At 38.4% G+C, this 202,207-nt stretch overlaps 7 protein-coding genes across 36 annotated transcripts; 3 read left to right on the plus strand and 4 right to left on the minus strand.

Annotated features, from left to right (window-relative positions):
• Positions 1-602: 602 nt before the first annotated feature.
• On the plus strand, positions 603-5,895 carry LOC124304679 (vacuolar protein sorting-associated protein VTA1 homolog). 12 transcript variants are annotated; one of them, XM_046763202.1, is made up of 9 exons: positions 603-839; positions 1,079-1,552; positions 2,342-2,359; positions 2,459-2,506; positions 2,585-2,653; positions 2,737-2,772; positions 2,841-2,870; positions 4,187-4,450; positions 4,536-5,895. In XM_046763202.1, exons 1-9 carry the CDS (start codon positions 731-733, stop codon positions 4,685-4,687), a joined length of 1,200 nt encoding a protein of 399 aa, XP_046619158.1. In that variant the 5' UTR covers positions 603-730; the 3' UTR covers positions 4,688-5,895. The 12 variants fall into 12 exon arrangements, with proteins under 12 accessions (XP_046619158.1, XP_046619167.1, XP_046619191.1 ...); XM_046763211.1 differs by having other exon boundaries at positions 2,588-2,653; XM_046763235.1 differs by lacking the exon at positions 2,585-2,653.
• On the minus strand, positions 4,933-9,379 carry LOC124304722 (novel acetylcholine receptor chaperone). Its single transcript, XM_046763311.1, has 4 exons — positions 9,028-9,379; positions 8,248-8,386; positions 7,833-7,939; positions 4,933-7,679 (listed from the first exon to the last, which is right to left on the minus strand). Exons 1-4 carry the CDS (start codon positions 9,136-9,138, stop codon positions 7,566-7,568), a joined length of 471 nt encoding a protein of 156 aa, XP_046619267.1. The 5' UTR covers positions 9,139-9,379; the 3' UTR covers positions 4,933-7,565.
• On the minus strand, positions 9,306-14,296 carry LOC124304662 (uncharacterized). The gene is made up of 3 exons (XM_046763177.1): positions 14,135-14,296; positions 13,844-14,034; positions 9,306-13,609 (listed from the first exon to the last, which is right to left on the minus strand). The coding sequence occupies exons 1-3, from the start codon at positions 14,195-14,197 to the stop codon at positions 10,252-10,254; spliced, it is 3,612 nt and encodes a 1,203-aa protein (XP_046619133.1). The 5' UTR covers positions 14,198-14,296; the 3' UTR covers positions 9,306-10,251.
• An 869-nt stretch (positions 14,297-15,165) lies between these two features.
• LOC124304592 (afadin) lies at positions 15,166-131,210 on the plus strand. 11 transcript variants are annotated; one of them, XR_006908233.1, is made up of 27 exons: positions 47,484-47,553; positions 66,789-66,900; positions 68,117-68,309; positions 70,254-70,535; positions 72,760-73,043; positions 74,210-74,309; positions 112,314-112,705; positions 113,381-113,499; positions 114,329-114,568; positions 115,938-116,217; positions 116,364-117,020; positions 117,214-117,462; positions 117,672-117,818; positions 118,178-118,243; positions 118,402-118,475; positions 118,821-118,939; positions 119,637-119,801; positions 123,616-123,714; positions 123,899-124,037; positions 124,295-124,528; positions 124,849-125,670; positions 125,779-125,902; positions 126,065-126,938; positions 127,033-127,292; positions 127,634-127,646; positions 128,084-128,193; positions 128,298-128,316. XR_006908233.1 is itself a non-coding variant. In XM_046763045.1 (26 exons), the coding sequence occupies exons 2-26, from the start codon at positions 66,790-66,792 to the stop codon at positions 128,518-128,520; spliced, it is 6,363 nt and encodes a 2,120-aa protein (XP_046619001.1). In that variant the 5' UTR covers positions 15,166-15,538; position 66,789; the 3' UTR covers positions 128,521-131,210. The 11 variants fall into 11 exon arrangements, 10 of the variants coding, with proteins under 10 accessions (XP_046619001.1, XP_046618973.1, XP_046618982.1 ...); XM_046763045.1 differs by lacking the exons at positions 47,484-47,553; positions 127,634-127,646 and adding an exon at positions 15,166-15,538 and having other exon boundaries at positions 128,298-131,210; XM_046763017.1 differs by lacking the exon at positions 127,634-127,646 and having other exon boundaries at positions 47,489-47,553; positions 128,298-131,210.
• Positions 131,211-132,107: 897 nt separating this feature from the next.
• Positions 132,108-179,965, plus strand: LOC124304630 (glutamate synthase [NADH]). 7 transcript variants are annotated; one of them, XM_046763148.1, is made up of 35 exons: positions 132,108-132,319; positions 132,516-132,641; positions 160,836-160,964; positions 165,346-165,476; positions 165,692-165,818; positions 165,910-166,035; positions 166,379-166,522; positions 166,639-166,727; positions 166,868-167,072; positions 167,231-167,391; positions 168,137-168,242; positions 169,525-169,647; positions 170,110-170,112; positions 170,773-170,993; positions 171,097-171,196; positions 171,410-171,744; positions 171,828-172,068; positions 172,187-172,324; positions 172,483-172,668; positions 172,767-173,050; positions 173,186-173,351; positions 173,466-173,666; positions 173,807-174,196; positions 174,480-174,811; positions 174,973-175,111; positions 175,186-175,499; positions 175,759-175,918; positions 176,010-176,173; positions 176,276-176,541; positions 176,643-177,040; positions 177,234-177,479; positions 177,721-177,888; positions 178,031-178,144; positions 178,241-178,397; positions 178,497-179,965. In XM_046763148.1, the coding sequence occupies exons 3-35, from the start codon at positions 160,845-160,847 to the stop codon at positions 178,631-178,633; spliced, it is 6,192 nt and encodes a 2,063-aa protein (XP_046619104.1). In that variant the 5' UTR covers positions 132,108-132,319; positions 132,516-132,641; positions 160,836-160,844; the 3' UTR covers positions 178,634-179,965. The 7 variants fall into 7 exon arrangements, with proteins under 7 accessions (XP_046619104.1, XP_046619084.1, XP_046619094.1 ...); XM_046763128.1 differs by having other exon boundaries at positions 132,108-132,641; XM_046763138.1 differs by lacking the exons at positions 132,108-132,319; positions 132,516-132,641 and adding an exon at positions 155,127-155,386.
• LOC124304733 (uncharacterized) lies at positions 151,426-158,883 on the minus strand. Of its 3 annotated transcripts, XM_046763321.1 has the most exons (4): positions 158,714-158,883; positions 156,819-156,872; positions 152,125-152,231; positions 151,426-151,774 (listed from the first exon to the last, which is right to left on the minus strand). In XM_046763321.1, exons 1-4 carry the CDS (start codon positions 158,853-158,855, stop codon positions 151,664-151,666), a joined length of 414 nt encoding a protein of 137 aa, XP_046619277.1. In that variant the 5' UTR covers positions 158,856-158,883; the 3' UTR covers positions 151,426-151,663. The 3 variants fall into 3 exon arrangements, 1 of the variants encoding a protein (XP_046619277.1); XR_006908263.1 differs by lacking the exon at positions 152,125-152,231; XR_006908262.1 differs by lacking the exons at positions 151,426-151,774; positions 152,125-152,231 and adding an exon at positions 156,400-156,640.
• A 339-nt stretch (positions 179,966-180,304) lies between the features above and the next one.
• LOC124304670 (protein odr-4 homolog) lies at positions 180,305-184,029 on the minus strand. Its single transcript, XM_046763189.1, has 8 exons — positions 183,848-184,029; positions 182,783-182,962; positions 182,518-182,720; positions 182,257-182,428; positions 181,896-182,081; positions 181,452-181,662; positions 181,120-181,302; positions 180,305-180,987 (listed from the first exon to the last, which is right to left on the minus strand). The coding sequence occupies exons 1-8, from the start codon at positions 183,941-183,943 to the stop codon at positions 180,833-180,835; spliced, it is 1,386 nt and encodes a 461-aa protein (XP_046619145.1). The 5' UTR covers positions 183,944-184,029; the 3' UTR covers positions 180,305-180,832.
• Between the last annotated feature and the right edge of the window lie 18,178 nt (positions 184,030-202,207).

The raw sequence follows: 202,207 nt of genomic DNA on the forward strand, positions 1-202,207 counted from the left end.
TAATGTGTAAGTTTTCCATATTGTGTTCAGAATTATAAACAGCTCGAACTTTCCTAGTCAATTCGGTGCTAATGCCAGTAGTAAGAGGAATATGCAGATTATCGCTTTGAGTCGTCAGATTCATGAACAATGGCAGTAAAATATTTCGATATTGATAATATTCTCTTCTCAATCGTAACTTTAATCTCGTAATCGTTAAGTACATGAAAGAAAGCAATTTCACACTATTATTCGTGAGTAATTTGAAAAATGATGGGGTGTGATCTCATGTGCATCGGTCATGAATGCAGCAGCTTGATTATAACGTCACGATAGATCCATTGAATCTTTCTCTGCCTAGCGGCTCGTTGGTTCGCAAACATTACAAACGTTAGCAAATTTATCAAAGTAACCTTATTAGACAATATTTGTAATTTGATCATTCTCAACCACACTCACAGTTCGGTGTGGTATACACTGATGTATACGCTCTGAATTATCGACTGCTTTCTTCATGCTAACAAATGTTGGTTACCGACGTAGCGAATACTGCGAGTCGAAGAGATTCTTAATCCTGTCGCCGCGGCATAATCTCAGGCTAGGTTGCATGCATCTTGAATGACATCATTTCGTTATTAGTTAACTTCAGCGTGCCCGCAGAGCCGCAGTGCGACGTTACTTTCGTAAACTTGTGCGAAGTTTCAACAGACTTGCGAATGTAATATCCCATTAACGAACAAATATTACAAAAATGCCGACGTTGAACCTCCCGGAGTGTCCAACTCCTTTAAAGAGCATTCAACACTTTCTGAAGGCTGCCACAGAACATGATCAGCGGGATCCTGTTATCAGTTATTGGTGTAAGTACAGTAGTTTGACGTTTACGAAGGTGTGTTATTTTAGACACATGATCAGGTACGATCGAATTATGAGAATATCCGTTAATATTTTATTCTTCTTATTGTTAGACTGTAATGAGCGAATATATTTCAACTGCGAAGTTATTTTCGTCACTACTTCGTTGTTGATTGACTTTTTGAGAAAATCGTTGGATGCCTAATACCTTATCAATTAGCTTTACTAGTCACTGTTATTTCAGGTCGCCTACACGCTTTACAAACGGGCTTAAAACTGTCGACGAAAACGTCAGAGGAAACTGGGTTTCTATTAAAATTGATGGACTGGTTGGAGCAGACAAAAAAAACCCAGCATGAGAACGAAGCGATAACAAATGAGGTTGCTGCTCAGGCTCATTTGGAGAATTATGCACATAAATTGTTCATGTATGCAGACAGCAATGATCGAGCTTCAAATTTTGGAAAAAATGTTATCAAGGCGTTCTATAGCTCTGGCGTAATATACGACGTGTCGACGACGTTTGGTGAGCTTAGCGAGGAAGCTGCTCAAAACAGAAAGTACGCCAAGTGGAGGGCTGCGTACATACATAATTGCTTGAAGAATGGCGAGACCCCTGTCCCTGGCCCAATGAAAGGCGAAGGCGAAGAAAACGAGGATGCAGATGCCGATGCTGCTTCCGGACCACCCGGAAACATACCTTCAACTTCTGGCTTAGGTGAGCTTAATTGAGATGAGAACGAGTTTCCAACGTGATGTGTCAAATCAAATGCCTTGCCAGTTTACTTAAAGTTCTTGTTTTTTATCCTCGAGATACGTGATTTCAACAAAAATTTGTTACTGTTGTTGAAGTTTCTGTATTTTGTAGTGCATGAGTCGCAATTGCTCCTTGGATAATATTAGCCGAGCCATGATCGCATAACCAACTATGAGTTGCAGTATAATTAAATGCTCTTTAGGTTCTAGTTGCATACCCTAATCAAATAGTACACGCCCCGTGCTACTCGTTAAAAAACTTTATGTAATAATGTTATTTACGAGTATTATTCGTTGAATAACCCTCTTAAATAATTAGGTACGAATTTTTTGAAAGAACTGATTTTGGTATTCTCGCTTCAATTTTCAACGTATATATTTACACCAGCAGTATATTCGAGAAGTTGTAGTTCCAAAATGATTACTAGGGAAATTGGTCAATGGGTGTTCATTTTGAAAAATTTTTCTAAAATTTCGTGTAATATTTTCTTGCAAAGACAATATGTATGCTGTGAAAATTTTACGAGACTAAAGACCGAATGAATTTATTCTGAATGGGCAATGTTCCATAAGTAAAAAATATACGAGAAAAGTGTACGATAAAATTAAATGAATACACCATAAGGTACGATCGCAATCCACTATAGGGCACAATTTCTTCACAACAATCTTTTCTCTAATGCGTAATGTACTTGAAAATATTTATTTTTTATTCTGCTTAATAATTTAGGTATATTTTTATGCTCTCAAGATGCTGATGGAAATAGTGGTAATAATCAACATTACAGTTCTCGTGTATTTGATATGAAACTGATTCGATTATTAAGTTTTGATATCCATACATATATCTTGTAATTGATTTATGCAGGAGAGGCGCCTGATCAGCCTGAACAAAGAGAATCTGATTCAATCCCAGGTATAAGAAATAGATGTTTTGTAATTTACGTTTAATTCCTTTTATCTAACATCAATTTGTAAACGTAAATCAATTTAGCAGCTGATCAGGCAGGTGAACTGAAATCTGAAACCGACGACCCTCCTGAATATGAGGTTTCAGAGCCAGGTATAAGAGAATTAGTTTTAATTAACAGACTAATAACAAAAACTTGACATTCTATTTTTTGATTTGTAATTATCGTTTATCAGCTGATGATCCTGGGACAGAACCAGAAAATAACTCAGGTAAATAGCTACAAGAAATATGATAGATTTGTGCGTGATATTTAACATTTTTATTTTATAATCTTCAGCTGAGGAGAACCAGGAAAATGATGATGAAGGTACACCTACACATTATGTAAAATACATGTGCTTTTCAAAATTGGTTCCAAATGCGTTTACTAATTCAGAACTAACAATGACCAATGGTAAATATTAGGGGCGGTGTCAAAGTTCCGAATTTGAAAAGTTCCGAATTTGAAAAGTTCCGAATTTGAAAAGTTCCGAAGGCGCAGAATTTCGAACTTTTTCGTGACGAAACTTAAAATAAAGAAACAGAACTTCGAGTAATCATCAAAATTTCGAATGGCCAGAAAACCAACGGCTCAAAGTTCCGAATTGCAAGATTCCGAAAAGTAAAGTTCCGATAGAGCAAAGTTCCGAAAAGCAAAAATTCCAATAGAACAAAAAACTTGAAACAAAGTTTATTCAAAATTTTATGTACTACAAATTTGGTTCACACCGTTTTTAATGTTTCATTAACCATTAACTATATGTATATTTAGCAATAACCATGTTAAAGAAAGTTTGACGCGCTATAAATAAAAACCTATGCATTATACAGAAAAAAGTTTCTAATACAAGTTATAGGAAATTTTATCATCCACAAAATCTATTGTTACGACATTTTTGTCGAGTGCGGGTGAAAAATCAAAAAAACCAAAAATCAGAATGGTCTGCATGAAAACAGTCTTACGATGGCTCATTTTATACTCCTTATTCTTTTCGCACTTTCGGAATTTTGTCTTTTCGGTATTTTGTCCTGTCGGAATTCCGCCTTTTCGGAACTTTGCACTTTTGGAACTTTAAGCGTCGGATTTTCGACCATTCGAAAGTTTGATGTTTCGTCAAAGTTTTGTTTCTTTACTTTAAGTTTCGCCACGAAAACATTCGGGATTCTGCGCTTTCGGAACTTTTCGAATTCGGAACTTTCACACCGCTCCAAATATTATTGTAATTTTAAGTTCAGAACACAACCAAGTATGCGAAAAATTTTGCTAATAGCATAATGTCCAGTTAATATTCACTAACTGCATTCATTTACACCCTGATCATTACGCAATTGTGAAAAAACAGGTACGCACAGCTTGTAAATTCATCACGTATCAGGTTCAAACAGGGTTGAGGTGACAATTTATTAATTAAATTATTATCATTACATTTACAGGAGCTTCAATCGAATATTATGTGATGTCAATAGCAGTTTATTATTTGCCTTTTATTCTCTAGTATTTTTATCTTTTCAAAAGATCATATCAAATTCAGGGATATTTAAACTGTTGGCTTTACGTGTACCTTTCACATACTTATCATAAAATCATTGCTGAACGTTTTCTTCTGCAACTGCATTTATAGAACAAAATAAAATAATTTTCAGGGGGAATCTCACAGCCTGGACCACCATCTGGCACAGATGCCTTCGGTTTTCCGTCCGTTCCTCAGAGTTCAGCACATAATTTCCCAGTACCACCCAGTAATCCGAGTCAAGGTAATCTGCCTTACCCAAATTTACCTGGTTTCAATAGCACCCCGATGAGTCCAACTCCTTACAATCCAACACCGGCTCCCACTCCCACCCCCACTAACGTAACGCCGAGCCAACCATCGGCTGAAGACTACAAAATTACACCAACTGCGGAGGGTGAGATTGAATTTTGGCGTAAGATTACATTTCGGAAAACTGATTCTGTATTATCTTGTGAAATGTAACTATTAATTACATTTAGGTGGAGTTTCTTTGGACATAGAACAGATGAACAAGGCACAAAAATACGTTAAATGGGCTGGAAGTGCATTAAATTACGACGATGTGCCGACAGCAGTTGAGAATCTGAGAAAAGCGTTACAGCTTTTGACTACCGGCCAGGACCCTGCTTAGTTGTCAAAACAAATTGTTGCATTTATGCACATACATACCTATTTGTCCACTCCGTAAACTGGCAAGAAACGCATCACTTGACACTCATTCTTTCCACAACCTTATTTTCATACCTGGTGGTCTTTTATCACAATACTTGCTTAATCGAGTGGGAAAAAATCTATAGAATAAATTGTTATTCTTAACTGTGATAAATTTGAATCACTTCTTGTTCGTATTGTGTATTTCACTTTTTGTAACATCAGTGACCCGTTTCATTCCGTTATTTCTCTATAAAATATATGGTGCCAGCCAGTGCTTGAATAAACATAGTGTCAAGTTAAGTTGTCCAGTATCAGTAGTTGGCAAGCTTTTTACAAATTAACACAAGCCCTTAAAACTAATGTATGATAATAAATAGAAAATAAGCGTGAACTTCTCCGCTACTATCCATGGCTAACATCGAATACGATTCTTTTTTCCTTTTAATGAGTTGAGTAAAATTTTGCTGTAAGTTTCGTTAAGTGGTGAGCACTGCATTTTTCCCAGTATTTTGAAAAATGCTTATTCCGAATTGTTATTTCATTGTAAAATATAGTCACGGATCTGCCTGCTAAAGATATAACGTAGGAATGGTTAAGCTCGCAAGGAAGTATAACCAGTACTAAATAATCAGAAAATAACTATTTGCCTAAAGAGTAGATACGTGCGGTAAAGTTAGTGTATTTTTCTTATTTCACACGCACACACATTTATATGCGTAAAGTAAGATAAACTATACATATATCTCGATCTAACAATTTGTAAATAATACAGTTAATACGTATTCACTGGATACCAGCTACGTTTAACAAAGATAAACTCATGTTAATAAAAGAAGATCTTATCCAACTCGAGTACACCTTATCAATCCCGCAGTCGTTGAACAAGGATACCATAAACATACTTGGGTACCAATGATGAAGAAAGGGCCAGGTTTAATTTCGGATTTTACAGCACTTTATATTTTCGAAGGACATTATTCGACATCAAATCAGACAGGTGTGTGTATTTTTTACATTTTTTACTTCTCTTTGTTCATAAAAATTCATTATCATAGTATAACTCAGTGATTTCTCATATATGTATATACATATACTTTTGTTTTCGGTCTACTGTCGTACGGTGGATAACTCAGAGGCATACATGTATCACATTGGGCTTTGTTAATAAGTTCGATTAACTCTATTGAAACCTGAAAAAAAATACACACTAAGTTTGTTCGAATATTAAGTGCATCAGATAAGTGTCAGATGATTCAGTGATCATTTTATGAAGGCATTTAGTGTATCTATGCAGCCGACTACGATTACGAAATACTTGGTTGTTTCAATTTCCAATTCTTATGTATTATCTGATAGTTCACCAATGCATCTATACGTAATATGCGTTCTTACCTAAATCACGTCTAAATTGAGAAATTAACATTCCTATCTTGTACGTTACGTACAATATTAAATTAGTTTCTTTATCGATTAAGTATTTTTACACGTGTTTTCACGACTACGGGATAGTCAATAATGATAGAACGGTGCGCAATATTACGTTTCTTGCATATCAAATTTTCTCCAGTGTATTACAATATTTGCTAAATATTTATATTATTATGATATTCGTGGGAACACATTAATTTTTCAATGGCAGTTAGTACGTTTTCATTTTAACTGTAGTGTGCATCTAACACAATCTCCTACCCAAAGTTCAAATTATATGCGCCAGCGATTGCCAAAAGAGCTGCGATTAATCAAGCTCAATTTAGATAGAAACAGGCCGATGAAATTGTTACGGCATTAAATTCAACGTGGCAACTCAAAAGTCTAACACTAAAAACTTGGAGCGTATATAAAACATTTTCAAGATTTAATTTAATCATAAGTAAATGTCTACATCAGTTGTACGTAAAAGTATCTTTAATTGGTAAGTTTAAAATGAAATAGGATTGATCATATGAGGAGTGCATATGCGAAACTTGGTAGGTAAATTCATCTCAAGGGATTCCTAATAAAATGCGAAATGTAGAGAATTTCTCTTGAGTTAGTATTTCATACACAGCAAGGATGAAGCAAATCCAAGAATTGTCTATTAATAGTTTTTATCGCAAAAGAGTGGATTTGATTATGAAATAGAGATGTGTTCTGGCACAGCATTCTCGTGTGGAGTAGCTCGGAATAACAGAGGTGCAGCGTTAGAAATTGAGCTTTACTGGTCTCAGTATTAAAACTAGAGATAATATGATTTGGAAACTGTGTATTATGTATTAATCATGACAAATTATTGGATGTCTCTAAATAGCATCGGTAATATTTTTCGATTTAATCGATTTAACGATCTCCAGAGCGTATGTAATTCTTGCATGATTTTTATTTTGCAATATGAACGGTGGATATTAATAGATGCAATTTTTATAAACGACTGTTAGTCATGATGTTATTTTATACATCGCACAAGAATTATATCTGTCTTACTCTTTTCGTTGCAGAGCGAAAGGAGGAGTATAAAAAAATGACGCGTAATCTTATATGCAGCTTACATACATTAAGTGTTAATCTGTGAAATAGATGATCGTAGGTGGTGATGATGGTGTGCGTTTTTATTTAAAAATCAAAAATAAATGAATTTTATACAATTACAAATACTTATAATGACGTCGGATGATATTGTCTGCGCTTCGAAGTTTAAAATAATTTCACAGTAAACGATTGGCTAGATAAAAAAAAACGATATCTAGAAAACAAACAAACGAAAAATGCTAAGAATGAAAATCGAGTGCTGTGTGCAACAGCGATTTGATCGTAGCTGTAATCGAGCTACTCATAATTTTGTGTAAGAAAAAATTTCTGCGCATATTTTGCGAGTTAGTTCAGTCTTGCTTTTTAGATCTGTCGTCAATCCCATTCGCGGTGATTGGCTGACCGTCTTGACGTCTCAATTGCCAATCAATAACCAATCGACCGGTTAGCATGAAGAAAAATACCTGAAAACAAAGTTTTTCTTTTTTTATTCGTGATTCATGGAATACGGCAGATGTATTGACAGCTGCTAATGATTGTCATTAATATACTCGACTGCCTGATACTCCAGTAAAAGTATCTCGCATTTAAGGTGGTATATTCTGTCGTACACTCACCAATGCCGGTGCGATTCGCTCGAATTTATCGTTGACCATGTAGTGGGAATAAACGGCCATGAGCATAAGGAGTAAAAGTACGAAGTTGGAGGCGTTTTTCACGTTGTCTAGATTAAGGGAAAGAATTAGAATGAGTATATCTTCATTATCGCCGACGTACCGTATAGCCAAACTTAGTGCAACGGTTGAAAGAAATACGCGTGAGATCTGTATAGACTCGTTGAATCATTAACCGGCGATGAATAAACAAACAAATGGATCGCGCGTTTATTGTTTTCAACTCAACAAAACTGCGATCAGATAATATGTACGTGTTCTCGTTTTCCAAGCAAGGAAACCTTTGCTCGATGAAAACACGGTGCAACCTGCGGAACATGAATTGCTCGATTAAATTTTTTGAAATAACGTAACGTACGGCTGGGAACCAACGCCATGGCCAGACCGCAGACGATTTCAAGAGACCCGACAACCCTTCGGTACCATTTACTCGGTACTTTGAAGTCGAGCGTCTCCGATAAGGGAAAAACCTTGGCATACTTGACGTACTCCTTCCTCTGAAAGAAGTTTCTTAATCGCAACATACGTATAGAATTGGCCATATTCCAATTTGACTGGTCAGCCGTCAGCTGTTGTAAACTCGACTGTGGCAATGAGAAACCGAAATAGCTGCGAGCCTGTGCTAAGGCGCGGGCAAATCTTATCGTATTTATTAGATACACATCCAGACCTCAAGTTGACCAGCCATTCGGACATGTAAATAAATTTTCCGTCTTATCCCACGGGAGGCATAGTGCTTCCTGATGTCATTACTCGACGTCTTATACGATTAGGCATGAAAGCGTTACTTCGGACCGGATAAACAAATAGACGGATTTCGTATGAAGCAAGGAACTGATCTTAAGAGTTTCTTGTGAATTTCAGCGCCGATTAAACGATTCGAGATCAATTGACCCGTTGATTTGTTTTCGATGGGATTTCAACGCCAGTTTGATTCCAGATGGATGAGGATTTTCCCGCGTCATATAAGACGCATCCCACGCGGCCCTTATGTAACACGGGTACTCTGCATCTAGGAGCTAAATTTCGCGGCAGTGAAAAACTTCTTTCTACTGCAAATTTTTCACCGTATATTATATAACTTAAATTGAATTTGAAATAAATATGGGGTACAGAAATAGTATGGAAAATTACTCACCAGATCTTTGTGGAGATCTTTACTGATGTGCGACGTCAGTTTCATCGTACCGACGAATACAAAGAATATTCCCAAAAGCACGGATAAGGACTTCAGCACTATCGAACCCATTTTCCTGCAAACGACGCTTAAAATTTGTTCCAATTGAATATCGAATAAAGATTATTTTACGCGAATCTGCACAAGGCACTAATTGTGTTTATTATTATTAACGTTTATATACTATTCAATCGTGTATTTATTTGTTTGAACAATTTTTAAATACGTATCATTTTTTCAATATAATTATTTGGTCGAAATTATTTGGGAGAGCTTGGACTATTGATAACCGTCCATGTTTCGTCGGCGACGGCGCACATCGCGGTTACCGTCGACGTCTCGTGACGTCACGCGACGCCCTGGCCCCTGACAGGCGACGCTTTTGGACCTACGCCGTCGCGTTGCGGGATTTTAATTCGAAAAATCATTAGATGCGTGCGCAATGGGAGCGGGTCAATTCAAGTTTCACACGGAAGACGTTTCGTTCAACAATAGTTTATTTACATCACGAGCATCGTTCGAATTATACCTCCGGCAAATATTGTACTTTTGAAGCATTTAATATTTCAAATAGACAAAATTTCCCGCCATTGCATTGTTCCAATGCTTGTATTTATGTTTTTTCGAAGAATGACAAGTTCATAATTCAATCAATTTCAGAAATACAAATTTCATCGCAACATTTGCTGACTCTATACTTCGATTATTAAACAATTCTCGTCAAAAAATATCTTATAAAGAGGTAATAATCAAACGACGGTCTGTACAGAATCACAAGGCATAATTTTCAGTCAGCTATAACAAAGCTTATACGCTTTACACTCGTACTATATAAAAGTTGCGAAGAACGCTTTATGTATGTACAATAAGCATATACACATGTGTCTGACAACAGTATGCAACAACCTTTTATTATCAAAGGTTACGAATCACAAGTCTGTTTGAAACGAAAGGTATATTTTCTCACGTCATGCTTCTTGAATGAAACCATTTAGAAAAAAATGTAATCAACATTATCGCTAAACTGGTACTGAAGCAAGATAAAAACAATATTTGTAACAGTACGATTGCGAAAATATAATTTGTTTAACGGTTTACGCTAACTTCATAAAATACACGATGAATGTAAACAATAAATCAATCAGAAGGGGTTGCATCTATTCCCTGACATCACGCAAGACACTGTCAGTCAAATGAAGCTTTACAATCTTCTCTAGTTTCTGAAGCTTCATTACACTTGTCACTATTTAACTCGGATTTTTGATCAATCGCTGATTCATCATTTGCCTTCGTTTCACCTAATACCATGATATTCGTGTCCAAAGGAGCTGAATTTTCTACTTCATCGGTTACACTTTTCTGGACTGTGCTCACTGTATCGGTGACTAACTCTGAGTTTCCAAGAATGCTTAACGGCATTGAACAATCTTCCAGCTGAACTGGTCTTCTTCGTCTAGTATAGATGATTAATTTTGGGGATTCTTTCTTCACCTTAGCATTATTTCCCACAACTTTTGACTTCGGCACAGGCTTCGCCGGTTCATCACCATTTTCTTGACCTTCTTTACAATTTGATTTCTCAGTTTCGTCGGTTTTGGCCATTTTATTTCCCGATTTATTTTTCAAGCTAATACTCTTAACTAAGTCTGCTTTGCAGGAAGTCGCTTGTTTGCTTTTAGATTCCTTATTGTTAGCTGTGCTGTTTCGACGTTGAGGCTTCACATTGCCAACGTTCTTTATAGGTGTTTCCTTACGCAACTTACCGCTATTGCTGGCCTTAGATTTTTCACTCTTCTTGTCATTATCATTAACAATTTCATTAACGCTTGGAGGTTCGACTTTTTTGAGGCTGATAATGGTTGGTCTGGCATCTGTCTCAATTTGCTCATTATTGTCAACGTTTTTAACCTTATCTTGATCATCACAGAGGTCTTTCAAATCTTCATTCTTTCCACTTTCACTACTGTTATCAATTTGCATCGGAATGAGATTCATAGATGAATGACATTCGCTCATATGTTCCGAATCTATAGTTTTGCTCATATAATTATTTATACTCTGGTGAGTTGCTTCAAGTTTGTCTAGACATTGGAAAACAGGATTCAATGACTGAGGCGGCGGAATTTTTATACTATGTTCAGAATTTGTATCCGATAGTATAATCTCTCTTTTTCCACAGTTGTGATTACTGGAATTGAACATTGTTGTTCCTGTTGGTTTTGAAATACTATTCTTGGATTTATGAACCGGAGATGTAGCCCTGTCTTGAGGAATGATCTCTGCACACGGTGAAACAATCTTTTCTTGTAATTCCCCAGAAGTTTCGGATGTGTTTGGCGAATTCTTTGGCAATGGTGGATCACACGAAACACCATTTGGCAGTTCTAAATTTACCGTTGTCAGCAGGTTCACAGCCATCATACGGGTTTTTCTATTTTCTTCAAAATTTTTCACCGGACTATCGATCGCGATTAAACACCAATCATTACCGCAATTATTATCACTGACTTTATTTTCAACACCAACTATAACGGTATCTGCTTCTGTTGGCGGTAACACTGGAGAAGTATCTTTTAACGAAGATTGGAACGCAGTATGCAACTCATTCTGGGGTTCCTCTATGAGACATATTTTTTCCACACAGGGGTTAATTTCTGTAATTTTACCATCAGAAGAACTCTCCCCTATTTTATTGTCTGACAAATCGCAGTTCCGTTTTGAGCTAAAATTAGCAATGAATTTTGCAATATTTTCAATTCTCTCTTCTTTGGATAAATTCAAAGAATCGTTTAAGGCAACAGATGGATTGGATTCGGGAAAAGATAATTCTATATTTTCGAACAGCGATTGCTTATGATTGTTTTGAGTATTTCCATTTTCCTTCAATGATAGTGGAGATTTTACGTCAAATATTTTTGATTCTAGCTCATCCAAGTCTGATAAACAGAGGTTGGAAGGTTTAATATTTTTGGTAGAAATTTCAGTTGGATTAGACAGCTTTACAGGACTACATTCTACACTGTCAACAATTTCTCCTTCCTCCAATGAGACCAAACTTTTTGTTTCTGGATCACTTTGCTTTTTTAAAGTCCCATCTCCAATGTTCTCTGGTATTTCTGGTGTTAACACTTTAGACTTGACACTAGAAATTTTATTGGAAACATTGTCAACGTTGGGGTATCGTTCTTTTCTGTGTCGACTTTTATACCTTTCTCGTGACCTTGATCTTCTAGAATGCTTATCAGCTTGGTATTGGCGCACCATTCTCTCATTGCTACAACTTCTGCTACTGTCCGGAGTTCTAGATCTGCAATTTCTGTAAACTCTTTCATCGTTTCGTTTATATTTATTGAAGCTTCTACCTTTATCACTGCGATCACTAAATCGCTCATCGATTCGATGCTCAATCGTTTCCCTTAAATCATGAATTTCTCTACTAAATTCGCTGAGGTTATCACCATCCTTGTTCTTCACTTCCTTTCGTCTTTCAAATCTATCCCTACTGTCCCTGCTCCGCCTTTTATCTCGGTGCCTACTCTGTCTTCTACTTTTGTGATACTCATCTGGCGATCTACTCCGAGACGTATAATTATACCGCCTTGTTTTTGAATTACGACTATCACGGTCTCTGCTTTTGGACCGACTTCTACTAGTCGCCTTATTTTTCTTTTCATTCATTTTATTTGCATCACTGTCAGTGCAGTTGTTCCATTCTAGATCAGGGTCGATGCCTTCTGACAGAAGCATTAATCTTATTGCAACTCTATTGTGTCTATCTTCACTTTGATCATCAATAACTGAGCCATCCTCGACAGGTACAGAATACTCGTCTACAATGTGATACTGACCCTTTGCTATATTAGTTTCTTCCAATCGTCTGTCATCAATTCTGTTTTTCACCTCAATTTTCGGTGTGCAACAAAGTATTTTATGACCGTGATGACTGCTGCCTCGATAGTTGCTTCTCGTCTCGCCAGTTTTCATTCTTTTTTGATTATTTCCATCAAAATGATCTTCTAAGCAACGTTTTCTGTCGCGATGATTGTCAACAGCAGAATTATTAGCTGAATCAAAGTTTGTTCCGTTGCTTGGTAACCGAGCTACTAATTTATCGGTTTTAGAATATAGTTTAAGGCTGCCTGGTTCGGATTGTGATTTTTGCTGGCTAATCTGGTCGTCACTGTTAGAATTTTTATTCTTGTCTTCTTCTCGTTGTGATTTTGACTGATCTTTCTGTTTTCGTCCTTCCTCTTGGGATTCCAAAATTTTCTTGTGCAGTCGCCTGCCAAATACCGTGCTCATAGCAGCAAATTGCTGTGTCTTATTGAAATTGTCACCACTGTCATCGTTGCTATTTGGTGGAAGATCACTGCTTGTCACTTCAGCCACATTGTTCGGGTCAATTGTTTCTGTCACTTCTTGGACTTGGACGTGTTTCTCTTCTTGAGAACTTTTTTCTCTTTTTCGGCTTCTCGAAGAACTCCGGTTATCCTGTATCGTAGGTCTGCTGTATTGGCCTCGTCGAAACCGCATAGAGTCCAACCTGCAAAAATTGATCGATGTATTTAATCGAATAAGAACTGATAACAAAAATAATCTTACTGGGAATCTTCGTTAACTTAAAATTGATAGCAGCACGTTGCTATTCCTGACAAAGAAATGTCAAGTATAATTTAATGTAATGGTATAATTATGGATGAAACTTTGAATCATCTGTTACTTGATGTTACACCATGATTTGGATGATATAAATGTTTTATAAACATATTAGACGTACTCTCGTCTGATCTCATTAATCATTCTATCCTTTCTGGCGATTTCTGCTCTTGCTGTCTGAAGTAACGATGAAATGTTAACCTCCAAAGTTTTGTTTACTTTTCGAAGAGACTCTAGGGCCTGAGTTAAATCGGCAACTTGCTTTTCTAACGTGGCACATTTCTCGGAAATCTCCTTATTCGCTTCTATGGGCTAAAAAAACAACAGTAGAAAAATATTTTATCGCGATCAAATCGAAGGCGAAAACATAACATAACCTCAAACGGGCGCGAGATATTTACGCAGTGCTTACGTTTTCGCTATCGCCCAAGTTAAAACTAGGCAAATCTGCGTAAATGTCAATCTCGTCTTCCATTCTTCAACTCGATGCTTTCCGTTGTGCAAAATTTGACAGTCAAGCACGAAACATCACGCGAGGAAAACTCAGCTGTTGACCATCTGCTTTGCTATACTTTCGTGACTCTGCGGCGCACTTTGCATTTGGCGGCAAATAAGCCGTAGGAGTTAAAATAACAACGCGTTATTTTGATTTGCAAAAAAATTTCAAAATTGCTCGTCCGACAAAAAGAATGATGTTTTTACCAGTTAACAATCGAGGCTGATCCGAAGGTATGATTGGTTTGTTTTTGCCACCGTCAATTATTACGTTTTACTGCAAACAAAATTCAATTAAAGAACCGAACGGGAAAAAGAAACAAATATATAGAAGCGTGTTAAACCTCCTGTACTATTTTTTTTTTCTTGCATTTTCTAAACAAGCCTAGTATCTGAAATTATAAACATGGAAAATCATAAGATATTCTATGAAGTGGGTTAAAAAAAATTCTTGTATAGAGAAATTCGAACTTAAAAGTTTGTTCATTTATTGTAAAACAAAGTAGAGTAATTGTTAAAAATTGTTAAAAGATTAGCTCCTCAATCGTTATTGCGCAATGTGACGTGACGCGGGTTATTCAAGTCACCGAATGCTATTTTCGTCTTCGCCAAACAGTGCAGGAAATCAAAAATCTGCAAACGTATAAAATGATTGCTACAAAATATTCTGTCAAAGACTTCATCGGGATGCGATAGTGGGTAATGAAGATTGCTGGTGTAATATAACGTATAAAATAACAGTCCTGATTAAATCGATAGATCATATCGCTTAGGCGAAAGGTAGAAAAAATTTGTCGTTTGGATTTGAATCCCGATCGTTCGTTCGTCGGTTCGATTATAAGCGTCGAGCGATGTCTCCAGGCTCTCTACATTGAAAAGTTTGTTAGTCGGAATGTCGGCGTGCGCACGCGCAGAAAGTCGGTGGTTGTCGGCGGTGGCTCAACCGAAGGCTTTAGTAGTGACGCGCACCTTGAATGCGTGGTTGTCGAGTCTGGGGACGCCGTGATCCGCGGTTAACGATATTGTTGAAAAAGTTTAGTGCCGAAGTGTGTTCTTTTTTCAAGTGCTGCGCAGAGGTTTTGTTCGTTACGCGTATACGAGCGTGCGAAAAGTGTGTTGATTCAGTTGCCTACTTATAGTTATCGTTAGTTTCTTTCTACTCCCCCTTCTGCAATTAGTGAATTACAACCATGAGGCGGCGGTGATACACAAGGAGAAATCTCGGAGAGCCTGTTACCTGAAACTACGGGGGAAAAAAAGAAAACAACAACATCAACAACAACGCAAACGAAGAAGAAAAAAACGAAAAACACAAGACAAGGTATCTTACCTACCTCTACTCTGCCAGCATATAGTCGAACCTGTTGATGTTTTCCCCAACTCTTACCCGGACTTCTTTTTATCCCGTCCCGTTTAGGCTGATCGTAGCTTGGTTTCCCATTCGGATTTCACGAGGCGAATTCGCTTCGACACACGGCAATCTAGCGATCGGTCGATTTTTCCAGATTTTAATCGTCCGTCGCTCGCTGCACGCGTATTGCGAACACAGGGAACGGTTGTCCGCGAATCGTGACTCACGACTCAGTTATTGCAAATAACACAACAGGTATATCGAATCATTCGTTCTTCTCGCTGATCGCTGCCAGTTGGAAAACAGGCCTCGGATGTATATGCATCGGTGGAATCGAACCGTCTCTAAAACTTTTCCTCCCACAATTATCAACAACGAATTTGATAGTGCGAATCAACGGGATGCCCAGCAGAGCCTGTTTGTTCATTGTGTCAAGCAGTACGTAATTGTTGATCAAGAGTTGTGTAAATTTGCCGATCCGATGTTACAAATAGTCGTGGTCAGCGATATCGCGCATACCTCGATACATATCATGGCTTTATTACGTTAACTCCGTATACGTAGGTCGGTATTGAAATAATTGTTTCGTCAACGGCGTGGAGATCGTCGTTTTTAAATGATTTTATTATACCGTATCTCGGGCAAATCCAGTATGCAGTCGTTTACGCATGCTTGTACAAACCCGATTCTCCCACCTTCGCTAACATGCCATTTACTACCAGCTACCAGTGGTAGGCCTTATGCTGTTCTCTTCTGTCAAACTCTTGATAAGTTAGAAACACAGCCGTTTGTGAGCTGCTGTTCATCGACACACAGGTATACCTTACCTTGTACCTTTCTGTGTATGTACGACAGAACTGGTGGCCTGCAGCCTCTTCCTCGCCTACGCGGTACGCGCGCTTGTTTTTTCTTTTTTCTCTCCTGGTTTCTTGTTGGTTTTTTTTGCTTCTTTTTCTTTTTTAAGTTGTTTTTTTTTTGTCCCCACGGTCGTTTTTATAGCCTTATACGCGGCATCCTCCGGAAACTTGACATTCGCTAATTTTTTACAATTATGTATACCGTTGTGTAAGTCGATTGGCTCGTTTTATTATATACGAGATAGAAAAAATATGTATTTAAATCAATGTCGGGCAGGGGTTGTTTTCATTATGTTGAAGTTAGTTAGTGACGTTGGTGTAGCAACGATTTATGCTGAGGAAAAATCGTTATTTAGTAATTTTGAAAATGTTTGAAATTCAGTTAATCGTTGCAAAACAAAGCATACTTATATTTTGCAATCCTGGTTACTTCGAAATAATTGTAAAAATAAGAAAATAATGGTTTGTTTCTCCCGATGTTTCGTTACGATAACGTTACTAACTTTAACCTCGTTTTTTTTTTTTCTTACGCATTTTGTCAAACATTTTGAAACTGAAATTCATTATTAGCCAATATGCATGAAGTTGATGCCAGTAGTTAAAATTAGTGACCGAACGTGTTAAACCTTTTGGAATTAAAAAAATGCAGTTGAATATTATCCTCGTTATTCTATAAAAGTATCGAGGGTCGAAGATATTTCTGAAAATTTTGATTTTCTGACTTCATTACCTTATTCGAATGAATATTGAAACCTATGGCTGCTAACTTCAGCCTCGTGCTAATACACGTGTGAAAATTGTACGGTGAAATACAGAAAGTTCTTCTTGTATCACCGTATAATCAAAAGATTGATAATTTCCGGCTTGTAGGAAAGAAAAAATCACGTCAAATTTACAACTTTTCACCGATTTTCCGGTCGGGTGGTCGCTTAACCGTCGTGTGAATACATACTACGTCAAGGAAAATGTCATACAGTTAAAAAAAAGAGTAACGACCAGTCATTGTCAACAGAATGTAACGTCGTCTTTACATTTGTATTATCTTCGCTTTTTATCGGGCTGTGGAGTAAGTCAAGATTGTCACGCAAGTTTCAGATATACATGCAGACAGGCAGGTAGGCGAAATTATGGTGTATTGTAGAACGGAAGTAATACTTTGCAAAGTTACACAAGTCGAGGTGTACATAAATAGTAGATGAATCGCCGCTCGTTAAAAATTGAGCCAGTTTTTGCTCCCCCCATTACGATCCACAGCAAAAATTACTCTGTCAGGTAGATGACCTGCAGGTGTTTTAAGATGAGGTGAGAATGAAGTTATTCACGTTACTGCGCATCTTGATGAGCGTTTGAAATTTGGTAAACGATGATAAACAAATCATACTCGTATGTTTAATAGACAACTTCTCGAATGCCGTTCAAAAATTGCACAGTAATGATTTTTCCCTGATGTTTCATTATCGTAACGTTGCTAACTTCAGCCTCGTTTTAAGAGACGCTCAGCTTTTATAGAGTTTGGTGTACGTAACGCTTTGGGATTTTTGTTGCTAAAATTCAAATTCTCAATCGTGAGATACCTATATTTTCGCTTTTCGTTCGACGTGCTTGGTGGAAAACGATTGATGAAATAATTTGCGAGCCAATTATTCTCTGTCATTCACGTTTGAGAAGTAGTGACTTTCAAGCTTTGCCGTTGAAAACAAATCGGTACTATATACTACTAATTAATTTTCTTACCATTTTCTTCTGCTCCGACACCTCTTCAAATTATTATGAACAGGTACCGTTGAAGTTTAACCGATGCACGTGACTCGCAGTTACTATACATATATCTATACAATATCTACAAGGAGCAATATTTTCCCACAGTGCGGTAGCAACGAGTTCCGTGATAGCTGCTGGGTTGATTTCGCATTACACAGAGGCGCAAACACATTCTATTGGCACGGGCATCATAGTATAAATATCTATACCTACGAGTATGTTAGATAGCTTGCGTGAGATGCGTTTTTGTTGCATTTCTACAACGCAAGACTTTATTCCTCTCGCCTGCAGCTGCTGCAGCTCGATTTTCCGCAGGAATCAACAGACCCAATCGATCGATGCCCGTTCGAAGAGTCGCCCTGAAAACCCCAACCGTAATTCCTTTGAGCATCCACGTCGATGATAATATCATCCCTGACGATTAAAAATGATCGTTCACTTTCTCGTAGAAGTATTGTGAATAATTGGTGCCGGTACAACGTAGCTTCTTCTCATCGATACAATTTCAAACACGAGGGAAATCGCCGTCGGAAAATGCATCAGAAGTAAAAACAGAATATAATATACAAGTATATTTTCGAACAACATCGAAATGTATGTTATGCATATTATATATGCGTGAAAAGTAAATTGCAAAAAGAAACGAAGAATAAAAAAATACATATCGCGAGGATTCCTTCTGCGGTCGAAGAAAATACTTTTCATTTCGTTTAAACCGAGTATACAAAACTTACTCTGCTATCATGGTGGTATTTTTTTTTTTTTTTCTTTATTATCAATAACATCATTTGAAATCCATGTCCATTTTTTTTTTCATTTTAAATAGTTTTATGATATTCTATTGAAACGAAACGTTTTTGTTGTGTAGATATTATAACCTGCGTTGAGTGATTGTGGAGGAAATGAAAGAGCATTATATATAGGTATATATTGCAGAGAATTCGCGGCGTAATATACTCTACAACCGCGAGTCGCGGTTTAAATTTCAATTGATGAATCGCGTTGTGCAGGAATAAAAAGTATGAAAAGATAAGAACAGTTATTTCGGACCTGTTTGTCCGCATGAAAATATGCAGGATGTATGTATATACATTATACATACATATATGTACCATCTAGAGGAATCGAAAAAATTAAAGATCACCTTACAACAATGTTCGGAATACAAATCTGTATTGTTATATATATATATATATATATATACATTTATAGGTGAAATATAAATCCAATCGAAATAATATAAAAGACTGTCGCGCATATAGTATTACAACAATAATTGTTTACGATAGAGAATTGCCGTACGGGTGGTGTTCTTATCGCCGCATTGATCATCGTGTGTGTAAAACTGAGCACATAAGCGAGAAATGGGAGATAAAGACATACCTTGGCGATGAACAAATAGTTAGTCAGTGGGCCGTAGCCTGTTTTCTGCAGGGGGACCGCCCACCGATGATGATAACAAAGCCACTTGAGCCATCACCTCGAATGTTGTAAACTGAAACTCTTGTTGAACATTGACGACGGCGATATTCCGCATGCTCATCGGTCTGCCGCGTGGTTTCGTTTCGTTTCTTCTTTGATTTGATTCAATTTTTTTTTATTTTTTTTTTTTTTAACATGCATTGTGTATACCTCCCCTCCCCCCCATCGCCCCTCACTGTCTTTTAGCATGGGGCAAAACGATGCTCGAGTAACGCGAGAAGCCGTAAACCATGGCATCGAACGTTTATTATTCTCCCCTCGTTATCGAGGACGCATTAATTTATATATATATATATATACACGTATAATAATGTGTACAGCGTTATACGTATATATTTATTAATAAAATCGCCAATGACTGCGCACGATCAATGTTATCTCTCTGATTCGCGCGTATATTTTTTTATGTATACATACGCGTATCTACAACGTATATTATCTCCAATAAACTCATGCGTACGTAAATAGGTATGCGCACATCTATCTTGTACCTTATGTATTTATATGTATCCGTTACTACAGAATATGTACTTTCTTTGCAATAATTAAAAAATGAACAACCCAGGGAACAGACGTCGCAAGGTGGACCAGGCGCTACGATCAGACATCGGTAAAGTTTCGACCGATTGTACGTACGATTAGTTGTGTATATATATATATATATATATATATATATATATATATACGTTGATCGGATCGCAATTTATACGGGATATCTTTTAACTAACAAGCTGCCAATCGCAATTGCATCGATAAAAGTTATCACAAGCCATTTCCACTTCCGATCATTTTTCTGTAAAACTTGATTTCGTTTTCTTTTTTTTTTTTTTTTTTTATTTTAATTGATGTATTTCTCGGTCTCTGAAATTGAAGATAGAAATTTTTCGCGATTATTTTAAATAATTGTTACGATCGTATCGCGCCATAGTCGTAACAGAAGCTCGCGTCTCACAACAACGAAGAAGGCTGGTTATCGGAGACAAACAGAATAAATATATGTTTAATTACCTAACTTTCCATTCTAATCTGTGGTTATAATAACAACGGTGTGATAATATATTGCACCTTGAGATGCAAGCGTACTTTTCATTACACGTAGTATACAGTCTACGTTCACACAGCTGTATTTTGTGCTATGTAACTTCAGGTGTATCGTTTAAGGGAATATTGTAACATCGGTACACCGTGCAGGCGTGTTTGAGGACGTCGTAAATCGGGAGGGATGTAGGTGTAATAATATTTCCTCCGTATATACATATACACCTATGTATTGGTATACGACATCGTCGCGTCGTCAAATCTTTCATAGTATACGTAATACATATTTCTACCTGTACGCTGCCGTGTGTTATATACATACCTGTAATTTTTTATCAAACACGTCTGACGGTGTAATCACAAGCGTATTATCGCGTCTTGCCACTGTCAATAGAACCCTGATATCTGGCACGCGCGCCCTTTTTTAGGCAACTCTTTATCATTATTCTTTCCGAATGTATATACGAAGTCTTTTCTAGGTTGTAATAATGCACGGTTTGGCTGTGCTAGTAGTGGAAAAAATCACAGCTCGGGTGCTGCTTGAAATATTCCCGTGTGGTCGTTGGATGATGTCGAAAATTCGAATTTCGTGAATCGAGAATTGAGTATGAGAATGAATGGAAAGGTTAAACTCATGGAACAAATCTGAAGAGAAAAAAAGGCCGGAAATACCACAGTTGAAAACGTATTGAGATATTCTTAAAATTGTCTCAATTCTTAATAGGTGTAATATAGTATGCTTCTAATTTATATTTCTTCGCAATGAAAATTTAACATCTTCGTTTTTTCACACGTTCTGTGTAGTTTTAAAGGCGTCTTGATAGGATACGATTTTTTACGCGCAGGTTTAAGCTGCACAAAATAACCTGCAACTCGTATCTCCGATATTTTAAGGACAGAGTCCTGATTAATCGATAATTATGAAAATAAAGAAGCAATTTGATTTAATCTATTTGCGATATGATCTTTGCCAGCATGTAATATGTCTTTAGGATAAAATTCATCTTACGTTCATTATAATTATTTGAGTATCGTGTCGCGTAGACTGTGAAAAGGTAATTCTATTGTAGTAATTTCCAAAAAAGAGATACATTGTTGGTCGAATTGGTTCCAATTAAATTCAAATCAAATTAATCGATCGACTATAAAATATTATAAAGGCCAAATTTAGCAATTCCCAACAGTCGCAAAATTCAAGTATGAAGATAAGATATGTGATTCATACTTCCTTCAACTTCTCTCGCACATTCTATTTGAATGCCTGTATTAATTTTACTTAAATCGAAAAAACTGAAAATAATGACTGTGTGTTCAGACGACAAAGTTATCGCAATCCTGAAAAAAACGTGCAAAAACTCTGGAAAAAGTCGTACAATTTCACGCAAACTGGTATTTATTACATATTCAGTATTCATACCGTGCAATGTGAAATATCAATTATCATATCTTATTTTTCGTAACTCTGATGAAAAGATCATCGTAGAATCGCATCATCCAGATCCTGTCGTTTTCCCTACGATACGTGCATAGTTTTTTTCCCGCGTCAAATGTTTATACGTATATAAAAATGAAAATCTCTTATCGCGCGTGTGGGTAATTCGAAAAATAAACGCGTAACAATGAGTTTTTCGAAAAAATACTCCCTGCATATCGCACGAGATAAAGAGTAAGAAAAATTGAAACGCACTATCTTTTAAGTCGTCGCTCGCTAATGACGGCTTGTCAGAGAATCTCGAGGCGTCATCGAGGCTGCATCTCGGATGGACCCGCGTCAAGTAAGACCTCCTCCCCCCCTCATCGAGGCGCATCGAGGGCCTTGGTATTCGGGTTGTCGCCGGATGCCAAGGGCATTAGTATTCCCCGAGGCTACCTTACAACTTCTCCTGGCCAAGGCGTGCGGCACGCTCACGGCTCATGGCTCATGGCTCATGGCTCACCATGCACGCGTTCTCCTCGTCTCACTTACTCGTACATGTACATTGTACATGCATACCTGTACCTACGCTTACTTCGACGCACGGTATTAAACTCTCAACCTTCGCTGCTGCTGTACCTACGATTCCGCCAATTATAGGTATATAATACCTGCAGATCCTCTCTCTCTCTCTTTTTTTTTTTTCGCTATTGGGTTGATTTTACTCGTACTTTTATATTAATATCTTGTTATAATGTTTTAATGTATATTTTTATTTATCTATTCATATCTCTTTTTTTTATTTCTAAATTATATATATATATATATGTGTATTTGTATTTATTTTTTACATTCGTAAATTTTGATATTTATTTATTTTCATTTATTTAGGTCACTGCTAATTTTAATTTTGTTGCTTCTTTGCTATTTAGCTTATAGATTATTATTATTTTTTTTTTTTTAAGAGGACGAGAGGACTTGTCCCAGGGAGAATAAACGCCCCCCCCCCCCCTCCCTCCCTCTCGCTCTTTGTTTCTTCGTATTGCAAGTACGTACCTTGTACCGCTTCCATTCTGCTCCCGGCTGTGTCGACGTTAAGATTCTCCGCTCTAAGACTGCCTCAGCATCTCGCAACATTCCGAGGAACAGAGCAATTCGCGAAAGAATTGCTTGCTGATGAACGCGATTCGGTGCTTTTGCTTCTCTGCCATAGTCGATTTATTATAGTTGCAATTAGTGTCGTGTTTCTTTCCGCAGGTTTGTTATCTGTCACGCTGTCCTTATTAGGGTGATAATTCGCGGTTGTATACAAATTATTACTTGAAAGTTGTGCAGAAGTTGAAACAAGATTTAAGCTACAGCTAGAATTAGTAGGCAAATGTTCTAACGTTTTTGCGAGTTACGTTGCGATGTACGAAAATTAAAGTTTTGCGAAATATCTTGAATCCTCAATGCTTTTATGGAAATACGAGAATGAAACTGAACTGCATTTTTCTATTTTCAAAAAGATTAACAAGTCTGGGTGATAACCGTGGCTGCTAGTTTCAGCTTCGCGAAGTTAAAGAGTCCTTTCTCAAAATGAAAAAACAAATAACAAAAATTGATGGCTTTCTCATGGCTCATGGTCGGAGAAGTGTTTGAAAATATTATTACATAAATTCTCAAAACCCATTAAAAAATATAAATATACAGAGAATCGGGGTGGTCACTGGTTAGGGAGTTCTGGAAAACCTGAAAATGTCATGGAATTCTGAAATTCTGGAATAGTTAGGTAAATGATAAAATTTTTGTCTAAAAAACCTGGAAAAGTCAGAGAATTTTGCGATAGAGATTTTCGTGGCCACCAGGAGCTTTGAAACCAGAGGTCGGGACTAGGCTTTTTTTCAATTTGCAAATTGGCAAACTTAGGCGCCTTTCTGCTCTCCAACTGCATTCGGCCCGACAGACAACCGGCGTGAACGTAGGCACGACACGTAGTAGACACAGTCTATTCGACTTGGGTTCCGGCTCTAAGACTGCCTTTGTGCTAACGATTCCGTTACCCTGATTCCTTCTGTTGCGTCGTCTCGTCGTCTCGTGTTATGTCCTGCGATGCAGGGCTCGCGTTATTTTGTTCAGTTCCTTTTCACCATCCCTCTCTCGTCTTCCTCTCTCTTCTCTTTTCTCTTTTTTCTCCTCCTTCTCTCTGCCGATTTTCTCGAAACGCAGTAACAACGTCGACTTCTCTGTTCCTTCTCGATCATCTCGACGCTTTCCTTATTCTCAGTTATCGCTTCGCTCTGTCGGACTAGAAGTCTGCTAGTTTACCTTCCCTCTTCGATGCCGACCACCCGGTTTTCCCTTATTTTTAATACCAGGCATTGGATATTTTTCACGTTTGTACGCTTCCGCAGAGGTTACAATATTCGCTTTGTCCGATTATCGTCTTTCTCGTCGATAAATTGATAATTATCTTGAACTTATATTCCGTATTTCTTGAAAGTATGTGAAAGAAAAACAGGAGGTTAATAGGAATTGACTATGTTTTAATATTGGTCTAATTGTATTAGATACAACGGAATGAAAATCCACTTGAAATACATTCGAAAGGACGTGAGTATTGTATAAGACGTTATTAAGTAGAGTTTTCAGAAGTTATGAATTACCCTGGAAGGCGGTTCTTTTTTTCCTTTTGTTGTCATACCGAACTAATAGTCATTTTTCTACAAGAAGAAATACCTTGTAAGACGTAAGAAATATATTCCTCTTGAAAGAATTTGATTCAATCCCACGAGTGGTTGCGATTTATCAAACAGATTTCAGGGTTGTATTTCGTATTTCGTTTCTTTGATATTAACCGTTGGTTTAATCTTGTTAACACTTCTCGAAGTTTTATTACCTACGAATCGGGAAAACATTAAAAACCGTGAAAAATATGTCTAGTTTTTTTTCCCCCGCCGTTGCGAAAAAAAAGTAGTAAAAATTAACGCCAACCTCAAATTCTTCGGAGAGAATTATTGTTTATTTGCCATAGCAATTGCCGCATACGGTGCCTATCTATCAAGCCTTCTTTAAAGTAGCCATAGAAGAATTTACGCGCTTTGGCCTCGCTCCCTTTACTTTCTTTTCTGTTCAATCGGAGAGGAACAGCAACCGGCTGACTGCCATTGACCGAAGTTGTGTATTGACCATCTGGTATCTATGCGCCGGGAAAGGAGGAGATACGTACTGTAATACGTTTATACATGTAAGGACTTGCTGGATCTCTCGTAATTGTTTGTTCTTGTGGTGGTACTACGCTCAAGTGACGTCGGTACGGCGTATGCACATTGCAACAAAGTTTGATAGAACTATCTACGTTTATACGGGACATTTCATGGGGAATCGACTAAACTCAGCTGTAACGTTAACGGGGTGGAGTTGAAATTCCGAATTTGAAAAATTGCGAAAGTGCCGAATTCCGAATTATCTGGTGGCGAAACTTGAAGTAAATAAATCAAACTTTGACGAAACATCAATGTTCCGGATAGTCATGAACCGGATGCTCAAACTTCTAAAAGTGCAAAGTTCCGAATGGGCGAAATGCCGAAAGGACAAAATTCCGGAAGCGCGTAACTCCGACAAGTCTGAATTCCGAAAATGAGAAAATTTAAAAATTTTTAAATTTGTTACATCGAAATTCTGAATTATCGAAGATTTTTATGTCTGTGAATTTCTGGATCGTTGATACACCCGCTCGTTGGGTAAACTACGCTGTGTAAGTATATTTTAAGTTTCGAATTTTTGCTCTATCGTAACTTGAATTTTTTGGAATTTTGTATGTCGGAACTTTGAGCCGTCGGATTTCCGACCATTCAAGACTTTGTTGTTTCGTAAAAGTGTTATATCTCTACTTTAAGTTTCGCCACTAAATAATTCGGAATTAGGCGCTTTTGGAACTTTCCAAATTCGGAACTTCAACCCTACCCAACTCCAAGTCTCCCATCATTGTGAAGTTGTATAATGTCGAGATTCTTTCCCACTTTGAAACACGCTCGCTGATTTCTTTTTCGAATCGTGAAAATATGTGTTAATGCGTATTTTTATTCTCGCTCTTGAAAAAACGCATTTAAATGACGTGTCTTATTGCTCCAATTTTTTAAAACCGGAATCTATTCTGTCCAGTTTATTTATAACTGATTTTGAAAAAGTCTGGATACTAAATATAATATAACATCCTAATCACGTGTAAGAAAAGAGACTGAGAATACCCCTGAAGCTAAAAAAAAAAGATTGTCTTCTCAAGATTGCGAATTTTGGAATTAAGTAAATCGAATGTGTTTTGTGTGAAGGTGTCACGTATACCTGCATAATTCTAAATAAAGTTTTTCGAAATTCATGGTGTGTAATAAAAACATAACAATAAACAAATAACCGCGTGTAAAATGAAAAATCCAGTACAACGTCGGCGCGTTACTTCGGATATTACAGACAAGTGTGTAAAAAACGGGGTCCAGATCAGAGATGAGGAATTGAACGTTGACAGGGAATGGCCCATATATACGCACAAATACACCGTGCGTACGGTAGTACACTTGAATTTGGGAAGTCTCTGCGGTATATAACCCTGCTTTATACCTACAGGTAGACGTCTATACTCGCGAAGCAGCGGGCTGGCTTCGAGTAAAGCCTGCGGCTATTCATCCAGTTTTTTCCACCATGTAAAAACGTGAGCGTATGTTGTACAAAGTCCATTGAATATTGAATATGTATACATATATATATATATATATATCGTATGGGTATTGTGTGAAAACCTAAGTGCGGATTTAGATTTTTTTACCTTTGGTGATTTTTAGATTTTCCGTGACATGACGCTGTTGTAACGATTCTCTTCGAGAAAGGAATGAATTTATGGAATAAAAAATGCGGTGCCATTCACTCAAAGATGTCATGCATTTAACAGTTGGAAATGAACTTTTATTTCGAAGGATTTCGAGCGACTGAAGTGTTATTTTAAATAACGAGGGATCAATCGAGATAATTGAGATAATTGGTAATCGTACGAATCGCACAATAGCGTTGAATAAATCTCGTGGCAAGTGTTGGGAATAATGGAAATCGTTTTACGGCTTCGGGTCGACGTATGAAAATTGTTTGAATTCGTTAAAAATTCATACCGATTACTACATTATAAAGTCCTCTCATTGATTTCAAATTTATCGAGATATTTCCATTGATTTCCGATGATTTGCCAACATTCTAGATGAATTCCAATGATCTTCTGCGGTTACCACATTCAATCCAGTATCACCGAATATTGCCTAGGACGCTGCTAGGAAACCGTTGGCGAGCCAAGACGTTGTTGAAAAATTAGTGGAAATCGTTTTGAGCATAGGAAATGAAAAAAATAAAAATTTACATAAGTTACACGAATCAATAATATAAAAATCATTCGAAATGAATTTCATTTAATTGGAATCATCCATTTGATATCAAAGCGAATAGCCTCCCGGTAAAAAACGTTTCTTGCGCAAGGATAATTGCACCTCTCGATTCTCGCTCCTGCTGGTGCCATTTGTTACGTAACGCGTTAGTGGTGCAAAAACGCGCTTGTTTGTGTTTATGCATACGTATACGTGTAATATGTACATGTAAAGCGCCCAGGGAGAATGCGATGTATAAAGCTACGGTATCTCTTGACCGCGGTACGCTTACTCTGCATCATCCTCCGCAAACACCCAATCAGACCAACGACGGTTACAGTTTCAGCGTAACTTGACCCTTGAACAAAACAATGGATCCCAAGCTGCCGTGTCGGGAGAATCACCGACAGGAGGAAAGGGTGAAATAGTTTGAATTACTTCTGGGTAAACCTTCTTCGCTGCCCCCCCCCCCCCCCTCCCCCTCCCCCCCTCCCTTCTCCCTGTCGCCGATACCGAGATACAGATATGTTGTCCCTTCAAAAAGCGGTATCAAAATTATCCAACGGCTGGTAGATGCAGGGAAAGAGGATCGCGAAACTCTGAGCCGAATTTCGATTGATTATGGAAAAATTTGACACGAAGGAATTCAAAGAACATTAGGAACATGCGGCCTAGAGTTTTTGGAGAATTAGATGACCGTTTGGAGCAATTTGAAAACAGCCTCGGTAAAAGTTTTCGCTGTATTATTACGTACTTCGAATAATAATATGCTCCAAGTTCAGGCCAAGAGTAATAATACCGGGAAACAAAAAACAGAAATTGATGAAATATTCCTTGTTACGTGTAAAATCACGGATCTGTGGATTTAGCTGACTCGGCCAAAAACTACTGCTACCTAATTTATAATTGGTGAGGAAAGTGTTTTGCTCTGTTAGCATATATTTCACCGTTCCGCTCAAAGGTTTCCACATATGGTATGATACGAGGTTATTTGCTATGAATGCACCGCAAGCCCCGAAGCAATTTCCTTGACTTGAAAAATGTTGATTGATTATAATGCTATTAAATCACAGACCATTTTATTCTTGATTAGTTTTTTTGATCGAATATTTGCTCTCATATCATTAGCACCGTCATACCTGTCTGCAAAGTAAAAAAAAAAAAAACTTTACCCAACGTGTTTTCGGTGTGAAAAAGTCTGATCTTACCGAATACGATATACATCCGTCTTTGTACAGATCTTCATTTTTATCGCAATAAAATTGCCTTTTTAAACCATGTGCCACAACTAAAAAGAAAAAAACAAAAATCTGGACAAATTTTCCCTAGTTTTGTTTTTTCATAAAAAATAGTTGAAAATACGTAAATCGTTTCAATTAATCCAGACCTTGCAGACTCAACGAAGTTTTAATAGATTTTGAATAGAAATTTTTAATTGGTGCAGCCCGCGGCTGTTAATGAAACACTATTTAATAAAACCGCTTGCAGGTTTCACCTTGGGAGTGAGTACAGCAGTAGCGGTTGGAAAGCCATCGATCATAATCGAAGAATTATTAGCTAATTCGGTGCACCATGCGCGGCTTCGCTTATAGCCGGCTACTCGTTTTCTTTCTTTGAATATTATTACCCACTCTTGGACAGGGGAGGGGGCTTGTCTTGTTAAAATATCATTCGCACCCCTATTTGCCCCTGTCGCGAATGACGTCGTCGGCACGGTACCAGGATTTTTGACAAACCTGCGCGGCAGGTTACGACTCCACGGTGAATAAAGGGTCACGCACGCATGTACGGTTGGACGAATCGAAGAGCTGCTCGGCCGAAACACGCGGGGCATAATGCATTTTTTTAGGTACACAGTACGTATACTGCACCCTTTACCTTCCGGGCCTTAGGCGCCGAACAATCCAAACTACGAAGTGCTAAGAATTTCATTATTATACGTCACATGGTGTATAACCAACACCTATGTGATTATGCACATTGCACCGCGTGCGTATGCAGGACTCGTAGTGAGGAACGTTTGCCTTTTATCGATTCCCTCGCATATAGGTATGAGCACGTACGGGTGTCCGTTTTTTCCACCATTCATTTATTCCAACTATCTTTCCTTCTGTTTTACACACCCCTTTTCTTACACCCTTTATACGCAATGTGACTGTCATTTTTCTCAATCTGGTTTTGCCACCTTATCCTTTCTTGTTGTACCTGTATATGTAGGTACTGTAAGACATGACGTACGTACATGCATACCCTCGTTTTCGTGTTGACAGCGACTCACGCCTCGCTGCCTGTCCAAGCGATGACACGTTTCGTTTCTTCGTTCATTGGTCAAGCACGTATTGTACATATTGCGCATACGTTACGGTATTCACATGTTACTTTGGAGGGAAACGAAGAATCGTCAGTCCGTTATGTTTTACATTGGATTTCATTTATCATTGTACAGAGCCATGCGTAGAAGGCTTCGAAGAGAAGACGATGATCGTTTCATTAAATTAGGTACTCGGCATACGACGGCTTATTTATAGGAAAGTAGATACCGATGAGGAACGATTTTATTCCACTTTGATTCGCGATTGTTTTTAGCATGCTATACTTATAAACTGAAGATCGCGTACAAAAACGCTTTGCGTTATTTTCACGATTAGTTAACGAGACCGGATGAGTCGGTATATTCAGACACGAAGTTTGAAATGCCTCGCGAGTTCTGTGCAGATGAAATAAAAATCGCGATGCGATAGGACGTCGTGCAAATTCTTAGATACACTAAGCTCTTCGTCGCAACGATATTGCAATATTAAAAAAAAAAAGCTCCTCAAGTGTATAACTTGCAACTTGGAATTTGGTTGCAAAAACGCAACCGAGCTAAAGGTGGCGTAAAATCGGCCTGAACTAATAACGAACAACGCACTTTGATAAAAACGAAAAACGAAATGAAATGAAAAAATAATCAGTGCAAAACCGCGAGTCGGGGCCAAAGATTTATGGGAAAAGGAGGAAATAATAATACCGTGAAAGAAAAAAAGCATTGTTACAATATCGTGCTGAAGGAATGAACCGGAACAAAAATAAATTTATTAAACGCATGGTGCAGGTATCGAGTTTAGCTCATCGTTAGCAGCGGCAAATGCGGCGAGCTAGAATCTCTGCAACAGCAACACCGGAACGAAATGCTTGCGAGGCGTTATCTCGTTTGTTAAACACGCGGATAACGGCATGCTCTCGTAGCACCCTCTCTTCCCCCCCTCCCTCACCAAGTGACACGGTGCCGCACATACATCCTCGGATATTCATACACTCGTGTGTTGTACCTGCCTGCATGCGACGGATAAAAATATCAGTTAAACACTCCGCAACCGCTCGCTTTGGCAACGAAAAATTCCCACCGGGAACAAATCAGGGGTTACATATCGAGAGGGATGTTAATCGGGAACTTCTCTCTGTAAAAACTCGCCGACGCGGGAAAAAAATTGATAGACCGTAGTAGTAAGTTGATAAAAGAGACACACTGTTCGGGAAAACGTTACGTTGATATTAATATTGAGATCGAGCTACCCTTTTGCAGGGGAAGGAGATACCTGCAGAATGAACAGTTTGAAGAAGAGAAGAGATTATGAGAGTACACGCTAGTTGTTGTTGTCTTTTTTTTTTTTTGTATTTTGTAAACTGTCATTCACACAACATCGCGAATCTACTGATCATCGATATAAATTCTTACAGATATCATTTGCAGAGTTAGAATTTTCTTGAAAATAATTATGTCAAACCGTTGGCTCGTAACCCCCCCCCAAAAAAAAAACTGCTTGACTAATTGCATCACCGCGTTATAAATTTGGTTTGTATAGATAAGGAGGTATGTTATACACAGCTATGTAGGAAGTGTACGAGGAGCAGCGTCATGAGTGGCTAAACGTTCTTGAAATCACGCCGTTTTGAACCCGAGGCAATTCAAAGTTACCGGACAAGTTAAGCTCGTGTTATAGCGACGCGGTACTTGAAACTTGCTCTCCCTCTCTCCAACTCCAACCGTTTCAAGACAAGTGTTTCACCCTCTTTACAATCTCTTTCTGAACTCTTTTATAATCGATTCAAGAATAAATAGTTCCCTCACACGAAGAATCGTCGACGATTTTGCTCGAGGCTTCGGGTATACGTACGTATATATGTACATAGTCGTACATATTTAATGCAATGGGTGTGCGTTATATATAGATATATACATATATACATACATATATGTATAATGTAGAGGAGATAGAATCAGAGTTGGAATTTTATTCCAGTTTACTCCGAATCGCGAATACCAACTATGAATTTTTATCAACCAGCTCACAATCAGATGGGAATAGGAATCTGTTTCTTTAGTTTTAAACGTTTCCTTTTTGTTCTTGGTTAAAATTATAACCATCAAAAAGAATTCCGTAGTAACGTAACGCAATTGTTAATACCCACCAAATTATATGAGAACAATTATCACCTTTATTCTCTGTATCAAAGCTTTCACAGATTCTTTCTGCATCAATTGCCAACAACTTGTAGTTAGAATTTGAGTAGTTTTCATCGCTGTATAAAACAGCAGCGCAGACCGTGAAATTCGTTTTTTATTCATTTATTTATTTATTTATTTTTTTTTCATCATACTCGCACAACGCACGATTGTCGGTAACTTTACTACTTCCGAGATTGGATTTCCGAATCGTGCGCGTATTGTTTCTAATTTCGCATGAAGGAGAAAAATACCTATGCCAGCAGGTTGTAAAAATTCATGGCCTTATCTCGCTTTTACGCGAGGCGCGTTATAATCTAACGCGTTGTTCGCGCTCGCTTTGGGCGAACCTTATTCGTTACGAGTGTACGTTGGTATAGGTATACAATTATACGTGTATACAGGCGCAATTCTCTTCGCCTGGATGTGATGCGCGAAATTGTACGCGTTTCTGGTTTGCGCGTAACGCAACTATACGTATAACTGTATAAATATACATTTGAAGAAAAGAATGTGAAAATAAAAAAAAAAAAATGAAAAAAAAATGAAAAAAATGCGCGTGCATAACTGGATTTAGAATTAGCCGTGCTGTAATAAAAGAGATGATGCGGCGGTGAGGAAACGGGGAGAGTCGGATAGGTAGGCATACGCAGGCATTATAGTTACTCATCTTAGCATACGTGCACGGGTTACACGTATATCCTACCTTCACATATACGCGTATTAATATAAGAATTAAAATCACAATGGAACTGGCATTGAGGAGTTTTCGGTTGGTGAACCGTTTCTTGTTTGCCAGCTGACAATCCGAGAGATGTTTGCCAGAAATAAAAGAATTTTTATAAGTACGTATGTACCTAGAACCAGGCTGGAATTTATGCGTGTACAATAAAGCTCGATGCTGTCAACGGCTGACAATCAAGACATACCTGATGGAAAAGGTATGGTCTCTTCTCCTTTCGAAGTGTACATATCGAATAGACGAAATAGACTTTTTGTAATAACTTGCTGTACACTAAGCGACACTCGGAATCGATTAGTAATAGGGTTGGAATGATTTTAATATCACAGGGATAAAAGTTCCATCGTTGGGTCAGATCGGTCGATAAAAATTCCAACATCGCATGCTTTCGAAATAGCTTTCATTTTCTTTTTCTCTTTATCGCGAATGAGACGTGCAGGGCGACACAGTCTGTTCGAAGTTGGAAGAATTCTGAACTCTGTAAATGTTCTTTAAAACCAGGAAGTTTCGGGCAGGCATTAAGTCAGCTCAAGTTGGTAACCCAATATTAGTCGACTGGAGTATTCAAGAAGACTTTAATTTTACAAGGAACACCTTTTAGGTGTCTCCCTTTGAATTTGTTGCAATTCGAGTATGTTGCAGAACATTGAAAACTAAAAGACACATTTTTTTTTTTTCAATCGGTAAGGAAATGGTACAACGGGGTGAAAACAACCCCCAAAGATGATAATCGAATGGCCTGATTTCTTGATGCCCTTGACGTATTTGAATGAAACCAACGCTGAGATGTTTCTATTGACGAATAAAACATTTCAGCGTTGGTTTCACTTAAATACACGAAGCGCTTATATCCGAAACTGAGGAATCACCCTGCGGGTGCCCATCTCTGGGGGTCATTTTCACCCCATCGAACCGTTTTTCCACCGATAAAAAACAATACGTGTCTTTTAGTCTTCAATGTTACACAGCGTATATGAAGTGGAACAAAATCGGAGAGGGACACCAAACTGATGTTCTTTGTTTCGAACGGTTGGTCACCAAAGTCACCAACATTAGCACAACGAACCTCATTTCGTCCTTTTCAATGCACACTTTGCGAACCCGTTTCTTTTACTCTCACGAATTTTTCTCCTCTTTGCACTGATTACAGTTAGCACCAGTGTTGACTAAAATTTTTGCCCACACCCTAAAGCATGCGTACCCAATTGTTTCCAAAAGGTTGATGATCACCGGAACGCAGCGTTACCTACGCGAAATCGCAAAATTCCATCGCATTCTAACAGTTGGCCATCTTTGTGCCGGCAAATCCAAGGGAAAACCCAGGATGTAGGTATTTTTTGAAAACGCTCGGGGTAATGGTGCGAAACCAGCCCCGTAGGATTCGAGGAATCGAGTCCATGCTGCGACGGAATTGGGGGGAGTCATGACTGCATCTATTCGGGGTGAGGAGCCCGAGCATTTTAGAAGAGGATTCAACCCTATGAGCCTGGACCTCGTGTTTTTGTTCGACCCTGCAACGAAAGCCAAGCGTTGTGAGCGCGCCTCTCGAAGAGCACATGGCCCATACCCGGCAGTCTCGATAGTTTCGTCAATTTTTGAAGTTCGTTCTGCAGACTTCACCATCAACGATGTGTTGCTATCCATCAGGCTTCAGAGCGTCACGTTTCACTTTTCTCCACCTACCACTTGAGATGAAGCTGAAAATAGCAGGCGAAGTTAGCGGCTAAACCTTTTGAACTTTTTGGAATTAAAAAAATGGAGTTCAGTTTCATCTTCATAATTCTGTAAAAGTATCAGGGGTTCAAGATATTTCACAAAATTTTTATTTTCGCATTTCACTACCTTATGGGAATGAACGTTAGAACGTTTGTCTGCTGATTCTGGTTGCTAACTTCAGCCTCGTACACTTGGGCTCATTTCGTAGCGTCTATATGCCAGCTTTTACCTACCCTATTCAAACTTTGAAAATATTATGTGAGGTTGCTGCTTACTTTTTTGAAATAGCTCGTGAAATCAGGTGCTATTATCTATATTCAATCGTTATTGGCTAGTGGACATCTTGTTTTCCTCAGGATTTTGTTTTACGGTAGGGAAATTACTGTTCCTGAAAAATGAGATCGCTCGAGGGGGGGGATAAATAACAAGCAAAACTCTTGTGCAATTTGTCATGTGTATTACAAGTAACGAACAATCTACTGTATTTTTCTCAGCTATCTGTACGTTGACCTGGAACACGATAAAGTTTTTCTTTTGCAGCTAAAACTCGGCAGGAGATATTTTTATTTTTATTTTTATTGTTATTTACCTGCCTCTTCAAGACTCTGTTTTCTCAAGCGTACCTCGCGTATAGCGGGTACAATCTCGTCTCTTTCCTACTTCTTACATTATGTACGATGGTGGGGCTAGTGACTGGTGTGTGATTTTTCTATGAACTTCTATCGTCCAGCTTGGCATTGTCCTAGCGTGGCTTTGAGGAGTTGTTCTAAGGGCTACCTTGAATAATGTAAGGCCTTCTCTACTTCTTATTCTTCTTCATCTTCTTCTTATTCTTCTGCTTCTCCGGGTGGTACGAACACCCTGCAAAACTGTGTGCGGTGGATGTACTTTTATGTGTTATACTTTACCCGAGCCCGTATAGCGTGTGCCGAGAACGTTTTACACGGGGTGTCCTTTTTTTAATCTCACATTGAAACATTTTCGGGATTTACGCCGGAAAATTGGCAATTGTCAGGGAATTATGCTCATTTCAAGATAAAACGCGCTCTTTCTCAATCGGTCGGTTTATTATGTTGTAAAAACAACAGGAAATTAACTTCTTATGTTTCAAGAAATTGAACCTTTGACGAAGAAATTTAGGGGAATTTCACGTTTCACATACGACGTCTCAATTTTTATCACAGTTCTGTGCAACACGTACATATATCGCAGACGATATCTTAATTTTTTCACAGTACGGAAATTGTATCTTACAACAAGAAAAATTAATCCATGTGTGCAATGTTATCAGTCGATCTATTAACTGACAATCAGTTTGGATAAATTTTATCAGGAAACTATACCGTGTGTATTTATTAAACTAAAATACCCGTGAGTTTTGATAAACATGGTTCAATCATTATTAATCTGAGAAGGCTTACATTGTTTTGCACTTTTTTTAATGTTGAATTCCTTATTATCTGTTTATAATCTCAAGAAATAACGTTCGATGCAATTTGTCCGTGAATGAATTCTGCACAAATCACCTGAGAGGGGTTTTCGATGCGATTAATATATTCTGACGTAAAACAGTAGTTAATTGTATTATATATTCAACCTGTATCGATTTTATCCGAGTTTTTTTTCGCTCAGGTGAAAAGCGAAATAATTTAAGTTCCGGCGATTTCTAGCTAGTTCACATATATTCATTTATAATGAGGCATTGAAATTTTTTATGTTAATATACAACAACGAAGCATTTACAAAATAAAATTGCTATCGCGTTATTTTGATATAATTTTTAATAAGTCGATTTCCCAAAATACGAGTACATGTTTTGCTTTATTACGATTTACCGACAAGTTTTCTACAGATGCATTGAACCATCGACGTCACGAGTATCAACCGTGTTATTTTGAACCAATTCGATTTAATTAATCTCATTTACACTCATTCAGTGTTAATTTCGTAATTTTTGTTCAAGTGAACAAATCGGTGAGGTCAAAGTAACAAAGCATTGATTGTGAAAGAAAAATCTTATTGTGACTTTAAACAAACTTGAATTTGTAAAATGTATGCGAAAGTGTAATCTCGAGTGCAATTCAATTATTTATGTTTTGCGACGGATTCAAGGCAGTCTCAAAGCTACGAAATAACAACACAACTTTTCGCAACAAAATATCGTACCTTCCTTGGCTGCGTCGCGTCATCGACAAGAAATTCAACCTCGTCAATTTCCCGACTTGCCACACACCCTGTGCATCGTGCAACGAAGACCCTTCTTTTCGCCACCCGGTATCCGCGCGTTCTTACGCGTATTCGCGTGTGCGTGTGAATCACACGCAGGTATGCCAGGAGGATACTCTATCCATCCAGGGCATAATGGACCAAGGCACTCGTCGCCGACCACACTCTCGCTTTTCTCTCGTGCGATGGTTCCTCCTTCGTTCTCATCTCTGCCCGTGTATGCTTATACGTGCAACCTGCAGCCTACCTAAGCTGCTGCAGTTTTCTCATTCCTGCCTCCCCTTCTTCCCGGCGCTTCGCGTCCCTTCGTTTTTGGCTTCTTTACGTGCGTCCGTGCTGTTCCGTAATATTGTGCAGGTAAATGAACACCGAATTCGATCGTACGAAGACGTTGACCGAGACATTTTTTGGAATAACGTCACCTCGGTCGATTCGATATCGAGAAAAAAGAATTTAAGAAATCAAGAATAAAAATCTAACTTTGACGAAACGACAAACATTCAGAAAATTCAAGTTACGGTAGAATAAAATTCCAAATCTTGAAATGTACTCGCACAGCGTAGTTTTACTCAACGAGTGGGTTTAAAAAATCAGAATTACCACGATTCTGAAAACAAAAATATCTGAAATTCAAAACAAAGAAAGGTCAAAGAGATGAAATTTCACCAAGTCGGAGATTAACAGAAAATTTTCGATCATTCAGAATTTTTATGTTTCAGATTTTTAGGTTTTCTCGTTTTCGCACTTTCGGAACTTTGAGCGCCGGTTTTTCGACCATTCGAATGTTTCACGTTTTGTCAAAGTTTTAATTTTTTTACTTCAATTTGCGCCGCCAAAAAATTCAGCATTTGGCGTTTTCGGAACTTTTCAAATTCGAAATTTCAACTCCATCTCGAAAATTTCCAAATTTAGTAATATATCCCCGCAAATATAGGTCACGTTTTCAGAGGGTCAATAGAATTCTGGTCTACTCGATGTTTTTCGTCACCGAACGATCTTGTTCTTGCGGCATTGCATCCTCTTCTTGTTTTATACCCTCTTTTCATTTCGTCCATCTTCAATAGAATTTGTCGAATTTTCGATACTCCTTGAAGAACGGTTTGCTCGTAAAAGGACCCCCCCATTCCTTGCGAAATATATTTTCAATTCTGCATACTTTTTTTTCTCCCGCTTGTATTTCGCTTTGAGGAAAGAAGTCCATTTCACAGTTTAGTAACTCTGTCGTATATTGCTAATACGCTCCAGGCATATTCCACACGATAAATTCCTTTGCTGCTTCGGTCAATTTTTTTTTACATCCATATACGCAAAAATAAAAACAGGGTGAACGAAAATTGGTACTTCCGAAGCTTGTATCAAAAAACATTTTCACGTTTACACATACATATACATGAATATATAATTTATACTATTCTAAAGTGCTCGATGAGACTTTTCTTTGTTTCCAACCATCATTTCATTCCATAGCATACATTAAAAGTACAACCATACTCTAAACTTGAACGTTGACATTTATTGCAAAGGAATTTTACACAATTTTTCATCTTGTACCGAAATTAACTGCACACTTTACAGCAATATTGCAACACTTACCCGATCGTTCGCAGTCTGTCGAATTATTTCAAATGTCGTATTCCGAGCTATATACTTTGAACGAGTACCCACCACCTACTCTCTGTACTTTGCGCGAATTGTTCTCCGCTTATACCGCGCCGTATATTATGTACCTACACACGGTACAAGCCTTGGAATTAGGTCAAAGTCCGGCTCATTTCCTCTCAATGTAAAGACGCAATTCTCTCGCTAATTCGCGACGTCTTATTTTTATGGTGATGCAGGGCCGACTGCTCTTCTCCCGCGATTTAATGACCGTCGAACATGACGCATGCATGGCAGGCATTACGTATACATATACCTTCTGCCAAAACCCAAATGACGTGTACGAAAATTAGCCACTTCCATCTAACGACTCTCACAATGATTTCGGTTAAGTAAATACGTGTCGCGGATTTGATGACGTGTATTTTTTGCGTGATAATTACTTTTGTGGCTTTATTATTATTGCATTAGAATATTCCACGGTTTATGTGATTCTACCGTCTGGTTGTGAAAATCCGACAGTTCAGCTCGGCGTTTCTTTATTACGTATAAAGAAATCTTGTAAAAAAAAAAGACTGAGAAAATTGTTAAGCTCGGGGCTTAGAGCAGATTTATTTGCAACAAAGGACAAAACAGGCAGGGATAAATCCTTCCTAGATTCGTTATGTTCAGGCGGTTCACGCGTTGTTGTTCCAGGCGTAACATACACGCGTTGCATGCTGCATTGTCTTTTAGCTCCTTCGTATTTCGTCTTTCATCTTCAATTGTCTTTTGTCATTAGTGACGTGAAAAGAGAGACGCGATCGGTTTACAGGCGATCGTAAACGGCGGGTATATTCATACGTGCGTACATACGTGACGTGGTGTTGGTGGTTTGTACCTTACACCTTGTACCCACCAGTTTCTTGATGACGATGGCGATGATGATGCCTGGAAGGGTCGACATACGTGAAACAATGGGTAATTCTAGAGGAAGGTAGGGTTTTCACAACGCGTCCTATCCTGTAATGCTTCGTCTAACGTACCACCAACGAACACGAGTTTCTGTCGTGTAAAACCGGTAAAAGTATAAGTGAAAAGCTGAGTGGCAGGTTTTTTCTCCTGTTTCATTACTTTCGTTCGTTCGTGTATAATTTTTTACAAAATAATTACAGAACAAAATGTCGCGACGGTTCAGCCTATGGCTGGTTCGAGATTGTGCCCGAAAATCGGATGATATTTCTTGAATCTAAACTTTCGTCTAACGATCGTCTGCAATTAAGTGATTGGGGGTTGAAAATTTTTTAACCCATTATATACATGGATATAATGTAATGTACTGTATGTATATATATAAGTACCTGCAGATGTGAAGTTATCGATCAAGGCAAACACGTGACGATTATAGTGGCGAAGACCACGCGGTCAATTGGTGTTAAACCGTCGAGGTCAATCGGGTTGGGTACACTTTATAAAATACTGGGTAGCATTGACCTGCACGAATTATCCGCCACTGTCATTAAACCGTCGTGTTGTAGGCGGTTGTAAAGAGATACGTGCTTTTTTTTTTTACCCAATCGGGAGCAACGGTGAACGGAAAAATGAAAGCAGTTAATTAATTGACGAGGATGAATGTGGAAGGAAAATAAAACTAGGAAACAAAACAAATAAATTCAATGGTAATCCTGACGGAAGGGAAGTGTAAGAATCGAATTATTATCTATACATAGGCATATTAATAATCAAACTGCACATGCATGGCGTCGTTGAAAAAAACAGTGAAGCAAGAGAAAAAAAAAAGAAGAAAATAACGTCGAAAGTAGGGGAAAAATTGAGAGTTAAAAGTCTGCTTGGGTAGAGATCCGGGTATGTTCTTTTTCAATCCGGTGCATTAAACTCCAGAGCCAATTATTTCGCGAGTAAATTACCCGACTAGGATCCTCCATTTTGCAATAGCCGTAACTCGGTTTCTGTGGCATTCATTACCCAGGGAAAATTAGTTTTATCACTATACACGTAATTTATCATACCTATGTATGTACGTACCCACATTGTATGCATAGCACTCTCAGATTGTGACGAATCAACACCCTTGCCGGTTAAATATTACAGGTACGTCGGTTCTGAATTCCATTTATTAAAATTTTACACTGCGGAAGGTTTGTTTCAGATTTTTTCGATTCTATTTCATTGCAAACCTGACAATTTTCATACACAATTTTTGTTTTGGAAATGAAAAAATGATGAATTTTTTCTGGCTGAATTTACGAAAGACACGTTTTGAAGATGATTCGAAAAAACAATTGCGAATTATTTCGCCAGCAATGGTTTCACCCCTTTGTTCAGTTCGACGTACCTTCGTCATAATCATACATTTATACAAGTGCATACAACAGTAAGCAGGAAATGTCTCGTTAAGAATAATAAACAACCATTTAACACCGCAGAGACAGAAGGTTCTATATTAGCTTGGCGTTGTAATAATTATATCCTAAATAAGGGTTATGTAACCGTTCTTTAATAGGTATAACATACACGTTATTAATGCTGATAACCCACACACGCACACATTTCTGTCTGTCGTGTGGCGGAGCTGAAGCAATGCAGCCTTGGTAGACGTCATGCTTACGCCTTGCAGAGGGTTGAAACCATCTACCTACCTCTGCCTCTTTCCCTCTTTCGCTTTATCCTTTTTTCCTTATTTCCCGCGGTGATCCCTTCGTGCGAGGTATTAATTAAGATGCTTTTCATTAACAGCCCTTGAAGCGTGCAGGGTCATTAAATACGCATTTCTAAGCAATCTTTGTCGTTGAGGGGTGTGAATTGGAAATTAAGACTGTTGATTTGAGCATGAGACGGTGACGACCCATTCAGTGTTCGTCAAATTATACGCATTTGTGAGATACGCGGATGGTTTCCACAAGAAGATTAAAAAAATCAAAATACTGAAATGGTAATTAGGAGCTTAAACGCGTTGATGGTTTATTTCGAACCATTTAAAAATGTTGACAAAAAAAAAATGTGTTCATACACTTGTCCAACTTCAACCCACGGTGGATCCTTTTGTTCGAAAAACTATCTGTTACCATTTGGAACGGGTTTTTAATTTTTTTAGTTAAATCAATATTGCTACCGATGATTAATTAAAATCAATCTTACCGCGGTCTTGAAAAATCAAATATTGAATGATATCTGCAGCGTCGTAACAAAAAATTGTTATTTTCATAGTAATAAGAGTGGAGAGAAAAAGTATTTATTCCTCTCTCACCAGCCTCTTTAATGTAACGGACATAAATCATGCATATATTTTTTTTAAAACATACCTATCACTTATTGCATTAAATTCTATCTTCATTGATCATCCACGATTTGGAAAATTATTTTACACGCCTACATGACGATAGACTCGTTTAGAGAATGCTACACTTTGACAATCAGAGTCCGTAAGTTTAGTAATTCAGGGTTGGTTTGAAAAATTACATTTTTGTTTCCAACGCGGGAGCGAGAAAATCTCTAAAAGTGCGAAAGTAAAAGCTAAGAGAGTAAAGAAAAGAAAAGAATATAAAAGAAATGAAGAGAAGAGAAATGGAATGAAAAGAAAAATATAGAATGTGATAACAACTTTCCACCTGTCCGGTGTAAAATGAAAAGTTTTTCCTCGCCTGAGATATGACGAATAGGTTTAAACTCTGCTAGCAAAAGTGCGGTTTCGTTTCCATTTTTCTTACTCTCCTTCTTTTTTTCTATCTTTTCTTCTTTCCTTAACGCTTTTTTTTTTTTTTTGTAACTGTGTGTAAATGAAAAGAGCGACATTACCGACGTGTTTAAGCTTCGCAATAAGCCCGGATAAAAATATCCTTTTACTTTTCTTGACGTGATAATCACAATGGCGACAACAAAAACCTGTTTATTCGTAGTACATAGGATCAAAATAATTCCATGCGGAAAAAATTAATTGAAAACACCCGTCAAGACTAAACTGACAAATTATGGAACGCGAAATGAAAATCGAATTAAACGTATCGGCAATTCGTGAGACGATAAGGATCTCAGGAATCTTGAACCTTCATTCGTGAACGCAGCAGATAGTAACTGTTTTTTTTTTTTTCAATTCGTCCGCGAAATTCATGATTCCATACTTGTTTGTCTATTAATTCATCTGATTTATTTCGAATTCAATCGACCTTAGAACAACGAGTAGCTGGTACAATGTCCTGGAATTGAATTGACGACGTCGACGAGAATGAGAAACGAACTGTAGGAACGTAAATGGTCGCATGCTGCTCCAAGGGTACAATAATTTTCTAGATAATAAGTCGACGTTTGGACTGTTCGAGCAAAAGTAAAAATAGACTCCGGATATATCTACAGTGTGTCGTTCATACGAAGCATTACAACACCGATTCAACTCTTGTTCGTCACTTTTTCTAAAGTATCGTATAATAATAATTGACAAACAGAATCGAATTGAGAATTTTTAAGTAAACTGATTCGATTTTTTTTTCACTTATTCGTTAGAAAATACACTGAATATCGAAAATTTGTTGTGCGTTTAGCTATTGAATAAAAATTCTTGAAACCGTCTGAACAAATAGAACAAACAGAACAAGAATTAATTATAATTTTGGAAAAGCCAGAGTGGCGATAAAAGTAGAATTAAAATTAAAAAAAATGAATTTCACTGCCGCGTTGAAGAAAAATTTGACTTGTTTTATCAGATTCAAAAGTTTCAAAAAAGCTTCTACATTTTCCTGTAGCGGATTGAATAAATCAAAAGAAATGAGAGAAAACCTGCGTTCATTTCAGAGTTGAAAAAGTGAAAGTAAAACACACGGTGAATAAATCGGCTATGGTCAGGGTTACGCCTCGGTCTAGTTGGCACGGAATTACCTATATAAACGTCGGTATTTGACGGATTCGACGAAGGTCTCGGCACTACCTGCCACGAGCATCATCGTCGGGGGATTTGCGGCGAATCGAGGTATAGCAATAACGTTCTACGATCAGCCAAATCGTAGGTTATGTACCGGGTGACTCGGTACGATACTTTTTTCGCGCAGGCAGATGATAAGGCTCGTTATGAATCACCGTATGCCGCATGCCTCGTAAACTAATCGTAAGTTTCTGAAGAAAAAGTCCCGGACCAGGCCCCTTGCGGGGTTGAAGTTCCGAATTTGAAAAGCTTTAAAAGCGTCTAATTCCGAATTATTTGGTAGCGAAACTTGAAGTAAAGAAATCAAACATTGAAGAAACATCGGAGTTTCGAATGGTCGGAAACCCGACGGATCAAAGTTGCGAAATGCAAGATTCCGAAAACTCGAGTTACGGTAGAGCAACGTTTCGAAAAGTAAAGTTTCGATAGGGTTAGATACTCAACGAATGAGTGTGAAAAATCAGAATTACTAGGATTCCGAACGTCAAAAAAATAGAAAATCCAAAACGTGAGAAGATCGAAGTAGTTGAAATTTCACCGAGCCAGAAATTCACAGAACTGAAAATTTTCGATCATTCGGAATTTCGATGTATCAGATTTTTAAATTTTCTCATTTTCTCACTTTCGGAACTCGAGACTTGTCGAAGTTGTGCCCTTTTGGCTTTTATCCTCGGATCTTTTTTTCTTTCGGAACTTCGAATGTCGGGCTTCCGACCATTCGACGCAAAGATTGATTTTTTTTACTTCCAGTTTCACCACCAAAAAATTGGAAATTTGACGCCGTCGGATCTTTTCAAATTTGTAATTTCAACCTCGTCCCTTACGATAATCCCGTCACTCGTAACTGGCGCCTCGTTGCGTCTCGCTGGACCGATAATAGAGCGAGGAATTCGCGCAGCCATAGCTTCGGGGGCTTCCTTACATAATCTCCATCCAAAAGTTGACAGCTTTACCGAGGGAACTTGTCCGGAATAAGGAATTGCCCCGGATCGAAGAGCCCGTAAAGCCGTAGGGACCGTAAAATCGGATCTGCCCTCTTCCTTCGATCGAGGGTGAATTTCGGCACACGAAACATGCGTCGAGTTTCTCACCAATATATGCGATACAAAAGTACATTCTCTAACGCAGGTGTGTGTTTACATGCATTCGTGAAAAATGTCCAGTTGTACGGTTACCGTAAATCACTTGACCGCACAAATTGTTACGTTAACTGAAAAATATAACAGTTCCGAGTATTGAAATAGTTAAAAAACATAAAAATTAGTCTCATACCCACGGTAATTAGAAAATTTATTATCATAGTATGTACGTTTCACTCGATGCGACAGCTTGATATTGGTGCCACAATAAATTGATACGACGTCTTTTAATTGAAAAAATTTAGTAAACTAAACAATCAGATTCAACGTTGAAATAATCGGAAAATGTTATATCGATAACTATCACTACACTGATCTGCAGTTACTTATAATATGGTTTCTTTTTTCAATTTTATCATCATTGGAATCGTTGTTGTAACAACACCCATTTTACCATCATAGAATTTTCTAGTAACTTTAATAAATGAATTTTTTCTCAGTTTAGCAGCTACTCGCTGCTGCGCAGGGAAGCCGGAGTGACCTAGCGTTGCATTTCCGGGGCTTCTTCTGACCTCCGGTAATTTCTTCTTTCTCTCTCTCCTCCTCCCCCTCCTCTCCCCTTCTCTTCTTCTTTAACTTTTCAATATTCTCTTGTTGTCATATTTTCTATTTGTACTTCCGCATTCTGCACAGCGAGCTTTTCACGCATGGTATAATTTTGCAAAATTCTGCCGCGATTCGCACTGGGATATTTTCAACGAAATAAATACGGATCGGGATGCAAACAATATAGACTTTACAGCGGAATTTGAATCAGCTGGAAAGCTCGGTGAATCCGTCGTGATTTCTGGAATTTTGTCATTTATCCTTACATTAGGTGACGCATCTATTGATTTATTTGAAGAGCTTTTTCAATCGAAAATTTATCAACCTTTAGATCATATGTTACGATTTTAATTGCCAATCGATCGTCAATCAATAACATAAATCAGTTTTAGGCGGGAAAGAATCTGCGGGGATTTTTTTCGACCGACATTTCAACAGCCACGGTGTATAAGGGTGTTACATCGATTCTTCGAAGCACGCGCAAGACTTGGGCGATATATTCACACTAGCTTTTAATTATATAACTACCTATTTACACTTTACACTTCGTTCTTACCCCATGTATGACACAAACTGCTGTATCGGCATGTTTTGTACTTATCTAGGCCACCGGGAATCCCCTAATTGCCGAAAACTTTTCACATAGATACCATGTCCCGTATGTTATAAAAAATATCCGTCCTTTTTCACGTGACACATTGCAATTCTGTGAAATTACTAATTACTAATACACCTGAACTGAATTTTATGTGTAAGTATTGAAAAAAAATTTGTACGGTTCATTGATGCGTATGAATTGCAAATTCTACAACAGATCATTTTTATTCTAAGACATTTAGCCAAAAAAAAAACCAAAAAATATTACAAAATTCTACACAGTGTAATATCTAATTATGCAGGCTGCAGTAAGAAGATATTTTAACTTCGCCAATATCTTATATTATACGTATACGCGAAGTTATGCAAACACATAACAAAGAACTGTTGTACAAGTTGCGCAATTGGGAATGAAGTACCTATCGCAACGATTTGCGATAAAAAAAATTTCAATCGTTTAATGTAGTATACCTCGAGAAGTCCGGACTGCACGTCGCTGCATACATAACGCAATAATTACAGGAGGTGAAAATAAAAACTTTATCAATTTCAGCATAACAGAGTTATTAAGAACTCACTCCGTAAACGCTCGCTGAAGTTGGCGGTAATTATAACAATATAATTTTTACGAGCTTGTTTATCCACCGCTCCCGTGGTCGCAGTTTTAAATCTCGGGGTTTCAGAGGCAGGAACATTCATCCTGCTCTATCCTGTAATTCGCGTTAGGGTGGCGGGTGGTATTAAAAAATAAGAATTATCATCCATCTCACGCAGCATCGTCGCGCATGCATGATACGTTGTACACGGAAAGAAATGTATCGTAGATTTTACATCCCCTGTCGGGAATGTACGGACAGCACTTTTTTCGATTTAAATTTACAGCAATTGTGGCAAGATTTAAAAATTCGATGGTAATAGTTGCAACATGTTGAGGTAGATCTACTGACCTAGATTTGACTCCGAAAAAGTTCCGTCCGTGTATTCTTCGCGCAGATGCAAAATGCACGTGACATTTTTTTTTTTTCGTGTACATACATCGGTAAAAGGAACTCATACATAGATATCTGGGTTAAGTTCCCGCAACGGAGTATAACTCGCTAATTCGCACCAATTCCAGCAAAGTGGATCATTTGCATTTTTCGCACTACGTATGCACGTTACGTACGTGCGCGGAACGCGGCACTACGTTCTGGATCGAATTGGTCTTCTTCACGGAACGTATGCAGTACCTATTCACCACGTTAATGCGCGTATAACCCGTTCCGTCATTCACGCGTTTGATGTAACTCGACCGACTCAATTGTCCGAATTAGTATATGAACCAGCTCTATTAATCCCACGTTTATTAATTCTAAGGATAGAACGTTCGCCGTTGAATAAGGAGTGCATACTTTTTTACTCCGTCGGAATGAAAGAATCTTTTACTTATACCTATGTATTACACACGTACCTACGTTATACCCACAATGACCGTAACAATTGATATCAATTAATCGAACGATATTCTTAAAAACTCTTCAGCCTACACTTGTTCTTACATATTAGAAAGAAGAGTGGAAAAACGGTTTCAATAAATTGCCAATTCGTTGGTCCATGGTTGGTATACATAATCGACTATGGACCCTGGTGTGTAACGGCAATTTAGACGACCTCGGATATATCAGTTGCCGCGTGTTAGCCTGCGGTTTCGCATCGCGGTCCTGATATTTACCGTCCGTTCGAACTTATCTTCGCATCCGTTTCCTTCGCACGTTTGCTGTTCCGAAAATAAAAAGTCCCACTTATCGAGGAAAAAGTGCGATTTCCCTTTCACGTATCGCGCGACTGTTTAGATAGTGATAATCGTGCCGCGATTCGCTATTTCTTGCATACACGATACTGCTTGTGTTACATTTTAATTGCTGCGTAATCGCATCACGGTGTTCCAGTTTTAGCCTACGATAGCGAACCATAGTGATTTGTACGTGCTGTGTACGTGAAGCTGGACGAGTGAGACAGGAAATTGTCGGAAATTATAAGCAGGACGAAATATTATTATGAACGAAAAATTGACGCTGTTCAAAGAGTTACGATTGAGACTGTCGAGGTATAATAACGACGATCATAACCGTTGAATTTCTCGCCCCCCTTCTTGGCAATTTAAAGTCGTGCACGGATAACAAGCTTCACGCTTCGTTATATTAATACATCAAATTTGTTATAGTCGCTAGATTATTTGTGCCGCCTAACAGATTGGTCTCGACTGATTAACGCTGTATGAGAATAACCGAGTCGTTAATTGATCGTTTGAATTAGTTATGGTTCATTCAAATGATCCGAGATGTACTGTGAAATTTTCATTCATTTACCGATCGGTGTCGCCCGGTGCTTCTGAAAACGTGCTTTAATGGAAAAACTGATCGCAGAACGTATTTCTCTGTCGAAATGGACCGACCGGCCGGCGTACCTATTTCTATTATCGAAATTTGAAACGGCCGTAAATCAATTTATACGTATTAACGCTACTCGTTGGCGGTGGATTGAATTTGTGAATTTAAAGAGAACAATACCTATATATACCTACCGATTTCCAATAACCTTCAATTATCCCAAATCACTGAAGAATCCCGGATACTGCGTAGGCGTATATATGTATACATATTATATATGTCCGTCGCTTAAATTGTATAAAAGCCGATATCCGAGCGAAAATAGGGGTTGCCGAAGACCAAAGAGCGACGATTAAACAGTGCGTCGAATCGATTCCCAGGACTCGTGTAGTTTATGGCCGCGTTACGGTTTACGGGAAGAATACGAACGCCTATCTTTGAATAGTTAATAGTTACCCACGAGTCTGCTCAAATACCTATTCGAATGCCATCCATACTTCTCCTCGACGCTTACTCAGTTCTTTCAGCCGCACTTCCGCACCTATTCTTCCTCCCCTCTCGAAATCGTACCGTCCATTTCGTATTGAACAGTATTTCGGTGTCGCGCAATTGTTTCTGGTTCTTGATTCATTTTACATTTGGGCTTATTGTTATGCACCGTTGTAATATACGCTCTACAAGTGAACAACAATGTCGTTAATTTAATCATTTCAGCGTAGGACATTTGAGATGATTGTTAGAAATGGGGTTGAAACTTGCAGAGTATATATATATAATATATATATATATATAAATAAGAAATTGAGGTGAAAGTTTTTCGGGAACGTATGATTATTGCAATCTACCATCGGATCAGTAAGTTTCTTATCATACGGGTACACTTGTTGAAGATAATTCGAAAAACTATTCCATACCGTCAATGCACTGGTCTACCTATTTACTCCGATTCGTGGTTTGACTATTAAGGGGTTAAGATCGCAACGCGATAACGAGGGTACACAGTTTATAGAAATGTCGTGCATGGCTTGAGATCAACTCGCGATTCGAATTCCGAGTAGGCGAGATCTCGCGCGTTAATTCGAAACTTGGAAGATTCGTAGAGACGGGGCCTCATCTTGGGACGGGGTGTGCAAACTAGCGCAAAGTAGGTACCATCTAGTCGGCGTCTGATCCTTTGAGACTACGCTCTTGTACCAACACTTCAACGACGTGCCGATGACACCCCGTAACCAAATTTACCAGCGAATGTAGGTTATAGCGACTGCAAACTTCGCGTAGTCTCTGCAGTATAATTGGACTTTGCAACAGTCCCATTGCGGCGAGGGCGTCTCGCCTTCCTTTCATCCTTCCATCCTTCCATCCTTACATCCGGACAAGCACAGCCTCGTGTGTAATGAGAAGTGTAATCATAAGCCTTCCGAGGCTTTCAGGCCTTGCACCCCGTGTGATGCAGGTATAGATGGATTTGTCAGGGTGAAAGTACGCAAGGGTCCTTTAGTCGGTGCACGGATTGAAACCGTTGAGATCGGTGCGTTGCGGCGGCATCTGGAGGACCAATTAGTTCAGATTGCGATTACTTATTAGCCATGTGGTTTTTTGAGCAGGCGGTAAAGTTGAAAGGAGAGTCGCGTATGGAGTCACTTCGCTGAGCAGATGGCAGGAATCGCAAGTCTTGTCATTGGCGATAATTACGTGACATTATGTTGTTTTTTATTCTACTTTTTACCGGAATTCATCTCCTCGTTGTCATTTTCACCGCACGCGTTTCCATCTCGAATGTAATCATAATGAATTTTATAAGATGAACGCCTTTCCACGTCTCTCGAGTGACGCGTGCCATGTCTTAATATGTTGCTTAGGGCGACTTTTTTTTAATCGGGAAATACACGTTGTGATATGTATATGTGTTACAAGCTAGCCTGAAAAGTATACTAACTGGAATGTCTCCGCAGGGAGGTCTCGTATTTCTACTTTTATTTTTCTTTCACCAACGCGCGTTTGTCTTCACCATCGTCCCACGAAGAGAAGAAGAGCACTTGAAATTTTTTCAAGTACTTTCTTCTTCTTTTTCTTCTTCATCTTCCTCGGTCCTGTTACGTCGTTCTTATGTTACCAAAAATTCACCCGCATACAGTTCATATATGTATATAATATAACCGTTGAGGATCATCTTCAAAAGATAAATTCTCTTCTTCTTCGGCCTCCGGGCTCTGACATATGCGGCTCGTTTAACGACCTACGAAGTCACGCGTCGTGGTCTCCACAACTTGTCGTGATCGTTGGTGGAAAGAAGATACGCCTGAAAATGGATGTCAGTCACCTGATAACAACTCGCATTGTGTACCTACATGCACGCATGCTGCAAGTATAGACGGAAATAATCTACACTTATTGTTAGACGATGAATCAACCATGTCAATGATCCGTCGATTCGTAAAAACATGTTACGCAGGATTCGGAAATCCAACAAATGGGATGGAAAATGCAGGCCATCAAATTCGCGTTCTTTGTCTTTCACCGCCTTGTTAAGGTTCGATGAGAAAACATGTTGAACTATGGCATCAAATTTCATTTTCTACGCTTGATATCAGCGTCCCCTTTTGCAAGCAACCCTCTTCCTTTTACTATAACATAGATGCTCAATGCTCATCCATGGTCGAGTGGTCACACTTTGTCGTCTCATTCCTATCATAAATCACGTTTGAGAAGACGAGTCGGGGTTGAGTGTTGAAACGCGTGCAAAACCGCGATTGTATCGGAAAATATGAGGGATTTGAGAGTTTGAAAGTAGCTTCGAACGTTCAAAGAAAAAACAATTTAAAAATGAGAGCGAGACTCGGAAGGCGCGTATCATCGCGGTAGTTTGTCACGTGGGGGTTATATACGGCGATAAGCGATGACCGCGAGTTATTTCGGAGGAATGCATTAACCGTAACGTGGGTCTGCATTCTTGGCGATGAACGTAAACCGAGAACCGAGATCCAACCTGCCCTATATTTATCCTTATCTTAATATTTCCGGCGATATGGCGTTGCTCCGTGGCAAGGTTAACTCTATAATTGAATTTTCGTTGTTTTTCTTTTTCCACAAATTGTTTGTTTTAGATTCAATCGACCCTCTTCGTCGCCTTGAGACACTCGTTCAACGACTTAACGCGATGATGAGGTGCGACGAAAACACTCGTAAATATGTTGTGTGGAGGCATGTGAGCTATGATAGAAAAAAAGTTAACAGTACGCATGCGTCTCGGTGAATTATCACAGATACCCAACATAGCAGGCTAAGCGAAACCGTATGACCTCGATATGAAAATAAAAAAGTTGTGGATCTCTTTATTAATTCGTTCATCTCGTAGTCACGATTTTCTCTCGATTATACAGTCATTGGTCCAAGGAACGAAGCCTTGTTCACAATTGCAATCCATCACTGAATCTCTCTCGTCCCTCTCTTTACCCGTTTATCTAATTTGGATTCCCTCAATGGTTGTGTCATGGTGGGGCACCATGTCCAAGGTGTGCGCAGAACCTCCCGTTGTATCGGCCACCCGGGGAACAAGTCGGTGGCTAACTGTTACCGTCCAGCATCTGCGGTTCGCTTGTGGCATCGTACCCCTTTTCTTCGGACCGGAAATGCATTATTTATGATAATACGAGGCTCATTGTTGCCCGGTATACCGCCCATTGTACACTTTTTTCGTCCTATTTCTCTCTCTCTCTCTCTCTCTCTCGCTCGCTCTCTGTATCGCTTTCTTCCTTCCCTTCTTTATTCGGATCGCAAAATTTTGCCCAGTAGTCACTCAGCGGGCAGCCTGAAACGCCTCTGATTATTGTTATCGTATAAAATCTTCCCGAAACCAACTGCTCTTTATTTTGCGCTGCTTATCGCAGTTGCACATAATATTTCAATCGAATCAAGTGGAACTGGACATCATCCGTTTTAACTGAGTTGCGGATTTCGTTACGAAAACAACTCCGCAAGTTTCGATAGCCGATTGATTCGCACAATCGTAGCAACGTGACCTAACATTAGCGACAGAAAGGATGGGACGCGATCGGTATCGTCTATCGGCTGACGTAACCGTATATCTTAGACATGTATGTGAAAGAAGTTACAGTTGGGAACATTGTAACATTATCGGATCCGAATTTCTTGCACCACCGTTCTGCAGCCCGATGTGAACTGGGGTGAATATCGATCCTATACGGGATTTGAAGGGTCCAAATTTTCTTGGCTGAGAAATATATATTTCACGGTTTCACGAGGGGCGATTCGCGCGCGACGAACTGATTTTGTCAATATATTCCCATAACGTGGGGTGTGTGCGAATATATCCCGCATGCGTAAAATGCCTGCGTAGTGTATAACTATATTTATACGTATTTTCGTTACTTCTTCTTCTCCCTCCCTCTTCCTCCATTCGTTTTATTCCGACATGTATCAGATCGATTGATCGATTGATCGATGGCTGTCTTTGCCAGTTTGAGCAACAGCTGGTCGATCAACCAACGACTAGGTACCAAGTTTATTTCTTCTTCAACGACGAGTGCGCAAAAAAGTTTTAATAACAACAGTACGACGATCAATAAAGTATGGGACCGTCGAGGAATGGTGTATCTGCGTTTCGGGGTCGTCGTGATACCCACTCAGACCAGCACCGCCACGTCCAGGTCACCAAGGGTGCCTGCGAACGGTGAATTCGAGGCTGGCACCGCCGGGAACATCCCGCGTTGATCCTTTCATCGGGCGAATCGATATCGGGTTAATATCGTACCTGTACGCAGACAGGTAACACCATCAAGACAGTGGGAAACGAACCAGCTAGGCACATGATCCCCGCGATATTGTTTTTTAAATTGTCCGTGAAGAAAAGTTTTCCGTACATCTTTACCGCCCCCGTATTATATGCTGACAACTTTTTCAATTTTAACCGAGAATCTATGTAGGCAAACATTTTTTCATCGATACAGTTCGTTTTTTCAATTCGCGTGTATCGTCGCAGATGATTGGAATCGATGGTGTTCCGTGGCTCTGATATACTTTATTTTATTCTTTTACTTGCAGTCGGAGTGATTCCTTTCGTAGCTTCCAATGCTGCTCGATAAAGATGAAAAATATAGTTAGGAAATGAATGAAACGCAATAATATGAACGAATTTATTTAACCGTAGACTTGAATATGCAAGAGTCATTTCCAATTGTTTAAATAACTATCCTACAACCATTTTCTTATGCACTATCATTGTCTGCTTTTTTAAATTTGTGCATTAGGATTAATCTCTTAGCAAATATGTCGGTCAGATTAACGATTCGTCGTCAGATTAAAGTTTATCTTGCGGATTGTAACTGGTCACATTATAGTCTTAAAAATGTTTTCCTTTCATTTGTAGGTGTGATCTGTCGGTCAGAAAACTACAATGTTATTGAAAGTTTGTAATAATACAGAGACATGACGTAGTTCAAAATGGAAAAGAAAGAAAGAAAATAAAAAAAAAAGGAAAAAATAACTTGCGGCAAATATAAAATGTAAAAAGGGGTAAAATGTGCCACTTTCGTCCCACTTTTCAAGTCAAAAAAGGAAACATTGTGGTCGAGTCGGGAATAAACGTAAATAATATTATACGGTTGTTGATCGCGCACTGATTTCATTGTACCTTTGACCGTCATGATATGATATCCGATATTTTCGTAGTCGCGCCAAAGAAACATCGCGAATATACTTTCGGCGCGTTGGATTAACGAATGTGAAAATCATCATCAAATCATTCATTCGTCCCGTGCGACTTCACGCTATATAAAAAAAAAATAAATAAAAATAAATGGCAAAACGTCCCCACAGATGTTGTTTGTAATTCAGCCGATCAACGGTATCAGTTTATCCTGCCTGTTTGCTAATTAGAAAATTACGGGGAAAATCAAGAGCTCATTCAATTGTGTCTAGGCGCGGTGCGCAGCGTCATTCTCGAGACTCGTAATGTCTAATCCCGTTTGCCAAGAGCGCATTGTGCAGCTTGTTTCTCTCGCGATGCCGCCGCTTATGTACAGCCGGGGAAATAAGATCTTGCGGGATAACTTAGCTGCGCTGGATTCGCTAGTTGGTTGGATGCTCCTCCGAGCTGAGGATTCTGATACGTACGTAGTGCTAGCATTCCAGCTTCTCATCAAAGCTTGACGGTATACGAACACTGAGAACAAGCTCGGGTAATGCTAACGATTAAACGCAGTCTGCGCCGTATTTGATGACGCTGATGATTATAACTGCCCGATGTACGTTGGTGTGCGTAATTAAGTGTATACACGCTGCGTGTTCCTTTCTGTAGTTGTGCGTGTAACAGTAAAATCTTCTTATCGACGAACCTTGTTGCGTTCGACAATTCATTTGCGAAATTCTTGGTATATACGTTCCGATAAAAATTGGTCTGAATTAAAAATATTCGGGATATGGCTGTATTTTTGTGTGTCTCAAAAACTGCTATCGGTGGATAAAATATGACCTGGCCATCGCGTAGAGCGGAAAATTCTACATCGAATTATGTACTTATAAGTTGGACACGGAATCGGATTAACAAAGTAAGAAGAAAGAAATTCTTGTGAAATAATTCCTTTTTATTAATTGGTCAATGCGACTCTGTTTCCGACGTGTGAAGACATAATTTGATGTAAAATTTTCCGCTCTACACGATGATCAAGTGATTCTTCATCTATCGATAGCGGTTTTCGAGGAAAATGCTAAAAAGGTAACAATTTGCTGGTTTCTCGAAACGCCGGTGATGCAACTCAAAAATGACTTCAAATTTGAGCTTCTAGGAATCGAAAACCTGTATACACAAAAATTCACCCGTATTCCAAATATTTTTAATCCAGATCTGTAACATCGTTGCTTGTCTATGTTATACGTATACCTATATTCTAGAAACTTGCAAAGTAGAAAACTCGAAAGTTTCAACCTCTGAAACAACCTGAACGAAATTCTCGTAGATGGTTTACGGATACGAGGAAAGTTTTTAACGGGTTTATATTACACCCGAAGTATCCTCATATCCGCTCCTGTAGGCACCGTTTCTCATCTCTTCGGACGATTTTCCACCCCGTAGGTATGTGTTACTTCGTATCGTACGATCGCATGGCCGCAGATCCTAAGGGAGACGGGAAATTTCGGCTGTATTTTACAAAAGGTGGAATATCAACGTCATTGTTTATCTCACCGTTGTTTTCACTCGTTTACCTATACTTTTTCGCCGTTCCTCCGCACCGCTCGATTTTTATATCCTGTATCCGTCGGTCCGCGACTTCACAGCGTTGGCGTTTCCGATTCTAATCTACCGGGCCATGTGGGAATAAAAGGGAGGAAAAAGTGGCGAATGAAGGGAGAGAAAAAAAGAGAAAAAAAAACAAACGAAGGGATCACGGAAGGGTTCCTCCAACGTTCGCCAGATGTTGTTCGATCAGCCACCGATCCGAATCGGTAGAAATCGCGGATTTGCACCTCTGACGGCGCCGCGACGGCTAGACTATTTCTATATCAAGAATCGTTCAAGCCCTCCTGGTTTAGGGACCCGACGTATCATCCTCCATCATCCCTCTTTCGTCACGCGGGAGCATCAACATCGTTCCCTCGTTTCCTTCGGTGACGCGGCGTCGTTCTTACAGTATGCGGGATCTTCCATCAGCACGCCATAGGATTTTCCAACCCAATCAGATTGGTAGAGGTAGGATATGCGGAGGGAATTTTCGGATCCAGTTCAGGATAATTAATGTTTCAAAGATGTGGGTGAAAAGAAAATCATTTCTTTTGTATGTTTTATTCGTGTCGCCGGCCGCGATTTCGTTGGAATGGTTATTAATCAGATTTTCGATATGAATTATATTCATTCGTGTGAATTTAGATTTGATTTTTGAAACAAGGTTTTAAGTCAATTTATTTTTGTTATCAATTTATAGTTCGAGAAATGAAAAAATTACATTCAAATTGATAAATTCAAGCGTATAAATAATCATTTCAAAACATACAGAATCTTAATCTTCTTCACTTTTATCATATTCCTACTATAAACCACATCTTAAATTCGAATTTAAATAAACAACTTGTCGAATTACAATCGTCTACTTACTTCTTGTACACTGGGTACCCTTTTTCTCATAATTTCATTCAAAAAATCGTGTATCACAGTATTTACGAATTTAAAAACCCACGTCGCGTCGTATCGTTTGTTCCGATATCTATTGGCAACGTAATTCCACACGGACATTAACGCGCGCATCCTTAATTTACAATCACAGAAATTGTCATTGCATTTATGCAGCGTTCAAACCCGCAGGTATGAATAGACCGCGTTCATCCATATTCTGAAACAGAGGCATAAAAAATACTACAAAAGGAAAATGTACCCTGACTTCCCTTAACGGCAGCTTGGGATGATTTACTCATTTTGTATTCCAACCATTGGCAGATTCAAACGAGCATTTCATTCGCGTAATACGCGACGTCTGTTTATACGTAGGCATACAGGCATATAAGTATACAGGTACGTACGTATAACTGAACCGGGCTCTGGGCATTCCGTTGTAGGTGAGAAGAGTGTTTTCCCGACATACCGCCACGCCCGTTTACGATTATCATAGTACGAGGATCCAGCATGGAACCAACGCGCACTCGCATCCACGCACGTGCGACGAGGTTTAAGCCGATTTTAACACGGTGACAGATACGCGTTCCTCCTCTCTTTCCTCTCCTCTTATTTTTCGGTTCCACGATTTCACACTCCGTCGCATATCGACGTATCGTCCCCATTCTTCACGCTTTATACGCCAGAGGAATGAAAGAATTGACGAGTTTCCGCAAAACTGAACATGCAGGGATCTCGCGATGCTTCGGAGAGGACGTAAAATATGTTGCGCGTGTTCCACGCCTAAGGAAATCTGTACCCAATGCGCGTCGTGAAAACAGGTTTCCTTAATTTTCGAAAGTCATTGACATCCGACTGCGAGTGAGTAAAACTCGTAACCGTAGCTATAGTACGCGCATATCCATGCGTATACGATATGCCTGTACGTAAATACGACGTATCTCTGCGGTTATCTGATTCAACGGTTGTGTTACGGTGGCGGATCCATCGATCACCTCTATTAATACAACCGAAGATATTTAGCAACGTTGTATAGCCGGATTCGTTAGCCTAATGTACATGTATCGCGAGATATTGTTGTAAGGTGGAGAGGAAAAATGCAATCGGCGAGTGTATACACCGAGAGAAATTTTTACTTTCGGCTACCGCTCAGTCTTTGATATTTTCATTTTTTTCCACAATCGAAAAATATAGTTCTAGGTAGAAAATGAAAATTACTTTCCTAGCTGTTACCGGAAAGTCTAGTATCCGTTACCATTCTTTCTCATTACGATCACTGCTGCTATATTTTCTTGTAACTGTTGCGAAAATTTAAGGCATGTGCAACAATAAATTGACGTTAAAACCTTGTTTAACTAAAAACAAGTAGAGTAAATCGAACAAACTGATTTTGCGTTGCAATTACCAAAAAAGGATCGACAATAGCGCAAAATGGTTACGTGTACCTCGTTTTTCGTAATTTCAAAAATATTCATAAAAATTTTTCTAACGATACCTCTTTTAACGAATTTTTCTAGTTACTGTGGCAAATGAAATTTTTCTCAGTGTGAAAGGTACGCGTGCCTGTTTTTTCGCGTCTCTGTTCTTCTTTTCTATCCACGGCGCTTATCACCTCCTTCCGCGTGGACGCTGGACCAAAATTCCCGAATTGATCTGATTCAAATTTCAAATTCCTGCCGTCAAATAATTCCTAATTTCAATGTACGCACATGCAGCGTTTGTTTGCCCGCAGGCCTGCAGGGGCTGACCGCTGCATGCTACTTTTCAATACGCGACTCGTATTTAAATCGGGCTTTGTCGGGGGCCGTTAAATACTCCGGACTAACATGCCGCCACACGCGCGTGTATCATGCCTGCGAATATGCATACATTACACGTTAAACACGCACACGCACGTATGTATAGGCGTAAGAGGTACACTGGCATTATACAGCACTAATAATAACAAAAATCAAACCCCTTGACTCCGCGGGAGTGTGCGTGAGTTATATCGTCTACCTACCCGGGTATCAATTACAAGGGGTCCCAACTTGTGCACAAGGGCCTATTTTGCATGGTAACTACTAGTAATGGACCCTGCTTTTCAAAATGTTTACCCGTTCTACGGGGGGCCTGATTTTTCGTCCCCCTGATATCTCCGTTTTAGTTTATTACATTTACATACATTTATCATGCAGAGTATTACCACCCTTTGGCGAGGGTTCGTTTATTAAGGATCATTTTGTCGGTTTTTCTTTTCTCATTCTTTGTACCCGTTGCTCTTCAACTCTTTTTCTCTCTTTGAACGCTATTCTTTTTTTTTTTTTTTTTTTAATGCGGCGAGAAATTCGCACCGTGACTTTTTAAACGAACTACCTGTAACGTATACATGTACTATACCTTGCACCTTCACCGTGCTGCAGATCCCTTGTCTCAAGTTGTCGGTCTGTCAAGAGGTTTATTTTTCTCCGCTACATCTTCATCGGTGTAATACTATTTTTTTTTTTTTTTATTTTTTATCGTTTCTCATTTTTTTTTTTTGTCCTTTCTTTATCTCAATTCTTTCGGAAGTAACGAATTATCGAAGGCCTTGCTTGCAGAATGTGCTATGCTGCATACTTCTGCGATCTTTTTTTTCCACCCTTGTATACGCTACTGCGTTGATAATCGCAATTAGAACTTATATTTCCGAACGGGTCAAACTAAAGTTTAAAAATTGGTATCTAGGAATTTTTTGTAAAAAATACAAGAAAAATTCTATATTTACGTCTAATCAGAGTCGATTACATAATATGAGGTTTACTTCTCGGTTCTCTTAGCGACATTTCGATATTATAACTCTTATTAACACGTATTCTCGAAGGAGAGGGACAAAAACTAGAAAAACGTATCCATATACACAAAAAAGGATGGATTCGTCATTCCCATGCAGTAAAGCGTAGCGTCAAACGCACCTGGCCCGGGTTTGGGCCTTCAGGCTTCGGGGCCGAAGGGCCGAATACTTCGTCAGGTCTCACTGCCACGTATATAAAATGCCACGGTGCCACACAACTATATCAATACTCAGTGGCGTAGCTTGGCAGGGTACGTTTCCTGTAACGTCGATGATAGAGGGGAGAAAAAACGCTCACGGGCAGACCGCTAATTTCTTTGTTTTATTGAGTGCAGTCCTGGATACGTTAAACGCAAAATCAATCGATCAAAATGAACGTCAGATGTTACATATCGATGATATTCTCGTGCAATTTATAAATTAACGCTGGATGTGAGGTAAAAAAAATTACAACGACGACGAATTGCATATAAAACGCAATTTTTTCTTATCATTATACACAAGTGTTGGAAAGCTTGATGATAACGAGAATCAGACAGATGATGATCGATGCTAAAAATGGTAACTCGTTCGTAATTTCTATCACGTACCAATTATCAATGAGTAACAACGTGACGTAAAACGAGTTTCGGAAAGCTTGATTATTAACCGTAATTCATCGTATCACTGAGCACGAAAATCGTTGTTTAAAAAAATTTACCAAAGATAATCACATCGTGCCCAGCTCCTCGTCTTCTCAATTTGCGAAGGGCTCCCGAGTCTCTAAACGCGGCACTGATATTGTAGCGTACTCGAAGGTAAGAGAAGGATACGCATACCGTAGTAGCTGATTGTGAGTGTGTAAATTCCAGCGTGTCAGTACCCCGTGAGCAAACCACGGCTGTCGAGAGGCCCACGGCGTTCGAAAATGGGGGACGCCGAGAATGGCTCGTATACCAACAAGGCCCACAACTGACAGTAACCATAAGACGCCCCCACTCTGGGGTCCCTTTGGGCCCGACACTTCGAAACGCGAAGCCAGACGAAGCCGGCTCCCGAACGTGGCGTCAGTTGCTCGCCGCGACCCTTCTTAAGCGTATCGGTCAGAACCGAGTCGACGGACGTTCAACGATCGAGTCCAATCGATCGTTCGAATCGTATTGACCGTTTTTTTATTTTCGGTGTTCGAAACTCATCGTTGCGGCGAAAGCTCTTCTCAATGGTGACGAGGTGCGTGTGAACCGTAGCCCCATCTGGTTTATATTTACTCATCTTTGGGAACCTGCAGTTTCATGGGATATGCACCGAGAATGGAGTTCGAGGCCTACGTTTCGGCAGGGTGATATTCAGTGCGTCACATCATTATATGCCTTTGTGTGTGCGTGCGTGAGTTTATTCGATACGTGAATGTGCTCGATGAATGGTCCTTTGCCTAATTCTCATTGTTCATCCAGTGCAGTGATCTCGTTAACGTTCCGCAGACGTTGCAAGGTTTAAACTTTGCTCTCTCGCCAGTTTTGGGTAACATGACCGTCCCAGAAGAGTGAGTATATAAACCAGGTATTAAACTGTCAAGATTTTCTGCCGTCTAGGAGATTTCACAAAAATTCTTGTTCAGCTTTCTAACTGCGGTTGTACATATAATTTACCTAAATGCGGAGAAAAACTAAATATGTATCTAAGGTACATGTACGCTTTTAAGACTTGAAGGGATTCCTTTCTATCTCCTTCTTATTCTTTTCTCTAGACGTCTGGAATTACAAGTTTACAAAATCCGGTCCTGATATTATTTATTCTTATAATCACCGGACTGAACAAATAATTCTAAACGCAGGTGGGTGGCTGCTGCAACCCTGACTTTCTTTCCGTTCACTCTCTTCCGGCTCTTTCTTTATTTCCTCTTTAATCCCGGTGCGGAGAAACGAGGAAATCAGATGAGATAATAGAGAATATACGAACTATTTAACATCCGACGTTACGTAGTCGAGCCGTGTCGGTCGCATTTCAAGTCGTCACAGGCACCTGAGGTTAAGCCTCGGCATCCGGTGGCCCCAATAACTGCAAGAAACGTTCGTTTGCGAACGAGAACTGGCAGGATACTTGCTCTAACAGCGTTTAAACGCTTCCTGGAAATCGTCAAGGCGTGCCATAAAGATGAAACATACACTAGCACGAGAATTACAGGCTTAAGCCGTTGAGTGTGGAAATCCCGGGTTCGGTCCATTCCCTGCAGTCTAGTCGAGTAAAGCGTTGAAAAGAGTGGTGACCTTTGTTCCTTTGATTTTATTATCGTAAAACTCGCGCAGGGTATTGTCTTGACCATCCAGTCGTTCGCCGCTTCCTCTAATTCCTCTCTCTCTCTCTCTCTCTCTCTCGCAAACTTTATACCGAACAATGTGAGAAGAAACAATACAAACGCGCGCATAAATTCTACTAGCCCATTTACATCTATCCTACTTTTACCCATTCGCGAAGGAGCGAAACGACATCGCAAAAGGGATACGAATTTCATCCACTCGGGGGAAATACCCTCCCGGCAAGCCGCAGGGGTGGAGTTTATGGTACCCGACGAAACGATGTCACAGCTGGTGTTGCAGTTTAACGCTCACCAGCTTACTCCGATGCACGTAACAAAACCGACTAGTTGACCCCTCTTGGTGGTACGGCCGATGCAGTCTCAGCGTGAATGCATCTTCAATTCCGAGGTGGTATAATATCTTTGCCCGGGAGATATGTGATGGACCGAGGACGGATGGACGTTGCGCAGCTTGAATGGGCGCGTTGAGCGATCGGACGAATCAAAAAACGCAACGGCAAGCGTAGTCAATGAGTGACACACATCCGACCTCTGCACTCTCTTTCAAATTTATATGCCCCACTGGACAAAGTGATGATTCAGAATATTTATTAACGATGACAAAGACGGTCCCAGGAACCGAGCACTGTCCGAGAAGTTGATGATTTAGCCGGTAATTTTATAACGACCGTCTGTTTTTAGAGGTACGAAATCTGTGCGGCGTAGTTCCACGTTCATTTCGTTTTTACACACCTTTCGACGTGCGGCAATCTTGAGAAAAAAGGCACGAGTCGACGTCATTTTCCTCAGCTAATATCGACGAACTCTCTTGTATCTCTTCTTGTAGTTCTACGATGCCGTTCTTTTCCTGTTTTGCACAGTTGCTCGCAATTCGAAAAGATCCCGTTCTCTCGCTTCGATACTATTTTCCACCTCGTTGACTCGGTAATAATGTGCAATTAAAACATCATTACCGAAAGAACTGCAGTGGTCCATGTATAGTACATCGGCGGACAAATTTTGCAACAACAACAAGCATGGCCTCGAAATACTTTTGCTTCATTGCATAATGTTTTTAATTACAACGCATTTCAGATAAGTGAAACAGACTTTTCGGCAACTTGGATGTGTATCGCACCGATTTCGCATATTATGATATTTGGATGATTGAGCAAGGTTTCTCCCATCTCTTTGGGTACCGAAAGTTTGAGAAAAGCACGCGACGAATGCTACAGATTTTTTGATATCGAAAATCGTAAAACGTGCTGCTCCTTTTTGCCGTCATGCACTTACATCCGCCGAGTGTAATTGTTGCGCCGTAGAAAATGACACGAAATTGTCGCTGAGACAGCCAACCGTGCAAATAGAAAGACAATGGAGATCTACGCTCTATTTCGTTCACACGATCTAACTGGCCATAGCGCACGATGTCGTCGTGAGTAGTGTAGGATAGAAAATGGAGCGAATTTAGTCCACCGCAACGTATCAGTTGGTATGAGTGGTTCGTAAGTCGTTGAGATATTCAAGTTTTCCGATAAAAGAAAAAAAAAAAAAAAAACAACTTGCATGAAACTCGCTGGATGTGAATTAAAAACTTTTCTACCACGACACGTTATTCGAGACATCAATTTTTGGTACCCAGTTCGTTCGTAGATAAGCTCGTATTTCTACTGTAATTAAAGATTCATTTAAGGTCACGCCTTTACGGGTCATTGACAAGAAGTTAATTACCGAGAAGTTGGAGAGAAGTGGCAAGTAAAGTCGTTGAATAAATTGATCACCATCGAAGTAAGAGTAGTCAGATTGATATCCGGGCGTTTGAGAACGCGTTCAAAGCCGACTCTGAAGCGATGCGAAGTACGACCTTTTAAAGTTTCCTGTTATTGTCGTTCGGGCATGATAGTCGAGAATTTCCTAAACTCGAAAACTCCATCTAGCAAAGAGCCTTGTGTCACGGGACTCACACACCTCAACCTAGATCTCCAGAAGAGACTTTGAAGAGTTGGATGGTTACGAGGACGAAATTAGTAACGTTACCGCAACGACGCGTGTTTCGGAAACATCGCTAATTCGCATCTTTGTGACTTTCTACAATTTAATAAACCCTTATGAACCAAATATACACTAATTCTGAAAGGCCAACTCCTTGAAAGTCATCCGAAAATTGCCCAATAATAAGTTTTTATCCCGATGCATGGTTACGTTAACGTTATTAACTTCCACTTCTGATGGATAGTTTTATATTTTACTGCAACCTGCTCATAACTAAGAGAAAAATACAAATAGAAATGAAATGAGAAAGACGTTTCATCGACATCTGGATGTTCTCAATGCCCATTCATAATCAGACCAGAAACTCCCACGAACCAGTTTTTCAGACGCAGTCTATATTCCACACCTACATTTCTAGTTCCCAACAGCACACAAGGGGTGATCACTTCAGGTGTGGAACGGACCTGGCGTATTTGAAGACACGTGAATGGTTTTATGGAGAAACGTTTAAACGCCGAATCGTGTTCCGCGGTCTTGTGAGAGTGGAAATAAAAAAATTTCGTAAACCATTATCGTCTCGGAATTACCACTACGCCTAACGCATACCCACGTATGTCGAATCGCGTTCACTACCACGTTTCAGAACAATGTATTTGCGAAATGGAGCATGTTTCCTCTATCGAACCTCTTCGTAGGTACAACTCTCATTGTTTCCGACGATTTCTCAGCGATGTTGCTGCACTCTAAAAATCCTCATTGTCTATTCACATCAATGTTTTACGCGTGAACCACTCAACGACGATTTGTTAATTATTAATTTTCTCCCAATAGTATCACGTCTTTGGAAAGCCTCGGGCCGAGTTGATGAAAACTTCACGTATCCTACGACTATGTAACGTATCGAATATATCGTACAGCGTAGATGCTTGTCCGGGATCCGAATTTCACTCAATGGGTAATTTATCTTCATGAAAAAAGTCTCATTTACGCGAATGAACTTAACGGTTCATTCTGCACGGTTTCCAGTCTCTACGCGTTGAGAAGGTTTTACTTAAAAAATTCAACTCGTTAATCCGGCACGCATGCTTCACTACGCTTTTACTCAGTCAGCATAGACGTTTTATCTTTCATAGAGGAAACTTTCTCGGTTAACGGATGTTTGCACTTTTGTCGGAGCTGCTCCAGCCGTTCTAATGAAGTTTTCTTTCTATTTTTCAATCACTCACTTGACTAATCTTACCGAGTCATAGTCTCGTAGTATAAAAGTCAGGATTCCTCGACACACGTTATCTCTTATAGTTAAATATCATCTGATTACAAGTAGATCAACCGGTCCTTTCATACAGGGTTTTGTGTCTAATGTAACGACAATTATTTCTAGTTCCAAGTTTTGCGCGATGAAAATTTTGACGTCGAAAACTGGAGTCGTTTTTATCTGAAAAGTATTACTTTTTCATTTTTGCCAATTCCTAAAGCGTGTTTCTTCTCCATAGTATTGGATATCGCGAAGGATCATGAATATTTCGCCGTTGTACCAACATGTGATCCCATTCTTCGCGACACCAGCTTTTACTTTGACTGTATAAAACTGTTGCATGATTTCGGGTCGCAAAAGGCCAGACGACTACCGATCGTGAGCCCAATGAAAGTTTCTCACAAGAAAATTCTATTTGTCTGCTTGTTTTAACGTACTGATCTAAGTGCCTTGCGGTTTTCACTTGAAAAAAATGAAGTATGCCGTATGTTTATCTGAATTGTACGTAGTAATAAACCGAACACATCTTCGTTCGTGCAATGTTCAATGAAGAAGACAAGCTTGAAACAACGCGACAGCCAGCCTAAACACCGGCGCTAATGGTTTCGAGAGAAAAAATGGCCCGGTTAAGGTGTCGTAGGAATACAACAAGCTCGCTCTGTAGTTGGTACTACACCGATCCACACACTCATCGTCTGGGCATCTTTAACCGAGTCGGAGAGAGTCCTCTTATGACGATGGTGGAATACTCACGCTTTTCGCCCCGCCTTAACCAATGGCCGCTCGAAAGATACGCGAGGAATGCGGACCACGTGAGAAAAACGAAAACGTCACGCCAAGTGTTGTACAACAATCGAGATAATTACGAGTGTATTATCGCGTACGGTGGATGAGACTTCGCGTCGTGATCTTAACGTCGAATTCTTTCGTTACGTACGTTCTTGATTGATTGGAAAACGTGCAGACGAACCGTATGAGAGGAAGATGTGAGGAAGGAAAGACGATTTTAAAGGGTTTAAAGGATTTTAAAGTTTTACATCTACCAGGATTTTCCGTTTTCGATGCCCTTTGTACAGCCGCAATATTCATTTATTCCGTAAGTCGAACCAACTATACGGCGTATCAGGTCACGCAAAGTATTACCACCCACTTCTCGAAGAAATTGGATTAACGTAATAGAATTCCATTGACTATAATACGGTACCTCGTTTCTGGCACGGCCTCTCTGTTCAAGTTACAAGAAGAAAAGGGGCAGAGAAATTTTCTCTGCTGGAGTATAATCGGATAACCTTGCGAGGAAAAAAGGTGTGCGACGAATAGTTGTCGTTCCATAATTCGTCAAATATATCGTGAAAAACTTTCGCCGGCTTGTCGTCCATTGGATCGTCGTATTACGCACACGTGCAATTGTCTTCAACGAATCCGCACAGTTGTGCCAACGCGACGACTTGATCGCATGTTCGCAATGTGCCGGTGGAGTACCGACCGTAATAGCGACTCGAGGAAGTCCGAGCTACATACGGCACAATGGGGTTCTTCAAGATTGCGCGAGAACTATCCCAGGGTAGTTTAGTCACTTTGCGATTTACGGAGGCTTGAAGTGCCGATGGGAAAAGGTCGGGGAGCCAAGGGGCGAGGACCAGCCTTGCAAGGTTGCCCATCATCAAATCTCTCGTGCCTAATTAACGAACGGTAGCGAATAACCAGGTCTTTTTTCATCTGGTCCGCGGATACTCAGCCATGGGTACCTACGCAATGTGGATAGTCATATCACAGCAATAACAGATATTCGGATACTGTTAGATCAATGCCCTGATATCGGGAAAGGGTGTAATTTATACGGCATAACCTGGCGTTGAAGTATCCGAGACGAGTCATGAGTTACCGTGTATTTGATACCGCAACGTTGCGGGAATAATCAAGTGGTTAATTAGAATTCCTGGAGTGCAATGCTCGTCTACCCGTGTAAAGCCGTTGTTATACCGACAGGATACAACCGGCATTCCGTCGTTCTCCTGTGTGACTCCATGCCGGTTTAGCCCGTCGTTCCGTTCTTCGTAATATTTCAATATACCGGGTGTGCCCCTCCCGCATTGTGTGCTAATGCGCGCCTTCAGGAATGCAACGAAGTATCCTTCGGGACACGATATGTATGTCCAGCTCGATTCACTCTTTGCGACCCACTGACTCCAAAGATAAACACGTACTCGCGTCCTCGATACACTACGTGAATTATATTGTATTCCGCTTCCCGTACTTGTCCTTTCACTCTTTGGCCCAACGTGAACATCGGGTATGTGGTAGAGGCCATGATTTTATGTGGAAGGGATTAATTCGTTCAATTGACGCGGGAATGAAACGCGCGGCAGTCCGCGAATCTCCAGGTTCGATTAATCGTCGTATGGTTTTAACGATTGTTCTATATTGTTTTTATTCATTCGTCGATGGACTAATTTTTGCTAACCCTGTTTCTTTTCGACTTTTTGTTATTTCCAGAATGGCAGCGGAGGCGGCTAACAAGAAGGCGGAGAGAGAAGCCCTCCGTGGGGTAATCCAACAATGGAATGCTAATCGGCTCGATTTGTTCGAATTGTCCGAACCGAACGAGGTAATTTTGCACCAAACTACATTGTTTCTTGTGATAATTAAGATAGACTAGCTTTTTGCCGGTTTTATTCTACTTTGTGCAGAATATTTCGGTGAAGTAGGAAGACGTGGACTCACGTGATCTCACCCCCCAAAACAAGGTCACTCAGTTACTCCGGTTTTCATAGTACCCTGGTTTTTTTTTTTTTTTTTTTTTTTTTACCCCAATCCCAAAAAACCGATGCCGACACCCGCTAACTCGCTACACGAATGAGGTATTTCGGGAAACAAATGTACCAAGGTCGTTTTGGCGACGGGGAAACTGTTCTCCGGAGACTCGTGTTCTGGCTACGATTGCCCATATATGTATATATGTGATGGGATTGAGGTGAACGGGCAATGTACGAGGAGCTACGAAGCTGAACGTCTTCTAATTCTCATAACAAAAGACCGTTTATTTAGGCGTATAAATTCAAGCATGCTGCACCTTGAAACGCGGCGTATATTTGAAGAATTCTAGTGCCCCAAGGGCTTCTTTTGATTTTATTACAGTTTTATTAGTTTTTTTTTTTTTTTTTTTTTTACTGTATATATAATGGGATTGTCATTCGTAATCGTATGCAAGAGTCATATTTACGAGACGTTGGTACGTTTCAAAGTTGAATACTTATTCGTAGAGTTATTGTTAGAGTAATTGGATTAGGTATAATTACTACTTGAGACTTGGAAATTTTTGTATCTGAAAGTTTGATTATTATAATAAATCTGGTAAAGTTAATTTTGTCATCGGTTCTCTTTGACAATATTTTTTCACTTATTCTCGGCTGGGTTTGGTATTTTAAACCTATAGTTTTTACACACGACCAACCATATCCAAGCCGGGTCAAACCTGACCGAAATGCCGACTAGCTGTCGAAGAATTTGGTATTCGTCTGGCATCGTTCGTTTGAAAACTGTTCGAAATGTTCAAGTTCGGAATCACGGTCTGCTGCCGTAGGTAAACGTTTTCTAAAAACGCTGACGGCGCAGAAATCGATAAGAAAATCTGCAAAGTCTTGTCAGACTGGTTATTTGTACAAGTTTCGTAATCCAGAATCCTGTGCCGTGCATAATGGCGTAAACTGGTATCGAATTGCGAAGTGACTCCCGGTGAATCATAAATTTTGCCCGTCTTTAGCGATGCTTTTTGCCTCGCAGACCGAACCACTGCACTTTGTCATATCATTTTTACCGTACAGGAATTGGAGTTCCACGGGGTGATGCGGTTCTATTTCCAAGACAGTGGGCAAAAGGTGGCGACGAAATGCATAAGGGTGGCTTCGGACGCTACGAGCCAAGCTGTGATCGAAACTCTTATTGAAAAGTTTCGCCCCGACATGCGAATGCTGTCAGTGCCCGAATATGCTCTGTACGAGATCCACGAGAACGGAGGTGAGTCTTGTATATATATTTTGCCGCAAACTTATTCTCGTGCGGCATGTTTTCGCTTTCACGATTTCATTTTCCTGTCTGAGAAGCGAGACAGTGCCTGTACGTAAGAAAAGTAAATCCGGATAAAAAAGAGGAAGAAATAAAAGCAAAATCGAATATTCCCCTTCGTTATCGGGAGAGAAAGTCTCCCTTATTTCGTCTGCATCTTTTCTTTAGGTCACCCCGAGTTTTAGGATCGGACCAAAAAATCAACTCATCTTCTTATTTCTCTTGCGTTGCTTTTAGAGAATACCATATTTTCTTACCGTATATTGATCTGATATCGTCGCCGCGACTCTGACAAATGTCATACCTTCAACTTTTTGTCACTGTAGTTTACAACAGCGAGACATTCTGGTCATTCGCAACGATTGAAACGGACCGATCGTTCATCATTTTCTTCCTTTTTCGTTATTCTCTAGACGGCTACGGGCGATTAGTTTACTTATTTTATACACATGCCTGGGTATAATTGTTGTACTTGAAAGAAGACAATGACAATTGGGTGTATAGGTAAACGTGACATTGCATAAAAACTAGCAACGTGATGCAAGTTGATTTATTACTAATACAATCGTACAATTGAGCTTTTATTTCGTCAGATTTTTACCGCAAACAAAAATTGCCAAAAACGGTAAAGTTCTTGAGAAATCTTTTCTCGTAATTTTTCACGAGTCGCTTTTACTTGCTGAATCCTATGGTTTCTGTAGAATAGCAAAATATTTGGTTATCAATATCTTGTCAACAATTAATAATCCACATTCAGATACTTGCACCATCATGCAAAATATACAGATTATTATGTTAGTTGATGAAAAGTCGTTTTTGCTAGAATAACAACACGTCATTTCGAGGAAAGAATTTTACACCAGCCTAATGATTATTTAACTAAGTTTTAACTAACTTTACTCTAAAGCCTGCAGGTATAAAATCGTCGTTACAAGTCAAGATTAAATTTGTCTAATATAATACTAGGAAATATGCCCACTCACATTCCGTATAACAAAAACGAATAACCGAACCGCTTGTTTATAGAGCTAACTTAATCTTCGAACAGAAATAAATGCATAATTTTCGTTTTGAATGAACGTAAACGTTGAAATTTACTACATCGATTTCATAATCAACCGTATATTAACTCACGTTCGGATTATCACCACGCGTTACAAGTTTCGCGCAGGATGTTTAAAACTCGGAATAACCAGTATGTTAATACTGTTTCTAATTTAAATACGTATATATTCTCCGTAGCCCGTGGCTAAAAACAGTTCCTCCAACGTCTCGACACCTGTAAATTTCAAAATCGAAGTACTGTAGTTATACGATCGATGCAATTAGCATACCCGTATCACAGCTGTTGAATTCGCCGCATCTGCAGGCAACAAATAATCATTCATTGGTGTATTAAATAAACAATTGTAACGTTTCAGATATTTTTTTTAACTTGCCAAGATATCCTGTAGTTTCTTCATTTCGCTTTTGGTGCCTGAGCGTTTTAATAATTGTATAACATCTAGGTATGTGAATATAAATACATGCGTGGTACCAAAACGACGATGAGGGGTAGCCTAATTTCGTATCACGTTCTTCCTTATCTTGCCCTATGCGTATCACGTCGATAGAAAATTACAAAAGCACGGCTCGTGGCATTTCAAACAGTAAATAACTAATCGCGAGTCAACAGCGTGGCACAACTGCGTATCATAAGTCTATTTTGTCTACTGGTTGTTCCGGACGTGACGCGGTTGAAGAGACCGCGCCTAGATTTTGAATCTGGTAAACAATACACCTCGGCGGATGTCGTTGTGGCTGTAGAAATGCAGCGATTTAACGCTTGGCCTTAATCGTCTCAAGTATTCCTCGATCTTCGTTACATCGTAATATTTTCATTTTCACGCGGACCAGAGGAACGAAAATTGGGCCTCGAGGAAAAACCGTTGCTGGTCCAGCTCAATTGGCACATCGATGATCGCGAAGGTCGATTCCTGCTACGGAGGATCGACGACAAGACGAACGCCCAGGGTGTTGGATTTTCCGAAGGCACCAGCTTCCGGCGGAAACTCAGCAGGAGGGAAAAGAAGCAAATGAAAAAGCAGGAGAAACTTAGCCGGCTAAAGAGCGCCGGCGAACAAGACGAGAGTGTTATTGCTGTAGACCAAAATGGCGTTGCTGAAAAATTGTATACTGGTGAGGAATTGTGCTTTTTATATAAATATATATTAAATATATATATAAATTGGAAAGTGGCTGGGTTCTGTTTTCAAAGAATGTGAAGATATTTCTCAAACCCACGAACATTACAGTTTTTTTTTCCAAGTACGCTTAAAAATTACCTACTGCACAACAAATAGTCGCAAAGTTTAAAGTTCGCTAACAATAAGATGCTTTTTTATTCATAATTTCTATACTTGTACGAATAACGGTTGATGGAAAAAAGTCGGTTTGTTTGCAAAGATCGTTGTTACCTGCACGCTTTCACTCGTATCGAAACAGTGATATTGAATAAGGGTAGAAATTGGTGAAGAATAATTTATATGTTGCAAATTGAACTCTTTTAAAGTTACCGCAAGCTTTAAAAATTATATTGATTTTTTTACGTTCGTCTGTTTATTACAGTACTCTTACCAACTTCAATCTCGTGAAATCCATACTTGGATAACTATAATATTCGTCTATTCGAAGCTTCGCTTTATTATAGTTTTAATAAATTTTTTAATATATTAATAATGCTATCGTTTATATTATAAAAATATAACGGAATTGAGTTTTAAATTCTCAATTCAATGAAATTTTGCTCTACGAATGTGAACCAAAAAAATGATTACCTCTTTATTATTATTCGTTTCACTTTCGACTGTTGAAAAAAATCTTCATGTTCATCTTCGTGAAGTATGAAAATTGAGAAACGAGCAAAAACTTTCGATGGTTAATGATTAACTTGATCATCGATCACGTTTAGAGGAAAGCCTCGATTTGTCGCTAAGCTTTTGAGGTCTTTAGTTCACCAGCAATTCTTTTTTTAAACTTTTTTTTTTTTATATCCCTAAAAAAGAAATAACAGAAATGAAATCGACCGTATCTATCGAGAAGACTTTGATTAAAGTTTTCAAGTTTGTAATTCAATACAGTTAGACTTGTTCTTTCTAAGAAATGTGGACCTTTGACATAGGATCGATTAGCCGTAGTAGGTTGCCAAGGAGCTAAATTCCTAACTTTCCGTAGTTCGGTCGATATTTCACGGGAAAATTTATCATGCAGTTGCGTATACGTATATTATACACGGGCACAGAATGCACGTTACAAGTTGTGTACGCAGGTCGAGAGGTTTGTGTATCTCTGAGGAAATTATGCAACTCGGAAATCATGCGCTAACATCTAATTAGGGATTAGTTAGAAAGCGGTAAGGCCGCATAACTAGGCGCGCTGAATCGCGACGCGAATGGTCATTGATTTTACAACAACTAAACTAGCTTGTAAGCGATTTATTAGCAGTTGGTGGTTACAGCAGAAATCGCGTCATTTCATTCATACTAGAGCTCGGTCGACGAATTTACGTGGTAAAAAGTTTAACCACTTTTTGGAGTCTTATTTGTTTCAACTTGATTTTTATATGATTTATTTTTCCTACAAGATACGCGAAGTTTTATTCATTTGAATTATAATTTGATGAACAAGTAAATTTTTTAATTTGGCTTTATAATTTATACAATTGACGGTTGATAAAGTCTACGAGATGTATCGTGTAATATAATTTGCTCCCAATTTCACAACGGTAAATTGTCGATGAACTTTCACTAAGAACCATGCATATAATTTATTCTGAGCTAATTTCTGCTTCTTCTTCTTCTTCAAAAAAAAAAAAAAAAAATATAAATAAATAGATTTCACAACTCGTTACTGCATCTAATTTGTAAAACCGTATAATTATTCAAGATTAGAATATTGCATGCCTGAGAAATCAGGGAAAAATTGAAGATTTCTTTAAATTATCTACGGGAAAAAATGCTTGAAACTTATTCATCAAATGCTCGTTGTGTCAGTTTCTTAACGCGTAATTTAATCAGTGTTATTACTTGTACGATTCGTAAATAATATTTGCTGTTTATCGAAACTCGAGAGCGCGTAGATACATCGTTTCTTTTTTCATCGCAAAATTAGGTCTCATTTCTGAGTTAAAATTCTCCCCACGCAATATTTCGAACTTAAAAAATAGTTTTCAACGGATGCGTAATAAAAATTTACTTCACATATAATACTACGAGAGAAGTTTCATTTTTGTATAAAGAAAGGAGAGAAGAACAATCAAATACTGAAACCTGAAGAACTGTAGACCTTGAGAAGTCCAGAAAGTTTGCGGTATTTTTATTTGCGAACCGTGATAATTCACGATGAGTCTCAATTGTTGTTACAGAACTTCCCGAGACAAGTTTTACAAGAAGTATATCAAACCCGGAAGCGGTAATGCGGCGCCGACGTCAACAAAAATTGGAAAGAAAGCTCCAGCAATTCAGAAGCAAAGATGGTGGTCCAGACACAGGCGGTACCTTGAAGATCTATGGCGAAGCATTGTGCAAAGACGTACCATACAAGACGCTTTTGCTCAGCGTCAGAGATTCGGCCGCTCACGTTGTCAGGGAAATGTTGGCAAAGTACGGACTCGACCGGGCTGATCCTCAGCAATATTGTTTGATCCAGGTAACACTTCGATCCGTTCTGCAGATTCCTGTAAATTTTCGTACAGAAATAGGACGAATCAAAATGGGATGAGAATTATAAGATGAGGAAGAGGGAAAGGAGTGACAAACTTTCTTTAAACATTTCAACGGAGACTTATTTTTCTGCAAAAACTGTAGGTTTTTACGTTATTTTTCGTAAAACTAGTAGAAACCTACTAAATTCTCGTCGGTAAGAACCGACAGCCGAACGAGGGCTGTTACGGCGGATTTCTTCCACGAGTCGTTCCAGTTTACTGCATCACCGACCAAACACACTCGTCTGCAGGAAACTGGAAGCACATGCTTGTATCGCTCTTTATTTTCGGACGGTACTGACTCTGTAAACTGTAGAAAACGGATCATTCTAACGTGACTTAAACGTAGTATTCCGTTCTATTTTTTTTTTTTTTTTTTTGACCGAAAATGAAGAGTTTTTACGCGAATTCGATTTTGAAATTTAATTCTGATTTCAGTTATTTTCAATATTTCGTGAAATTTTATTATTTCAAAATTATTCCTCTACTTTGATCACTCGATCGAGTTTCAGGTACGACAAAAAAAATCTAGTGCATGTTAAATGTATATGTATATATCTGTATTTTTGTTTGTGGTTATTCGTACCATATTTTCTTCTAACTGTTCCGATAATTTGGTACTGACACCTTATTTGGATTTGAAAAAAATGCATCAAACCAAATGAATAGATTCAATCTTGCAATAACCAGAAAATGTTGTATTGACAAGAATAATTACACTAAATAGATACTAGTACTACATTTCCTTGCAATTCCAACAATATTATTGTCACGATACTCACCAATTTTATTAAAATTATTGTCCAGCAACAGCAGACAAATTATGTAATTTTTCTCAGTGTGCTGTCCAAAAAGTGAGGAAAACATTGATCTTAGAGGAAAAATTGTCTCATTTTAGCTCGCTTAAATTGTTTCATTATTAAATTACCATAAGATTGGAATTTCTAATTGAAATTGATTCGAGCCGCCCTGTGACCAAGGACAGACTCGCAAGGCGCAGGGCGATGAAGTAAGCGGGGTGTAAGAGAGCGTAGTATAAATTTAAACGAGAAAGTAGATCGCGTATAATAAAGTATTAATCGAAAAGTTCTTCTTCGGTGAATTGTTGCAGGTGAACGGAGAGAACACGAACACGAATCCGAACCAGGAATACATACTCGACGAGGACGAGTGTCCCTTGGCTATACTAATGAATCATCCGACGACACGGGGTAAGTTTTATTCCGTTTCTTTATTCTTTTGCCCCCGTTTTCTTCCCTCGATGCTCTTGACATTTGAATCCGTCATGCTGCAGGAACTTCAAAGGATACATCTCCGTTTAAATATTTATACGAAGAGAATTTTCAGTATATACGAGTACAGTTTGAGATTCAACGTCTCCCCGTTTATTATACAACCTCACAAAACTGTATTTGACCTAACGCTGACGTTTGAACGAAAAATTTCACATCTGTATTGTAATATTTCGCCGTAAACTTGGCTAGCTTGAAAACTGCGGAATCGCTGCTTTTACGCGGCTTCGTCGCAATTCGAGGTGGAAAATTCTCTCAAGATTTTTGTTTGCACAACCGTGCTCATAACCATAAATACGTGCCGTGAATTTTCGATCGTAAAATAAAACGAGTGAGATTTATTTCCACCGGCCTAATATCGTCAGGATTTTTACGCAATTTTTTGAGGCTCGTTCGCAGCAAGGCAACGGCTCTGGTTATAAAAGAATGCAACGTACAGCGTCTGAGAAATCTTTCACGGTTATTGATGAAGAAAATGACGGTAATAGAAATTCGGTTACTCGGACGTGTCGAGGATCAACCAAACTCGCTTGGTTATTTTTGTTTCGTCAAACTTTGCGTAGACGTTTTCGAAAGAGATTCAATCCACATTTAACATGTATTCAAACACTCCGTCTTTATCAGGAGAAATTTACAAGAACGGAATCAAAGATGATTCAATCTGCGAGAGAGAAAAGAAAATATAATCATTGAAACTAGGTAGAAACTTGTATAGGGAGGGAATTGTACGCCTAGAGTAGAACATCACTTATGGTGGGTGTAGCCACCCTCCATAACTCGATGTAGAGCCCCCTTCTCATTTCGCACATACACGCGAAGCCTTGTCGAGTCCGAGACCTTGACGTAAAGTGGAGGAGTAGCTCTTATCAAGTTTCCTCTTGTGTGGTAATAGAATTTATCCATCTATTTCCTGGGCTAACCTGGTATACACGTCTATCACGTCGTTCCTGGCAGTCCTAAAAGTCCTGGAAATATCCTCGAGGTTGTCACTGCTTGAAAAACATTTGCATAAAATCTCCTCGAATTTTACTTGATCCATTTGAAAAGTTTATGCGGATAGCTGTATGCAAATTCCAATATAAAGTTACACCTACCTGTAATCATTTTTTGTCTTCTGAATTTTTTTCCCTCGTAACGTAAAGGCTTTTTTTATTTGCTTTTTAATTTTTTACTCCCGTATATATTCCAAGACTGGAGTAGATTTATAATTCAGTCTTTTATGTAAATAGCTACGTTATTACGAGTACTTGGCGTGAAATATTTCTTGCAATATCACGTGACGATTTTTAAGGATGTGGACTATTCGGGAAGGGATGTAGACAATTGTGTGTATATACATATATTTCAAATTTACAACAGGATGAACACCGATCTTCTTAAAAACACTAAAACACCTTTAATAATATGTCGTTAAATTTGAGCTCAGTTCAAACTCTGCAATCAATGAAATCATTTGAAATTCTTATAAAATCATTGGAAACCCATGAGAAGTTTTGTAAAATTTTGAAACACACGTCATTTCTTGTCACAAATTTCAACTCTTCGCGAAGGTACACTTTGTATGTGATACTACGGAATCTGGCAGGACGCCGTATAATATCAAATATCAGCAGCCTTTTTGCGAACTCGCTTTTCCAGCGGCACGTACTTTTCGTCCACGTGGTATAACGGGGATTTCGTAGAGCAGAGATTTTCGGTAATGGGGCTCCGTGCGTCCCTCAGAAATCCCACAACAGGCTTTCGGGTTTAGGATGAAAGCTCTCTCTCTCTCTCTCTCTCTCTCTCACTCTCTCAGTCTCTTTCTCATCCTACGCGAATACCGATCGATGCACCCTTACCTGACCTTTAGTAAATGGCATTAGATTCGGCGTGGGATGAAGAAATTCGGAAGTCAAGAGCACCGGGGAGGGTCTGCCAGCATAGAAAATTATCCCTGCAATTACGTAGCTAACTTACACGTCCAAGGGTAAAAAAGCTTTCCGTGAAAATAAAAGACCGCTTCAAAAGAGAGGAAAATTAAAAGATTTCTTGTCAATTATTTATACACATTCTGCAAAAGTTATAGAAAGTGAATAATTAGAAATGAAAAAAAGACAGATAGATTATAATACTTATATTTTCGCAACGCGTACATAGGATTTGATATTTTTATAGGACTGTACAAAATGACTTCTATGTCGTATAACACAATTTGCGCAATATTGCGTGTGATTTAGATTTTACGCGTCCAATACCAATACTCCGATCTTTCTTCGTCTGTACAACAACTTTCGGTATACAACAAACTCTAAAATCGCGTGAAATTTTTCGATACTTGCAACTTTCCAAATCGCGTAATCCCAATTCCCCGAGGCGTCGGGTCGCTCGTATTTTTCACAGGCGCGAATCTCTCGCAGGATTTTATCGAAAGGTTCTATGAATATGTAAAATTTTTTTATCACCGTGCACACATTTATATTTCCGAACTGCAATACGCGGCTCGATTATTTGATGAAAAAATAAAATAAACATTGACGAAACGAGAGTTGCCTTTGAACTCTCGCAATGTAGGGCAATCGGATGCATCGTATATATATATACACATAATGCACCATATACGTGCATCCTCGAAGCTGCAGCAGAAAATCTTCTCGAGAATTTATCGCGATAAAAATTGCAGGCGAAAAGCTTTATCGCCCGTTGAAAAGCAGTGGGAAAGACCGAAAGCTTTTGAGAATTTAATCAACCAGCCATATTCCATTTATCCGCGTGTTCGCAAAGCTTCCGCGATGCTAGATCGATGCAGGCAACCCTTTCCTTTACCTATCTCAAGTCATCTCCCTCTTTTACACACGTCGCCTAGTGCTTTGGTTTTTGGTATTGTTTTAATAGCATAAATTCAGCCCCGGGCTTCATTTACCGGTTTCAGAATTCGCGCGCTCTTGGCGTGAAATGCAAATTTCCAACCTTCGAAACAAAATTCAGATGAGTGAATTTAAATTCTATTAACGAAATAGCTGTTTCGCAGGATTCAGCCGACTCGCTGGCTTTGATGCGTTTTTTTTTTTTTTTTTCTTTGCTTTTATATCGCATAACGCGTATATATGTATATATATACATACACATATCTGTCCCTCTCTCTTTTTCTCTTCAGCTTTTTCGTTCTCTTTCACTCTTCACAAAATGAAAACTAAGGGTTTTTTATACGTGTAATTCACGTCGTTTTTGACAATTTAAAATAGCGAATATCATACGCTCTCTGTCGAGAAAGTTTAATCTCAAGTGTTAATTAGGACTCGACTTTTATTTTTGGCGTTACGTGCTCGATCCCTCTTCGCCCTCACAACTCATCCTTCGTCCCTCTTATCCGGAAGCCTCTTCATTTCGTCAGACTAAACAATCACTCGCACATTCCGTGCATACCTATCTATATAGCTCCTCTCATTCCCAGAACCCTGATTATGCACTATGCTTTCTGCACTCACTTACGCTTCGTTGCTTTCGTCCCAAGGCACACATCGTCTTTACCGTTCGACCTACGCACGTCTCTCATCTACCTTCAAAGTTATTCGCTTCGTTTTCACCTTTAACAGATCAATCAATAAATATAAAAACTTATATTCTAATAATACCACGCATTCGTTCAACCCTACTCGCTCGACTTCCCGGCTGCTTTTAAGCCTAGAAGCGAAGTTGAAACCAGTCGCTTTCTGTTTCCTTATACCTCGGGAATAATCTCTTTTTTTTTTTTTACTGTTGGAAAAATAGATTTTATTTTCATGTCATATAAATTTCTCCAGTAAGCCAGAAAAGCTTGCGATTAATTAAGAATTTTTCTCACTTTCGGTTATAATTAATCTCATTGAATACAACCTACTTATATTTATTCAACAACTTTTTCTATTTGTAGAATTTATACCTGTATTTTTTAATCAATTATACATATTCTTGCTCTTCTATATTTCTATTTAAATTCTATTGAAATTTGTGACAGTTAGTTTAAATAGTTTAAAAAGAAAACAAAAAATGACCTGCGAGGAAATAACCTGGTATATAAGCGTGGATGGGTCTTTTATCGTAAAATCGGAGCGGCACTTTGGGAATCTCGTCGTCGTAGCCTTCCAGGTGAGAGAATTTTATATCCTTTAAAATCATAAACATTCCTGTCGCAGGGTGCCGGCTGATGGTTCTTCGAATATATGCAAAAGAGCTACAAAGGAGGCTTACACACGAAACGACGAGATTTCTGTTTCTTTATTTTTTCTTTCTCTATTTTCATCTTTGCATTTATTCTGCCGAGTGATGGAATAATTTACGGCTGAACGCGCGTGGCGCTGAGATGAAAATCACGCTGCAGTAGAAAGTATAATAAATCGTAAAGTAATATAAAATTACATACTGCAGTATGGAATCGCAAAATTTACTCCGGAAGTGATGACGATGCGACATCAAAGTTTTTTATTTTTGCCGGTTGAACGACGATATTCTTTCCTCCGTGGCATTAGAGTTACGTCGCAGTTAGTTATATTTGCATAGCGGAGCACACCCTGCACGGCTTTTTCATGGGTATATATATATGTATATAATTATATGCTTCACATATAATGTATGTAGAGAACTCTGCCTCTAACGTAACTAAACGCGTGATGATGCAACAACCGCGCACGTAACTCTTGTTGCATAATTCCTATACGATTTATTTATACATGTACATATATGTGTACGTATCAATACACCAATGTGAAATCTAATTTGCGTACGTATGAGGCATCATTCGCTCCTGCAACGGAACAGCTTCCGATGGACCGAGTCCAATGGCCCAAATTCCCTTCGATGATTCTCTTTCCGAACTCTCATCATAAAGCGACTGTCTGTGTATTTGAGCTGCCGTGATTTGTTTTTTTATAGTTTTTTTTTTTTTCCCCCAGAGATGTCGACAGAAACGACGAGGAATTGATTTCGGTATTCTGTCTGTCCGGCTTACGCGAATCTAAAATAAGGATTAAAGAGAAAAAATAAATTCTTTACCAACAAAACTTGATAAAACCTGAACTAAAATGGTGAAAATCGTCGAAGCTCCGTGGTTATGGAATGTTATGTTTTTGTTCCTCACAAAAATTAGTGTTTCTTCGATGGTGTAGGGTACGAACCTTCGTACTGAAAAAATTGCACTTATTATACACGATTGTTTGACGCCACGATATAACTTAATGCATCGTATATGTCGTTGCTACGAAACAGTAAATAATTTCATTCAAAATTGTCGGAGTTTTATTAATATTACACAATTGTTTCATACAGTTTCTTAAGCAGAATACCTAGCCGTTCACGTTACAATGACTGTTTATGCAACGTACACTCACAAAATTAGTAAAAAATCTGTGAAATTTGATGAAATCATTCAACTACTTGTTAGAAGTAATGAGCGATTTACTTAATTCAAACGAAGCAGATACTAACGAACAACGAAGCGCGAAATTCACGCAAGCACTTAACAATTATTATTTCCTCCGAGCTGCATCCGGCGTTGTGTACGGAAACACAGGTCTTAATTGTAAGCTCCGTTGAAACTACAGAGTGCGGACTGTAGGTGCGCGTAGAGGTCAGTAGATGATTAGCATGTAGATTGTAAACCGTGGGTTTTCGAATCACGTGTTTGTGTTTCTGTCGCGTTCGCCTACCCTACCCTGTATCTAGGCACGCGGACTTAATCCAATCGCAACCCCTTGTAAACTGTAATTCAATTTGCTGTGCAGGATGTCGAACCGCGTTGCCGTCCTTTCCGATCTCTACGTGACTCAGTTTCGATCTTCTTTCTCTTCCCTTTTGCTTATTACAACGAGGAGAGAGACGGAGAGGCAAGAATTTGGAAAGCCGCTGTACACGAGCCGCGATAAGTTCGGTTTTGAGTACTTTTTTTTAAAAATTTATTTGTTTTATTTTTTCATTTTTTATCGTAGCATATCTTACCGAAGGGTGAGAGCGCGCAGAGAGCCGAGTCTCTCGGTTTGAACCTGACTAATGAAACAGAGGAGCTTCGAGATGAAAGCGTCGCAGCCGCCGGAGCCACTTGAATCTTGACTCGAGGGAGATATTTGCATCAAAGGGTTACTGGCTGGCAACCTTTTCCCGCGGATTCAATGGCCGCGGCTAATGAAAGAAACACGGCGTTTACATGCCTGTATAAATATATATATATATATATATATATATATATATCTATAAATATCGAGGTCAGATGGGGCGGGGATCTGAGGCGAAAAAAAAAAAAAAAAAAAAAAATAGCGCAGGATGAAATATTAACCAGGTTCGGAGGAACAACGGCGGGTGAAAATTCGGCGCGTTGGCAGAAGGATTATTCGTACTTTCAAGACCATTCGTGTGGGTTACGCGGAACAAACTACCCTTTCACCTTTTACCGGCCGCCACTAAATTGGCTCCATTTTTCTTTCGCTCCGCGAGTCCCGCCGCGCAAATAGAGGAGAACTTGGATAAGGACGAACAGGATCGAGGCTAAGCTGAGGATAATCCTGCGCTGATAAATACTGCGTTTTCTACAAAAAAAAAAAAAAAATAAGAGGAAAAAGATGGACGAGCTGCTCTTGCCGTAGCGTGTGTGGCGGGGGGGGGGGGGGGGGGGGTAAAATATTTTTAATATTAAATTGATTGCTCGGCTTCGTTCGAAAGTTCGTATTATACGTTACGTTTACGTGTCAACGATTATCAGACTGACTGGCACTCTGCGCTGATGGGATAGTGACGTTATTATTATCAACCAGATGGCTAATGCACCGTCTGCGTTTCAACTGTGGCCGTTAAGACTGTCTGATTCATTATGCAGTTGAAAAGGTATTGAGAATTGTTTTTGAAATATTTGAAAGGTTTTACATTTGAACCAGATTTTAATTTGAGGAGGTTGGTTGGTTGGTTGGCGGCTGAGATTTGACATTTTTAATTCATTTTGTTGCGAGATAGTCGTACAGTTGAGTATTCGTCAAGTTATTACATTCGCAAGATGTGAAGATACCTTCGAACATACAGAAATAGAAAATACTGGAATTATACTAAAGCTTTGATATCGTTGCTTCGTTTCAAATCACGAAATTACTTGAAACATAGGAAGTTCATTCGATTTCACTTTGCGATGGTCCGACTTACTCAAAATATCATTTTCCACAAAGCCGTTAAATACATAATTTTACAACATCGATAATTATTGATCGTAATCAACAAATGGCAATACTGAATTGACTACTGGAAAAAAAGAAAATTTGTTTTAGTCAATTTATGGAAAATAGTCTTTTGAATAAAATCAGAAAGAATTTACGAGATTTTTTTACCAAATTCGAAGCCATTTTAAATAAAGCATCTATGTCGGAGCATACGATTGTTTACAATTTCGGTATTTTCTATTTTCGCATTTTCAAAGACGTCTTTGTACCGTACAAACGCAGTATTTTTCCAAACAATCAATGCACGAATACCTTGTAATAAAATTAATGAAAAGTATCGACTTTTGCCTAACCAACCTCTTTAATCTGATAAAGAATTAACATCGACGTGAATTCACAATTAGCAAGAGCGTGCAGTTATATTTTAAAGGGAATTCAAACCTCTCCCGAACTTTTAAACATCATTCCTGACACTAAAGTTTCAGTTTGAAATTTCCTCAAGTATTTTAAACAACTTTGTCCCACTGTTAGTGATAAAAAAAATGAAAAAAAAACTTTTTTTTATCACCAACTCGGCGTTCAACGTCCTTCTGCAGGAGAGACAAGCCCAGATTGTAATTACGCGGCGTAACTACGTCTGCATCCGGTCAGAGTTTGCAATAAAGATAACGGAAGTGACGCTTGGCAAAGGCGGACTTCCCGCTCCACACTTCTGAAAATAGCCCAGGGGCTTCTTACCTTGGACGATCTTCGCCAAGTCGTGAAAGGATGACGTTGAAACATCCTCCGGTACGTTTTAGACTCAGTTACCGGTCTTTGTCAAGTCATGTCGAGTTCGTTGTACAGTTTCCTAATTAACGTAGGATCTTACAATACCTATAATAGCAAACTTTACGGAGTTACCGTAGCAATTATATTTCGAGTCTCGTTCTTCGAGATTACAATGGTAGTACCGCTACGAATTCTTGACTCTAATCGCTTGACGAATCTAGTTCAAAACTATGTATAATTATATATATATGCATATATATATACATACATGATAACATTTCGTAGGGCCATATATTGTGTTTGAAACTTTGTAAGGTTCTTCTTTTTAAAAGCCACTTTTGCCAAGTTTTGCTACCTCGCTTTTTATTTTGCTCATACTTTAATTGCCACGCGACGAACGCGACGCTACGACTAAATCAATTCGTTCCTCCGCATTTGCCAGCAGCAGCAACAGCAGCAGCAGGAAAAGCAGAAGCCAACACACACGCGGTGCGTTCCTATGGTAGGTTTGTGATGATGTACGGTGTAAATTGTTTTGACTCGCTGGCTGCTTTGGATTAACGCTACGCCAGAACGAAACTCTAATCTAATCTGAGCTTGGTTTAGACGCTAACCAGAACAGTTTGGTATAACTGCCTTTGGCCCCGCACGTATTATGATTACGGCTTTTCTCGGTATGTGTCCAAGAACCGGTGACGCGTTGAGAGCCATCGCCTTGATGCGATAAGATTTAACATTTTTCTCTCACGAGACTGTTTTTCCAGTCACCATTTATGCATTAGGTGTAATATCGTCCACGAAGCGTTCGATTTATCTTACAACGATCCACGATTGGAGGAAATGTATCTCAAATTGCATAAATGCAGGCGCATGTACTCCGTGTTAATTTGCACATTTGCAACATCTCCGTGAAACAGAGAAATAATATAATTTTCCAAGTATGATAAAAGTTTTTCTATTTGACGAATAAGAAACAAGAAAATATCATATACGAATCATTTTTCTCATCCTGTCCCGATTCACACCGAGATTGAAAAAATGTTCGCGATCTTGAAGCGCGTTTTCATCTGTGCATTATAATTTATGGACACAATTATACTGGGGCATTGTCGTCTTTGTTGGACCGGGATTTTACCTTGCAACATCCCGATGCGTGAAATATTAACGCATCGGGCAAACAAGCCTCGCAAGAAGAATTTTCTAAAAGTGATTCTCCGAGCGCTCGAAGGCTGATGGTGTAAAAAAAAAATCTTGGCAATTTCCTCCTTGTTAACTTTCAATCTCAACTCTTCCAAGGGTGCAGACTCGCACCTTCCACATGGAAGACACGGCATTCGAAACCCCCGCGTTTACACAGTAATGTGCTTTTTCAAAGGCTCCGGGTTCGGCCGGCGAGTGCTTGTCATTCAGTTTTTACACTTGAATAGCCGGAAAGATGATGATGGCGACTGCGTTTACTCTTCCGGCGCGGCGGCGGGAAATACTCGTTGAATATTTAAAGTCCCCGTTCCCCGTTCCTGGTCCACCGTTAGGCGCCAAGCTCAGGTGATCAAACATTGAATTTTGCATGCCTTCACTTCGATCAGAGAAAAATTACACCCCAGTCAGGCTGTGATCGTATACCTACCTTGTTGCACGAAGGTCCGATCAATTTTTCATTCTTTCCACCCTTGTTATTTATTGCCTTTTTCATCACTGAACTGCTGTGCAAATCCCCACAGGTACGTGCGATATCCAATAAAACCTCGTAGGAATTTTAAAAACGGTCGACCAGCCAAACTTTTCCTTGTTCTTAGACATATCGATTCGTTCAATTTGCAAAATTAATCCAATTCGCAAGTTTATTACCAAACTTTTATACATTGTGAACCTTTAACAGTATTTTCGAAACGAAAATATCACGTTCTATTTGTCATTTTGAAGACTGCGTGAGTCTCGCAAATCACTTTTCTCAAGTCAGAAAAATTATTATAATTATATTTATGTTCTGCGCATGGTATGGCATATATATACCTACATACAATATGTGTATATATATATATATTAGCATGTATCGAAAAATCACGTTTTTGTATTTCGACACGGGGGGGGGGGGGGGGGGGGGTAGATCAGCCAGATTCATATTTTACTGTCCTACAGCTATTATCTATTGAAAAAAAAAATATACCAGTATCGACTTGTCATGTTTTCCTTACTGTATTTAGCAACATTTCGCTGTAATAAGGAAATTCCCAAATTTTAAACGGTCTGCTCAACCTGAAAATATTAAAGAAAAATGTTCTTCTTGAAACTGTTTTATTTTTTTGTCAACACCGAAATTTTCCTCGCTAGTCCCGTTTCGAAATTCGAAAAACGCGGTTTTTCGATACACCCTAATAATATATACGTAAAGATTATATACCATGTAGTGCAGTTTGCGAGGTAGAATGTGTTTACGTCTCTGTACGATAGTAATCGGAAATCAATACGATTTGTTGGCTTTCCCTGCAGACAGTTCAGTTCCGAGCCGTTATACCAACGGAATTTTCTCCGATTCGTAGAAAACTTTACCCCGTGTAAAACGATCGGAGCGATTTGATTGGATTTTTATTTACGATGATAATACGTATCCCGTGATATTCTTTTTTTCCAGTTATTATAAATATCCCTGACGATCGCAGCACACCTTATACGTCATATAAGATTATCTCCGACATGACGTTCAGTCGCAATATCTTGAATATAGGTACAGCTGTGTGAGAAATGATTCTCATGTTTTTTCTCGCTTCTCTGTATATTCCGGAATTAACACACGACGCAACTTACGTTATTATTCAACGAATCGAGTCACGTTCACGAACCTTTTCCATCATCAGTAACGAGAAAGGAGTCTCGAATAAACCTTCAGGATTAAAGAATCGTTGATAAGTTCATCAAGTGCGGCATATTTCCCAACTTTCGTTAAAATTCTCAACACAGTTCCTCGTACATCCATCGGTTCCTCGATTAAAGGGGAAAAGCTACTCATATTTCACAGTAACGGCTGCGCGAAACGATCACGAACATAAATCGAAAAATAATGTTTTATATATATTTATATTTATATATATATATATATATATATATATATATATATATATATATATATATATATATATATATATATGTTATATTTATATATATATATATAATGAGTCGCGGTTATCGATGGAGAAAAAAAAATTACAAGTGCACGCGTGATGTAACTCGGAGCGGATATAAACTGCGCAGTTATAACTTATAGGCTGAATGTAAACCTATTACATATTACAAATGCAAAAAGCACACACATCTGTTATCGATGTAAGTTTTTTCCCGAACTGTGCAGCTTGCAGCAGTTGGCTTACAGGATTAGAATATCGATAATGACCTCGCGAAGACGAGACGACGACCGTTTCTAGTTACTCACCTCACAGCGTCTGCAGTTTTTTTCCACTCGGATGAAAACCGAGCGTTGACCACGTGCTTTTTACGATCAGTCGATACCTGACGCTTCTAACCCAAGATTGACAGGTCGTTCGGCTACCGTTTTCGACTGATTGCAACGAGTCTCCTCTCTGCTGCGAAATTCGGAGGCGATCGTATTAGACGTTGGTGTAGGTGTATAGAATGGTCGGAACCAACCGCATCGATATGTTGGCCGGGTTTGGGAGCTTTTTCACTTTTTTTTTTTTTTTTTTTTTGAATGACGCAATGAACACATCGAAGGTGCCTGAATATTTTGCATAATTCTTCAAATTCTGTATACCATAACCTCAAAGCTTCGGATTTTATTCCATGGCTTCTCTGCTTCAATACGGTTGAATAATTCTTGCTTTTTTTTTTTTTTTTTGCAAGCTTTCTCCCCAAGCGTGGTATAAAATTTAGAAAAAAAAAACAAAAATGAATAAAAACTGTACTTGTTTACCGGGGGTGGAAAAAGATACGTCGAATACATATCGAGGCCACCTGGCTTCGGCTTTATCCTATTTCTCTATCGTGTTATAAACCCGGGTATAAAGATGGTATATACGTGCTTGAAGTATCGCCGGTTTACTAGCAGAAAACATGCTGCATTTATCGTCGGAGATTGAAGAAAACTTTTATCGGTGCCTGATCGATATTATTTATATATGTACGTATAATGGCGTATAACTCGTGGAGCTTGTGTGTTCAGTGACTTCGAAAACGTCTTGGAATGTTACTTTTCAAGAGAAGGAGAAATTAGTTGTACACATTTCTTAAATATTCTTACGTTCACCTTTAGTTTCTCAAAATTTTATCGCAATATCATTCCTGTTCCTACAAGTTTCTCTAGTTTCTTGAAACAGCATTTATACCGATCGAAGCTAACAGAATTCGGATTATGTGACAACCTCTTGAAATCTAGAAACCGACTTGTATTTGGACAAAGTGCGGAAGAATTAACAAGATAAGTTTAAAAGAGCAAGTTTATTGTTTGAACATGAAAACGTCGTCGATTTTATTTTATAAACAACATTCAAATGCTGCAACAAAAATTTTTCAAACTCGTTCTTACCGGGGATTAAATTTCACCGAATTTTTGCGGCCACGACGTGATGTAACAAAATTTTTCACGCTAACGAGGCGAGATTTGCGAAGCGGACAAACAATTTATCCCTTTATTATTATGGAAAATAGGTGTTGCTACGGATTGTGAAAATGTTCGTTAAACTCCACGGAGTCCCTCGGTTTTCTTACGTCATCGCGGTTGTGTGTAACGTAGCGAAACGGTGTTTCGGAGCTTTTTTCCTCCTACGTGAATTTGCATTCACAGTATGTATCTGTATAATATTTACGAGCCTAGGCCAAGTTTGACATTTTCATCCTCGGCAGAGCTGATGTCACATTATTTAGATTAGCAAGTCTTCATCGGGGGACGGGAAGGAAGTGGAAGATCATCCCCACGAACGGAATATGTAAAACATGCGTAAATACTCGTACATACACGAAGAATTTATCAGGCCTTGTGAAACTTTTACACAGCCATTCCTTTTTAATCTCGGGGTCGTTTCGAGCTGGCTGTATAAAAAATTTCGAAAAGTTGTTTCGACTTTTTATTACGTACTTTCCGAGCCATTGGGTACATCTTTTATAAAATTTTGTACCAACAAAATCCCGGAATTTCAAATTCGCCAAACCAGTTCAATACAAATTCGCCCTACTATTTATTTATTCAGTTCTTGACGGGGAAGGGAATTTTCTTAATTCATTTTCAATCGAAATTTTTTCAACACAAATTTATATAATAATGATAAAAATTACATCGTTTCGAACAAAAAACATCCAAGTAGACGAAGTCTTGTGATTTGCAAATAACTCTATCGTCAATTTCACGTAAATACTTCAATTATCATTAGTAATACATTTTAATCAAATGCAATTAAACTAGATTAACTCTGTGAGAAAGAAAAAAATACACTCGAATGCCACTGAATCAAGATTAATTTAGATATGCTTAAAAAAAGGAACCGAAAATCTTTCTGGCTTCTCGATTTGGTGTTTTTTTTTTTTTTTTTTTTTTTTTTTTTTTTTTTTTTTCCCTTTTCTTTTACATTTTCCGCGACTCTTGAATATAGCGATGGTAAAAATGTGATTTCTCTAGAAAATAGTTCGAGGTTTCTTGCCTTATACGTAGGAATGCTACGCATAATGTTGACGTCCAATTTATTCAGAGATTCGTAGGAAATTGGATTGACTTTTTTACTCTTATACCGGCTGGATTCTTCGCTCTCTCGCCAGCTGGTTGATACGATGGCCTCAACGGGGTTGTCTATCCGTAAACGAAAAACGAATTGAAGAGATAACAAGCTCTGGCTCCCGGAAAGAAAAAAGAGTGCAAACAACTTGTTTCTTTCAAACTTCGTATATATGTGCTGCTGATTGCGCCGGTGCTACGCAAAAGATTTTACGTGTGTGTCGAAGAAGAATTTTTGCTAATTCCGGAGAGGAAATATGTAGCGCGACTCGTGAATGTCGATATAGAAAACTTCTTTCACACCCACGTTTCAAGGAGAATAAATATGCTTATTCGTCGTTTGAAAACTTTTAATGAATACGGGTTCAAAAGTTGTGTTAAAAAAGTTTGTTCAACGACACCGGCATACAAAACGAACTTTGACGAATGGAGGAAAAACTCTGGCTTCGTCGCGTTTTAATCGTTCACTGAAAACGTGAAAGACTTGATACCGCGTGATAAAAGGAAATCCTTCATTCGGATAACGTTTCAGGCTTTCGCGTATTCAGTTTAAATTGAGACTAAACAGACGCGACTAAATTTTTTTTCAGTCGGGCAATTTCTTCCTTGGTAGGAGAAACTCAATTTTTTCCACGGTTTTATTACCTTTTCACGAAAAAAAATTATTACTCGTCAAGTTGTCAGTAACGGGATATTCTACTCAGAAATCAACTCGGAATAATACGAAAAACGTATTTATAATTTTTCCGAAATAGTTTTATCGATTGTTGATGATATGCTAAAATGCTGAATTTGCATTCAACTAAATAAAAATCGGCTTTTGTCAGAATTCCGTAAAGTTGACTTGAAGAGGCTGGTTAACCAAAAATCGATACTTTTTAGTCATTTTATTACGAGATAGTCGCAGATTTAGTATTCATCGTGTTATTATTGAATTTGTATGAGCTGCGAAAGTTCGCCTAAAATTGCTTCAAAATTGTTGAAAATCTACGAGATTTATTCAACGAAACGTTTTCTTTTTTTTTTTTTTTTTGCCATTACGTTGACATCGTTAAAGCTTCAACATTACACCATTACACCGATATCGATTATGACAAACAAATAACAATATTAAAATAAACACTAAAAAAAAAACGGAGAAAATCTATTTCAGTATTTTGCCGTGTCATCCTAGAGCGAAACAAAACAAAAATCTACTAATTCTTCAAGAATTTTGAAGCGATTTAAAAGCACGCATCGATGTAATCCGAGCTTTTGTATTACCAAAGATATCTTCGGAAGCTTGATAACATTTCGGTTACAAACTAACGATTTTCGTCCACTCGGCCAACAAATGAAGAAAAATCTCGTGCAACATGGCGATTTAAAATTACATCCAAAAAACTTGGATAAATGTGTCCAACGTATAGTGAGTACGACCTTGAAACAAAGGCGAAAAAGAAAGAACGAGTAGTGCGAGTCACGTGTGTGGAACTTGGTGCTTTTGGGTACTTGGAAAATTGACGAGGAGAAAGGAGAGGAGAAGGAGGACCAGGAGGACGATGAGGAATCGGTGGAAGTAGAAGGGAGGGGCGGAGGAAGGGAGAAGAACCGGGAAAAGTGGGGGGGTGGTGCTGGTCGGACCCCCGCGACGCAGTTCAGTCGTCTCTTGGCCGCGGGGTTGCGTAGGTTGCACGTCGGTGACTTGCGCCTATCTTCGTTCCGTTCCCTCGAAGGGTTTCCCTGACCCTCCTCGTCAGGATCGGCAGGATGTAAAAAGGCCATCGGCGGATTTCCATCTTTGTTTGAATTTTGTTGGTTTTTTTTTTTTGTTTTTGTTTTTTATTTTATTTTTTTTTCTTTTCGTTTTCTCAATCTTATCACTATTTTTCCGCGACGAAAGCGCGACGGAATTCATCGGGCAAATTAATACGAGTTTGTAAGAATTTCTCTACCGTATTTTATTTACATAAACCCTGAACCGGACTCTGAGATTGCAAGTAAAACCGTGACAAATCGGTAAAAAACAAAACAAAAAAAAAAACAAAAAAAATTTATATATAAATATAAATATGGTTCTAAGAAATATATTGAAATAATAATAATACGGAGTCCGTTTTATCCGGGCCTCTCGGTCATGCCGATGTGGAAAAATCTTCACAGAGGACTGACGGTGACGTGTCAAAAATGATTTGATTGAAAAAAAAAAAAAAAAAAAAAACCGAAACGTTTATAACTCCGCGCGGTGAGACGGAAATAGCGTTGAAGCGCAGAAGGGTGGAAAGCGATAAGAAGAAATTTATTTTTTTTACACCGTCGCGGCGTCTCGATTAATTCTTATTCGATAATGCTAAATTTTACATCCCCGTGAACCGCGACCCTTAATTCGTCAATTGTAAAACGTTGTGTAAAATTTATACCGGCATAATTTCGTACGCTGTTTAATCATATGTTTAATCATATATATATATATATATATATTATATATTATATATATATATATATATATATATATATCGGTGTATATACATGTGGTGAAATATATATATTACCAAGTGCGTGCGTGTCAATCGTCGAATCTAAATTTCACCGCACGCTTTGTAATGTATAAACTGCGCGATTTGATCTGAGTGTCAGAGGTATTATTTCAGTCGAGTCAATTTGCGAATAACGGGACCGAAAAGACGTTATATTTTACGGTAAAATAAAAAGTGTATAAACGTTGAAACTGTTATTTGTCATGCGATAATTATACGGAAAACATATCACTGCAAGTCACAGCGGCAAAAGAGTTTTACTCTGCGTTTGAAACATTTTCGGTTATAATTACATACGCTTGAAAAATAAAAAATAACAAAAAATTAAAAAAATAAATAAAAAAACGCCTTCGACAAATCTACAAATGAAAGAAAGGAATGCGGAAAAAACTGACCAACGATTGTATCGATCGAATAAACTGTACCTACAACAAACAAATTGTGATGAAAATAATTTGACCGAAATAGTTTATATATTATGTGATTATATTATACCTATATTGTCTTGGGATATAAACTGAGGGTGAAATTTGATGGAACGTTTCGCTAATCGTCGAGACAGATAATTTAATGGGTTCCGGCCATTTGATAAAGGCGATCTTAATAGTTTTTGACCCCACTCGACCGGGAGGTCAAACCTATATTAATTACCAATAAAACAAGATGACAACGAGCCGTCTGCAGATTTGCTCTACCATTAATCCCTTCAGAACCTGAGACGGGGGACCTGAGATTCGCCTGATCCTCTTCTTAATTGCATTATAATTCTCGTTCAATATCGTACGCTAGCCGCAGTAATACTCCTGTTGGGGATGAAACAGCTAAGTTGTGGAAATTTTGAAACCCTACGCGGAGTGTCAAGAGCGAGGGATTTATAAACTGGAATAAAAGCGAGGGATAATCGCAGTGTGAGTACGTAATGACGAATAGATTGTACGTCGTTCGTTATCCGGAACGATGTAAATTATCCGCCTAGTCGCTCATCCGTATCAATATCAGACACACGCAATTCATGGACCAATTTGAGAGAGGAAGAGAAGAGAATAAATTCACTGTAAGAATTTTCGACCAGGCTGCAGTTCGCAGCCACCATCAACGACCAGTTTAAACGCATTTTGAATAATATAGTATACATGTATACATAGATATATATATACATACATCTCTACCTATAAAATATAAACGAGTAAAGAACCAGCGACGAAAGACCAATTCAAAGATTTAAATATCGAAGGGACCACCGTTCGTCGTGCCGAAGAACGAAGTCGAAGAGTCTAATTTCAACGAATCAAAATGATGGACTGGGGAATCAGACGTAAGCATCTTTTTTCTCATTGGTCGTATTTTTTATAACGCATGACGCGAGCGCAGAGAAGGAATGAATTTTCCTAATTTATCCGGCAAGGTTCTTCGTCTGTCTTACGTATAACTGTAACAGTTGTGACACGCCAACGTTTCAACTTTCGCGGCGCGCCTGGCTTTACCAAATGAGATTCATATCATTAACGGTTAAGGAAATGTAGCCATGGAATAAATTATGGTAATTCGGGATACGAAACAAAGGGCATTTTATTTTTATTCATCTTTTGTTTGCGTACCGCAGGCTGAGAAGGCGTTGCTTTTTAAACTTCCTTCTTTTTCTCTCTTCACGTTGTACAAACCTATACCGCAATTGCATAACAGTACCCAGACACACTGCAATTGCTTCAAGATCCAAACTGCAGATGAGTTATTTCTTATAATCTTTCCGAGTGTTGTGATAAAATAAATTCGCAAGGAACGCGAGAATTTATTTACGTATTATTATCCAACTCTTTATGATTATGGTTTTTTAAGATAAGGAAAAATTGAAGAATCTATTACAGAAAACGACGGGATGGCAAATTTTTACACACCGATCAAGGTATGACTCTGGTAATCAATTTTTCCAAAAAATGTTTTTACCAGAATTTTATTTTGCGTCGATTACAAATTGTACTGAAATTTTTTCTTTTCCAAGTTTCAAACGCTTCGTTGCTGTTCTAGAATGTTAAAAATGTACAGTTCCTATAAAACAAGATTCAAATCTTCATTGAACGGAATTGCCTAATTTCGGCGATGTAACATTGATCCGAGTCTGGAAATTACCTTTAGTAATCACTTCCCGCTACTCTATATTTCATGCGAATTCCGACTTTCGCGGATCTATTCCAAAGGCGCTTTGGTAAGAAACAAATAATAGATTGCGTCTAAGGGGTTGAACCGCTAGCAAATCGTAGACTTCATATTGCACGATGAATGGAAAAAGCAGTGAGGTTCGTCAGTGTGTGCGGAAATATGTCGACGGTATAATTTTCGCTTCAAACATCGTTTTAAATCGTCCGAAAAGTCAAATTGACTCACCATCCGAATCAAATATCAAATCATCACCGAAAGCTATCTGAATTTGAAGATATAAAATTGGCTGTTTGTTCATATGAATTTTCAACAATTTCGATCGAGAATTTGAATTCAATATCATTCGGTTTTATTCAACAGTAAATCATGTTCCTCTCCGTCAATAAACGTTTTTACAACGTGTAAAACGTAGAGAATATGGATCACTGTGGAATTCGTCCGGTTTTTAACTCCACGCGTAATTTTCACACTCGGTTTGAATATATTCGAAAAATACTTTGGACGCACACATGCCTGCTTGTCTACCCATGTCCAGACCCTGTGTTCCAGCATTTTCCCTTTCTCGCCGACGATTATTTACTCCAGATTTACCCATGTCCGCCTACGAGGCTCACCACCGACGGTTTGATCAATACCGGTACAAATTGTTCCAGGCATTCAGACTCGGATGCAGTAGAAGCGCTTCCTGAGCTCTGAGAATCGTAACTTTTCATTTCACAAATCTCGCCCACAAATCAGAGCCTCGCTATTTCCTCGGGGTTTAGAAATTAGCGACGAGTATGTCAGTTTCATAGGCCATTTAACCTACGTGCCTTTCTGAATAAAGGGGTATACATGTATCTACGAGTAGACGGTTGAAAAAAGGGGTCAAGTTGGAGATTTTTATCTCAACAACCAATTATTTCATTCGATTCGGGTTTCATTTATACGAAAGTATTTAGTTCGAGCGTGTCGATTTGTTTTGTCAGAATCAATTAATAGGAGGTATTTTTGTTGACAGTAACATCAACCATTTCGCACGGTAATTTTTTCGCGGATTTCTCGATACCTCGAAAACGATTCTAAGGATTTACCTCAAATTTTCGGCCAGTATTCTTGCATAGTTTGTCCTTTTTACTAAGATCCCGCTTTTTTTTTAATTAACGAAATAAGAACGTCGTAAACTTTGTCGAAAGATGGAATTTAAACTTCAAAGACCACCAGTTCGATGGAACAAAAAATTTGTAATGTTGCGAAATAGATAAAGTATACGAAAAACCTGTTTCAAAATTTATAGTAAATCGTTAAAACCATATTTTAGGCGTCCTGGGCACCTTAACGTGTCCCTGAGAAAAACGGTTACCGTTTCGTTCTCAATAAGATTGCTTCCTATCAATTGATACCAGTAAAAAAAAAAAAAAGAAAAAAAACATCACAACAACGAAGCTCTATCAACATAATTTTCAATAATATAAACTCCAGTCAAATTAATCGATTGTTGTCGAGATACACGGTCCGAAAAAGGAAAAATGTTTCCTTCCATTATCAGGAATCCTGTTACAGTCTCATCTGCTTATGCTGGATTTACAAATATCCGTCTTCTCGTGTATCGTAAAACGAAAGTCTTCTTCCCCCTCGTGGTCTACCGATCCCCAGCACGCCCCCGTTTTCCCATACCTTCGAAATTACGGTTTCAGGCCGGAACAACGACGTCCTGTCTCAGTTTGAAACGAGGCACTGAAGTACCGGGCACTCGGTAACTGTAAGCACAGCTTTCACCCCCCGAGACTTTCCTACAGGGCTGACAATTAGCCGCGCGTCTTCGGGGAGTTTTGAGGCAATATCACGCGAGTATGTTTGCATTATACACGGATATTTACATCGTATGCAAATAAAGCCGGGTTAATTTATGCCGTTATCATATTATACGTGACGTTTGTATCGGTTTTCAGAGGCCTGAGATACACATGTAATATATCGAATCTGGGGCGAACAGGTGCTGCGAAACCGACGGGGGTGCAACCCCGTGACGTAGTTTCGTACAACCTAGATCGAGACCGCATGCAACGTCCTAAATTCTAAAAATAACTAACCTACCCACGCGTACAGGATGCCAGTTATTAATCATGCAGGCACACTATCGTCGTTATTGCAATCAATCGAAGGATCATTTTTCACAGCGGAACTCCGCCGGAGTGAATTTATTAAACGATAATCGATTATTTTATCGCTTTTTTCATTTATCACAACTCCCGATGAGAATCACTGTTAAAAACGAAACGTTTGGCAAAAATGTTAGCGCACGAATATTGGTAATAAATCGATGCATTGATTAATTCTGTAGCTGCTACTGCAGTCAATTGACTGTGTTCAGATTTCTTACTCTCAGCTTTATTTCGCGTAACGTAATAGAAAATGGAAACACTCAGGGACGATAATAATAATCCAAATATCATACGTTAGTATGAAAAAAAAAGAAAGAAAAGTGAAAAGAAACGTTTGTTGTTGCGGAAATGGCAAGTCGGTCGAATATTCCAGGTTAGCTGCAGTAGATGATCAGTTGTATAAGAGGAAATTTAAACGAAGCACAAATATTTTATAAGCGTTCGCAAATATTTCACTTGCATGTATATATATATACACACACACACATACAAATTGTATGTACATGTGTATTCAAATAGCGCAAAGTTTCTCGCAGCCTGTTGCAGGAAATTCAGTAAGTTAAAAGCTGCCTCGACCAGAGGGTATAAATTTCCCGTCTTTGGTAGCAGTGCAGGGGGTGTAAATTCACGAGGAATTTGGAAATTGATTAAGTTTACGAACGGCCTTTGAAATTTTACCACACCACGGTGTTATTACGTCGAGAAAGCTCGGGGATGCGAAGTCCCGATGTTATTTTCCCCCGACGACGGCGTCGAAATTTATTGTAACCGACGTAGACAGGATGAAGAGTGATCGAGTAAAATTGGCCGTCGAACAGTGGCTGAGTTCACGCGGAGGATTATCACGTGAACTGGGAGAATGATCGAATCGATTATCCTTTTATTTGACTATTACTTTAATTTTTTTTTTTTTTATCTTTTATTCTCAGTTTTTAGTTTTGAAAACATTGTCAAAGCGCGGGATTTAGAAAGTAGAACGATTTGGGATGTGATGCAGTCAAAATTCAAAAATGACATTTTTAAGGACCACCATAATATATTACATACATATATATTATTATTCCTAGATGACCAGTATTTTTGTTCTTCTCTTGGAAATGTGTCTAAAAATTAGGTTTAACCGTACAAAAAAAAAAATCAATAAAAATACCCCCGCATTATTAGGAATTATAAGAAACACGGTATCATACAGAAGTAATCGTGTAAATTATAGAATCATCTTTAAAAATGACAATTTTTTTACATTGGAATAATCGGACAGCAGATATCAGCAAAATTAGAACGTTTCGTACCTTATGTTGAAAATGGTGGATTGACGCCTAACCTTCCAAGGCTTACGAAAATAAATGTGTTATTATTTATATCGAAGTTAGATCATGACACCAACTGCGAAACTGTATACTTCACGATTATTTTTTTAAATTCCGCAAAAGCAAGAGAAAAAAAAGAAAACACAAATCGGAATAAATTGTACATCTTTGCACAATATTTAAATTAGCAGAAGTCGCATTGTGTACAAAGTACTTCTTTACACTGCAGCTAAAGATCCGACAAATCGAGAAGATTTTTAGTTGGTAAAAAAGTTAACGTTTAAACCTTGTTTCGTACGAAAATAAAAAGAGTATTGCCCTGTTTTAAAATAGTCTAGTGTCCGTACCGCGTCCCCATGTGTATTGTACGTAACTCGATCCGTACGTATTATTCTGGTTGTTTAACGCGGAGATATCGATTTCGTACGAATACGGTACGTGACCAGTCGGCATACAGAACTGCCTTGCACATAACCGAGTGACCTGGTTGACCTCGATAGACTAATCACAACCCTATCAACTATGCATGCAGCCGGTGTTTACGCGTTATACCTCTAATCCGCAATTAGGGCGATCGCTGGCATCGCCAAAAACCCAGTTTTTCAGCAGTCCCATTATTTCACACGTAAAACAAAGTCCAGGCTATTTTGATTGAAATCTGGTATAATCGGCACCGAATACGTATTTCATTCGAAATACTGAATTTCCATTAATTTTAAGGACTATTCGAACAGCCGCAATCTTGCGGATGAAGTATGAATTTCTTTTCAGTCAATTCTGTGAAATTTTATAGAGTTTATCCATATCTTACTTATTCAGTTAGTGAAAGAGTGTTCGCAAGAGCTGACGTATGTTATTCCACTTTTGCAAACACGTAGAGAAAAGGACGAAAAACTGCAGTTGGCGCATTTGTTATTCCATGGCAGGAAAAGTTTGTCAAGAAATCGCGGATACTGTACGCATAAATATTACACATTAGGATAGTCCTTATTTACGGTGTTGACAAAATTTTTTCCGCCCTAAATCGACTTGAGATAATGCAAAAACAATTGTCTCATTTTTTCAGATTCCATCTCAATTTAACCCCTCCAGCCAACAGATGAATTTCCCCATTTAAAATACACGTATTTCCGACACATTCTCAGTATATATTTTATTGCAAGAGTAATAATGTTTTAAAAAATCTGTAAGTACCAGGTTTCAGTGATCATCGGTGTGCTAATATCTGATATAAAATTCACATCATCGTACCAAAAAATCTAGACGAATTGCAGTTCGTACAAACGAAAAAAGTGAGTTTTCGAGGGTGTGCAATTCGTGTAGATTTCCTGGATTATATCATATAATGTGAATTTTTTCCCAGATTTTATCACTAATGCCTACTAAAACCTCGCAGTTACAGTTTTTTTAGAACATTATTACTCTTACAATAAAATATATACTGAGAATGTGTCCGCAGCACGTGTATTTTTAATGGAGAAATCCACTCTATTGGGGGAGAGGTGTTAGAGTCGATATGAAAATCTGGAAAAATTAGGCAATCGTTTTTGAATTATTTGAAGCTGACTGGGGAGGGGGATTCGATGATGCACAATCATAACAGCCATTCGGTTACGAGTCGTAACTGCTGATTAATTGCTGCGCAAGTCGACAGATTGATAATGTTGGCTGGGTTTTGTAGCTATAGGGGTGCATTTGGCGTAACCTCGAAGGTTCAACGAAGATGACAAGCAGTTTCCGAAGGTTGTGCAATCAGACTCGAGATCGAATTTGAGAAAGGCAATTTCTCGGACGTGCCTTTAAGTTTCGCTTCCGGAAATTAATCGTGAACCTGTGCATGACCGCATATTCCTGATGTTCGGATATTATATAACACGCAATGAAATCGCGCATATATCTGTGTAAGTGCGCGATATTTACTACATAGTGGGTAACAAGTTACCAACGTACCTATCATGCCGCGTGCAGACGTCGAAACAGGATATCTTTGTACCAAGAACCCGTAATTGAATCTATAACGGCTTGTATGGAATGAACCAAGCTCTGAACAGATATACGTACGCACAGTCACGAGTGTCCCGTCTTGTGATCTATATAGATAATATCAATGGTGTGGATCTCATGGACTTAGAGAAGAGACTTGTTTCAGTGAAACCGACAATTTAGATCTTGAATTTTTACTCGCACGGTTACTCAGGCTTCAGGGGATATAAAAAATTCAACCTCCGAATGTCGGACATTGTATCTCTTCATAACGGTGTTTGAGTCATCATCAATTACCCATCCGCAATTATTAAGACTCTCATCGACGAAAGCTTTCCCATATGGAAAAAAGGATCGTACACACCAATAAACGTTCAAACCGCAAATAAACTCCGATGATCCTTTTTTGATCAGCGGAATTGGGAAAGAGATCGAGAGACATCCAGGGAAGTTTTCCACTCTGGATACTCTTTCCCTCTTACTTATTTTCCGTGACTCGATACTTCGGGTTTGGTAGTCGAGAATGCACGTCGATATTTGCTTCGTATGCATGGAAAATCCAGACGCTGCAATGCGGCTGGTGTATTCAGACGGACACCGACCAAGCACAAACATTGCTACTAGTCACAGCGAAGCGTTGAATCGCCAAGAGCTTAGTTCGAGACGGTTTTATCGACTCAACTTGTTGATTTTGTCTCCTTTTCTATCACCTTTAGTCCCCTTTTTTGCCTCTTCTTACTCGCTTATCTTATATTCCTCGTACAGACGGGAATACAGATTTCATCTATGGCACAGCGGTGAAGCCCGCACGGTTTATAGAACGATACAGAAATTTTTAATATTTTATGCCTGACCGTCAGTCAACGTAGAGAACGGCAGGGCCCATTCTTGACTTGTCTGAAAAGATGAAAGACACAGATTTCTTCAGCTCTGGTAAAAGGGAGATACTTTTCTTTTTTTTTTTTCGTACGTCTTGGAGAATTCGGTACGTTTTGATAAAGCTACTGCCGAATTACAAAGGTTGATGAAAACTACGTTGATTCACCCGTGTCAGTGTGACAATTATAAAGATTTCCTTGTACCTACATTTTCATCGTAGAATTCCAATTTGTATGTAAAACGTCTATTTTTTTAAGAAACAATTTAGTATTGTATACGGGGACCATTACTCTAAAAGGAAATCTACTGAAAATCAAAGTTGAAATTCTGTACAGTCTAAGGTTCAAGTTGCGTTTTGAGCTTTAACGTTTCTGGTATATTTCTTTCCCGAGGTGAAGTCTGTCTGCCGCCTTTACGAACACATTTACACGCTGCTACGTGTAAACCGTACGAACTCACTTCCAACGAAGCTTAAACTAGAGTTTGATAGACTGAAAGGAGTTCTTTGTGCCTTTACCAAATCCAAGCAAGAAACTATAAGGGTCACCGTCGGCGTCGTTGGCTAAACTGTACTTATTCATTGCGTTCCACGATTGGACCAGACTTACACAGATATAAATTAACACACATGTAAGACATTACCACATATAAATATGCACGCATCTTTCTCTGCCTGAAATTTGAATAAAAAGCTCTCTTCAGTAAAGTTGATCAGACCTTGTCTCGAGTAGTTTTCAGGAACAGAAAGGCGGGAGTTGCTCACGGAGATTGATTTTTATTGTTTTTTTCGTAACGTTTTACGAAAGCTGCATTTTCGATACCGGTATTTATTTTTCATTCCACAATAGCAGCTTAATTTGCCCTAAATCACAATCACCTGTCATCACTCCGTGATCACTCCAATTATTTCGCGCAATTGTGCCGTCCACAGGACGAGTTTTATTCGATCGTTAAAGTTCAGCTTGCAATCTGTTATCACTTCGTATAAAATATCGGGAGAGTTTATGAAGTGCAGAAATTCGTCGTTAATAAACAGCCTGGAAAAGTTCAAACGCCCCGTCAAGAGCACGAAAATTACTTGTCAGATACAGGAATATTAATTACTCAATCTCTCTCTCTCTCTCTCTCTCTCTCTCTTTCTCTTCGCGCAGAATTTGAGGCGTGAGAGAGTTTGAACCAGAAATCGCTTAATCTTCAACTGACTAAACAACCGCGTCAGCCAATGCTTGTGTACACGTATAAAATCGGTAACCTGTTTGAAAACCGCAGAAATTCGTCTTTCTATTTTCTTCTTTTGAATCCAACCTTTCTCTCCCAGTAAAAAACAAAAAAATATATAAATAAATAATAATAAAAATGAAATAAACGTAAGCGGAAACCAATTAAACCCAAACCTGCGGACATGACCGAAGATAAGGCTCTCGGTTTGATCAGCCAACTGCCCGATCAATGGCATATGTTTACATTATGTATATATATATATATATGTGTGTATATGTATATGTATATGAATGCCAACTGGATCGAACGGATGTAAACCGCACACACCTTTACTCGGCCGTATGGTTAGTTGATGCCTGTTTCGCGGTTTCCATCCAGAATGAAATATGCGCTGGGTTTGGGTGTCGGCCAATGGTGTATGTAATTGGTTAATTATAACCCTGACTACGGGGATGATCCTTGGGTTATTGGATTACTTACCAAAAATGTCAAACAGGCTTGTCAAAGATGTAAATTATCATAGGTCACCTTTAAACTCGTAGTCGCAATACCTGCGCGATTCGAAATTCTTCGGGAATGCTTTGCCACTTGAACAAAGTGAGTTGAAATATTTACAAGATATTGAGAATCTTTTCTCAGACCACGTGCAAACCTTTTACCTCAATCTTAGAGGCTTTAGTATAAAACTGCATATAAAATTACAAGGACTCGTTGATGTTGCAGATAAATCATGCTTAATCCTGATCCCATTCACGTCATCAAATTACGTCAAATAAACGTAGGTTGTACAACGATCACCCCGCACTTCGTCGCGAGAATACGGCTTTATAAAAATAACACTCCACTTTCCTATTCACCGTTTCATTTGTGGCTTGCGTTAAAGTAAATTTACCCCTACAGGATTCTCGTGTTCTACCGTCCGGCACCTTTTAAATTCTCAATTCCGTCGGAGTGTCTTGTCGAGGTTTACGATTTCAAGTTGTTATCCTCGTATCTTTATTCATAGGTCGTAGGTAAGGAAAATTTAACGGACCACTAAATCCTGCGGATATGGATTACGTGTCGTACTTTTATACCCTGCAAAGCTGCAGTCGGATGCAGTATTTGCTGCAGGTGCACAGATGTTGCGCGGATAAAATGCCCCGAACCATTCGCAAAGGTTCCTCGCATCGACATCTCGAGAAGAACAGTGAGCCCTGATCTCAGCCTGACACGCGTTACCCTTTATCGATTTTCGTTATCTACAATTCTGCGATGACGTACGAATATATCGGGAAATACAGATCATAACTGCATCGTCGACAGTTGCACGCTATCCATTCATTCTACCCGTGATAAAATCCGACCGAGACAGGTGGACATCGCATGTGTGCAAATAGATGTTAGCAGGGATTATAAAACTATATAATCCAGGCAAAATCTTTCGTATCCGCGTCAATTTGATCAATCGTTACAGCAATCGTTGCTGCTCTTTTAACCAGCATATTATAATTTATTTTACCCATAAATCGTTTCGTATTTCCATACATATCGCTTCTCGAACAGAACAATTACCACGCGCATGCGCCGTCGACATCACATGTGCCTTATAGGGGTAGTTTCTATACGTTATACCAGAAGAATGGTGTACAGTCGCAGTGGTGCGCGGTACTCGGGCACAACATTATGTTGCGCATCGAATCTAGTTCTTCTGATTTTTGCTAAACAATTTTTTGACGTATTATAAGAAATTGAAAGTTGTTCATTCGCGGACGGAATTACTGTAAACCAAAATACAAAATGTGCGAATATATTTTAACCGGGTATAATTGCAGTGTTTCAAACCGGTTTTTTTTTTTTATTTTAAATCCAATTAATGCTATAATCTCAATTAGTGATGAAATAATTCAAACTGAAACAAAGACTGTACGTTGTTGTTAATCGTATTGTTTTCAATGCAGGTTTCGAAACGCTGATTCAATCGAAGATTCCTGTGGTTCGGATAGTGTATCAAAATTTTCAAAAGATGTTGAAAATTGTACTCATCGTGATTAAATGAAATTCACCTGCGATAACAAGACCGAGTCAATATTCAGGGGATACCTGCTCGTTTATTATAAACCTAACCAGTTTTTGAAATTGGATTTCTTCGGAACAGTCAAACGTACTGTGTTGATATTTGTATCTACCAAAAATAATTTTTTCATTTCTATACAAACATTGATATTTATTCCGCCTCGAGGGTAATTTCTACTCGCACCCTATTTCACGCCCCCCATATTACAGGTGTCCTCAGTATTCGCGCAGACGGTATAATACGGTGTTTGTTTGACTTGAATTTATATGAATCACCATGTGATCATGTTCTCGCGTGTTCCTCCCTGCAGCAGGATATATCGCTGCTTGTATGAACATTAAATTTCAAAACGGAAACTACACCGTTTGAAAATTGAAAACCGTACACGTTAACGTTCGGTTGATTTATCGTTACTCGTTAGATATTCCGTTTCATTAGCATACATGGATTTACATATGGCATGTTTTTTCATTAATTAAATCCGCACACATACACTGTGTCGTTATTGACCTGATCGTAGTTTGTATTTGTCACCACTGACTAATCACTTGTTCTATACTAATCGTTGCATTAATAACTACATAATTACCGTATTTTCTCACAACTACCGGACTATGGTCAAACTTGTTATGTAAATTTAATCATAATACTAAAATATTAACAATCGTCAAGTCAATCGATCAACACCGCAGTCGTCAAAATGATCGGACTGTGGTCCTTCAAACCACGACGCAGCGGTAAAGTGGAAATAATGCTCGGTAAGTCTTCCTAAATCAATTCCCTGCTTAACAATGATTAAAAATTATCGCTCCTCATTATTTTCGTCGCAAAAAAATTCGTAATCATACGATACTGGATCACATTCCTAGAGGTTTGAAAAAAGTTTGAAAAAAAATAAATAAAAACTTGGAATGAAAATTGGTTGATCCTTTACCGTTTTATCACTCGTTGATTCCCGTGGTTAAATGCAGAAGGAAAAATATTTCCTTCCCGGGGCTTTTTCCACCAGTTGTCATTATCGCGATCAAAACTTTGCTCGCTGAAAAAAAAAAAAAAAAAAAAAAACGTGCAATTTAGCTATCGATTGTGCACGAGTTGGTCACTCACACCTAACCAAATCCGATTCTCGAAGTATTTACGAGTAGCCACGTGAAATAATGGCTTATGGTTGAATAGTCGAGTTTTCTTGCAAGTTCGATAAAAGCATCCGAACTTATAGAGTTTAACATAAAGTATAACCTGAATTGAATATTATCTTCCGCCGGCATCTACCATTTCAATTTAGAGACATTGACGGCACAAGGGCGACAGCTCACGAAGAATTGATGAACATTCGTAATTAGTGGTTCTAATTTCACCCTCGGAAAAACCCGCAGCTACCCTCCAACATTCGAATATTATCATCTAAAGTGTGATAATTATTTTCAATCATTTCCGGCGAACACTCGGCTGCATTCTTCTTCGTTACATCACATGTTATCAGCAAATATTCTGCTCTCTCCTCTTGAACTTGGTGTATTATTGCTAATTGGTTGCGCCTTTTATACCATACCCGATGAGAGTTTTTCTCATGCTGAAGCAACTGCACGTCTCTCCAGGGATGTCGTTTCCTCGTAAGGCAGTCAGTACGTGGCACAGTCTTTTGAAGTTATAATCAGGTAAAATAAAAGTCAGGTTCCGTGAGGCGCCGACTTTCTTATAGCCACGGGCTGAATTACATCAGAAGTGGTTCCGGCGGGGCAATTTGAAATTTGATAGGAACCGGTAGGTGTAGGTAAACCGTCTCTTGGTCGAATATCGCTCCGTATTTTTAAATTCAAACGCAACGGCAGGCGTGAAGGAGTGATTTTTGGTAGGATTGTTGCAGTTTACTCCTCGTCTAAAATATCGGACCTTTCAGCGCTAATACAAGTATATAAATTGGATAAATTGTTATAGCCTGGCTGGATTTATGAGCCAGACCGTCTCTTCTTTTCGCCAAAATTTGTCATCCTTTGCCTCGCCATTCATACTCATTGTCAGCGATACACTCGACGTGAGAAAAGACTTTCCAAGAGGAAAGCGCTGAGTGTTTTCCTTCTTATTTCTATCCTTGAGTCGTTTCTGGCGTGTGTAAGCGAGGTCTAGAATCGAACCTTTTTAACTCGTGTTTCTACACCGTCTATACTATACGCTGCACTATGGCGAGAAACCTGGCAACACTGCATTCCGTTACTAGCACGTGTGTACGTCAACTGGCTTACCTCTACCTCTCCTCCCGCTCCCTCTCCTTCCCCCCTTTCTCTTCCTCTGGTTCTAGTCAAGAAGGCCTTTTCCTTTCCATGCATCGCGTCTGCTTCTTCTTCGTCTTCTTCTTCGGCTCCTCATCTGTGCTTTTTTACCCATTTATTCAAGGTCCGCGGTAGCTGCACGTCGAGATGTATGACAAGGTGCGGTGATAATTCTAGAACACGCAGTCTCGCTTCCTTCGCATCATTCGAAGAAGGCGACGTCCTGAACTCTGGATAACGAATCGTTTTTCGCAGGTTCACGTACCCCGTTTTTATGCAACTTTTGTCAGGCTGCAGGTCTCGTATTACTGATTTCCTGTACTGTAATATAACCAATAACTACATAAGCTACCGATTCAATTGCGTGTAACGCAGTGTCTGTAACGACTAGTACGCGGTTGTCTTGGACACGACTCGATCTGCGGCTTGAATCGCGTACGGAATAGCGCCCCTGGTGCACTTCTGCAGTCTGAAGTCTGTAAGTGCAATGACTCCGCAGAGGCGCTGACCTCCTGGAGAACGGGTCGTGGTCGCCGGTGGTAGTGGTGGTGGTGGTGGTGGTGGTCGCGGTGGCTGCGCTAAATTGACTCCTTCAACTTTATTTAATTGTACGATTAAGCAATTGCACCGTGGCATAGGTGCAATTAAGTGTGATGCCACTGCTGCGGTACCGGCAGGCTGACTATACTGTTCAATATTAAGAGTGGCGTGCCGCTAGTGTTGTTGGAACTTTGATTCTTCTTGTGTGAAAATCAAGAAGAAGAGTAGAAAGAAACGGACACGTCATCGGTGAAGATTTCTCCGTTCAGCTATGATACCCGCCTCCTTTTCCGTGCCTTGGTCAAGTGGAACGAGTCCGGGCTGTGAAACCGGACCCCTAATCACCGCCCAATACTTTACTTGCGACGACCTTCTACGTCTCCAGTGACTAGGCGTGTGTTCGTTCGCCTTAGTCCAAATCATTCGATACCTACGTGTGGCCTCTGGCGGATAATGGAATATGTGATGAAATCCAAAAGGGAGTATTGGAGAGAAAAATGAGCATGAAATGGAGAATGGTGTCCGGTGATATTGGCCTAGTAAATGTCAATGGAACCGCAGAAACTGGAACCGCCGTACAACTTTCGCAGGTCAATGCTAAAGAAATGCGTACCGCCAGTCACGCCACGGCGTCAGTTTTGGCCTTTGTTTGGATATCACGAAAGTTTCGTGTAATGACTGAGAACATTAGGCTTGTTAGAAAGAAAATAGATGTGTTTTTCTTTGGCTTATTATCTCGTCCTAATCCTGGAGTGGGTGTGCGAGGTGTACGGGGTATAATTATACACGGAAAACTGTTTTAATTAGCCGAGTGCACATCAATGAATTATATAAATGTGGATGCATAAATTAAAAGTAATAAAACACAAAACCGCCAAGAGATTTCACGGAACTTGTGCAAAGCTCGCGTTAGCAGCGATTCGTCATGGGCTGTGGAATTGAAAACACCTCTCTGTACGCGAACACTGGGGACTTTAAAGCGCTACGTAATCAGCACCTAATCCAATTGCAAGAGCTACACCGCGATTTGCATCCTTGTGCATTTCCAGTTCAGACTTTGGGGATAGCAGATTCGTATCGTTCATACATTTGCAGTAGTTTTTATTAATTTAACAACACGTGTCACTTTAATTGACTTGTACTTTATCCTATATATACGGTTCCGGCATTGAAGGTATATGAAATTCAACGTTGAAAGACGAGTCCGAGGTGTGATTCCTATTCACAATACTGGCTACATTATTTCCATCCGTTATGAAAGGTGTAATTTCAAGATGGCGTGACTCGTGGTGGCATTGTTGCTCACAATCCCATGAAATTTCCTACAATGCAACTCTCTGTTCAACCTATTCGCGTATAATATCCTTTCTTTTATCAGTCATATTATAACTTTTTTTTTTCACGCTAAACCTCACCATTCAACGGCCAAAGAAATTGTACACTTTTATACGTATGTAACTGGGAGAAGGTAGCGTTTAAATTTCGAACAAACCAGGTTAACCTCAGCTTCGTCAAATTACAAGGAATCAACGTACCTTCTGAGTACGAATATGACGCTACCGTTTAGTCATTCTTCCATGAATTTATCGACTGATACTCAAAGTCGCTTCAATCACAACCATGGACTGTAGCGTCGGCTGCTTGTTAAGAAAAAAATAAAAATAAACAACAATGCTCATTATTTCCTAAGCATAGCGTCCTCTTACCGACACCATTGCTGCAGCCTGCAGTCCCAGGGATTTTTCCTAAGGTCACGTTCACGCTCCCAACGGAGAATTTCAATGACGTAACACCATGCACAATGTATGGCGATATCTGATCGTGTCGTGTCTCATTTTCATGCCAACACCGAGTACCTACGCAGCTAGTAAAGCGCTCGTGATGGTTTACAAGGTTGTATAACACTCTACGATATTGAATTGGCTCCGATATCTATACAACCCATTTTCCGATCGCCCGAACGCAATTTCGCGTTCGTGAAAAATCTCTTAGATTTATATCCTTGACGGGAAAGAATCAATTCTGGGCACTCTCAAATTTATTAACCGTATGATGGACTCATGCCTTGGTTTTCGGTCCCTGAACTTCGTAATGTTTTATATCGTGATTGCTTCGAGATCAATATAAAGAATAATTCGTGAAAGTAACCTAAAATTTACGGAACCGTGTTGATTATTTATATTCTAGATTTATATTTTCACTTGATTCTAGATCACTTTTAAACGTCAGAAGTTTCTTACTGAAACTTCCGACACAATCGTTCTCTCTTCCGTACCTGTCCCTCTCTATACTCAAAACACACCCTGTCTCGGCACAGCGAAACTCTCTCATTGGTCATAACCTTTCTGACGTCAGAAAAAAGGCGCGCGTTTGAACGATGCTTAGAATAATTCAAGCTTTTCGTTTTCTAGTTGTCTAGTATTTCACTGGAAACTTGCAAAATCCTTTCAAAATGTGTCACCTTTCATTTCTCAAGACACGTGCACAACCCTGCGAAGTTATAGGCGCAAACTTTGCTACAGAGTAGGCGTTCCTGGTATATTGGACGAATTAGGACACTTTGATGCGATTTGTTGGTTTTACATGGTTTCCGGCTAAGCCCGTAGAACGCACCCATCCATTCATCCAGATTCGTGTGTGTTCATAGATTCACGACTGAGTTTGTCGCTCACATTTTGATATCGGGTCGGTTTCACTGACATTTCAACGACCGAGACATAGATATAGATATTTACATAGGTTATACGTCATAGCAGTGTGCCAAAATCAGCTCCCACACTTCGTTACGGTGAAATCCACCCACGTATATGTGGTACAGTTGCGGTTCACTGGTCAAAGGGTGTCAGGCACAAAAGGTCGATCCTGAGCCAAGGCCGGCTTGAATTACTGCTAAATTTCCAATTTGTTGTATCACTGAACCGCTACAGTAATTGACGACCAAATTTAAACAGCGTATAAATTTTTTTACCGTAGATTTTTATGTCGATGATACAATCCTTCGTTAAATATCAATCTGAAACTATACTCAGATTACGAGATATCGACGAATATAAATTGGTCTTTTACACTTTTACAAATTTCAGCCTTCAGCAGTTTATATTTAAAGCCAACGATAAAACGCGCTTGCCAGAACTTTACCGAACAGTAGCGATTAACGAGTTTTATTCCGAATAATTCTTACACCGCTCCGCTAATGTGGGAGATTAAATTTAAGAATTTTCTCTACTATCTTTCTCGATATTCGACATCGTCCATTGTATCACATGCGGTTGAATTTATTCCCGGCCTTTGCTGTCGCTGCGACAGCAAATTCTTTCTTAGCAAAGGATTTATCTTCATTCGTAATTTATATTCGTTCAGTCTGGATAAAAAATTTATACGTATGAAAACGCCGCTCATTTCAATGCGGGTGTATGTAAGGACATAATAAACCGTGAGAGATCGTCGATTAGCTTTGTACACACTTTCATTGGCACACAACGTCTATTTTACGCCCGGCGTAACCTAGTTTCCGCAAATTTCATTCCACTTTTGCTTGTCCGATCAAGAGATAACAATTATTGTACTCGCGGTTATCATCAATGCCACGCACGTTGTCCATCGTATTTCCATCGTTCTCTGATAGCAAATAATCCATACGATGTAGATCGTATTCATTCTCGATAGTGGATTTTTATACTCCCTCGTTGCGATAATTTTAAATTTCCCCGACGACCTCAAAACGTTCTCTAATGAGTATACGGTTTCAATTCCATTTTTTTTTTTTATTTTTTTTTTTCATCAAATAATCACCTATCATATTTTTGCGTTTTTTTATGCTCTTTACATTAGTAAAATTATTGGCTATCTTCGTTCGCTGTAATCGATTAAAAAAAAACGGCAGCGTTTTCACTCGTTGAAAAATTTAACCAACCCCGAAAATTGGATATTTCTCACTGTCAAAGTTTTAAACCTTCCTCAAGATACCGTCCCGGCATTGTATGCAGTAAATTTGAGTAAATAACCCTCCGCGTACGAGTAAATTTATTCATTTAATTTCGCCTTTTCGTTCTTCTCGTTTCTGTTCCGAGTTTTTTTTTTTTAATTTTCTTACAACTCTTACTCCATCTTTGAATTTACATTCATTTTCTGCCAATTAGCCAGGCAGACGCGAAACTCCACGGTGACGCAATTTTTTCACTTTGTCAAGATATCGGTGAGTTTCGGCGCCGAGTTACTTCCTGACGCGGTCTTGTTCTGCTAACTAACGAACCTTCTGCCATTTCTAATTACCCTTAAACAACGGCACGCGTGTTTGCACGCTTTCAGACCTGGTCACGTTTTGACAAATCGTGATTCGAGATTTTCGATGTGGAAAGACAGAACGAGATCGGTGCCCTGTAGTCGAACACGTCGGCTGTGTTTACACACGTGTAAAAATCCCTCCTCAGTTCCACGTAACAATAACTAGGAATAACGGCTACTCTAAAGATTGACAAAGTGTGACTTGGATAGAAAAAGCCAAAAATATCGTACGATTTAGCAAATTATGGAAACCTCCGTATCTACGGTCTCGCGAATTTCAACGTATAAAGACATCTGGCGTAACTTGCGTGCCTGAGAAGCGTAAAGAGTAACGCACACGGGTCATGGAACACGCAGAGCGTTGTAAACAGTGGTCTCCTTGCTTCTGTGACTTTATTTTTAGAGCTTTCACGTCTGCCGTTCGTCTCCGCCGTCCAGTCCTACAGTTTTAAGCTTCACGGTCGTCCGCGCTTCGCGCAGTGTCTCTTCTCGGTTCTTCTCTCAAACCGACAAAATTCCATAATATAAGTAAAAGTATTTTTTTCCGGACGTGATAATGGGCTGGAAGTCGAAGATCGGTTGTTGCGGTAAAGTGTCATTCGTCTTGAGTACATGTGTAAATAGTTGAATGATAAGTGATGCGTGAACGACTGCAGCGTATCTCTTCGAATCAGCTCCAAAGACATTCCATGAAATTATCCAGAGCCCAACCCCAACCCTCGTCTCAAACTTTATTTCTTCTTCTTTTTGTTTCAAGAAAAAGAAAACAGAGCCATAACTAGTCGCAAGTTTGTTTCTACTGTGCGTAAAATTTACAGTTAAAGGTACCGGGACACGACTGCGGACATGATCAATGTGGTTAATCTGTTTATAAGAGCGTATCTTGACTTTTCTCTTTACGTCTGTGTATAACTTCGTGGGTGTATCATTCATTCTCTTTCCCCGTATTTCTAGCCGGCACCGCGATTTATGCCCCGCGTCAACCTTCTTTATTATATTTGTTCAGCCATCGGAAAATTGTTAAAAGATACCCGAACGTCTCCTGTTTGTTCCTGATCCATAATATATAAATATATATGTATTATTATACACCATCCATACGACATTCGCACCGATATATCATGATTTTGAAAGGTAATCATTGACGCTCTTCCTTCGTACCGGAACTCTGTTTTCCTCCTTAAGTTTATTTTTTGAGACGGAGGGGTGAGGTGGCTGTCAAAAATGGTGCAATTTGTTAAAATTTTACAAAGCTGTTCACCATCAAGTTTAATCGCCATACTTCTATACTTATTCACAGCAGGTACGGTAGATTTAAAACTACAAATCAGCACAGTTTCAATCTTGCACGATAGCGATCATCCCCGGCTCTAGATCTACGCAAATATATTCGCTATTAACGACACGCTAGTCAGGTTTTTGCCCGAGCAACCGTCACAGAGCGGCCCGGGACTGTTTAAGAATGAATGAAAAAGAACGTACGAAGTAAAAAGGAGCGGTATAATCGTTATGTTTCACTTTACCGTTACTGACGAAATTGTCGTTATCAATTAACGAACGAAACACGGAGAAAGAAAAAATCGTCTAAACTGTATAATAAAGCATGATCTATACCGGTGTAATGTCTCGAAGCTCGACGACCCGCTTATTATCATTCTCGTTTGATATAATGCGCAGCAATAAAGATTCGAACGACACTGTGACTGTGCAGCAGATCAGTCACTGTAAGTTTTTGTGAATTAAATACCGGGACAAACTATGCAATCCCTTCCTTTATTTACCGTCGTTAAATTTACCGTCGGAACCCGAGTGTCTGACCGGAAAGAATAAAATTGGTTATAAAAAATACTAGTGTAAATCGTCGCGGAGTTTTTTTAAGTGTCTAAATGCATCTCTTTTGTATGGGAAATACGGTTAGTCGTAATATGTCGACGGGACAGGATGCGCTCGGTTCTTGCAACAATTACCCATACACGAAACTCTACGGAGTTGAAGATACGTGAAACTGTATAGTACACTCTACACATACCTATACACGTTTGCTTGAACGTAACGGATAACGTAACGTCTTGTCGTTGGCGTCACGGTCTGTCTGATTTAGGGGCGGCTCTTCGTCCCCGCGTCATTCGCTCGACTCTTGATTTGCAGAGTGAAACGATACGTTCGGACAAAGGTATCGGGACACGGGTATTGTCAAGTTAAAAATAATCCTATAAATGTCTCATAGAAATCTGTATCTTATTATGCTTCATTTCCTGTGATTAAAGATTCCCATTGATATGGATTACTTTTTTGTTTTTTTTATCCTTTTTCTTATTTCTTTGCGCAATAGATATTTCACTGATGTTTATAATTTGTGTGAGAAAATTGATTTGGGTTAGCGATAAACGGTTTTCCGATTTAAAGAAGAATAGCTATTGTTTGTTGCCGAATTTCAGCGTCCCATATCAGAGTTCTGCGTAGGTCAGCGTTATACAATCGTAAAAGTTTCAGTTTACGTAGACACTGTTTTTTACGACTTCTCATAAGATGTCACATCCTGCAAATGGATTATCCGAAAGGAAGGAAGTTTCTTTTCGGCAGTAGTGTTTTCGGCGTTGATAATTGTTAGCAAACGGAACCACGGAACAAAAATTAACACCCGTCTGCGTCAATTGCAAATTCATTATCCACTATTGGTACTCTCGCAGAGTCAATCCAATTCAAACGCGAAACTTTGACAATGATCGATCAAGCCAACAGCTTCGAATTATTCATCCGATCATCCGTACAGACAATTTTGCGGGCAAATATTGAGTACATAGTAAATAAAGAGCTTAGCTATAAAATATTTCCGTATAAGGTGTGCGTGGTGACATAAGGAAAGGGAAAACACATCCGAAGGTAAACCCGACTGGTGTTAAGGTGATTGCTTTCTGATTTCAGGATCCATTATGTTCCACGTGAGGCGTAGACCAGCGGATTACGTGCCGAGGAAGCGTAAGAAGAAACCAGCGGGTAAATGGAGCGACCTGGACCATCGGTACGAGGACGAGCGTCTTCCCTTCCTTCTGGAATTGAATCCGGACGGAACGGAAATACCGAGCGGCGGCGGTGTGCGACACCGTCTTCAGCCAAACGTAACGGAAGTTGGATCCGAGCGACCGGTCGGACCTCAGGCTGTACAAGCTCAGACCTTGACCCTTGCTGGACCGACGGTGATGCCAAGGCATTGCGTGATCGCTTTCACGGAGAACATTGTCACGCTCACCCCGTGTTCCAGGGACGCTCACACATACGTCAATAACCAGAGGATATATCAGACCACCATACTCCAGGTTTGTACTTCCGCTCAATCTTTTCCTTTCTCCTTTCTTTTTTTTTTCCTTTTTTTCTTTTATCGTATACACCCGTCTTTTGATTCAAGTTCTGGAACACGGAATAGAAGGGGAAATTGTACCGGTACTTTTACGTAAAAAAAAAAAAAAAATAAAGTAAAATAAATAAGTAATAAAAAGAAAAAAGCGCGTTTAACGATAATATACCTACTTGAGAGATATCCAGTTACGGATGTACCGACTAATGTATATGGTGAGCTGCACGCGAAAACTGGATGATTGACTGGCGTACGACGCATTACGTTGTACTAAGCCGGTAAGGTAAACCCTTGACGAAATTTCTGTAGTTGAGAATGACGCGTTAGCTAAATTATTGACCCGAACTAATTTAGCTAGTAAGACAATAGGTTGTTAAATGAATAACAATTGGCTTGGGGCGCGTAGGAGAAGGCATAAGAGGTAAATATTTAATCAGAGAACGTGTGGATTTGCGTATTACGCGAAACTACGTACGTGCATACGTGAATAGCCAAGAGGGAGAACAGTCGTCATGAATATTCGTTTCGATCCTAGATAATACGATTACAAATAATTAAGGCATAAATTTTCGACGAGTCGAGATCTTTCCTCACGAGCCTGCATGGCGTAAAATTTCTCGTTTCACGTGTTTTTCAGAATGGCGCAATAATCAAATTTGGCAGGATGCACACCTTCAGGTTCATTGATCCGGTTCCTGAAGATCGGATACGACAGAGACACGACTCGAACAGACAACTGGATTACTCCTACGACAGGTAAGCCGCTTTATCCCCCTGCAGCTGAGTATCCCGCAACTCTGATTAGTAATTTGAAAGCCTGACGTAAAATCGATGTTGTTTAAAACGTTAAGATCTCCTTGCTTGTTCATACTTATTCAAACTTCCTTGTAACGAGACTCTGCTTAAGCCTCGAAGATCGCCTCGGAAAATTCTGTCGTACATAATATGTATACGTTAGCAAAAACTGAATTACCGTTTTAACGAGAGAGAAAAAAAAATAAAAAAAAAAATAAAAAAAAGAAAACGAAAACAACGTTCGCTCCCTAATTTCTGCCCGGACCTGTTCATTCGACAGATGGTCGATTGCTACGACGAATGTACAGGTGCGGGCCGCTGGTTGTTGGAACGCTAATGGCAGGTGGGATGACAAAGTCGAGTGGAACGAAGCCGCGTCGCTTTCCCACGAGTCAACCGGCTATTTTTGGGATTTTATTATCGGCTTTACACCGCGATCGGTACTTATCAGCACTTACTAGAGTTTCGATATACCAGGCGATCTTCCCGAGCTGCCGATAAGCGATATTTTTTCAACTCTGTTGGGGGGAAAAATCGTGACTCCAGAGTCGGGAAGCTTGTGAGTTTGAATCGAACGACCCAACGTACGGATAGATGGATTTAATGTCCGAATAGAACCTGGGCCAGTTTCATTTAAGGGTTTGATATGTTAGTTTATCCTTATTTTATTCACGCCTGCGTCGTTATTAATCTTGTTGTTGTTGTTGTTATTATTATGTGTATTGTTATTTTGCTTGTATTTTCACCACCATGCACGTTGCTACTCCGCGCACATCATCGCCCTGTGTAGACGTTCGCCAGACACCACAAGTCAGGAAGTCAATTCCGAAAAATATAGATCGGGATCAGGGACCCCAAACGGTGGGGGTGGCTCGAATCCACCTAGCCCGACTAAATCTGCAGCTGCAACCGCAAGAAGTCCCACGCAAAATGCACACACGCCAGAAGCCACGCACAATTACGAAACCACCTTTGATCTCGACGGTAATGTCGAGACGGCGAGTCTCACTAGCAGTCGAGATGGAAACAGGTAAGGAGTTCCCATGCGTAGATCCAGGCGATCATTTATCACACCCTTATTTCACTCTGCGGATACGAGACAAGAACATCGCGTTTCGAACCATCGAAATTGTTCTTCGACCTCTGCGTCCGACGGGCGATCAAAATTCATGCGAAAATATTGGTCATATAATATGTATATAATTATACAGATTTGACTGTATGTTTGACAAAAAATCATGTGTTACTGATACGAAAGTTACACACCCAGTTCGGATTGAGTGCTACGGAGAAATGATGATCACCGTATTCAACTCCGGTTTTTCTCAAACACCTTATACGGAATAACGTTAGCTGCACAAATTTTATTCGACGATTAGACACTGTTCGGGAAAATTAAAGTTCTAAGCTTCTATTTTTGAACCGTAATTTTCAATTTCCCACGCACCTTCATGAATCTGTGAAAAGCAGTTATCCTTTTATCGAGGTAATTATCGTTGAATAGGAAATAACAGACAAAAAAGATGACACGATTAAAAATTTTCAGAATTAACATTTAATTCATTTGAATACTTCTACCTAAACGATTATCAGACGGCTGTATTCATCATGCACGTAGTGGAGTAATTAACAACTCGTGAATAGCGATTTTGTACGATAAACTCGTAGGTCACGGTATTATTATGCTTAATTGTTTTAGCGTAGTATTTGCATGTAGCGCCAGAAATGTTCCTTGCATTTGTATCGTTCATGTACATAATTTGTTGTATCTATTAATTCACAGTTTTGTATTACATTATTAATTGAATGGTCCGTATTGTACTGTTGATTCGTTCAAGAGATTGGAATATAATTTCCTTTTCATGAATATATTGGTGCCTAGTAAATTGGTAATAAATGTGAAATATCTGCGGAACAATAACGAAGTTATATCATATATTTTTACACCCAAACTTTGAATCAAAACGAATTGAAAATAATAAATTATGCTTGAGAATGTTCATTTATTTTCATCCGAATTCTCTGGAAAGATAATTAAACTAATATAATCCATTTTCGTCTACCACATATTCACGTATGTTAAAATTTTTTATTTTCTCAGTAGATCATGCATGTAGCCACGCAATGTGCGGTATTATGCGATGTATGTTGATATATCATTAAAATGTCGAAGATTAAACAAAGCATGTGTACAGTCGACCGTATTGTTCAATTATACATCAAACCATTATCCTCGTTAACGTAATTAAATAAAAACTTTTCCATAGTATGTAATAGTCTAAACAAAATCTAACGTCACGTAAAGCTGGTTCACGTTGAAAGACGCTTATTGATGATCAAATCAGGATTAATTGCAACTATAGCGGACTGCAGCTTCAGTTTTATCTCTTTGTTCACAGGCTATCACAATACGATCGACATCCTAGAGGTACAGATCCAATTTTACCGGCTGTATTGGAATTCCTTGAAGAAACTGAGGAAGCGTTTCTTCACGCAGTTATTACCGACGTCGAACCATCCGCTCCACAGTTTAAATTGGCCCCGACTTACACTTTGTACCTAGCTGCTAGATACCGGGCTAGCACTCATTACAGACCAGAGTTACAACCCACGGAAAGAGCTCACAGACTAACAGTCATGCTCGCAAATGTGGCTACTATGATTCAACGGGTGATCAAGGTGAGAAAGCAAGGCAGCGAACAATCGCACGTTCGGTGTCGAATTGTTCATTTTAATGATCATAAAATCTGTATTGACTCAGTAATAAATATGGCAATGAAGATTAAATTGATGAAATCCATTACACACGTGATATTTTATTCAAGGAACGATACATGGACGCCTCATCCCTAGCTCTGTGGCTTGCCAATGGTTCTGAGCTCTTGCATATGCTCAAGAGCGACAGACACGTTGGGGCCTTTTCAACCCGAGCTCAAGACATATTGGCGGATGCTGTACACAGGGCTTTTGCATCTCTCGTGCAATGCGTATCGCTGGAACTTGCCCCAGCAATGTCACAATTTATGGCAGATGCCGATGAGCCAGCGAAGGAAGCAGGAGTCATGCAAATATTTTCGAATACGATGGCACTGCTCAGACGTTGTCGGGTCAATGCTGCACTGACCATTCAACTCTTCAGCCATTTATTTCACGCTATAAATGCAACTGCGTTTAACGCTCTTGTTTCGAATGGAAACTTGTGCGTTAGATGGTTCGGACGTCGATTAAAAGCAAGATTGAACGCTCTGGAGACCTGGGCTGATAGGCAAGGTCTGGATTTAGCTAGTCAATGTCACCTGGCCACCATCATGCAAGCTACACACCTCCTTCAGGCGCCCAAATACAATGCGGACGATCTGGCGATTTTAAGTTCAAATTGCTTCAAACTTAACTCATTACAAGTTCGAGCCTTGCTTCAAAAGTATCAATCCGCAGCCGACGAGCCAAGATTACCGGCGGAATTAATTGAAAATGTTGTACGAGTGAGTATTGGCTTTCATTGTAACTAAATCTCGATATCGCTCTGAATCATTGACAACTTATTGCTGACAATTAACCCAGTACAACTGCTATAAATTCAGATATGGAAGTTGAAGCATATGTGAATGCATAAGTTTTCTTCGTGATTTAGCATAAATTATGTTAAACATTGTTTATATTTAATCTGCTATTAAGGTGGCTGAAAGTGTGGCAGATGAACTAGCTCGTGCTGATGGACGGGAAATCCGTTTGGAAGAAGAACCGACATTAGCTTTAGCTCTGCTACTACCGGAGGATGGATACAGCTGCGAAGTGATTAGAGGAGTACCACCAGGGTTGGCGGAATTCCTTGCACCATTGCAGAGAGATGGCTTGTGCAGAATGGCGCCACAGCCTACAAGTAGCGGATATTGGACTATCTACATGATCGACCACCATAACAATGTAATAATTTGCATAATACCATAAAATTCATAGTGTATCAGTTTGGAATTCGGTTATTACGAATTGCTATCTGGTTCAAAGCTGGACATATTTCTAAAGATAGAATAATCGTCTTCCGTTCATCAAGTTGATACTCGCTTAATTTTAGCTAAAAATTCATTCGCCCGACATTGAGAAACACTTTCTAACTAGAAGTGTATTTTTTTTAGCCTCGGAGCCCGAGCGCCATGAGTAACAGGTCTGGCGGTTACTCGGGTCATTCTGGGCAAGCATCGAGTCAAAACCAGCCTGAAATTCAAGTAATAAAATTGCACAAATCCACCAATGGCATGGGACTCAGCATAGTTGCTGCTAAGGTATGCCGTAAAATACGCTGCATGTTCAAAGTGAAGATGAGTTTACGTTAATAAAACTCGTGGTTCTTACTTGGATTAAGTCAATCTGACATTACGTCAACAAAGATTTCTTGAGCTAACTGAAAATACTACAATTTTCATCATTACTTCGGCCAAATAAAAACTGATTTTCACTTTGCACTGGTATGATAGAAACACGTTTTCCCATGAAATCACTGGACTGTAAACACTTCAACAGCGGCTCCACTAGACAGCATATTTGAGAGTACATTTCCTGTTAAATAATCTTCTTTTTCTGTAGAAGTAGTTTCTTTCTAGTCTATAACTTCTTACTTTAATTTTCTACCATTTGGTTCCAGGGATCTGGCCAGGAAAGGTTGGGCATTTACATCAAGAGTGTGGTAGCAGGAGGAGCTGCTGATGCTGTAAGTTCACCTACATACATGTCTTTATACAGAATTGTATATACTTTTTTGAACGATAGGAGACTAAAGATCGTACCAAATTTGACATTGTCTCCTTGATTTCATTTCACTATGTATCCAAACGAATATCAGATTTATTGTTCACGTCATGTTTTCAGGATGGTAGATTAACTGCAGGAGATCAATTATTGAAAGTAGATGGACAGAGTTTGGTCGGTATTACTCAAGAAAAGTAAGTTGTTACTTCGTATTTATATATCTTACTATTGTTTATTAATCACACCGTAAATAGAATTAATTGCTCTGATGTTTATAAAGACTGTAATTAATTAATGATATGAAATACGTAAAGCGAACATAAACGCGATAATTGCTCTTCATGTAGTTCGGAGTACTAGAGATTATTACTGCGCCTATCTTTCTATTTGAAAATACCTGTCCAGAGCAAATTGAGCTAATAGAAAACAATCACCAAACTCTTCTAGTGCAGCAAAATAATTTTTCATGTAAATAATTGACTTTTAAAATTTTTGTTCAAGGAATATGAGAAAAGTAATATAGATTCATACTTTTACAGGGCTGCCGAATATCTTGTTCGTACGGGTCCAATAGTCACTTTGGAAGTGGCTAAACAAGGTGCAATATATCACGGATTGGCTACTTTGTTATCGCAACAGTCCCCTGTCACGACCAGAGGTGAACATAAGAAAAATTTGCTATCTTTACAAAAAAATTTAACCCGTTCAGTTAGGATTCCATTTCACAAGATTATGATTTTTTAAATAAAACGGTCGCGTAAATGTATATCAGAAAACCCAGGGAACTGCTTCATTGCTTGCCAGATTAAATTGGCTTCAAAATTTGCTTACTATTGTATGTCAGAGATCATTCATAATCATTTTTTCATGCAAAGTGTACGTCTTAAATGCATTCATCATGCCGAAGGAAATTATTTTTCTTCCTTGCATAATTTCATTGGGTTTGCAGATGGTTATAAACAATGGTTCACAGATCTTTTATATTTGTGGTATTAGATCGTGTTTGGCAAAATTGGCTAATTGCTCAGTATTACTGTAATCGTATTATACCACGTGTTTATGAATTATTTCTATTTGTAGTATTCTACTTGAATACACTACGAGCTAAATTCGATACATCCTTTTTGAAATAAATAAGATTCAGCGATTGAACAATTTTGTCTCTATGCCATGTATATAACTTACATTTTACTTGTCAGCTCTTATTTTCTTGTTTCTATCTAATATCAATCTATAATTGCATCATCTCTTTGTATACATCAGGAACAAATATCTTTATCGCTATTCTGTTTCTATGCATATTTCGTTCTCATTTTGGGCTTGACTAACGCTTAACTAACAATTTTTCCAAGCAGCGCATAAGACCAGACCAAAGTCGGAGCACTTAGAGCCCCCAAGAATACCAGACAAGGCTCCCCAACCCTCCACGTCGCACTCGATGGGCAATCTTTTATCTGTACCAAAGCAATCGGCATACCAAGAACACTTGGTCGATTGGGAGGCGGACTATATTCAACCAGGTGCGACAGTAACCCAGAACCAATTACCTAGGATGCAGTACTTTAATCGATTTCAATACCCTAATCAAGCTACTTCGCAAAAGCTAACTATAGGACTACAAAATTTAGAATCCCAGTCGCAGCAAAATTTTTGTCTAATGTCGCAGAACAGGACCTTGTTACGTCAGAATGTCAATCCTCAGTCAAATTTAGCGATGTGCCCAATTGACGAATTGCCCGTCGATGAAGAGTACAATCGGTCTGAACGACGATGGGTTGATAAGAGACAAATTCCTATTATTCAAGAACCGAATCAAATGTTCCTGACTATTCCGAGCCACATAGACCGTTATCCTGCGTATCCTATGAGGAAAAAAATTCAACCGCAAAATCCAGTTATTCCTCAATATGGTTATTACAATAATGACAAGACTGAATTAATATTTCCTACTAAAAATCAATCACAGGATAGTCTGTATTCGTCAGAAAACGACGCAACAGGTATCAAGAGTGAAAAAATAAACCAAAGAACCATTTCATTGGACAGCGAGCCTTCAATACCGTATATTGACCAATCTGACGAAGGCTTAGAATTATCCAGTCAGTCCCAGGAAAGCGTATTTTCCGATAGTCAGTTAGACGACGGCAATAATGATTTCAAGCATCACAGTATTCCGTGCAAATCAAAAGATTGCAGTAATTTACACATAAACTTATCAACCGACCACTATAAAGAGAAGACTTGCTCAAAGTCATTTTTACACACTGACAATTGCTCTGTGACAGAAAATTTTAATCTAGATAATAAGACACTAAAGAAACCAATCGAGATATTGCAAAAAAATCCGATCAAATCAGGAGGCAGATCTCATTCGCTTTCAAAAAATATTGAACTAGGTTCAAATAAAAATCAACTTATCGAATATTGCTCCTGTAACAAGTTAAATTCATCAAAGCGTTCACATTCGGTACCTGGGACAAATGCAGAAGTAATTACAGCATCAATCGAGGTGAAACATGTACCTACTGCTGGTGATAATAAAGTCGATTTTGAAACTGTTGACTCAAGTGAAATGCAGAATAGCAGTACAACCTCAGACTCTACAGATAATGGTGAAAATATTGAAATTCCAGAAGAAAATGCTTTACCAACTCCTCAGATGCATACAATAATGCCTGAACTGAATCTCGATCTGAGCGGACTAAACAGTGACGTTTCCAGCGAAGATTCAAATGCTAGCAAATGTTGGAAATCTCCAGAAGAGGTTCGTTTGGGTTGTGGACGAGTTGCGGCGTTGGCTAAGCATTTTTCAAAACTTGGCGATGCTGGGATTATCAAGTTTAAATCAAAGCATTTAATTGGCTCGAGACAATTCTCATCCGAGCCTGATATCGCGTCGCCACGAAGTCCGGAAATTACAGTTAGAAAAAATTCAAGCTATAAACAATTCAAATCGGAAGCAGATCTGCTTATGCAAGATAAATTTGTTTCAACTACACGTGAGAAGGAATGGAGTATGATTCTACTAGACATTCAAGCCAAAGATGAATCCAACAATAACAAATGTGCAAACTGCAATGGCACAGTTGAAAACCAGTCAGAGAAAACGAATAAAAAGCATTTGAGTGGGATAAGCGAAACCGAATTGTGTGTTGCGGCAAAAATTAGTGATGACAGAACGATGATAGACGATGATGATGATTCGCCAGGCGAATTGAAGAAGAGTGATTCAAAGTTATCACTAGCTGAACAACAAGAGATAATACAACAACTCAAGGAATTTTCAAATCTAGATAATATCGATGCTCCCTTATTCATACCAGAATGTATAAAAATTCATGAGATAGAAATCGAAGCTGATAACAAAACTGAAGATTCTGAAAAGTGTGTAACAACAGAATCGAATACGAACAGCAGTTACAATAGCAACGAAAATGCTGTAAAGTGTCCAAATTTTGGAATGATCAATACTTCACATACCCAATATTGCGGGAAATTTCCTATTCCCACGGTTTTGAGTACATTAAATATATCACCAGGTTTTGAATTGTCGAAGCGAATTAATAAACTCGAGAAATACTGGTCACTGAAAGACCTGGTCTCACCGTCAAGCTTTGAGCCATATATGGCTGAACACATGGACAATTCGCCAAAGTATTTCGTATTCCCTAGTTGTTCAAGGGTAGTCTCAGCACCAGAAATTCTAAACGAAAATCTTACATTCTTTCACATTCAACCACTATTATCCAAGTTTGGAAGTGAGATTATTACAAATGAAAGTAGCTCCGTATCTATTACTGAAGAAAATTTACACGAACAACGCTATATCGTTAAAAGTAACTCACCAAAGTCCAAGAGCTTGGATAATTTGTGTGAAAAGCAAACCATGCACAAAGACTATGAAAATCTGCAAAAAAATTTGGTGACCCATAAGTGTGAGCGAACAACAAAATTTCCAGAGTCATTTATAAGAACCAGAAAGAAATCAAAAAGCTCTGATGAATTAGCTATGCATTCCGACAGCTCAAACGTGTCTGCATCATCTTTGAGCAAGCCATTAGTTTCTCAAAGCTGTGGAAATATTTCCAGTCGCCTGACAAATAAGAATTTTCACAATGATGATGAAATAAAGAGTTTTCACACCGTTTCTCACTTAAAGAAAAGTCCGGTAAAAGTAACTCTGAAGCCCAAGCTGGCGAGAAATTATGATGCCCCTCTTCAGACCAGCTCAAATGCAATCGTTAAGCGCCACTGTACCAAAGTTCAAAAGCCAATACGAAAGAAAACTTTAATTGTTAGAAAAAAATGTAAAAGTGATTTAGACATTTCTGAACAAAAACCGACACCCAGATTTGAAAGAGGAGATTGGATTTTTCGAGAGTTTCCACCGCTGGATAGTGTATTAGAAACGCGTAAGCCGGCAGATACTATTTTCGATGTGTTTTGACAGTCACACTGCCTGGTTCAGTTGAATACTTTATTTTATAAAAATTTCACATTGAACTAGCATTCAATCCAACACTTAATTACCCTTCATTTTTATTATTTGTCGAAACGAGAAAAAATTTGAATAATGCACTACATTGCAATATTTTACTTGCTTAGGAATGCAACACTAAACCCTAGATGTTCATTAAACTGTGCAAAACTTCCACCCCATCACTAGATATAAATAACAGAGACCAAAACAGAGTGTTCAACGGTACATGTAATGTTCTTATATCAGTTTAAAACCACAGTTTTGACTGGTATCGTTTATATCTCTCATCTATTTAGTACTGCAAAGTGTCTGTTCATTCCCATTTTTTATGTGGTCACCACAGATCAGTCGTTTTTGTCATTTAATCCATTATGTGTCTTTACTTGGAACATGTATAATAATAACATATTTTTTCAATTAGTTTAGATTGCGATATTTTTGCCTGGAAACTTATTATTATTTTTCCCATAGCCTTATAAATTACTAAACAAATCTGCTTCTCTGCAATATCTTTACATTTTCATTAGCTTATTCATATTTATTAAAACCGTATACATACATACATCCGTTACTCAAATAAATTCACATCTCGAATTAAAATTAGGATAGTTCAAATTATTTCCTTACTGACAATTTATTTATGGGTCAGTCGAGTCGGGTTAAATCAGTTCCAATTCGGAGTTGTGGCTTTATTTGAATCAATTAATACGTTATATCTTATATTATCTTCTGCAAATTCAATTAATAGCATAATAGAATGAAGCATGCGAGCACGTTTCGTTTAGTACTTATGCAGCTTTCAGCACATTAGAGCATTAACCAATTGCATCTTTCTGCATCTTGTGCTATCACAGGGCCCCGCCGCATGAGCGAGCGTGATCTACCGTCACGACTTGGACACGATGCTACCCCCCAACAAATTCATAGCAGCAAGTCTGTCCCAGCCCTGCATAGTAAGTAATACATATCCCAATGAATTGAGTACTGTTTTATCCAGAAAAAGGCGTTTATTTTATCTCGGCTCATTCATTTTGTACAATTCACGCTTTTCATTACACCACTTTTATCAAAACCAAGTTTTGCTGCATGTAGTCCTGATTTGAATATCCGACATTCCAATATATTCAATTTTCCCAGATGTAGGAACAGAGGGAAAACAGCAACATGAAATTTTCAATCCGGGATATAGTCGAGCATCTTCTAGCAATAGCGTTACCCCTCCAGCACAACCTCCTCCGATGCCAGCAATGAACGGAGCAACCACATTGCGTTCTCGGTAAGTATAACATATTGTGTAAAGCTCAGGCAATTTATCATATTTGAAAAAATTGAATCCAATATGAATACCAGAATCATTTATGCAGATAATAAAACCGTAATCAATTCACTAGACGACTTATTTAAAAGTAACCAAATAACTACTAATAACTGGTTTGTGGGAAAATAAACTTTTTCATATTAATCCTTTCACGTATAACAAAAAAATTTGAAGTATCATTATGAAGTATAATAAACTGCTACACCTACTTACAGATCAAGTCATAGTTTACATGACCCAATGCGCGCAGGAACGTTGCCACCTACAGGTTTAGTCAGCCGGCAACAATCATCTCCTAATCTGAATCCAAGCCAAGCACATACTATTCCTCCAAATAGTAATTCACAAAATAACGAAGCAGAAAGATTTTATCAAAATTTGAGCGTGTACAGAAATCAAGATCCAGGAATGAAACAACAGCCTAGTCCGCCACAGCCGTTGGACGATCGGTCAGTCTTCCCACGTTACCAGTCTCAATAGTTACTGTTGAACAATTTCGTATCGTTTTCACTGAATTTGTCTTTGTTCGTATCATGTTTCATAAAACTGTTTGTCATTTGAAAAAATTAGGATCTTCGTGCACAAAAATTTAGTAAGAGGTCCAATACTGTATACTGAACAGAATTTGTGCAAAAATTAACAGCAGGTTGTCTGAGTAATATTTACAGTTGTATTCCAATTGGTGAAAAATTTTTTCATTTAATGACATACCATACATGTTGACCTTCGTTTATCAGTTTACCAACAATATGGAACTTATTACTTTCAGAAGCCCTTTGCATACGCAAAAAAGTTTAAGAGGTTCTCAGAACTCTCTAAACCGACCAGCAACCGATGCAAGCCAAGGCAGAGATCGACCAATATCTGCATACATTCCGCAAGGTCAGCAACAGAATTACCCTGGCAATCAACTGCAGCAACAAGGCGGTCCTCCAAGATCCCAATCGTCTCGTGACATAATCCGTCAAGAAGCCAAACTTCAAGAGATGCAAGAAGAAGTTAGGAGACGTGAATTACGAGGGGCTGGACCTATCCCTACACAATACCGCCAAAATGTTTACAATGTTCGACCATTGACTGGGGTTCAAGCACCAAACTCTACTAGACCATCACGACCGATCGGTTCTACTCCTAATTTGGGCCCGACTTCTCCGACATACAATACGAGGCAAAGTGCACAGCATTTTAATTACCCAGATGGACAGTATGGGCAGTACGGTCAATTCAGTAAACCCCAACAGCCTTACGGACAATACGGCACAGCACCTAAAGTAAAGAACGATTCAGTTCGTGGCGGTAATGGCCTGGTAATGGACCCCAGGCAGTTGGGACTGCAGGATCCAAATCGCCAATTTCCTAGTGCTCAAAATAGCCCACAGTATTCCAACGGATCAACGGATCCTAGAAATGGTCAATATCAAGGAGAACAGATCACAAATAGAATGCAAAACGGAGATGGAAATATTCAAGGGAATGTTGAAAACATTCTGATGAGATCTCACTTACCTGAAGATGCTTACAGAGAAAGCCCCCCTCCACCACCGCCAAATACTTCGACACATCCATTGTACAGTAAACAGCCTGACTCTAGGTAAAACGCCTTATCAATATAAAAAAAAAATAAAAATTTCGTTAGCCACTTTCCAGACGTGCTTCTTTGGCAGCACACTTATGGTATTTTTTTTTATCTCATCTGCAGGTACACCGCAAGTATGGGTGAACCTCCCAGAGGCAGTTTTTATCCCGCAACTGGACCGACGCAACAGCCTCGACAATATCAATATAGTGCGACTAATCCTTGGCAACGTGAAGAAAGAGAAAAAGTGTGTAAATTTAGTTTAAAAATATATTGTTAATCTTTAGATCGTAGATGAATGATACTAAAGTTTGTACCTTTTTGAATCATGGTGTTGACAATAACTAATAGAAAATAATTAACATCGGTCTTATTTTCCTTAAAACTGATCAATACTTTTGAACTTTAGGAACAAGCTAGAAGAAGAGAAGCAGCAAGGCAGTGGCGAGATCATCAAATAGCGGAACTAAGTGCATTGCCAAACAGGACACCGCAGCAAGAAGAGCAGCTTAGAGCTCTTCAGTTGGAACGAGATTTTCAAAGGAGAGCAGAAGAGGCTGCAAATCAGCAAGATGATGATGAGGAAAGTAACGATCTTGAGCAAGAAAGTGCCCAGCGTGTCCAAGGTCTTCTACGAATGGCTGCTGCCCAGGACAGATCGAATCAAGCCAATCAGCAATCAAATTTGACGAGAGGAAATCCAAACAATCAATCGATACGGGGAACTCTATCACCTCAGCCAGTTAGCAGCCAATTGCAATCCACAAACATCCCGACACACACGGCTATAAGTCAACAAGGACCACCTGGAGGCGGCAGCACATATCCTGGACAGAATGATGGATCAGGCACATCCCACTTACAGCAAAACCAAAGTCAACAGAGTACGATGAGTCAAGGACCTATGTCGCCTATGTATGGTTCAACTATGGGCCAGCTTGGAAATGCTCAGAAGTCGGGCCCCTTAAGCCCTACACAATCGAACGAAGATAGAGACCGAGAACGTAGGATGGAAGAGTTGAAAAGAAAGCAAGCTGAGTTTGATGAAAATCATCGAAAACGCGAGGAAGATATCCGACACCAACAACAGCAACTACAAATGCATCAGCAAATGCAACTGCAACAGCAAATATATCAGCAGCAACAACAGCAGCAGCAACAGCAGCAACAACAGCAGCAGCAGCAGCAACAACATCAGTCTAATTTGAGAAGCCAGCATCAACTTCATCCTGGAATGTTGCGTTTGGATAATCTGGTCATTAATGGACCAAGTTCTCCCCCGTGTAAGTATCTCATAAGTACGCCCACAATTTCTTTATCCATGGTCGCCATAATTGATACAGTTGTTCAATTTGGCGTAAACTTTTATAATTACAGCCTCGCAAAACGGGAGTAACGACGCCCCACCCCCACCTGAACGTGGCTCCAGCTACGCAGTGATGTCTCAACAGAGCGCCCTCAGGTCAAACACTTCAACGACGTCAAGTATTGCTGTGAGTAATTCACATCAAACAGCTGCAGTGAAAAGAGTTTCTTTCCACGATCCTAATGCTAACACAGATCCGACACCACGGATTACAAACTCTACTACCAATTCGTCATCTATTACGATGAACACCATTAGAGAGGATCCTAATGTGAGTATCTTACGTCTTGTAAAGATTAAAAATTATGCCTAATATCCATGTATACAAGTTCAACTAGCATTTAAAGATCCAGTCGTACAAAATAAAATTACTGCTGCAGTAATTATTCGATTCGGGTAGATTGCTATTCTGTATTGAAAAATTATTCAATGTCTACCTACTTCCATACCTATGTTGATAAAACACAAAGATGTAGAGTTTAGGACTTGTTTTTATAGGGCAGAAGTAACTATCAAGTATCAATAATAATTGTTTGTAGATAATTCAGCTTTGTGAATATATTGTGAACAATTAAAAAATTAAATATTTTGTCAAAATGCACACGTTGGCAGATATTCGAATAAGGTATACAGTATACACATCTCAAAATTGCAACATTGTACTGTATATATACATCTGTATAATCATCTACAGTAATCATTGCATGATCTCTGTATAATATTGTGAATATGGATTGTACGTTTATGAGGCTCAATCATGTCATCTCATCGATAAGAATATGTTTACATCATCGGCTAAACCATAAAAAAAAAGATATCGTTTTCATTACTGCAGTCATATATACGACGTAGTTTAATCAGTAATCATTTGCAATTTCATCGCTATGCCAGATGCATTTACTGTAAATTCGTTGTGTATTATAAAGATCATTTCGTATATTTTTTTTAAATTAATTTTCATTCCATGAATGTAATAAGTTGATAGATGTTAAATGATGTTAGCGTTTATTTATATATCATATACCCTGTAAACAAACAGCTTTCATTGAATTTTGTTCACAGAACTTTATAAATGATGCAGAGAATATGTTAGCGTCTCCAAAAACTCCAGAAGGGCCTGGTACTTTTCCTGGAGGGACTCCAGGTGTTATAGGAGCTCAAGAAGTTTACAAGTAAGTTACAACTGGGTTTTTTATAAATTTTTCCTCACAGATGGAAAATGAAATCATCGAAGTTGTATGTATTTGCCATGATTCAACGCGATATTTTTATTCAGGGATCCGAGACAGAGACGCTTAGCGGAAAAGCAAAAACAGCAACAAAATTCTCAACTAGGTGCAGTGCCCGAACAGTTGAGTTTCAAAGAAAAAATGAAAATGTTTGCAATGGAAACAGGTGAGGATGGTACGCCGCGTGACAAAGTGAAAATTTCTCGAGCACAACGTGAAATAGATAACATTGGCAGCGCTCTCAGTCCTGGTAATAATAATAGAAGTTAGATCTAAATTTTCGACTATCATGGCAACTTACACTGAAGTAATAAGAAGGTCTGCAATATTTAAACAATATACTTTGAAAGGCTAACTGCAGAATATTGACAATGGATTTCTACAACAAACAGCAAACATATATGCATGAAGTTAGTAAAATTTGAAACACAAAAAGTATTACAGATCTTTTATAATAAGCATTTGAAGTGTAGTAAGCATAGTAATTTTAAATATGTTTTATAACTATACATTCGCATTACTTATGAAACATTCATTTCGGACAGGAAGTGTAAAGAATTATTTTGTCGATTTTACAACTATCTATGTTTATACGTTATGTTTTAATTTCGTTTACAACACTAATGATTTTTTATTACGACATGAGATCTATAGAAAAAAACTGCCGATATTCGATTTCGTTCCGTTTTAATGTAAGTACCATGCACAGACAAACTTTACACTTGACCAAGTAAGCCTATTCGCATACACATATTATCACTTCAAATTTTTGTTGCGTAATTCCCAAGTGAAAACGTAAGGTTTGTTCAAGTAATCTACATGCAAGTATTAGTCTTGGATTCTAGTTCTGAAAAAAATTATAAAATGCCATACTCTTGGAAAAATCTTCGGTATTTTATTTTATCACGGTTTTCTTTTTTCAACGTTATCGGCAGTTATTTCGTAATGTAAATACGTTGTAGTGTGCGCGGGACAAAACTAAGAGTAGCTTTTGTTATTGTTGAATGTTTATGTTGATGAAGAAGAAAAAAATATATATAAATATTTTTTATTTAGAAAATAAACTAATTGTATAGGTAATATCGTCCCACGACAGCAACCACATCAGCGTGGCAGCTTCTGAGCTGTTGTATAAAAGGTACCTATCAGCATGTACACATTTTTTCCGAGATTAGAATAAGCGACGGAGATTGCCGTTTGTATGATATATTTCTAACGCATTTAATCGTATAATTTTGGTATCTTGTCCACGGAATGATCATCTACATTATTTCTGTTACTAAATCACGATTATATCGTAGCTTACTCAACAGAGGCGGTGTGTAAAAGACTAACAATTCTACTTTGTTGTTAGATATGCTTATTTCACAGTATTGTAATATTAGGTAAAGAACCCGAAAAAACCAGTGTCGGCGAGTAACGAGATGCATGTAAAGATTTTAAAGAAGATATTCGAAATGTATCGTACAAACTGGGATGGAACAATAATCAAATTATATAAGAATATAGCACGTAGAAATATAATGCTAAGCCTCTTTATTATACATAATCATGTTGAAATACACAAATTATACAATATTACGAAACTTATGAGTATAAAAAATTAAGTTTCGTGGAGGGATCAGTAAGGGATGTGCTTACTCCAAGCACAGTGCCCGACATTAAGAACAAAGTATAGCAATATTAGTATTTAAATAATAAAAATAATGATTAATAATCCTATTTACCCACAATACTTGTATTTAGTGGTTGAATGATCAAACACTCACTTCACAAAAACTCCAGAAAGTGACCGCCACATACTTCCTTTTGCGTTATCATTAGCAAATATAATCGACGTACATTCCTTGTAAAAAAAAAAAAAAAAAAAAATAAACAGCAATTATGTTTTGAGAATTTTGGTAACTCAAAATCTGCGTATGACGTGATTTGGAACTACTGCTTTTTGACGTTTTTAAAACAAGCATACATAGTGGTGACGCGCCGCGTCCGTTAGCATTGTAGTAAAAATGCTTATTTCAATAATGATTTGAATAAATTCATAAAACTGTTGTATGATATGTTAATAATACCCTTATTATAATAGCTATTTCATTTTTTTCAACTCGTTAACAAGTCTAAAATATTGTTGCATAACCTATTGCATCATTGCAAATGGTTTTATAAATATTTGAAAATCTTAGTACGTAGATATATACAGTCTGAAGTATTTATATGTGATATATACGATAGCCCTTCCTTTATAAAAATGGAAGTAATCAAACCTGAACAAATGTTCGTATCTAAATTTCCAAGTCAAACTCCAATGGCATCGGTATTGAGAGCAGTATTTCAGGCCTATCAAATAGTTTTGTAGGATATATACTAACGAAGTAGGCACTCGCAAATCAGTTTAGGCGTCTCTACATGTTAGTGGCACGATTAAATTAGAATAATGATGCTATCGATATTTTTCTCCTATTTATTATTCTTTTTTTCTTCTCTTATTTTAATTCATATCGAATAGTGATATAAAGAGCAGCTTTGTTATTAAATGTTATAAGACGAAAAAATTCAGCCTGAGACTTGATTCAAGTAGCTGACTGAATTTAGTTTGCTGTAAGCCTTATAGATTATAATACTATAGAAACTTAGAAAGCCATACGGTAGTAAGAGAGAAAAAAGAAAAAGAAAAAAAAACGACATTTCCTTTCATATTTCCTGATAATCATAAATCTATATTATACAAGTAACATTATACGCTATGTCCAAGCTGTCGTGTAATAATTAGAAAGATCATGATTTCTAAATAACGTTGAAATGTATTATGAGAAATGAAAATTTAGAAGTGCTCGACAGATAATTATAGTGAAGAGCAGGATAAAACGAACAAAAATGAAAAAAAAAAAAAAATTGATTGAGAAAACAGTTAACAATTTCCCATTGTTGTGTATAGCAAGCATATATTTGCACTATATTTTGTAACACTGTTTTAATTATTCGATTATATTCGAGTTGATATTCGTTTTTGTAATTCTAAACAACTCTATTATATACGATCATCCGATATTCTATTATATTTTACCTAGATTATTATTGTACTTTTAGAAATCACACTATATTTTTTAATTATTATATTATGTCATTATATTAACGAGATACGATATTGACAGAAAAATAAATAATATCACGTATATTAATTCACTCTCAGTGCAATATTTCTATTTAATATACCTATAACAGTATAACTGAAAAAATAATGGATACGTGGTACTCTAAAAACTGAAATTCCTATTTGTATTCGAAATAATTAGTTCAAATAATGCTATGAGAAACACTGTTTCATGTACTACAGAACTGAGTTTCATTAAAATATTTCTTTCGAATATGAGTCTGATAAGACAATTCATGATTGTGATAAACGGAAGAATTACGGGTTCCGTTCAGTTGTAGTAACTTTTTTGTTTTTAAGAATGATTTAAAAAATGTTTCGACTACCTGATTGAAAAAGGAATTAATGACTCGAATGAAGTTTGTATCTCACATGTCGTTTGTTATTATAATAAGTAATCCGTACCAGTCATGAAAAGTAAAACCAACGCAATCGAATCACTACGTATCTGTTACGCAACGTAATGTCAACCCTAATACGATTGGCCTAAAAGAACCAGAAAAAAAGATTAATCAATACGGAGTGCCTAAAGGACTGCAACCTCTACTGCCGCAGAGTACACGTAACAGCGAGCAGGCGCAGCGATCAGGCGTAACAGACTAAGTACGGCCTGTCTGCCGTGTTGACGAATCGAAGGCGAGTAGAGACTGAGCCGACGGCGACGTCCGATTTCCGAAGCTCATGGTCAATTTACTTACTGCTCAGTACGTCTCAGGTCACGGGTGAGTGAACAGGCATCAGCAACAGTTTAGAATCCCTGCGATCGGACTCTATAACTTTAAATCTTATTCCTAACGAACGAATGCGTTGGCTGTTTAACTATTTCCATAAACAACGATAATAAAAATAATAATAATAATAACAACAGTGAAGTGTGAACTTATAGCCAAGGGTTAGCGGCTTGAAGGCCTGTGTAACGTAGGTCGTTTGGTGATTTCATTTTATTTACGTTTAAATAGACAGGGGAGTAATAAGCACATAATTTCGTTGGTGTATGCTTACAATAGCCTCTTAGTTTGATATTCCTTAACTACCGGTTTTAAATAATCAATAAATAAATAGGTATAATATTACAGAGTGTCAATTATTATCATTCTCTTGATTTCTTCCGTAGTTTTTCTGGTGCTTTGATACAGACGCTCGAGTGATATCTAAAGACAATAATTATTACAGTTACAAGTGATTCAGTTTCAACGCAGCAGATCGTCTACAGCCGGCTCCGAGTGCAGTTGTGAACAAGGTACGTACGTCGACATATTTGATTTGATATATCTATACATATACGTATACACATTTCATTGTCGCGTCTTCGTCAGCCAAACACTTGCGGATCGATGTACGAATATTTTACACGCACACGTATATGGGCCTCCCCTAGTTTGGAACTCTGCAGTTATGTACATGTGATCCGCATCTGTGCTTATACATATGTGTAGTCCTCACCCTACTCAACATTTCCTAGAATCTTCTGCGGTCGGCATAGATATATTTTGCTTAGAACTGAAACTCTGACCATACGGAAGCTGAAGGATATCGCCAATGCACTCGAGGTGGTTTCGAGCCAAATATCTTCAGTCAACAACGAATAGAATAGGGCGGGGTTGAAGGTCCGAATTTGGAACGTTCCGAAAGGGCCTTACTTCGAATGGTCGGAAACCCGACGGCTCAAGTTTCCGAAAATTCAAGTTACGGTAGAGCAAAGTTCCAGTAGAGTAAAATTCCGAAAATTAAAATCTACTCGCACAGCGGTAGTTTACTCAACGAATGGGTGTAAAAAATCGGGAAAACCTAAAATCAGAATGACCAAGATTCCGAACGTAAAAATATCAAAAATCCAAAACAGAGAAATATCAAAGGAACTTTTGGAACTTCATCAATTCGGTATTCGGAAAAATGACTAAAAAGGCGTACAAAAACTTCGAAAATGATCTCGGTGCTAGGATTAACGATTATCCGCGTTTCGTGTCGTTCAGTCTCATGACTGTAGGAATTTGTTCACAATCTCGGAGCCGTTCGTCTATAGGACGAATTATACTTCGAATACGAGTATTGAACCTGTTTCCTACTGCACACTTGGATCCGAATTCAATCTGCGGCACAAACTGGTAATGGCTGTTCATTAGGGTGTGCGGGAAAAAATCGATGTTTTTTTTTGCTTACATGCGGCATTAGAAGTTAATTTGGGGTAAAAAAAAAAGATTTCTAAAAGGAGAGCTCAAAAAAAAATTATTTCGAACGGCACATTGCATTTTAAGATTTCCCATAAGAATAACACAGGAAAATATTGAGACTTCTAAATGTGGTAGTGCAACTTTCCACAAAAAAATCACACAGAAACGCCTATAAGATATTCGTATAGAGAATCGAATTCCGTACAAAAAATGTCATACGAAAAATTTGCTCAGAACAACCGTTCAAATTGTATCGCTATCTGAAGTTGGATTGATAGAAAAAAAAATTCAATACGCTCTAAAAATCGAATTTTCCGCTTTACGAAAAAACTTTTCCGGGGTTTTTTTGTAGGGAATTCGATTCTCTATACGAATATCTTAATTAATGGCGTTTCTGTGCGATTTTTTTGTGGAAAGTTGCACTACCACATTTATAACTCTCAATATTTTCCTATGTTATTCTTACGGGAAATCTTAAACTGCAATGCGCCGTTCGAAATGATTTTTTTTTTTTTTGAGCTGTCCTTGTAGGAATCTTTTTTTTTACCCCTAATTAACTTCTAATGCCGGATGCAACCTAAAAAAAAACATCGATTTTTTTCCCGCACACCCTACTGTGCATATTCTCCAGAAATATTCCCGCACTCGCATGATACACCGTGAACGAATTCAGGTAATATCATGAAATTTTACACAAGTTCTGGTATAGAGAGAAGTAAATTTGTTGTAATATTTTTGCTCGATCATCATCCGTGTGTGTTGAATTATACACGAACGTCTAACTCCTAATAAATGTAGTCAACCTTTACGCCACCAGCAGATGCGAGGTGAATAAACGTGTAAACTATTTATCGACGATGAAACTGGAATAAAAAAACTTAAATTCAGCGACAATCAGGCATGAGTCGGTGTCCAATGGTTTTTGCATGAGACTGCAATCCTATGCATGTCATTAACATGCAGATTCACGAAATGGCGAAGTGTGAGATCGGTTCGCGCATGTTGGTCACATGTAATTTAATTCAACAACTAAATACTTGATAACGATGATATGCCGTTTCTAATTAGTTCAGTAGGAAATGAACCGAACTATTGCCCTCGTGTATTGGCGATTCCGACGAGCAAAGTTTGCTCTACTTGGACCAAATCTGACGATCAAAGTATTTACGGTATTCTTACGTAAATACATAAATTAGTTGGATCGAAATTTGTAAACAGGACGAACGGCACGAGAATTTCTTTTCTCTTTCGCTTGCGGTAATCGGGATCGTTCGTCTAAAAATAATTCTGTTATAACAACATAGACGCAGATGCTTAGATCAGATCTTAGTTTCGTTCATTGAGCTCGTTGCTAGATCCATCACGCAAATAAAAATTGGCGAATACGTATATAAGATATACAGCAACTCCTCGGTTTTTCTTCTCTTCACAAAAAAGTTGTAAATTTGTCGATGAACTTTTTCTTCGGAACGTTGAGTAAACTCTGATCGACCCTTAAACTATTTAATTAAGCATATATGTATACGTGTAGAATGAAATGCTTTGACGTGCTTGCGCCAATTATCATCCGCCTGCATAATCCGTCGATATTAAGTTTCTAATGGATAGTGGAACATATAATAATACACAGTTCCGTAAAGAAATTGACGAACCAAACACATTTTTTTGTCTCACTGAAAATGTGACATATCAGCTGTAATCAGCCCGGAATATGATGTTGGACATATTTGTTGTCGTCAAAGCAAAGTCCGCACGGAGCGGTAAATTATAGACCCAGTGGGGTTCCCTCTGAGTGGCTTTGATAAAAAGACCCCCCGTAGCAGAATAACAATTTGTTGAGTTATCAGAGGTTATCCGTGTTGCTCTGGACTTTTATACCTCACACACCGAAACGTGAGAAACATGTGTTCGGATGCCGATCCAACTCGTTGCATCAACTTCTTCGTAACAACGAACGACGCGACGTATCGCGAAATAAGTTGAAGCTGCGTATCGTACCGTTCTACTTGACCCTCGTCGAATGATCTGCGGATGCGTAAATTACGAGGTAAATTATCACCGAATAGAAATACGACGAAGCACCTTGTCGTCCCAGTTTTTTCATTGATCAATGTATTTTCTATCGGGGTGGGAATTTTCTCGATATGTGTTATTGTGGATAAATATCGCGAATCATGATTGTAATATGTGCACGTCATTCGGAAATGCACTTTTACAATACGCCCACATCCTGTTTATATGTAATACGTTTTGCTAAACGTGTTCGAAGTGTCACGTAAAAAATATGCACTAGTCGAATTTATTGGACCTGCGTGAAAACCTTTTACTCGTACATAAGTGCGTATAAACTGGAGAAACCTAAAATTATTGCTACGTTTTATAAACGTATACTCTTTTTAATTAAGCAAAAATTTAAGTTTATACACCAGAACACGGAATTGTCTTTTTAACGGAAAAGACAAAATGTAACCCGTCTATTTTGCGTCTGTCTATTTTTACCCGTGTAAAAAATTGAAAACATTTTTGATGCAACGAGACAATTATATAGAGGAATAATAAATCATTTGCAATACGCTATTGAATAAATATTCGTTTAATTGCAGGAGTAGATAAATCTTACAAGATTTATTATCCCCGTAAGACGTATTATTCTGGGTAATGGCAAACCGCCAAATTATTTACCGTACCAGAAAGAATCGCTTGATACTGTAATATTTTTTCGCATCTTAAATGCTCGAGAGAATAGTGAAAGTGAAGAAAAGCAACGGAAAAAGGAAAACTGTAACCGGTAATCTTTCGTATTACGTACGTATAAGGTATGAACATGTGTATATACTCATACACCTGTAATGTACGTCTTATATATATGTATATTGTATGTATATGTATTCCTTTGCGGCGCAGTTTGACAAGGTTTCAGTGTCAAATTTGCAGGTATCAGAGAACGTTCAACGCATTAGCAGATCCTTAATAATGATAAAAATTGATAGATCACGTTCAACGCGTTAATAATTATCACTTTTTATGGAAAATTTGAAGGATTGACGAGTTTGGAATACGTCTTCGCACTTAAGGTGATTCGTTAGATATTGCGACTCTAGTAAAAATATTTAAATCAGGATTTTCGTTTTTGTTTTATTCGCAAAAAAAAAAAAGAAAAGTACCATTTATTCTCGTTGACTGACGACTCTGATTATTCTTCGACGAGTCGTTACATATTCCATGTATCGTCACGTCGCCTTGACGATAAAAACTTCCATATATCGCACAACTGTTCTGCATACGTATAATTATTGTTATATATGAGTTTCCTGGGCTCGTTATTCAATGCTGAGGAATTTCTCTGCGCTGGTTAGTATACGAGGGACATTGCATTCTCGCGATTCTACGAATCGTTCGAGTGCAACCTTAACGTATATTTCGCGCGATAAGTTATCGCGATTGTAATGATCCGTATCCGATTTCAATGCCCTTGAGCTTCGCTGCAGTTTGAATGGAGCTCGGGAAGAACCTCATAAAACGTTGATCTAAGCTGCAAGATAATCCTGCCTCAATAGTTGAAAGAATGTTTTCTGCACGTACAGCATTTTATATGACTGAATTTTTCGGTTCTTGAAACCCGGACGCGTCGTAAATAACGTAACGACTATTCGGCATGATCGCCCCAAAAAATAAACCTTAGATATTATTTTGGGAATGTATCATCGCTGCTTTCGCAATAATTATTTTATACTGAATTCAACGGGTTTTTACAGTTGCCATCTTTATGTTATACTTTCCGCATGCATGGTTTGATTGGTTCAAATAACGTGATTCGACGCTGAATTCAACAGTGAATTTGAATACGTATCAATTTTTCAACCTTCCGTTATTCCAAACAATTATACAAGATACGGGTTTTCAATTTATACGGTTAGTATAATCGGCAGCTACCGGATGAAAAAAAAAAAAAGAACAAAGAAACGAAACCTGTTTAGCCTTCTGTACTTTGGCGTATTTTCAGTGTCTTCAAGTATTTTTAATTAATTTTAAATAATATGTTAAACAACCGATTTGAGAATAAATTTTCAAAAAGCTTAAAATCGAAAATTTAATGCACCTACCGCACTCATGAATTGCTGGTGAAAAATGTTTGGATCGATACGCAGGGAAAATTAAAAATTATTTTGCGTATATATATATTTACCCATATCAAGAAGAAATATTATTGGTTGAAAGAAAATATTTGAATTACTCGAAACGAGCCAGGCTGAAGTAAATAGCGTTAACGTATCGAAACATCCGCGACAAAATCATTATTCTACAATTTGGTTTGTCATATTTTTAAATAAATTCCCGACAATACTAATGGTGCGAAATAACGATATTTCCTAAACTTCCACCTCACCGAAACGAGCTACTGTTTATCAAATCTGAAAAAACAACGCGCTGTCAGGATTGAACAGAACCGTTCTTCAATAACGTGACGACGATCTTTCCAAAGTTGTTAAATATGATAATTACGATTTATCATATGGATTGAAAAATTTGTAACCTGGAATTTAGTCTCACCCATTCACGAGATGCTGTTTAATCAAATTATACAGGATTAACTTATAAGCCGCACTGTTACAGCCTTTATTTCATAACTTTTCCGAAAGCGTGATTTATAATAAATGCGTCGTCGATGCTGCAGTCGCGTCGCCTCGACACGGGATGGAGATAGAGAGAGAAAAAAAAGGGAAGAAAAAATGTCGGGCAAACTCTCCTTCGAGCGAATGAAACCCGTTAGTTCAAGGCCGGGATAAGCACGTGGCGAAGGGAGGGAAGGAGGACCGACACAATCCCTGCTAAAAATAGACGACGTAGTGTGACGTAGAACGCTCGCTATAGCAATTCCAAGGTCCGTTGCCTGGTTGCAAGCCCTCGTCGTCATCGCCGTCGTCTGTACGCCTATCCGGCTTCGAATTCGTTCGTTATACATACGCAAGGTTCTACTTTCGTCGACGACAACGTTTCGCTCCCAATTATTCGCAAGATTTTCCTTGTCCTTCGTTTCCACCGAAACTAAACGACGCTTATACGCACCTATGTATGTATTATGTACAATGTACATGTAAAGGCGAAATCAATACCCTTTGACGCAATCTGCTGTCTCTCTCCTGGCACCGAGTCCGTTATGTTACGAAATATTGCTCGCGGTAATACTTCTTGGTAGAATCGCTATCGTGATTTTGCGCAGAGCGATATTTCACTCTCGTACATATATATATATATATATACATATATATATATATATTTATGTATCACAGGCAAACGTTTTGTAATTCTGTGCTTCTGCGAACTGATTGATATGTGCAGGTACATGCGATGATTTTTTGGCAAAATTTCATAGGCCTCGATAACATGCAGTGAGGAGACGGAATTCTTGGCCCAAGACTTATTTCGTACAATATATTTACGTTTCGATGTTCGACGTCGCGTTGTATATTTTTTTTTTTTTTATTTTAGTTTTCGTTAAAACTTATTGGATCCATTTTTTCTACTAACCATGAAACCTATGGTTTTGAGTAGAATCCTTCTATGCTGATACGAATCGTGGATATAGATGAACAGAGATCAGAAATTTGTCATGAGGTTGAATTGTAGAAGATCGTTATTTCGTGATTTTGGAAAAATTTTGTGAAATTCAATGAAACATGGCATAGTACAAAACGTAATCGTTATTTTGCAAACTCAACATCTTCAGAGTTGTATATTCTAAAGCTGCGGGATACAGTTATTTTTTCAATTTAAAGAATTTTATACGTTACACGTCGTCTCTGGAATTTCTCAAAATTCAAATTCTCTGTAGTTGAGGTTTAATTTACCGTCTGCGTATTTACGTAATTATTTTAGTAATATATATACAGTCTGTAAAATTACGCAAGGTATTTTGTATATACAGAATTTTCGTCGAAGACATCGAAGAGTTTATTTTTTTTTCCAGACGATATAAATTTCACTCATGAATTATCTCGAAATCAGAATTCTTTACTTCTTCACATTTTTCTGCAAACCTTAATTGCTGTTACATCTATTGATTTCTGCAATGATTTTGAGAACGAAAACAATTCTAATTATAAGGTAATTGCACGACGAAGAGGGAATCACGATTTCAAGCAGAAAACTCGAGTTAGTTTGAAATCGTAATTTCCCGTCGGTCATTACGGAGTTGTGACGTGTACCTTCATATATATATTTATAATTGATCTCTTGTATTGTGCCATTTTGTATCCACCTGTTCACAATTATCGACAACCCTACCGGGATGATTATATTCAGTAAATCATGATTTTACCTCGTTTCAAAGCAATTTTGGTCAATGGTGAGCATAATTAATTGTCAAGTCACAGTGTCATCGTCAATTAACTCTTGTTAGAGCCTTGTGTTTATCTATTCAATTTCTTTATGACCTATACAGTAACCGAAAAATAACAATTTCAAAACACCATCGAACGAGTTAGCGAGTCTGATGGACAGAAGATAAACAAAGTGTTAATTTGTCTGATCAACTAATAACTCTGCTGAATTATTCCGCTTATCGTTATTAATTTGATTTAATATTCATGCCTCGTATTTTTCGAATTATGCAAGGGTTTTTTTTTTTTTTCTTTGCGGAAAAAGCTTGAAAACAGTAAGAAGGACAAATCTCCTCACTTCGGATCCAAGCTTTAGAATTTTGATATCCCGCCCACGATTTTTGAGAATATTTTCAGATTTTTAAATATTTTTAGATATTTTCAAGCCGACTGCCTTATAACGTGAGAATAATCATACAGAAACTTGCGGGCCTAATTCGAGAGGTCAAGGATTAGACCCAGGTCGAAATGGTATCGACTGCTCCATATATATATATATATATATATATATATATATGTATATGTATATGTATATATATATATATATATAAGTTTGAAATTCGTGACCAACGTGGTTATATATATTAAAAATGATTCGTCGAAGTTGGTCATGGTAAAATATCTTTTTATTAATTGATTAAGTGGTTGCGAGGTTTCGGTCGGCCACGGCCAATCATCTTCAGGCAATAATTATTGACAATTCTACGAGCATAACGTGTTGTTGTCTAGCCACGTCAGGAGGAAGTCATAGATAGATATATAGACATATAGAATTACAAGGTTTCAAAATCTTGATGAATTTCGTGTTACTTGCTTTAATCATTTCCTCGATAACGAATATTGATCGATTGATCGCTTGTTAGTAATATTAAGAACGGATGTATAGCCAAAAAATTTGTAGGTGCGCATATATATGATCGAAAATTGTGTGTAACTTTTGTACTTGATGGTCCTCAGGGAGCTACGGCTCTAGGATCAAATGAAGTTTCTATCTGTATACATATATATATGTATATGTGTGTGTGTATATGTATATACCATAGAGTGCAGCGATCACACGAGGTGATCACGTGTATGGCGACTAGCTTTGTCGGTCGTCCGCATAGATGGCGAAGGGCGCGATAGGAGGACTCGTAAACAAATGCGAATGACGTTGTATAGATAACATATACATTAGGATGGCCCAGTAAAAGTTATTTTAATTTTATTAGGCGTGGATTGAAAAAGTTGATTTATGTGCTACGAAATATTCCCGTATAAAGGAGAACCCTGTAACTCAATTTCAAAAGGTGGTCACTTACGCGACTTTTCTATTTCGTATCTGATTTAACTCGGTGATTTAACACATGAAAAATCAGAGTGGAAGCTCCGTCTTATTACCGAATAAGCTCGCACAGTGCAATGGTTTTTTTACAAATTATTTCGTGAAGTTCTTTGAGTGTTATACAACCGAACATATTATGGGGTGGATGAGAATTTCTGCTTGATTGCAAAAATATTTGATATTTTCACTCTTTCGAATGGTCGGCTTCGGCGAAGTGTGGATGCAGAAAAAAAATATTCAAAACTTACCGATTCAACTGTAGCTGCCTCTCTGATTTTTCACGTGTTAATCAGATACGGATTACAAAAGTCGTTTTAGTATCGAAAGTTGTTTTAGCAAACAAATCAACTTTTCTGTTGGCCACGCTTGTATTAGGTATTTTTCCAGTTCAACACAAAAAGTGGCTAGAACAACAATTTATATTATTCAGAAAACTGTATTCGTATATTTGAATTAACAAAACATTACTTCTTTCGCCACGTACATTTGATGGACATATTTGATAAATTTAACAAATTTTTCCCTAGTTTGTGTCGATCTTACAAAAGTTTTATCGATCATAGTAAATTATACGACAGGCAGCTAAAAAATGCGCAACCAACCTCGTTTTTAACCTTTTCTTTTATATTAATTATCGAGTAGAAAATGTAATGCGGTGCACCACTGCAGTCGGCCGGAAACAACGCCGACGACGTGAATTCAACAGAATAGATTATTTACGGACAAGTTTATATGGCAATGTTGTATCAATGGTAAAAATGCGACTCACGTTCATTCAAGTATTCGTACGCTGATTCCTTGCAGACGACTGCTTCACTGCAAAATAGTTTTTACCTGTGCCAGGAGTCTCCAAGACGCCAATTTCTCCACTGATAAAAAAAAAAATAAAAATTATTCGCATCCAAAAGAATACTTATTCCAATAGTGCTTAATAGCGAACATTTAATTACTTTACATGGTTACTTATTGCTAAACTGGAACAATCCAATAGTTTCTTCAGTCGATAAATCATCTGCTACGGAGTATTGAAATATTATATTATCTTGGAACCAAGTACTTTTTTTAATGTGTAGAATGTAACTACTCAGCTCAATCGATTTCTGTGGCGAAAAGTATAAAATTATTGTGAAAATTTGAGAATTTGAAATAATAAAATGTGGGTTGCTTTTGTACCGGTGATGTCGATATTTTTTTATTACATTTTACACCAAGTAAACTCATTTCCAAATCGCCTGTCCTGAACTGTGATGATAATAAGAGGATCGTGATTTTTCTTTGTGTATTCAATTGCTATTTCGATGGATGATCAGCTACACATTTGGTATTCAATAATATTATCATCTGGCTCTCTTCTTTTGGCATTTGGAACAACTTTCTTGTAAAATGTAACGAACCCATCATTAACGCAGCTTAACTCGACGAATTGTGGAGACTTCTGGAAATTTTGACGGTATTCCGGATACAGGTAAAAATTTTTTGAGATTAATTGCCACGGTATTTATCGCAGAGATAAATTGAATTTATACAATCCAATTTCTTTTTGGCTCTCATTTAAAATGAGACGGAAGAGAAAGAAGGAAAATTTGAAAGCTCGTGGACGACGAATTTCCGCTTCCACCAATACTTCCGCATAAAAATTATCGCCGCACTCGTAAAATTAAAGACGAGTCTGTTACATACCTCCTCCATATTTTCAACGCACCCTGTTATTCTTCCTCATCATCCACCTACTCAAATTATGTCTTTTTTACGTATATATGCGTATAATATTCTTTCGAAATGCGCTTTTAGCGTTCGTTCTCTGAAGCAGCATCCAAGACACGGGATCGCGGAGCCGAAACGACGTATAATCTAATTTTAGCGAAACACCACGCGTCGCCGTGGCATTCCCGGTTTGCGGTGTTTCTTTTATCTTCTTCTTCTTCTTCTTCTTCCTATCCCTTGCCCTCTTCATCTCCGATGAATTCCCTTTACACAGTACCTCGCGAAGTGTAACTATCAAGTTACGCTGCAGAGGCGAAAATCGCTAAGCCGAGGGAATATATAGCAAAATGTCTTATATCTCGACTTTAACCAATTCTAACATCATTCGTTCGTTTTATACGTGGGCAGTGTTCCAAAGAATTTGTGCGCTTCTTGCACGATACGCGTTTCGGTGTTGATTATGTAGTATACATATATCTTGAATACGTTTTATACGGTTTATTTATAACTACGTACTCAAATACATAAATAATTTCACAATTGTTCGTTTCAGCGACACGCTATTTTACGTGCAGTCAAATTAGCTACGGCAGTCTTTGCATTCGTTGTAAATGTGCTCGATTCTTTCCTTTTTTTTCGCCCGACTTACCGATACTTACACTGCGTGATTAATCGATTACGTGTACCGAAGTGCAACGAGAACGGAAACGCACCAACCGTTCCACCAGATTTTCTGTTAAAAATGATGACGAGTTTCCGCAATTGTTCATATTTTTCTAGTTATTATTGACGTGTATTAACCAACAAGTATTATGTAGACACCGAGACGTCTTTACGCACGACTTAAAAGTACGCTCGGTAATGAGCCTATGTATTGCATACGTAATCATCATAATTACAATGCAGAGGAATTCACCGGGAACGTGTCGTCGGAGACAATTTTGCAATTCTATGATATACCGGCAGTATGTGGATTGAATAATAAATTCTCCCGAGGATTATGTGTAAACGCTGCCTGGCTGCAGAGAGCGGTTGTGGTTGAAAGTAAGGCGGCATAGATCATCGTAATTGCAGAAAATAAGAAGCAAAAGAATATATTTTTCTTTACGTACGAATGCGACACTTGTAAAACGCATCCTGTATGTGTGAGTCAGTAAACGAGGTGCAAGTCTTATCGCTGAACTCGATGCACGGTTGCATCGTAAATTCTAAATGTTGCACAACTCCACGGTTTAAACGTATATTACACAACTTTATCCGATACTCCGTAAAATATCTTTCATAGACAATTTATATGAAATATAATTGTAGTCGCAGCTTTTCTACGTATCGTACGTACGTATAATATGTTTAGACGTAAGTCGAGTCAAGTAGTTTACACGTTGCGTAAACAGGAACCGGAATTTAAAAGGTGCTCGTTTTCTTCTTCCAACTCTCTTGTAATGGTTCAGAGATGATCGCTGCTGAAGGGTAAAAATCACTTCGAAGGTAGAGGGAAAATGATAATTCACGTCTTTTATTGAAAAAGTTGATTCATTCAGATAGGAATCTCCAAATACTGCAGAACAAAGTTTACTGTATTACAATGTTATATATTACACTTATTGATTATTTAAAAAAAAAAAAACTATTTTCGTCTAAAATAATGCAGAATTACTTTTGAATATTGTTCGTTTTATTTTATTAATTGTAATTCAAGTTTTCACTATTTGCGTTCGCTGTAACTATTCATACTATCTCAACAATTTAAGAATCAAAAATTGCGAATGGGTTGGAATTGTGATACAAAATCAAGCAGTCGGAATATTTTTAACGAATTAATCGACTCTATTATTTATTTCTGGCACCGATTGAAATAATTCCGTCGTTTTTATTTATATATTTTTTTTTGTTTTTGGATTGTGTGGAAATTTATCAATCCAAAAATGATGACTGCTGATTATTTGTGAAGCGTCGTTTAAACATACCTGTTATCACGTCTTTAGATGCTGTAAGTTTGATTCACGTGAATATACTTGAGAATGTTTTGTTTTTTAGACTAATATAACAACGGTTATCTACTTTTTAAATCTTTTTTATCTACGGAATTATATTATATTTATACAGTTATTTTTCTAATCTGAAATCTGACGTTGAAATTCGCGTTGCGCAGGTCGGGATCCGAACCCTGCAGGCAGGAGGAATACAATCATTGTTTTCATACGTCACAGAAGTAAAAAATTAGAAAATTGCGCCGACATTTGCGCTGATTATTTTACATATATATATACAAGTTGTAAGTTACTCGAACAGTAAACTCTATCAGTGCTAAGTATACTCAAGTCAGGAAAACGTATAAAATATTAATTTGTATTTTTGAAAATTATATTTAATTCCACTTTTCTCACTTTTCAATCACTTGTTTGTAGCTTCTAAACCAAAAGCTTGCCGCCTTCCATCTTGGTCTTAAAATTTTCGTTCTTTAACAAAGAATTCATGAAAAATATTTGAAGCTAATCGATTAGAGCTATTCCTTCGAAAATTGGCTTTTCGTGGTTTTGGAAGCAGTAAAAATCCAATCCGTCTTCGACAAAATCTTATCACTGAGAGAGATTTTTAGTTGCGGTTACTGCTCAGTCCCTAACTATTTTCATTTTTTACCACAATCGATAAATATAGTTCTAGGTACAAAAAATGAAAATTAGTTTTCTAGCTATTACCAGAACGTCTAGTATCAGTTACTATTCTTTCTCATTATGAGCACTGTTACTATATTTTCTTGCAACTGTTGCGAAAATTCAATGCTTGTGCAACGATAAATTGACGCTAAAGCCTTGTTTAACTAAAAAACTAGATTAAACCTCACAATCCGATTTTGGGTTGCAATTACCAAAAAAGCATCGACAATAGCGCAAAATGGTTACGCGTACCTCGTTTTACCTAATTCTAACAATATTCAAATAGTTTTTTTAACGATACCTGTCTTACTGAATTTTTTTCTTTAAACTTTAAACTACACTTAAAAATAAGTGAAATCGCCGATGATGAGGGTCGGTTTGGGATGGAATGCCTCACATACATATATCTATAGCAGATATATATCTTGAATCAGTGCCACATCGAAGCCGCACTGTGTTGTAAGATCGTAACGTACCTAGCGAAGATCATTCAATCGTTCGATCAATCCCGATAAGATCTATAAACTAAAAAGCCGATTATTTATTTCCTAATTCGCAAACAACCTGCCCCCTCCCCGTCTCTCCGTATAGTAACCATAAATATAAATGTTAAATCAGAATCTCGTTGAAAAATAATGTAAGACTTCGCGATTGAATTTTTTTAATCCAAATCGATTATTACGATTCGAAGCATCGGCAACGTAACACATTTTATACACGACACTCGAAGGAACCTTGAAACGAATTTAGTATAACTGTACAATACATCTCGAAAAGAGACCTTGGAGAATCGTAAAATGTTTGCCTACCTCAACACGACGCCGCGTGTAAAAGGCATGCGGTTGATGCGAGAGAGGCCAGTGTCTAACAGATAACAGAAAACACGAGAATACGCCTGTGAGTACAGACGGCAATCGACTCGAGTCGACGTGTTACTTTAATATCATCGTCTGCACGTAGAATACAGCTGGTTGAAAAAGACTGTTTATCGGGGTGGGAAAAAAAAAGAAAAAAAAACAATTTTTCATCACGGTGAAAGAAGAATATAAAAGCATTCATATATGTATACTACGATCAGACATTTTGGAGCATATTGCAAGCATTGGTTTCGAATTGGCCGAAGGACCAGGAATGTGTCTTCGATACGTTTGTACGTAACTGTACTTAAGCCTTGATGTTACCTAACATCGAGAAGATGGTCCTGTTGTTTTCACCGATTTTGGATTTTGTCATTTTTGCACAGAGACACTCTTGTGCTTATAAATATTGCACCAATTGGCACGATTTCTCGGACCATGCCGTCATCCAACGCCAAGGCGTATTAGTACGCCTTGCTTTCGGAAATAAGTCGAGCCTGGTTGCATCCCGAAAACCCAGACGATCGTTTGTTTCTACGTTCTATCTATAATCGCTCGTCGTAAGATACGACGGAATATATTCTCGTCCGAATATTGCAAATCGAACTGGGACCAAAACTCTTGCGTTTAAAACTATTGCAATTTTAAAGAGGATGAAATATGGTGCGAACTATGATGTTGTTGATTGGAAAGTGTCTGCAGAGCATAAAGATTGACTGAAAGAAAACACGACGTTCATTCGCACGTGTCATATTCCGTCGAATATTCCGATCAATCGTCGTCGCTGTTTCTATCCTCAATTCTTGCACGTAAACGAATCGGAGAACCTCGACTTTTAACGCAAAAGACTATATCCAAGCCGCAATAGCGAGTTAAAATAAATAACCGATCGCTATCTCGATCCAACGGTCAACGCGTTGTTCATTCGCGGTCATTCGCAAATTCCGCATCACGCCGATCAGCATTTATAAGCAATCGTCACGCTATCGCGGTGTTTGAAAAATGCCAAAACGACGCCCGTGTTATCCTGTCAGTAGCGTTCGTGCAATAAATGATAATGGATTCGCCCGAATCCAGCCGAAGCCAATCTCTCCATCCATCCACGTTACAGGTATGTGACCATGCATTTCGGTCTGCGAGTCACGCGTTGCTTTTCGTCATCTTTCCCCCGACTTATGGGAAAAACTGTTATATTATACCGACGCAAAACGGATGCGAGTTACACGTTTGGACTCGGACCCCCCTTCCATCAAGGTTGTCGAGGGTTATCTCAACGGAGCAATATTTCTGCTGACACGCGGCGAACTGCGTCGTCAACGATGGAGAATCATTATCAAGGGTCGAACAAAAATTCACCCCTATCATCGTGGTTATCAGTGTCTGAGCGCGTGCCCTCCATGCGTAAAACCAGACGTCTAACTCTTGGTTGGTGTGCTACAATCAAACCACGCGACACATGAATGACGCCACTGTGGGATTGGCCGTCGAGCACGAGGCACCGGCTCCGATTAGTCATCGAGCTTATCGTTTATCTTGTGCACGCGCTTTAATCACTCCGTCTGTACAAACGGTACTGGAAATTTTTTTCTTTTTTTTTTTAACGGAATCTTTTCCCTGGATTCTTTGTCCCCTTTTACCGCCGATGTTATCTTGTTAGCACCGCTTTTACCCTGCATTCGACAGTTAGTAAAAAATTTAACTTTGCAACTATTTTTCCACTCTGTCTCCCCAATCATCATACATCGTGCATCATATATCTTACTTAGTATTAAAGTTCGGATGTTCAGAAAGTGACGTCACTCATAATTTTTTTTTCCCTTGCTAACCGAAAATCAGCAAACCGAATCTCTCAGTCTGGAAACTACCGCGCGTTAGAGCGGACGTATGAGAATCGCGCTCCGCAGATTTCGAGTACCAGGTTCTCTAACTCCTGGATCCTGCGCTCCAGGTCCGCTACCTGATGGAACTCGACTTCACGGACTAGCGGACTAACATTTACTACCCATTGAACAATCCTCAATCCGGGGTGTCCGCCATCTTGGATTAAAGGTACAAAAATTGGTTCTTTCAAAATAATTCCTGAACGATTGATCCTACGACAAAAATTTCTAATACAAATTTGAAGAAATAATTATATTATTACGAACGAAGAAAATTTTGACACGGACCTTTCCAAGGATCGAATCATTTTACTGAAGAATGGCTATTGATTGATCAATTTTATCTCTCGGATAACTATGTGTGCAATTCTATAACTGTACATTAATAAAACAAAAGTTATACGATACACGACAAACGATCTCGTGTTGGGTATACACAGTTGAAAATGATTGTGAATTTGATACACAGTTATCGTACAAAAAATTTGTCTTAAATTTAAAATGAAATTTTTTTTATTTTCCTAATATTTATTAGAAAAATACAAAAAAAAATAATTTTAATTTACTAAATATTGTATCCGGTACATTTATTGTATTTGTAGATTGAATAAACGGTAAATGTATGGTGAATTCACTGTTCCGTATCCGAATAAAACTTCCAATACAGTGTACGAAGTTCCATATAAAATTTGTTAACAATGCATGTCGATTATAATACACTTGCCGTTTTTCATGATCTTCATTCATACAAAAATACCGCGAATGTGCGTCGCAGCGATCAAGTATTAGCGAATAAAATTTCCGCGGTTAGTTTGCGGCTGTAGTATCGCTGTACGCGTGTATCTGAATATGTTGTTATGTAGTCTTTTTATTATAAAGTTTTTAATTGAAAATTGAAACGCTGATATACATATCATGTATGTAAGATTCTTTAAACCAGTTTCAATGGTTGGGGTCTATTTTATACCTTATCCAGCCTTCCGTCTGTACGAGAAAATTATAACGAAGCCAAGTTCTTGTCATTATTTTGTTCACTGGTAAAACTGTTCAACAATTATTTGTGCAGAAAAATTTTCAACCATATCTCTTTTCTTCTTGCGAATTGTTTTTTCTTTTTTGCCTACTCGTGTAGCGTCTTATCAACGACTTTGATTCTGCCCAGATATTTAAAAATGAATGTTTATTAAAGCTAGTATAATGAATCGCAAATATTGTGTAAGCTGTCGACTTTAGAACGCATTTTTTCTAATTTACTGATTGTGCGTATTTCGTTATATCACGTTTACAAGTTGATCGATATGAAATGTAATGTAAATCATGCAATCATTCTTTGATTCCACTTACGTTATTTATCGTGAAATCTTATTTTGATGTTTTTGTAATACATTTCGTGGACAACGAGTTGCACAATTTGTGCTGTATACGAAATTTGTAATAATTCTATAATCATCCATACATAGGTATAAAATTCTTGAGGAAACACAGACCTTGTAATGTTATCGAATTAAAAAACATCAATGACCAGCCCGCGATGACGTGAATCGAGTTTCCTGCGTAAGTACGACGTTAAAATTGCGACTATCGTAAGTAAATATAAATATGATAAGTGCGATAATTTGCGACGACAAATTCCGCGCGCACGCGGTCAAGACGTGTCTTCGGACATGAAAAAATTTTTGCCTTGCCTCCGTTTTTTTTTTTTGTCCACAACTATGCGGTGTTAATAATTATGAATGATAATTCTAAGACTTTTATTGCCTGCATCTTGATATATATCGGAAAAAGTGATACGTAGAGAGATTAGTCTTCTTTACACGTAAAAGCTAGAATGCATTTTTTCAATCGGGCGAGACTTGGATTAGTTTTTGACTCGCGTGAAGTTAGATAAAAAAACCTCTCCCACACGATTCCGACAATATCTACAGTAAACTGTCTCATGCGATTCTACATTTTTGCGATAGTCAAAATTACGGCACGGTCATCCAGACACGATGAATTTACATGATTCGATAATACTTCGATGACTCATAGAAACTCGTTTCGTTGATTAAAAGCTGGTCAACGACACCGGCAAGAAACTCGTACCAAACCGCATTCTCAATAATATTTAAAACTATTCCATAATAACGGGAGTCGCGATTGTCGTTCAGCGTTTTCCGCTGGTTTCGGGCTTGAAATACAGCAAACCCTATGTCGAAAAATCACACATATTGTAGGTTCGTAGACTTCTCCAGAACTCGCAGACCGGCAGACTTTGAGCCAGGGATTACAAAAGGGTAACTAACTACCCACGTAAATGAACTCCGCTCCGTGTAAACCACATCCCATCTGCTACATACTCGCTTACATCCTTCGAGGTATTTCGAATAATTGTAATGGCCGGAATACGCCGAGTTCCGTTCCGAGTAAGCCTGATTAACCGTCGGCGTTATACAAGAGAACGAATATTGATTAATATTGCAGTAACGCGTGTATTACAGGCCTTTCAAACTCTCGCCTTTACTGTACTTAATAATTGTAAATTGATTTACGGTACATTGTATAATACACTGAAGTTGCAAATAGCGTGCGAAGTGTGTTTCAATGTTGATTCTACATTTTGTAAATTTATGTCAATTTTCTGAGGTAATGGGTACCTACGATAACTAATTTGCTAAATAGAAATTTGCAAATATTTAACACCTAGTTAGAGCGTCGAGAAAATTTTTTCTCGTTGAAACGCGTCGAATTTATTTCAATGCGATATTTAATGCGACAATTCAAACAGAGAGATAAATTTTCAAATACACACATACAATTCTTTTTAATATTTGCGCGATGCTAATTGTAAGCCATTATATTCTATGTTACGCAATTTTGTCCTATAAAATGATGTTCAAGTGCAAAGTCAAATTTATTGACAAGATATTTAATACCACTGATTTTTTTTCAAAGCTACGAGTAGCCTGAAACAATATGAAAAATATCTTCCTTTTACAAGTAAAAAAAGAAATTTCGAATATTCGGAAAGGACAATGAAATAATTATCTTTGCAACTACCTCGTGACCAGAAGATAAGTTTCGCGTGATAATGTTCGACTGAAAAAAAAAAAAAAAAAAATTAAGGCTCACGTACTTTTTCCAAAAAATCATGTCGACCATTCCCGTTAAACTTATACATATATTAATTTTTTAAAAGAATTAGACATCTTGACAGAACGTAACGTGATATAAGATGTCTGTCGACAAGGTGAAAATGTCCCAGTAGAGCGGTCTTATCGTTCCTAGTAAGGCGGAAATCGCTTCTAGTTCAACCCTTGTGGTAGTAAATCGCCGGGATGGCAGCTGTCCCAGAAGACGGATGACATTCTGTTCTCCTACCAAAATCCCCCCACATGCCTTTTCTCCCCCTCGAGCTAGGCTGCGGAAAAAGAATTTCGAGTCAGACCCAGTTATCGATCCTAGACTACGACGGTCTTCTTCTCGCGTACGTACGATATAGCCGATTATTATACATACGTATATACAAGTATCATATATATATATATATATATATGATATATATATTGTAACGGACAGCTGTTCAAGAATGCATAATATCAACAATGCCCGTGACATACAAAAATCACGACAACAATTGTAACGGACAGCTGATCGAGACCACCATCGACATCGACAGAGGCCTACATAAACCCAAAATAATGAACAAAGACGACGGACGATGACCCATGACATGACATACGAATAAGGAAATGACGTCGACAAACCAACCTGAGCACAGTCCTGGAAGAGTATAAAACTGGAGGACCACGAAGAGCGGGCACCAGTTGACCGGCAAAGCGCCGAGCTGCGTCGTATTGATACGAAATGTTGCTCGCCTAGAGAACATTGTCGAATTTAGCTTCAAGTTTAGGGAGAGGAACCTCAAGCAAAGCGCTTAGTTCCAATATTAGGTAGATATTGTTTATCAGAGTCCACGATAGCCGGGGATTGCTGAAGAGAATTAGGAAAGATATAAAACGTTTGAACTGTGTAGGGACAGTCTTAGGAGCAGAATCAATAAATTCTGAATATTATTATTTCTTTATTTTTATTTTACAATTTTTTTTCTCTATTGTTAATTTTACAAACCAGATCGCCGACCTCGGTCAATATCAAATGTATTCGAATTATCGCTATCGAAGCAGTTTTACATTCTAAACATGCACTCGTCCGTCTCGTTGTCAAACATATTTCTCTAACATAAAGTTTCACCTCGAAGAGGGGAGGGGAAGAAAACCAACAAGCCAGCCAAGGTAGTCCCTGGTCTGGAAGATTGGAAGTGTTTGGGGTCAGTAAACCACAGCAGAAATAGGCAGGCGACTCTGTTTATTCCGAGTTCGCGATTAGAAGGGAGTACTATCGGTAAGACCGTGTCTCCGGATAGGTGACATACGCTTCTCTCACTTGTCTCCAGCCGGAAGCAAAGGTCGAACAAGCCCTTGTCTTTCCTAAGGGAGCAACGGGCGGAGGTGCCTGTTCACAAATTCAAGGCGGCTTTGGTGATACCTAAGTCCGTGTAGTTCGACTATCCAGGGTTTTTTGGGTCTGATAAGCTGATCCTACTTTTAGCCCATCAGAGGGCCTTCATTATAAACATACTTTTTCATTATAAAGTGACAAAGAACACAGAATAACGAGTTTATCTCAGAGGCTCTGGCCCCAAGATAAACAGTACCCGTTCAATATATATATATATATATATATATGTGTGTATATACATACGAATGCTGGGTCGGAGACGGCAGCGAAGAGTTTATTCTTGTCTAGGCTAGCTGCACTAATTTTGGACGTGTGCGTTATACACATGCTTTTAGGGATGCTCGAAAGTCGATGCGGTTCGCACGCCATTTCACTCGCCGGATTATTATACGGATCTAGCGGAGCTGCATGTGTGCTTACTGGGTGAATATTTATTTATTCATGCTTGCACGGCTTGCAGAAACGATGCCGTTTCACACACGGCATAGCTTGCAAAAATGTATGTATGTACCGTCTCGGAGTTTGCAGAGTTTGCATACGTCTAGACATTTACATTTAAAATACTTCGCTGCAGGAGGTGAAGTGAGAAAAATTAAAGAGGATAATTAAAAAAGCTGCGAGTACCACTTTATACAATAACTTTTTATGAAGGTATGCATTGAGGAAAAACAGTTTTTCCTAATTATTTTTTTTTTATTTTTATCTCTGATTGCAGACACTTACAGCCTGTTTTTTTAGTTTTTTTTGCTGAATTTCACTTCATGTTTGTATAGTCGACAGAGAAAACTCTGGGAAAGTATGGGTCGGCATCGTTGAAATAACAAGAAAATTTGGCACAAGTATTCTCGGGTTTAACAACTCAAAAACTTGTTTTCACTTTGCATCATATCCAGCATTCTTATACGTATATTAACTTGAGAAAAATAGTTGAGAACTGTGCAATTATCACGACTATAATAACGAGGGAGTTTCAAATTTGAGATATTTTAGATACACGGTGTTTTGTACGCATTGACGACGAACAGGTTTAAATGTAATCTTGTCTGCACTTGAAGAACTTCGAGTCAAGTACGGTTTATTGATTTTAGACGCTGCTGCAGCCGCACTTATTGCAGTTGGCATGGAACGGACACTGGGAAACAATTCTCATATTATACGGATACGTAGCAAGACAAAAGAAAACAAATAAAAAACCGGATACGGTTTATATATCGAGTACTCTACGGAATCGAAATCAGATTCCAACCAGCCTGTCATTAAGATATCCTAGAATTTTTAATTCCTGAATCTATACTGAGAATAGATTTTTTGCTTTTCAACATTTTATAACAAATATTTTATAGTAAAGTGATTCTTCAAATTAGAATTATTATATTATAAGTAGTGACGTATTATATCGTAAAAACTACTTGAAATTTCAACTTGTAACTGTTGATTCAATAATATGTTCTAACGTATCGAAATCAGCGAATTCATTTACATGCATAATAAGTCATTCGGTACGCGTTGAAATTATATTATTTCAATACTGCGTAAAAGTTTTTTCATTTCTTTCTTCATTTCTACTGATTTCAACCGTGTTTTTCCCATTGTCACGAGCAATGATTTCAAATCGGAATATCATATATGTAAGTGTATTTTGGACCTTGAAAGTTACAACGATAAAAATCTTGTATGTATAAAAGTTGAATATATTCTCCAAGGAATTGTAATCGAAAAACGATTTAATTTTCAAATTTATTATATTTTTCACGCGTTACCTATTACCGCTCAATTACCTGCTCATGTGAAATAATGCAATTAACTCCCCTGCAATAAAATTTGCATTCCATAATTCCCATTTATTTTAATCCTCACACATCGCTGCAGTTATCCTCCCACCCCCATGTATTACGACTCGGGCATTACATTACGGAGGCTGCTCAAAGTAGAGCCAGACGTTACGTTGCCCAAGCGAAATACTCAATGTCTGGTATTCGCAATATATACATATAGAATTCATTCTACGGACACACTTTACACACACATACATATATTGCACTAGCATAAAGTTCGTAGGGGGCAGCAGTGGCAGTTAGTTGGACATGGACCTCTCTCTCTCTCTCTCTCTCTCTCTCTCTCTCTCTCTCTCTCTCTCTCCCTCCCATCCACCTTCTCCCTCTCTCTCTCTTTTTTTTTTCTCTCTCGCTCTCCTCTCTCGAATCCGAGTGCTTCCGAAAGCGCCGAGTGATGCTTCGGTCGGTCAGTCTGTTCCGAAGCTTCGTAGCCGCCGGTGCGTCAGTGCGAGATCGTGCTACCACCTCACTCTTCGTTATACATACGTATACTTGTAACATATATTTTCAATAAATCAACGATCAGCTATATGATAAGTACAGTCACAGCTTTCGCGCGATATTAACTCGCTGCGGATGTGGTAATTTTTTTTCAACTAATCGGAATTACCACCCCCACCGATCATCTTCGAGGATCATCGATAAATTTATACCGTCTGCGCTTGTAACGTCTAAAGGTTATAATATGCACTTTTTTTTTATCGCAATAATATATACGTAATAATTAACGATAATAATAATAATAATAATAAATATTACGTATTGTTACAAACGCACCGCGAACAACCGGAAATATACGTACATACATACGGTTACGTATGGATACTTTAAGTATCTAATGTAACATTGATTATATACCCTCCCACACACATATATATATATATATATATATATATATATATATATATATATATATATATATATATATATCGGCTATCGATTAAAGTTCGCGCCTACGTAAAAAATTCAATTAAATAAAAAAAAAGGAGGAAAGTACCATCGGTATTTATCAATAGTGCAAACGTTTCTCAACTACGCTGGTAAATTTATTATAAACGCAAATCGGTGCCTCGTATAATTCATATACTCGTTGTCAGTGATCTCTGTGAGGAAAAATAAAGTGAAGATTTCTACTTGTGAATTTATTTTACAACCATCACTTTATTCGCTGTTCCAAAGAGGAAACTGCGGTGTATTCTCAGGTACAAATATTTCAATCACTTCAATCATATCTGAAGCGTAGGTATAGCACTTAATCATTTGTTAATTGAGTCGTGATGAGAATGAGAAAGTTTTTGAAAAACTTAAAAATGACAGATGCAATTTGATTAGTTCAAGTCACTGTTATCGTTTACAAAAATTTTACAAAGCAGCTGGATATTGTCAGGTTAAATAGAACTCAAAACTCGTTGCCAGGCAGTTGAGAAAAGTTCGTTTTTGACGTAAGAATAGTATTTATTGTTGTAGAACTCACTTGACTTGATTGTCAAATTTCGTGCAAGTGATTTTATTATAACACTTACCAAAGTATTTCTTGATAAATCAATCTGTTCAACGATTTCTTTTTTTTTTTTTTTTTAAACATCGTTATTCAGTAATAATCAAAGCTTCGGCTCAATCAATTTTGTTCGAGTAAAACAATGTACGTTTTTGGCTAGAGATACAAATGCCTGTAATTTCGTGTTTAACTGGATTCACCGGTTCGATTTTTACAACCGTACTCTCATGGCACACCCATCTTATTTTTCGCCACGTACGCGGTTCAATATGAAGCTGATTGTTTGTCTGCCTAGTTGTCCTTCTATCTCGAACTTTTGTCCTTTTTTCGCCTCCTAAACAAGCTTCAACATACCGTTATTTGCACGGAACATTGAATTGTCGCCGAATCGGTTTCGCTTTGCGATTATATAAATTTAGCCGTAACCGCGTCGCTGAAAACGGAGAAGAATGTGCAATGGAATAGAAAAAAAGGAAAAGCTGTAAAAACTAGTTAACCGACCGCAGCGCTACGTTCGAGACGCGTATTACGTATTATATGTAACATTATAAGAAACGTATTTTTAGTCGGACCATGCGGCTGGAACGTTATCGCTTGAACATTTTACTCACGTATCATAAACTCGCAAGGACTTCCTATGGCTGCCGGGAAATTAATTCTGGATTCTGAAACAACGGTGATACGAATATCTAATAACATTATATAGACACACATGCCTATAATTATTGATCTCTCTATTAACAATCGATCATTTTTACCGCGACTAAATTTTAGATAGTGAATCAATCTTGTGCAAGTATTCTAATTCTTTTTCATTTTTGCTGCGGAAAATTTCTGTTTTTTTTTTTTTCTTTCTATATTCTTGTCTCATTCATTAACGTCCGTGTAGTTTTGAACGAGTTCCAATTTCTCGGCAACTCGCATCTGTGCAGGCATTGATCGCTCAATTTTTCTTTCACAATTTTTCGACAACGTTCTTTATATCTAGATTATATATTAAGGTTATTTTTAAACTCACGTTATAAATATATGCCCTGATAGTTCACTAACAGACAACTGTACCGGTTGTCCACCTTTCAACAGCAATTTACTTTCTTGTGTTTTTTTTTTTATGCTGTCGTGATATTTTTTCACTTGTAATCAACCGCAAACGGAAATTAGAGTCGAGAGTTCAGTTGAGTGTAGGTAGGAAAATTGAAGAAATGAAAGAAAGGTTCCCGGATTTTTTTTGTAACCTTCTATTCGTACGAATACCAATTTCTAGGATACAAAATATATATAATGTCCTGAAACTACTGCGGCCATGTATTTGGTTTTTCGTTGTTCACAATTTCTATTGATGATTTTATTTGCGGAGAAAATAGCCAAAGATTAATATATCCGTACGTGTCTTTTTGTTGAATTAATTTAACAAAAATGCTGCACCGACCGATTGCGATAAAATATATATTTATTGATTTATTTGGTTCACTTATGCTATATTAAGGAATTTCCTAATTGTTGATAAAAATTCTACGGGCACTGTATGCAGTTGTAAATTATTCGTGCGAACAATTATTTTTTTTTTTTTACATAACATCTTCTTTAACACAAGTTGAATATTCGCGTGAAAAGATAATCGTTACTGTCGCATTTAGGTTTTGAATTATTTACATTCTATGCGCTAATTGCATACATGCATCTATACAAATTATTCTTGCAGACGCATTTAAAGCGTTATACACGTACGCAATATTATATGTAGAATAACGATACCGAGAAGAGTTACATGTAGCAACTGATTATAAATAATATTTTATCTCTCGTAAACAGTTAACGCATGGTGAGTGAAGAGTTGCAAAAAAAGTGTAACATAGCCATAACTAACGTAACCTAACATAACAATATCATGTAACATAATACAACGTAACGTAACATTGTGATAAAACGAAGAAAAATCTTGTGCTATGAAAGTATTACGATATGAGAAGAAGAATCGAATCTCCTCGTCGTCGTTTAGCTTACGTTATATGCTCAAACACATCGCAGTTGGACGACCCCGTAATCTAAATAGATTAGTGACGTTGGTTTCACTCTACAGATTATACCGCACGTATGTAAATTGTGAATACATCGGGTATTTGCCACAGCAGACTTACGATGCATGTATGCCAATGTAATTTAATGCTTCCGCTTAAGAGAATTAATATAACTCTAAATTCGCGCACTTACACAAATGGTGCTGTAGTCGTTAGAACACGTCATAGAATTCTCAGAGATGAATAAATTTCGCCTTCTACTGCATATTCTTTAAAGGCTGGGCATTCGGTACGTGCAATTAATTAAACTGGGTCGCGTTTAAAAAAGAACTTGAGTGAACCGAACTGTAAAACCCCTCGAATAAGGAAACTTTATAATTATTCTAACACAAAACTGGCGTGATTACGAAGCTCCGTTTTGCAAAAATTCTTGTTGCTCGATTATCATTCGCAGATCGGTACAATCGATGAAAAATAAAAATACCCACCAGTGCAGTATTTGTTCCTCTTCAGTGTACGGAGGTGTAAAAACGATGACAAATTATTATCGTGCGTTGAAAATATATCATTCGAAGTCATAAAAGCACCACCATCTGCATCGTCGCTGCTGCAGTTGTGCAGTTGATGCATGCCTGCAGTGCAATGCACAAACGCTACGACGGAGTAGAAACTCGAGAACGCTTCGTGAAGGAATTAAATTCACTTGATTGTGTGCAGCTCCGATATTCAATACACGACGTTACGAAGGTATCGATAAAACTTAGAAGGGTACGTTACGCTCTCGTGTATTCGATTCTTGTATCCGATATTAGAGACAAATACGATGCCCGATTACAAGTGAATCGAAAACTGGCGTAGTTAATTAGAACCCTGCTAAAGTATTTATTTTCACCAGCATCAGGATTATGTTCACGAATCGATAAGCTTGATTGTGTCGTGCAGTTAGTTGCGCAACTTATAATTTTCCAATACTCACTGGTAGGTACGGGTTTTCAATATTGATGCGCACATTTGTACTGACCCTGGATAATGAACTTGTTATGCAACTATAAACCATGCGCCAATAATCGTGCAACCCGCCGTCGTCTAGAGTCTCGACGAGTCTTCCAATGTTCGTTCGAATGAGCGAACTCCAAAGCGAAATCCAAAAATCAATATTTTATACGAGTACGAATACCGTTGTCCTGGTCCATCGTGTTTTACGCCGAATGAAATTTGAAAAAGTTTTCATACACAACGGAAAAATTGTTTTCTGTAAATTGAGCATCTACAGTGTGAACAACGGAATAAAGTTCGAGTTGCATTATTGTTGCAGTTGGAATGTGAGTGGAAATTTTTATTTGTACATCCTATTCAAACGTGCCAGTTGTACGTATATTAAATAAAAACAAAAGAAACTTTTGTAAACCTTACTAAACACGGTGATATCCAACATGCAGGCGACTAATTGTAACGTTTCACTCGTTCAAATACGTCTTATATGCGGTCTAGTTTGATAACTGAAAGTCTTCTTCCGATATATTCTCTGTGCTTTTTTTTTTCTTCGTCATTACCATATTATGTGACGGGAAAATTTGCGTTTTACTTTAGTCTGCGATGTGATAATTGATAGCGAGATGGTTTTAGATATTTCGTACCCCCAGACCTGGTCTGCACTGCATATCGCTGCGAAATACGCGAGTACATCATAATCGTATTATCAACTTGACAACTGTGGCTTCAAATTTCTTATTTCTATATATCGTACTTACGGTGTGATTACATCCGATGATAACGAGATTATCGAATTGTTCTATAATTCCACTTCACGTTACGCATTCTCTCTGTACTTATGTAATCGTCGATACCGTTTTTTAACATTAAAAATTCTTATCACGTATCATAGATATATGAGCATGTAAGGTTGATTTTTTCATTCAGTAATTATTACTGTCTGTTTCACGGGACGATCCATTTTCATATTCAACGATCGTATTTATTTACGGAATAACAAATTAAGAGAAACATGAACGAGTTATAAACGATGACGATATTGTGCACTTGTGCAAACTACTCCATTGCTACTTTTCGCAAAATATGTCAGCTTGTTTTCGCGAACAAAAATTCTTTTTGCCCAACTTTCTCTCACGCGCATCGCAGCGAGCAGCAGAGACAATTTTGTTTTATGTCATGTACGATAATTTCACAATGCTGAGCGAACACCGAGTTGTTTTTCAATCTCTTAATGACTCGTCGAAATAAATTTGAAGAAATTTATACCGATGGGCTTCGGAGAAGAGCGTACTATTTTACGTGTAATAGTTCAAGCGAATCGATAATTAAGGTTTGGCCAACAGTTGGATGAGGTCGAGCAGACTAATTAGTTGCCTACTTGTAACGAAATTAGTATTATAATGCTCTCGACTAATTTGAATCTACGCTGTGATGGGTATCCGATTTCGTTATTGTACATGTATTATATGTCTGATGAAGTTTATTCAACGACAATGGCTGAGAATTAGTGTGAAATCCATATGTAAACACTTGGTAATACACAGAGGATATAAACGACTTACTGAAAGACTGCGTTCAACCGGGTATAATAATAAATGGATAAATGTTTGTTTCCAGATTACGAATATGAGCTCTGGTGACCCGTGGTCTCTACCGGTAAAGCAGGGCCTCTACGACCCGACTCTTGAGAAAGATGCCTGTGGTGTTGGATTTATAGTCGCCATTGATGGGAAACGATCCCACAAGGTGAGATATACAGTAATTTTATGTATCATATTTCATTTTTCACAATTCTTACTCGTTTATCAAGGTAAAAGAAGTCAGACTGAAATTATTTGAAGAAACATCCGCGAAAACATTATTCAAAAATCGTCATTGTGCAATTTTAGAATAACTTTCAAGAGTTGGCTTTTCGAAATATGAGTATATTTTTTTTTATTTACTCATTGTCAGACAATCCTGAAGGTGCGAAGTAACGATCGTTCCTAAGCATGAATCGTTACAGTGACGTTACTAACTTCTACCTCATTAACAGAACTAGTCCCAGAATAATCGCTGTGAGATTCAAAAATTCGCAAATAGAAATTTTCCACTGACCCAGTCTGACAGTTGCGTCGACTAGATTCAACACTTTTATAACTGTTTTTACTTTGCTTACATATTCGAATGTAGGCGATGACATTTCACGAAACTAAACTTTCATAAGATATGCTTGAAAATTGGAGTTATTATCTGCTGTCATTAAACCATTTTTATATTATCGCTAAATTCTTCCAATTTTTCAAACATTATATCTTGTAGTGAATTTATTTTTCGGATCCGCGATTGTTGATTACATAAAATCAGTCGGGTCGTATGATATTTTTCTCGGAAGAAATCACCGAATGACTATTATCCAACTTTTCGAAATTGAGCCGAGTCGAGTTTTATCTTTCGTAAAGATCAGTCACACTTCCTAGGTGGTGGTATTGTATATTGATCGATTAGCATTGACCCAGTGTATCTTTTAAGCTCGAAAAATTCCACTCTGCTTATCTGAGTAAAAATGATCGATTTATATCTTTTGAGATAAAGTTTTAGACAGATATTAACGACAATCTCGAGTGGGCAAGACTTTTTTTAGTATCCGCACTAAATTCGAATGAATGAAATTTTTTTTTTGTCGAGTCATATCAGCGATAAATATTTACTTTAGGAACAACTGTTCTCATCTCATTCTACGGTTTAATCTTCTAGAATTCGATCAGCGATTTTTCTCTAAACTGGCATTTGAGCAACCGGTGCTTATTTTTGCCGTAATTACTTATTACCGAGCGTAACTATTAGCATACACTACCAGAGTTCAAAAATGTCCTCACAGCAACTTGGCTTGGCGCTCTGATCGTATGTAAAATTGCGTCTAACATTCGTATTACGAAATTGACACGCCGACAAATATGAGGACACTTCATCAATGCTGATACCACCTTAGATCAAATATTGGTAGCTAAACAATTATGCAAAAGTTTCGCAACCTCGACCTCTTTCACAACCCGCGTATCTAGAGGGTTATCATTTCCATTTGCTTCTGTTTTTTTCCGAATCGAACGATGATTCGTTACCTAGGCATTGAATTTGACGGTCATCTAAACCAGTGCAACTTAATACCTTGATCAATTTCTTGCGGTTGGACTATTTTTTTTTTTCTCTGTCAGACCGACCATCATCACCGTCTTTGAGACCTTCGAATGCGGTCAGTTGTTTTGATATTCTTAAGTTGTTCGTACGCAACGTAGATTAACAAGAATTCAATAGAAAAAAATATTTGTGTTCAAAGTTAGAGTTACTCTGATATATAAATTCGAAGCTCGTGAATCATTGTATAAAAAGTGTATAATTTTAGTAAAGATTTACAAATTTTATCCGAAATATCGCCTTTCGCTAATATAGACAGCATTCAGTTTGCGCAGCAAATATATGCTCCGGTGTGTGAGTTAAATGCAGCATACTTTCACCGTATTTTTCACCAAAATTTCCATCACTACTCGTATAAATCGACTTTATTTCCAAGTTGAAGACGTACTTTTCGTGCACGGGTTTCTTCGACGACAAGTCGTGATCTACCCTGGACGATTCTTTTACCGATCTCAGTTGAGCCAGCTTCGACTTGAAGGAGGATATACTCGCGTCATTTTTCGATACTATCGCGGCTAAATCTCTCTCCAAACACGGCTCCCTGTCCTTCATATCTCTTTTCAAAAGCTCTATCTCCTTTCGCCATTCCCTCATCTCCTCAAATCCACCTCTCAAACGAGCCGGACCGCATGATCTGTCGCATTGAAGATTCACCTGCCATAAAGAAGAAATATCTTTATGACTTTATAACACTTTCGTCGAAAAAAATCATCCGTTCGTCATACCATCACGATCAATGACTCGGTACTCTCGTCGCAATCGTTGTAATAATCGAGTTGATTCCTTTTGTAGCTCCTTTGATAACCTTCCTGTTTGTCAACTGTGGTTGTTACTTCTTCCTGAAACCATTTGAACGACGTGACAAGGTACGATTTTACTCTCCGGTTTAACCGACTCACAGTATCTTCTTCCAACTCCGCGGCTCTCTCCGACTCGCTTCGAAATGAGTTTGTAAAATTCGACCACCTGACGTGCTTTCTCACGTACTTGAGCACCTGCAGAAGTTCTTCCGACCCGATTGGACTGCCTAAGGGTTCGCTTATTTTCGGCGGCATCTCGGACTGTCCCTTCACCGCGTATTGCCCTGACAATTTCACCTGTCGTCGCAATTTTTTCGTCCTCAATGCTAATATGCACAGTCATTTTCCTCGCTAAAGAAGCGCGGACCCCGATCAATACTCACCAGCGGCCCCTCGTGGGTAGCAACCAAATTGTAGGATGAGCTCAAGTAGGAGTCGAGCAAATCGACGATGCAAGTTCCGTACCTGAAATCACGGGCACGTTTTTCTACATTTTCTCTCTCCCATTGAACGGTGTTGAATAATGTAGTTACAGACCGATGATTCCAACGTAGTATCAGATGATCCTCGTGTCTTACCACCACGAGGGTTCTTCTTCTTCGGAAGTAATTCGAAACCTTTCAAACCAATCCAGATATTGATCAATCAGTAGAACTAATTTGGCTAGCTTCTTGTTCTCCTCTTGTTCCATTCCCTGACTGCTCTCCTGAAGCTCGATAAAAAGATCCAGTATTTCTCCTGGTGCGGCGTTACCAATTTCATTACATAGACCGTACAATTTATCGCCCAGTTTATCGTCAAATTACACGCTATTTAAAATTTTTAGATATCTTAAGGTTCATGTACTCACCAGGGGCAAAGGTGCCTCTTCCGTTTGTAATATAGTTTCGGCATAATGCGAGCAAGATGGCGTGTTCGGTGCCTAGTAGCCTCAGAAAACGACCTCTGAATATCGCATCACCCGATATACAACTATGGAGAGACGTGATATACTACAGTATAGTGTAGATGTGATTTATCGAGGGAAATGCAGTTGGTATTCAAGGATTCACCGTTGACTAATTGCACCTTGCTATTTCTTCCCAGATGGTAATTAAATTGCGCAAAATTACGTACAATTAATCAACGGTGGGTGTGGTTAACAAGTTGTAAAGAATACCTCGCGTTATGAGTTTTCAACAGAATCAGATATTGCGTGTATTTGGTTATAAGTTGAGGGCCCAGTTCTAAAAATGCTGAATTTAAACGCTTTCTAGCAGCCTGGTGCAAATTTTTTGAGATACCTGATAATTGAGTTATATTATGAGTATGTTGTTTATTATAATTATTACGTATCATGCCAATCTACTTTCCATGTTTAACCCCGAGTTCTGTTTGAAGGGCAATTAACACATATTTATTTTAGACTTATATTTGAGTGTGAATTGAAATAATGATTATGGGATATCGTAGGGATTTTTTCCCTTAATTCGTACCTCGGAGCTGAGATATATCATCAAAACTCAGGTGATCCAGTATTTTATTCAATAATTTCGGTGTTAAACTCTGTAAACTTGACATCCCAATTACATATTTTGAATGCATCGAAACATTTGTAGGCGTAAATGGAAAGAACTTTCAGGTCTAGTTACAGCGACATATGTTGTATTAAAAAAAAAATACGTAACAATCTATATTCAAACTGTTTTACTCAAAAGAAATTAACCCCCAGCTGAAATTGTTCTATTGCCCACCATTGCACATAAACCTGAAGGGAGCAACATAGCGTTATGAAGGAACAAGTCGCGTGTTTAAAAAAAAATAAACGTCAGTACAAACAGTAGTTAAATATCCGATAAATTCAACAACTTTGCTTGTGGAATACATGGAATATTATTGGAATATATTACACTTTTGACCCATGTCATACAAACGATACGAACTAAGTTTTTCTACTTTACTTGAATAATTCAAACGATGAATAAAAAATTTTACATTCAAATTCAAAAAGATGGAAAGTCAAACACAGCTTTATCTACACTATTCTTCACCCAGGTGTATTCAAAGTAATTGCACGTAATACTGAATTGTTCTAGATATATTATTAGAGTCAAATTTTCGCTGTAAAACGAACTGCTTAATTTTATTGGTTTTTCTCATCACGTATGTTTCAGATCGTTCGAGATGCAGAAAAGTTATCGGCGCGCATGAACCACAGAGGTGCATGTGCATGTGACAATGATAGTGGTGACGGAGCTGGTGTACTCTGTGCTATTCCCCATGATTATTATGCTGCTGAAATTCGGTAGGCATTACGAATTATACGTTACCAAAAAGTGAAAAAAAAACAAACAAAAAATTATTGTCATCTCATTTCGAACGATAATCAATTTGCCAATCTACTCTTGTTAAAAAGAAGTATTACGTTAAATTTTTTGTTTTTCTAATTTCAAATTATTTTTATGATATATTGCCTACTGATATGATTTGTGAAATTATGGAAGTAATTTATCTGCTTAGTGAACAGCACGGCGTTGAATTGCCCGAATTCGGTCATTATGCAACCGGAATTTTCTTCCTCGATAAAATCACTCATCAACAGAGTGAAGAAGCCTTTGCTAAATTGGCTGAAGAGTGCAATTTGCGGGTATGTTTTGTCCGTAATATAGAACGTCATACTTTCATATCATATGGAAGATCACTGATTATATTCAATCTTTTCATTTGTCGTGTTTTAGATCATCTGTTGGCGTGACGTGCCCACAGATAATACAAAAATCGGTCAGGTCGCTTACAAAACCGAGCCCTATTCGCGTCAAGTATTTGTCACTGGGGATCAAGAGGTCGAGGCGTTGAACCGCCAGGTAAGTTCAGAGCTTAGAATAATTTTACACTGCTTGCTCAACAGCTGAATCTCTTGTTCGATATGATTTCCAACAGTGTGTAATCGTAGTTTTAAAAAAATTTCTACTAGATTACATGACATGTGTATAATTTAATTACTCACAATTGGTCAAATAATGATCAAATGTTGAACTCTAAACATTTTTGCAACGATGTATTCTGTATGTTTGAAATGAATGTACAAATCTGTAAAAGTACGTGACACATGAAGCCAGGAAAATATTTTAGAATCTCACTTGCTTGGATTGACGGTGAATTTATTATTGGTGTTTCAGTTTGGATGAAATATTTTGTAATTTTCAGGTGTTTGTACTGCGCAAGAGGGCATCGCATACTATACCACAGCCAGGAATCCGTTTTTATATCTGCTCCTTGTCTCTGAAGACGGTTGTTTACAAGGGTCAATTCACTGCCGATCAACTATGGAAGTATTACACAGATTTATCGGTAGGCACAACTGAATCTTTCCTCTGTACGATCCTGGTTCATAACGGGGTCCCTCTATAATTAAAATTTATTTCGCCCAGATCACTTCTCAACGTTAAAGTTGTATTTGTTTTCAGTCTCCAGACTTCGAAACATATCTGGCCTTGGTGCACACACGTTTTTCCACCAATACATTCCCTAGTTGGGAACGTGCGCACCCGTTACGGTAAGAAAATACTTGAAATAACTATGTACCTTCAACCATATTTTATGATAATATTAAGACATAAAAACTGCATCTTCGCTAAGACTGTAAGACAAGCGTTGCAAATATTAAGTATGAAAATACTATGCCTATTGTTTTAGTCTTCTTGCCCACAATGGTGAAATAAACACATTGCGGGGTAATGTTAATCTAATGAAAGCGCGAGAAGGTGTCATGAGCAGTCCTATCTACGGCGATAAACTGAAACAACTTTATCCTGTTGTTGAACCGAACCTCTCTGACTCCGGAGCTGCTGATTGTGTCTTGGAATTCTTGGTGATGGCTGGTCAACGCACGCTACCTGAGGTGAGTTCTTTCACATTATCTATTCCTCATGAAGTTGTCATCGACAACATTCCTTAGATCGGGGATTATCGGTTTTGAATCAACCATCGTATTACTAGAAAATGAAATTGAAACTTTCGAATACCTCTATGAAAATAGTTTTATTATTTTCCGTATAGGCTGTGATGACGATGGTCCCGGAAGCCTGGCAAAACGATCTAACAATGGCCACAGAGAAGCGTGATTTCTATCACTGGGCAGCATGTGCAATGGAACCCTGGGATGGACCAGCCCTACTAACATTCACGGATGGTCGCTACGTTGGAGCTATACTAGACAGGTACAAGACATTTCATTTTACACTGAAATAACAGTTAGGTACCATTTTCTTAATATTTGAACACTATATCATCACACACCAACTATCTGTGTCGTCGAATCTATTTATGAATTTTATTTTTCTACTCTACCTCTAGAAGCACATAGTTTTTTTTGTGTATAATTGGAAAGTCGTAAAAATCTTGTATATTTTTATTATAATGCGTAAGATTTTTATTGAAATTTTTTCCCTTGTATCAACCCACAAACTTCAATCCCTTTTTACTTTTTCTAATCTGGACTTGTCTTTTTTTTTTTTTATTTATGTGCATGGATATATTATGTCAGGGTACAACAATCATTTAAAATTATTATCTCAACAGGATTTTATACAAACATTATGATCTTAAGTATATAATAGAGGTAATGGAAATAACATGATATGAATCAACGTGTACTCGGGAGTCTTTGGACCAGATTGAATTATTCAGGTGAAAAAAGCTAAAATATAATACAATGTGCGACAAGAAGTCATAATCTCATTGGGTGAATGAGTATGTTGTATATAAATATGTATATTATTTCCATCGCTATCTATATGGTTAATAGGAAGAACTTAACAAGGTAACAAATATGTGTGTATATACAGAGGTATATGAGAATGCTGGCTGGAAAGCAATCGAACGAACGAACAACAATTATTCAGCTGATAATTAATTGATGCAAAGATGGTAATACAGAAGAATTTTTGAATTTTTGTTTGGCAGAAATGGCCTGCGCCCATCGCGTTTCTACGTCACTAAGGATAACATGATGGTGATGGCGTCCGAAGTGGGCGTCTATGACACTCCGCCCAGCAATGTTGTCCTCAAGGTAAACATGGCGATTACGCAACCCAAGGACCTAATCATGCTGGGACCAATCAGCAGCCAGCTTCCTATGCTGGGGCAAAAATTCTTTTACTGTCTAGAAACAGTTACTTCGATCGCCTCTTGTCAATCTCTCCAATTTTCGATACAGAGAATTTCAGCTTTAGGGATTAGTTCTTTGGAGATGACATCACGGATCAGGGTCTCTCGACCAGCCTGCTATTATGGGGGGGCGGGCGCACTGGGCTGGGCTGAACATTTTGGAGTTCAGGCCTGTTGTAACTTGATTGTTACAGCGTGACGAACGATTCATCTGATTCAACATATCTCATTGATTATTTTTTCCATCTGACTAGTTTCACGTTAATATCATTGATTTTATATTTAATTGGTTTAAATCGTTTGTGGGGTGATCACCTTCACCTTTATGCATGTTGCGGAGAAGCAGACAGCGTGTCTGAGGATTTCACTTCGTACAGTATGTTATTTACATATTTATTTTGTCTCATTTCTAAAGGTTCGATTTTTCGGACTGCTGTGTACAAAGAATAGGTGATCACCCTTGATTTCCATGATAACTCACACATGATTTTTATAAACAGCTATATCTTAGTGAAAATTCTGTACTTCGGGCAGCATTGATAATGTGCTGGTGATCTGTCCTTGTTGTATTTTGTTACATCCTGATTTATCTTTTTGATTAGTTATTGCTAGTCGCCCTTGGCTCGTATTTCAATGATTTTAGTAGGGTTTATAACATATATCACAGAATCATGCTAGTAAATTTAGTTGATGGAAGGATACGAGACAAGGATTTTTAATACCTTACCTCGTTTGATATTCACTAGATTATTCAATTTTTTATTATTTTTGAATCGCACGAATATTTCGTATATTTTCTCTTCTGTGGCCAATATGATGCTCAACTTAAGGCTGACATTTTTTTAATTGTATGTAATATTGATATTTTTGTATTATCGAGGAAGATAAATGAAATGCATGAGTATGCGATGGATACATCATCAACAACGACAGAATATCAATCGTTTAATCCACATATATATTTTTACACTACTGTATTCTGGAATTTGTATGAATAGTGTATCATATTGTACCCTATTTTATTTATTTCTATTCATTCCACAAACGACCATATAATTATCGCCATCTAGGGATTAGGTTTGTATAAAGAGCTGTAGGACCGTCATCCCGTGCTGTTACATGAATGTTGTTCAAACTCAAGGCGCTTTTCAATGGCATTCACTCTGCATCCGTTTCGTTTTCAGAGCCGTTTGAAGCCTGGAAGGATGCTGTTGGTTGACACAGAAGAGAAAAAGATTATTCAAGATGTTGATCTCAAGATTTATATCGCACGCAGCAGACCTCACTCTACTTGGCTTAAGGAACAGGTATGTCATTTTCCTCAAAATAATTTATAATGACAGTCGATGATAACGATTAATCGATTCTCCGCGAGTGTAATCGAAGAAATCTGTTACAGTGATGGTTTAATGGAATAAATAATTTATACATCAGATTTTGATAGCAAGAATAATTTTTAAATATTGTACAGGTAGTAACCATTCTTTATACTAAATGAATGTGTCATTGGGGGTGCATTAACTAATAGAATCAATCAATAATCACCGCTGTATTTTCATTTATTGACATGGTGGTGGTATACTACATATTACAATTACACACATCATGACATATCTCATCCGTTCATTCGCAAAATATATAATATCATCAAATACTAAATCAAATTACATGGTTGTTATATGCACAATTCAATAATTCGACAATGATGTTAATTTAACATTTCTTTTCCAATTTATCTTCTATGATGGCGACATTGGTGTTACGTGCAGAGGGTGAGTTGTAAATGTAACAAAGAATTCCAAAGGACTTTTGAGTTTGGTTATTTAATGTGGTGGTATTTGATACTTCTCAGTTATTATTTGTTATACTTCTTTGAAATAACGTTTTACGCTTATTTACTTGTTGATATCAGTTTTCATTTACATAAAAATGTATTTATTGATCCCACATTTCCACGTATATTTCACTCTTTATATTCTCCTATATTACCCTGCTTTTAATGAATAGTTTTGGAAAAATTATATTTATAGTCAGAATGAATCTTATTTGTGGTTTGGATTGGTATTTTCCATACTAATTTACATTCTGAAAATAATATTTAGATACATTTCGTAGCATTGGTATAACAATCATTCATGTTTCAATCACCAATTCATAATTTTCTTTCACACATTGCCCATACACTTCTCATTTACCCATCTTCACTGGTATTAGTAGTTAAATTATTTCAAGCTAATTTACATGCATAATATATGAAATAGGGACATCTTTGGGAGTATTTTTCTATCGTTTATCATTAAGTATTTTTTAGATAACTTATTATTTGGTTAACTAACAATACAGTCATTTTTTCTTCTTTTGCCAAATGTATCTCTTTAGCCTAGTATCATCCACAATCTACATCATTATTCAATTTTGTAATTTGAACACAGATATCGATGGACCAGTTACGAGAAGCTCATATTGCAGTAAATGGGTCAAATGGTATTACTGAAAATGGGAGTGTAGAGTTGACTAAGCTCATCGAAACCAACGATACTTTCGAGGGCGTTTCTGCAGTGAATCGTGTTTGGGGAGGAGACAAACGTCTCTCATTATACGGATATACAATTGAAACCATCAATATGCTTTTACTGCCCATGATTCAAACCAAGTAAATATCACATGAGCTCAGCTATTATAAATATCATCGTCAATTTTTTACACGTAAATCATGCAATCGAATTCATATTGTTTTTTTTTTTTTTTTCTTTCAGAAAAGAAGCACTGGGATCTATGGGCAACGACGCTCCCTTGGCCTGCCTTTCCGACTTTCAACCTCTGATTTACGAATATTTCAAACAATTGTTTGCACAGGTGAAAATAATTTCCCTTACTATTGCAAAAATTGACGGAAGATTCTGCTTTTACGTTCTGATAGCAGCTGGACCATTAAACACGAATTGAATTGACAACACTGTAACAATGTTCGAGTACATCAAATTTACTTTGCTTTAGTGTAAATTCATAATGAAATTAATCAGGTATAACAGGTATTTCGAAGCATAATCTAAAGTCTTGTATCTTTAGGTAACAAACCCACCGATTGATCCATTCAGAGAGAAGATCGTGATGTCACTAATGTGCCCAATTGGTCCTGTGAGTAATATCCTGGAACCAAATGAGTTACAAGTTCATCGATTATTCCTTCATCAACCCATCTTATCCCTGAAAGATCTTGAGGTGATTAAAAACACCAACTATCGTGGCTGGAGAACAAAGGTTATTGACATCACGTATCCGGTTGAGTATGGACCACCGGGTCTTCAGAAAACCATTCACAGGGTGTGCAACGAGGCTAACGAAGCTGCCCATCAGGGTTATCAGCTCATTGTTTTATCCGACCGTCTAGCCGGACCAGACAGGTATAAATTATTGCATTCAATAAATATTTTTCCTCATTCAAAGAAAAACGTCAATATGCTATAACTCTTCAATTTATTCACAGGGTTCCAGTGAGCACTTTACTAGCTCAAGGTGCTGTACATCATTTTCTTATCGAAGAGCGTCAACGTATGAAAGTGGGCTTAATCCTAGAGACTGCGGAAGCTCGAGAGGTGCATCACATGTGTGTACTGCTTGGCTACGGAGCTGACGCAATCTGTCCCTATCTCGTCTTTGAAATGGCTAGAAGTCTTAGAGCTGATGGAGTCTTGGATGAATCCTGTACTGACGATATCATGTTCACTGTGAGTAGTACCTATGTAATTTGACAGTAAACACAAATTTTATAATTCGTCTAATTAGTACAATATTGTCTTTAAAAAATATTTTATGATAATTTGGATTTGAAATTTTTCTTTCTAGAATTATTCTGAAGCTATGGAACGTGGAATTGCCAAGGTGATGGCAAAAATGGGAATATCTACTCTTCAATCTTACAAAGGTGCCCAAATCTTCGAGGCGGTTGGCTTGGCTGATGATGTTGTTGATAAATGTTTCAAGGTATTCACGCGCTTATCATAATGAAATTCTTTCAATTCAAATTCGTATTAAATCATTGATTTGATCATGTTTTCATTATATCGTTAGTTTCTCATACTTGATTTTTGGTGTCACTATGCAGTGTTATTCAATGTTTCATATTTCTTTGGATATTTTAGGGTACCCAATCACGAATCGGTGGTGTAACATTCGACATAATAGCAAAAGAAGCATTCGAAAGACACCAAATGACTTACATGGAAAAAGCTGTGGATATGATGGTCCTGCGTAATCCTGGAATATACCATTGGCGAGCTGGAGGAGAGAAACATATCAACGAGCCTAACAGTATTGCTAATCTACAGGTATATGTTGCGAAAGACTGAACAAATTAAACCTTCAAACGTATCTTCAATAATTTCCCTAATTAGAATTTTCTATTCATTTGCTTCTGAAAATTTAGGAAGCTGTTGAATCAAAGAGTACCACCGCCTATGAAAATTACCGTAAATCTACGATGGATGCTGTCCGAGCATGCACACTACGAGGTCAAATGGAAATCAAAACTATCGATAAACCAATACCAATTGATGAAGTGGAACCAGCATCTGAGATTGTGAAGAGATTCGTGACTGGCGCTATGAGCTTTGGAAGTATTTCACTAGAAGCTCATACCACCCTTGCCATTGCCATGAATAGAATCGGTGGCAAATCCAACACCGGAGAAGGTGGAGAGAATGCTGACAGGTACGGCAATTAAGCTCATGTGATCATCATTTGTATCTTGGAAAAAAATCAGCAATATAGATATGGGTATATTACAGGTACTACTTTGGTAAAATTAACGATTTGATTTATACTCATCATTGTTAATAATTTCAGATATTTGGACCAAGATCCAGAATTCAATAAGCGATCATCCATCAAACAAGTAGCAAGTGGCAGATTTGGTGTAACTTCCAGCTACATAGCAAATGCCGATGACTTGCAGATTAAAATGGCTCAAGGTGCCAAACCTGGTGAAGGTGGTGAGCTGCCAGGATATAAAGTAAGTTGATTTCGGTTGGTGTATAGAATAATTAAAGTCACTTGCCATAAGCATCTCTTTAATGGGACCGTTTCAATAACAAATTAGTGAGTGTAATAATATTCAACATCACAGGTCACAGCGGATATTGCTGCAACACGTCACTCTGTGCCTGGAGTTGGACTTATTTCACCCCCACCCCATCACGATATATACTCGATAGAAGATTTAGCTGAGCTGATTTACGATTTGAAATGCGCAAATCCAAATGCTCGGATCTCTGTAAAACTTGTGTCAGAAGTCGGAGTTGGAGTTGTTGCATCTGGTGTTGCTAAAGTGAGTGCGATATAATGGTTTAATAATTTGTATCGAACATCTTTCATGCCACCCTCTTATAAACCCTTTACGAAATTAATTTACCGATATTTCGTTTGTCGGTTTTCTCTAATCACCATGCGCATCGGCTATTTTTGTAGGGTAAAGCAGAGCACATTGTAATATCTGGACATGATGGTGGTACTGGAGCTAGTAGCTGGACTGGAATCAAGGCAGCGGGTCTTCCATGGGAGTTGGGTGTAGCAGAGACTCACCAAGTATTAACTCTCAACAACTTGCGCTCCAGAGTCGTTGTTCAAGCAGATGGTCAACTTCGCACCGGCTTTGATGTCGTTGTTGCTGCACTTTTGGGCGCAGACGAATTTGGTTTCAGTACAGCTCCATTGATCGCTATGGGCTGCACGATGATGCGGAAGTGCCATCTGAATACGTGTCCAGTGGGCATTGCTACACAAGATCCAATTTTACGCAAAAAGTTTGCAGGAAAACCAGAACATGTTATCAATTTTCTGTTCATGTTGGCCGAGGAGGTAAGGGTTTATTTTGAACTCAGTTTTATCACGTATTTCATGCATTCAATATCTATTCCTGCTTAAAACGTCCGATACGATTTGATAGGTTACGATTAGGTAATAATGAATATTATAGAATAGTTTTCAGAATCACGATACACAGTAAGAAGTCTATTCTGTTTTTTGAATCCCATTCTATAATATTCCATCAGAATTGTTCATGTCCCACCAATCTTTTCCAGTTAGGATAGATGAAAGAAAGTTTCTACAAAATGCTTATAATTTCCAAATTTTTGTCCAGGTACGAACGCACATGGCTAGTCTTGGTATCAGAAAATTCCAAGATTTAGTTGGACGCACTGATTTCCTGAAGGTTGCCAGCCGTGATCATGAAAAATCCAAGACTCTTAATTTCACAAACATTTTACGCAATGCATTGGAGATGCGTCCAGGTGTCAACATTAAGGGTGGCTCAGTCAAGCAGGATTTCCAGCTCGAAAACAGATTGGACAACAAGCTTCTTGAAGAGGCAGCACCAGTTTTGGACGGACTCAAAAAAAGCGTTTCCATCCAGATGAGCATCAACAATGAATGCAGAGCATTTGCGTCAACTTTAAGCTATCACATTTCAAAGCAAGTTGCAATCATTTTATTTAGTTTCAGTTAGCACCCAACCATGAGCAATTCCTTATTTCGTATAGCTACCATTTCCTTGTATATGTCTATGCTTGTAAAAATATTCGGTTTCACAATTTCTGCCACGTTTGAGAATTGTTTTACAAAATTGTTTTTAGGAAATTCGGGGAAGAAGGGCTTCCAGAACACAGTATTAATATCAATATGACTGGCTCTGCGGGTCAGAGCTTCTGCGCTTTTATGACAAAAGGTGTTCATGTTACGTTAGAAGGTGATGCAAACGATTACGTAGGAAAGGTGAATAAAAATTATCCAAATGCCTTCACCAAACTGTACGAGAATCAATACTTACCTCTATTTTTATCACTCAGAGTCTCTGTGGCGGAGAGATTATCATATATCCCCCCAAGGATTCGGACTTCAATTCCGAAGCTAATGTTATTGTGGGTAACGTCTGTCTCTATGGTGCGACGTCTGGTCGGGCATACTTCCGAGGTATAGCTGCAGAGAGGTTCAGCGTTCGTAACAGTGGAGCTATCGTAGTTGTAGAAGGAGTAGGTGATCACGGATGTGAGTACATGACTGGAGGTTGTGCACTTATACTTGGGCTGACAGGAAGGAACTTTGCTGCTGGAATGTCCGGTGGAATTGCTTATGTTCTCGACGTTGACGGGTCGTTCAAAAGGTAAATTGACTCACGCACTGTGCATATTATACATTTGCAATATTTAGTGTGCGAGGATGGATTTATTTTTATAGGTGAGCGAATTTACTATAGTTCTGATAATGCAGCTTTTTTTTTTTGTAAAGAAAATTATTGTTAGAATATACATAATAGCAGGTAATAACTACTGAGTATGGTTGGTATACCTACTAGAAAATTTTGCACATTTGCTTTGATTACATTTCAGTGATGATTAATCATATTGCCATGTATGTTTCAGTAAATGCAATCCTGAAATGGTGGAGCTACTTCCACTTAATCAGCAGAGTGACATTGCGTATGTGAAGGAACTTCTGGAAGAGTTCATTGAAAAGACTGGATCATTGATCGCTCAGGAGTTGCTGAAGGTCTGGCCTGAACCTACCACCAGATTTGTAAAGGTACGCTGATAAATTTTGCTCAATGATCAAATTATTCAGAATTTCTTCAAGTTGTTCTGGTTTAAATACATTTTGGTTGTAATACTACTAGGTATTCCCATACGAATATCAACGCGCTCTAAAGCAACTAGCAGAGCAGAAAGTACCGCAGCCAATTGTCAACAGCAATAGCAAACCATCAGAACCTAATGTTAAGGATATTGAAGATTCCATTGCTGATGGGGATATGGAGAAAAAGAAATTGGATAAGATTCGGTAGATATGAATTTTAGTTCACACACTAATGACAGGATATGTGTGTTTAATTCGTCAAACTGAATAGCACAACTAATCACGAAATCTGTATTTTTTTTGCAGAGGATTCGTAAAATACGGTCGCGAAACAAAAAACTATCGACCGGCTGAAAAACGAATGGAAGATTGGGATGAGATATATAACTTTCAAGGTGTTAGGAAGGGACTTAGAGTTCAGGCAGCAAGATGTATGGAATGTGGTGTTCCCTTCTGTCAGAGCAGCCATGGGTGTCCTCTTGGAAACATTATTCCAAAGTGGAATGACCTTGTTTTTCATTCAAACTGGAAAGAGGCCTTGAATCAGCTGCTTCAGACCAATAACTTTCCTGGTTAGTTTTCACCCTATCATCGCAATCATGTTTGGCATCCGGACGAATCAAAATAGTGACAACTAGAATTTGTGTTTAACATACACCCATCATTCTTACAGAGTTTACTGGAAGGGTATGTCCAGCACCTTGTGAGGGTGCTTGTGTATTGGGAATCTCTGAGCCACCTGTAACAATAAAAAACATTGAGTGCGCTATCATAGATCATGCCTTTGAGCAAGGATGGATCACTGTGCAACCTCCGAAGTCAAGAACTGGACGTCGAGTGGCAATTGTAGGATCTGGTCCTTCTGGACTTGCTGCGGCTCATCAACTTAACAAAGCTGGTCACTTGGTCACTGTCTATGAACGAAACGATCGCGTTGGTGGTCTTTTGCAGTATGGTATTCCTACCATGAAATTGTCTAAGCAAGTTGTTCAACGGCGAGTTTCTCTTCTCGCTGCTGAAGGAATCTCCTTCAAGACTGGTATCAATGTTGGGAAGGATATTTCAGCTAAAGTGAGCTTATGAACTGCTGTTTATTTTTACTAGTGAATTTTTTTTATCTTCTCTGCATTTGTTCATATTGTCGAGAAAATGAAACATTTCAGTAGGCAGTTAATTAATTATTGAAGCCATTGGACATTAAAAATTTTCACGTTATCACACACATTCCGCAACAAACTGTACTACCATTTTTCTTGCACAATAGGAATTGAAAGAACAGTATGATGCACTTCTTCTGTGTACTGGAGCTACGTGGCCAAGAGATCTGCAAATACCTGGACGGCACTTTGAAGGAATTCACTTTGCCATGAGTTTTCTCGAGAACTGGCAAAAAAAACAGATGGGAAACACTGTACCACCCAAAATGGAATTAATTGCTCAGAATAAAGATGTCATAATTATCGGTGGTGGAGATACAGGTTGCGATTGCATTGCTACATCCTTGCGACAGGTATTACACTGCGCATATCAAATCACATGAGCCTTCTAGACCCATGATCCCTTACAGTAAAATACTACAATATAACAATATAAATCTCATCTTCATTTAGTATGTCTAATGCAAAAATACTAACAAACGGATGTTTTGTTTGAGGTCTAAATTATTCGTCAGATTTTTGAAACTACGATATGTATACTAAAGTGTGAGACAACTATACATACCGGTACGTAACATTCTGTCCTGTCGCCAGGGTGCCAAATCCATTACAACGTTTGAAATCTTACCTGAACCTCCATTGAAAAGAGGAAAGGACAATCCATGGCCACAGTACCCTCGAGTGTTCAAGGTGGACTATGGTCATGAAGAAGTTTCTCTTAAATTTGGACGGGATCCACGTCAGTTCAGTACACTGAGCAAGGTAAATGTAACATTTTCCTTCTGCACTGAAATATCGTATCAATTAGTTAAATATGAATGAATGGAAATGAATTTCAGTTTCAAGTCATGAATTGTTTTTTATGGAATATCTTAGAAAGTTTAATTTACATCATTAATTTCAGGAATTCTTGGGCAATGACAAGGGACATGTAACTGGAATTAGAACAGTCACAGTTGAATGGACTAAAGATGAAGCAGGTAGATGGAAAATGAACGAAGTTCCTAATTCTGAAAAGGTGAGTTTTTTTTCTAGCACCATGTGATGAGGTGAGCCATCGGAGGTATGTCAATGTCAATGAGATATTTGTATATATAAATGTATTTTTCAATAGACCTACAAATGTGATCTGGTATTACTTGCAATGGGCTTTATGGGACCTGAGAAATACGTCGCTACTGATTTAGAAGCAAAACTCGATGGGCGTGGAAACTACGAAACTCCTGGTGGCAAATACTCAACTAGTATTTCAGGTGTTTTTGCTGCAGGAGGTTAGTTAAGATTGTGATTTTGTTTCATCCAAAAGTCAGTTGAAAGAATTCCTTTCCAATACAATTCTACTCTACAATTTTTGATATTTGCGAATTTAGATTGCCGAAGAGGTCAGTCACTTGTCGTATGGGCAATAGCTGAAGGAAGGCAGGCTGCAAGGGAAGTCGACAAGAGTCTAATGGGATCTACGACTCTGCCAAGTCCTGGTGGTGTTATCACAGGGGTCTTACCTTAAATCTGAGTAAGGCGAGATCCTGTGAGTAAAAAATATTTATAAGTCCACATTGAGCCCAATATGGCAGCTGACTTTGTAGAAATTGCGTTCTGATTATTGTGTCAACTTAGGAGAAATTTCCTGATTCGCAGACTGATTAATTAGTTGAGGCGTCCATAAAACTCATATGATTATTTGGATCCTGGTCATGTAGACTGAAACCGTAATCGAATAGCCTCTAGAATATGTAAGAGATATTAATTAATACTACATTGTCGTGCATGTCATATATTACGTTTCGTACAGGGTTACGCATGTACACATAGACACACACACGCACGCACCTTACACAGGCATCGGTGTACATAAGATATGAACATGCAGGTGGTAATGTGATTGAAGGTATTTTTTGTTCTTTCTAAAATGCGAAAAGCGGAGTTATAAACGTCATAGCAAACTCCATAAGTTGTAGGCATGAAGAAAACGCATGTAAGTACTTGGTAGAGGTGATGCTTAACTATTTTTTCCAGCATATACATTTAACTGCAAGACGGAATACTAAAATTCTATTCTTGCCACTATCAGGATTGCATGACAAGCCATAGGAGATTATGGTATCTAATGATGTAAAATCTTTACATGTACAATATAAGTACGTACACAAAAATATCGTATGTAAATCAATGCAATGCCCTGCATTCCCATGATTAAATGGCTGAAATTACCTAAATTAATTAATTGTTAGTAGAGGAAAATTGGAAACGATATGTTGAAACATTATTTAGACCACATCTAAATTCTATTGTCGCATACGTTATTGTTCTACCAAACTTTTTTTTTTTTTTTACGTTTATGCCTTTTTGTAATTTTCTTAGCTTACATAATTGTATCAGTAAGTTATAATTGTCAGATCGTATCATCGATTTATGGTATAAGTAATTTATTTATGACTATAATATCAAATGTTGGATATCAGATTATTTGCTACATATTATTACCGTGTTGTCCCATGTATAAGCCGACCCCGCGTATAAGACGATCCCCGATTCTGAGACAGTATTTCAGGGTGTTTTTTTTTAGATACCCGTATAAAGCGGGTCCGCGTATAAGACGAGGACGATTTTGGCGGGTGCTGTTAGCGATAACGAAAACCTCGGATTATATTCGAAATAATACGGTATTATTATTAAACTACTGAAATAATTCTTATTTCCATTAATACTATCGTTCCGTGAGTGAACACCTATCATTTGAATAAATACGATAGATTGAAATAATCATTTATCACTGTAAATTATAGTGCATACGTATCTATATTATACTAACGAGACAATAAAAGTATACTGAACGTTAGTAATCCATGCATTATTTAATTCATACCTACCATGTGAGAAATACTAACGTTTCTGGAATTTCTTGAACTCTTCCAAAAATATTAGATATGTAAGTTAATTAAAGTTGGACATAGTTGAATCAGAATCTTTGGTTGAGAACTGTAGAGCAATACAAATAATGCAGAACTACGCATTATCATTGCTAGTTATTTTGAATATGTCTTCAGTAACTTACAATTATCGCAACTGTGCATAGAACGATAGGGCAATGAGAACTTCTTTCTAGTCGAGTTAGTGGAAAAGTAGGTGCAGTGAAATTAACAAATACATCAATAGAGCATTCGAAGATTTTCTTTAAATATTAATTTAATATACTTTACATTTATAGTGTCAACATTATAAAAATATTTGTTGGATACAATACAGAGTACATTCCTAAATATAGTACAGCTTTCAAGTTAAATTAACAATGTTTCAGTTCGCATTCATGAATATTTTCAACAACCCTTGTGATATGCAATATATTGTTTGGGCATTGTGTACAGACAATATTGATACATGGTAACCATATATCAACCTACAATTATTAACCTATTAGTAATACAACAACAAATACAAATAAAAATCTAATAATTTGACCCGCAACTTATAATCTGACGATACACTGTCTCTATGACCTACCTAGAAAATATACCTGTGTATGTATTTTATAAACACCTGCATGTCGATAAGGCTTCCAATTACTAACAGAATACACTTATTATACTCAAATTTTCGCGAATTCTAATTATAGAACAAAAAATTTACAATCATCGATTATTCTCGTAGCAAATAAATTAAAAAACAAACGCGAATAATACGCTAAAATTGTGACCGCCACATAAATTCAGTACAAATGCGCAACAATTGCAGCTACTAAAACAAGTATTGCAACACTTAATCCAGTCATATAGACAACAAATTGCTGATCTTGAGATGAATCTTCATTGCTATCGGAGGCTACTGTGTCCACGGTATTTTGATAGTAGAATTCCGAAGGATCTGTAGGTCATTAATGTTGATTGGTTTTATCTCTGTATTATTCTGTCAGAATAATTCTTTTACTTAAACTAATACAGATTGCAAAAGCATCAAAGTGCTGTACAATCTTTAGGTAGATTTTGTACAACTCACCAGCCTGGAGTTCAAGCTCTTTTTGTACGCTGCTTTCTTGCATTTCTAAATCCAAAAGTTCCTGCAAAGACACTAAAGCTTCTTGTGGTCCTTCACCAGGAAATAAGTAGTCAGACAATGTTACTCTACTTTGCGGCAGAGCGACCAAAACCCTTCTTGGAGGTTCGTGCAGGGTAACGTTTTCTAAAAATAAGTAATCCATAAAAAGTTTTAAATTATTTCTACCATCCCAAAGTGAAAATGTATATTCAATAAAACAGAGAAAAGATATCATTTATGACAGATATCCAATCGTATGCTTATTGTATAGTTTTGCCGAGATTGTCAGTTACCTTCTGGGGACCCATTTTCTTCTTCAATTAAACTATCCCAGTGCATTTCTAACCGACTAGCCAACGACCTTATGATATCCTGTTTCACTGCTGCAGTAGCCTCTTCGATGGTTGCTTTCTGATGCACAAATGTTCTGCTAACAACTTGCCCGACTAGCCGCATAGTCGCACTGCAGGATGTTATCAATATGTCTGAACTAGGATTTTTTGGCTAAAATAATTAAAAACTTATTTCTGTATTCTTTCTTCAACGGGTTCTTCAATCCCTCTCTACTGTACAATACAATACAATAAATGAGCTAGGAAACCCATTAATTTCATTATTTCCTTTTCAGTTATACAATTACTTGAATTTGGAAGGGATTCCTTGATACAACAAAGTGTCGTGGCCTCCCGGCCATCTATTCATTCAAATATCAAGCTATTATGACCACTGTAACTTACACAGGGAATATACATGCTAACTTGAAGCGTTTTGTTAGCCAAAGTCGTGTCATTGTTGCTCTTAATTTCTTTTCTATCCTTTTTCTTCTTTCCAACTACTTCAAGAGTGTCCTCTGAAGACCGTGGTTCACCTTCGATCACAATCAAAGCTGAGTCAACAGTATCTGATATATTTGCAAGAATTCCCTGTATAGAACACAAATAAAATTGACTACCTTCCGGTGGAGTTATTTGGTAAGCGATAAAAGCTGAATTCAAGGTTTTATGGTGATTGGCATGAGTATCGTTTATATATGCTACTTGATATAATTCATGAGATTGAATCTGCCAATAATTCAACCTTTTAAATCAATACAAATACCTGTAGTTGCTTTTTTAATGTTGCCGGCATTTGGTCAGCTGCAATTGGAAATAACCGATCAAAATCTACTCGAGCTTCGAGTTGATGCCATTTTGTGGCCTTAGCTTGGAACTTCCAATCTACCGGTTTCAATATTCCTCCAAGACTAGCATCAAGAGATTTGCATAATATCCTAAAGAAATATGAAAGTTTTCCTTAAACAAACACAATACGAAAACGATGGCACAATACATTCTTATCATTTTCATAAAGTTCACTTACTTTTGAGTAATACTATTGAAGTGCAGGATAAGATTTTCCTGATTGTTATTCCCATAAAGATATTTATTTAATGCTAAGTGCTTGTAAATTGCAACTACCACTGATCGTAGTCTGTTTATTGAATTGCTATCATTCAAGATATCTGACGGGCCAACCACAAATATTCCTAGCACCCACATACCACCTGGTAACATCCTGGTAACCTGAAAAGAAATCCATCGAATAAATAAATGGACAATGATGGTGGTAACAATGAGTTCATTACATGTTTTGCGTGATCGGCGACCCAAGTTTCCGGTATGTCATTGATGGATTTAATGTACTTTCGTCCTGGTTCTGGCTGAGTGTTGCTTGCAGAGCTTATCAAAGATTCTTCAATTACATCCTTCGCGGCAGGAGGTGGAGTTCTTGCCAGATGAACAACAAAGTCTTTCTGTGCTGTACTCTAAAATAAAAAATGACGATGATAGTCAAAAATGATTATAATTTTGATCGGAATTTTCAACATGTGTCAACTGCTGACTTTTGCGTGCGACAGATTATACGTTGAGGCACATTGAATGGCACTAACAACGTGTCCTTTGTGAATTACTCTAGATGATCATTTTTCGGTTCCAATTACGCTTTCTAGGGCTAAACAAATAAATGAAATTTCTATTTGTAATTTAGTACTTATTATTTTCGAACACAACGATTATAGATATTGAGTTGAATACAGTGTCCGTCATTAGAATCAAAATCAGAATTGACTAGACATTGAAGTTTAATTCATACCATGAAGGTGCAAGATCGCTAGCATATTGAATAACATTGTGAGCTCAACAGTAGGAGAATTTATCTGTCAACCATATTATTGGTTTGCCGATAGAAGCGGGAATAGGAAAATATTGAGTTCGTAAACAATTCTGTAAAGCTTATACTGAGTAGGCGCAAATTGCGGAATGTGATGTGGCAAACTTTAACCTCTTATAGTCCAAATTCATAAATTTTAAAATAAATAGCATTTAAGGACTTGTCATTAATACCTTCTATATGGATTTTGTAGGATCTTATTTAGTTTGTTACAGAAATGTTACAAGGGGCTACAAGGGGTTAAGATTTGACGTTTAGCATAACCTCCTAGTCCGTGACTCGACCTCATAACTAATAGAAGTATTGTTTTCCAATCTAATAAATTGTATAATAAGTTATTTGCCTTTGAGGCAACTATCCGAATATATTTCGTATTCTGATAAAAAAACATATGGTGGACAGTGAAATACAGCGTTGATCGCTTGTGGACCGTGCTCTACGGTTTGATCCTGATCTCTGAGTAATTGAAATATCGCACCTGTCCAAGTATCAATCCTATCGTATAACCATCAGCTCTCATCAATGATTTTAGATATGCTAAGACACTGTCCTCGGCGTAAGCTATTCGCCCCATTCTAGATGATTTATTTGCCAATACGGTTTTTGACTCTGGTTCACGACGCGATGCGACGGAATCCACAATCCTAGAAGCGATACAAATAGAAACGTCACTCTCATCCTACGAGGTGGGGAAAGTAAACGCCACTTTCCTTGCCGTGGTTGCAATCAGTACTAAAGAGTAATGAGGAATTGGTAGCGGGAAATTCGAATTTGAGGTAAGGAATACTATTTTACGTATTATAAAAGTATTACCGTTGACTGAAGAATATTAGGACGAATACCCCTGGGTGAATTCTTGTGACCAGTTATCGGCGGGCAAGTGGGCCAAGGTGGGCCTGGAAAAGTAGGAGGGTTCTGCTCTATCGATTCTACCTAACGGGCTCACACAGATATTCGTAGCAGCCAAAGTAGTGTCGGTATGGAAGCTTGAGAACGGGTCGATACAAAGCAAGTACGTAAGACAACTTGTCGACTGCGACTTATTGTTAGAAATGTCGATCAGCTTGATCATCCCCGTTAGAAGAAGCGTAACCGTGTCCACCGCCAACCACAGCAACAACCTTCGAGCACCTCCAACCACCGTCAACCAACTCCTCTTTCCGCCGACCACCTTCGTCAACCTTGACCACCTCGTTGCCGCCCCCCCCCCCCCCCCTCCCCGCGCTGCTCATCATCGTAGTCGTCCTCGTACTCCTCGACCTCCACCGATCACTTCCAACCACCACCAAACACTTCCTACCCCACCAACCACCTCTAATCACCTCCTACCATCTCGGTCCACCTTCTATCATCCCCTACTACCTCCAACCACCTCCTACAAGCTCCTACCATTTTCGAACACCTCCAGCCACCTCCGACCACCTTCGTCCTCCTCGTCCCCTTGCACCACCATGTTTTCTATAACATTAATATTCATATTATTCCCACAACTTTTCATTTGCTTTCTCGATTTTGATTTTTCGTAGGCAGAGACTCGAAACGCTGTTTTAGCCAGTTGCAAGTGAAGTATCTACGTTGGGTAGAGGAGCAGAATTGTTTTTCGAAAAGTGTTCGTATGGAAAAAATTCAGAGTAACTGTAATACTTCACGGGTGCGCTAATTTTGATCGAAATTAAATGGATGCTCCGTATATGAGACAGTATTTAACGCAGTGTTCTGATTTAAAGACCTAAAAAGGTGGTTGGCAGCGATTTTTTTTTTTTTTTGATAGGGAGAGATAGAACGAAGCTTTTTAAAACTTCAAGTGTATTTGAACACACATTTGAAAGGTACAAGCAAAAATTTTTATCATCCAACTGTCGCAGAACGGCAGCGTTATTAACTGACCCTTTAGCTGAAGAATATATCTTTAGTCAATGGCTGATCATCGAAGCGCCTAACCGCTAGAGTCTGAAATCGGCAGAAAAGATAAAGTGTGCGTATTTCTTGTCTGAAATGAAAAACTAAAATCATTATACATCATATCATACATTATACATCATACATCATAGTTCGAAACTAAAGTTTGGGTATCCGGCTGTCGGTGGTTCAGAAAGTGACGTCACGCAAAATGTTTTTTTTTTTGACGTCATCGATCTATAGTAACCAGCTAGCCGAATTCCTCAGTCTGGATACAACCGCGCAGTAGAGTAGATGGATGAGATTCGCGCTCCGCAGATTTCGAGTACCGAGTTCTCTACCTTCTGGATCCTGCGCTCCGGAGCCACTTTTTAGTGCAACTCGAGTTCTAGGACACGCGCTCCGTGGTTCCTGCACTCCAGATCCGCTACATGGTGAAAGTCGACTTCGTGGACAAGCGCTCCGTAGTTTCTGCGCTCAAGGTCTTAACTACCTGGTGGAACTTGACTTCCAGGACAACCGCTCCATGGTTCCTGCGCTCCAAGTCCGCTACCTGGTGAATTTCGACTCTCGGAGGACAAGGAAGACGAGGAGAACAAGGTGGACCAGGAGAACGAGGATTTCTGCATAGTGAGTACAACATTTTTATAATATTTAATGGCAATTGTATTTATATTTTACTCGAAATATTTTAAACTTGTCATGTTTACAATAGATTATTTGAATTCGTTTGTGGCAAAAGCCCAAATTAAGTAGCAATAAATGCGCTAATAAAATTTCTATAATTTTTTATAATTTTCTTATAATCTTCTTGGTAAAATGGGTTAATAAAAAAATTATAATAATCCTTACACAATATTTTTGATGTTGTTCTACTACTGAAAATATTTATTAGTATTCGAGGTATAACCCTGGGTGATTCCGGGTGATCGAGGTGGACGAGGACTACAAGGATTTCTGCACAGTGAGTCTAACATTTTTATAATGTCTAAAGGCGATCGTAATTATATTTGATATAACATTTTTTAAACTTGTCATGTTTACAATAAATTATTTCAATTCGTTTTTCGCGTAAGCACAAATTCAGTAGTTATCAATGCGCTAATACAATTTATTATATTATTAATTAATAAATTAATTATATTAATCCTTACACAATATTTTTGAAGTGTTCTTATACTGAAACTTTGTATTACTGTTCAAGGTATACTCGAAGTGGTTATCGGTGGTTGTTGGAGGTGGTTGGCGGTGGTTGAAGGTGGTCGGAGGTGGACGAGGAGGAGGACGAGGAAGACGAGGATTTGTGCTCGGTGAGTAAATCATTTTTATAATATTAGATGGCAATTGTGATTATGTTTCATCTGAAATATTTCAAACTTGTCATGTTTACAATAAATTATTTCAATTCATTTTTCGCGCAAGCACATATTCATCAGGATGAAATACGCTAATAAAATTTATTCCATATTCATTGATTAATTAATTATAATAATACTTACATAATATTTTAGATGTGTTCTTATACGGAAAATATTTATTACTATTCCAGATATAACCCGAGGTGGTTAGCAATGGTCGTTGGAGATGGTTGGCGGTGGTTGGAGGTGGTCGAGCTGGACGAGGAGGAGGACGAGGAGGACGAGGATTTGTGCTTAGTGAGCTTACCATTTTCATAATATTTGATGCAGTAGAAGTAGGATCAGGAGTAGATGTAGAAATGGGAGTGAAAGTAGGAGTAGTAGTAGGAATAGGACTCGGAGTAGGAATAAGAGTAGAAGTAGGAGTAGTAAGAGTAAAAGTAGTAGTAGTAGAAGTCGGAGTAGGAATAGGAGTAGTCATAGTAGTAGGAGTGGGAGGAGGAGTCGTAGTAGTAAGATGGGGTATGGGTAGGGGTAGGGTAGGGTAGGGTAGGGGTGTAACTTTTTATGCGTTGAACGCAGCGTATTGAGACTGCGCCCAATCGAGTTCTCTCGCAAAATTACGTCCGAATAGTGCATGAAAGAATTTATTCCAGCACTTTTCAAAATTGCGAAAATTTTCGCCAAAAATGCAAATGGGTTGTTACGCCCCGACGTACCGCCTTGACATACCTTTTTCAAAATTCCATTTCATTTCATTTCTTTGATTTCTGCAGGGTACAGATATTATTCCATCAAAATCTTATATTCTAATAACGGCGAGTTCCACCCGTCCTGGCAAAAGTCACGTAGAGACCTGGTTATAACTGGTACCAAGAACTGAGGTAGAAGACTGCTGAGCTAGTAACAGCGGAGCTCAGCCTAATAATACCTCGCTTTTTAAAGCAAAATTATCTTTGATATTTAACATAAACTATTCATCCATTGTGAACTAAATTATAATAGATCATTTATTAAGATGTATGGATGAATGTGTGAACATTGTATGCAAATATCTCTTGTTCATACTTTTAATATGTCACCGACGAGATTGAGAATCGTCGGAACACCGTCGAAGAGCGTGAAGTAACGCTGACCACGTGGATTCGGGCACCGGGAGGTCGCCCTCGCACCTCATTGGCTAATTAATTACCGTTGTAACTTATTACAACTGCAGCTCCTTGGACCCTCAGGCCCAAGAAGCCGCATCTTTCGTCTGTTAAGTTGCGAGGTGCGTGGATGTCAACCCTTATTAGCCCTTCTTGAGAAATAGTAGCGTTCGGAAAATCTTAGTCATGACCGGCCTAAGGCCTCTTGGTAAACCGTCAGATTTGAGCATTCATATTATCCTGTGATTTGAAAAGGCTCACTATCTTCTACGTTCCATCTTTCCTGTTCTTTACTAAATCTAATTATTTCGAGAATAGACATTTTTATGATATTCCGTTTCCTCAAATTATACCAAGTTCTGCCCAGATTCAATCGGATCTGGTAATATTAAGTGCTTATGATAATAACCAGTTACATTATCACCTTTAAATAATAATCGTTAGAATCACCTTTCAATATATATAAAAACCGCAAGTGAATCAAATTGACATTTCCAACCATAGCTTTCGATAGTAGAGTATTATTCTAAATTTACAAAGACTAAGTGCTCGACGTTAATAACGTTCGGATTCATCAACCCTTCCGATCTCGAGGTGAGGCAATGATCCAGAAATTCTACTGACGCAGACCGACACGATCCGACGGCTCTCAATCTGGCCGTATTACATCTAAAGATAAGTCAATCCGAGTGCTGATCTTCAACATTCAACGAATTCTAATGTGTTCACCTGTCTAAAAAAAATTTGCTATCATAATATCTAGTCAAAAGTAAGACTAGAGTTGGTGGCTAGCTTCAATACCCCAAATAATCATACGTATTGTTTCCAAGATTTAACCAACAAGAAATAACAATGGAAAATGTAATTAATTTAAGATAATCTAGAAAGAGAGATACAATAATCACGACCAGATAGTTATAACCATCGTTCAGGATAGATGTTCTTGGTATCTAATAATGATATCATTAGAATAGAATAACACACGATTTGCTAAAACACGCAGATGGTCAAATTAAGCGATTCTGCAGCTTCTCTGCATTTGAATATGGATTCGTCCGTCAGCGTGGATTGTCATATAAATAAAAACACTTCATAAATTGTCACGTCATTATCAACACTCATTGTTACAAGACCATTACATTTAAATTACCAAATCGTACCAAATATACTTTATCTTTTACCAGTTAAATCATTCGAAGTCATTTCTTTTGAACGACAACCTTTCCCATTTTTATAACTATAAATTAGCCTGGATGATTTAAACAAACCTCACAGACCTGAACAGGACTATAGCAACACGATCCTACGAATTACGTGCTTATCGGAAGGTGGGTCTTGCTTAGATTTAATTTTTGTTCATTGTCGTTACGTGGGAGATTAATTAATCAATCAATCATGACAACCACGGCTTAGTACACCCTCACCCCCACGTAACAGGGTTAGCCTTACCTTTTCTTCATTTTTCGAGCCGAAAGTTTTTGATCTCAGATTCGATTCGAATGAACCGTACGTGACTAATTGGACCCTCAGGGACTCAGGAAACGCAGCGAAAGGAGCGTGGGATCAACGGAAGAGAAGATACGAGGAAAAAAGGACCTGCTGAAAGATGTCGAAAATTTGGGTTCTGGTTTTTTGGCTGTCACTTTTGACTCACCGCTCGCAGCGTATTCCGAATGCGCTCGATCCATTTCTTTCGCAAAATAACGTCGATATGGTGCGCCAAAGAATTGATTCCAGCGCTTTTCAAAATCGCGAAAATTTTCGCCAGAAAGGGAAAGGCCTTACTTTTTTTTTTTGGGCAAAAAACTTTTGGTCTCAGATTTGATTCAAATGACCCTTATCTGACCAATTGGACCCTCAGGAACTCAGAAATCGCAGCGAAAAGAGCGTCGGACCAACAGGAGAGAAATGGCGACCGAAAAACGCCTGCTGAAAAATGTCGGAAATTCGGGTTTTCGTTTTTCGGCTGTAACTTTTGATGCGTTGATCACAGCGTATTGAAACTGCGCCCAATCGATTTCTCTCGTAAAATTACGTCGAAATAGTGCCACAAATAATCAGTTCCAGCACTTTTGAAAATCGCGAAAATTTTCGCCAAAAATGGAAAGGGGTTAGCCTTACTTTTTTTTTTGGGCAAAAAACTTTTGGTCTCAGATTTGATTAAAATGACCCTTATCTGACCAATTGGAACCTCAGGAACTCAGAAATCGCAGCGAAAAGAGCGTAGGACCGACAGGAGAGAAATGGCGACCGAAAAACGCCTGCTGAAAAATGTCGAAAATTCGGGTTTTCGTTTTTCGGCTGTAACTTTTGATGCGTTGATCGCAGCGCATTGAAACTGCGCCCAATCGATTTCTCTCGCAAAATTACGTCGAAATAGTGCCACAAATAATCAATTCCGGCACTTTTGAAAATCGCGAAAATTTTCGCCACAAATGGAAAGGGGTAAGCCTTACTTTTTTTTTGGGCAAAAAACTTTTGGTCTCAGATTTGATTCAAATGACCCTTGTCTCACCGATTGGACCCTCAGGAACTCAGAAATCGCAGCGAAAAGAGCGTCGGACCGACAGGAGAGAAATGGCGACCGAAAAACGCCTGCTGAAAAATGTCGAAAATTCGGGTTTTCGTTTTTCGGCTGTAACTTTTGATGTGTTGATCGCAGCGTATTGAAACTGCGCCCAATCGATTTTTCTTGCAAAATTACGTCGGAATAGTGCCACAAATAATCAATTCCAGCACTTTTGAAAATCGCGAAAATTTTCGCCAAAAATGGAAAGGGGTTAGCCTTACTTTTTTTTTTGGGCAAAAAACTTTTGGTCTCAGATTCGATCCAGATGAACTTTATCTGACCAATTGGACCCTCAGGAACTCAGAAATCGCAGCGAAAAGAGCGTAGGACCGACAGGAGAGAAATGGCGACCGAAAAACGCCTGCTGAAAAATGTCGAAAATTGAGGTTCTGGTTTTTTGGCTGTAACTTTTGATGCGTTGATCGCAGCGTATTGAAACTGCGCCCAATCGATTTCTCACGCAAAATTACGTCGGAACAGTGCCACAAATAATCAATTCCAGCACTTTTGAAAATCGCGAAAATTTTCGCCAAAAATGGAAAGGGGTTAGCCTTACTTTTTTTTTGGGCAAAAAACTTTCGGTCTCAGATTCGATTCGAATGACCCTTATCTGACCAATTGGACCCTCGGGAACTCAGAAATCGCAGCGAAAAGAGCGTAGGACCAACAGGAGAGAAATGGCGACCGAAAAACGCCTGCTGAAAAATGTCGAAAATTCGGGTTTTCGTTTTTCGGCTGTAACTTTTGATGCGTTGATCGCAGCGTATTGAAACTGCGCCCAATCGATTTCTCTCGCAAAATTACGTCGAAATAGTGCCACAAATAATCAGTTCCAGCACTTTTGAAAATCGCGAAAATTTTCGCCAAAAATGGAAAGGGGTTAGCCTTACTTTTTTTTTGGGCAAAAAACTTTCGGTCTCAGATTCGATTCGAATGACCCTTATCTGACCGATTGGACCCTCAGGAACTCAGAAATCGCAGCGAAAAGAGCGTAGGACCAACAGGAGAGAAATGGCGACCGAAAAACGCCTGCTGAAAAATGTAGAAAATTCGAATTTTCGTTTTTCGGCTGTAAGTTTTGATGCGTTGATCGCAGCGTATTGAAACTGCGCCGAATCGATTTCTCACGCAAAATTACGTCGAAATAGTGCCACAAATAATCAGTTCCAGCACTTTTGAAAATCGCGAAAATTTTCGCCAAAAATGGAAAGGGGTTAGCCTTACTTTTTTTTTGGGCAAAAAACTTTTGGTCTCAGATTCGATTCAAATCACCCTTATCTGACCAATTGGACCCTCAGGAACTCAGAAATCGCAGCGAAAAGAGCGTAGGACCGACAGGAGAGAAATGGCGACCGAAAAACGCCTGCTGAAAAATGTCGAAAATTCGGGTTTTCGTTTTTCGGCTGTAACTTTTGATGCGTTGATGCAAGCGTATTGAAACTGCGCCCAATCGATTTTTCTTGCAAAATTACGTCGGAATAGTGCCACAAATAATCAATTTCAGTACTTTTGAAAATCGCGAAAATTTTCGCCAAAAATGGAAAGGGGTTAGCCTCACTTTTTTTTTTGGGCAAAAAACTTTTGGTCTCAGATTCGATCCAGATGACCTTTATCTGACCAATTGGACCCTCAGGAACTCAGAAATCGCAGCGAAAAGAGCGTAGGACCGACAGGAGAGAAATGGCGACCGAAAAACGCCTGCTGAAAAATGTCGAAAATTGAGGTTCTGGTTTTTTGGCTGTAACTTTTGATGCGTTGATCGCAGCGTATTGAAACTGCGCCCAATCGATTTCTCACGCAAAATTACGTCGGAACAGTGCCACAAATAATCAATTCCAGCACTTTTGAAAATCGCGAAAATTTTCGCCAAAAATGGAAAGGGGTTAGCCTTACTTTTTTTTTGGGCAAAAAACTTTCGGTCTCAGATTCGATTCGAATGACCCTTATCTGACCAATTGGACCCTCAGGAACTCAAAAATCGCAGCGAAAAGAGCGTAGGACCAACAGGAGAGAAATGGCGACCGAAAAACGCCTGCTGAAAAATGTCGAAAATTCGGGTTTTCGTTTTTCGGCTGTAACTTTTGATGCGTTGATCGCAGCGTATTGAAACTGCGCCCAATCGATTTCTCTCGCAAAATTACGTCGAAATAGTGCCACAAATAATCAGTTCCAGCACTTTTGAAAATCGCGAAAATTTTCGCCAAAAATGGAAAGGGGTTAGCCTTACTTTTTTTTTGGGCAAAAAACTTTTGGTCTCAGATTCGATTTAAATCACCCTTATCTGACCAATTGGACCCTCAGGAACTCAGAAATCGCAGCGAAAAGAGCGTAGGACCAACAGGAGAGAAATGGCGACCGAAAAAGCACGAGCTGAAAAATGTCGAAAATTGAGGTTCTGGTTTTTTGGCTGTAACTTTTGATGCGTTGATCGCAGCGTATTGAAACTGCGCCCAATCGATTTCTCACGCAAAATTACGTCGGAACAGTGCCACAAATAATCAATTCCAGCACTTTTGAAAATCGCGAAAATTTTCGCCAAAAATGGAAAGGGGTTAGCCTTACTTTTTTTTTGGGCAAAAAACTTTTGGTCTCAGATTCGATTCAAATCACCCTTATCTGACCAATTGGACCCTCAGGAACTCAGAAATCGCAGCGAAAAGAGCGTAGGACCGACAGGAGAGAAATGGCGACCGAAAAACGCCTGCTGAAAAATGTCGAAAATTCGGGTTTTCGTTTTTCGGCTGTAACTTTTGATGCGTTGATGCAAGCGTATTGAAACTGCGCCCAATCGATTTTTCTTGCAAAATTACGTCGGAATAGTGCCACAAATAATCAATTTCAGTACTTTTGAAAATCGCGAAAATTTTCGCCAAAAATGGAAAGGGGTTAGCCTCACTTTTTTTTTTGGGCAAAAAACTTTTGGTCTCAGATTCGATCCAGATGACCTTTATCTGACCAATTGGACCCTCAGGAACTCAGAAATCGCAGCGAAAAGAGCGTAGGACCAACAGGAGAGAAATGGTGACCGAAAAACGCCTGCTGAAAAATGTCGAAAATTCGGGTTTTCGTTTTTCGGCAGTAACTTTTGATGCGTTGATCGCAGCGTATTAAAACTGCGCCCAATCAATTTCTCACGCAAAATTACGTCGGAACAGTGCCACAAATAATCAATTCCAGCACTTTTGAGAATCGCGAAAATTTTCGCCAAAAATGGAAAGGGGTTAGTCTTACTTTTTTTTTGGGCAAAAAACTTTTGGTCTCAGATTCGATTTAAATCACCCTTATCTGACCAATTGGACCCTCAGGAACTCAGAAATCGCAGCGAAAAGAGCGTAGGACCGACAGGAGAGAAATGGCGACCGAAAAACGCCTGCTGAAAAATGTCGAAAATTCGGGTTTTCGTTTTTCGGCTGTAACTTTTGATGCGTTGATCGCAGCGTATTGAAACTGCGCCCAATCGATTTCTCTCGCAAAATTACGTCGAAATAGAGCCACAAATAATCAATTCCAGCACTTCTTAAAATCGCGAAAATTTACGCCAAAAATGGAAAGGGGTTAGCCTTACTTTTTTTTTGGGCAAAAAACTTTTGGTCTCAGATTTGATTGAAATGACCCTTATCCGACCAATTGGAACCCCAGGAACTCAGAAATCACAGCGAAAAGAGCGTAGGACCAACAGGAGAGAAATGGCGACCGAAAAACGCCTGCTGAAAAATGTCGAAAATTCGGGTTTTCGTTTTTCGGCTGTAACTTTTGATGCGTTGATCGCAGCGTATTGAAACTGCGCCCAATCGATTTCTCTCGCAAAATTACGTCAAAATAGTGCCACAAATAATCAGTTCCAGCACTTTTGAAAATCGCGAAAATTTTCGCCAAAAATGGAAAGGGGTTAGCGTTACTTTTTTTTTAGGGCAAAAAACTTTTGGTCTCAGATTCGATTTAAATCACCCTTATCTGACCAATTGGACCCTCAGGAACTCAGAAATCGCAGCGAAAAGAGCGTAGGACCGACAGGAGAGAAATGGCGACCGAAAAACGCCTGCTGAAAAATGTCGAAAATTCGGGTTTTCGTTTTTCGGCTGTAACTTTTGATGCGTTGATCGCAGCGTATTGAAACTGCGCCCAATCGATTTCTCTCGCAAAATTACGTCGAAATAGTGCCACAAATAATCAGTTCCAGCACTTTTGAAAATCGCGAAAATTTTCGCCAAAAATGGAAAGGGGTTAGCGTTACTTTTTTTTTGGGCAAAAAACTTTTGGTCTCAGATTCGATTTAAATCACCCTTATCTGACCAATTGGACCCTCAGGAACTCAGAAATCGCAGCGAAAAGAGCGTAGGACCGACAGGAGAGAAATGGCGACCGAAAAACGCCTGCTGAAAAATGTCGAAAATTCGGGTTTTCGTTCTTCGGCTGTAACTTTTGATGCGTTGATGCAAGCGTATTGAAACTGCGCCCAATCGATTTTTCTTGCAAAATTACGTCGGAATAGTGCCACAAATAATCAATTTCAGTACTTTTGAAAATCGCGAAAATTTTCGCCAAAAATGGAAAGGGGTTAGCCTCACTTTTTTTTTTGGGCAAAAAACTTTTGGTCTCAGATTCGATCCAGATGACCTTTATCTGACCAATTGGACCCTCAGGAACTCAGAAATCGCAGCGAAAAGAGCGTAGGACCGACAGGAGAGAAATGGCGACCGAAAAACGCCTGCTGAAAAATGTCGAAAATTGAGGTTCTGGTTTTTTGGCTGTAACTTTTGATGCGTTGATCGCAGCGTATTGAAACTGCGCCCAATCGATTTCTCACGCAAAATTACGTCGGAACAGTGCCACAAATAATCAATTCCAGCACTTTTGAAAATCGCGAAAATTTTCGCCAAAAATGGAAAGGGGTTAGCCTTACTTTTTTTTTGGGCAAAAAACTTTCGGTCTCAGATTCGATTCGAATGACCCTTATCTGACCAATTGGACCCTCAGGAACTCAGAAATCGCAGCGAAAAGAGCGTAGGACCAACAGGAGAGAAATGGCGACCGAAAAAGCACGAGCTGAAAAATGTCGAAAATTGAGGTTCTGGTTTTTTGGCTGTAACTTTTGATGCGTTGATCGCAGCGTATTGAAACTGCGCCCAATCGATTTCTCTCGCAAAATTACGTCGAAATAGTGCCACAAATAATCAGTTCCAGCACTTTTGAAAATCGCGAAAATTTTCGCCAAAAATGGAAAGGGGTTAGCGTTACTTTTTTTTTAGGGCAAAAAACTTTTGGTCTCAGATTCGATTTAAATCACCCTTATCTGACCAATTGGACCCTCAGGAACTCAGAAATCGCAGCGAAAAGAGCGTAGGACCGACAGGAGAGAAATGGCGACCGAAAAACGCCTGCTGAAAAATGTCGAAAATTCGGGTTTTCGTTTTTCGGCTGTAACTTTTGATGCGTTGATCGCAGCGTATTGAAACTGCGCCCAATCGATTTCTCTCGCAAAATTACGTCGAAATAGTGCCACAAATAATCAGTTCCAGCACTTTTGAAAATCGCGAAAATTTTCGCCAAAAATGGAAAGGGGTTAGCGTTACTTTTTTTTTGGGCAAAAAACTTTTGGTCTCAGATTCGATTTAAATCACCCTTATCTGACCAATTGGACCCTCAGGAACTCAGAAATCGCAGCGAAAAGAGCGTAGGACCGACAGGAGAGAAATGGCGACCGAAAAACGCCTGCTGAAAAATGTCGAAAATTCGGGTTTTCGTTCTTCGGCTGTAACTTTTGATGCGTTGATGCAAGCGTATTGAAACTGCGCCCAATCGATTTTTCTTGCAAAATTACGTCGGAATAGTGCCACAAATAATCAATTTCAGTACTTTTGAAAATCGCGAAAATTTTCGCCAAAAATGGAAAGGGGTTAGCCTCACTTTTTTTTTTGGGCAAAAAACTTTTGGTCTCAGATTCGATCCAGATGACCTTTATCTGACCAATTGGACCCTCAGGAACTCAGAAATCGCAGCGAAAAGAGCGTAGGACCGACAGGAGAGAAATGGCGACCGAAAAACGCCTGCTGAAAAATGTCGAAAATTGAGGTTCTGGTTTTTTGGCTGTAACTTTTGATGCGTTGATCGCAGCGTATTGAAACTGCGCCCAATCGATTTCTCACGCAAAATTACGTCGGAACAGTGCCACAAATAATCAATTCCAGCACTTTTGAAAATCGCGAAAATTTTCGCCAAAAATGGAAAGGGGTTAGCCTTACTTTTTTTTTGGGCAAAAAACTTTCGGTCTCAGATTCGATTCGAATGACCCTTATCTGACCAATTGGACCCTCAGGAACTCAGAAATCGCAGCGAAAAGAGCGTAGGACCGACAGGAGAGAAATGGCGACCGAAAAACGCCTGCTGAAAAATGTCGAAAATTCGGGTTTTCGTTTTTCGGCTGTAACTTTTGATGCGTTGATCGCAGCGTATTGAAACTGCGCCCAATCGATTTCTCTCGCAAAATTACGTCAAAATAGTGCCACAAATAATCAGTTCCAGCACTTTTGAAAATCGCGAAAATTTTCGCCAAAAATGGAAAGGGGTTAGCCTTACTTTTTTTTTGGGCAAAAAACTTTTGGTCTCAGATTCGATTTAAATCACCCTTATCTGACCAATTGGACCCTCAGGAACTCAGAAATCGCAGCGAAAAGAGCGTAGGACCAACAGGAGAGAAATGGCGACCGAAAAAGCACGAGCTGAAAAATGTCGAAAATTGAGGTTCTGGTTTTTTGGCTGTAACTTTTGATGCGTTGATCGCAGCGTATTGAAACTGCGCCCAATCGATTTCTCACGCAAAATTACGTCGGAACAGTGCCACAAATAATCAATTCCAGCACTTTTGAAAATCGCGAAAATTTTCGCCAAAAATGGATAGGGGTTAGCCTTACTTTTTTTTTGGGCAAAAAACTTTCGGTCTCAGATTCGATTCGAATGACCCTTATCTGACCAATTGGACCCTCGGGAACTCAGAAATCGCAGCGAAAAGAGCGTAGGACCAACAGGAGAGAAATGGTGACCGAAAAACGCCTGCTGAAAAATGTCGAAAATTCGGGTTTTCGTTTTTCGGCAGTAACTTTTGATGCGTTGATCGCAGCGTATTAAAACTGCGCCCAATCAATTTCTCACGCAAAATTACGTCGGAACAGTGCCACAAATAATCAATTCCAGCACTTTTGAAAATCGCGAAAATTTTCGCCAAAAATGGAAAGGGGTTGGCCTTACTTTTTTTTTGGGCAAAAAACTTTTGGTCTCAGATTCGATTTAAATCACCCTTATCTGACCAATTGGACCCTCAGGAACTCAGAAATCGCAGCGAAAAGAGCGTAGGACCGACAGGAGAGAAATGGCGACCGAAAAACGCCTGCTGAAAAATGTCGAAAATTCGGGTTTTCGTTTTTCGGCTGTAACTTTTGATGCGTTGATCGCAGCGTATTGAAACTGCGCCCAATCGATTTCTCTCGCAAAATTACGTCGAAATAGTGCCACAAATAATCAGTTCCAGCACTTTTGAAAATCGCGAAAATTTTCGCCAAAAATGGAAAGGGGTTAGCGTTACTTTTTTTTTGGGCAAAAAACTTTTGGTCTCAGATTCGATTTAAATCACCCTTATCTGACCAATTGGACCCTCAGGAACTCAGAAATCGCAGCGAAAAGAGCGTAGGACCGACAGGAGAGAAATGGCGACCGAAAAACGCCTGCTGAAAAATGTCGAAAATTCGGGTTTTCGTTCTTCGGCTGTAACTTTTGATGCGTTGATCGCAGCGTATTGAAACTGCGCCCAATCGATTTCTCTCGCAAAATTACGTCGAAATAGTGCCACAAATAATCAGTTCCAGCACTTTTGAAAATCGCGAAAATTTTCGCCAAAAATGGAAAGGGGTTAGCCTTACTTTTTTTTTGGGCAAAAAACTTTTGGTCTCAGATTCGATTTAAATCACCCTTATCTGACCAATTGGACCCTCAGGAACTCAGAAATCGCAGCGAAAAGAGCGTAGGACCAACAGGAGAGAAATGGCGACCGAAAAAGCACGAGCTGAAAAATGTCGAAAATTGAGGTTCTGGTTTTTTGGCTGTAACTTTTGATGCGTTGATCGCAGCGTATTGAAACTGCGCCCAATCGATTTCTCACGCAAAATTACGTCGGAACAGTGCCACAAATAATCAATTCCAGCACTTTTGAAAATCGCGAAAATTTTCGCCAAAAATGGATAGGGGTTAGCCTTACTTTTTTTTTGGGCAAAAAACTTTCGGTCTCAGATTCGATTCGAATGACCCTTATCTGACCAATTGGACCCTCGGGAACTCAGAAATCGCAGCGAAAAGAGCGTAGGACCAACAGGAGAGAAATGGTGACCGAAAAACGCCTGCTGAAAAATGTCGAAAATTCGGGTTTTCGTTTTTCGGCAGTAACTTTTGATGCGTTGATCGCAGCGTATTAAAACTGCGCCCAATCAATTTCTCACGCAAAATTACGTCGGAACAGTGCCACAAATAATCAATTCCAGCACTTTTGAAAATCGCGAAAATTTTCGCCAAAAATGGAAAGGGGTTGGCCTTACTTTTTTTTTGGGCAAAAAACTTTTGGTCTCAGATTCGATTTAAATCACCCTTATCTGACCAATTGGACCCTCAGGAACTCAGAAATCGCAGCGAAAAGAGCGTAGGACCGACAGGAGAGAAATGGCGACCGAAAAACGCCTGCTGAAAAATGTCGAAAATTCGGGTTTTCGTTTTTCGGCTGTAACTTTTGATGCGTTGATCGCAGCGTATTGAAACTGCGCCCAATCGATTTCTCTCGCAAAATTACGTCGAAATAGTGCCACAAATAATCAGTTCCAGCACTTTTGAAAATCGCGAAAATTTTCGCCAAAAATGGAAAGGGGTTAGCGTTACTTTTTTTTTGGGCAAAAAACTTTTGGTCTCAGATTCGATTTAAATCACCCTTATCTGACCAATTGGACCCTCAGGAACTCAGAAATCGCAGCGAAAAGAGCGTAGGACCGACAGGAGAGAAATGGCGACCGAAAAACGCCTGCTGAAAAATGTCGAAAATTCGGGTTTTCGTTCTTCGGCTGTAACTTTTGATGCGTTGATCGCAGCGTATTGAAACTGCGCCCAATCGATTTCTCACGCAAAATTACGTCGGAACAGTGCCACAAATAATCAATTCCAGCACTTTTGAAAATCGCGAAAATTTTCGCCAAAAATGGAAAGGGGTTAGCCTTACTTTTTTTTTGGGCAAAAAACTTTTGGTCTCAGATTTGATTCAGATGACCCTTATCTGACCAATTGGACCCTCAGGAACTCAGAAATCGCAGCGAAAAGAGCGTAGGACCAACAGGAGAGAAATGGCGACCGAAAAAGCACGAGCTGAAAAATGTCGAAAATTGAGGTTCTGGTTTTTTGGCTGTAACTTTTGATGCTTTGATCGCAGCGTATTGAAACTGCGCCCAATCGATTTCTCACGCAAAATTACGTCGGAACAGTGCCACAAATAATCAATTCCAGCACTTTTGAAAATCGCGAAAATTTTCGCCAAAAATGGAAAGGGGTTAGCCTTACTTTTTTTTTGGGCAAAAAACCTTTGGTCTCAGATTTGATTAAAATGACCCTTATCTGACCAATTGGAACCTCAGGAACTCAGAAATCGCAGCGAAAAGAGCGTAGGACCAACAGGAGAGAAATGGCGACCGAAAAAGCACGAGCTGAAAAATGTCGAAAATTGAGGTTCTGGTTTTTTGGCTGTAACTTTTGATGCGTTGATCGCAGCGTATTGAACTTGCGCCCAATCGATTTTTCTCGCAAAATTACGTCGGAACAGTGCCACAAATAATTAATTCCAGCACTTTTGAAAATCGCGAAAATTTTCGCCAAAAATGGAAAGGGGTTAGCCTTACTTTTTTTTTGGGCAAAAAACTTTTGGTCTCAGATTTGATTAAAATGACCCTTATCCGACCAATTGGAACCTCAGGAACTCAGAAATCGCAGCGAAAAGAGCGTAGGAACAACAGGAGAGAAATGGCGACCGAAAAACGCCTGCTGAAAAATGTCGAAAATTCGGGTTTTCGTTTTTTGGCTGTAACTTTTGATGCTTTGATCGCAGCGTATTGAAACTGCGCCCAATCGATTTCTCACGCAAAATTACGTCGGAACAGTGCCACAAATAATCAATTCCAGCACTTTTGAAAATCGCGAAAATTTTCGCCAAAAATGGAAAGGGGTTAGCCTTACTTTTTTTTTGGGCAAAAAACCTTTGGTCTCAGATTTGATTAAAATGACCCTTATCTGACCAATTGGAACCTCAGGAACTCAGAAATCGCAGCGAAAAGAGCGTAGGACCAACAGGAGAGAAATGGCGACCGAAAAAGCACGAGCTGAAAAATGTCGAAAATTGAGGTTCTGGTTTTTTGGCTGTAACTTTTGATGCGTTGATCGCAGCGTATTGAACTTGCGCCCAATCGATTTTTCTCGCAAAATTACGTCGGAACAGTGCCACAAATAATTAATTCCAGCACTTTTGAAAATCGCGAAAATTTTCGCCAAAAATGGAAAGGGGTTAGCCTTACTTTTTTTTTGGGCAAAAAACTTTTGGTCTCAGATTTGATTAAAATGACCCTTATCTGACCAATTGGAACCTCAGGAACTCAGAAATCGCAGCGAAAAGAGCGTAGGAACAACAGGAGAGAAATGGCGACCGAAAAACGCCTGCTGAAAAATGTCGAAAATTCGGGTTTTCGTTTTTCGGCTGTAACTTTTGATGCGTTGATCGCAGCGTATTGAAACTGCGCCCAATCGATTTCTCTCGCAAAATTACGTCGAAATAGTGCCACAAATAATCAATTCCAGCACATTTGAAAATCGCGAAAATTTTCGACAAAAATGGAAAGGGGTTAGCCTTCCTTTTTTTTTGGGCAAAAAACTTTTGGTCTCAGATTCGATTTAAATGACCCTTATCTGACTAATTGGACCCTGAGGAACTCAGAAAACGCAGCGAAAAGCGCGTGAGATTAACAGGAGAGAAATGGCGAGCCAAAACCACCTGCTGAAAAATGTCGAAAACACGGGTTCACGTTTTGTGGCCGTAACTTTTGATGCATTGATTGCAGCGCATCGGGACTTCCCGCAACCGTTTTTTCCAATACGTCGATGTAGAGAATTACGAAATCAATCTGATCATATTTCGACATAGGTTAATTTGTGATCGAAACCATCTAAATCATTCATAGCTTTCGAATTCTAACGCACAGACCCTCTTATTTCAGAAACTAGTAATACAACCGACGAAGTTTTTTCCTTTGCTCTCGTAATTTCACATACGCTGTTTTCAGCAAGTTTAGGCTTGAGCCGAATGAGTCTCTCCTGTAAAACAACATCTACATAGCTTCGGAATGAAGTTTTCTCAACAAACCTCGAAGTTGTCCAATAATGATCAGGAAAGATCATATATTATATTCGTAACACCGTCTTGAAGGTGTATTTTATCTAATCTATTATATTATTTTTCACCAAGCGATACTGAAATATTTCACGGACGTAATAATTCACATTTTTTTCCGTTTCAAGAGGTACGTTTCAACGGACGAATTACGTAAGAACCAGGTAGATATCGCCGAAATAGGCGTGCAACTACGTTTTGCAAATATTTCGACAAAAGCGTTACAGATTCACAATAACCGTTAGCTGAGGTTACACGCACACTGCTATTCAACAAAGCGGACACACCGAATATTGCGTGTCCATCTTTAGTATGCGTTGGCCTAAGCAATGACTAATACTGGAGCAAAGCCCAACCTTATCTCGTGAAAAATATTCATTTCTAATGCAGGTGCATGGTAACTCTC

The sequence above is a fragment of the Neodiprion virginianus genome, chromosome 1 (genome assembly GCF_021901495.1).
Source record: "Neodiprion virginianus isolate iyNeoVirg1 chromosome 1, iyNeoVirg1.1, whole genome shotgun sequence".
NCBI classification, from domain to species: domain Eukaryota; kingdom Metazoa; phylum Arthropoda; class Insecta; order Hymenoptera; family Diprionidae; genus Neodiprion; species Neodiprion virginianus.

Excerpts from the sequence above, each read along its gene's own strand:
- LOC124304592 (XM_046763017.1), top strand. The coding sequence starts at position 47,504 with ATGAACGAAAAATTGACGCTGTTCAAAGAGTTACGATTGAGACTGTCG. Across the intron at positions 74,310-112,313 it reads GAATCATCCGACGACACGGG|GATCCATTATGTTCCACGTG; the intron begins GTAAGTTTTATT and ends TTCTGATTTCAG. Across the intron at positions 117,021-117,213 it reads TAATTGAAAATGTTGTACGA|GTGGCTGAAAGTGTGGCAGA; the intron begins GTGAGTATTGGC and ends TCTGCTATTAAG.
- LOC124304722 (XM_046763311.1), bottom strand. The coding sequence starts at position 9,138 with ATGGGTTCGATAGTGCTGAAGTCCTTATCCGTGCTTTTGGGAATATTC. Across the intron at positions 7,940-8,247 it reads CATGGCGTTGGTTCCCAGCC|ACAACGTGAAAAACGCCTCC; the intron begins GTACGTTACGTT and ends CCCTTAATCTAG. Across the intron at positions 7,680-7,832 it reads AGCGAATCGCACCGGCATTG|GTATTTTTCTTCATGCTAAC; the intron begins GTGAGTGTACGA and ends CTTTGTTTTCAG.
- LOC124304630 (XM_046763113.1), top strand. The coding sequence starts at position 159,434 with ATGAAATTTGAAAAAGTTTTCATACACAACGGAAAAATTGTTTTCTGT. Across the intron at positions 170,994-171,096 it reads CTGCCCATGATTCAAACCAA|AAAAGAAGCACTGGGATCTA; the intron begins GTAAATATCACA and ends TTTTTCTTTCAG. Across the intron at positions 178,145-178,240 it reads AAGTTCCTAATTCTGAAAAG|ACCTACAAATGTGATCTGGT; the intron begins GTGAGTTTTTTT and ends ATTTTTCAATAG.
- LOC124304733 (XM_046763321.1), bottom strand. The coding sequence starts at position 158,855 with ATGCATCAACTGCACAACTGCAGCAGCGACGATGCAGATGGTGGTGCT. Across the intron at positions 156,873-158,713 it reads GAGGAACAAATACTGCACTG|AATCCAGAATTAATTTCCCG; the intron begins GTGGGTATTTTT and ends CCGTTGTTTCAG. Across the intron at positions 152,232-156,818 it reads TCCTTGCGAGTTTATGATAC|GCGAGCAACATTTCGTATCA; the intron begins GTGAGTAAAATG and ends AATGTTCTCTAG.
- LOC124304670 (XM_046763189.1), bottom strand. The coding sequence starts at position 183,943 with ATGGGGCGAATAGCTTACGCCGAGGACAGTGTCTTAGCATATCTAAAA. Across the intron at positions 182,429-182,517 it reads TTCAATAGTATTACTCAAAA|GATATTATGCAAATCTCTTG; the intron begins GTAAGTGAACTT and ends ATATTTCTTTAG. Across the intron at positions 181,303-181,451 it reads AGAAAATGGGTCCCCAGAAG|AAAACGTTACCCTGCACGAA; the intron begins GTAACTGACAAT and ends ACTTATTTTTAG.
- LOC124304679 (XM_046763202.1), top strand. The coding sequence starts at position 731 with ATGCCGACGTTGAACCTCCCGGAGTGTCCAACTCCTTTAAAGAGCATT. Across the intron at positions 2,507-2,584 it reads AGAATCTGATTCAATCCCAG|CAGCTGATCAGGCAGGTGAA; the intron begins GTATAAGAAATA and ends AAATCAATTTAG. Across the intron at positions 2,654-2,736 it reads ATATGAGGTTTCAGAGCCAG|CTGATGATCCTGGGACAGAA; the intron begins GTATAAGAGAAT and ends ATCGTTTATCAG.
- LOC124304662 (XM_046763177.1), bottom strand. The coding sequence starts at position 14,197 with ATGGAAGACGAGATTGACATTTACGCAGATTTGCCTAGTTTTAACTTG. Across the intron at positions 14,035-14,134 it reads ACTTGGGCGATAGCGAAAAC|CCCATAGAAGCGAATAAGGA; the intron begins GTAAGCACTGCG and ends TTGTTTTTTTAG. Across the intron at positions 13,610-13,843 it reads ATTAATGAGATCAGACGAGA|GTTGGACTCTATGCGGTTTC; the intron begins GTACGTCTAATA and ends CAATTTTTGCAG.